The 264,138-nt window shown below is 50.6% G+C and overlaps 1 protein-coding gene and 1 long non-coding RNA gene across 5 annotated transcripts; both read right to left on the reverse strand.

Annotated features, from left to right (window-relative positions):
• Positions 1-11,377: 11,377 nt before the first annotated feature.
• Positions 11,378-204,658, reverse strand: ZBTB16 (zinc finger and BTB domain containing 16). Of its 4 annotated transcripts, XM_060604791.3 has the most exons (8): positions 203,557-203,813; positions 201,413-201,479; positions 199,238-200,595; positions 105,126-105,223; positions 74,773-74,859; positions 23,749-23,919; positions 18,867-19,034; positions 11,378-16,727 (listed from the first exon to the last, which is right to left on the reverse strand). In XM_060604791.3, the coding sequence occupies exons 3-8, from the start codon at positions 200,503-200,505 to the stop codon at positions 16,498-16,500; spliced, it is 2,022 nt and encodes a 673-aa protein (XP_060460774.1). In that variant the 5' UTR covers positions 200,506-200,595; positions 201,413-201,479; positions 203,557-203,813; the 3' UTR covers positions 11,378-16,497. The 4 variants fall into 4 exon arrangements, with proteins under 4 accessions (XP_060460774.1, XP_060460776.1, XP_060460771.1 ...); XM_060604793.3 differs by lacking the exons at positions 201,413-201,479; positions 203,557-203,813 and adding an exon at positions 204,186-204,658; XM_060604788.3 differs by lacking the exon at positions 201,413-201,479 and having other exon boundaries at positions 203,557-203,812.
• An 11,454-nt stretch (positions 204,659-216,112) lies between these two features.
• LOC132660885 (uncharacterized) lies at positions 216,113-228,695 on the reverse strand. Its single transcript, XR_009601943.3, has 3 exons — positions 228,560-228,695; positions 228,073-228,153; positions 216,113-216,575 (listed from the first exon to the last, which is right to left on the reverse strand). It is a non-coding gene; the product is annotated as an uncharacterized LOC132660885 (long non-coding RNA).
• Between the last annotated feature and the right edge of the window lie 35,443 nt (positions 228,696-264,138).

Genomic DNA, 264,138 nt, shown 5'->3' on the forward strand with positions numbered 1-264,138 from the left:
AAGAGGAAAAACAAACAGATGCAGTATGTAGGCCTAGCTCGGCTCCTAATACAAACAGATCAACTCTAAAAAGTTATTTTTGAGGCAATCAGGGAAATCTGAATACGGACCGAGTGATGATACTAAGGAATCACTGCTAATTTTTTTAAGTGTTTATTTATTTATTAAGTTTATTTATTTTTGAGACAGAGAGAGACAGAGCATGAACGGGGGAGGGTCAGAGAGAGAGGGAGACACAGAATTGGAAGCAGGCTCCAGGCTCTGAACCATCAGCCCAGAGCCCGACACGGGGCTTGAACTCACGGACTGCAAGATTGTGACCTGAGCTGAAGTCGGACGCTTAACCGATTGAGCCACCCAGGCGCCCCTCACTGCTAATTTTTGAAGGTATATGAATGCCATTAAACTAATACAAGAAAAATTCATTTAAAAAATGTAGACATTGGGGGCGCCTGGGAGGCTCAGTCAGTTAAGTGTCCGACGCTTAATTTCGGCTCAGGTCATGATCTCGTGCTTCGTGAGTTCAAGCCCCCCATGAGGCTCTGCCTGGCAGTGTGGCTTCCTGTCTCTCTGCCCCTCCCCTGCTCGAGCTCTATCTCAAAATAAACAAACTTCAAAAAGAATGCATACATTGAAGTAAGTAGCAAGGGGAATGGCATGATGACTGGGATTTTCTTTAAAATACTTGAGCAGAAACAAAGAAGAGAAAAAGAAGGGAAACCAAGAAGGACAGACGACGCGAGCGTGGTAATAGCCTGATAGTGTTGGATCTGGGAGACAGTTTTTATGAGAGGTTCAGTATTACCCTACTTTTGTGTATCTTTGAAACTTCTCAGTAAAACAAGTTTTCAACAAAGAACGAAAATTGTGTCTGGCACATGGTGTTATGGAAGCACTGGCATTTTTTCTCATAACAACAGTGTGGCAAGCGCCTTCCTGAACAGTAGAGATGTGGTGGCAGAGACGAACGGGACCCTGGACAGAGGTTCCATGGAGGAAAAACACGGACACGGACCAGGATGAGTAAACAAATAAAAGAAGAGAATGTCAGATGGTGATAAATGTGACGAAAATCAACCTTGAGATGGAATGGTCAGGGAAGACCCCATTAACAGGCAACATTTGAGCTGAGACCTGCATTACACGAGGAGGCAGCCAGGCAAAGACTGAAGGAACAGAGGGGTTCTCAGCAGAGGGAGTATCACCTGCAAAGGTCTGTCCTGTCTGAGGGAAGATGGAAGATGGTGAGGCTGGGTAGTGATAGAAGGAAAGCCAAAGCAGATCAGTCAAGCAGACATAGATTATTCGGGACCTTCACCAGCAGTAGGGAGAGCTTGGCGAGAGAAAGTGGAGGCCCTTTGCTAGGCAAGCAGAAGACATTTGGGGAAATTCTTGCCTGCAATAGCCTGGAAGGCAGACCAAGTGTATTCCAAGCATGGAGTGAGGAAGAAGCAGAGGTTAGTGTATGTTGGTTGCCGTCCAGCTTTGTAGCAGGATATTCTCATCAAGGGATGAGTGCCGGAAAAAATGGCAAGTTTCCAAGAAGAAATGAAGGATAGTAGGGGAAATCCAGATATCTGTATTTTCTTGGATAGAAGCAAGCTCACTGCTTCTGCACACTAAATTACAGGAAATAAGGCTGGACGAGGCTTTAGGCAATAAAGGCTCATTATTTAAAATTCTCTTATAAAGGGATTTGGTTCTGTGGCAAACACCAAATTAAGAGTGTTGCCTTGGGGCGCCTATGTGGCTCAGTCAGTTAAGCATCCGACTTCAGCTCAGGTCGTGATCTCATGGTTCGTGAGTTCGAGCCCCGCGTCGGGCTCTGTGCTGACAGCTGACAGCCTGGAACCTGCTTCGGATTCTGTGTCTCCCTCTCTCTCTGCTCTTCCCCCACTTTCACTCTGTCTCTCTCTCCCAAAAATAAATAAACATTAAAAACAATTTTCTTCTTTTTAAATAAAAGAGTATTGCCTTTTCAGGGGCGCCTGGGTGGCTCAGTCCGTTAACCTTCTGACTCGTGATCTCGGCTCAGGTCATGATCTCACAAGTTTATGGGTTCAAGCCCCACATCGGGCTCTCTGCTGGCAGCACAGAGCCTGCTTGGGATTTTCTCTCTCTCCCTCTCTCTCTGCCCCTCCCCTGCTCATGTGCTCTCTCCCTCCCTTTCTCTCTCTCAAATAAATAAATAAACACTTAAAGAAAAAGATGGCCCCAAGGTAGCCAACAGGAAGCTGACAAGGAGGCTCAGATTTGAGGGGGAAAATAATTAATAATAAGAATAGCAATAATAAAGGCATGTTTGACAGCTATGTCTAAGGAAGAACTTTAGGTGTGGTTACCAGCTTGAGGAACGGATTGGAAGTGAAGGTCTGAAGTCTGTTCTTAAAGAAACTGAGTTGCCAAATATCCATGAGTTCAGCCTAATAAAGCCGTGAACTGTGGGAGCTTAAAACCATACTCAGTCCCCCAAATTTATACAAGTGGGAATCAGGCTGGTGGTGAAACTGTAGTCCCAAGGGGGCCCCAAGTTCAAGGACCCACTTTGGATGTGGCCAGGGCAGATAACTGTCAAGAAATGCTCTCCCACAGGCTGGAGCCAGGAACTTCAGCCAGTGACAAGGGCACTTTTCCAAGACAGGAGATCCAAGGTCTAAGTAAAGAACTTTTTCCATTACTAGGGCAACAGATCTTTACAGGTGCCGGGGTACCAGGGCTCCAACAGCTCTGGACCAGGGTCTTGTGTGGGCTCCATTCTTCCCATTGCCAAAGGGCTTTTTGGTGTAAAGGGGGCAAGGGGATTGGACAGTGTCTCCAAAAAATTCATGTCCACTCTAACCTCAAAATGTGACCTTACTTAGGGGCGCCTGGGTGGCTCAGTTGGTCAAGCGTCCAGCTCAATTTCAGCTCAGGTCACGTCTCAAGGTTCATGGGACAGAGCCACGCACCCGGCTCTGTGCTGACAGTGCAGAGCCTGCTTGGGATTCTCTCTCTCCCGCTCTCTCTGCCCCTCCCCTGCTAACATACTCTCTCTCTCACAATAAATCAGTACACTTCAAAAAACAACAAAAAGGAACATGACCTTACATGGAAAGGAGGTCTTTGCACATGTGACGAAAGTGAGGACGAAGCTGAGGGTGGGCCCTAAATCCACTGAGACAGTAAACCACACAGAGACACCCCCAGGAAGGAAGGCCATGTGAAGACAGAGGCAGAGGTGCTGAACAAGCCAGAGAATACAGGAACCACCGGGAGCTGGAAGAGGCCAGAAAAAATTCTCCCCTAGAGTCTTCAGAGAGAATGAGTCCCTACCGACATCTTGGTTTCAGGCTTCTGGTTTCCACAACTGTGGGAGGATAAACTTCTGTTGGCTTAAGCCACCAAGTTGCAGTAATGTCTCATGCCAGCCTCAGGAATCTAATGCAAGGTGTCCTGCCCCTTAAGAGACTCTGTCCAGGGGCGCCTGGGTGGCTCAGTCAGCTTAGCGTCCGACTCTCGATTTCAGCTCAGGTCATGATCTCAACGTTTCATGGGTTTGAGCCCCGCATCAGACTCTGCACTGTACTGACCGTGGGGAGCCTGCTTGGGATCCTCTTTCTCTCTCTCCCTCTCTGGCCCCTCCCCCCACATGGTCTCTCTCAAAATAAACAAAGTTAAAAAAACAAAAGCCTCTGTATAACAACGGCACAGACGACTCCTGTTCACACAGGATTTCTGGACCTCAGTCACCTGGCCACCCCAAACGGCAAGGGAAATAGAGTCTTTATACCAGGGGAAGGAGAGAAAACCTATGGCCACAGAAAGCACAGTTCACTGAGTTGTTTGACATCACACAGGATGGACTATTGTCATTGATTTTAGCCATAAACCTATACAGATAGACACAAGACTCTGCAGCTCTGAGTTCACAGAGCTGACGGTAAGAACGGCAGAGACCCAGAATTTTGAAACAGATGCAAATGACAGGATGGGATTTTCCACTGTTTCTCTTTGGGGATGAGTATGTTCTCTGAGTGGGAAGAGGAGGGTAAACAGCTATTTGGTAACGGCTAGATTATGGCAGAAAGTGCTTCCTCTTCCCTGAAAATCAATCTGTCTGTCCTCTGGACAGAACCGGGCCACGTTTTCCAGTCTCCCTTGAGCTGGGTGTGGCCACATGATTGAGTGCAATCCAGTGGGGTGAGAGCAGGAAAGATCCATATACGTACACGTTTCTGGGAAAAGGCTTTTAAAAAGCCAGCAAGCCCTGTTCAAACTCTCTCTTCTCTCCTACTGGATAGATGAGTAAGATGACAAGGCCTCCAGGGAAAACAGAGCCACAAGACATAGAGAACTCAGTGGAAAACTCAAGACTGGAGATAAACACTGGGGAGTCATTAGCACATTCTAAAAGCGATGGAAGTAGATAGACCAGGTAAGGGGCTCGAGGAAGCCTTCAGAGATAGCCGAATAGGATATCCTGAGTTCCAGCAGGGCAAGAGGAAGGAGCTAGCCAATGAGACTGAGAAACAGCAGCTGGTGGGGCAGAGGAAAACCCAGGAGAGTGTTTCCAAAAGAAGCCAGTTACGTAGAAAGCTGAGAGAGAAAGTAGGATAAAGACAAACAAGGAGTCATTGTATCTCGTAAGACAGAGCCACTGATGAGCTTAAGAAGACAATGTCCATGGAGTAACAGAGAAAAACTCAGATCAAAAACTGTAAGAAAAATGAAGAAGAGGGTGTCTGTATACAGCTCTGTCTAGAATGTTGCTGTTTGAAGGACGGGGTTTGGATGGCGACCAAAGGGGAAGGGCTTGTTAAACTGGGAGATGCTTGTAAACTGATGGGAATAATCTGGTTGAGAGGGAGAAATGGGTGCAGCAGAGAGAAGGGGAAAGAGGGTGCAGACTTGGACAGACTGACAGGATGAGACCCAGAGCCCAAGGGGAGGAGTTGACCTTCGATAGGACTCTTCCCCTCTCTGGGTCTGTCTTTGCTGGGCTTCTCCGTGGCAGGGATTAAAGATGGTCCCAGTCTCCTGAAGGCAGGCAGGCAGAAACCTGGGCTAATGTTATGTTACTCTTGGTGCTTATTTTCTTTTGCCGTCTTTGAGACTTCCAAGAAATCTAATTTAAATATTCCAGCCTGGTCTCGGCTGTGCTGGTTGTGCTGGGGGGAATTAAGGGAAAGGTCAAGTACTGCTGCTTGGGATAGAGTGTTAAGGAGGAATGCTAATTGGCAAGAGATTTCTGAGAATAAGGTGAATATTAATCAGGCCAACCAGTGAAGTCCAACCCCCCGCCCCCACACACACACACACACTCTCTCTACCCACTCCCACCGTTCTGTGACTCCCTCCCTTCCCAAATAGGGATTTATTAGGGAAAATCCTTACCTTGATCAGACTAACCTTCATGCATGCATTTCTCTGTGGTCACCACCTAGTGTCACTAGAAGCTCACTTAAGCCAAAACCACAGCTAGGTGGAAGGAGAAACGCCTAGTGAAAATGCTGCTTTTCAAAGAAGTGCTAAGCTGTGATGTGGAGCCAGATGTGTCCTTTGCTCTGAGGGTTTTTACAGTTGTAAAGTCATAGAGTCAGAAATCTACTGCTGGGAAAGGTCTTACAAAACTTTTAGTTGCGTCCGTTTGATCGCCAGAGGTGCGAGAGACAGCTTCCTGCTGTCACCTCTCAGGCCCTCGGTGACCCAGATCTGGGCACTCAGCTCTGGTGCAATCCTTCCCTGGCCCGCCTGCTTCTCCCAGTAGCAAAGCCTTGGAGGAGCTGGTTTCCGATGGAGACTGACCTTCCCTCAGTGTAAGATGAGGTTCCATGGATGCCGGGGGTTTGGACGAGCTGATGGCAGCTTCCAATCCAGCCTCTTGGGGATGGGAGGAGTGGAATGGGCATGACCAATTGGTCAGTGGGGGGAAAGGTAGGAGAAAAAGGGTCAGGATTGAAAAATGGACTCAGGAAAGCTTCTGGAAAGTCCACTTGAACTTCCTCCCAAGTAGTTAAAACGTTCTTTCTCTGATGTGAGTCTGGGCCACATTCTCCCTTTATCCAGCCCAACTTGGTATAGCAGGGGGCCCGAAGACCCAAAGCCCCTTAGGACACCCCTTCCCAGCCCCTTTCCAAACCCTCTGAAGCGTCACAAGTGCCTGCAGCCAGTACCCACTAGGGGGCGACAGAGTCCCAGCAATGCCAGGAGAGGCTGCCTCCGCTCCAGGCGCTCTGGCTCCTGAGTCCTGGCTATGGGGGCTCCTGCCCTGGAAAAGACTATCTAGGCCAACAGCTCCCTCCCATGCCAGCCCTGAGTCGGCCCCCACCTCCAGTTATAACTTTCATTTTTATAGCACCATGGTTTTTAGAAAGCTCATTTACGTGGCTTCTTCCAGCTGACGACTGTCCTGAGGGTAGCAGGGGCACACATTACTGTACCCCACTTTACAGGTGACAAAATGGACCTTAGAGCCGTGATGAATTGCAGTCAAGGTCAAACAGTGAATGGCAGAGCTGGCCTCAGACCCAGGGCCTCTTGACGCCGAACCCCATGTTCTTTCTGCCAGACCCGCACTGCCCTCTTCCTTAGCGGGGGGTCCAGCACAGCAGCCACCTTGCTATTTCAAGACAAAGTTGAACCTGGGTGCTCAATTCCACGGGTCCATATGCTGCACCCTGATGGGGCCCATCTGGTCTTCAGAACACTGCCATGCCCCAAGGCCAGGGCTCGGATCTGCCTCATGGGACTGGAGGGCACACAGAGCCACGGGCTGTGCTAGCCAGCTCGGCCCCGGGCACGGCTGTCCCCAGAACAAGAGAACAGGCAGACGCTACCCCGTGGAAGCCCACCGCTGGCCTGTGCCCCTCCAGAATTGCCTCATGTGAGTCCTGGAGGGAGCTGGGGGGGGGGGGGGTGTGTGTGTGGCTTAGGTCTGCCCCTGGGAGAGGCTGCTAAGAATGAAAGAAAGGCTCTAGTGCCCATGTTTCCAACAAATTCCGGGCAAGCAGGTGAATGAGGCAGAAAAGGCTGGGAGACAGCAGTTTTGATTCAATGGGCCTTCCACGTGGCAAGCAGGGGAAGCCAGGAGAACATCACGTAAAAGGGAAATGTCAGACCCGAGGAGGGGGCTAGGAGTGGGGGGGGGGCATCTGGACAGGCAGCATGCTGGAGGGGTAAGAGCAAGGCTGCTGGAATGACAAATCTTGGCTTCAAGCCCCACCTTCACCACCCACAGCGGTAGTCACAGCCTCAGTTTACCCATTTGCTCAATGCAGCCAGGGCTCAGCACCTCGTGGGAGTTGTGAAAGCCCGAGGGAAGCTCCTGAGAGGCCCATAAATGGAAGATCCCTCTGCAGGGAGAGCTGGGCTGTCATGTGTCCTGGTCCCTATACAGGAGTCAGAACCAGAGAAGGAGCCCCCTCCCTTGGGCCTGGGAGTGCGTCTGGACAAAGACAGCTGTTCTCGCTGTCGTCTGGCCCCCGGGGACGCCGTGAGGGTGGCAGATTTGGGGGCTCCGTGCCAGGCTGCGTCTCTGCACCCCGCCTCCCCGAGGGGACGCAGGGCAACAGGGTGCAGCCAGCCGGCATACAGTCGGGAGCGGCCAAAAGCAGCGGCTTTACTATTAATGTAGTCAGTAAATAAATAAAGGAGGGCTTAAGCTTAGTGTAGAGCCATCAGTTTAGAACTACAGGGTAATTAGCACTGCAGGGGGCGGCAGGGCGGCAGAGTCAGGTTTAAATGAGTGAGTTCACTTTCACGGAGGCACCCCCGGAGAGCAGAGAACACAGCCCAGAGAGGAGCCCGCCCTCCCTCCAGCCCGCAGCAGGCAGGGGCTGAGAGTGCAGATAGCGGGGCTGGACCCAGCACCACGGCAAGAAAGACCCGGGGGATGCCCACCGCCCCCCCATCTTGGCCAAGGAACAGGTGTCTCCATGCACACACACCCAGCGATGCCCAGGCAGCTCTCTGCCTGTGAGGTGCCGCTGTCCTGTGCCGGGGACATGCACACGGCAAACAGTTCAGGCGTCTCCACGAACAGGCACGGGCGGCTGTGAGAGGAAGCAGGAGCATCTCTGCTGAAGCGTCTGTGCGGCCCATGGCAGGCGGGCACGTACGTGGAGGTGCCCGCGTGGGCACACGCTGTGCACGTACTTGTCCGGTTTCACCGGACCCTGGCAGCTGCAACCTCAGCCCCAGATGCTAATTGCCTCTCTCCTCCCTTCCTTCTTTCATCGGTTTCTCCAAACGGATGCCTACCGCGTGCCAGCCAGTGTCAGGCTCCAGGAATATGAAGACATACACACACAACACACAATTCCGACCTGCAAGGAACTTAACATTGGGTTCACGGTGACAGTAAATCAAGTGGGTGATTATAGGGGTACCTGGGTGGCTCAATTAAGCCTCGGACTCTCAATTTCAGCTTAGGTCACGATGTCACAGTACGTGAGTTCGAGCCCAGCACTCTGTGCTGACAACCACGGAGCCTGCTTGGGATTCTCTCTCTGGCCCTCTTTCTGTCCCTCCCCTGCTCGCTCACTCTCAAAATAACACTAAAAAAAAAAAAAAAAAAAAAGCAAGCAGGTGATTCAAGTGTGCTATGACAAATGGTCCCATAGAGTGGGACCAGGGAAGGTTTCCTGAATTGGTAGGGTTTGAGCGGAGACGTTGACAATGAGACAATGAGACAGCCAGACTGAAGGGAGGGGGACGTGTGGCAGTACAGTTCCAGAAGAGGAAACAGCATGTGCAAAGGCCCACAGGGGAACGCAGCTTAGTGTCTTCCAGGAACCACCTGTGGTCCAGGCGTCTGGAGCAGAGAGTAGAGGGCAGCCGCAGAATGTGGGGGTCATCCCGAGACAGGGCTGGGGTGGTGAGCACAGGGGCTCACTGAGGGTCTGTTAAGCCTTGTTAAGGAGTCTGAATTCCACCCTAAGAGTCCCCACCAGGGACTTTAATCACAGGAGTGACAGGATTCTCTCTGCATTTTTGGAAAATCCCTCCGGGCTGCCACACATCAGCACAGAGGAAGGAGCAGAGGGAGGCAGAGCACCTGGGGTCTGTCCTCCTCTGCCCTCTCCCCTTCCTGGTGGGCAGAGCCAGGGGCTCCCCAGGCAGCCGGGTGGGGAGAGCTGGACACAGACGGCTTCGCACTTGGCCTGCCATCTGCCTCTTCTCACCCGCCACAACGTGCCTGAGTCTTCAGCAAGCCTCCCCGGCTCTGGGCCTCTGCTCTCCCACCTTTGGCGGGGGGGGGGGGGGGGGGGGGAGAACAGCCCCTCAGAGCTGCAAAGACAGCTGTTAAAGGCGGCGATGATGTGACCCGAGTGCCCACCCGAACAGGAGCGGCCTCAGCCGGGCAGGGACGCTGCCTGTGCGTCGAGGGCTCCCACCTCGTGGACTTGGAAACACATTTGGGAGGGACGCAGCCCCTCCCTCGGCTGCCTGGCCCCTCTCCTGACCCCAGCAGAGCGCCCCCGTGGCCAGCGCCGTCCTGGAGGAGGCGGCCCGCTGCTGCAGGCCAGGGCAGAGGGCAGCAGGGCCAGGCTGGCAGGGGCGGGAGGGTGGGGACTGAGTCAGGCCCCAGAGCGTTCTCAGGCTGGCCGGGCCAGGGCCCCTTTCTCTCCATGAGATCATATCTGGGTCAAAGAGCATGTAAAGCAGGCAGACCCCAGCGGCCACACAAAGCCCATTCAGCCCAGCCCTATTCACTTACCTCCTCTCCCCCAGAGCCCACACCACAGCGACCCCAGCGCAGCGCCTAAGCCCCAGCTTTGATGTCCAAGAACAGAAAACGGCATTAAATGTTGTTTTAAAGAGGGAGTGCTCGCTGCCCTCCCATCTGTCAAGAGAAAGCTGAGGCCCGAGGGGAGGGACGTGGGGGAGGGGCGGGAGGCCTGGGGGACCTCAGAGAGGGGACCCAGAGAAGAAAGGGATGCACGCGGAGGAACGGGGCCGTGGGGGTGGGGGCGGCCCACAAACGCTCAAAATCAAACCAAATATATTTTTGGCCAAGGGCTGTTTTCCAAGATGAGCAATGTGGGGAGAGGAAAAAGAATTTGGGACAGAGAGACAAAAAGCCAGGAGAAACCTCAAAAAAAAATAAATAATGCGAGAAGACAAGGTTAGAGGAATATAGAGAGACGATGGGAGAATGACGGAAGGGCAGAGCAGAGAAACAAGGAGAGAAGCAGAGAGCCAAGTGGTAAAGGGGCGCAGCTTGCCCTGCGGGGTCCCTTCCTCCTCCGGGGTCATCGGGTTGTCCCAGGTAAGTGTGCTTCCAGGTGGTTCTCTGCTGGCAACCGGGTAACGCAGCCCTTGGGCCTCGCAGAGTTGAAAGGCGCCCCTCCCGGTCCAGGCCCAGAGCAGGCAGGTGGGGCAAAGAGCCAAGCCTTCCGGGCAGGGTGCAGTGTGTTGGCCCTAGTTTCATACCCCATGTGGGGACTCTGTGTCCCCCCAGTAGGAACAGATTATTTTGGATGGAGCCAGACAGGTAGGACTGCCTCCAGCAGAGGTGCTGAACCCGGGCACCTAGGATTTGGTGAGGCTGGTCTAACCACTCTGGACAACCGGGGCAATGCTGCCGTCCCCAGGCAGAGGAAGGAAGAAAAAGCCGGAGGAGAAACCTGGGCCCGAGGATAGGGAGAGGACCCAAGAGGCAGCTGTCCCCATCGGAGTTTTGTGCGAATGCCTTATTCTGTTAGTGGGGATGTTGGGTCCACACCCCAGCTCCCACCTGCCCCTCCTGTTCCCATCTCCTTTCTCCATGCCGCATGGCTGCCACACACCCAGGAAACTTAAACTGCGTGGAAGCTTCTTGAGAAATGACAGGGAGAAGTTGACAACGTCTCTAACGAAGACCAGACAGGAGGGGGCCCTGCCTGTGGAGTCCTGGGAAAAAGCAAACCTTGATTCGGCATCAGGAGATCCGGACGCGGGTTCCAGCTTGGCTCCTCAGCAGCTGCGTGATACCGAGCCGGTTAACACAAGCAAGAGGGTTCCGGCTCTGGGGCTCACTGGGATGTCTGCTCCTCGAGGACAGGGGTTCCGTCCTGTCCCCCACTGAATTCCCAGAGCTCACAGCAGTAACTGATCTGAGCTACTGCGTGAACGTCTATGGTGTTGACTCCATACATTGTTCCCAGGATCAAACGATAGTGTATTTAATGCTATCTTTAAAAGAAAAAGTATTAGAAACATACATTGCAAAGTGGGCATGTGCCTTGGAAAATATGGCATAAAAGGCCGCAGAACTACACCAGAACTTTCTCTTCCCCCATCCCCAGCCAGAAATCTCAGTTCCTCCAGTGTTACCCACCCCAGAAACGTCAAAAAAAACAAAGCAGCTTTTTTCTTTTTTTTTTTTTTTTTAAAAAAGGGGACACTTCAAGCCAGAGACAACTGAATTAACTTTATTCTCTTCTAACTGCAGATTCAAGGTATACAACTGAACAGTGCTATTTTTCTTATGAGACTTATAAATAAAAATACAAAAAATGTTCACTACAAAAAAATCTACTGTTAGTAGGATGTAAAAAATATTCTCTTTGCTATAGAAGGCACAAACTTCACTTAGTGACACATGGAGAGAGAAAAAAAACCTGCAGCAGTAAATTCATTTTTTTTTTTTTTTTTTTTTTTCCTTTTTAAATCTTGTCAGAAACACTGAAATTACAAAGAAACGCATCAATCTACACGGAACGAAGGCAGATGCGGAAAGCTGCGACCAGGACCGCACTGACATTGGGTGACATGGGGACTAGACCACAGAGGGACTAGCAAGCAGGGCTGGGGCTGGGCAGGGGCAAGGGGGGAGGGGGGAAGGGGGAGGGAGGGGGGGGAGAGAGAGATTTGTACAAAAAAAAAAAAAAAAAAAAAAGTAACCGGTAAAATTGAAGAAACAAAGTTGGGCAGCCTCCTAAAATTAGGCTAAGAGGAGGTGCTGAGGTAGACATGAACTAGAACGTCAATTAATTAAAAACACGAATTCTTGTGCTGTCACCACAGAAGACAAGCCACAGAAACAAACAAGTAACAAAACGAAACGTAATACCCAAACCAAAAGGCTTAGTTTTGCTTGGTCCAGCAGGGCAGCGGGGGCCCCCAGTGCTATAATTTACATACATATATATATATATTTATCTTTATATATATGGGTTGGATGTCATGGTGCACCACCACGGCTTTGTAACCTCACAAAGATCATGCATAACACTACGTGAACAAATTCTATGACACACACCAGGAGGCTGGTACCCTGTCTGCAAAGTGGGCCATCAAGGACCCAGGAAGGCAGGGCCGGCAGCCGACAGGCCTGCGAGGCCTACACCCCTCTCTCCCCACCCTCTTCCCCTGACCCAACCTCCCTGGTCTCTCTTGCACCCTCTCCCGGCTGGCTCTGCCTTCTCCTCCACCCATGAGCGCCACGGAGCAGGGTCAGTCTGGCTTTCTTCCCTCCTACTGAAACGTCCAAGGAAGTGCTGCCATGAAGATCCAGGAAGGAGGAAACCAGATGGAAGAGGAAAAAGATAGGACAGAGGCCCAGGAAAAATGAACAGAGTCTGATCTTTCTCTGCTCCTCTAACACGTGGTGCCCCAGCTTTCACTCTTACTGGACTTGCAGGGGACTCTCCACAAATCTCGTCCTGCCCGTCACCCTCACTGGACAGTCCAAAGGCTGCCCCACCACTGCTCACCCCTGCAGCCGGCCGTACCAACAGCATCCAGAAGGGTACCATACACTTGTGAAAAATTGCAGCAAATATTGTGTTTTTTTTCTACACATGGAGAAACGTTCAGGCACAAAGACTAAACAAGCCCGCATTGCATCCCTGGATTGTACTGAATCACTGGGGCCCCCAGCCTCCCTACCCACCCCTGCACCCCAGATCTACCTTCCCCATATCCATGGCCTCCTCCAAAGCAGCCCAAAGCAGCAATGATATTTACTATTTTATATCTCTCTCTTGCTATATATATATATATCTATATATTTGTCTATCCTATATACACATAGGATTTTAATGCTTTGAATGAGTGAAGGAGTGAATAGGGAAAGAGCACATGATGGGTAAATGTCACCAAAAGCATTAAGGGACACGCCTGTAGGAGCTGAACACTAGAAAGGGACCATTAAGCAGCTCGGACTTTCCCGGCTGGAGAAGTTTCGCTAATGCTGGGTAAGGCAGTAGCAGGGAGGGTCGTCAGCGGTAACACAGCTAAAGGCAGCAGGTGGCCAAGGGGCCAGATGGCAGAATGGAGAGGGAAGTAACACTCAGCTCTCACCTGGGGAGACAGCACCCTCTGCCCTCCTAGTCTCCCCAGCCCCCTTTATTCAGACACATCTGAAGACTCCAGATAATTTTTGACCTTTGCCTTGGCCCTTAGGCCTGGCAAAGAAGGCCTTGGCAAGGTCAGAATTACTTCATCTTTGTGAGTAGGAACCTAGCAAAGAGGCATGTTGGACTCTATCCAGGTGTCGAGGCTTCGTCGGGGAGGAGGGGAGAGCAAAGCCAACACAGGCGTCTCCCATTCAGTATCCTTCAGAAACCACCCATCCTGACCCTCTGTCCTCATTTCCCTGCTAGGGTCCCTCAGGGACGGTGGGGGGCAGACAGGTGCTCACTTAGTACCATCCGATGCTGCAACACCAGATTACAACAATACTGCGTGACTGAACACACAACCACACACAAAAAGCACACGCGCGCGCGCACACACACACAGAGGGGTATTTTGGTGGTGGCGGTGGTGGATTTTTTTTTTTTTTTTTGTCTTTTTTCTTTCCTATTCACATTACAAAAGGAAAAAAGGGCAAGGTCCTGTAGAACTGACGAAGGAACTAACAAACATTACAAAAATATTACAATTTGTAAATATTAGCTCAACCCTCTCAGCTTTTATGAACAGGGCAGGAGACCCAGGCTGCGTGGGAAGGGTGGGGGCGAGTGAGAGGTGTCAGCTACGTCTATGGAATAGTTTCTTTTTTTTTTTTTCCTTCCCCACCGAAGTTGCAAGAGATCTTGCTGGTAAAATATTGTTTTCGGGGGTTTACAGACCCCCTTCTTCCCAGGCTGGGGGAGGAAGCATAGTGCATAAACATTTCTTACAGACCGCCCCTCCCCCAGATGATTTGCCTCTTTTCACATTATCAACATGACAACTGCTCTAGTCACATAGTTCAACTTTTTTTGTCCTTTCCAAAGCACTAAGTCATTATTACAACTGCAAAAGAGCATCCTCCCTACCTGACCATCCCCGACCGACAGTCTAGTGACACGGTCCCCCCAAGTTCCGATCCCCCCACACACAATTTTTAAGGCCTTCAAATTTGGTGGGCAGGATTGCAGGGGAGGGCAGGAGGGACGGGGCCGAGGGACAGGGGGGTGGTCACAGCAGCACCCATCCCTCCGACTTCCCTAGAGCCCTCACAACCCTTCTCCCCAAAACCACTTCCCCAAAACCACTTTTAAAACCCTAAGATAAAAACGCAGCCACAACTTTCTCAGAGAGAGAAAGGAAAGAAAAAAAAGAAGACAAACAAACAAACACAACTCTTACAAATAAAGCATGAGATGAAACGGAGGGCCCATCCCAAAGCGAACCAAATATTGCAAACGTGCTTTCCAAAATTCAGGGTGGGGAGGTTGGGGGGAAGGAGGGAAACAGAGCAGCAGAAAGGGAGGCAGCAAGGGAACAAAAGAAGAACTGGAGGAACGTAAGAGGTAGCTTTTAGAAAAACAACACGCCCACCCTAACGCAACAAAACAGAGGCCGGCTCATCCCCACGCCAGCCCTGCAAATTAGACCCATTTTGGCAATGATAACGCACACAGAGGCGGGGCCACACGATTGCAGGGATCTGAATAATACAGGACCCCAGGCCCAAAGGACCCAGCAAATTCTAAGAAAGGTAGGATCTTCTCCAGAGTGTTTTAGGCTGAACCCTTGCTGGGTACAGAGGCCTCTGGGAGGCCCTGGGCAGAGCCAACGGTGACTCCAGAGTGCCCCTGACACACCCTCCCTTTCGCCCACCTTCTGCTGACCCCGGCTCTCACGTCCTGATCCTGAGTACTCCACTCCTTCCGTCCAGCTCTGTCCAGCTGGGATGGCAAGGGGCCGTGGCCAGCTGAAGTCTACTAAACCAACTATTAATTTATACAAGAAACAGAAAAGAACGTCCTCCCCATTTCCTCCAACCCCCAACCAAAAAAGAGATACAGGGGTTAAAAAAGCTCATGAGGTCACAAAAAACTGAGGTAATTCAAGTACAATGTGCTAACAGGGGAACAGGGGACACAGAAAAGAAGCAAAACATTTACATAAGGGCCAAAGCGCTTTCTACTCCTCTTCCTCCTCTCCTTCCTCCTCCCTGGGAACTTGTGGGGGGGGGGGGTTGCCCTGAGAGCCAGGAACTCTGTGCTGCTCTCTGGACCAGGGCTGGGGTCCCCACCCCCAACCAGCTAGCCCAATCCCCGGGCAGGGCGTCCCCTTCTCCAGGTGTAGGACACATCTGGGCACATCCTTCCCTCGGACAATGAGCCCTTTCACGGACGCCTTCTCCTAGGGCCTGAAATAGGGGTGGTAGGGATTGGTGTTGGTTTGCTTGGTGGGACGGTATAGGGTTAGTTATGTTTTCCCATTTTGGAAGCGAAAGCAGCTCAGCAGGAACCTCGCTCATGACAGGGCTTGACTAGGGTGGGGTACTCCGTTTATTTTGTGTTCTCAGAAAGCGGAGGGTGGGGTGAGGGGGCTGTGGAGTCCAATGCAGCTTCCCAGCTAGGGAGCTAAGCCAGGAGGGAAGGCGCTGCCTGATGCATGAGGGGCTGGGTACCCCTGCACTTGGGAGGGGCCTCTTGGAGGCAGGGAGCAAGGAGCTGGGGGAGGGGCAAGAGCCATGAGGCTTCCGAACACCTTGAGGGGACACCCCGAGCGGCAGAGCTGGGGGGTGGGGGGCTACAAATGAACTGAGTGGTGGGAGGGAAGGAGAGCCCCTCCCACTCCACTCTGCCCCCAGAGCTGCCATGTGACCTTCGACTAGTGACTGTGACCCAACCCAGCCCCACCACCTGCGGGCCCCCTCCCTCTGAGGGCGACAGGCAAAGATTGTTTGGCTCTGACCACAGCACCCCTCACCCCCTCCCTAGCCTCCACTTCTGGATGCAAAAGGAGGGTCTGGGTGGAGGGAAGAGAAAAATATACCACCAAGTGAGCTAAACAAACCATGCTCACCCCAACCCAAGAAAATGAAGCCAACCTCCAGCCAGGGAGGAGGGACAGAGGCCGCCGGGGAGGGGTGGTGGCGGGGCATCCAGGTCACTTGGAGCCCCAGAGAGAGTCCCAGGCCAGACAGCTATCAGGTTTCCTTTTTCTTCTCTCTCTCTTTTTTTTCTTTTTTTCTATTTCCTTTTTTTTGTCTTTTTCTTTCTTTTTTTTCCACAGTCCTTCCTCGACTTCATCCTGCCCTAACTCTTCTCTCCCGGCTGCCCGCTCCCCCGCCACTGCCGCCGTCTTGCCTCACACGTAGCACAGGTAGAGGTAAGTCTTCTCTATCCTCCAGTCGGGCGGGATCTCCTCGGGCTTGTGGCCCTTCATGTGCTTCTGCATAGAGGAGAGGCTGGGGCAGTATTCCGTGCAGATGGTGCACTGGTAGGGGGAGGCGCCGTTGTGCGTGCGCAGGTGCTTAATCATGGCCGAGTAGTCCCGGGAGCGCTGGTGGCACAGCTTACACTCAAAGGGCTTCTCACCTGTGGGGGGAGGGCAGGAGAGAGCCAGGACACAGGGAGAGAGCCGTGAGGGTCTCGCCAGGGCTGCTCTGGGCCCTCGCTCGCTGGAGACTTGGGCCCCTCTAGTTTAGCACCTCCCACTAGAACTTTATGCGACGACAGATGCACCATCCAATACGGTAGCCACTGGCCACAAAGAGCTACTGAGCACCTGAAGCACGGAGGCACCATCCAGTATGGTCGCCCCTGGCCACACGGAACTACTAAGCACCTGAAGTGTGGATACACCATCCAATATGGTAGCCATTGGCCACAGAGAGCTACTGAGCACCTGAAGCGTGGCTAGTGCCTCTGGAACTACATGCTCAGTGGCTCAGAGGGACTCCATGGTTCCTCATTTCAGCAGCCACACGTACCAAGGGGCTGCCCTGTTGCCAAGCACACCCTTAGCCCTGCCTCATTCTATTTAACCCTCCCAAAGGCCCAGAATCTTACCTTCCGAAGAAAGGATATGGGGGTCTAGAGAAGGGACAGTGAGGCCCTGAAAGTCCTTCGGGATATTCCTTCTAGGGGAACGCGGGGATACAGTCGTTTTGAGGCTACAGCTGGTAGGGAGGAGGGGGATGAAAATGAGGGAATCCTTTCCTTCAAATGTGTTCCATTTGGGATGCCTACTCCTCTAAGGCTGGACCCTGCCTTCCCAGGGGGGCTAGAGAGCAGTGAGGGACAGAGAGCCTGGGAGTGCCCTGCCACACCCTAGCTGCTGCCCAGCCTCCTCCCAGTTAGAGTCCCCTGGAGCTGAGCAGAGGGTGTGAGGGAACCTTGTTTCGATACAGTAATTAACTGGCCAGCCATCTTGCTATCAATACTCCTCTGTGCAGAGGCCCCAGCAAATAATGAAGTAATGAACAGCCAAAGTGATCTAACTATCGACCTGCTATTTACAATAGTCACCACCAATGCATTTAATGATCGGCTCACCAGGTCACATCCCCAGCAGGGGGCTAAGGAAGCCCCAGGGCTCTGGAAAATACCGGGAGGGACTCTAGCTGTCAGCAGCAAGCACCCCACCCGAGGCTTTCCTTATGGCCCAGGCTGGAGGCAAGAACACACAGCTATGACACCACACATCCTCTTCTTATTGCCTCCTTTATCCCCCCACCTCCTATGGAAGCATACTCTCCCCTCGGCCAGCACAACCTGTCCTCAGTCACCCCTCAGTCACCTCTCCCCACCGTCTTCTGGTCAGGATGGCTGCTTCCCCTGATCAGAGGAGGCTTCAAGTTTACCAGATTCCACTAGCTTCCACTACGCCTCGTATCCTCATGGGAGGTCCTTCTGAATACCCACCATCCCCCCAACCTGCAATGTGCTGCTGGGAAGCAGTTAACAACTGGCTCTCCAAAAAGGCCCGATTCTGTAGCAGTTGCCCATGGCCATGTTGGGACTACTCTGACCCCGGCTGCTTTTAAGCCACTGAGGTGATGTCACTGCACTTGGGAAGAGATGGGCAAGATGGGCTTTCACGGGCCACTGCAGGCCAGCTCCAGCCTTCCACTGCCCCCGAATCTGGCAATTCTGGACACCATGGCCATGTCTACTCGTTCTGTCCTCAGACCCCACCCTCTGATCACATTTCTCTTGCATAAAAAGGAATGTGAAAGCCCTGTGAAATGCTACAACGTTATACATGAAGAGGGGTTAGTAAATATACCTGCCCTTCTGATCTCTGAGAAGAACTCAACCCAACAGTGTCTCAGCTCTCCAGAGCTGAGTGCCTGGAGACCAGACTCAGTGCCCACCCCCCAGTTCTTACTCTAACCCCCAGTAACAAGAAACCATCCCAGCCTCTACTTTTCAGTAAGCAGGCCAACTTGACCCCAAATCAGGACGCACAAACTGCAAGCCGTTGGCATGGCTGCCTGGAAGGCCAGTCTGGGCCCCTGGAAAGCGTGCCATGATCAATTAGCAATGTCTGCCTCGGCCCTGACCCCGGGCGGTGGCACCTGGGCCATCGTGCTAACCTTCACCAGAGTCACGTTCCAGTCTTGGGGTAAGTCTTGGACCATCCTCGCCCGGGCTGCCCTGGAGAGCCACCTGCCCCTTACCCCTCACCCAGGTCCCTGCCCCAGCTCAGGTGCCCTCACCGGTCTTCAGTACCTGTATGCACCCTATAGTGCGTCTCCAGCTGGTGCTTGAGGCTGAACTTCTTCCCACAGCCATTGCACTCATAGGGTTTCTCACCCGTGTGGATGCGTTTGTGGCTCTTGAGCGTGCTCTCGTCCCGGAAGCAGCTGCCACAGAACTCACACTCATAGGGATGGTCGCCTGTGGGGACAAAGGGCTGGATCAAGGCCTTGCCTCTCCCCGCTCCCTCTTTAGGAAACCACAAGCCACATTCAGTACGCCAGGAAGAGGAGACTGCCTGCATTCACCACCATTCTCCAAAGACCATGGAAAGACCCGCCCCTCCCCCCCCCAGCTCCCAATGTGAATAGTGTGTTCACACAGGTCCGTACTTTACTGTGGCCCCTCGGTTGCCCATGGGTCAAGGGCCAGTCTCAGGAAGAGAGAGCGCATTTGGTTCAGGGATGAACAGCAATCCCCAGAAAGCAGGCCCCCACAAAGGGAAAGCAGACCTGTGGGCTTTGAAACCTTGTCCCCCAGCTCCTCAGGCTCCCTTCTCTTCCTTTTCTGTAGGTCAGGGGCAAAAGCCATGTTAGCCTGACTGACTCCCCCCTCCTCAAAAACCACCCTCCAATCTGAGAAACAACTAGATCACACTGCCCACCCCCACCCCGCCCAAATGCTTTCTGCTCTCTTCCTCCTCCTTAGTTTCAGCAGCTATGCTCTCTGCTTGATTTCTTCTTTTCTGCCCAGCAAACTCCTAGTCATCCTTCAAAGCCCGGCTCACACATCACCATGGTGTGGAAGACTCCCTGTAGCCACCCCCCGCCCTCCAGACAAATTGAGTCACTCTCTTTCTTCTGTCCCCAAAGAGAAGAAATGTCTAGCATTTTGTTATTTTAGCAAGAAACACAGGATTCTCACTGTACAGAGGAGAAGAACGAGAGGCTGAGAGATAGATGGTGTGTAAGGTCAAACAGCTTGTAAGCAGCTGAGTCGGGATTCAGGTCTGGTTCCAAGAGTGTGGACACGCGATACTCATCAGACCGCTAAGTGACACGCTGTACCGTGTGTCTCCTGTCATGCCCTCGGTGCCTCTAGAGTGGAAGCCCCTCCAGGGTAAGAAGGGGGTCTCATGCATCCCCGTTGCCTCGGTACGGAGCACTGGGACGCCCAGAGCAGGCGCTCGGGAACTGGGGGGTAGATGAAGTTGTTACCGGCTCCCTCCACCCAGCGGGGAGAGCTGTCGCCCATGGCCTGGAATCAGTGCCCAATCAGCCTCCCTTCCTGCGCTTCCCGCTCTTCAGTCCTCTGGAGGGTGAGAAGCCGGGGTGTGGGGATGCACCATCTCTTTCTTTGAACCACCCAACGCGGGGGCTTCGGGGGCTGAAAGGTGAGGACTTCAGCTACTTATTTATTACAGGAGTGAAGGCACAGACAATAAAGATAGATTGATCACCCCAGACTTTGTTCATGAATATTTAAATATCGCTGATTCGTCTTGTCACTGTAATTACAATTTCTCTGGGCTGCATCTCCAACAACCACAGTTTATGGTAAAGAATGGCCCACTGTATTTCACTTGTCCCTCTGCAGATGCGCGAGCCTGCCAACCGTGTAATGTCCTCTGCATTTCATACATTTTCTTCAGCTGCTGAAGGTTTAAGTCATCCACAATGACCTACGTTTTTTCATTATCCCCATGTCAAACCGCACTCGTGCCTGGGCATAAATTGTCCTCCTCGTTATAGACTCGCATGCCTGTGCCTTCACTTCCTCTTTAAAATGATATTTTACTCTCTTGTCTCTCTCCTCCTCAGGCCGCCAACCCAACCTCCCCCCTCTCCAACGCAGGCCCCTGTGCCCACATAAATTCTCATCTCTTCTGATGGTTCTGAAGGGTTTTTAGGGCTCTGTGGGGAGTGGATGCTGGGGTCTGCTCACTGCAGGCTCTCTCCCTACAAGAAGTCACGGAGGGGTAGGGTGGGAGCGCTCCCACGAGGCGTCGGACAGGAGAAGGCGCAAGAGCAGAGCCGTCCCTCGACACGAATTCCTCCCGACCTACGGGGCCCAGCCCTGGCTCAGAGGTACGTGCAGATCCGGGGCCGGACTGAATCCTGGGGTTCTCGGCACCTGCTTGCCCTCTGGCTGCCAGGCTTGTGCAGACCACCTGGTCCCTGACCGCCAGCCCAAAGGGAGCAGAGGTCCGTGCACACGCTGGTCCTAATTAGCTGCATGTCTGTCCAGCTGAGGGTCAGTCTGTGCGGGCCTGTGCCCGCGTGCCCCTCTCCCCGTGCAGACGCCTGCACACACAGCCACCCCCCGCCGTCTGACATCCGACTTCCCCTCCTTGCCGAATTGGCAACGATAACGACTTTAATCAAGGATTCAGTATCCTCATTAAGATATAAATAAATAAATAAAGCAAGGGCCACGTGAGACTTCAGCGAGAGCCCGGTAATTAAAACGTACATCGGCAGCCACCCGGCCGGGGGAGGCGGGGGGCGGAGAGCCACCGTCTGTGCCCTTCCCCTCCAGAGGGGGGCCCTGAGAGTTCAAAAAACAAAGGGTTAAGGCAGAGAGGTTTGTTTGATCAGATTTTTATGAATTTAATTATGAAGTGGATCACATGTTAAATGAGTTTGAATAGGAAATCTCCAGAGTCAGCCCCGGGAAAGGAGTAAAGTGGAACTCGGAGGGAAAAAAAAAAAAAAAAAGAAAGACACACACACACACACATGCACTTTGAAGCATGGCAAGCACCTGGCCTAAAACCCTCACCCTGAGACTTAATGGTGTCACTGTGGCCAAAATGTACACAAAACTGGCTGCAGAACTCAAAATCCAATTTGTGGCACGTTGATTAACTCTGTACCCTCTTTAATGAGCTTGACATTAAGTGCAGGACAAACGAGACTAATTAGAGCCCCTCTGGCCTGCCCAGTGCATCTGTGACCCCAGCGGCCTGTCCTCACCTGGTGGTTTCCCTGGCACCGGCCCGGCCCCAATCCAGCGCCTCCTCTGGCCCCTCCCTTTAGCACAGCTGAGAGTTTATTATATGATGAGCCGTGTGAATCAGGGATCCATCAATGCCAAGAGCGCGGCTGGACTAACCTACAAAACACAGCTGTCGATGCTAAACACCCGGCCCCAGCAGCAACGGGGCCAAGAACAACGGAATATTAATGAGGCATTGTGTGTGGGGGTGTGCTCAGCCTGTATACATACAGCTTGTGTGCACAGGGCCTCGCTGGGGTGAAAATCGATGGGTGTGTATATGTGTGCGTGGGTAGCACACGTGCTCTATTTCCTAGATCAAGCAAGTTGCTTCTCCCAAACTATGTCTGGAATAGCCCCTCCCCACAGATCTGTGCATGACTGACACAGGGGCAGGTGATATTCTGACGTCTGCACTCCCAGAAGGGAAGAGCAGGGCACATCCTGGGTGGACTTCACAGGGCTGGGACCATTCAAGTCCCATGAAGCCCACACTGGTTCGACCCGGCAGCATGCTTCTAAGTGGTTGAAAGGTAACTGGCCACTTTGTTCATTAAGGTTGAACTTGGGGACCCAGTGGGGGAGGTGTGGACAGGCTGGTGCCTATACCACAGGGGATGCTTATACAGTCACTAGAGAAAGTCCTCATTGATATTCCCTCCTCCTGAGCCCTTCTTGTTGGGAACCTACCTTATGGGACCTCTCCTTGTCCTATGCCAGCGAGCCTGAATAGTTCTAAGCAAATCAAGTGATGTGAAGGCAATATGCTCCCCTGAAGTGAATGGCATCAAAAAGCATGAGCGGGGTTGGGGGGGGGGGGGCTCCTTGATGAAGATGCACACCACTGGCAGGACAGGCCTGCTCGGTGCAGGATAAGTAAAGCCCCTTCCTCATTCCGCAAAGCCCGCCACCCACGAGAGGCCTGGCCTGTGTACTTAATCCCAGAGCTGTGATAAGACCCAAGAATGAGGAGAGAGAGGGTCCTACCACTTCCTGTCTTGAGGCACACAACTTTTTCTACCCCCTTCAACAGACATGAGCATACGCCCCATTATACACCCCGATACGGAGCGTGCCTCTCTGTCTCCCGGGCCCACCCTGTCCCCCACTCCCACTCCAAACCCAGGACAGAGCACACACAAGCAGAGACACATGCAGACTCAGAGAGGGACACTCCTTTCTCCATGTACAGTCAGTAAAGACCCAATTTTGTCACAGAGAAAGGAATGAATTTAAGTCACCCATTACCTTGCTAAGGGATCGATCTGCCCCTCGGCCCTCAGGGTCCATCTAGAGGGTGGGGCACAGGGCCCAGCCCCCTGACTCACAACCACCTTCCTCTCCCGTCCTCTGGCTCATTGTTCATAAACCCTCATCATCTCCCCTAAGCAAGGTTAAGGGCTAAGGATAGAAAATTTGCTTCTGTTATTTTAGAGCCAGCAGGACCACTCCTGCAACATTCCCTTAGGAGCCCAAGGGGGACTTCAGGAGCGAATGGTCGTGGGGTGGAGGCTGTGGCAGATGGTTGAGACCAAACAGGTAGTTTTTTTTCCCGAACTAGGTTTTGGGTCCACCTGCCTCAGAGTCTTTTGAGAATATATATCAAGGACGCGTAGTCTCGGATCCCACCCACATCCGCTAAGTCAAAGTTTCCAAAGGTGGGACCCAAGAGCCTGCATCTCTAACGACCACCTGCTGTGTGGAACACACAGAGACTGGGAACCCCAGACCCCCAAGGTGGGATGGGGAGAACAACGAACACGTACGTGCACCATGGAGGCGCCCGCATGCCCACCTCGAACCAAGAAGGGCGGAGGGCCGACTCGACCTCACATCTCCACTCCACATTTTTGGAGGTAAATCCAGACACGGGTTCCCAGAGACCCCGACCATCCACCTGCCACCTGCACGGGCCTACCTGTGTGCGAGCGCAGGTGACGTTTGAGGGCGGTGTGGCTGGGGAAGGTGCGGTTGCACTCGCTGCAGGTGTAGCTGCGGACGCCCGCGTGGACCTCCATGTGCTGCTGGAGCGCGCTCTGAGCCTGGAAACGCTTCCCGCACAGCAGACAGAAGACAGCCATGTCCGTGCCTGTGGGAAAGAGGAGCGGGGAGAGCCTCAGGGGGGCGGAGCTCAAGGCCATTCTTTACTCGTCCAGGTCCAGACGAGAGAGCAAGAGCCAGGAACAGGACCAGTGCCTCCAATCCCCCAAGCTCAGGGGCAGACCCAAAGGCACACCCAGCGTTGATGGAGCACCCAGTGTGCCACTGCAATGGTGGATAACATCAACTTACCGCTCACCCTCACGGAACCTAAAGAGAGAGGAGAAAGAGAGGATCGGATGCGTCGCAACAATAAATGTGCGTCAGCAGCCGCGTGTAGTGCTGTGTCAAAGGCAGGGTACTGGGAAGTCAGGGTGGCCTCTGTGAGGAATCACGTAACGAAGACGGTAATACGCACCCAAGCCATTGCTCAAACATAACTGCTTTAAAATCCCATCTCTACCACCTCACCTTTCAGATAAGGCAAATGAGGCACACAGACAGACTGAGCAACTTGTCCAAAGCTCCCCCAGAGTTCAGAAGCTGCAGACACGCCGTTCGAACGCCGGCTGCCTGGGTCTGAATCCTCTCCGGAGGCTAGCCACAGACTCTATTCTTTTCTTTTAATTTTTTTTTAATGTTTACTTATTTTTGAGAGAGAGATAGAAACAGAGTGTGAGCAGGGGAGGGTCAGAGAAATAGGTAGACACAGAATCTGAAGCAGGCTCCAGGCTCTGAGCTGTCAGCACAGAGCCCAATGCGGGGCTGGAACCCACGAACCGCGAGATCATGACCTGAGCTGAAGCTGAGCTTAACTGACTGAGCCACCCAGGCACCCCAACAGACCCTATTCTTTTAACCAGCTCTCTCTTCCTTTCACTTAAGAGTCCATTCATTCAAAAAAAAAAAAAAAAGAGTCCATTCATTCAACAAATATTATTCTAGTACCTTCTATAAGGGGCACTCTCTTTTGGGCACTGGGGATATAACCATGGAAAACTAGACAAAGTCTCTGCTGCCGTTGTAGATGTCACCCCGCACCCGGGAGAGAGCATCCCTGAACACTCTGGAAAGAAACGTAGTTGATTGGAGGATCAGAGAGAAGAACAACACAGCTGGAGAGACGGGGAGACAGTGGAGGGGAAGGCCAAACCAGCAGGCAGGGCCAGGTCATGTGGGGTCTTGAAAACCACATGAAGATGTTTAGGCTGTGTCCCAAGACCAATGGGCAATTGTCAAAGGGCTTTAAGCTAAGGAGCGCCATGAGATTTCCATTTCACTCTGTCTGGTCATTCCCTGCACTCATCAGAAGCACAGGTGAATTATGGTACCCTACACAAACAGGCTGCTATTTTCTATTATCAGCCCACTTTCTGATCAACCTGTTCTGGAGCCACAGCCATTCTGGGTACAGCAGCCCATGAGGAAGCATCTACACCCACCATCTGAGTCCTAACTGGTGGCTCACTGCCCGCCATTTTGGATCCTGTTTCCCTCAGCGTGTCAGCTCCCCTGGGAAGCTCATCTCTCCCCTCTTGGTGGCATCTGGGTGATATAACCTGTGCTCAGCCCTGCATCGCCCTGCCCTGTGTGAAGGATGCAAGTAAGTGGGAAGGGTAGACAGGCCTAGCATCTGTCAACCCAGCCCAGAGGGGGAGGAAGGGCGGAGCTCTGTCTATTCTGTGTGGAATCAAGGAGCTTCACATAGGTAGTGGGGTGAAGAGAAGGACAGCATGAGGACCTTGCTGCCTCCCGGGTCACCCAACGGGGACAGCAAAGCGGGGGTCCGCTCTCGCTGCCTCAGTCCCATTCGTGGCTGGGTTTAAGATGAACTAGTGGGAAGGCCAGACCCTCCCCCTCCCTTCACAGCCACCCCTGCAGATACTCAGAGGCCTGGGCAGCTGGAGCCATGCTCCATCCTGCCAGCAGTCGCTGCCTGCATCCAGGTCCAGGGAAGGCCGGGCGCAAAGCAGGAGCGCGGTTTCGCTCCCGGCCTCAGTGCGCACGAGGGAAAGGAAGAATACAGGTGTTGTGCCGCTGCTTACCTGTGCCGCCATCTCATTGAAAACTTGCAACCAACCCCACTAGGCAGGCATCCTCCTCCCTCTTTTTTACGAATGGAAAAACAGAGCGGTTAAATAACCTGCCTAAGGTCACACAGTCCGAAGAGGCAGAGCTGGGATTTGAAAATGCCCAAGGTCTGTCTGACTTTAGAAAGCACAGGGCCAGGCCCCTATGTTCTTCTGGGTGTGCAATCTGTCCAGGCCTCTCCTGGAAGGGGCACAGTGATGACGCCACCACACCGGCACTAACCCAGCTTGGTCCAGCGGCCCCCGGACCTGCAGGGCCCACTGTGGCAACAGTGAGACCACCGTGGCCATTGGGAGGGGACCGCAAGCGGAGTCACAAGGTACAGCCCTCTGAGGCCTCCCAACCTCTGAGGGCCAGCAAGAACCCCAGGAGGTGCCGGGGTGCTCGGCTCCACCTGCCTGAGAGGGTGGTCTGTGGGACAGGAGCCGACAGTGAGCGGCTGGTGTCTGTCTAGCAGGTGAACACACCCATGGGGGCAGTCCATCTGCAATGTGTGTGCAGTGAGACAGCTGCCCTGGCTGATTCATCCCGAGGGCCCCAAGCACCAGCCCCGATTAAGCCAGATGTCAAACAGCTGCCTTAAACTGGTCAGCTGGGGCAGGCCTCCTGGGCCAGCCAAGCCCTTCAGCGGCCCACAGTGCTCCTTCAGCATCCCCTGAAATCCCCGGCTGTGGAAGGTGCCTGGGTCAGAGGGATCGTGACAGTCCCAGTAGGATACCCCAAGCCTAAAAAGCCAAGCCCAGAGGAGTTCCAAGGGCTGGTACACCCAGCAGGACTGACTGGGGATACCGCAGCTCTCTGCCCTCTTGGTCTTCCGCAGGCTCCTCAAAGCTGCCCCCACGAGGCCATCCGTACTTCTCAGGATGGCCTGGACCCTCTTTGTGTCCGGCCGGCACACTCCATGAACGTCACTAAGTGTAGGCACTGTGCTAAGTGACCAGGGGGATGCTGAGTTCAAGCACACAAATAGGGACCCAGACTAGTTCCCAGGCAGATCGATGACCCACCAGGGACAAGACAGGGTGACCCCATGAAAACTTTGGCTTTGAGAAATCAAGAGCATTAACCAGCCAAGGAGCCGGAGGAGGGGTCCAGGGGCCGGGATAAGCAAGGAAACACCTCAAGAAAATCTCGGAGCAGGCAGACACAGGACAGACCCTGAGGACGGACCCAAGCAGGGGACGTTAGTGGAGGGTCAGACCACCGGGGCCACATCGCCAGGTGGGACAGATCACACTTCATGCTACAGGCTATGCGATGCCAGGAAAGGACAGGGGTGCTGGCGTGACCCAACCTGCATGCGAGGACAACGCCCCCAGGGTCACGTGGGGACCAAGAGCAGCAGCAAGTGATCAGAAGCAGGCAGAGAGCGGATGGCTTTTTTGACAGCACTGGAGGTGGGTGGGGACGAGACTCGGGTACGGGCGTGAGGACCAGAGCGGGGGGAGAGAACTGAGGCCCAGGCTGGAGATGGGAAGCATGGTACACCTACAGTCCCGGATGGTCAGCTCTGTGCCAGGTTTCAAGTTACATAATCACCACGTGGGAAGGAAAGGCTGCAATGTCCCTGCAAAGGTCCCTCTCCCCTTCCTAGGACATCTCACGAGGCTCAGGGGCTCTCCTTGGCCACTGACACACCGGCCTCGGTGCAGAGGTGAAGAGAAGGGGCCTCAGAGGCCCCATATCCACTCTCTCCTTCCTTCTGTTTGGAGACCAACAGCTGAGGAGATGGAAAAATGTTTAAAAAGCAAAAAGGAAAAGGTGGCGGGGGGAGAAGTGGGGGAGACACAAGAGAAGCCAGTGGTGCATGCAAGCTAAAAATCTAGAGACTAGATTTGAGTTATTAAACAATTTGCTGTAGTTTCTGCCTAGCTGATTGTTCGCATGTATGATGAGTCAAGGCAGATTCTATTACACTGGGAGATTAAGCAAATAAATGCTAGCTTTTGGAAACACATTAAAACGTGGGACTATGGAAATAAAATTATCTAGAAAATTGTATTAGCAAATTCATTAGCTGCAGTGAGGTGTGCAGCCGGCCAAGAGGGCCGGGCAGTGTTAAAACACTCGGCTCCTTTCAACGCCTGAGCTCCAGAGATACTCGGTGCTCTTTCTGACGCTACAGAGAGACTTTGTGCCTGAGACCACACTGGGGAGACGGGAGGAGGCTCCACTGTTGGCAGAAAATCTTCAGTAATCATACTGAAGGAAGACAAAAGTAGCACAGAGGTCTTGGTCTGCCACTCGCTTGCTCTGTGATCCTGAGCATGTCACTGAACTTCTCTGGACCGGGCTGTGCTCATCCTTTGCCACACCGCCTGTAGTTGCTGAGATGGTGACGAACGAGATACCCGTGAGCGTGGCAGAACGATGAAGTGGTAGCAAGAGCCACTACCGGCCCGGATGACGCCCCTGTCTGACTTAGAAAGTCATGCCCCTTCCTCTGGGCAGACACCGACGGTCACCTGGGTGCACAGCTCTCACGAGCAAAGAGGCTGGATTCCAGCCTCCACGTCCCCCCCTCAGCCTGGGCATCCTCCCACAGCAAGTGAGCTGCTTCGGGATCACCGCAGCCCCACACAACATACGAGCCTACATTGTTCCGTCGACTCAGGGCTGCTGCTTCCAGAAGTGCACTCTAGAGAAGGCATCCTGGATGAGTTACACCATTTAGGACTCAGGGCCAAGAACATCTTCTTCCTCTAAGCCTTCATGACTACAGCACATAAAAGCCTTTGATACATTTATTTTTGACACTCAGTTCTGCCTAAGAGATTGGAAACCCTCTAAAGCAGGAGCTGTTTGCTTCAGCTCTGTGTTCCCCGACACAGAGCGCAGGGCCCAGCACAGAGCAGGCACTCAGTAATTGCATGGTGCTTAAAAGAATAAGTAAGGAGCTGGGAGACAAATCGCAAAGGGCAGAGGGGGCAGGGGGTACGGGCAGTCCCGGTTCAGACAGCCAGACCCAAGAGCTGAAGAAAGCTCAGACCAAATGAAGCCATTCCTGAGCACTTCCAGGGAGACTCTCCTTGGCAATTAGTGATACTGAGTGACCCACAGCCATCTGATCTTGTTGGGGCCTCTCGTGTCTATCTGGTGGGCTGGACAGGACTCCCCAGTTCTCACTCTGTGTCTGAGCTCTGTTGCTCAGAAGCAAAGACTGAGACCACCAGTGCAGTGAAAGAGACCTCCGTTCTGGCCCAGAGGCACCGCCTTCCTGGCTTTGTGACCCTGGGCCAAGCAGCCGCTGCCCTTGGCCTCATTTCTTCCTCTAGGAAACGGCATTCCTAACTCACCTGCCTAACTCACCTGCCAACGTCAACGTCCCAGGGCTGTGATGAGGCAAACGACAAATCTTTCTGAGTATGTAAATTCTACAAAATGTATTGTTTCCTATCAATCTGTAAATTTCAATGTAAATCGGATACATAAATTAGCCTTGGTCCAAGGAAATAATTTATCAGGTCAAAGAACAGTACCTCCTCTGCTCTTCTGAAGACTGACTGGAGCTCAGTCTTGGGCTGTGTTCCAAGGATGTCTGCCTGAAACGGCTTATAACTGGAGATAAGAGGAGGGTATGGAACGAAATAACCTCCTGAATGAAAAGCATGGTTCCGGGTAATGTGGGCAGAGCCCGTGCAAACATCTGGGCTTCCTTTTGCCTCACTTCTGTCTCTGGAGATGGTGACCCACACCTCAGCCATCCTCCACCCCCAAGGGTAGCACAGCCCGTTTTGGCTGCAGGGCACGTACGACTCACAGACTCTCAATTTAAAACCAGTTTAATTATAGCCAAAAAATGGGAGAAAGCCAAGGCCAGGGTGGAACAGGAGGCAGGAGGGGTGACATAGACCCAGGATATTTATTTCACCCAGGTGATGACTGGGTCTGAAATTATGAGCCACAAAAACCCTCATGTTTACACCTGTGCCATTTACATACCAATTAGCTCTTTAATAGAAAGGAAGGAACAGGATCAGAGGGGTACACAGCTGGAGGAGATGTTCAGGTGCGACACCTTCTTGGAACAAGGCTCTTATTATCTCCAGCATAAGCAGTTTCTTAATCAAAAGAGCAAAGGGATCTAAATATACTCGGGCTTTTTTTGGTAAGCTAGCTATGACTGCCACGTGTGCATGTGCCGGACTGTGTGCACTCTGTGTGCGTATGTGCGTGCACACGCACCACGGATGGGCTTGTCATGTCCAACCCCACCTAAGCAAGCCAAGGAAGAGATGCTTCCCCTGCAACCGCCAACAGGTTTTTTTTTGTCCCCAGAGGAAGAAAATGTCAACTTTCAGGGGTTGTGAAAACCTTGGTTTAAACTGAAACCGTCTCCTACCCTCCCTCCCGCCCCTCCCCCCTGTCTGACCCCCAAATCCGTCAGACATGTCTTTCTATACTTCCTCTGACCTCCCGGATGCCATTGCCAGTCACGGGCAGCCCCAGTAGCCACACATCAAAGCTATTGATGAGACTGCCACCTCTCCCCGCTCCTCAGCTTTCTCCCTCCTCCCCCCACCCCCTTCGTTGGTAAAGAACACGGCAGAACTGCATCATCCACTGTGCACAAGAAAAAGACGGAGACGAGCCGTCCAAGGCTGACTCACACCGAAAGCGGGAAGACTCTGTCTGCATCTCAAGAGGATGGAGAAGGCTACAGGTGTGGAGGGGGCAGGGACACAGAGCACACGGAAAGGAAATAAATGTCCAGCCATGACATCGGCAGGAGTGCCTCCCTTTTGGCTCCCCCTGTACCATCATTTAGGGTTTGGCTTCTTTTCAAGGGATCTACTGGAGAAAGGGTCAAGAGCTCCCTTGCTATCTCTTCTCTCAGGCACGTGTTGCAGGATCATGTGCGTGGAGCTCCAGAATTCCCAGGCTTCTTCAGGAGGCTAGCTGTGAGCACAGCAAGGGCTCAGTCTGCCCAGCCCAAGACAGTGTCAGCCCAATGACTCCAAGAAAGACAGCTTCTGAGCATGGGAGACCAGCCCCACTATTTCCTTCACTGCTGTCGGTCTCCCCACCACAACAGGTAGAGGAGGCTAAGAAAACATCTTGGAAGGCCCACCTCAAACCAGATGAGCCGCAAGTCTGGGCACGGGTGCTTGTCTCCGACATATAGAGTCACCTGCCGCTGGGACACCTTTGATCATCTCTGTTCAGTTACATCTTCTCAAACCAAGCCAAGAGCTAAAAACCTTAGCATCTAGTCTTCTGGTCAATTCCAGTCTCCTTATCCAGCCCTCCCCACCCCTTTTCCCTTTCTCTCCTGAAGCCTGGAAAGCGGTCTCTATAACCTTCCACTTCCACAAGGGAAAGGGGGACGGTTATGGCTTCAGAGCATCAGTCCAAGGAACAGAGAGTTCTCAATGAATAACCAGAAAGGGGAGGAGCCAGAACAGCTGATTCAAATTTGTTTTCAAACTGAGCCGGGGACGGGTGAGCGATTACATTTCTCAAAGCACACACCCCTGCACACGTGCACGCGCACACCCTTGCGGTCTCTGGGGGAATGTGGCCGCGTCCTCAGGCAGCAGCTAGCAATGCTGGCTCCCAGAAAGCCGTGTATTTGTTTAGCAGTGGGCTGCAGACACAAGTGCATTTCATTACTCGGCACCTCCAGCTACAGTAAACAAATTTGTCAGCTCACTAGCTCATTAAGGTGCACCCCGGACACAGGGGATTTATTGAGACCTGCACAATAAAAGTAACATGAATGGATTTACTAATTTTGTCAATCACTCCAACAAACGAGCCGGAGAGGAGGAGAAACTGGAAGAGGGGGACGAGAAAAAGGGGTGGAAGAGGAAGGAAAGGAAGCAAAACGGAGGAGGAAAAGTGGGAGTTTGGTTTGCAACAGAGTCAACAGGCTAGAATGAGATCCGGTCTGTGCTGGGCTGGGCCGTGCTGCCCGGTTACATGACCGCCTCCCCACTGGCACGCCCTCATGGCGGGCTATGCTTCCCAGGGTGTATGGCCCCTAGCAGGAAAGGCGCCAAGGGCAAACTCAACTGCACTACGTCAAACTGATGGGAACCTCCTCCTTCATTCCCCCCACCCCAGCATCTGATGCAGAAGTAGGGAACAGAACCCAGTATTAAAAGCCACACCAGGGGAAGCAGCAGCGACCTCCACACCAGGCACCTCTCTCCTCTTCCCACCTATACCTGCAGCCACTTCCTAGTCATGTACTTGAACCCTTTCAGACATTCCAGAGTGAATCCAAATTTCCACCACAAGAGCAAGAAGAGGAGGAAGAAGGAAAGGAAGAGAGAGAGAGAGAGAGAGAGGGAGAGAGGGAGGGAGAGACAGAGAGAGAATAGGGGGTGGGCTTGGGGTGGGAAGTAAATCCGGAGAGGTATGCAGCCCTCCGGTCTGTAACTTTCAAAATGACAGCAGGACTGGGGCAAAGGTCGCAGGGTCCGTGGCCTTAAGCACCTCCGCCAGCTGTGGCGGTGCAGCCTGGAGCCCGCAGGACGCCTGCCCGTATAAATCAGCGGTAAGCAGCCCCTGCTGGGGGCGAGGACAATGGGCCCACACGGGGGCGGGAGGCAGGACAATGGGGCCCGGCCAGTGCGCAGGCCCGGAACAAATGTGCCCTGGCACCACGGGGGCCCCCATTTGTGAAACTAATTGGCCCACGATTGAAAAATTGGACCAACTTCAACAGCCCTGAGAGGGAAGGGGCAGCCTGCAGTCGCCCAGCCCCGGGGATCAGAAGCTTCTCCCAGGTCCTGCCCATCTGGGAGAGGAGAGCTGCCTCTGAGACGGGGCCAGTCTGAGAGGAGACGGACAGGGGAGACGGACCGAGCAGGTGAACAGAGTGCTGCCTTGAGGGACCCGGGTGCAGCCTCTCCTCCTGAGATACAGAGAGCTGCCTTCCTCGATTCCTCTACACTGCCCTTCTACAGGATAGACAGGCAGTGGTCTACCCTCGGGGTTCCCAAAGGCTCTGGACTTGGCACCCCTGGGGTAGGTGGGTAGCACACACAAAGCTCCAGTGGGTTCTTCCTGCAATCCAACTGGCATGCATTCCGCTCTGTGCCCTCAGCTCTCCGTAGACGGCATGAGCTGGACTGTAAGAAGCTAGGATCACCCAGTCTCTAACTCCTCTGGTCCTGGTGGCTTCTTGGAAAAGAGTCCCTGAAGGGTGTGATGTGGGAAAGGACAGGCCAGGGTAATTATCCTGCCATTGTCCTCCTGCCCTACCCTTTCCTAGGACTTTACACCAACTGAAGAGGGTGAAGAATGGAAAGCACTGAGGTCTTCAGCCAGAAGGCCTGTCCTCCAATCCTGGCTCAGTGACTAAGTCACTGTGCACTCCTGGGTAGGTTACTAGACATCTCTGGGTCTCCGTTTCCTGACTAGAAAAATGAAGGTGATAATAAATGACCCTTGAAACTTTTCCTCCTACTGCAACAATTATTCTAGGCCTATGGAAGAGCATGCTGGAAGACTGAAAGATCCTTCTTCCACTGAGATGTGGTGAAGGCATTTCTCCCTCAGAGTCTGATTGGAAAGCCTTCTTTTAGTTAAAGAGAATCTCAAGGCTTCACTAGAAACCACCGTCTTAGGCTCACAGAGGGACGGTCACCAGGTGAGGCAAAGAAAAGACCCACGTGTATCACTAGGGGCCAATCTAGGTCTATCACCCCTAAGTCCTTCTCAAGCCCTGTGAGATAGGGAATTTTAGGGGATTTTAGGAAGATGAGGAAAGCAAGACTTGAAAGAACGTACTGGGTCCTTTCTCTCAAGTGACCAGCAATTACCTGCTTAGTTCCTTCCAGAACTGGCCATACGATCAGAAGGGCAATTCTGGAGTCGCTGGGTCTGAAGATACCTCCAAGCCTCTGTACTAGGCGATGGTTTGGCCGATGAGATGAGAGAGAGGGGAGCAAAGCTTTCTCTCCCATGCCCCCCACAGTGCTGTGATAAAAAAGCCAAAGAGTGACCCTCGGAGAGGGTGAGCAAGAGAACCAGACTCTCTGAAGCCAGTGGTCTCATTTCCCTACGGCCCTGTGCCCCCACATGGTGGGTACCTCAATTTCTTTTTAAGTTTATTTATTTACTTTCAGAGAGAGACAGGTGAGAGGTGATTAGGGGCAGAGAGAGAGGGAAAGAGAGAGAATCCCAAGCACTGAGAGTGCAGAGCCCGATGCAGACCTCAAACTCATGGACCCTGAGATCACGACCTGAGCGGAAATCAAGAGTAGGACGCTTAACTGACTGAGCCACCCGGGGGCCCCAGGCACTGCAATTCGGAGCAGTGGTTCGGGTCCAGAGCTTCAGGAGGGGGTACGGCGGTTCTGCCTGAAGATGAGATCCGATGTCCTTATTTGTGTAATAAGTTCTTACCAGATCTTGTTTATCTCTTCTGTTCATCAAGTGGACAAGACATTTTCTATAGAGACTCAATCTCTCTGGTTCCGAGCATCCCCCAAGTCATCTTGAGGCCCCCAGGGGAGGAGCCAGGGCCCAGAAGAGGGGTCTCTGGGAAAAAGCAACTCAGCTTGGGTCTTATTTAAAGACCTGTAAACCCCGATGTATTTCACAGACAGTGAGGTGGATGTAGGAGGAGGTCCAGAGAGAAAGGCAGGGAGGGACAGACAAGGAGAGACAGTCAGAGGCCAGACAAAGACCCAGAGAGACAGGAGGGGTTGGGGAGGAGAGCAGGGGTTGGAGGGGGACAGATATTCAAAATAAAGTGAAATGTTGATTGTTTCAGGGCCATTTCAATATCTGACAAACATCAGGCAATGAAAAGAAAAAGCAACCGCATATAAATAAACAAAACCCAACCAAAAAAAAAAAAAAAAGAGAGAGAAGGACGTATTCATTTTACTGACATTTTAATGGTTCTTCTCCTTTCCCCCCCAGAAGATGATTACAAATTAAGCAGCATTTAAACGCTTTTTACTGTCAACAATTAAAAGGAGGGCTGGGAGCCTGAGACTGTGGTAGCCATTCATTCCCACGGTAACCAGGCTATCAGAGGCACCGCCAGGCTTCCCATACTGTACCGCACACAATGGCCAAAAAGGGAAGAGTGCGTACACCGTTAATTTTGCAGGACATTCAGAAGCAAATTAAAATATAAAAAGCTCCCGCACAAAGGTAGATACCAAGAGTGAGGGCAGGACAGGTCAAGCTCTTGGAATTAAAGTCTTAGCAACGGCAGAGTTTAAGCACAGCCTGATTACACCTTATTCAAGGCTGCCCTGCCTTCGTTTTATGGAGACACAGACACAGAGAGAATTTCTCAGGAAGGATGGAGGGTGGAGGTGGCTTTCCTAGACAGAAAGGAATAAACAATTAAAAGGACCCGGCAGCTCCAGGCCAGACCCCAGGTCCCAGGGAGTGAAGGACGGACCCACCAGCTCCCTCAACCTGCACTTCACCGATGGGCACTGGTCCACTGACATCTAGCCCTTTCGCACCTGTGCCATGGCTTTCTCTGTTGCATCACAGAGAGGAACCAGGTGATCTTCATTTCATTCTGCTCAGAGGAAAGGGTTTCATTCCGGAGTGAACCAAACGAACAGAGGCAACTGTTCAGAAACTGACCTGCCTTCCGTCCCCACCGATTCACTCCCACCCCTGCCCACCCGAGCATGATACTACCCAACACTCACGCCTTTCTGAAACGCTAAAAACCCTCTGGGTTGGGTCCCGGTAAATTTTCTCTCGCTAGAACCCTTGTTTAGGCTACTCAAAAATGGATTCTAAGAATCCACATCATCTCAGGTACCTTTTAGAATAATGGGATAATGAAAACTCGCCCCCTGGATAAAAGGGAGAAAAGAAAGGACTGAAAGAAGGAAACGGAGTCGGGTGGAGAAGCAGGGGATGTTGCTACCCGTTTCCTTTCCAGTTCTTCGGAGAGCAACGTGGAAAGTCACAGAAGCGAGCTGGCTCCAGAGGATGAGCCGGGTCCGTTTCTGTACCGTAAAGTTTAATATGCAGGAGGGGCGACAGAGAAATAAAAGAGACACGTCCCCTTTAAAAGGAAATATAATTTACAGTGTGCAGCCAGGCGGCCCATAGTTTCAATCTCGTTTACTATAGAGAAAACTCTGCTAGCTGTTCTCTATCCCACAAATCCGATTTAATCAGACAAGCCAGCCAGCGTGGCTTGGAGTAAAAACGGATAATTAGTAAACAGAGAGCTACTCCAGTGCTTCATTGGCATTCGAGTTGGGCTACTGTGTCGCATTTAAAATGCAGTCTGATGAAGTTTACAAAATCAAACCATTTGTTACTCCTATTGAAGAGGCTTCAGGCCACTTGCAATTAAATTGGAATTAGTGCTCAGAATGAGACACAGCAAATTCATACTAAAAAGGGATCTGACTTTGAGACATTTGACTTCACTTCAACAGTTTTCTGTGTGAGTGTGTGTGTGGGTGTTACCGAAAGACGCCTCACTCACCCCGACTCTGCAGAGCTCCCCAACTCGGTGAGCTTGTCCCCCACAACCTCCTACTCTTGGGGCTGGCTGCGGGGGGAGGGGGATGGGGCCACAGGGGAGGGACAGCTGACACTGGAGAGCCAGGCCCTGCATTCACACCAGGACGATACTGTACTAGGGAAAATGTGTCCACAAAGGACCATATGGCTCCCTTCTGCATTGAGCCTTTGGACAAGGGGGTGGAAGGGGGGGCGGGGAAGCTGCCAGAAGGCACACTTCCAGGGGGCACCGGCCCCGCCCACCTCAGACAGCAGGCTGGCGGCTCTGGGAGAACGGGGGCACCTTTTCCCCGTTGGCCGGGTTCCTGTGACGCTCCTGCCTTCCCTCCCTCCAAGGCGCATGCACAGGGAGGGTTTCTGTCACCATGTCCTAGCCCATCAGCATGCCCCCGGCCCGGTGCGCTGCCCTTATAGGCAGAGAAGACTAGACAAACTCTGTCTTGGCAGGGCTCCCTAACCTAGAGCCCACAAAGCCCCCAAGCCGTCCAGGGACAGAATTCAGGAGGCTGGTGAACTTGGAGAAGAAAAAAAATTGAATCTCTATTTTCACCAACCTCTACCTGAAATTCGGCAGCTCCTTCAACGGGGAATAAAAGCAAAACAACCCCAGCTGCATTAGCCGTACATGCAGCTTGGTCGTGGACAGGGCAGATATTTGCGTACCCACACCACGTGAGAAGTGTTGCATTTGCAGCCAAACATTCATGCAAACCGCTCCTGCAAAAATACAGTGGACGTTCAACCACTGCCTGAGCTTAACAGGATAACAAAGAACCACACATAGGTACTACAAATGATTTTTTAAAAATATTTTTCTGTGTTTGAAGTTTCCATTTATAATCTCAGGTATTTTACTTGATGCATGGATTTCACCAGACTTCCCTGGGGCCCCATAGCACAGAGCTTCAGTTTGGGAGGATGAAACAGCTCTGTGGATGGATGGCGGTGAAGGTTGCACAGCGCTGAGAACGTACTTAACGCCGTTGAAGTGTATGCTTAAGAACACTTAAAATGGCAAAGCCTATGTTATATACGTATTTTGCCAAAATAAAAAGAATCCTTGGTCTCGACCAGTCAAAAGTTACTTGTACAGGAGTACAGCCCTCTGATGCTCAGATGTATCCAGACAAAAACTCAGTTTCGCCCCTCCTTCACCTCCTCCACATCTCCATCTGCGGTGAAGAATAGGCCGGAATGGCTCCTGGGAAGCAGGGAGTGGCCACGTGTGGTTCCTTGGAAAGGACCCCGCCGGAGGCCCAGACTTCTCAGCTCTGACACCAACCAGCCTTGGGCGAGTGGCTTCAAGTTCAAGGGTTACTGTCTCCCTCTCCCCATCAGAATGAAAGCCACCTGAGAGCAGGGGCCTCCTTTCTCTCACACACCGCTGTTCCCTCTTGGGCCTGACAAGTGTTTCATGAGTATTTATTGGATAGAGGGAAGAACGAATGGGTGGATGTGGGATTAAACAAATGAATTTGGTCTCTCTGGACCTCAATCTCATCCCTGATATAAAGAGGATAGGCTCTGTGATCCTTTAAAGCTCCTACAGTTGGAGGGGGTTCCATCTGCTCTCCTCTAGCTACTGCTCACACACATCCTCCAGTGTGCAGCCCTCCGAGACAGACAGCGGGTGGCGCACGTGCACAGGTTGGGGATGGACCGTGGCAGTAGCATGTCTGACGTGACAGGGCACCGCCCTCAGGCCCCAAGACTTTCATGCGGTCCTCAGGGATGACCCCACACTGGCCCACTAGGCCTCGTGGCCTGCCACCCAAGGAGGAAACGAGCAAGGTGAATTTACAGGCTGGCTGAACACACAACGAGAAGGAGCCACGGAGGCCTGAGGAGGAGGCTCCTACGTGGCATCAGGCGGCCAGCCGCAGTGGCTCTGAAAGCCTGGGGGGAGGAGATGCTCCTTTTGGCCATTCAGGGAGGGAGGGGGAGGAATTTGATTATGGTCACAAGGAAAAACAAAACACCGTCCACCAGACTTTCCCACTTCCCCCAAATCTGGAACCAGCCTCCCTGTAAGTAGGCTGTGTTCCTGACTCACTACATCTATCCCAGGGAGAGGAGGCGGAGCGTCCAGCAGGCGCGTGCCTGGGCCTCAAGGCCCTGTTAGATGGTGTGTGTGTTCCTCGGACAACGGGTGGGCAACCTAGTCCTCCCCCACACCACACACGTGCCCGTATGCACACCGGTGGCGTCTGAAGAAAGGTCTGGAGAGACACTCCAGCTCGGATTCTAAAAAGGAAACGCAAAGTTCAATGTCAGTGGTTTGGGGTTCTTCTTTCCTCCATGTAAATTTTGTTTCCAAGGTACCTCCCCTTTCAGTTCCTCCTCTGGAGTTTCTGGGCCACTCCCTGGCATGACTGGGGCCTGAGGAGGGCCCCAGGACACACGGGAAACTTTATGGCTGACGCTCATGCCACGGCCAGGTGTCCAGCACCCCGGTCGTAAACAAAGTGGCCCGAAGAGACTCCTCTCTCAAACACTAGCACTGCTGGGTCACCAAATCCTCCCATCCTGTTCTCCTGCTTTCTGCAAGTCCTCACTTCTCTCTTCAGGTGGTGTTACTTTTACTCCCCTCGGGACACAGTATGGAAAGCCACTTTGGACACCCCTCAGGCATTTTCTCACTCGCGCCTGCACCTGGCCTTTTTTGAGTTCCCATTCTATGCAGGCGTCAAATCCTAAGGCTGTAATCCTGAGATACTGCTCGCCACCAAGATGCTTACAGTCTAAGAGGAGCTCTGCAAAAAGCCCGGACTTTGGAGTCAGGTGAAACCTGGGTTCAAATCCTGTCTCTGCCATTTATTTACCAGCCATATAGTCATATGCATGCCCTACTAGCTCTGGGTCTTGGTTCCTTCATCTGTTTTAGAGTGCTAATACCCAAGTTCAAGGATGCTAGGAGGACTGAGGATAATACACGACAGGTGCCCACCACAGTGCCAGGTGGAACCGAGACATGGGCGCTGCTTAGAACGTTGACCCAGGGGACGGGGTGAGGGTCATGGAGAGACAGGTACGTGAGAAAGTGGACGGTGGTGTTGTAGCCTAGGTACCATGAACCGAATCACAGCTGGAGGAGCTTACAAAGAACATTCCAGGCCTTCCATCACCAACCAGAGCTTTTCCTCGAAAGCGTTCACTTTAAACCTCCTTCCCACCCTCCAAGTTCTCCCATTCACTTGATCTCCGTACATCCCTGGCAGCCCTTCCTGTCCTCACTTCTGTCGCCATTCAGTCCAACCTTCCATGCCCATGGTTCAACTACCAGCTGCCTCTTTGCCAATTCCTGAATTCCCCTGCCTGTTATCCCTGCATCGTTCCCACCCTGTCAAACCCAACCTTGGCTCGGTTACCTCCTCCCTTCTCCACTCCTAGGGCTGCCTACATGGACTGCCTCTACTTCCCAAGGCTCACTAACCCCTCCACCCATCATGATGTCCGTGCTTCCACTGTCCCACCAAGACCAAAACCGTTTGCTTCTCATAACCAGTGACCCCCATGTGTCACTAAATTCAACAGACGTTTTCTCGTCTTCCCCTCAGGGGACTTCTCAGCAGTATTAAGATTGATGACCACTTTTTCCTCTCTGAAACCTCTTCCTTAACGCCGCACTCTCCTGGGCTCCTTCCTATTCCTTCCAGCGATCCCTTTTCAATCTCTATGTGGGTTTCAATTGTTCTGGAGAGGCAGAACGTGGGGATTCCTCCGGATTGTGTTTTAAGCTTTCTTCTCTTCCTGTACACTCTTGCTTTATAACCTCTCTTCAAAGATCCTTTTACAAGCTGACTCCCAAATATACATGTCCAGAGAGTCTCTCTCTTCTGAGTTCCCAACATAACTATATATCCAAATACCTCCCAGAAAGTTTCCCACTGGACACGTCACTGCTGCAATATTAAAACTGTTCGTTATCTGAATGACAGCGACAACAAAAATGTTCTGCTCTCCTCTTCCATTCCCCGTTTCAGTAAAGAGCTCAACCACCATCACCCAACCACCGGAGCAAGAAAAGGGGCCACCATCTTTGTTTTTTTTTTTTTTTTTCTCTCACCTCTCACAACAAACCGATTACTGTATTTCCTCCGCCTTCTAAATGTCTTGATTTTCCCACTTCTTATCCACCCCAATGCAACGACATGGGCTGAAGCTACCATACTTTCTTGGCTAGATTATGGCAATGGTGTCCTAACTAATCTCCCGCCTCCCACCTATTCACAACCGTGTAGTGTCAGTCGCTTTTCTGAAACATAATCTGAGGTTACTCCTCTAAGATCTTTTAATGGCTCCCTATTGCCCTCAGGAAAAAGGCAGAGCTACTTAAAGTGGTTTTCGGGGACCCTCCCGTTTCACGCCCACTCACCTCTACAGTTTCTGGTCTTTGCCCTTTTCCCCACTCTGTTTTCAGTTCTGTGAACTTGCCGGATTCTCTCCCAGCTCTGGACATTAACCCACGCTGACCCCAGCCTGGCATTCTTCCCTTTCTCCCCCATTTGCTTGATCTCCTTTACTTAATAACTTTGATGACACCTCCCTGGTTGGGGGCCTTCATGTGCGCCCTTATGACATCTTACACACCCACCATAACAGTATTTATCCCGTCTATGACTTGTGTACTTACTCATCTGTCCCCCTATAAAGCATGAGCTTCATTCATGAGCACAGGGATTCTGTTTTGCTCATCACTGTGTTCTCAGGACATAATATACTATTAGATACATAATGGGTGCTTGATAACTATTTACTGAATAGATAAATAAGCAAATAAATGAATACATTAAAATGTCACCTATGGGGGCGCCTGGGTGGCTCCGTTGGTTAGGCATCCGACTCTTGATTTCGACTCAGGTCATGATCTCATGGTTCGTGAGTTTGAGCCCCACATCGGGTTCTTCACCGACAGCATGGAGCTTGCTTGGGACTCTTTCTCCTTTCTCTCTCTCAGTCCCTTCCCTGCTCTCTTTCTCTTTCTCTCTCTAAGTAAATAAATAAACTTCAAAAAACAAACATCACCTATGAATACCTCTGTGGGCTCGGGCCACTGTCCTTGGTAGATTATGATTTCTTGAGCCCAAGCCATTAATATTTCAGACTTGGGTTCACTGTTACTCTCGGCTCCGGCCCGAAACCCCAGTCCTTGTGGCTCTAGGGAGGGATAACTTGTCAGTGGTGAGTGCAGATGTCCTTGTGAACAAATGGGACGGCACAGGTGGCCCCAGGACTCACTAGCTCCCGGGCAAAAGTGCCTTGGCCCTGCCCGGATCAGGTCCCTCCTTTTGTCCAGACATCGTGCTCACTCGTACTTCCTGATTCCCCACCTCTCAAGTTCAAAGAACCCCTAAAAATGAGAGAGATGAGCAGTGTTTACTCAACTGTCTATGCGTCTTTCCTCACTATTTCATTGATAGCACTTTCTGCTCATTCAGGTCAGTCACTGTGGGTTTCGAAGATTTTGGCCAAACTCACTGAAAGGAGTGAGCAATCTTTAAAACGTTCCCCTTTGACCTCAGATGGAAGCACTGTGGAATTCTCCAAGCCTCCGGAATCAATGGCGAAAGCAAGAAAGACAGACCCTATCCTGCCAAAGATGTCTATGTCAAGAACGTTTCCCCACCAGCCCTCACCCAGGCCTGGCTTTTTTCACGAGCGTTCTCTCCATGCAGGGAACATCTCATGGTCAAAGCCACTTTCCTCGGCCCTTACCAACCCCCTATCTGTCCTTAGCCCCTCCGTTCTCCGAACACTTCCCGGGCCACCCACCCCAACGCTGCCTTCCCCTCCCTTCCTCCTCCCTGTGGCACTCAGATGCAGGTGTTTTTTCTAAAACAGTGGCCTATTGGGAGATGACTGCAGTTTCCTAGTAACAGCACACAGTAGGAGAATACTAAAGGCCCCCTCTTCATCTGAGGGGCCGGGAGAATAAAGCACTTGGGAAATGGATGAGAGAAAACCACCACCATCTCCCCACACCAAACCGCAACATCTCCCAACGACGACCCTGGCAGCCTGTGGGCTGCGGCTCTTCTAAATGCAGTGAGGGTGGTGGACATCAGGATGGCCTTAGAGGAAGGCAGAGTGGTCCCTGCAAGGTTTCTACTTCCGTGCATCCAGGCATAAGGCACCTGCACCTACCTCTGCTGCCATTTAATCGGAGCTAAATTTCAGACAAAGCAACTTACCTAACTCTCAACCGGCAGGATCCCCCCAAAGAGGCTCACTCGCCAAAGGACGAAGACCCCAAAGTTACAATTCACTCGGGGCTGGGTGAGCAGTGGTGCGCGGTCGGCACAGAAAAGCTGACTCTGAATGCGCGGCCAGGGCGCTCGTATTAATTAACATCTTCATAGAAAGGAAACTCTCTCCAGGGAGTGTCTGTTTGATTATTGTTATTTACTCAGTGATGCTGCTGTGTGCTTATTGCCTCCCCTCACTCCTAAGGAGCCTAAATGGATTCTCTGGAGGAGGAGGAAACAGTGCAGCCTTGGGACGGAGACTCCAGAACAAGCAAGGTGAGGGAATCGGTCCTTCTGTTTCGTGTGGGCATCGGTGCTAAAAAAGCTGTCCCAAGGCACAGTGGTGCTCACATACACTCTGTGTCCTATGCACCCCTGCAAATCTTCAGCCACGCAAACTGGGAAGACGTCTACCTGGACAATGTGTATGACAAGGTCCTGCACCTTCTAGAACTTTCTCAGTGATTGCTGTGCGGGTGTCCCTATCCCACCTCAGTCCTCACACCCGTCCCTGGATGGGAGCCATGTGACAAAGAGCAGGATTATGGAGTGATTTAGTTATGTACTAATTAATTGTTAGCTTGATTCATTAACGGGTGGTTATGACGAGGCAACAGAGCAAGGTAAGAATGCTGCTAGAGCTTTCTTTCCTCCCACTTATAGGACTCGGCACCGGCCGAGTGAACCGGCCGCTGTGCTACACGGGGCCTGGGATGCGCTGACGCCTCCGACAGACGCAGTCCCTGGCCTCAAAGAGCGTCCCCTCTACTGAAGGAGACAAACTTAAGGCTCAGTTTATGAAACTCTCAAGGCTGGAATCTGAAGGTGAGAAGGGATCGGGCTTCGAGTTAAAAGTCTCCCTGCATCTGCCTCTCACAACAGAAAGCCATACGCTCTTCTGTCAGAGGCTCTGAAAGGACGAATTTACACATGCACACGGACACGAGTGTGTGCGCACGCACGCTCCCACTCAGGCACCCACGGCAGAGATGTGAATGGGTGCCATTCAGGGCCGGGACCTGGGTTATGTCATTTCAGAAGAGCAGGCAAGCCACTGCCCAAACTTGCTTGTACTGGAAGTCTGCTTCTGCCTGAGCTGATTTATTCCAAGGACCATCTGGGCGCAGAGAACAATGTGCTCTCCTATGTGAATGACCGGCCGTATTAGTCATACCCTCTTAACTCGACCCCTCCGTCCCTAATCTTCACTCTCCTTCACTCCCTTTGACGGAGGCCAAGGACTGGCTCTCTTTTCTCACCTCTCCTGAGGCTGGAGAAGTTCGTCTGGGACAAAGAGCTCTGCCTTCACGCCTGTGGGTCCAGCAGTCAGACCGGGACAGGCTGTACGAAAAGGGACCTGCACCCCCTCCAGCACTCCCCTGCCCCCCACTGCCCCGTTTGGACAGGGGGATAAACTCCCCCAACGATGCTTCCCCGGGCTGCCCAAGGCATCCAGGATCCAAGCCAGATGGACTCAAAAATTAGCTCAAGGCAACTCACGTCCTAAAAGCTGTCCGCGAACGGGCCCCATGGCACTCTAATAACCACGCGCTGCCCGGTGCTGCCGTCTGTGACGCACCACCGCCTCCTCCAGCTGTCCGCTAGCTGCTTCACCCGGGACTACTTTCTCAGTCCCCCCAGGAGCAGGGGAGGAGGATCGTGTACTTTTTCTCCCTCACAGCCTAGCACACAGCTAGCTCCAGCCAGCCCCGAATGACCCCAATACCGAAGCCCTGACTCTTCTGGCCCGAGTAACGGGTTTAAGATGCCGCTTCATCCCCGGCGCTCTGCCCAAAGACTGGGTCCGTCTGGGATGGGAAGGAGCCAGGACCAGCTCAGACACTACTCCATCATCTTACACCTGCGCCCGGGAAATTGCTTTTTATCATTTCACTTGGATGCTACAAGTTGCTGTGTATGTGTGTGACCTGTGGGTTTTGTGGCCGTTGGGTTGCTGTGTTTTGGTTTCTGGTGCTTAACTAGGAAGAATCAAGAGAAAAGAGAATACAGATCCACGGGGATGTGCTGCTCCCTCCCCGTCCCTTCCCCACCCTGGCTCTCACCGGATGACCCCGATGTTGTGGTCTTCTCCATGCAAATAAGGTGGGTCTCCAAGCATGTGCCATCCTGCCCGAACCCCACTCCACACTCACCAGCACACGCTCACACGTGCACAATGCGCGCACACACACGCACGTGCACATGGCTTTCACTTTCCGCCTCGCCTGGTGCCAAGACAGAATTGATGGTGATGAGCGAAGGAGACAGGGGTAAAAAAAAAAAAAAAAGTCAAGCGGACGATTAGCTGGGTTAGGTTTATGGCAACAGGCAGCAAACTCATTCATTTCATGTTCTGCAGAATATAAAAGCGCTGAAACATTTTAATTTTAAATTCTTATCATTGAATTTACTGCTTTTCTCTCGCAATGATTTGTGTTGCTTTTTAATTTTTACAGTCTCTACAGAAGCCAGATGCTACTGCCTAAGGACAAAATAATAAAAACCTACTGCAGTCATGAGTTACAGAACAAAAAAGAAACAAGCAGTTGACAGAAGTTAATATCTCAATTTAACAGTGCTGCTTTGCTAATGATCCTTTGATATGTGTTTATTTAGAAAGGTCTGGCCTTGACCTTGAAGGCAAACTCCACCACAAAGTCTTTATAAGAAAAGAAAAAGACTTTATTTATAGATTGGCTTTATGTCAATCACTCTGGCAGCTGGTCCCAAAGTGCCAAGCCAGGGGAGGAGGGCGTAGAGAAGAGTGGGACACACATCCCAAATGAACTGTCACCGGGGGTGTGTGTGGGAGAGGGCAAGTGGGAAAAGGGGCTTTAGGGGAAGTAAAACCCAAATGCTCTCTGCTTCCTTTGGAAGCAATCAGGGCACTGATGGAATCCCTCTAGAAAACGAGACCGAACCAAGCATAGTAAGCCTCAGAAAAGAGGTACACGAGCAAAGGGGTGGAGTGCGGGGCGATGGGCCAGCAGAAACGATGCCCCTGCACCGGGTTTCCAGGGAGGTCTGTGCAGCAGTGCAGGTCCTTCTCGAAGAACTTACCCAGAACCGCACAGAGGACTGATTGCCACCCCCTCAGAAGCAGGAGGGTGGACCCTAACCCCGTAATGCCCAACGGTTCTGAGACTGCCCACTCGGCCCGCCAGTCTCTTGCCTCCCACACCGGGCCAGGAGCTGGGCCAGCACAGTGACTCCTGGCCCGCAGAGCCGCGTCTGTCTGTGGGAATCCCGGCCCCAGGCCACATCTGCAGGTTCCTCCAGAGTTTGCCTTCCACACCCAAGGCCCTGTGCTCCTGTCTGTGGAGCCTAAGGAGGTGGCCAGGGCTGAGGCCCTTCTCCGCAGAACAGGGCCTTTCGCCCCCAGTGTTCTGCCCACGGTGCTTCCAGACCACCCCATCGGTCCCGGGTGAACTCTAGTCTCGTGGTATCAGTGACCACTCCGAGGCTAATTACCACACCTGTAGCCCGGACTTCCCTTCTGTTTTTTGTTGTTTTTTTTTTAACGTTTATTTATTTTTGAGACTGAGAGAGACAGAGCATGAATGGAGGAGGGTCACAGAGAGAGGGAGACACAGAATCTGAAACAGGCTCCAGGCTCTGAGCTGTCAGCACAGAGCCCGACGCGGGGCTTGAACCCACGGACCGTGAGATCACGACCTGAGCCGAAGTCGGGCGCTTAGCCAACCAAGCCACCCAGGCGCCCCCGGACTTCCCTTCTGAATGCAAACCCTGTAACCCACACATTCCTTGACGTTCCACAGACACCCTCAACGTGTCCAAACCTAAAACCCACCACTTCTGCTCCCAAACCAGCTCCCCTTCCTGGAGCTCTGTCTCAGGTGTCCCCACTAACATCCACTCTGTCACCCACGCTAGATGGTCGGCTGCGATCCCAAGGCCTCTTGTCTTCCTTCCCCACATGTCCCGATCCAGCTAACTTTTGTTACCTACGTACTTCCTATGCGTGTCCCTTCCTTCTCATCCCAGAAAGGCACCGCCTCACCCAAGCCACCAGTGTCCCTCACCGGGATCCTACGGGGGCTCCTAGATGTGGCTCATCTGCCTCAGACCTGCTCCCCACACAACCACCACACTGGCCCACCATAAACTGATCGGACCTGGTGACCCAAATTCCTTGTAAAGGCTTCCCAAGACTCCCTGTCATTGATGGATAAAACCCAGGCTCCATAAGATGGCCCAGCAAGACCTCTGTGGTCCGGGCTTGCTTGCCAACCTCCAACACCCTCTGCCCCATCTCGGACAGGATGCTTAAGCCATACCACCACTGTGTCCAAACATACATGGTTCAGCCTCTCTGGCAGATTCCTACTTCCTTAAAACCTTATGAGGTCTTCTTCTCTAGGAAGTCTTACCCGTCCCCTGGGAATCCACTGTGTCCTCCCCCTAGAAGCCCCCACAGTACCTTCCTCGTGTGCAGACATCTCCACCACTGCACCCAGCACTGTACATTATAATTAGCCGCTTATGCATCTCCCTTCCCACCCGTGTTCCCCAATCGAGACAGCAGGATTTATTTACCCTGGTGTCCCCGGTGTTTAAGCACACGGTAGTCATGCAATGAATGTTGAATGAATGAATGAATGAACGGCCAGGTATTTCCTCTGAAAATAACATGAGTGGGGGTCATTTAGTGATGGGCCAGCTCAGGGAGAATCCAGAGTTGGTGGGGGAGGGGGAGGGGGTGCTTCCTACTTCCCTATGTCACCAGCCCTTCCTAAGTCGAAGAACGCATGTGTACTACAGGCTGTCCTTCAGTGTAGATGTGTGCGGGCTGACAGAATCAAGTTTTGTCAGGCTTCTGTGGGGGCCCATACAGGTTTCTCCAGACCAGATGGGTGGGCATTTCCCTGCAAAAGGTCATCAGCAGGGCTTCTCCCTGTCCTTGTCACCCAGCTTCCTTCTGACCAAAGATCACAGCCACATCAGAGGCCCTAACAGCAATTCATCAGCTTGGTGAGTGTGGGACAAGGGAGAGGAAGGTCCACCGGCCAGTCTGGGCACAAGGCCAGCTGAGGCAAGACTCAAATCATGGGCAATAAATGTTCCAGCCCACCACCTCTGTTAGAAAGTACTTAGCACCCAGATCAGAGACATTTCTGCAGTGCTCCCCACCCATCCAAGATACCAAGGCTTCAGGCTTTACAGGTGCAATGCATACGAGGGAAAGGTAGGGGAGTGTTCTCTTCACAGCTTAGCAGCCCCCGGAAAGGTTTGCTCAGGGCCCCAGGGCCTGAGATAAAGCAGGAAAAGTAGTAACAAGTGGAAACCACAGCATCATCTTGGCCATCCTTCATCTATACTCCCACACCCCCATCCTGGCTGCTATGTTCAAGGGCTTCCCTATGCCAAAGGGTGTTCCACTTCTGGGTTGGCACCATGGGCAGTTATTGGCCACTGAGTCTAGGCCCCTGCCTCTGGCTTCCCAGATGGAAGTAACCGATCTTTCTTAAACCATATTCATGGATGATGGCTTCGACTGCATGGCCAACATCTATTATTAATAGGATCTGTAATCACCTTTTAAATAGAAAAATGACCAAAAAACTGTAAAAAGCTAAAGGCACACGTATGTGCACATACTCAACAGAAGCAGCTCTAGAGATGGAGGTTCCCCGGTCTTTCTTGAAAATGTCTTTTCAACTCAGGAAGTTCTTTCTAACATCTGACCTAGGCTTCTCTTCACCTTCCACCATTTTTTGACCTTTTTTTAAAGCCCACTGCCTCTTGTTGTAGGGTAAAGATAAAAGGAATTCTTTCTTACATCCCTTGTGCATCTTTCTGTCTCTGTTTCTATTCTCTTCCCTAGCACAGCGGGCAATGCCTGGGTGGAGTTGATATCCTACACCCGAGAGAGGTTAGAATAAGCAGTATTTTTCCATTCCTCTTCTTGGTAAGACTCGACTCCAAGAGGTGTGAGTTTCTGATCACCGTGAGCTGATGAGCCAGGTGACCCTTCTCCACAGTCCCCCAGAATGAGCCTGGTCCTCTACCAGAAGGGGCGAGTGGAGAAGGGAAAAACTGAATCCCAGGGCCACTCACCAAGAGCAAGATGGCAACTTTAAAACAAGTCCTTTTACTGCAGGCAGCCAGCTTCGGTCCATGCTGAGTTATGAGTCCTTTGTGTTGAACAACTACTAGTTATCAGGTAAGTCATAAAGGGTCATTCATAAAATTAGATTCACCACTTGTTTTTATAGCACTCATTAAGGGACATAAAAGACCATTCTTTTCAGCATTTTGGTGCTGAATTATAAATTCAATTAACTGGACACAGTTAAGTTCACAGATCCAGAAATCCTTATATCAAAGAGATAACTCCCAACCACAAGCAAAATAAAAAGTGGATTTGCTCCTCCCCGTTGGTATTCCAGGTCCCTGGGCCAACTGGGCATCTACAGTCCTAACTTCTGCCTTCTCCCCTTCGCTTGTGACTTTGCCTCTGTGTTAGGGAAGGAAATGGAGGGACGCCTGGGTGGCTCTTTTGGTTGAGCTTCTGACTTTGGCTCAGGTCATGATCTTACGGTTTGTGTGGTCAAGCCCCACGTCAGGCTCTGTGCTGACAGTTCGGAGCCTACAGCCTGCTTTGGCTTCTGTATCTCCCTCCTGTTCTCTGCTCCTCCCCAGCTCATGCTTTCGCTTTCTTTCTCTCTCTCCCTCCCCCTCTCCCTCCTTCTGCCTCTCAAACATGAACTCCAAAATGTTTTTGTTGTTTTGTTTTTTTAAGAAGGAGAGGAAATGGATTTTGAAATCAGGAAGAAAAAAAAAGGCTTCAAGTCCTTGGGCAAGACACGGAGAGTCTCTTGGGCGTCGGTTTACTCTACAGATAATAACGGCCATAGTACTGTTGTAAAGGGTTAAGTGCAGCATAAATAATAACCCTAGCACAGTACTTTGGCACCTGGTCGGCACACAATAAAAGCAAGGTCTCAACATCGCTGTCCTAAAAGGTAAATTCGGTTTAGTCCCACCTCCCCCATTAAATCTTTCCTAGAAGTTGAACCAGCTTTTATGGAATGCTAATGTGTCTCAGGCTCTGGCTTATGTACTAAGGATGGAGAGAATAAAGCACTGTGCCTTTACTATGGGATTCCAGAGATGGGACTCAGTAGTGTCCTCATTAGCATGTCTGTCCTCTGAATTCCTCTCCATGCACCACCGAGGCTGTCATCTGATCACACAGCGACCTTCTGCTGGTCTCTGGCTGATTTATATATGTCCAGATCTAATGTCTCCCAGCAAATTCACATTAGGATAGTGGGAAAAGACCACATGAGCACTGGCATCAGAAAGCTCTGAGTTCCAGGGGCACCTGGGTGGCTCAGCAGGTTAAGCATCTGGCTCTTCATCTCGGCACGGGTGGTGATCTTGTGGGTTGTGGGTTCAACTCCCACATGGGGCTCCGTGCTAAAAGTGCAGAGACTGCTTGGGATTCTGTCTCTCTCTCTCTCTCTCTCTCTCTCTCTGTCCCTCCCCTGCTTGCTCTATCTCTCTGTCTCTCAAAATAAATAACTAAACTGAATGAAAGAAAGAAAAAAAGAAAGAAAGAAAGAAAGAAAGAAAGAAAGAAAGAAAGCAAGCTCTGAGTTCCAACCTAGCTCTGAAACCTACAGAGGCAGAGTGATAAAGCAGGTTAACCGTGAACTTCAGCCACTTACTACGGTTGTGTGACCTCAGGCAAGTTACCTAACTCCTCCGTGCCTATTATGTCCTTTGTGAAACCAGAGTAGTAACAATATGTACCTCACAGAGATTTTATGTGGACTCGAGATTAATACTACGTAGCACAAAGCAAATGTTCAGTAAATATCAGCTATAATGGCTATCAGATATATATCCCCAGGAAAAGCTGTTCTCATCTTCGTCATCCTGGAAAAAAAGAATGTTCACCTTAAAAAGTTGTACACATGGCACATGGCACTCAGTGAATTCTTCAGAACCCCGCTAATGCTGGATTCTCTTCTCGTGAGCAAGAATCAGATCTTATACCATTTTAGTACCTTCCTCACAGTGGTGCCCCATCAGTCCAAATTAGCATTCACTAATTTAACTTGAATGGGAATGGAGGGAATAGAAAGGAATTAGGATTTCTAAAGCTATTCTTTGGAAAGACGATTCTTTGTATTGCATTTTTTAAGGGGGGGGGGGCGAGCAAGACAAAACGAGGAATATGCGGAATGGGAGTTTCCCATGACTCCCACAAATAACTAACTCTAGGCAAATAATCTCTCTGCCTGGGTTTCCACCATTGTTCGATGAGCCGACAGCCATGGGCAGTGTCCCACCAAGGTCTCACTGGAGTATCCTGGGCGGTGACCAGGCGAGGGGCCTGGGTGAGATTTCAGAGGGTGAAGGATTCCCTGAAGCAGCGAGGTCGCAGCGTGGAACAGAGTGAGGTGCCCTCCTGTCCCAGCTCTGCAAGGTCCCCTGTGGGCGTATGGGGGGACAGAGGGACAGCTCCCACTCAGGCCACTTCTGAGCTATGGCAGGACGAAATTGAGTCACCTGTTCTGAAGGACATCCAGATGGCCACAGTGACAAGGGTTTGGAGGAAGAGTGCCTTGATTTTCTATCAAGCAGAGGACACGGAGCCTCTTTCCCTGCAGGTTTTTAGGAATGGGACACAGAGCAATTCCCATAGGACGCGAGAGCACAGACTGCCTGTTTCCAGGCAGGGAGGTCCTTCACGAGTGACTCTTAAGTCTCAGATATGCATGACTTAAAAACAACAACAGCAATATCATGCTTGTGCTCGCTTGGTGTCCTCAACTTTGGGGAATGACGGGCTGTGCTAAAAAAGAACAGCTGTGGGGGGCGGGAGGGGGCAGTCAGAAGAACGGATCCCTGTACCGGACTCTGGAACCGACTAGCTGCGTGACTCTGGGCAAGGCTTTCTATCTGCAGGGACTCAGTTTCTTCGCCCAGAACAGGACAAAGCTGGACCAGAGGGAGTGCGGACCCTTTCTCGATTTCTTGGCCATGTTAACATCTTCCTGCTTCCCAAGCGGGGGCCACACTCGGTGAGTGCAGGGGAACGCTCCAGGGGACTTTGAAGATGCTGGGGAGGGGGACAGACTCAACAAAAACCCTCCCTTACTTTCTTTTTTTTGAAAGTCACTCCCAGCTTCTCGGGACACAAAAGTATCTGTTAAGGTAAGTTAAACCTTCTCAAGATGAATTTTCCTGCTACTTTTAATTAAAAGTTCTTTAGAATTAAAAGGACACTATTCAGAAAAGGCTGGAAAAAAAAATTTCATTGACACTCCCCCCCACACCCCCTCCCCCTTTTCCCAAGGTAAAGAAAAAGCCGTTTTGTGCACAGCTCGCCCGGTCCACACTGTATAAAAGGAGGTGGATGGGCTGCAAGACACATGAGATGACCCTTTGACCCCGAACCGCTGACAAGTCCTCAATGGCATAAATACCAGATAATCAATCACATGCCAGGAGGGCGAGTCCCCCTGCCCTCGCCCCAGCGTTGGGGTTTATGAGAGATACACTGTAAATAGACACTGGCTTCTTAAAAGAGGCCCCCTCGGCATTCCATGGGGCCGGCCATAATCCTGAGCCAGGCCCGGCCAGATCTTTGACCATCTCGCTCCACAGCTTTCATTGCGAGCTTATAAAGAGCTTTTCCCCGCTACGCCCCCGCTGCAAGCTGGACTTCTGGTATGACACGAGGCCAATCCTCCCCCGCCCCCACCCTGACCCAAGAGGGGACTCTAACGTGACTGCAGAGGAAAGCTAGAGAGCTGAAGGGGAGGAAGTGGGGCAGGGCGCCTGTAAAGCCCCCATGTGCCAGGGACTAGCAACGGGGGTGTGGTGGCAGGAGCCGGCCAGGACCCAGGGAGGTGGTGAAGGATCAATAAGGATGATGCCAATGACAATGGTTAACAGCAGCCGGTAGTCGCCGAACGCTTCCTGAGGGCCACAAACCATTCTGAGCACTTCACGAGTATCCTACTTATCCTCAAAAATAACTCTAGGAGGTCGGCACTATTATTGCTATGCCCATTTTACAGATGAGGGGGCTCAGCGTTCAAATAATTTGCCCGAGGCAACGATGACTAAATGGTACAGAGCACAGGACGTAAAGCTCGGTGAAATGACTCTGGTCCAGATATACCCCCACCGTGTTCCCCGAGTCTATGGATTTCTGTCTTGAAGAGGAAGATGCTGGAAATTAATCCTTCAGATCAACTAGTATCTTTAGGTCATATAGCGGCCGCATAGAAGAGGCATTCAAGAAAGTTCTGATGGATGCGGGTCTACATATCAACGGATCACCAGAACGGAGTCAAATTTCCCAGGTGGCCAAGAACCAGGCTGGTTTCAGAGGAGAAAGAAGTTTAAACAGCTCACAAATTCTGACCCCCACCGGAGTGCAAGACTCCCATCTCTGGCCTTCATGCCACCTTGGACCCCGAGCGCTCTAGCAGAGAGCGCCAGGCCCGGCGTCTCTACGGCAACAACATTTTCAACGGTTGCTCTCGCTTGGAAGGAATTTACACCAAGCTCCTAAACCAGCCCCTGCAAACAGGGACATGGGGGCAGGGAGGAGGACGACGGAGCCTCTCGGTAACTAATTTTGATAATGCTTTTGTGTCAGGGTCAAAGGTTAAATATGGCCACACTAATCCGTTTCTTCCAGAATTCAAGCACAAGGGAGATTTTTCTGCAGCTTAGCAAGAGGGCTTTTTCTCCTTGCTGGAGAAATGGTACCGTCCAAGCCCAGTGAATGGGGATGGCTGGCTGCTAGAGACACGTCCTTGCTCTCCCCTGGCCAGAGCATCTCAGCTCCTGGCTGCACGCGTGGAGTTACTGTTGGTGGAAACTGAGGTAAAAAGGCTGCAAAGTGGCACTTAAAAATGGCCCCACTCCACCGAAATGCTCTAGAAAGGAAAAAGGAGGAGAAAATGCTTGGGAACCTCACACTCAGAAACTGGAAGAATCACACCAACACAACGCCAGCCTTGGCTTTAACGGAAACCGTAATTACCAAACCGTACAACATCTGCTTCACGGAATCCAAAGTGCGTGCAAACGTGTGCTTTTATGTGAGCTACACAGAAGCCCTAGCAGGTTACGTGGGGGGTTTTGGAACCCATTCTACCAATGAGGAAAATTAACTTCGAAAAGGGCAAGTGACTTGCCCAAAGCCTCACTCCTGGTTAAGTGGCAGCCCAGGACTAGGAATATTCTTTGTTCCTGAGACCGCGGGAGACGGACAAACAGGCACCCTTCATGAAGACACAGAGTCTCCTCGACAAACAGGAGACCCCCAATAAAAGGGCAGAAGGCCAGAAACACATCTCCTGGATTGATTTTCCTGAAGCTCAACCCTGGGGAGGGGGTGGGCACCTCTGAGCTGGCAGGTGAGAGAGGAGAGAAGTGTGGAGCTGACCGGGAAGCGGCGGGGGGAAGCAGTGGGGGGGGGGGGGGGCTCAAATTCAGGAGCCCCCTCCTTGCCTCCCAGTCTGACGGAGAGCTAATTTCCCTCCTCCTTCACCGCCCCCCTCCCTGGTTGGGGGAACAGTCACCTCCCCAAGGCAGAGAGGGGAGCTCCCAAGGGAGGCAGTCGCCTTGCAAGAAATGATTGTCCAAGTGTCAACAACCTGCTGCTTCCCAGAGCCTCGGGGTCAGAGGCCAGGACAGAGCACAATGGCTTTCTCGAGCTGAAGGGTCCAGGGAGAGGGGCCTCTGGGGGGTCTCCGGAATGCAGAGGCTCTGAATCCAGGCACTGGGGTCTCCTGTCTTGCCCTTTTATATCCTTCCTCCCTCTGCAAATCCCAGACACCACTAGCCTTAGAAACAGGAGACCAAGAAAGGAAGGGGATTAGGAACGGCCTCCATACCCATGCATACACACAAAGGTTTATTCTACTAGGCATGGTGAGCAAATCACTCGTCATCCCCCACAAAACAAGTTTACCCTAAAGCAGGAGAGACAAGGGTGAGAAGAATATTCAGTGTGAGTATCTCTTCCTGCCTCCAAGCCTTCCCCGCCCACTGCCCCCGTCAGGGTATGGCCGGCACCTGCTGTTCTTGCACGCTGTGAGGGCACGCCTCTGTCGCCTCTGTCGCAGTCCTGCTCTTGTCTGCAAGCTCCCAGCAGGCAGGCGAGGCACGCTACCTTTGGATGCTGGCACCGATGTCCCTGGTTGGTGTTCAAACCACAGCTAATGAATGAGGAAGGGACGACAGAGTCCAGGGAGCCTCCTCCTTCTCAGACTCTCCCCACATTAGAGGTTATGGATCAGGGATGGCGTGTATGTGGGATCTTTCTCACTGACCCAGTTGGATCATGTTCCATCAAAAAACCTACAAGACCGCGCCTCCTGGTTTCCACCCACCATGTGACACTGAATCCTTAATTACTGAATGGACCAAAGCTGCCTCCCTCATTATTTTCTCCATAAATCAAAATGTACCAGTGAAACCTTGGTCTGTGAGCATAATTCATTCCGGAAACATGCTTGTAATCCAAAGCACTCGTATATCAAAGGGAATTTCAAGAACCGGTGGCTCAGTTGTGATCATGTGACGTTCGGCCTCACGTACTAGTTGTACTGCAAGGCATCCCTCGTTTATCAAATTAAAATTTATTAGAAATGTTTGCTCGTCCTGTGGAACATACTCACAGAACAAGTCACCCGCAATCCAAGGCTGGCTGTATTAGAATAGTAGGGGGCTTGATTCCACACAGCACTCCCTGTTCGTGCAGGGGAGGGCATGGCAGGTGCAACAGAAGAAGCCAAGGGAAGGAAAGTGTGTGGATGAGCTGGGATGGGCGGTGGTGTGGAAGGCACAAACTGGGGCACCTGAGGGGCACCCCAAAGCCAGAGACCCCGAGGGCATCGAGAGATGTCACAATTATAACAATGCCTGAAATATAAATTGTGCTTCTCACCAGTATCTTCCAAAAAGATCATTCTGGTCTTCACATCCACCTCTGAGGTACACAGGGCAAATATATAGGGCTCTCATTTTTCAGAAAAGGAACCTGAGCCTTACAAAAGTTGACTTCTCTAAGGACATAGAGCAGGGAAATGAAGAGTCAAAAAAATTTGAATTCAGACAAGGATAGATTCCCCTCTCCTACTTCTCACCAGGAAGCTCCCTTACCAAGCTGACCACACAAGAAATAAAAGCGTGAGGGCCTGTGCTGACACAGCACACGGGCGGGGACCCAGGATGCCTCAGACGTCACCTCTAACACGCAGAGCAGCAAAATGACCAAGTCCACGTACAGGTGACCAAAAGGAGGAAACTCTTTCCCCTGCTTAGATGGGGCAAGGGTGTGGCAGAGAAGGACACAGTCTTAGTCTGCTCCGGCAGCTATAACAAAACACCATGACAGGGGGGCTTAAACGACAGAAATTTATCCTCACAGTCCTGGAGGCTGAAAGTCTGAGATCACGGTAGCATTGTGGCTGGGTGCTTGGTGAGGCCCTCCTCTTCCTGGCTTACAGACGGCCACCTTCTCCGGCTGTGTCCTCTCAAGGTGGAAAGACAGGGAGCCCCAGTCTCTTCCAAAGGCCCCACCTCCAAATACCATCGCACTGGAGATCAGGGCTTCAAACCATGACTTGGAAATATCCAGTCCATACCAGACACGACTGGGCTGACAAGAAATATGCCAGGAGGACAAGGTACATGAGCATGTGGGAGTGAGGGTGAGGTATCTGGAAGAGAAAGACAGCAGGAGAGTGTATGGCTCACCGCAGGGGATGGCGGAACGGGAGGCCCAGCGCTCTCATCGGGAGGCACTTTCTACGCCACAAAATGCAGTCTGACCTTACCCCATCCAGAAGTTCTCAGCCCTGGCTATACACGTTAATCTCCTGAAGGCTGGAAGACACATCCGTGTTGGGGCCCCATGCTGAAGCTTCTGATTCAACAGATTTGGGGTATGAGTCCTCGCTTGGTATTTATTTTTTAAAAACGCTTCTCCAAACGATTGTCATGTGTAGCTGGGGGAAGACGTCAAGGATCTTTTGAGGAAAAGGCTGAGAGGCAACATTGGGTATGCATTTTATTTTGTTGTTGTTTTTTTAACAGTGCTTCTTTTTAATGCTTTTATTTATTTATTTGGTGGAAGTGGGGGGGAGACTGTGCATGAGGGAGGGAGGGGCAGAGAGAGAATCCCAAGCAGGCTCCACACTGTCGGTGCGGAGACCAACATGGGGCTCAATCTTACAAACCCTGAGATCATGACGTGAGCCAAAATCAAGGGTTGGATGCTTTAACCCAGGCACCCTGGGTATGCGTTTTAGATGCCAGAGCATCCTCACTTAGGATGCAGCGTATGAGGCCGAGTACCCAACCCGGCCTGGATCCTCCAACGTGGCACCCACCCCTCCACTGTCACCTGGGCCTGAGACAACGGGGTACGGCATGCCAGCAACCTGGGGTCTCAAATGACAAACCTGTCACCGGGGGTCCTTTCCCAGAGTCAGCTGCCTGCAGACCAACAAGCTGTGGCCCATGCAACTTTGAGGCTGAGCCGTAACTAGAAGAAACGCTGTGTTTGGGGCCACAGCGATCAAAGGAATCCAAGATGCTACAATCACCACCTAACACCACACAGCGCGTGTCATGTTCAATCACCTCCTATTGTTAGTGCCTCTTTCGACAGTTGTAGGTCCCTCCCTGGCGGTTAGCTTTCTGAAGGCAGGACTCGGGCCTGATTTTTTAATGTGCCAAAATTTACAGAGTGCTTGGAACAGCACAGCTGGTAGGCAGAAGGAGATCTGAGGGACTGCAGAGCATCGGATTGCCAAGCAGGGCCGTATGGGACAGAATCTCCTATTTTGGAGATTTCCAGAGAAGGGCGGAGAGTATTATTTTTCAGAGATGGCAGAGTTGTGAGTATCCTGGGGGACAGGAGGATTGGACCAAGACCAGGATTCCGGGGTTCTGCCCCCCAATGTCTCTCACTTGCTGTGTGATACTAGACAAATCACTGAAGCTCTCTGAGGCTCAGGACCGACCTCCGCAAGGCCCCTCGCTCTAGTGCTGAGGTCTAGGCGTCTACAGATGTTTGAATCCTAGACCTCAAAATGGCCTCTCCCAAAATGAACACATCCCAACACAGGGCCTAGTGTACATGGAAATGCTCTGCTCCTGCAAGGTGGGGGATGGGGCACCAGGATGCACTGCTGGACGGGGCCAAGTCCTCTCTCTGAGTAGAAGCCAGACTTGCCTCTTCCTGGCATCCAGGAACCTAAGATGGGGAGCCCAGAAGCATTCTAGAAGGAGAATCCAAGCTAGGCAGGTTGACGAGGGCAGGGGCCAACACCCCGCCTTCTGGACCACCTCTCTGGAGATAGGGATCCCAAGTCAATTCAGAATAGAAAAACACCTGGTGCTCATTCATTTGTCAAAAACCTCAAGTGTGTTTCCCAGAGGAGAGAAGTCAGAGCGACTCCAGGGCCCAAGGGGGCAGCTTTCAGATGCAAAGTCTCCCCCTTTTCAATTCCTGTAACTAAAATGAATATGGAAAAGATAATTACCTTTAAAACATACTTAATACTTGAACACATTATCTCTACCTGCAGAAAAAGAATGTTATCTGATGGGATCTTCCCCATAAGCTTAATCAAATTGCTATCTTAAAACTCTCTGGAGTCCTGTGAAACAGTAATAGAAAATCCAAGGCAGAGGCTGGAAGCACTTTATATTTGTTTGGTTGAGGGGAATGTGTATCCCCTCTGACAATGAGCACTTAGAGACAAAGTCATTTCCAATCTGTAATGGATCTTCTCCTAGTGGGGGCAGGGAACATTTTGTCTGACCCAAACCTGCAATCCCGCTGCTAAGTAACTTTTCCTAATGTTCACAGGAGGAAATTCCAACAGAATAGCCTTTTTCCTAATACCTGTCCGGGGCCCTGCTCCTGTAGGACATCTTCCCTAGTTGGCCCTGGGACACTTAACATATGGAGATGCTTAACTTGCTACTTGACTCTGGGTTTTAACTTGGCAAATAAATCGATGCCTCTATTTTCCTTGGTCTGCCCAGGCCGTGGGCGGTGCCATTCATTAAGTGAGCAGAGGAGGTAAATCACCTGCCCAGATCCTGCCCAGGGCGAGTGGCCATTTGCAAGGCTGGAGAAAACCAAAGGGAAACACAGCTTTTAAGAAGAACAAATGTGAGGACTGGCTATGTTCCCAGCATCTCAAGCTGTGGCCTGGAATGGTCAGGCACACAGCTGCTGCAAACGTGCCTGGCCAGCCCAGTTTATCTTGCTGACAGAAGGAGCGATAGGTAAGAGGTGACAATTCTCTGCTTCTCTGTTAGTCACTACTGCCTGTGGTCCCTGGAAGGTCCTTCAGATGTGGGGCCTGGCCCCCAACCAAACCATGGAAGGCAAAAGGGGTGTCCTGGTGCACAAGCAAGGCCCATCGCGACTTAGGGGAAAAATGAATGGGCGTAGGGGAGAGTACTAGGAGACCGCTAAAATGATCACCACAACACAGGTCTGTTGGCAGGCAAGTAATAGATTAAAAAGCACCCTGCCGTGCATCCTATCGCCCTGTTTTTGTTTAAAACAAAAAGATGGGGGTGTTTTTGTTTACATGTATTTTCTAATTTCCCCACACTGAGCACATATTACTTATATGATTCTTTTCTTAAAACAGGCTCCCTGGGTCCACATCAATCATGACCTGCCCTGGGCAAGAGTACCTCCTCCCTGGTAAGGTAAAGACTAGCTGTTCTAGAAATCTACCCAGAAGGCAGCTCCCTGGTGTCCCAGACGGCCGATGTCAGATTCACATCCTTCTTCCAGGGAGGGTCTGGACCAGATTCTCTCCTCCTACCTGCCCAATTCTGAAGATGGAAGAATGGGGAAGGGAGGAGGTTCCTCTGAGGCCAGGAGGGCTGAGGCCCCTTGGCACCTTCTGTTAACACAGGGACTGTCTGAATGGTCACTGCGATGCACACTGCTACCAATCTAGAAAGCCCTGTGATGCAGCAGGTAGAGGGGACCGGGCTGAGTCTGTGCAAACCCACAACATACCTGAAGAGTCCCTTTTTGTTTTAGTTGACACATAACTCACAAACCCTAAAGTACTACCTTTTAAAATAAAAACTTCAATGGTTCTGAATGTATTTGCAAAGCTGTACAGCCATCTCCAACACTATCAATTCCAGAACATCTTCATCACCCAAAAAGAAACTCCATAGCCATGAGATGGCATTCCCAACCATGGCAACCGTGGGCAGCTACTAATCTGCTCTGTCTCTACAGATTGGTACTGATTTGCATCTTTTGAACCCTTTGCATAAATGGAGTCATACAACATACAGCCTCTGTGCCTGGCTTATTTCACGTTGGTTTCCACACTCATGCACGTTACATAGAGCATGTTACTAGCACTCCATTCCTTTTCATGGCTGAATGATACTCCACGGCAAGGCTACACCACACTGTGTGTGGCTATCGGTTGAGGGACCTCTGGGTCGTCTCTGTTTTTTGGTCACTGTGAATAATGCTGCTGTGAACGTTCATGTACACGTTTTTGCATGCATGTATGTTTTCAATTGTCTTGGGCTGGAAGCTGTTTCTTAAAAATAAATTTGTTATGAGGTCTCTCCCTCACATTAAAGAGACAAGGAAGAAAAGACAGAGCATACAGGATATTTAAAGGATGGTTTATTTATTTATTAGAGAGAGAGAGAGAGAGAGAGAGAGAGAGAGAGAGAGAGAGAGAGAAAGTGTGTGCACAAGCGGGGAAGGGGCAGAGAGCGAGAGGGACAGAGGATCTGAACTGGGCCCTGCACTGTCAGCACAGAGCCCGACACAGAGCTCAAACTCCTGATCCATGAGATCATGACCTGAGCCAAAGTCGGATGTTTAACCGACTGAGCCACCAGGTACCCCTTTAAAGCATGGTTTTTTAAAAAATCTGAGATTTCCAGCAACTCGGGTTGCCATTATCTGATAGCAGCCTGTCCTTGTCGCTGCCCAGTCTCACTCATACTGCAAGTCCTCTGTGTGTCCACCCCCAGCCACCAGAGTCCCTTCCTCACCCACGGGCTTCCCCAGCCCAGTCCATCCCCTCAGGAGAAATCTGTGCTATAGAGCATATAAAATATTTAAGCTGTTTTCTAAATATATATATTATTTACCCTACAGTCTATAAAATATTTACATTGTTTGTCCTTCCCACCCCCAAATAGCTGCATTATTTACAGTACAATCAGGAAAACACTAGCCCTTGTTTTCTGATCCGCACATTTCCCCCATTCCACTGTGTCACCAGATGTGTGCAGTCACGAGAGGCAAGAGTGAGTCTTCCTGCCCAAGTCATGGAGCAGGCCCTGGGGGTGTGGGACATAACGGGTCCAAAACCAGACAGTTAGAACCATAGTCCCGCCTGTCACCCGTGCAGGATCAGGAGGCATGCACCTCAGAATTTCTAGGGGGGTGGTTTTAGATGCCAAGCTCGTGCCCCACTGCTGTTGGCATCACGCTGCTCCCAGAATCTCCCATTTATCCCCGGCCTCAGTCACCCCTCTGGATGTGACGACAGTTGTCACTTAGGTGTAATGAAAATCTCTCTTGCTACCTACTTCCTCTGTCAAGGCCCTTGGTGAAGAAGACAGCAGTTGTGAACTGAGATGGGAAACCGAGGCACCTGCCAGTGTGGCTGAGACGCTCATGTCCTACTTCTCTCTTAAATTCCATTTACTCAGACACACAGCCTTTTAAGAAGTCCTCCTTTTTAAAGGTGCTTTTTTCTTACTTACAACGTGACCTGAGTTGGGTTTTTTGTTTGTTTGTTTTCAAATTTATTTATTTCTTTGAGAGAGAGAGCGCACGAGGAGGGGAAGGGGAGAGACAGAGAGAGGGAGACAGAAACCCAAGCAGGTTCTGCGCTGTCAGCGCAGAGCCCTACGCAGGGCTCAATCTCACGAACCATCATGAGATCATGACCTGAACCGAGATCAAGAGTCGGACACTTAACCGGCTGAGCCACCCAGGCGCCCCTGGATCTTAGTTTTTAGATGTTTATAAATGATACATGCCTATAAATAATAATTATTATTCAGAAACAGATGAAGCAGGAAGTAAAACCTTCTTTGCTCTGTAACCCAATTCTCTAAAGACACTGCTAAATAGACAGAGCCTTACACAGTCTTCCAGGATGGCCGCTACGCTCGGTAGTAAATGGCATCACACTACACAACCTGTTTTCTCTATGCAGCTTCTATCACACAAAACATCACAGGCATCCTTCCACGTCAGGTCCCATAATTAAGAGACTCCTTACCTTTGGACATTTAGGTTATTCTCAATGCTCTGTAATTACATATGATGTTGTAATCAGCATCCCTAAGGGAAGCTCAAAAATTGATCTTTAGTACGTTGGAGGCCAAAGCTGGGGATGAAACAAATACTGTGGGTCTCTGAGCATGTGCTGCACGGTCCCAGGGCTTGGCTGGCCCGGGCGAGAGGCAACCTGGCTCAGCAGGACACCCCTCCTTCACTCACACACCCCCGGTGAAATGTCAAGGGTGTAAAATCAACTCTCGTCTCCTGATCGTTTAACTCAGGAGAGCTTTCCCCTTCCTCTCCTCCTCCTCCTCCTCCTCCTCCTCCCCCACCTCCACTACCTCTACTTACCCTGCTTCTGTTTTGAATCTCTAAAATAATGTGACAAGTTAATGATGGTACAATTATCTAAATGTTTAACAGACATGTTATCTAAGTGAGTCGGATTGAGATTCCATCCCGCTGACAATAAACATCAATGGTGGAGCAGAAAGCGATAGGCAAATTATAGCAAACCCTGCAATTTCAATGCTATTAAATTTGGAGGAATAACAGCCTTGAGGCCTGTAAACTCTGAATAAAATAGGCCCTTGTGTTTGTCCAACTATTAAATCAAAATGCTACCAACATCCTAGAAAAAACAAGGCGATTTATGGCTTTTCAAGTTTCAGTTACACATTGGTTTTTATTAACTCCTTTCGGTCATCGGGCAGCGGTGGTGTCAGGAGGGAGACGGGAGAGCAGTCACAGAGGAAAGGGTGGGGCCCGGGAGAGGAGTCCCAAGGGATCAAGGAGAAACATGAGGGACCAAGAATGGGAACGCAGACAGCGGAGGGGGACCGGAGTCGGAGCGGGGGGCTGAGGCTGAACGTGGGGACTCAACACGGAGTGGGACGGAGCTGCTCTGAACGGTGGGACTACAGGAGTGCCAGAAGCCCATCAGACTCCCCTCCAGGGCCCCTTGACTTGAATCCTACCCCTTCTGCTGCACGGGACATACTATTTCAACCTCCTGAGCCTGGGCTCCTCATCTGTGATGCAGGCAGTGAGCCTGCCTGCTGGTCCTGCTGTGATGATGATACACTAGGTTAGACCGTCCACAACAACAAGCAGAGGTGCTGGGCGCAGTCCAAGCTCTAAGCAGCGGTCCTCAAATACCAAATTCTCTCATCCCCCTTTAAATTTCTGGAATCATTTTTAAAAGGCAAAAGAGCTTTGGGGGACCTAGGTGGCTCAGTCGGGTGAGCATCCGACTCCTGGTTTCGGCTCAGGTCACGATCTCACAGTCTGTGGGTTCAAGACCCAAGCTCAGCCTGCTTGGGATTCCCTCTCTCCCCCGCTCTCTGCCCCTCTCCCACTCATGCTCTCTCGCTTGCTCTCTTAAGTAAAAATAAAATTTAAAAATGAATAAAAACCAGTAAAAGGCAAAAGAGCCTCATCTTTAATCCCTTTTTCAGACACAGCATACACTTAAATTTTTATTGAGTAAGATTCTAAAAAAATGAAAGAAATCCATGTCTTCTGGTGAGGGACAGAACCTGTAGACATCTAAAACTCATCATAGTGAGAAGCCACCACTGAAGGCGTGTGCAACTTTCCAGGCACCAGGCTCAACCCGTTACATGTAGTATTTTACTCAGTCCTTAAAACAGCCATGTATTACTTACTCATAGCTTACAAACGTAAAAACTAAGGTTGAGAAAAATGGCTATCAAGGGCAATGTCTTAGGCTGTGCTTGGAACCACAGGATCCCCCAAACAGCAATTTTTCTTGCCCAATTCACACACCCAATATTTGAGAGAGGAAGAAAAACAAACCAATGTGTCCCGTGTCACAAAGCAAGTCTGTGACTGAGTCAGGACAGGAACTCAGTTCCCATCTTGTAACTCATCGTCACTTCCATATAGTACGCTACTACCCTCAACACGACAATGACAGTCACCATCATTCTGTGACAGTGGGAGGTAGGTGAAGGCAGGGACCCTATGAGTCCCACTGGCTGCTGTATCCCTGTGCCAGGGGCCAGCATAAATATCTGGCACAAAGCACACACTCAAGATGTGTATCTACTGAATGCATGAGCTTCAACCTTTTCCAACCCAGATGTGCCCTTGGGTGAACTTTCCTTCCCAACCCTAAGACAACCAAATACCACCAACCCCCTTCAAGTACTGTTCACGGATGGGCAGAGTGTGGAGGATTCCGAGGCCGGTGAAATTATTCCGTACGATGCAATCCTGGTAGGTTCACGTTGCCATACATTTGTCCAAACCCATGGGTCACGCAACAGCTAGAATGAACTCTGATGTAAACTGTAGGCCTTGGGTGCTCACCCAAGCATGTCAGTGTAAGGGTCACGGGTTCTAACAAAGATCCCACTCTGGCAGGGAACGCTGATAGTGAGAGAGGCTGTACATATGTGGGGGCAGAAGGCATATGGGAACTCTCGGTACTTTCCACTGAGTTTTGCTGGAAACCTAAAATTGCTCTAAAATATAAAGTTTATTAGGGCGTCTGGGTGGCTCAGTTTGTGTCCGACTCTTGGCTTCAGCCGAGGTCATGACCTCACAGTTCGTGGGTTCAAGACCCATGTCGGTCTCTGTGCTGACAGCGTGGAGCCAGCTTGGGATTCTCTATCTCCTTTTTTCTCTGTCCCTCCCCTGCTTGCTCTTTCTGTCTCTCTCAAAATAAATAAACCTTAACATATATATTCATCTTTAATATATTATTAAAAATATACTTCTAAAATTAATAAATTAAAAATATAACTTATATTTATTAATTTTCTTATAAAGCATCGGGGCCCCGCCAGAAAGTGGCCAGAGGGGCCCAAGAACCACTAGGGTAAAGTATGGCTTATCTGGACCAGCAGGCGACAGCTGAGTTCTCCTTCCCTATACTCCACAGCAAGAAACTCCAACAAAGCCGAGAGCCCTGTGCTTGGAAAATAAAACTATATTAGGCATCAAACATGCCTTTATAGTAACAGCATGAAATGAGGTCAAGAGTAAGTCTATGCTGGTGCACCGACTGTACAAACAGCAGCATATGACTCTCCCTCTCAAAGTGCCTGTGACGTTCCGTGGCCATTCCCGAGCCTGGGCTTTCTCATGTTCAATTCCTTGGCACACCACGTGAAATGCTATACAGATCACCCCTGATATTTATAAAAGTCAAATGCTATTATGCTTTCAATGGGGAGGTCGGGCCAACTTGCATGGAATCCATGTGTTCCTCCGATGACCTCCTGCCCCGTCCTTCCCCGTTGCCCTCCAGCTCAGGCAGAGGGGTTTGAGGCTCACTCTGCCTTTTTGTGCACGTAAAGTTTTAGGTAGATGAAGTCGTTTGCCCTCATGGGGCCCTTCTCCCGCCGCCCCCTCCCCCACCAAGGCCGGGACCTGGCGTGCCGGCTGCCCTTAGGAGGTGGAGCCAGATCGGTTGCTGGTTTTCCGACTGCTGTGGGACAGGAGCCAGCACCCCTGACGCGGCTCCTCAGTGCCCAGCGCTGCCCCCGTGCCAGATCTGGGGCAGGAGAGGGGCAAGGCGGGCAGCCATCCTGAGGGACGGAATGTGGCTGCTCGCCCTTTTAAATCCTCTGCCCCGCCTGCTACCCCGGCCGTCCCCTGCATGCTCACTCACTGCAGAATGTCCTCCAGATAAGGACTTCATTTTCTGCTCTGAAGTTCAGAGCCAGACACTGTCCCTGTACCTTTTTCCAAGCACCATTAACATATGAGGAATCAGAAAGGGGCCAGTGTAAGCAGGTAGCTTACAACACGGAGGTGGGGGTGCAGCTCAAAGGGGAGCGGACGGTCCTTCGAAGGGGAGCGGACGGTCACCCAGCTGGAGTGTGCGTGCGTGTGTCCTCACTGCCTCCTCCCTCCAGAGCTACCGCAAGATGCCTCCTAACTCCTTCACAATGACAAGGACAGGACTCTGGGGCAGGGCTCTCTCTCCAGCACCTGCTCTCTCTACTTTCAGGAGACAGCAGATCCCTTGGCATGGCTGCTCTCGGCTAACAGGTAGGTTAGCGGTTTCTAGACCGCAGGACCCTCTTGCAGCCAATGCCAAGACAATGAGAACCAGCATGTCAACATTTGCATCTGCCCCAGTGGCTTCCTCAGTGACCCAGGAATGTGGAAACGGAGGAACTTTTTCTAGGCCAGCAAAAGAAAGCCCTTATTTTGTAGTCAGAGTAAAGAGAAGTTTGGAGTGGAAGAACTCGTGGGTTCTAATTCTAGTTGGGCTTCTTTGTTCATAACTGACCCTCTTTTACAAATATGGGCTTCTGAACCCTGATTTCATAGGCTGCTGAACAGGCAGAGTTGACTGCTGGTCTGTACATGAGGTTCGATGTCCAGCCCCGTTAGGAGAGGGAAAGACAGCCCTGAAACATGGGCTTCAAGGTGCAGAAGCCCAGGCACACATTCTAGCTGCGCCCTGGACTGGTCTTCCTTAATCTTTCTGGGTCTCAGTTTTCTCTAGCGAAGAATAGGTAAGAAAAAAGCGTAGGTATCGGGACTGCTGTGAACACTTAATAAAAGTAGAACTCCAAAATATCCAATAGAATAGAGCTATTTTATTATCTGCACACAAAGCAAATGGATTTTATTGGTTCATGTACTTCACAACACTGTAATCTTCAGGGAAAACAGGGACCAAGTTTTGTTCACCATCAGGCATTGGGTCCATAAAGCTGCCTGCACATAGTAGGCACTTTACCGCTTAAGGAATAAGTCAATGAAGGAATGATGAGACCAACCAGCTTCATAGTCTCCTCTGGTTTGCAGCAAACTCAAGTCACTAACCAAGCAGACCTGGTGGGGCACATTGGGGGCTGATGAGAGAGCTGAATGTGTTTGGGGCAAGTGTAGAGGTCTAGTTCAACCCAATGTCCTGGGCCTCCAAGGCATCCCTTAAACTTCCTAGCCCGAGCATTCCCAATCTTGGCAATGACTTTAGCCATCTTGTGTCTGTCTCGTTTCCTCACCAAGGAACTGGGAGGGCCTAAGGTGGGATGACACAGAAAGTCCTACTTGAAGAAGGCAAGGATCCAGAATTCCCAGGCTCCTGATGGTAACAGACATAGGCCAGAAGACTAGCAAGAGATTCAAGGTTCTTGAGCCTTCAAGGGTACCAACCAAGGAGGCCTCCTCCAAAACGTGGTAGGGCATGCTCCTGGTGCTCCTGGAGGGTCAAGTATCTGCTTGGTGCTATCCCCAGCTCGGCACTTGTCTGGCCTAGACTTCGGTGTCATCTGTTTAGAAACTGGTAAGCAGCGGTTCCCCTGGGAAGCTCTGAGCATTCACCCGGTACCACGGCCGTAACTAAGGCCTACCGAATCTGCTCTGTGGGACTGTTCAACATAGAGAACTCCATTCTGCCCTCGCCTCTCCCAACTGCACTTAGCTCCAGTGGCTGTTGGCTCTCTGGGTACACTGGAAGTGTCCTCCTGGCCAGAAGACAAGCCTGCACGAGCCCGGAAGATCCCACCTCCACCCCGGGAAGGCAGTTATATGCTGCTGCTATTCCTCCACCGCCACTGCCACCAACACGGCCCCTCCCTTCTCACCCACCCAGTGTGGGGAACAGGTGCCCTCTGAGGCCTCTGATGAAGATCCTGATGATGCGGTGACCATAACCAGTACCACCATTTCCTGAGACCTTCTCTATGCAAGGCCTGTGCTGAGTGCTTTGCATGGATTATCAAATCCCCACCATACCCTGTATACGACAGACACCATCATTGCCCTTGTGTTATGAAGGAAGAAACTGAAGTTTACAGAAGTTAAGCAACTTGTCCAAGATCATAAAACTAGGTCGTGATGGACGGCGCGAGGATTGGAATCTAAACAGTCTGATACCAGATCCCAAGTTCTGGGGGTCACTATGCATAGAATACTCTGAACTTCAGACTCTTGGCTTCAAGCCCTAAAGGGGCACCTTCTTCCCTGAAGTCTGTAAGACAAACCCAAGTCACGCTATCAGCGCCCAAACTTGCCTCATGAGTAAAAGTCCTCGAAGAGGTCATCCTTTCCACTTCCCCAAGCAGCCATGGACATCCAGTCCACCTTTCCTGTTCCTTGGATTCTCACAGTCTCTCTGGCCTGACCTCCACAGATAGGCCCTGGCCCAGTCTTGCTCAGGGCATAGCCAGGCGGCTGCCCTGAGTTCCCCACATACGAATGAAAAGGCTGAAAGTTCCTATAGGTCACCCCCAAGGCCTCTCACTGAGACCACTTCCTTCCCACGCAGGGCATGCTCCGACCATCTCAACCCCGTCGCCTTCAGCTCAGCAGCCAAGGTACCTCCCCTGCCCTCTAATTAATGCTACCCGATCCCATCTGTTGCCCCCAGGCCTGTTCAGGTCCCAAATGGGGATGTACAGTGGCTTGAACAACATTATGATTTGTAAAACCCACTCCTAATTAGTTTGACTTTGAATAAAGAGGGTAATTATTTTTAAATTTATTAACTGCTGCCTGGCCGGAGAAGTTTCCAGATCAAATGACACGGAGAAGCTATTTCTGTTCAGTGATGCAGCAATTTATATTACTGATCGGTCATTAAAACCTCTGGCACAAAACCACTTGTGTTTCCTGAGCCAAGATAGTGTCCGTGTGTCAAATTTCAAACCCAGAGTATAAATTAAGCCATTAATGGTATTTATCAGTTTATCTGGACTTAAAGAACTCCTTACTAATTTAAGACATTCCCGATATAGAAGCTATGCGGTGCGCTGGGTGCACACGGACGTGTCTACATGCATGTGTGTGTGCGTGTTTCCTCACTTTTTATTTTACCGAACAGTTAAAAAAAAAAAATCTGACGTGTAAATGAAGAACAGGCATCTCGGGGAGGCGCGTAGCTGTTAATTCCTCGCCGTTCTGCAACCCAAACATTTTGGAAGCAGCAGTGTTTTGCAATATGTATTTGTCATAATATAAAAGGTGTAAAGTGATCTCTGTTTATCTCCTCAAAGTCTTCGCTGTACCAAAACAGAAAACCAAAGTCTGACAACAAAGCCCGAGCCCAGCCCAACCGTAAGCAGGCCTCCCAGAGCACCAGCTTGAGCCCACCAAGATGTCAGGGCAAGGGATGTAGGAGAAGTCACACACACCCAGGAGAGAAGCCAGGGTAAGTGGGGTCAAAAGGGTGGAATGGGAAAATGCCATTCATTTGGCTACAATGGAATGAAAACTACTTTCTACAAAATTCATTTTTCAGTTTCAAGCCCCCACCCCACCCCACAAAGACACCATGATCACCCATCTGATGCATTACTACAGGTTAGCTGTCAGTCCCCAACATGGCGGCCCTGGGCATGGCACTTCTAGAAGCGATTCTTTTCAGGGAAGTTCTATCCCATCCCAGGAGGGAGAGAGGGGGAATCAGGGTGTTGAGGATTCTTAGTTAAATGGGTCACAGGGATCAAAAAGAGCTCTGCCCAGACAGGGCCCTGAGCAAAATGATCTCTGAACAGGCACTCCCTAACTGTGCGGCCACCCACTCGTGGACAACAGTTAAGTCACTGTGGAGGCAGCTGGGGGGCAGTAGAAAGAGCAGTGGAGTTGGAGTTGGGTCAAGTGCCAGCTCTCTACTTCCTAGCAGGTGGCTTCTAGGCCTCCACTTTCTCATCTATCAACTGGGTATGAGACAGAAACGGATTTTATCAACTAAGGTATCAGAAACACAAAGCAGCGATGCCATGGTTTTCCTTCTCCCCAGGGTCTCCGCGGCTCCTCTCCCTCTTCAGAACTCTCTCTGCTCTCCTGGTGGCTCTCCAATGGCACCTGGCACCGCAGTCAGCTGCTCTCAATCCAGCAACTTCAGTGTTACTGTCAGTGTTCCTTATACTTAGGCCTCTCTCTACTTCGTGGGCCCCCTTTCTTACAACAGAAATGGAAGACAGATTTCAAGCTGTGTTCCTTCAGGGATTCTGAGGGGAGGCCAGGGAGCTACCTGGGTTCCGCAGGCAACACAACTATAAATGAGCTCCGCCAGGTGTCAGAAGAGTCACCTCCTTGCCAAAGGATAAGGCAGCCCAGCCCGCCAGCCTGCACCAGCAAGTGTCCCAGTGCTCCCAGCCAACCGGGGGAGCTGGCCCACAGCTCACGCCCAGGCGCGGAGGGAGCCTTTCAGGAAGCACCCACCTTCATCTGTCATCCCTCATTTGGATTCATTTTCCCATTTCTCACCCCTTTCAAGAGCTCCACTGACTCAACCTGGAGAAAAAGTGGAAGTGAGGCTGGATGGGCCGGGCCCGCCTCTGCCATAGGAAGGATCACACTATTTTCCTTTTGCGGGGGAGGTGACCTCTAGGGAAGAAAGGATGAGGAACAAGTCAAGGTCAACCACCTCCCAGAGAGCGGAGTCAGAGCCCCGTCCCAGGCTTCAGACTCAAACTCCAGGCTCTTTCCAACCACTGAAACAAATATCCTTTTCTGGAAGGTGTTGGCCACTTTCAAACCCTCGCTCACTTAATTTAATAAATCCTAGAAAAGCATTGGACCTAAGATGGCTCCCAACTTTCAAAGCCACATCAACCCAGATTCTAAAAAACTAGGTTGAAATGGCATTCACGCCACTGAATTGTATGCTTAAATATGATTATTAAATGGCAAATTCTATGTGATAGATATTTTGTCACGATTCTAAAAATGGTGTAATATACCAAAAATCATTAAACTGTATACTTTTAACAGGTGACCTGTATGGTATGTGAATTATATCTCCATAAAATGGGTTGAAAAAAAATAGAAATCATGTCTGTAATGATCACTGCTGTATCCGCAGTGGGTGCCAGGCACACACAAGGTGCTCAGTAAGTGCATGAGGCCTGTTTGCAAATAACCTCCCCCATCTGCTCACCCCTCAGGGACTCAGCCACCTCCTCTGATCCCAGCTGAGAGGTGGCTTGCTCCCTGCTGCTGATTTAATCTGTGTGGACAGATTAAGCTATTTGGGAAAGCTGGCTCACCACTCAGTCTCCACAGGCCCCAGATCAGAATTCTCAGAGCGAGATTCTCCACTTCATGTGGTCCAGCATTAAGAAGCTGGCTGGGACCTGGGGACACCTGGGTCTTCCCCTGGCTTTCAAGATAACCAGGTCTGGAACCCTGGTCAAAGTCACCTGGCCAAGTCACCTTCTCCATAACCAAGCCAGGGAGATGCTCACCTAGAAAGCACTCTTCTAGTCGTCACGGGCCAGGGCTGAACAGACCGAGACTGTGTTTTCCACTCAGGAAAGGCAGATTTTGTGAGATCACAGGACGAGGAAATATTGCTGAAAGTAATGGTACCAGCAGCAGACCAGGAAAGACTTCTTTCTTCCATGCTAGTCCCCTGCGGTAGCTTGGCAGTCAGTCTCCCAAGATGACTGCCATACAACACTCAGTATGTGTTTGGCACTACCCCTAGAGAAGGGGAGTCGAGTCTCCCACCCCTTCAGTCTGGGGCCGCTTTGACCAATAAAACATGGCAGAAGCGATGCTAGACGTCTCTAGCCCGGCTTTTAACAGAGCTGACAGCTTATGTTTCCAGACTCCTGAGGCCCTGAGCTGTCATGTGAGAAGTCCAGGCCACTCTGCTATAGAGGAAGGCCACATGGCAGAGCACTGAGAGTCACAGACGTGAGCGAGGAAGCCATCCCAGATGTCCAGCCCCATCGAGCCCTCAGATGACCCCAGACCCAGACAGCGCCTGACTGCAATCTCGTGAGAGACCCCAAGTGAAAACCACCCAACTGAGCCCAGTCAACTCACAGAGCCGTCAGAGATCATAACACTTTGTTGCTTTAATCTAGTGTTGGAGTAGTTCACTACAGCAACCACCATGGTCAATTCCCAACACAGGAGCCAGAGTGCATTTTTAAACACATAAATCAAGTCATGCCACTCTCCCACTCAAAACCCTCCAAGGGACCATTATTTCCTTTTTTCTATAAATGTCTATGCACATACATTTGTGTGTGGTGCATGTAGGGTGCCATGATTTACTGAGGTATCATTTATATATTTCATATAACACATAATTCACGCATTTCAACTATATGGTTTGGGGAGCCCTCTGGCTCAGTCGGTAGAGCAACTCTTGAGCTCGGGGTTGTAAGTTCAAGCTCCACGTTGGGTACAGAAATTACTTAAAAATAAAAATCTTCAAATAAATATAAAAATAAACTGCATTTTGATACTTTTTAATACATTCCAAATTGTGCCACCACCATCACCATCAATTTTAGAACAATGACATCACTCCAAAAGGAAACACCATACCCATTAGCAGTCATTCCCCAGGTCTCCTCAACTCACCCAAGCCTCTGGCACCTGCTAATTTATTTTCTGCCTATAGATTTGCCCATTCTAGCTGTTTCCTATCAATGAAACCACACAACACGCAGCCTTCTGTGACTGGCTCCTGTCACTGAGCATCACGTTTGTGAGGTTCATCTACGTTGCAGAGTGTGATCAGTACCCCATCCCTTTTTAGAGCCAAATAATACTCCATTCTGCACATAAACGACATTTTGTCTATCCATCCATCCGTGGACACTGGGTTATCTCTACCTTTTGGCTATTACGAATAATGCATCTATAAAGTCACGTGCAAGTTTTTGTGAGGACATAGGTTTTCAGGTGTCTTGATAGACACCTCGGAGTAGAACTGCTACGTAAATGGTAACTCTGTATTTAACTTTTGGAGGAAGCGCCAGACGGCTGTCCAGTGCGGCTGCATCATTTCACCTGCTGACCAGTACTGTATAAGGGTTCTGATTTCTCCATGTCCTCGCCAACGCTGCCTACTGCCTACATTTTGTACCGCAGCCACATCCTGCTAAGTATAAAAAACTACTTCGTTGTCACTTCGATTTGTATTTCCCTTACAATGGCCTAATGGCACCAAGCATCTTTTCATGCGCTCATGGACTGTTTGTCTGTTTTTGGAGAAATGTCCATGCTGATCTTCTGCCCGTTATTTGTATTTTTATTATTGAGTTGTAAGTGGACTTTATATTTTCTAACTGTAAGTCCCTCATGAGGTATGTGATTTGCAAATGTTTTATCTCCCTCCAGTGGACTTTTAGCATGTGCAGAATAAAATCTAAATTCCTTACTAGGGTTGAGAGACCCACCTGATTTATGACCTCCTGTGCCAACCCTCTCTGCACCTCACCCCCTGCCACCTCCCCCCTGCCCCCTGCTCCTCATGCTGGTCCTCGAGCTGGTCAGGTTTGGCCCAGCCTCAGGGCTTCGGCAAGCACCTGTTCCCTCTGAGTGGCTCACTCCCTCACATCAGGACTCTGCTCAGATGTCACCTTCTCAGAGAAGACAAGCTATTTAATATAAAATACCACTTTTCTCCTATCACACTCTTTCCCTTATCCTGCTTTATTTTCTTACTAACACTTATTATCATCTGACATTATATCATACACTTATTTGCCTAAACTGTCTCCCTATTAGAATCTCAGTGCCACGAGGGGACAGGAATGCTATCTGTCTTAGATGTTACTATACCTTATATTCAACAAGCATGCCAGGCACCTGGTGGGAAATCAATAAATATTTACTACATTTTAAATACATTTATTTACCCCTATTTAACAAATGCTTACTATGAGCCAAACACTCTGCAAAGCACTTCAAATAAAGTATTTTACTTCATCCCCACGACAATACTCTGCTGTGGAGGTAGGTACTATCATGACTCCACTTTTTTAACAGATGAGATGACCACAGTAAGAGAGTTTAAATAATAGACTCATCAGAGCACCTGGGTGGCTCAGTTGGTTGAGCGTCTGACTTCAGGCTCAGGTCATGATCTCACAGTTTGTGAGTTCGAGCCTCATAGTGGGGTCTGTGCTGACAGCATGGAGCCTGGAGCCTGCTTCAAGTTCTGTGTCTCCCTCTCTCTCTGCCCCTGCCCTGCTCATGCACAGTCTGCCTCTCCCTCTCTCTCTGTGAAAAATAAACATGCATGAAAAAAAAACTCAAATAACGAACCCATGATCTCACAGACAGGAAGGTCAGAGCCAAGGAGAAACCCAGGCTGTCCAAGCTGCAACACTCCTGGCCCCACTATTAACTTGGGCAAGTCACTGACCCTCTTTGAGCCGCAGGGTCCTCATCCATGACACGGGAGTAGCCTCCTGCTTTACAGAGTTACGGAAAGACGGGCCAGGTGAGGTCAAGTACAGCACTGAGCTACAGCAAAGAAGACGGAGTACGGCGGTGGTGAGGGGCACTGATGCCAAGCAATCAGTGCTCTGACAACAAATACAGTGACATCGCCGGCTAAATGGTTCGAACGCGTCATATGTACACGCTGCTTTCTTTTAGACAATGACTCGACTCACAGATGGCAGACCGGCCCCCTGTGGCCACTGAGGGTTTCAGAGGTATACAGATGGAGTGCGAGAGGTTTCCAGAACGTTCACCAAGGGAAGGGGATGCTAGGTAACATCACGGACCTTCTAAGACTTCAACAAGAATGTGCTACAGGGCTCTGTGAAGACGGGACGTCAGTGGCCTGTTAGACGCAGAGACGGTGGGCCTCATCCAGGGCTGCTGTTCTTACAGGGCAAGGTCACACTTGGACATTCCTGCCATCCAGCCCCACACACGGGAGTAGCTGACTGTGGCACAAGCCATCCCCCCCCAATAGCTCCCCAGGACAGGAACGGAGGTCACATGTGCTGAAAGAGGGTGTCGCCAAGTCCCTTGGTATCCGTGTGCTGGCACATTGGAGGAGCTGCAGGATGGGAAGCTGTCAACTCACCAGTATGGGTCTGCCTGTGGGTCTCCAGGGCATCCTCCTTCGAAAACTGGGCTCCGCACTGGTCACAGACAAAGGCTTTGGCACCCGCTGGAAGAAAGGGGAGACGTTACCATGAGAGTGATATTCCACTTGTGGGGAAGGGGTCCTGGGCCAGAATCGTGCAGAAAGACACTAGGAAAGGTGGCTGGACACCTGTGGAGATCAAGGCAGGGACAGTGCTTGGCCCTGGCAGCCAGCCCAGCCCCTCCTCCAGGTTGTGACCAAACCCCCAACTGAGCTCCAGATGTCGCCATCCAGGGGTCTCCCAGAGAGAAGAGGGAACAAAATCAGAATAACCAACACAAGCAGAGATGGGGTCCAGATGACATGCCCCAAGAAGCAGGCAGATTCTGGTGGGGGCTGACTCCAAGTGAGGAACAGAGAGGGCTAAAGAATACAAGGGCGGGGGGGCGTCTGGGTGGCTTAGTCAGTTAAGCGTCTGACTCTTGATTTCGGCTCAGGTCATGATCTCATAGTTTGTGAGTTCGAGCCCCGCGTTGGGCGCTGAGCTAAACAGGATAGACCCTGCTTGACATTCTCTCTCTCTCTGCCCCTTCCCCCCTCTCAGAAATAAATAAACATTAAAAAAAAAAAAAAAGAATACAAGGGGAAATGGGCCCCCTTGCTTAGGTTACACCTTATGGGAAGGTAGGAAATGCTGACGTACCTCTACTTGGATAGCCCCTAACTCAGTATGTCCCAAACTAGACTGTCTGTCCCAACCACCCCCTGCACCTGACCACTCAAAAATCCCTGAACGACTCCCCTGTGTCTTCAGGATAAAATCTAACCTCCTCACCAAGACACACAAAGCACTTCCTGATGCGCTCATCTTCCCTGCTTCATCTCTCTCCCCCTCCCTCACTCTCGCTCCCTGGTCTCCGGTCCACTCGGCCAGTCTGGCTCCTGGAGGAGCCAGGCTCTCCCTCACTGACAGGCCTCACCCATCCTCCCGCTCCTCCTGTGTCTGACCTTCTGGTCGCTCACTCCCACCCCAGTTTAGCACCAAGTATATGCACCAGCGTCCATAACCTCTGCCCCCGCGTCCTGATGACGTAGCCCCTCCTTACGCTCCGGCAGCACCCTGTATGTTCCAGATCGACGGCTCACCATGCGCTCTTCTAAATGCCTGTGGACCCGTCCCTGTCTCCTGCCACACTCTAAGCTTCCCAAGGGAGGGACTGTGTCACTCCACACACAGAGCCGTATCTTCCTGACACCCAGGGGGGGACCCTATTACTGGACATATTTGTGGAATAAACAAAATCAATTCAGTGCGATTCAAACTGATCGACTTTTGTAGAACTATTATTTTTACGAGGCTCAGAGAGACAAGGCCACAGGATCAAGACAAACAGGATTTTTTCCCAGTCGCTAACGGTCTTCAAGGCTCTCATATGTTATTCAGCCACAGGGCACCTGCCACAAGCCTAGGCAGCTTTCATTCGAAGTATCTTCGAGGGGCGCCTGGGTGGCTCGGTCAGTTAAGCGTCTGACTTCGGCTCAGGCCGTGACCTCGCGGTTCATGAGTGTGAGCTCCGTGTCGAGCTCTGTGCTGACAGCTCGGAGCCTAGAGCCTGCTTGGGATTCTGTATCTCCCTCTCTCTCTGCCCCTCCCCTGCTCCTGCTCTCCCTCTGTCTCTCAAAAATAAATAAATATTAAAAAGGGGGGACATGTATCTATCCCCCCTTAAAAAATACCTTCCAGGTGCATCTCTTCCGACACGTACTGTCACTGCCCCTACCCAGGCCCTTGCCAGTTGGTGCCCAGAACACTGGTAGACTCAATGGCTGCCCCACCACCAGATGTCCTCTGATTCACCCCACAGATACCGTGCCTTAAAAGGCTACTTGTTTCCTTCATACTCGTTGCCCGAGAAGTTCTACGGGGCTCAAAATTTACACTGATTCTGAATTCCTCCACGTCACTTCGAGGCCCGAGCGGTTAGCCACCCAGCTCCACGGACATCGTCTTCACCGGCCCTGACGGGAGCCGCTCGTCCCTCCCTGAGTTGGAGCACAGCTGGGTCCCAGTTCTGTCTGTTGCTGCCCCGTTCCATTCTCAAGACGGGTTGTGCACGCACAGAGCACACGGGCTCTGCCCTGCCCTCTCCAAGAGGCCCCACGCCGTGCTCCTTTCTACGCATCTGAGCACTGCCTTGAGTGTGCCTGTGTGTTACTTTTGTATTAGAATCTTGTAAGAGGCAGAACTTCTTACACATATTCGTAGTAGAAAACTAGTGCTGCTTTCCAACCATCTCAGATTTCCTGAGGCTTTACCATGCAGCAGGCATGATGCATGCTGTATCATCTCCTCTGATCCTGCCGGCTTTTAAAAGTCCAAACTGCTGGAGCACCTGGGTGACTCAGTGGGTCACGCTTCCGACGTTGGCTCAGGTCATGATCTCACGGTTCGTGAGTTCAAGCCCCGCATCGGGCTCTGCATGGACAGTGCAGAGCCTGCTTGGGATTCTCTCTTTCTCCCTCTCTCTCAGCCCTTCCCCTACTCGTGCTCTCCCTATCTCAAAATAGATTAAAAAAAAAAAAAAAGATCATACTGTTATTACTCCATTCAGCAGATGAGAAAAGCGAACCTCCAAGAGGTTACGTAGCTTGACCAGTGTTGCTCAGTGGGCACCAGAAGTGGATTCAAACCCAGGCAGCTTGACTTCAGACCCTCTGCTCTTAATCTCTGTACTCTAGGGCTCCCTCTGAAAAGATGCTTCATGGATAAGAAGGGGAGGTATGGGCTTCTTCCCCCCAACTGAAAACAATAAAATTCCAATACATCCCGTTTATACATCAAAGTTTTGCATAAAATTCTAGCTGGAAAAATGGTTCCACTACTTTTTAACAAGTTTTAAAAACCTCCGCCTTAGAGTAATAGCACGTACTATAAGGAACAGTACTAAGAATACAATTTGCACCAGTATAGGCTTAAATTAAACAGCAATAAACAGTTCTTGCCAGTGAAGGGTAGAAGGAAAGGTAGAAGGCAAACCCTGTGAGGACACTGACCTTGTCTACTGATGAGCAAAATTTACCCTCTACTAGGTGCTCAATAAATATGAGTTGACTAAATAAATGAATGATAAAATGCCCTTAGGGAAGATATGGAGTCACTTTTCCTTAACAGCCTTCAATACAGGGGCACCTGGGTGGCTCAGTCAGTTAAGCGTCTGGCTTCAGCACAGGTCATGATCTTGCAGTGAGTTCGAGCCCCGCATCAGGCTCTGTGCTGACAGGTCCTAGCCTGGAGCCTGCTTCAGATTCTGTGTCTCCCTCTCTCTCTGCCTCTCCCCTGCTCATGCTCTCTCTTTGTCTCAAAAATAAATAAAAACATTTTAAAAATGTTGTTGTTTTTTTTATAAAAAGAGCTTTCAATACAAATACTGCCATTTGTATTAGGTGTCTCGAGTTGAGTTTTTCCTGGAGACCGGGAGGTCTTGATCACTTCCAGGTATCTCTTCAAGCTGCTGGGTATCCTTGGGCCAAGGACCTGCACGTGGCTTCTAAAGCTTTAAGAAAGAGCTTTCGAAGAAACTCAGTGGAAAGACAGTCACAATGTGTGATCACTCAGGTGGCAGCCAGGACCACTTTTCATCCATTTATTCTGGAAATGCAGCCAGGACCTCAAAGAGCACAGTGGACCAGAGGGGGGTAGAGGAAGCCACAGCCTTCTAGAAATGAGGAACTCTCTCCAGTCCTGAATCATTAGCCAGCAATGATTTTCTGTGATTTGTAAGGGATCGGACTGTAACTGCATTTCTTTCTTTGGTTCTAAACAGTTCTCACGACTCCCTAAAGAAGAAAGATGATGGGGAGGCCCAAGGAGGAAAGCAGGGGCTGGAAAGCCCTGGGAGCTCAGCCTCATGCAGGAGCCCTGCAACCAGGTGAGGAACCTCTATGCCGCCACCTTGAAGGGATGTGGTACGGAGGGTTCTTAGAAAACAGCCATCAATAAGGTCATCGCAGCATCTGTTTCAATGACTGAGAAGCAGAGAGAAAGGAAGGAGGCCAGGTAGGAAATAAAGGGCCGGATGTGTACCATCAGACAAGTTCAAGATGAAGATAAAAACAGATTAGCACATGTGATCTAGTCAAGGTTGCTGGCTTGGCCCAAGCCTGACCACATCTGGTTGCCCTCAGAGCTTCCCGTCTCCACCCCTGCCTTGCTGAAGTCACAAAGTCGAGCCGAGTAGGTGAAAGTCCCCTGGCCTCGTCAGTGCAGAGTCTGACCCACCCAGACTGGTCAGAACCCTCAGCACACACAGACACCACAAAGGTTGGCTCCCACTTCAGGCCCCATTCATGTAAGCCCTAGTACTCCCCCTCCCCCACTGAGACTCTCCCCAACTCCCCAGGGCGAGCCCCGCACCAAAGATAGGCAGTTCCAGGGCACAGGAGCCCAGCAGAGAGAGGCAGAACCCCCCTCTTCCCAAGGAGGCATGTGCCTTTAAATTGTCTCTGTAATGGCTGGCTCAGAGGCAGAAATATTTGGCAGCCCTGAAATTAAAAGTGATAAATTTCCTCGCCAAGCTTTGATCAATAATAGAGGCCTCATCTGTTAATCAATAAGACAGTCTCTGCCTGTTTACTGTGCATATGTTGTTCGTTGCTGCCTTCAGTATGATGTCAGGTTTGCATTCAAAGCAATTCAAGTGTGTATAAACCACATGGGTCTTCCCAAAACGCATTACGGTGACATCATTCAGCCCCTAATACATTTATAAAGCATCAATGCGAGGGAGGGATGGGGGGAAGGAAGGAGGTCATGCCAGTTGAACACAATGGGTACATGTGGGTAGATCAGCATTTATCCCCCACAAAATTTCCTGGGGCTCCTCCTGGAGTGGGAAGAACAGCACATCACAGCTCAGGGATGACCACACCTTGTCGTATCTTTCCTATGCACAGGGATGCTTTTTGCATGTCCAGTAAGAATATGCCCCAAGGTGGATTACAGCAAATGAACAAAAGAGACAAAAACCCCTGTCCTCAGAGAGCTTACATTCTAGAAGGAAAGGCACATTTTAAAAAACCCAGTAAATACAAACTAGGTAGTGATAAAAAGAGACACAAATGAAGTGAATTGGGACCCAGAGGGCCGGGGGCCACCATTTTATATGGGGTAGGCAGGGAAGAGCTCTCTGATGAGCTGGCCTCTGAGCGCAAAGCTGAAAGGGGAAAGAAGAAACAGCCCTGTCTATGGAAGCCCATTCCAGACAGAGGAGGAGTGAGGAGGCCAGCGGGTTGGAATGGAGTCAGTGCAGGTAGAGGGAGAGCTGGGGAGCAAGGGGGTGGACCGCAGGGACGGGAATTTACAGCAGAGAGGGAACAGCCAGAAGATACAGCGGGCTGGACCATCGCCATCCTCCCTAGCGATTACAGAGCTGAGTGAACAGCGCCACTTGGAGTGGGGAGAACTGGGTCCCAGGCCAGCCCGGCCACCAGAGTGGCCCTCCTTCCGAGCTGTGAAACAAAGATGGCCGTACCTGCTGCTGCGAGGGTCAAAGGGGAAGATGGACATTAGTGAACACACACTCCTTTGTCAATCACCAAGCACTCTGCGGGACACAGGAGCTCACTGATGTTATTTATACCTCAGCGGGCAGGAGAGCGTGCTTAAGAGCTCAGGATTCTGGTCAGATGGATCAGAGTTCAAATCCCAGCCAGGCTAGTCATGAGCTGCAACCCTGACCCCAGAAAGTTGCCAGGTCTCAGTGGGTCTGTCACCTCCTCTGTAAAATGGGAAGAATAAGGCCCTCAGAGGAATTGGCAAGGTGGGAGAAGGGCTTGGACCTCTATCCAGGGGATCCACACAGCCAGCAAGGAGTAGCCATCATCACCACCAGTCAGCCCAGGGTTACGATTCCTTTAAAGAACTCCTCTGTGCAAAATATGATTGATTTTACTGAAGTTCAATGTACAGTTATTTGGAGGCCATTTATCTTGTGTAAAGTGAGTCTCCCATTTATAAAGACATATTTCACTCTGACCTCTTGCTCGCTCGCTTTCTCTCTCTCTCTCTCTCTCTCTCTCTCTCACACACACACACACACACACACACACACACACACACACACACCTCATCCCTCTAACTTAAAGGTGAGTGGTTGTCTTGTTGAGGGGAGCAGGAAAATCTGTCAAAGGACCAACATGTCAGTACGGGCAGCTATTCACCAACCTGGCTCTTAAATCCTCCCCGCGTGAGCCCCAGGAGCCCAATTCAAGTGTCCTGTGCTGCCCAGCTCTTCTCATTTCTCCCCGGCAGACCGTAAGCTCCGTGTGAGCAGGGCTGCAGTATGTCTCTTCCCTGCGCGATCCCAGTCCCCTGCTCTTTACCTGCCCTGCAGCTGCGGTCCTAAAGGCTTGATAAACACAGAAACTCTCCCGAGGCTTCCAGGCACAGAACTGGCCCGGGAAGAGGGCAGTGGCCATTCAGGGCACTGCCAGGCTGTCCCCTAGGGGGTGGCAGAGTCCTTATTCCACACACTCTAGGTTCTCCACTGCCCCTTTTTAAAACTCAAGGACATGGTCTTGGCTGGTACTCAGGCAGTTGGGAGCGGAGAAAGGAAAGGTTGGGAGTGGGCTCTCTGCTTGCCCTGGATCACGATCTCCTCCCCTTCAGCCCTTTGTTACCCACCGGCTGCCCAGGACTCAGACCCCCGCAAGAAGAGAAGCAACCCCTCCCCCAGGACACTCAGAGTCTCCTGTCTGAGGAGGCCTCTGATGGCCAGAGTGGACCCTCAACCAGCTGGCAGAAATTTGTGTGGCCCCCACCCACAGCCCAGGCAGAGTGCTTATCTGAGATTCAGTGGTAAAGAGAGACAGACAGACAGACAGACAGATAGACATCCTTGCCCTGCCAGTCTCCCAGGGATCCTGCAGGTGAGGGCTCAAGGGTGCCTTATGTGTTATACTGGGGGAGCAAGAGTACCTGACCACTCAGAATATCCCAGACTCCTGCCCTGTCCCATCTCTCCCTGACTTCTCGACACCTCCAGGAGGTCAGACCGGGGCTATTGGAAGGAGGAGGGTTCAAAGCAGGTTCAGGCTGGGTGAAAAGAAAGGAGGCAGTCACCACGGCCCTCAAGGAGGCTGGAGATGGTCTAAGGCGTCCCTGTGTCGGGGCCACTTTCACTCAGTGCTACGGATCATCCCGACTCGAAGGAATCGAAAGAGACACGGCCAGGAAAGCACTTTCAAAACCACAAAGCTTTCTATAAACGCCTAGCATTCCAATGACAACAGCGCAGAAATCCCGCAGAAGCTCGCTCGACAGGCTCCCCACAGCTGTCCTCCCCCCACCACCACCTTGGACGCCACCCCCCCTTCCCAACCAGAAACAGGGTTGGGGGTCCCAAGCATCCAGGAAGGAGGGTAGACAAACAATGCTGAGCACAGTCAGATGTGGGCTGGTGTCTCTCTGAAGTCAATACGGCAGAAGCCAATGAAAGAAGAAAAAAAAATTCAAAATCCCTCCCTCTCCCCCCCCACCCCTCCATGCTAATAAGAAGGCGGGGAGGGGGTGGGGGAAACCGCTGAAAAAACACTTAACATTTGCCAGCATCTAACGCTGAGTAGTGTGTCCTTTTTCTTTTAATTCCTTGAGATTTTAAAATAAACATCTTGAATGTTCTGATGAGATATGCATGCCTGCTTACATAAGGAAGTACAGAGTGTACCAAAACAGCAGACCCAAAAAAAGCATAAGCTGTCAGAACAATGAGTACAGACACGGGGCATTTTACAGCGGGCCATGGTGGACAGTTTTATTTACAGTACCTCTTATCAGACAGAGAACAGTACTCTGGCTGCCAATTCCAAAGGCCAGCACTGCGTGTTCTTTTGCTCAGGGAGATGCGTTCTCTCCCCGAGAGGAGCTGGAAGGCGAGCTTGCCCGCTCTCTTTCTCGCTCACCATTTCTCCTTTATCAACAAAACAAGAACTGATCCAGAACCAGAATCTCTGTAAGGGGCACTCATTCGGGCGAGAGGGGAAAGGGGAAGCACTGGGGGGCAGATGTGGACTGATCAGAAGACGTCCAGCCCCTACCGACTGGCTCGGGATATGGTCCAAGGGCTGGTCTACCCGACAAGGAGGTGGGAGAAGGGCATCTGCTACAGGACAGCGGGGTGAATGGACTACGAGTGCGGGCCCCAATCAAAGTCAGGACTGAGGAAGCCACCAGGCAGTGTGCAAGCTGTGCAACAGAGATAGAGAATAATCGGGGCCCACAACGGGCAGGTGTTCAGATCCCTAGAAGTCAATTTCCCATCAATAACATGCTCCGTGGCTGGACCCCCCAAATGTGACTAAATGTCCACTCAGAGGAGACCGTGGAATGGGTCAAAAGGAAATGATGAGGCCTCTCTAGTCTGAGAGAGCATTTCTTACCCTACCCCGTAAACCTCATGCTATCAGGAGGTCCCCATGGTGCGCTGGTGCCCTTGGCTGTCACCAGGATCCTATGGTCGGTCCTGAGCTCATGTCCCACACAGAGAATAGGTCCACCTTGTCCCTTATCCCTGCAACTCAGTTCTCAGAGGGCCTTGCTCCTCTGTCACCACTTTCAGCACCAGCAGGAACCCAACAGGCTTAGTAACACAGCCCCTAGCCAGTACAAGCACGTATGCTCAGTATACAGCTGTGCCCCAGACAAGTTAAGAACCCTTGCTTGGGGATCAAGCAAACCAGGAGCAAGTCCTGGTTCTATCACTTCTAGCCACCACCCTGGGCAAGCTAATTCTCCTCTCTGTGCCTATTTCTTCACCTATAAAACAGGCACAGACCAGCCGCCTCACAGGGTTGAGTGACAATTAATTTAAACAGTATATGTAAAGTCTGCAACACCGTGCCTGACCCACAGGAGCTGCTCAATCAATGTGAGCTGTCATTAACATCCTCACTACTGCCATTACTTTCTCCCCCACTGTCAATGTGTGGGCTCCACGCACACATCCGATGTATGCACTAAACATATCATAACATTCAAAGTATTCTTAGGCCCCTGAGCCAAAATACAAAGAACAAAAAAAGGGAGGGGGCACATGGGTGGCTCAGTAGGTTAAGTGTCCGACTCTTGACTTCAGCTCAGGTCACGATTTCATGGTTGTGAGACTGAGCCTCCGGTGGGCTCCATGCTGGGTGTCCTTCTCTCTCCCTCTCCCCCTGCTCCTCTCTTGCTCATGCACTTGCTTTCTCTCTCAAAAAACATGTTTTTGACATTTAAAAAATTACCTTAACAAAGGGAGAAAAAGCTCCTACTCTGGACAAGTCTTCATCAGACTTTCTCTGGGAAGAGCAAGATAAAAGAAGGCAGTAGGCACTGTCGATTGTGCATGTCCAACAATCCCCTCTACAAACCAACAATGTGGAAATAAAGGCAGGGCCCAACCACACCTCCTTGGGAGAAGGTCAAAGAAATGGCGCCTTTCCAGTCGGCCCTCAATACTCACGGCCAAGTTTTGACTATCATCCTCCTACTGGAATGAGTGCAAACCTATTTAAGGTGAATTATTTTAAATAAAATACAAGTGGGAGGATAAACCTGTCACTGTGAAAACAACATGCAACTCTCCTGAAGTCTAAGTAGGAGTATTGATTTGGGGGTTCCCCTTAGCACTGCCTTTAACCCATTTCTTCCCCAGGCAACTTCCATGACTGGCTAATCAAGGTATGGTGGTGATCAATTCAATGACACAAAAGCCTCTCTCGTTATGAGAATGTCAGCCCCCACTCTGACAGAACGGACTTCTTCCAGACATGTTATGCCAACCAGACAGCTCCCTGAGGTGAAGCCCCCGGCAGCTAGTGGCCAGACCTGCTGTGGAGTTCTCCTCGCTGGCGATAGGGTCCTGGGACCAACTCTGTACCCTCGCTTCCCTCTTTAAGATGGGATTATTGGGGCATCTGGGTGGCTCAGTTGGTTAAGCGTCTGACTTCAGCTCAAGTCATAATCCCATGGTTTGTGGGTTCAAGTCCCACATTAGGCTCTGTGCTGACACCTCAGAGCCTGGAGCCTGCTTTGGATTCTGTCTCTCCCTCTCTCTCCGTCCCTCCGCTGCTCATGCTCTGTCTCTCTGTCTCTCTGTCCCTCTCTCTCAAAAATCAACATTAAAAAATAAATAAATAAAATAAAATGGGGCTATTAGCCCTATGAAATACGTGGTATGCAGCAGGTGCCTGAATAGTTATGGATAAAGTTCCACTTTATCAAGCTGTGGAGCTCTAGAAGGCCAGCCTCTGGCCTGAGCCTTCTAGAACTTCAGCCCATAATATTCCAGCCCCACAGTTCCTGGGGGAAGGTCTGCCTATAATGAATGCCCTAGGAGAGAGGACACCTTGCATTCCCTGGGGATCTCCCACACATGGTACTCTCATGTTTGGGACGACAGAGGGGCATCCTTGGATGAGGCAGGTGGATAACGGGCTCAAGGGGGGCCCTGCTGGCCAAGAGCACCCCAGCTCTCTTGAAGCACCACAGTGAGAAATGGATTCAGAGCCCCAACTGCCCCCTGCCTGAGATGTACAGCCCTGGGGGAGCCACTTAATCTCTCCATCTGTAAATGACAAGTTTTAAACTGGGACACCTCTAAGGGTGAAGAAAAGACGAACGGCTGTTGTGGGAGAAGAATCTGGAAGCACATGGCAAAGAGAGCCCGCGGTAGCTGTAAAAGCGAGCTCCTATGCTTACAACCCTTCGCAATGGGGAGGTGCTGGCTAAACTGAGCTGGGGCTGCGTTCTCCGGTTCAGTCAGGGGATTCCTTGTCAAGGAAATACCTTGCTCTATCAGGGAGGCAGAGTGGAACAGACAGTCCAGACACCGGGAGAATCATTAGCCAGACAGAGCCGGGCCGAGCCAATGAGGCCAAGGGGAAGGCTGACCCCTGGGTCCCAGGGAACACCAAGGCTTTCAGGTGCTCGGCTTTTTGTTTAAGAAAGATAACACCACAGTCTTGGCATTTGTGAGAGACTAGGTAAAAAGGTCAGTGGGGACTTCTGCCATGATTTTATGGGATATTCCCTCAACCTTTGGATACCAACAACTGCCTTCCCCCCGCCAGACCTAACTTGGGTGTTCTCAGGTGGGAGGTTCAGAATTTTGTAAAGACGGGTTTCTACTGGCATCCAGCAGCTTCAAAGCTCTGTCAGTTGCCTGACCCTCTGGCCTCCTCCTCTCAACCTCAATTACCCTGCTCCTTTCTGCTGAAGCACTTTCAGAGTCCCTTGTCACACGCCTTCACCCAAAATCCGGCATGGGGCCCCTCCCCCGCTACGCCTCCTGGGGAAAGAGTCAGGAGGACTGTCTGGACAATGGAGAAAAGCAAAACCAGGCCACTCCAAGGGCAATGGCCAAGATCAAAGCCCGGTCTGCCCACAAAATTTCAAGTGGAGGTCTGCCACCACCCCGGCTCCCAACATTCCCTGACACTCCCTCTGATTGAACACTCACTTGAGTTACCTTCAGAGGGAAGCCAAGGCAGCCTCCCCTGGCCCCAACTGCATTCTGGTCCTCCCACTAACCTGTGGGAGCCGCGGTGTCCTCACCTGCCAGGGAGGCACTGATGCACCCCTCCCACCCTGTAAGCAGGACCTCGAGGCCACACAACTCCAGAGGGCACCACTCACTCGGCAATGGGACCACAGGGAGTCGGGAGGTTTAAGTGAGGCGAGATGCACATGAAGGCGCCTAGCAACAGAACTGGCTCCAACCCTTCCCCTCCCGGGGCCCTAGGGGTCCCACAAGGGCCGCCCTGCAGTGAGGAGTAATAATGCTGTCGCACTGACGGGAACAAGAAGAATACAAGGAACTGACATCTATCGAACATTGTGGAATAAGCACCATACTAACTGCTTAACGTGCCACATACTATTCAAGTCTCCCATCAGTTCTAAGATTATCCCTGTTCTATAGACGTGAAAACTGAAGTATAAAAAACTTAGTTCAGAGGGCGCCTACAAGGCTCAGTCAGTTGAGCATCCACTCTTGGTTTTGGCTCAGGTCATGATCTTGCAGGTTCGTGGGTTCAACCCCTGGGTCAGGCTCTGCTCTGGCAGTGCAAAGCCTGCTTGGAATTCTCTCTCTCTCCCTCTCTCTCTGCTCCCCGCCATGTTCTCTTTCTCAAAATAAAGAAATAAACTTTAAAAAAAAAAAAGAAAAGAAAAGCTTAGTTTGCTTAGCCAAGGTCTCACAGCCAGTGAGCATCAAAGAAAAAGAAACAAAATCGGGGTGGCAGCACGGACAGCCCACCTAACTAGAGGGCTTTGACAATATCAAGGGTTAAAGAATAAAGTGTTCATATTAAGGGCAGGAGAAAAAGATCCCAAAGGAAGGAGCTCCAGTCCTCTGTCATCCTCCACACCCTGGAGCTGGCGGGGTCTTTCCCACAAGCTCTGAGGCCATCCTCCTGCAGTCAGATGCTCTCCACTGAGCATTTGCCCTGCTAACAACTCCTTCTTGGTGCAGAGATGTGGCATTACAGTCCATCGGACAGGGAGCCAGAAGCACCAGGGTCTAGATCTGGCTCTGGTGAGCACGTGGGTATATTTTAGAAGCCTGATTACCTGGCCACCGTTTCTCCATCTGTAAAACATCCCCACCCTGCCACCTGATGCTGGTACGGAGACGGACGAGGTCAAGGCCATGAAAACTTGTAGGGCTCTACAGGAGAAAAGGTACAACTGACCCTCAGGAATGACTTACAATAAAACCCCAATTAGAAATACCCTTCCAGACTGATGTTCGTTGGCACTCTCCATTTGATTTCTAAGCAAACAAGATAGTCCATCATAAAAAAAAACAGCAGGGGCACCTGGGGGGCTCAGTCAGTTAAGTGTCCAACTCTTGATCTCAGCTCAGTTCCTGATCTCACAGTCTGTGAGATCAAGCCCCATGACAGGCTTGGGATTCTCTCTCTCCCTCTCTCTGCCCCTCCCCTGCTTGCGCACTCTTTCTCTCTCAAAATAAATGAACTTTAAAAAACAAAACAAAAAAATCAATTGTCTTCCAAGTAGAAAAATGGACTCTCACACTGATGAATGACAGCAAACTACAGAGACTGAAATAGACCAAGTTTTTCTTGGTTGACCTTCACTTAACCAAAAAGTCTCTCCATCCCCCACCCCCCCCTTCCTGGGCAGCCTAGCCAGCTAGGCAAGGCTTTACAGAACAGATGCTCACTCTTGGCTCCAAGGGTCTCCCCCTTTCCCCACCTTCTTTGCAAGTGCCCCTTATAACCTGCCCTTTATTCACTGCCCAAATGGGACCCCTTCCCCCAAGAACAGCAAACAAATCCAATTCATTTGGGGGGCTAAATATGTAAATTTTAGGCTGAGGTGTCCATTCTAGACTCCAGAGTTATCAGTTGCTATAAATTCATTCACAGTCTCTCTCTCTCTCTCTCTCTCACACACACACACACACACACACACACACACACACCAGCAAAGACCAAGGCAGAACCAACCAATGCACAGCTCTCACTGTTACTCTCTTCCTGATGACAGCTGGGAAGGAGGCCCGTCACCTGGCTCGACCGTCACAACACCCACCGCCCCATCTCAGGCCGAGCCCAGGGGACTGCCACCCTCCCTCCCCCTTCTGCAGGCCCCTCGGTGGCACATCGTGGCTGCCAGGCTCTCCAGGGCCTGCTGTGGCTTTCAGAAAACAGAGCATTTCTATTTTTAGCCCTTCTCAGCCTAATAATACCCCCCAACACCCATTCGGCTTAATCACTTTATTGAGGACAAGAAGCTGGCTCTCCAGCCCGGGTGCTTCTGATGTTAGGAAGTAGTAAAATGTTCAAACTGGTTAAAAATGACACTCATTGGCTTGCCTTTGGTGTTTCTGAACCCGTAATTGAGGCCCAGGCTGTGGATCTAAAGAAGCTTGCAGGTTTCCGAGTCTTTCTTTCTTACCCCCTGCACCATAATTGAGGTGTTACATTACAATTCCGGCACTGACGTCTGCAGGCTCAAAATTCAGAAGCCTTCAGACTCCACACTTTTCCAAACAGAAATATGGCCTGTCACACTTTCGTGCCCATTCTTAGCATGAACCACCACCCCACCCCACCCCCCCCGCCTGACCCCAAACAACAAAACGCAGCTCGCCTCTTCTGGCTGACCTCACACAAAAGATGCAGGTGGGCTGGCTCCTTCCCGTGTCGAGCGTTATTAAGGCGAATCGGACCACTAAGTTGACTTCGGACTGCTGCTGGAAAACAGGCAGGTCTGTTTGGTGTAATTAGAGGACCTGAGAATTCGGTGCGCGCAGAAAATAGACTGTTGGCAACCTTCCGCACACACCTTTGAGACCGTGATTTCCAAAGCTTTGGGGTGACGCTCGCCAGCGCACAATCTGTCCCTTGTGAAGTAGGGGCTGGGGGGGAGGTGGACTGCCTGGAAAAGGAACGCCAACACCTTGGCCTCAGAGGTTAAGATGTGTGGCTATGGGGGCAGGCCAACCTGTGTTTACAGCCCAACTCGGCCTCTTAATCAAGGGGTGCTCTTGAGCAAGTCAACTCCGTGTCCTCCTTATCAAATGGAATCCTAACGGTACCAACCTCGGAGGGGGCTGGTAGGGAGGGAGTGAGATCATGAGGTGAAATGCTTGGCCCCTGTCGGCCCTGAGTAAATGTTAGATGCCACTGTCACGGTCTCTGATCGTCTCCGTTCTGCTGTGGGCACCTCCTGAGTCAAAGGGTTCAGTCCTGGTCTCTGCAGCCTTGCACAGGACAAAAAGGGAATTTGACGCCAGAAAGGATAGTCACAGCCGGTTGCGTGCAACCTTGGGAGGTCCGTGGACAAGGCGTGCTAAGGAACTCCGTGGACTCAAACTGGCTGACGGAAGCTGTCTCAAAGGAGAAGCTCTGAGGGGCCACACGACCTCTCGGGACTCTCCAGCTGGGTCCTAGGCCTGCAAACTCACCTGAGGAGGCTCTTCTGCCTTCCCAGCCAGCCCCTCCTTCCTCCCTTCCTCCCTCTCTCCCCTTCATAGGCAAGGTGCTCAGAGCCCCTTTATAAACTTCTTGCTCTTCAGAAGGCAGAGGCGGGATGCCTCATTAACTTCCCTAGCTAATTTTACAATTTAACCAAATACCACATTCCTGCCTTGCTGCAGCCAGCCTCTGCCTGTGACCAGCTTTTATAGCTGTGAGATAGAGGAAGAAGGTGATCCGGGCCAGAGACAGGGCAGGCAAAGCCTTTGAAAACTAATGGAGGAGATGGAGAATAGAAGAAAACAGAATATCTATAGACTTTTTTAAATTAAGTATATATTTATATACACATATTTTTCAAAAACCAGTCCTGAGGATGTTCCAGAGTAGATTTCTAGGCTGTTTGGGGCTCAGGAGTGAGGGAAGAAAGCCATACGGGGCCCGTGTGTCAGAAAGATGGAGTACTCTGGTGACAGCAACTCTTCCTATCCCCCCGTCCCAGGAAGCATGGTTACATGCTGTCCTCTGAGGGGCATGATTCCGTGCTGATGGAAGCAGCAGGCCAGAGGCTCAGCAGGGCCACCCAGAGGACACATTCAGCTTGGCCAGGCCCCAGCAGCCCTGTCAAAGGGCACTGAGAGGTCCCACTCCCGACCCACTTAGCCCAGGACTTCTGGATGGCAGCTTCGGGCTCCTACCTCCTGATGAAGGTTCTGGGTGCTGGGAAGGCAGCATATGTAGGAGCATTCCATCATAAAGAATCCTCTGGAATAAGAAAGACCCCCAGGAGTTGCTGTATTGGCCCCATTTATGCAGGCCCACACCTCACCCACCCATGACACAGAGAGAGTGAGAGTGAGAGAGAGAGAGAGAGAGAGAGGGAGGGAGGGAGAGAAAGAGAGAGAGGGAGAGAAAGAGAGAGAGAGAGAGAGAGAGAGATTCAGGGATTCTTACTTGCAGTCAGGCCTTGTTCTCAGAACACAGGTCCCTGATAAAGACACTGGCCTGTGACTCTCTTGCATCTGGTCAGCTGTTCCCAGACTTCCAAAGCCTGCCATCTGTCCCTTACTATATTTCAGAGCGTCTGACTCTAGACCCCCAATATCTCAATCGATGCAAAACTGGCCCAGCAGGGCTGTCCCCCATGTACTGGCTTGTTCCCATCAGGCCATGACAAAGGGACCATGAGATCCAGGCCATGCAGGCAGAAATCCCGAATGGATAGCAGCCTCCTCAAAGATCTGGTCTTTGGGCCTTTGTCTGTCCTTGGCTTATGTTAGTGAAGGCAAATGAGGAAGACTCCAGCAAATCTAAAGTTTCAGGGAGTTCTCTCCTTACCTGGAGTTACCTTGTTACAGAGAACGACTGTGGCCTTGCATAATTACCCCAACAAAATGCTCATTGCAGCCGCCAATGAGCTCCTGGTGCTCAATTAGCTTCTAATAGTCAGTGAGAGAACTGCCGGGGTTTAATCCAACTACCCCAGAAGACATCTTATCCCAACTACCTAATGGAAAGTTTAGAACTTACTTCCCCCCCCCCCCCCCCCCCGCCTCCTTTTCCTAGCAAGTGAAAGACTTTCAATCATAATGGCATGGTTTGGGGTGGGGGGAGGGGAAGGAGGAGGGAACATGTTAACTACAGGGGAAAGGCCTAGAAGAAACCTCTCTGCCAGGTTGAATCCTGGAGAGGTTCCAAAGAAAGGAGAACCTAAATACAGAGTACCCACCTCTCTCTCTCTCCTACTGGTTTCCCATCTATGGGGAGAACCCCCTCCACCTTCACACAAGGTACAGAGGGCTGGGGCGCTGGCCCTCCATGTTCCTCCACTTCCCTCCAGGGCAGGCAAGCTTCTGATGAAAGCACAGCCCTTCTGGGCTGCTATGTGTTCTCAACCTGGGCTTGGTGGAGACCCAGACACTCACAGCCTAGTTTGGTGTTCCACTAGACTTGGTGAGAAATACAGAATACTGTGGATCTGTGTCCGATCTGAACCTCATTTGCACATTTGTGTTTGTTTTGTGGATACCTCAACATGGCAGGAACACCTATGTGCCAGCTTATCATTTTCAATGCAAGATTTCTCAACCTGCAGGCCAAGGACAGTCGTAACATCCTTAGAACTCTGAGGATTCTCAAGTACTAGAAACTCTAAACCTCCTCAAGACCATGTGGACAGAGGAGGAAGAAGGGGAGGAAGAAGAGGAGGAGGAGGACGAGGAGGAGGGAGAGGCACCCCTGCCTGGCTGGTGGAAGAGGCAACCCTGCCTGGCTGACTGTGACTCACAGAAGTTCTTGCTTTGTCTTGCCCAGAAACACAGGCCCCTCACCCACCATGAAGCGCCATCTGGACAATTCCAGCAAGTACTCGAAATCCCACAGCCCTCCCTCCTGAAGCCATTCCTCATCACCCTGGTCTTTGGGAGTTTCTCCCTCTTGTCTGTCCCCTTGTGGGGACGATGACCACACCCAGGCCTGCCAAGGGCTCACCTCGTCGCCTCAGCCAGACTGACAGCCCCTGCAGGAACCCTGGCTTCAGCCCCTCTGCCTCTCCCGATATGGTCCACGTGCCACGGGCCTTCAGCGGCTAACTGCTATGTAATGAACCCATTCATGAATGACTTCTACCCAAAAGAACCCAGAATTGTCGCAGGGGCTTCTCTGCTGCCCAGCCTTCATCAGCACCTGGCTCCCATTTGGTTGACCCTGTGGTCCCCGGAGAAGGCTCTGGCATCCACAGTCGTGCTAGGGAAGATGAGGGTGTTGGAGAAAAGATACAAGGAGCTTCATGCCAAGTGGTCCAGTTACACTAGACAGAATCCGAAAGGTGAGGGAGACAGGGCCCAATGCAAGACACTGGAAGTCTGTGGGGGCTAGGGGCAGCCCAAGTAATCACAGCTCTGACATTTCTGGGATGCGGCACTGGTCAGCTGACCCTTTCACTCCTGACTCATCATCCCAGAGGGCCTCTCCCAGGAGCACAGCTCCCAGTAGAGGAGCCACGGGCAGCTCTTTGGTCCTGTCCCTCTTCTCTGCGTGGGGCAGTGTTGGGAAAATGACAGGACCAAGCTCTCGCCTGGGTGGGAGGGCCGAACACTGACCCACGGGGCCTGTAGCAGTGCTCACGGAACGACCCTGCCCCCAGCCCTATGAGGCAGTTGGGGCAGGGGGAGGAATCCCTAGGGACAGGGCCTTCCAGGTTCTCCCCAGCTCAGCTCCACAGTCTCTGAGATATGGCTGTCCCCACAAACAGGACAGAAAGCTGGAACAGGTACAGCAGAATGATATACAAGAAAAGCAGGAGTGTCGGGGGCAGACGGCCCTGGCTCCCAACCCAGTTCTGCCACCTCCCGGCCGTCGGACCTGCCGCAAGTGACTTCGGCTCTTTGTAAGCCTTCACGTCCTCACCTGCAAAATGGAATCACATATCTACCCTCCAAAGTCAACGTGGGATACCTGGGTTCAGACATACAGAGTGCCAAGCACCATGCCTGGAACACAGTAGACATTCGATACATATGAAGTGCCTGTTCTCCCCTGCCCTCGTCCCTACCGCCCTGAGCCATTCATTTATCGAACAGATATTTACTGAGAGCCCATTACGATGTTTGACCGTGGGGATGCAACGGAGCAGGCTACCAATAAGGTCTTCCATTCCTGGTCTTGTCATCCAGACTGCTGAGTCCCAGGCCTGGAGGGAAGAAGGAGGGGCTTTCCGGGCCATTCCCTACCAGACGCCTATCCACCCACTCACCCACTCACCCGTTAGTTTATTCAAAAAACGGCTGAGCTATAACCACAATGCAGGTTACTCTGCTAGGTAGTACGGGGGACATGGAAATAAATCACATGTTGTGAGAAGCTCAGAGTCTAGCAGGCAAAAAAGGACAAGCAAATAAATAGCCCTGACACAAAGAAGGTGACAGGTGCCATAAGAGGGGGTAGATAAATGGCTATGAGCAATCAGATGGGGGGGGTGCCTCTTGTCCTGCCCAGACAGACACATCCTATGGCTGAGCCGGCTGACTTTGAAAATAGAAGAGAAATGGAGCATTCGCCGGCTGGCACCATTCCTAGCACGGGAAACCAGCAGGATCTATTTAAAAGGACTAGAGGCAGGTTAGAGCCTTTTCTGGCAATTCCCAAAACTCGTGCTTCCTCGAGCTGACTGGGTAGCTGGACAGAACTAACCGTGTCAAAATCCTACAGATCTTTTTAAAAAAAAATCATTTAGCTGTTGCCAGGATGATAAAAGCAGCTTGCCACTCAAAGGGAGGGTCCACACCGGGCCGATGGGAGGTGGGGCTGGATGGGGGGGGGAGAGAAGGAGGGGATGGGGGAAAAGAGGGGGATGCCCCCCCCAAATATGGATCAGGGAGACCAGCAAAGAAATTTATGCATTGTAGTTGCTTTACTACCTAATTAATTCAGTAATTTCAAAAACAATTTTATTTATGTTCCATTTACCACATCAAAAGTAAAAAAAAAAAAAATCCTACTGATGCTAAAATAATACCTCAAGGCATCTATTTTTAATCAGTTTAAAAAAAAAAGTGGGGGGTGAAAAAAAAAACAGCCCTGGTTTCTATACAATCTCTCCTGGGCAGACCACCAGCCCAGAGAGAGGGAGAGAGAGGGAGAGAGAGAGAGAGAGACAGAGACAGGGAGAGAGAGAGAGAGAGAGAGAGAGAGAGAGAGAGAGAGAGAGAGAGAGAACACAGCCAAGCCCTCTCTGAGAGCCTTCCTGGCTGCTCAAAACCGAGCTTGTCAAAAAAAACAAATCCATAATGGCCCGAGGCTCCTCTCCAATCTATTTTCTGCTCAGCTGGTTTTAAATGAAGTTATTATGAGTCATTAAAACACCCGCAAGCCAGTGGAAGTCAGCCAATTACAATTTTAAATTTAGCCCGTTCTCTGCCCCATTCTCTTGTTTTCTTCCTCTGCCCACAGAATGCTGCTGCTGGTACTTCTTCCCTCCTTTCCTTTACCCAAAGTGGAAGAGACAGTTAAGAAAATGCAGAGTATCGCACGGCACGCAGAATCATTCACATGAAACTCAAATTATTAGATTAAAAAATGCAAAACGTCAGCCCCCTCCAAAGTCAACCCACGTCCCGCCTCAGCACACTGGATTCCTCAGAAACTCCAGATTCAGCCCTAGAGGTCACGAGGCTTTTTTTTTTTTTTTTTAATGAAAAGGTTCTTCAGTGGGGTCCTGTTGAGAAACATTCCCGCATCCACAACACAAAATCAAATCATGCTCCTGGTTGAATCCAAGAGGGGGAAACACACCGCCCACATTCAGGAATTCATAACAAACAATGAAGTTGAAATTCAAAGGTAACGCAGGCTTTGCAATCAAGCATGAATGTCGGTGGAAGTCACTAGATATGATGAGCTCATTTAGTTTTTAAATCTGCAAGGTAATGGTCTGTGCGGGGCCATTACAGCAAAGGAACAATTTTGAGTATTTCATGTAAACGTTTCTTCTCCATCTCTTTTTTTCTCATACATGCACATGGACGCACACACACACACACACACACACACACACACAGCTGCCCCTCGTTTCTGGGAACCTAACTGTAGCTTTTGCATAGCCTCCATGGAGTAAATAGTGTTCTTCCCAAAGAACCGACCAACTATGCTTTCTCCAGGGCCATAATTAACTGGGGTGTCTGGAAGTTCCAACGAATGGACTCCCAGACCTTTATGTACACTTGCCATCACCTCCAGGGCCCATCACCTTCATGACCCCTTCCAAGACAAACAACACACACACACACACACACACACACACACCCATAAGAGAACCAGTGCTCTGCCCAGCAGAACCAAAGGCAGACACCGAAGCAGACCAGGCACCGAGGAAAAGGGCTGTTGTCATGTCATTTCACGGACAGTCACTGAAGGTTGGCTTGGAGGCCAGGATACTACCATGCGTACTGATCTCCCTGGTGGCACTAGGTGAGTGGGACACAGTGTCTGTCCCCACCAACCAGCCTCAGGGAGAAGAGAGCGTGAAATACAAAGAAGCTTCTAGGTCCACTGTGACCAGAGGCAGTTTACCAAAGGCAGGAGGAGCTGTCTCATCCTTGTGAAACGCAAACCTGAGGCCTGTGACCACAGCTGCCACATTTCGGGGGACCCCAGAACTGAGCAGATCCTGTCCTTAGCTTTGAATCTCGCTACTCACTCACTCCCACGGTGGGACCCTCCACCAGCAGCTCCTCACAGCAGATCAAAGAAGCCAGTTCTCCCTGAAGTGAATAAAGCTGGGTGCTCACTTTACAGCAGCACATACATTCAAATAAAGCTGAAAAGTCACAGGCCCCTCCCTAAGGGCCCCAGCCCATTCCGGACGCAAGTGTTCTAACACTTAAAATTCATAATCTTCTCCCGAGAGATGGCTCCCCAAATTGTGTAAGCCTCAGGCCCCAGCAAACCTAGGTCTGCCCCAGGAACACGATCGCTGTAGTAACTGGGGATTCACTTACTCCACGATTCCTTATCAAAATGCTTCTATATGCCAGGCACTATGCCAGGTCATGGGCATGTGAGGATGCACAAACCACATGGCGCCCAGCGGGCACTGCACTCAGGTGGTTGGTACAGACCTCGGTGAGCACAGCGGCAGCAAGATGGGCTTTTTCCGCAGCAAAGTCCAATACGGACCTTGCAAAACCTAACCCCGTGCATCCATGCGTCCGTGCTTGGCTCAGGTTGAAGACACATCCAGGGACCCAGGAAAAGCAGAAGCAAAGCCAGAGAAGATCCATGCTGGTCCCCGAGAGGCAAGGGCAGGAGCACACAAGGGTCCAGGCTCTGGGAGCACTCTCTGGGCACTCACTCAGGAGTCCTCCCCAGGCCTTCTGGGCCAGAGGGCCATTCTGTTCCCCCACCCCAACCTCGTCCAACTTCCAAGCTAAAAAGCTTTGAGGAGTAGGAGAGAGAGACAGAAGATCAACCAAGACGGACGGAGACAAAGACAGATGAAGATCTAAGAAAGGAGAAAGAACATACAGAAGAGCATCAGGACAGGGCTGAGGTCGACGCAGATGCCAGGACAGAGACAAAGAGATGGTGTGAGAGGAGACGGGGAAATAATGGAAGGAGAGAAGAGCCACCCTGAAAAATAGCCTCCTGCCACCACAGAGAGCCCAGAAGAGGGCGCTAAGAAGGACATCCCCCAACCCCGCAAACTGGGCCCAGGCATAGCAGCTGGGGGGGGCGGGATGTGAGGGCCACGGAGGAGAGCCCTGAATGACCGACCGCCCCAGAATCCTGGCAGGGGGTGCGTCTGGGAAGCAAAAGGCAGGTGAAAGGGCCCTGGAACCAGGAAAATGGCATTGCCTTGGGATGGAGCCTACACCATCACCCTACCCTACCTACAACCCCATGATCTACTCATCCTCATACCAAAGCAAGGGCCAGCCAAACAGCCCAGAACTTAGCGAGGACAGAAGGAGCCAGGGAGAGAAAAGGAGAGAATGTAAGAATAAACAGCAGACAGACAGATGTCCTGGCATCCATGTCTCTGGGGGCATTCATTTCCCCATAAGAATATCATCACCCAGCTCTACAAAGTCTTACGGTGTTGGGAGGGGGTGCGTGGGGGGAGAAACCACCCTACTTTGGGGTTGAAAAAATCAGAAATAAACACACACGCAGAGAGAGAGAGAGAGAGAGAGAGAGAGAGAGGGAGGGAGGGACGCAGAGAAAGAGAGAGAAGGTTATTACATAATTTCTACTTTCTTTCCTCCACCCTTAAAGTAATGTTCTATCTGACAAGCTCCTCTCTGAGGGGGGAAAAATGACAAATCCAATCCAAAATTCAACAGCCTGTGTTCTGTTCGGAGAGCACACAGTGTACTGTACAGCCCATAAAACTCCAAACAGCCTCCAGACACTGCCGCAATCGTCCCCCATCAAAACACTTTGTCTTGCATACAAAAATAAGATACTGCGCTGAACGGAATACAAAATCAGCCCATTACAGTACAGGGAGACTGCTACTTAGCAACGAGGGGGCTCTAAAGCCTCAGTGCTCGACAGGAAGCAAAATCTGTCGAGCCTGTTGGGCAAATGATAAACATTAGCAGTATTAAAAAAACACAAAAGCCATGTAAATGGATAGACATAATGTGGAAGCGAATTTATAGAATAAATTGGGACGGGGGACCAGAGCGTAGGGGGAGAGAGGCTGGGATCCAGAGGGGTAGAGGCAACGAGCTTCCCAAACCCCTGCTAAGGCACCATATGGAGAGAGAGACGTGTGTATTTGGGGGGAGGAACATGTGAACCCTTCTTCACCCAGGGGCTGTAGGTGCACGGGGGCAAGAGAAGTGGAGGAACGCTGTTTAATACAATGACCTGCATTGAACTTGGCGAACTTCCTCTGCTCGGCTGGCCTGACGTACAATCTTCAGAGCACACATACCCCGCAGCACCAGGGTGGACAGACCTGGGGCTTTACCTGCCCCGGGGGCCAGCATCATACCCAGTGCTGTTACAGGACCTGTCATTTGCTGTAAACAAAATCCCTAGCCAGGAAAAAAAAAAAAAAAAAAAAAAAAAAAAGTTAAAAAAAAAAGCAGAGGCAACAAATCCAAAAGCACCCCATCTGGGCTGGAAAAATCAGTATATTTCATCAGGTAAAGGGGAAAAATACTCTGGCTGTGAATCAGCAGCTGGGTTTCGGATCCTAGCCAAAACAGGAGCTAAAAAGCAAAACCATATTCTTCTGGTCTCAGTTTAAGGCTCTTGAGGCAAAGAGGGAGAAGGGGCGGGGGTGGGGGGGGGCGGTGAGGAAGGGGGCAGAGGGGGGGAAGAAATGTATTTTTCATCAGCCAGTGTATAATTTATAAACAGCATTAAACAGTTTTTGTTTTCTTTTTCCTCTCTCCCGTGTATGGGCTTGGACAGCAGTCAAGCCTGCATTAATTTCTGCTTTGGGTACAGTGTGTTCTTGGAGGCACATCTGCAAGCGATCATAAACTCTCTGGAATGCTGGCAGAACATCCAGACCTGCCGGCAGGCCAGTGACGACACCACTCTGGGAAAAAGTTCGGGAAGCAGGCCAAATTCGGGGGGGGGGGGGGGGGGGGAGGGAGTGCAGTGTGTTCAAGACAGAGCCAGGGAGAGTGGCTGCTTTCTTCCCTCTTCCCCTCATTCTGCACGCCGTCACCACCACCCACCGAAGGGAAGACAGTGGGCTTCTGAGCCTCTTCTGTCTGACCCTCTCTGTGCTCTTAACCCCAACCTCCATGGTGCCTGCTTCTGAAGGCATGCCGAGGACGATACAGGACCTGAGGAAGTTTCTGGTTTACCCCGATGGCAGAAAGCTACTCTGACGAACAGACCGTGACATTCACTTGAGAGCAGGCAGAGAGGGGATGAGCTGACCACAGCTCAGACCTGCCTGGATAACACCCAATCTCTTGCTCTTAGCAGATACCTATCTGGCAAGAGAGAGGTGACAGAGACAAGCAAGTCCTGAGAGGCCACCTTTAAACCCAACCCTAAGACGCCTCTCCAATCCTCAGCCTGGGGACCATACGTTGCCACCACAGGGAACCATCCAGCTGCCAGGCTCCCCCCTCCCCACTTGCCCTGTCTCTGGGAAGACCCTGAACCCCAAAGCTCAGTGTTCCGAAAAGAAAAAAAAAAGGAACAAGTACAATCCACAGGTCTTTGACATCTGTAATTTTTTTCCCCCTTCCATTGGACCAGGACATGGGAAAGCATGAGAGAACCAATCTGGTTTCTGGTCCCAACCCTTCCAGCCCTTTTTCTGTCAGACGGATGACCCAGGCCCCTGATGATATGCCCTGGCCACCCCCATGCTGCTGCTGGAATCAGAAAATCCATCAGCCAAAGACCATATTCCTTCCCAGTGGCTCCGACGATGGGGACGAGACTGGTATCAGGGGAGATTTCTCAACAGCCATGGCTCATGGTGCCCAGAAAAGGGCAGGAGGATGGAGAACAGGGGACCTACTGATCCCTGGCAGGACTGGACTCCCAAAGAAAGGCCACCCTCAATCAGGACTAGAGGCACGGGCCTATCTACCTTCCAACCACACCCCAAGATTGTCAGGCATGCCATTTCTCCAAGGGGTCTTATAAATCCTATACTCCAGGCTAGTCTACATCAAAAAGCCCACAGTCCTTTCTTTCCAGGAAAAAAAAAGTGTCACTCCCTTATTCAACCTTCCAGTGGCTCTCCAGTGCTGCAGGTAAAGTGCACATTGCTTTGCTACTCAAGGCCCCCACAATCTCACCTCATCCCTCCCTTCCATAGCCTACCCTCTCCCCCCCCCCCACCCCGCCCCCGACCCCAACACAGCCTGTACATCCCGGCTACACTGCATGTCATCGTGGTGGCTTGGGTCTCCCCTACCAGTTCCTTTCAAAATTCCATTATTCCCACCAGTCATTTTAAGTTCTACCACCCTCTGGAAAGGACACTCTCCTCCTGCAAGTTCCTCCTAGAATTCTCCCTGACTCTTTGTGTCCAACACCTTCTTTGGTCATTTCAGTCAAACATCTCTCCTACTGGGCGTAAGCTCCTTGAGGGCAGGGATGCTGTAAAGCTCTCTCCAGTGGTGCTTAGCCAATGTCTGCTGGCTGCAAAAACGAATGACGCTCCCAGGACAGGGGCAGGCCACAGAAACCTGCAAACCCCTCAACAGCCTGCAGTCAAGTCAAAAACAGGAGCAAGGAGTTCTGGGTGTGCTCACTTACAATCCACCAGTACTGCAGCCAAGCCGTGGGAAATCCTACCTAATGGGAAACCTTACACCAGCAAATCCCAGAACCAACCCGAGCCACCGCCTGGGTCTGCGGTCTCTGCATGCACATCTCACAGCCAGGAATCACCTCTTCAGTGACAGCAAGGAGTGGCAAGGAGACAACAGGTCGCCGATCCCCGCAGCAAAGGGTGGGAAGGGAGCTGTCAGAGCGAGCCCAGGAGGAGCAGCTTTGCAAAGCATCCAAGGTGGTCACTCCTCCCACCAGGCCTTGTTTTTTTCCCCAAACCGTCCCCATCCCAAACGCACCTCTGGGAACGCAGGGTGTGGCCAGATCTATCCTCATTAGTTAATGAGTTAGGTTATTTGTTAATTTAAACTTATCGTTATCATCAGGTATATCTCATAAACACTTGATTAGTTAACGCACTCAAATAGAAATAAAAACTTCAATTAAACTGAACATTCACTACTACCATTTAGGGTCTTAAAAAAGGAAGGAAAAAAAAGACAGAGAGAGAAAGAGAGAGAGGGGGGAAGAGAAAGAAAGAAGTGTCTCCAAGAAGGGCCTCCTACAGGGCAAACTTCTAATTAAACAAATTGTCGATTTCAACACAATGAAAACTGATTTAGGAGTGTAAATTTAGTATTCTAGTCACTGAAAATAAAACCTCATGTTGTCGGTCTCCTACAGGCTGATTTCCTCAGATAGGGAAACGCAGAGGAGAGGAAGACAACGTGAGAAGGGGCAAGAGACAAGAAGGAAGAGCAAGCCAGAGCGTTTCATTCTTTCATAAATAACATCTCCGCAGAAATCCGCGCGGCCTGTTCTCAAGCATCAGAGCAGCTCCTGTCTTGCGTCCTCCTTCACCCCACCCCTACCAGATTAGAAAAAAAAAAAAAATTAATCGCATATGATGACAAACTTGGCTCAGCACTCACTGTACCCACTGTACCCACAAGGCTGGCTCACAGCCAGGCCTGGCCGGGTGCCAGAACTACAATAACAAACACAGGCCACGCTAGCCAAGAGGGGGTGGGGGCAGCCAGCGCGCCCAGCAAGGAAGTGAGCCAGGAGGAGCACCGTTCAAGCTCGGCCGAGCACAAGAAAACAGCAGGAATGTGCCTGGTCCGAGGGCAGCAACCACATTCAGGGGAAGGCGGGGGCACCGGGACCCGCACCCAGATCCCAGACTCGCTTCTCCACGGCCTGCCCCTTGGTATGGTCCCCGAGGTCCTGGAGCATCTATTGTTCTGCTAGGCTCTGCAGTGCGGCCCCAACCCTCGGGGACGGTCTGTAAAGTGGGTCTGCACAGCACATGCTCAGGGGCCCGAGCCTGCTGACGGCTCCCAGCAGGGAGCCTGCAAAGCCGGGCAGCAAGAAACATCTCGAGTCCTCTAAACCGTCAACAGAGTTCTGTGATCGTGCAATGGAGAGAGGAGTCAGAACGTGTAAAACCCCACTTCCCTTGGCCCCTAGAATCCGACAGGAGACCCGGCACTGCTGCCTGGCCCTCCACACCCCTCCTCTGGGGCCTTCACTGTTTCACAGGGGGCGTGAATGATTCAGGAAGTGGTCCAGCCTCCCTCTCAGCTCGTGTTGCTATTTTATTTTCAAGACATCCCAACGCAGGGGCGACAGGTACGCGGGAGAACGACACGGAAAGGAGCAGCAGAGAACAGAAATATCTAGCTCCTTTGCAGGCAAGGAGCTGTCTGCAAAGGTGAATGAAAGCACTATGACCCTCTCCCCCTCCCCCGGCCAAATCCTCTCTTCCAAGGACACTGGCAAGTGGGTTTCAGAGAGACAAGTCATTTTGCACAATCAGACTCTGTGTCGAGTAAGATATGAATGGAGAAGAAAGCCTAGGGAGACAGGACCCAGCTCCCAAAGCTGCCAGGACATCCGGAGGAGACCATGGGAGCCCAAAGTGGCATCTCAGGCAGAGCACATCCCTAGGCGGTGGCTGGCTCCGGAGGGGGTGGTGCAAAGTCACTCATCTTGTCTGAACTGGGGGCTCTGGGCCCACCAGCAAGTGCATAAGCAGTGCCTCTCCTCTCTGCCACTCCCACTGAAGCCACCAACGCTGCAGAGACTAGCTCGCTCACATTCAGCCGATACGGGTCGGCGGGCTCCCGGCTGCCCCCCAGTGAACCTCTGGGTCACAGTCTAAACCGTTCGTCTTGTAGGAGGGAGCCGGCAGGAGACTGGAGCTCCCCTGACACAGTCTTAGCCCTCCCAGGCCACACTCACTCATCTGACCACCATCTACTGACTCCAATAACGTGCCTAGCAATGTGCTGTACATAACGGGGACACCCCATCCCCAGTAGCTTACAGCCCAGCAGAAGAACGAAGGGAGAGGGAAACTACTTTTACAGAGAGCCTATCACGGGTCAGGCCTAGTGCTCAGGGTCTGAGGTGAGCGTCACAATTTCTCCAAGGTAGAGTCAAGCGCTCTCATCTTACAGATGAGGATACAGAGGCTCCAAAAGCTTACGTTTTTTGCCCACGATAACGTGGGCAGGAGGTAGGTTTCCAAATTTCTACCCCGGACTCCCAAGGAGGGGAGATAAGGCAGGTCCCTAAACAACCACAGCACAAAGAAGAAAGACTGTGCCCGGAGAGCTTCAGATAAAGAAATGCGGACACCCAGAAGCAGGCAGGACTGCTCCTGGCTGAAGGTGGGGAAGTGTGGAGGATGGCATTGCTACGGGACCTCAGAAGATCCGGCAAGGCCGGGGAAGGGTTATTCAAGCAGAGGGAAGGGGGTGAACAAAGCCACGGAGCCCAGAAAGCAAGCTGTGTCAGTATGCACGGGGAGCAAACCAACAGACGGGTCTGGCTAGCGTGCTGGACTCAAGGAAGGGGCAAGGAGGAAGGATGCTCGCTGGGCCAAGTTCCGGAGTGGGCGAGGAAGCTTTAACCACAGGCTGAAAAGTGTGTTACCCGCGTGGAAGTGTCCAGCACCTCACTGTTGGAGACCACACAGGGGCCCGCACTAGGAAGCACATAAAACAGAAGACCCACACTCTTGGCACTTGGGGGGTGGCCAAGCCAGTTGGCAGACAGCTTTGAAACCCCACACTGAACCCTAAACAACCTACCAAACTGAAGGGAAGCGAAAAGATACAGGGTGCAATTTATAAAAACAGGACAAAAGGAGTCCATGAGTCCCGAGCAGCTGCTGGACACAAGGGTATATGGACTCAGGACTCCAGGCCAATGTGGGATGGGTGGGCAGGACGAGGACGGTTCAGTGGAACAAGGGGTGAGGGTGGGCGACCCCACCGAGAGAAGAACGGAACACACGAAGATGTGCGGACAGAGAGCGCGTGCTGAGACAGACACCACCTGGCGTGGCACAGTGCCTGGATCTGGAAGGGGTTGGGGCACTTGAGGAGACGCCGTGAGGGCCAGGGAGAGAGCATCCCATGCAGCACCGAGCCACACGGGCTCTGCAGCCAGACTGTGGTGACTGAAGCATAAAAAGCACCAAACAGCATTGACATGACCGTGCGAGCCACGGGAAGACAGACTGCAAACAGCCAGCCAGACCAGAAGCTTCTGGGGTAAGGTGATGGGAACATGCTCCAGGGGCAATGTGGGGGAAAAGGAAGGTGAAATGGAAAATCGCCATTTACGACACACCACATATATGCCAGGGCATGTACAACAGATGCTTTTAACCTACATTCTGTCCCACAGTTTCTTTAAAAAAAGGACACAAGTTAGGCAACACCTGCCCTTTACAGATGCACAAAACGGGGTTCAGAGGACAGATCCACCCCAGGTCACAAAGCACGTATTACAGACGAGGTTTGAACGTGTGCCTAACCCCAAAGCCCGTGCTCACTTCACTAGTGCTGGGCGCAGTGTGGGACAAAGACATCCACACGTGCCAGTAAGAAGATGGCCTCAACTCTCCCCCAAAATGTGACCCTAAGGTTGAAAGGCATGGGAATCAGAAGAAGAGAGCACTGGCCCTGACAGGGAAGTCTGAAGGCCTCTGCAACTGAACCCGGACACCCCGCTGGCCTCAGAGCAGCACCATCAGACCCGGTGTATCCTTCCCTCCGCCAAGGAGAGCTGGGCACGCTGCATGCCAGGTATCACTCCGTTTCCCGTGCTTCGGGGAACAGAGCAGCTTTGCCCCAAACATGGGCAAAACCCCCCGCAGCCACACAGCCAACCCCCCTAGAACTGGGTAAAACTACCTTGCAAAAGACAGCACGAGGTAACTAGCTCTGTGTTCCTAACCTGTTCAATTAAAGGCTCCCGTATTAACATGACCCCAACAGTCAGATTCATGAGACACTGAGAACCGAATGCCACAACTGTTGTGCTAATGCAATTGTCATGTGCTTTGGAAGGGAGATCACACACAGGGCACTGGGGGCTAACAAAGCCCTAGGAATCCCAAGAGAGCACGAGGACGGGTTTGTGTGGACGGTCACACCATTAGGACGAACTCCCTGCTCCATGAACCTGGAGAGAGCATCCACGAAACACGGTGGACCACAAGCCCCGGCTGGCAGTGGGGACATCCGGGCTCTGAGCGAGGGCAGGGGCAGTTGCCTGGGCTCAAATGGGCCAGTCAGGGCAGCATCGCCTACCTGAATGAGCCAGTAAGTGCATTCTTAGTCGCAAACTATCCAGGAACCGCTTTCCGCAGAGTTCACACCCGTACGTCTTCATCCCACTGTGCAGCTTCCTGTAGGGAGAGGAAAAAATAGGTTGCGGCTGCTCTGGCTGGACAGGAGGCAGGCCCACCCTCACCTGAGGGCTCTGCGGACATCCCTCCAGTAGGTGGGCAGGAGGGAGGGGAGGTGGAAGGCATGGGGGCTACAGATGGGCACTGACGGAGACATCCCCACATGCTCAGACAGCCGAACGTGCCCCTCTTCCCAGGGACCACTGCCAAGGAAGAATCTATTCCTGGTCTTGTCCAAGAGCTAGAGAACAGGGCACTTCCTACTGCTTTACCGTAACACTGGCACACAGACCAAGGGGGGAAAGAAATCAGATCCGATTTCAGGGTGAGAAGGAAGAAGCACGGGACAGTCAGTCAGACATAACGCTCACTGTCGAACCAGCACTGGGCGTCCTCGGAGGCCACCGGGCCTCTGCTCCCCTCGGTCAGGTCATGCCCCCCACTGCGCTGCAATTGTGCACGTGCCGAGCTCCCCCACGACACCGTCAGACTCTGAAGCGGTAGCACATGTACCCTTTCTCTCTCCCATCCCCAGCTCCCACGACAGTGACTGACACATAGTAGGCTCCGAATAAGCTTATTAATGAATCGGTGCCTTTATGGGCACAATAAAGCCGCTTCTCTCTTGGGGCATCCAGATGTTCTCAGAGCCGCACATATGTGTCTCTAACACGCATGCCCTTCCCCTAAGGCCCAGCTTAGAAGATGTCTTCCTTCTGTTTTGACCAGAGGTTGAGCCCTGACAGGAAGATTTCAAGAAACTGGGTAACATCACCCTACAAATGCAGAATGGTGCGGAGGGTAACGGTCATTTGGTTTTCCAGGTGCTTTCACACCCTTCATCTCATTTTACCAACACTGCAATTCTGAGTCGGGCCTGACACACAGAACCACCCCAAGACGACAGAGGTCCTGGTAACAACTGGCCAGAGGCCCAGCCTGCAACAGAGCTCCGATCCCGAGCTGGACCTTTCGCCCCAGGCCCCTCTGCTCTGTCAGAGGCCGGCAGCCGAGTCGGGTAAGACGCAGGGGAGCAGGCAGGTGGCAAAGAGCTGAGCGGTGGGAAGAAGGTCTATGTGCTGTAGGCCGGCAAGGATCTGAGCTGCTGGCTGGCGTGTGGGCCATCTGGCCTGAACACTGACTTTCTTCCCACCCACACTCCTGTTCTCAGGCCCTTACTTGCCACTGCCAGATCCGGGATCCACCTCCGCCCCCGTCTCTGTGCCTTCTTGCCCTACGGAACAGAGCAGGGAACGGCAGCCAGAGGCACGAGCTGATGGCAGTAGGGCAGAGAGTAGAGCATACAAAGTCCCCTTGGAGTTGACAACCCATTGCAATCAGACGGTGACGGGCTAGGATCACGGTAAAAGGCTGGAGAGCTGCAGGTACTGATACACACAAGACCGCGGGTGTGGAGGGGAAGTGTTACACGCCCAAGTCAGCAGCACCCGGATCTGAGCCTCGGAGCCCAGATCACGACCACTACACCGAGCCACCCGCCGCCACCACCTTCCAAATCCCCTAACGAGAACTCAGTGGTAAGTCAAAACCACGCAGGCCCCCAGGTGAGCCTCCTGAGTGCCACAGTCTATGGGCCACAGTGGCTTGAGGATGGCACGCCATGTCCACGCCCAGCCCCCTTCACAGAACTCTTTCTCAATCAGGCTGTTTTGTTTGCTCGCTTTCCCTTTACTTCCTTGCCAAAAGCAACAAATAATTTCTCAATCACACACACACACACACACACACACACACACACCCTCATCCCTGATACTGTAGTGCGCCCCACCCCCATATTATCTTACTCGTGGCCATGGCTGATCCAACCCAATTGGGAAATAGTAACCGTACAGAACATTTTAACTGAACATTCTTAACTCCAAATAGATTTCACAATGCTGGACACTGGGACATGTCCTAATAGCGTTCTGGGCAAACCATGTTTTTAAACACATGCCCAGGCAACTAAGTGTGTATGTGTGCGTGTAAACACATGATAGACAGTATTCCTGCCACTCACCCAGGCATGGCAAATGTTTGCTTTCCTAAGACATGTTCTGTGGAGCAGCAAAAACTCAATTCACAAATGGTTCGGCCGGTGAACCTCTTGCACGCATTCACGGTCACGTGTGGTGGAGGGCAGGGCATGGGTTTCCATCCCATCGATTTCCATCTTTTTCTTCACTCGTGATTTCTTACCTTCCAGGAGTGCCCACCTCTCAGGGAGCAGCTAAGCGGAGGACCAGCACCTATTTAGACAGGTTTCCCAAAAGGACCCTGGAGTGACCAGTCTTCCAGTATCAGCAGCCATCAACCAGGGTAAGCATCCCAACCCACCTCTTCTCCCTGCAGGCTCCAGACCAAATCTCTGACCCCGACGAATACTTTCTGGGTAACCCCACTGCCTTTCTTCTGGATGTGAATGGATTTGCCTGGCAATCAGTGAAAGTGACTTTCTTGAGCCACTGGACTAGCCTGGTGTGAAAGGTGGTAGCCTCTTGCCCTTTGCTGGAGGGATAGCAAGGTACAGGGAAGGCTGCGGGGCCAGCAGCCAGAAGACCTGGCTCCTCAGCCTTACTCGGCCATTAACTTGCTTTATAACCTTGGACAAATCATGCTGTAACAACCTCTCTGCATCTTTTTCACCTGTGAAGTGATATGGGGGACTTCTAAGGCTTTGATCCCTTATGGAACCTAAATTTTAACAGTCAAAACTCTTACTCATGGGGTGCCTGGGTGGCTCAGTCGGTTAAGAGTCTGACTCTTGATTTTGGCTCAGGTCACGATCTCATGGTTCATGAGATCAAGCCCCACGTCAGGCTCTGCGCTGACAGCAGGGAGCCTGCTTGGGACGTTCTCTCTCTCTCTCTCTCTCTCTCTCTGCCCCTCTCTCGCTTGCAGGCAAGAGAGTGCTCACATGCGCACGCACTCTCTCTCAAAATAAACAAACATTATTAAAAAGATCTTCTTCCTATCATTTTGCCTAGTTTCCAAGGAATTTCCCTAAAGGGCATTATTATTATTATTCTCTCTGAACCACATTCCACTGTGCGATGTCCCATGACACCTAGGCAGCCAGGCTAGGATAGCCTAAACAAAAATCGACACCCAACCCTAAAATCGATACTCATTTTAAAACCTTCTAATCCAGACAACCTGAGTTTCTTCCTTTACTCACTTGTGGTCTATTTTTCAGTGAAAGAAACTTCTGGAACCCATCAGCAGCCTTTCTTTGGAACCATTCCGCTGCCACGCATTTCTCAGCCTTCAGAGACACAGATGTCCTATCTTGTCTGATCCTTGGGGTAAGGACACTGCCCTGTACCTGACCCACTAACTCAGCGTCCCACACAGGTTGCCAGAGGTGAGTGTGGCATCCATGTGATCCACACCAAGTACAAGGACAAAAGTCCTGCCCCACTGCCAGAGAGACAAGGGCAAAGCACACTAAGTTCAGAAGAGAACAAGGAAGCACTTTACAGCCCTAGGAGTTGAGTGAAGCCCAGCACTGGTTTGCTCCTATCTTTCGTTACTGTTCAGAGCCCCAAGGGAAGGATGTGGAATGGAAAGGTGAACCCTTCCAACCCATAGAAAAAGGAAATGGCAGAGAAGAATCTGAGTGCCTTCAAGAGACTTGGCTACCAGCAGACTCTCTGTATAGCCTGCAGAATGACCAAGGAGGAAACAGAATTCCAGCTGGCTTCTGAGCAAAAGTGCAATTTGTATGAACCCATGGTCTCTCACTCTGCAGACCACAACCCATGCCCTGCCCCCCGCCACTACCACTATACTATGCAAGTCATTTTGATGAAAATGGAAATTCTGTCCACCTCCCTCTTCCTCACCACACACACATGTTTTCCCAGTCTGGTCTTGTCTTTTCGCAAGGTCTAACTGCTCATGGCCATCTGAGGTCACCAGCCTCCACTACAGCACAGGAAGGAAGGACAGGTGGGGACATCTTTGTGCCTGTCTGCATAAGTCCCTCGGTTTCACGCTCCCTTCTTTGAGAAGCAGTCCTGTTGCTGAACGCCATTTTCAGAGTAACCCAGTTTCAGCATGGCCCCAACACTTCTGTTCCATGATTGCTGGAGGATCCATCCCCACTCATGCGTCAAGTCCCCGCCACGCCCTCCCCACCTCCTCCCGCCAAGCGGTGGTGCTGTCCCAGCACGGCCCACAATTGGCCCACTGGGCAAACCCATCTCGAATGGAACAGACTTTCAATTATGTCCAAAAAGACAAAGAAAAAATTAACCTTTGGCAGGTTTCTAGCTATTTTCTCAAGAGAGCTGAATCATTATGAGAAATTAGAGCTAAGCAAATCTGAACCTTTTAACAAGTAACCAGAGAGAAAGACTCATTCCTTCTCACTGATTCTCAACCACACAACCCTCGCCAGTCAAATCAAGCTAGCAAGATACATCGAGCCATCTCTGTGCTACTGGGAGTCTGACAAGTCATAGATTTTGTCTGCTCTGGACTATAAACTATGTAACGGCAGACGCCATGTTGATTTTCCCTCTTCTTCAAGGGGTCTAGTTTTAATTTTTTAAATTTTCTTGATGTTTTTTATTTCATATTTGAGAGAGAGACAGAGACAGCAGGAGGGGAGGTATAGAGAGATGGAGACAGAATCTGAAGCATGCTCCAGGCTCTGAGCTTTAGCACAGAATCCGACGTGGGGCTTGGACTTACGAGCAGTGAGATCATGACCTAAAGTCATCATCTCAGTGAGATCATGAGCTAAAGTTATACACTCAACCGGCTGAGCCACCCAGGCGCCCCACGTAGGGTCTAGTTTTCGAAGGGATTTGCTCATTTCTGCTAAAGAAGCTCCTCCATCTAAGGTAGGCTCGAGGCATCCCTCCTCTCATCTTTAACAGTATTCCAAGCACAAGAACTTCGTGGACACCTCCAACCCAGTGCTGAACTCTTGTCCTATGGCTCCTGAAGTCTGCAAAAGGAAGGCCAATGCTATTTCACAGCCACACAAAGCCTGAGCTTCAGACCAACCCCTCATTCTCAAGATGAGCCTTCATCTCCCCAGTGTACCTAGAACGTAAGAGCAGAATGAGTGGCAGCAAAGAGAGACCCATGCCGTTCTCCATCCTCCCCTCCAGACCCAGCTGACCGTAACAGTGCTCCCTAAGAGCACCTTCTGTGTCTACTCTCTGAAGGAAGAGTTCAGCCCGTGTCTATCCCACAGAGCCAAGGGCCACAGGAAAAATGCTAGGAGAAGGGCCTGAATGGGGGCTCCAGGCCCAGCAATGCCCACATTCCATTTCTTCCCAAGTTCTTTGGCCAGAGACAGAAGCAGTCAAAGCAGGCCAACAGGAAGGTTTAGAGAGGGAATTCAGTTCCAATAACCCAAGAGCTATACTCCCTCTCTCCCTCCCTCTCCTCCTGGGGATCTGAAAGTGCCTGAACTGTGAGTTTTGCAAGGTAGACCAGCAGTGAGAACTTGAGTCTGTCCACAGGGAAAGTGAGTGGGAGGGAACTGCCCATCTTTGAAAAATAAAGTGGGGAATCCATCTTATAAGGACTTTTTTAAGGTCACGTTTTTCTTGTTCTCAGCTTAAGTGATCCCATACCCTGAACAGCACGTGGCTCCGGCCAGTGCGGCCTTCACGGTCCTTCCAACAATTCACCCCCTTCTTGGTCTGAGCTGTTCCACATGCAGAAGCCACCCTAAAGCCTGGGGCTTTTGCTTTCTGATCCCATGACCATCAGCTTGACCTATGCAGTGCTTCTAAGGGGTACTCAAAACAGGCAAGGACAAGACAGGAGATTCTGAGAGTCAGATCCCAAATGATGCTCTTCTCTCAAAGCCTGCTGCCCACATGGAAACCAATATTCTCCAAGGTTCTCTTCTTACCATGGGAACCTAGCTACCACCACACCGCCTGCTTCTTCCTCTCCCTGAGCAGGACCTGACCAGCTGGCAATGGCATGCTGCCTTGTGCCCCATGTGGCCATGAGACGAGGCAGGTCCCTTCACAGAGCTCTGCCAAGACTCTCAGTCTCAAAAGCAACAAATGATTCCCAAGCACCATGGTCAGAGAACTCCACCCTGGCCTTGCTCACCTCTCCAACCAGAAACAGAACCAAGAGAGGACAGAGGAAAGAGCTTATATACTTCGGCAATGGGCTTATTCCTTTCTCTAAGACTCGTAAGTTCGAAACACACCTCCAATGTCCACTGACCTTTAATTCAAATGGCAAGAGGAAGACCAAAGAGCCAAAGCATTCTGGGCTCCAATTTTTAGAAGGCATGAATGAAAACTTATCAGACTATCAGGAATGTACTCCCCAGAGCAACTTCCAGGGAGATTTCACGGTGTTTCCATATTCAGTTCAATCTCCTGAACTTTCTACACATGCCTTTCTGTGGGGAAGGGGTACTCTGAAAAGAGCTTGCTCTACTGAAGGCCTCTGCCCTAAACCAGGACAACTGGAATACTCAAGGAATGTTCCCTACCTTCTAAGGGTGACATCATCTTGTCCCAAGGGAAGGTCTCTTACGGCTACCATCAGTGACACATTCTAGTCCGAATGGGTCATTACTCACATCCAGTATCATTCTCCTTAGGAGCAAGCCATGTAGAAGTTCTTCGAAGCTAGAAGCTCTTTGAGGACAGGGAATAGGTGTCTATTTCTGCGCCTAAACCCTCAGCACAGGTGCAGACAACCAGAGCTATGAGAGAAGCTACTGCTAGGTAAGCAGGCGCCAACCAGCCTGAGACAAAAGGATACCTGGCCACTGAAACCCCGCCCTGGGACTGCCTGGGATCACAGAAGGGGCCTGGATTGCCCAGGGTGGGGGTGGGGGAGAAAGATTAGTTCTAATCTTGGTGGGGGAGTGGGTCACTTTCATTTTCTCAAGGCATAAAGGAAATTATCCTTTTACCCACTTTTTTTTTTAATGTTGAGATTAGACAGTCATTTGACAAGCTGTGAATGGGGAGCTGGTATTACCACAAATTATCCTTGTAGCGATAGAGTTCCTTGCTCCCTGACTAGTCAATATTAATAAACATTACCGAATGCTTTTACAACACAATTTATTTTTTAATATAGCTCTTTATGTATGCCATAAAGTAAATATACCAATAAAAGGCAAGGATTTCAAACAACAGATTAAAAAAAACAACCAAGAACTAACAGAGGGCTAGTTAACGCCTTCCGCGCCACAAGATAAGGGCTGACAGGACCCACAGAGTGCGCCCCTCTCCTGGGAACCCGGACCAGGGGAGCTCTGGAAAATGGTGGCCATTTGGTTGCTTTGGGGCCTTTTAAAGGGAGAGGGAGAGAATAGCAAAGAAGGCACGTCTTCTCAAGGATCTAGAATAAAAGTGTAACACATTGGCTAAAACACTCTTCTGGGGGAGGGGGTGGGCAGGAGACCCAGTGTTCACTCCAGCTCTGCTGGTAACCATCAAATGACCTTGGTAGAACCACTTACCCTCTGGAGGTTCCACTTTACGCCCTCTGCAATAATACAAGGGTTGAGTTAGATGATTTCTTAGGTCCTTTCCAATCGGGCTGACAACACTGAAAGGCTGTGGGGCCGACAGGAGCCTATGCTCACCAAATTATAACCACCTTCATGAAGGCTCCATCCCTGATTCAACCCCTCAGCCTCCATCATTGAGTCCAGAACAGAGGAAGGACTCGGTGCATTTTTGCTAAATGAATGAACAAACCAACATGAAGGGGAATGCAAAAAGAAAAACATAGAGGTAAAAAAAAAGAGAAAGACACAGAACACTTCCAACATACACACATATCCGTACAAGAACAGCTGTCTCTATTGTCCGAAAGAGAAGGCCTCCATGGGGTTCTTAGAAGAAGACCATGCATCACGCATGGAGCTGACTAAAAAGTGGAAGGAGCTGTCCTGAGCCTTGAAAACAGGGGAAAGGACAATGGCATTCCCCGCGGCCATAACCACACCAAGTACAGGGCTTTCCGATAAGGCTGCCCGTGTGGGTGTTAAAATACCATGTCAGAAATGACAAAGGGGCACGCTAATCTCCCTGCAGCAAATGCTCCTTGAAGGGTCTTCGTGGCCACTGAGCACCAGGAGGCCTGGGCTTCAGGCTGTTACGCAACGGGGCCTTTGTTTTAGAAGACCGAGTCCTTGTAAGTCATTTATTTGAAATATCTCCATCAACAAATTTCACCAAGAACAAAAGTTTTTCATTTGGGCGCCGGGCTACAGGATGATCTTATCACACACAATCTCATACAGTCTCTTTCAACAAGGTCTTAGCGCGCTTATCTGTGAAGTTCCTAGTAGCCAAATATGATTGAAATGTTCTATTTATGCTCACTGGATTAAGGAGATGTTGCAAAACTGCACAAAAACCTGGCACGTGTAAGCAAGGTATTACAGCGTGGGCAGTTAAGATCTGAGGGAAAGGAATCAATACACACTTTTGTAGTTTTCTTTCTTTCTCCTTCTTTTTTTTTTTTTTTAAAGAAACCAGGAAAGTTGTGCTTTTTGAAAAGGGAAGAGGAAAAATAGTAAAATGCCTTAAGATTTATAGCTTTTAGAGCTTTTTCCAAACCCAAAACAGAGCACCAGGATGCATGCGTGGTGACGTCAGCCCAAAGAAAACAAAAATAAATCCCAAATATTCTCTCCAGACCCTAAAAGGCCCTATAAGGGAACTGAACTATGGTTCCAGATGAGCAGGCGTTTTGGTTTTTTGCCCCTCACACCCATAAGAGGCCTCCATCTTAACCAGCACGAAGAGACAATTTCTCGGAAAACGGTATTTGAAAAGCTACAAATTCCTCCTTTATCTTCCTGTAGGGAGGCAGCATTGTTTCCTGGTAATCGAGGTTCATTTTTACACACTCTCACTTCGGCCACGAAGCCAAGATGCTACCTTCAAATCCCACACACCAGCCACAGATCCTCAGAGACTGTGGAAATTAACTGAGGTTTATTAAGGGCCTAAGAAAGTTCCCTTCGAATTAAAGCCCTCTGAAAACCTCCTTAATGTATATTGCCTCATTCTTTCTGCTTTAGTACACTGAAAATTAAATTACTTCTCTATGAGGATTCTAAGCCGTTAGAGCCATCTTTCTCAACATCAGTTATGAACACAAGATAAGAGATTGGGCAGATGAACCTGTAGGGACACCAAAGCACACTGTGGAAATTACTGTCATTTTAATGAAAGAAAAGGTAAAAAAAAAAAAAAATAGATATCCACCTCTTTTGCCGATTATTTTTTTCTTCCAGAAAAATGTAAAAAAGAAATCTAGTTAACTGAGGTTTTCTAAGAATAATGCTAATGCATTTATAGATCGCATCTGACTTTGAAAGGGATGCTCAGGGTCATCTCAACCATCCTGTGACTGGGGAAGAAAGTGCCACCCCCATTTTGTGGATGAGGAAACGGAGGCCAAGTGACTTAACTCTCCTCTCCCATGGGAGCAGGTGGAAGTCTCTAGACTTCTCACCTCAGGATCTACATTCACATTTGCCCACCTGCAGAGGGTCTATCCATCCCACCCAGAATGTTCTCCCAGAGCCCCCCGGTAAAAGGCACAGGAAAACCACCAGCAGGAAAGGAGGCACTAAGAGCACACCCAGGATTCACAGGACCCTAACCAGAGGAAAGCAAGAAGAAAGGAGCCGCTAGGAAAACAGAAGCCAAATGATGACACCCAGGGTCCACAGACAGGCTGAGTCTCGGGGCAACTTTATAACCTCCTACAGAGAAGACCTCAGGGAAGGTACACCGCCCTCATCCCTTGATGCTTCCTATTTTACACTCCGTCTGTTAATAGCCTACTGTGCGTGCCCAGCTCTGGAAAAGTAAGACTGCACTTGAACGGTGCTCCGTCAAGGTGGGTTATACATCAACACTACTCTGCATTACTGCACTTGACTGGTTCCCTTTCCAGCACTTGGCACAACTTACAGTTAACATAGTGGGTTTCCTACGAGAGTTCCTCGCCTCTCCTGGACCGCACGCCACCTGGACAGAGACCACTGTCCGCTGCGTCCTCACAGTCTGGCACAGTGCCAGGCTGCTTTGGTACAGAGCAGGCATTCAATGCATTTGTTTTAAAGAAACGGCTTTACTGAGATACCATCCACATGCCATAAGATCCACTCTTTTAAAATATACCATTTGGGGGGTTTCAGTCCATTCACTGAGCCGTGCGACCATCTCACCACCGTCTACTTCCAGAAGATCTCATCACCCCCAAAAGAAACCCTGTACCTATTACCAGTCACTCCCCATTTCCCCTCACTAACCCCCCAGTCTCTGGCAACCCCTAATCTACTATCCTACTCCATGGATTTGCTTATTATGAACATTTCATACAAATGGAAGCATACAGTGTGCGGCTGGCCTTTTACGTCTGCAAGAATTCACTTAGCGTGATGTTTTCAAGATTCATCCATGTAGTATCATTTATCAGTGCTTCCTTCCTCTTTATGGCAAGATAATACTCCATTGTATAGACATACCACATGTAATTGACCCATTCGCCAGTCAGCAGACACTGGGTTGTTTCTGCCTTTTGGCTGCTATGAATAACGTGGCCAAGAATACTGGCTTACAAGTTTTATCTTTGGACATGGGCTTTCACTTTCACTTCTCGTGGGTATATGCCTAGGAGCGGAACTGTTGGGTCATCCGGTACCGCTATGTTTTTAACCTTTTAACTGCCAGACCGTTTTCTAAGGCGGCTGCATGATTTTACATTCCCCTCGGCAATGTACCAGGGTTCCGATTTCTCAGTGCATTTTTGGACTAAATGAATAAATGAATGAGGATTCCTTCTGCTGTAGAAGCCAGCCGGGAAGCGGATAAACTTCCAAGGCTCCTCTGGTAAACTAGCATCTTCGTCTGCAGACGTGACATGCCACACTTGTGTTTAACAGAAATCCCAAAGAAGGCTATTTATATTTAGCTCATTCCAGAGAGAGAATCGAATGAAAAATTAAGACAAGGAAAGGAAAACACCAGACAGCCCAAAGCGGGTACTACCTTCTGCCTTCGCATGCGACTCCAACCCCGACCCTCCACACCCCATGTCCAGGCTCAAAAATTTAATAACACACACTCCTTAAACACATTTACATGAAAAAACAGGAGCAGGATCCCAGCTCAACGGCAGCTGACTTTGATTTGGTCGGCAGTGAGGGGAGCTTTATTTGACAGCCCTGTTGTCTGTGACAGGAAGCTTGGAAATGTATTTAATAATACTTAAAACCAAAACACACACATAAACAAAAATATCGCAGGCAAATCCAGGAGGGAGACCTACAGTGCTGGAAACGACTAAGAACATGGGCAAGCCAACAGCAAGGGCTGGCTTCTCTTCCTGAGCTTGCTGGAGGGGGGCAGGGTGTCCTGGAGCAGGCTTCAGGGACAAGTTCTGCTGAGGGCTCCCCAAACTTCTCTTTCCCCCTTGCCTTTCTTTGTCAAGAGAAGGCAGCCGTATTCCTTTCTGCACAGACTCCTTGCAAAGAACAAACAAACAAAGCCTGGGACAGAGCAAGGCCCCTGGCAAGCTGCAGGTAATTAAAACGGCCTGTAAATGCCCCAGCAGAAAGCACTTCAAAGAGACAGTAATTCCAGCAATGGCCAGTCAAGACTGTGTGGTGTAAAAATTATGAGTTTTCCCAACAGGGAGCTTTGTGTGAAAAGGACAGGGTTTGGTGGCAAAGGGAGGGCGAGCCACACAGAGGAGGCTTACAATTGGTGTCCGGACCCAGTGTGTGAGGGAGGCACTGTGTGTGTGTGTGTGTGTGTGTGTGTGTGTGTGTGTGTGTGTGTGTGTGGCATGCACGCAGGCAAGAGAAAGGGGGACGGTGTGCATGTGTATGTGTGAGAGCACACATTTATCAATGCCGAGACGCTCCAAGCGTGTGGGCACGGAGATAAAAGGCAAAATAAAATAAAAGCAACAGATACGCATCCTCTCCCCTGCTGGGCCTTGTTGTCACGGGGTGTAGCGGGAGGCTCCTCGGGCTCCTGCCTTGGGAGCCTGCAGAGCTGAGCCCAGGGTGCTGGAAATGCTGAACACCAAGCACCCCGGGACCGACGATGGCCAAGGTGCGGTCGGCTCTCTGGATGCGACTGTGTCCTTTCCATCTCACTGAGACACACGCTTACCAGCAGCACTCCGCATGCTACATTGTCTTACAACAGGATGCAGAAGAGAGGTTCCCGAATCTGACCCTGATCACACTTGCTGCATCTTCCATACTGCCCGCCTGGTGTCCCGGGCTCCGAGGATGCTACGGCCAGCCCACGGCGTGGGACTGATGCACACTCATCATATGGGTGGCAAGCTCCATGCACAGGGACTCTGGTCTCGCTCTTCTCACACAGAAAATCCAGCCTGACGTGCTTGTCGGTAATCACCTGACCACGACACTGTACATCTTTTTTTAAAGGCTTGTCGCTAGTGCATTTTTTTTTTTTTGCCTGTATTTTCCCTGCAGAGCCCTGATCACCACAAAGAGACATTTCACCAGGCAGGGGAGCCAGTGTCATCCTGAGGGAGCCCCCGTGGTCCCTCCGCCCCCAAAGCTGGTCCGCGTTACCCCTAACCTTTGACGCGTGTCTACTGCCACACCAACGGCACTCGGGCTGCACCTGCTTGCGTGTCTGTCTCTTGGACTAGATGCAAAAGCACCCGAAGACAGAGCTTCGCCTCATCCCTCTACATCGTCAAGCCCAGCAAAGGCACAGCATCGGTGGGTGCTCACAACATGTTTTGGGTGAGTGGGTGGGGACGTGCGTCCTGGCCACAGTGCGGGTCATGAATCAGTCAGGACCTGTGCAGACAGCATCCTGCGTGCAGCCCAGCACCCCACTGTTCCTCACCTTCCTCGGCCAGCCAGGAGTGCACGTGGCCACAGGAGCCCGCGGAGGGAAGGTGGAGGCGAGCCCAGGCTCACGGAGGCAGCACAGAACCAACACCAGCCAGGGGCTTTATTTCCCCATAAACCAAGTTCTGCTCTGCCTCCCTCACAGCGCCACTCACTAACTCCTCCCCGACATCACTGGCTTTAAGCCCACACATAAAAATGTCCTTTACTATTTTTATTTAATGAGCTTTCATTTTCCTCCCCCTCTTCGTAAATGAGAAAGGAAAGCCCACCTCCTAATGGGGATGGGGGAGAGGAAGCAAAGTGGAATCTTTTTAAAATGGGCCGTAACTTCATGAAAAGCTTTCTCCTCGCCAACACCCCCCCGCCTGCCATCCACGCCACCCCACCCCCTCCCCCCACCCCACGCCCTCATGCCCTTCCATCCCTCCCGCATCCTCCATTCTCGCCATTCAAAACAAGATGCATGGATTCTGGACATTTGATTACTTTTAAGTATATATTTTTCCCTCAAATAGACTGAATACAATGGTTAGGAAATGTGACAGAAAACTATTCTGAGTCATTTATTGCCTTAATACCCACCTTTGTCCAACAGGCAGTTTTGACAACAGCGATAAATTCCAAATTTATGTCAACAGAGCATATGTTGAACACCTCATTTCTGAGCTAAAGCGGCATGCTGCCCTATAAATCACCGTTCTGTTTGAAATGAAAGTAGATTACAGGCCTGTGTTATTGAGCAGTTAGAGCTATAGTCATATAAATCAGAACTTTTAACTCTAGGCAATCCGTTGTGCAATTAACTAAAGGGTACTTTGTCATTTCAAGGCTTGTGCACAGGCTTGGCAGGGCTCAGAGCTACCGGGGAAGGGGCAGGAAGGAAAAAAGTTTTTAGGCCACAGGAAGGTTCTCGACTACTGATACACCACACCCCACATCGCCTCATCCCCCAGCCGCCACCGTGAGAACCTGCCAACACGGAACCCTGGCCAAGGCAACCTCACAATGAGAGCTGCCACAAAGACAACATCACACCGAGGGTTGCCACCAAGTCGGCTCTGGATGCCCGAGCGCCTTCTCGTTCATTAACTGAGCATTTCCTGGACACAAGCCACGTGCGTAACATTGTCTCAGGTGCTAACATGATGCCAGAGACACCAGAAGTGATAACAGTAATGCCAATGACAATATTAAAATGACACTGATCAATGCAAAAGAATTAGAAGAACCCTAGACCTAGCTGAAGCACTATTCTGTGCATTTTTATGCATCGTTTCATCCAATCCTCAGAACAACCCTAGGGAGCCTTTGTTTTTATTTTGTTTTGTTGAGCTAGAAACTGAGGCATCGGCACCCTGGGTGGCTCAGTTGGCTAAGCATGCAACTCTTGATTTCAGCTCAGGTTATGATCCCAGAGTCGTGGGATCAAGCCCCATGTTGGGCTCTGTGCTGAGTGTGGAGTCTGCTTGAGATCTCTCTTTCTCTCTGCCCCTCTCCCTGGCCCACACACACTCTCTCTCTAAAAAAGAAAGAAGGGAAGGAAGGAAGGAAGGAAGGAAGGAAGGAAGGAAGAAATATATTCCTCTAAGCTAATTGGGCCATTCAGAATAAAAATATTTTTTTTTAAAAAAAGAAGGAACTGGGGCACCTGGGTGGCTCAGTCAGTTAAGCATCCAACTTTGGCTCAGGTCATGATCTCACGGTTCATGAGTTCAAGCCCCGCGTCGGGCTCTGTGCTGACAGCTCAGAGCCTGGAGCCTATTTCAGATTCTGTGTCTCCTTCTCTCTCTGCCCCCCTCTGCTCACACTCTGTCTCTGTCTCTCTCTCTCTCTCAAAAATAAAATAAATGTTAAAAAAAATTAGAAAAAGAAGAAACTGAGGCACAAAGAAATAAATAGGCTGCCAGGGGTCACAGAACTTGTAAGAGGCAGAGCCTAACATAAACCAAGTTCACAGAGCAGATAAGTTTAACAACTCGGATTCTGATGCCGATCCTGACTACAAATTCGAGGTCTACCAACAGAGTAGCTTTAAGACACTGGGGCCCTCTATAAGCCTCAGTTTTCTCATCTGTCAAGGGGGGGTAATAAATTGTTGCCTCAGAGGGCAGAAAAATGACACTGTGCACACAAAAGACTGAGCACAGCCTTAAGAACATAGTGTTTTAAACAAATGTTAGCTAGTATGAGGCTGAAGAAGAAAGATAAACCCTGTCGCTGCCTGGCCAGTTCACAACCAGGCTGGTGAGAAAGAGACAAAGAAAGAATCTTGAAAGCAGAATGCAGGCATGTGCCAAAACGTCACCAAGCGGGCAAGTGTGAGTGCACAGAAGAGAGCAAATCAGCAGCGGGTGGTGTGGCTGGAGGCAACCTGAGGACACGGTGAGACTGGGCAGGTCCCTTGAGTGGGGGGGGGTAGGGGGAGGTGGGCTTTGCGGGCTCTGAAGGGCTCTGTCTACCCATGTCAGGGAATAGTGAAAATGGAAAGGCCTTGGATGAGGGAGATCTCCATGTGATGGGTGCACCACAGGAGCCAAGCCCTGCCAATATGAACCAGTCATGCTGGACCAGCCCGTGGGAGCCCGGCCTGGTCATCCACAGCGGTCAGGTGGAGAAGTGCGCAGGGATGAGCCCGCAGGGATCACACAGCGGTCTGGTTATGCAGAGTCCTGAGACACAGGCAGACTTCACTGCAGTCCTTAAGCAGCTGCCAAACATGCTCCTTGGAACAGAGGGGCCGGCTGGGAAAGGAAGGCTCCGATGGGCAAGGACTGTGGAAAAAGGAGGGACCGAGGAAAGTGTACAAATTCCACATCGAGGATGAGGAGACATCCAGAGATAGTAGCCAGGTCAGCCTTCGAAAGCAAAATGCCAACATCCCTGCCATGCACCTGTAAGATACCTCTGTGCCCCGCCACCCCCACGCCCCCCCCCCCCCAGAAGGTCCAGGAAGAGAAATCCGAACAAACTGCCTGTATCACCTGACCGGCACCCGTGCCTGGCTCCGTGGAGTACAAGTTACCACGGAAGGAACTCAAACGAGCTGCTGCCTCTGTCTGAAACCCGGCCGCAACGTCCACCCGATTCAAGACGCCAACATCTACTCATCAGGATGCAGATGGAAAAAAGGATGCGTGGGGAGGGGAGCCGCGGTGTTACTTCTTTCCCTCTGTCGCCCTGAGCTGGTCACCCACGCAACACGGCTGGAGGGGGCAAGAACATGCAGGTCCCCTTTCTCTCTCATGAGCCTGGACAGGCTGAGAATCAGTTCGGTGTTTGCTTGGCATGGTGTGTGATACCACAGCAGCACGAGACCGTAATCTGCCCCCGAAAACTTACCGCCTAAAGAGAGAAGATGATACACGACAGAACACAAACCAGTTCTGAGCCCACGCGCCAAGTGGTAGGTCCTGACTACAGTCGCCACATGCAGAGTCCATGGGAATCGAAATCCCAGAGGCCTCCCTGAGCAGGTGGGCTCTGGGCTGGGCTCAGAAGACACCAACGATCAGGGCATCTGGGTGGCTCAGTCAGTTACGCGTCCGACTCGTGATTTCGGCTCAGGTCACGCACGATCTCACGGCTCGTGGGTTCGAGGCCCGTGTCGGGCTCTGCGCTCACGGCGTGGAGTCTGCTTGGGATTCTCTCTCTCTCCTTCTCTCTCCGCCCCTTCCCCACTCTCTCCCTTTCTAAAAAAATAAATAAAGCATTTTAATAAAAACTAAAAAAGAAAAGGAGACACCAAGGATCATGCAGGCAGAGAAGAGAAGACACTTCAGATGAGGGTGAAACAGGCACTAGAAAAGCATCGTTCCTGCACAAGGTGGGGGAGGAGGGGGCAAGCCAGGGACAGGTGAGCGGGAGGCGAGCTGGATGTTGAGGAGTCCGTGAAAGGAGTTTAGCCCAGTTAGGAGTCAGCGCTAGGATGGGAGCAGGTCGGGTGCAGAGCAGGCACAGAGGGAGCCATCCCAGGTCCCTGACAGAGGGGGGAGGGGGGCCGTAAGGACAGCGGTGGTTCCAGAGCAGAGGTCAGGCGTGCTCCAGAAGCCCGCGAGGCCCACCCTTCCGGTCATGACATATGGCACTGAAGAACATCTGGCCTGGGACGCCGGCCAGACACTCCCTGACTTCCCCCACAGCCTCCCATTCACAGACAAGTGGATTCCACGCAGGGATAGCAGGGTGACGGAGCCTTCCTGCCACCCACTCTGTGTCTGGTCACTTGCCAGGGTGCTCTGTCTTGCTCCGTAGCTGAATGCCAACAAAGCAAGAGAGCGCCGGCCAGAAAGCGGCACCCTCTCTGAGAATCCCCTACTTCATACACGCGGACGAGCAGGCCATGTGGCCACCACACGCCCCTTCTCTCACCATCTGGCTGAGCGAACGGCTGGTCTCTGAGGAAAAGGACGCAGGGGGGAGGAAACACGGGGGAAATCTCTTAGAGAGATTTGTTTAATATCTGAAAAGTCGGGGAGCGGACGAAATGTGCAAGTTTCACTGAGAAAATCTTTCAGGAACCGTTATAGTAAAACGAGGCTTCCGATTTCCAAACAAAGCTGAAGCATTCAGACCGACCAAGGAGGCAGAGCCGGCTCATGGAGGGCCCTCGGACAGGGCCAGGAAGGGCGATAAAAAAAACTGTGGGGTGCCGGGGGGTCACAGGGAGGCCCCTTCACCCTTCCTCTCAGAGGACCAGCTTGACCAGTGAGCACTGGAAGGTCCACAGATCAAAGGAACAGCCTGGAAGAAGGGTCCTGCAGCCGCGCACATGCGGCCTGCATGTTCTAGGGACCCTTCATTCTGACGTGTCCGCTTGTACCCCATGCTTTTCATCTTATAAGTCCTCACAGAAACGCCTCTGGAGGAGGAAGAGGTTGGCTCCACCTCTATTTGAGACAGAAAACTGGGCAGAAGAGACAGGTAAGGAAGAAGACGGTGGGGATATGAGCAAGGAGCTACCCTAAGAGGAAGGAAACAGGGGGCCGCAGTTCCATTCATTCGAGCTGACAAATATTTATTGCCTACTAAATGCAAGGCATGGTGTTAGCCACCGCGGAAAGGTGCAGAGAAATGTAATACGTAGGCTGTACCCTCAAGGACCTTAAAACTTAGTAGGAAACCCAACACGTATGCATGTAAGAGATGAAAAACCAGTGCCAGCCAATAACAGACGAGGGGAACGGGGGAGACGCAGAGCTAAACGTCAGATGAAGATGCTAGAAGTTTCTAATGTGGGCTCCTAGCAACAAAGCAGAAAATAGCCCCTTCTCCGTCCAAGGCTTGTTGCTGTCTGGGACAGCAAACTCCCATGTATCCCTCCTGCAGCTCTTAAGACCTCTCCTGCTCCATCACAAAACCCTAAGCCCATCAAGCTAGAAACACTAAGCCTACACACTCTTCAGTCACATGGCTGGCTTTCCTCTAAAATGGAACCTCCCCCCTACCCCCCCGGTTAAACTCCAATGGCCCTAAGAGTTGTCCCCTGCTCTCCCATGCCACCTGCTTTTCATTTCATCTGGGAAAGAGAGGACCAAAGGTGGGCCTACCAATACCTCCCAGTCCTGACAGGCCACTCCCCAAGCCACCCAGAGGCCACTTCCTCGCTCGCTGCCTTTTCTTTTCTTTTTTTTTTTTAAGTTTATTTAAGAGAGAGAGAGAGAGAGAGCGAGAGAAAGAGAGAGAGAGAGAGAGAGCGAGCGAGCATGAGCAGGGAAGGGCCAGAGAGAGAGGGAAAGAGAGAATCCCAAGCAGGCTCTGCGCTCTCAGTGCAGAGCCCAACGTGGGGCTCAATCTCACAAGCTGTGAGATCATGACCTGAGCCCAAACCAAGCGTCGGATGTTTAACCTACTGAGCCACCAGCTGCCCAGGAGAGCAGTGCTCACTCAAGCCATCTCCTGCCTACCTCTCACCAATGCAGAGCGTGGGACTGGCCACACTCATCACCAGAACAGCGGAATGTGCTGAGAGCAGCCAGGCAGGACCTTCCCCCAACTCTGCACCATTCAGTGGAGGAGGAGGGACCCGCCATCATGGTCTCAGAAAGCCCCCTACTTCCAATGGACTAGTTCTCCATCAGCACTGATACACTGTTTCCTCCACAGACCCCATCCTTCTCCTCTCTGCCCAAAGACAAGAACCTGGTCGACCTTAATGAGATGAACTGTAACAGAGTGGACAGAGTACTCTGTAGCCCTTCCAGAAGACACAATCTAACTCACGTGTTAACTGTCTTGCCAGAAGCCTCCAAGTCTCTTTCTACCGGGCTAGAAGGATCCAGATGTGTCATGGCCTGGAAATCCTCAGATCTAGTCATGTAAATACTCATTTGCCATATAAACATCCATATCGTGTAACTTGGGTATACCCGTGTGTCCAAATTCTGTCTCCAGTGAGGCTGAGACATGGAAAGTTCTATGGGCAGCCTGCTCCCTTTTCTCACTTACTCCCACTCCCTTTCCTTCCCAAGACACCTGCATCTAGAAGAGGACAGGACAACGGGGGAGGAAGGGAGCAGGGGGTGGGACTCAAGGGCTTCTTTAACAGGCTGGTGGCTGTGACCTTCATCATGACAATGAGGTTTCATTTCTCTTTCGGTAGCGAGATGAGAGCAGCAGACTTCAAATGGTAGATAATGGTTGGTCTCCTGAACAATGTACCCCAAAGGTCACCCCTGCACATAAGAAATAAGAAAAGATACAGATGCAGTGTCTGTCTCCATAATAGTTTAACCTTCTAAGAAGCAGAAGGTCTGGGAGGTCCCTGGGCCTTCTATGCATCCAGGAATAGACGTATTCAAGCATTACAGACAGACCACCTGGAATATTTGTAAAGACTTCCAGAGAAGAAATGCCACACGGGACATGGGGCAATTGTGGAGATCTGGGGAGGAGAAAGAGGACAGTTAAGAGCTGTCCGAAAGCCCAGAGACACACTGGCCCGACCTCCGAGAGACTGATGCCCTTCAGTTAAATCTACACTGGAATGTTAAAAATAAAACTAAGACACCCAAGACAAAGTCAACCTCAGGAGACGCTTTTCCCAGGTTCCGTGAAGGGGAGTAAAACCCCCCAAACCAAACCTTTCAATGGGCAATGTTCTACCTGATGATTCGTTTCATTCATCTCTAACAGTGGGAAGCTGAGCTCTGTTAACTACCACACAATTCACCCACAGCCCCCAAGCTGACAATACGAGAAAGACAAGAATCTTAGAACATCCCAAAGCCAGTAGGGAGAAAAGCTCTCAGACAGTCATGAACTCGTGAGATCTTCCACAGGCCACATGAGTTCCCGAAGTCTGTTTCCCCATCTGTCAAATGAGGATGGTCTTTCTGACTCTGATGACCAAAGATCTGCGATCTATGAGCTCATGAGCCCTTCCCCTTTATGGGGACAAGAGACCCCATTTCTACAGCTGTTCTTGGGTGGCCCTACATGGAGCACCCTTACCCTCCAAACAATGGTAAATAACTTCCACAAAACACCAAGACAGAAGGATAATGCTATTTTTAGCCCTTCCTGGGAGAATCTACTTATTTTTAAAACTTCCACCAGGTTGTTCATACAAGGAAGACCAGTTCATTGAAAGAAGGACCTGAGCAAAGGAAGGCAGGGAACGACATCAGAACCCCAGACATCACTCCCGTCAGGCTCCAATCCTATGGCTGTCCCCCAAGGCAAAAGATTTCAACTGCATTCCATGCAACCTACCTCCCTTATTTAGCCAGAGCCCCACCATGACGTTCCAAACCCACAAAGCGGATTCACAGCTCTGCAGAGGGGAGCCATCCCAGAAGAAGGACCTGAGGTACTGGGTAGGGAGGGGTGCTTTCCTCTGAGCTGCACAAGAAGCTGGACAGGATAAGAGTCAGTCCCGCTTGGCTTCCCTGGGAGAGGGGAGAAAGGTCGCTTCCTGCTGCTGGAGCTGCTGAGAACAGTAGAGAGAAGCGCGCTGGCGCCCATTGGCCCCGAGGACCAGCCGTTCAGTCTTCTCCCACCTTGCTGTATTAGTTTCTCGTGGCCTCTGTAACAAATTACCATAAATTTTGCAGCTTACGACAACACAAACATATAAGCTCACAGTTCCGGTAGGCAAGAAGTTTAAAATCGGTCTCCCCGGGCTAAAGTCAAGGTGCCGGCACACCCACGTGCCCGAGGGAGGGTCTAGGAGAGCTTCCAGAAGTTGCTCTCATTCTTTGGCCTTCATTCATCCATCCTCAAAGCCACGGACCTCAGGCTGAGTTTCTCCCAGGCTGCCGTCTCTGGTTCTCAGCTTCTGTCCTCCCAGCTTCTTGGATTCTGACGCTGACTCTCCGGCTCCCCTCTTCTGCATTTAAAAGCCTTTGTGGGTACAGTGACTACTCTGGACTCACCTGGAATAATCAAGGATGATTTCTCTACTTTCAAGCCAGCTCACTGGCAACCTTACTTCCTTTTTGCCAATAAACTAACACATTCACGGGTTCCAGGGATTAGCATATGGACATCTTGGCGGGGGGAGGGCACTATCCTGTCTACCGTACTCACTAACCATACATCTTTAGGAGCAGGTTTTTATTCTAATCTTCTGCCTGATGCCCTGAGGCTGTCCACACTTTCCATCATGGCAGCTCACAAGGCTTCACTAAGGAGGCAGGGTCTCCCATCACCGTCTTGATATCCCAGTGACAGTGCTCTGTGAATTTCTGGAGCACTAGAATACACAGCACACATGACCCACTGGCTGTATCCACCTCTGTGTATACACACGTGTGTGCACAGGCACATGTGTGGAAGGTACGTGCTCTCAATCCCTAAGAGAAGAAATTATAGCACCTATGTCCTTGGATCTTACATGGGATCTGGCACAGCTCTAGACACTGAAGGAGACAATACTGGTGGCTTATCTACTCCTGGGACCAATAATCCTATCTATGGATTATCCAGGTCCCAAAACAACTGAATTGCTGAATCTTGGCTTTGGAATTCAATTGAAAGGCGTTTATTTAAAGCACATGCCAGTGTCTATTAGATCACAGACACTTAATAAAAATCTTCCCTCTTGGAGCACCCAAGTGGCTCAGTCAGTTAAGCATCTGACTCTTGGTTTTGGCTCAGGTCACAATCTCATGGTTTGTGGGTTCGAGCCCCACATCAAGCTCTGTGTTGATGGTGCAGAGCCTGCTTGGAATTCTCTCTCTGACCATGCACATACTTGTGCTCTGTCTGTTTCTCTCTCAAAATAAATAAATAAACTTAAAAAAAATTTTTTTTGTAAATTTTTTTATTTAGGGGCGCCTAGGTGGCTCAGTCGGTTAAGCATCTGACTTCGCCTCAGGTCATGATCTCACGGTGAGTTCAAGCCCGCATCAGGCTCTGTACTGACAGCTCAGAGCCTGGAGCCTGCTTCAGATTCCGTGTCTCCCTCTCTCTGACCCTCCCCGTTCATGCTCTGTCTCTCTCTGTCTCAAAAATAAATAAACATTAAAAAGAATTTTTTTTATTTTTTTTATTTAAAAATAAATGAATAAATAAAAATCTTCCCTCTTTCTTCTCTCTCTGGTTACATTTCTTTTATCAATGTTCATTGTTGACTTCACAGATGAGGAAGGTGAGTTAACATACGAGTGGAGCTTTTACAACACATTGAGGATTTTCAATCCTTTAAGCCTTGCCTATACCCCACCCATCAACTTGGTGGTCACAGGAACCCTAAATGTCAACTGTTCAATACCCTAACTGTAGAGTCAGTTCTGGGTATCATAGGCTGTACTTGATTTCTCCAGAGGGCCAGTGGCTGATCCCATTCCCATTTATTAAAAATAATACATAGGGGCACCTGGGCGGCTCAGCTGGTTAAGCATCTGGCTCTCAATCTTGCCTTGGGTCATGATCTTGTAGTTTGTGGGTTTGAGCCCCACGGTGGGCTCTATGCTGACGACATGGAGGCTGCTTGGGGTTCTGTCTCTCCTGCTCTCTGCCCCTCCCCAGCTTGCGTGTGTGCGCTCGCTCTCTCACTCAAAATAAATAAAGAAACTTAAAAAAAAATAAAAATAATAAACACTCTTTCCTCACCTTCACCACTGTAGACACCACTGAGCCCACAGGCCTACAAGACCCAAAGTCTTCTACTCCCCACTCCGCCTCGTGCCACCACAGATCTGAAGACCAAAAAGTAGGAAAAGAAGAAGGAAAGAGACTGAGCCAAGACTCAATACAAAGCTGTAGTGAGGAAACACAGGTCTCTTTGGCGGTAACACAACCAGAGTTAGGAGATCAAACCAAAGCCACCCACGGCTTGCAAATCACTTTGTCCCTGTACCATTCTGGCACTGAGAGCAACAGCAAGGGCAGAAAACAGCAGAGGGCAAATAGAGTGAAACTGGTGAGCTCCCAGAGTCCCACGAAGTAAGTGCAGAGCCCATATTCAGATGACACGAAGCATTTTCCGTCCTTGCTAAGAAAAAACTGGCCTGAGCCAGCACCAAGGCACAACCAGCTTGTTCCCGTGTGTCTCAGAGAAGCCACATTTCTCGCCTACCAGCCTGTCCCCAACAGTCCCAGGCCACTGAGCCCACATCCACAGGAGTCTGAAGTATGTGGGCAGCCTGTGAGGGCCTCCGAAGAGCCACGTGGGCTAGGTACGTGAAGTCCAGTGTTCTTTGATAGCATCATCTTGCCATAAACCCAGTATGTCCTACTGCCATAGTCCTCACAGGTTTCTGAGGACTGTCAGGCCAACCTAGCTGAACACCATGCTAGGAGGGCCTCATGCTGCCCGAGGAGCCATTTCCACAGACGACGACCCGGCAGGAGACCCATTTTCTCTACTTAAGATCCTGTACCTAGCAGCAAGCCAAGGCCAAGACCATTGAGGCCCCACCTTCGGCCTTACTTGTGGGGTCACTGAAGGGACCACAGTAAGAGGGCCTGACAGGGAGATCTCATCAATATGGCCACTCAGGGTTAGGCCTTCAGAGGGAAAAGTGCCTTGGGCTCCATGGGACCTCAAATTCACCTATCCCTTTTTAATTCCAAGGATAGTGGGCACCCAGCAAAGTAAGCATGGCAGAAAACGCAGGTGGCGACCCTCAAGTGGAGAACCTAGAGGGCATCCTGCCAGCATGCCTGTCAGACCGGGGCTGACCAGCACCATGAGGTGCCAGGAGGGGTGGGAACCTGGTAGGCGGCCAGCTCCCCTGTTTTAAGGCCTTAATTAGTACTGGAAAGCTTAACCTACACGTTTCATAAACGGCTCCATTCACCAAGAGAACACGGACACCTCAGCAAGACAGAGGACCAATGGATTTGTGAAGAAGGGAGCAGAGAGATGGACAGGCAATGGTTTTGATTTGGGAGAGATCTGGAAGGTTACCAGCCCTGTGAGTAGCTGCACTATAAAAAGAGTCAGACACGAAGTATTTCCTTTCCCATAAAATATTCATTGCTGCACGGCAGAGCCAAGAAGCCAAAACCTCAAGCATTTCTAACTTTGTACTGCAGTAATAACAGAGTTTTAGAGGAACCTTCTGATTGTATTTATACCAGGCTATAAATACACTTCCATCTAAGTCAAAGGAGGGGAGATACATCTAGCCCCCACCTCAGAGTCTGCACTGTAAGGAGAAAGACCCCAGGTACACCCACGACTCCACTTAGCATTTCAGCTACAAAACAGCAGATGGAGTGATCGTGACACCAGTTCTCAAAAAAGTGCATGAGGAGAAGCTCGGGTTCCTCTCACAAACAACACTCGGGATGCGCTCGAAACCTGGTTTACAAACGGTATTGCCCTTAACGATGGAACCACGTCCAGTGCGCCGGATCCGTACTCCACTCTATGCAATTTACAGAACATTTTCCCATCGTTGGTCCCGAAAAAGGGCCTGCACAGGGGGTCGGGGGGGGGGGGGGGGAAGGGGAGGGGGCGGGGCTGTGGTCACTACAAGGGTCAGGGACGTTAAGCAACTTGTTCAAGGTCACACAGCTAGAAGGCAGCACAACCAGAGAACCTAGGCTGTCTGAGTCCACCTCCAGGGCTCTCCCTGCGGCCGCCCCTACGGACACACTGCAAGGAAGGCAAGTCGAGAGGTGAGCCATGCTTTGGCTGCCTGGCTCCACCCTCTGTGACTGATGTGGAACATCAGTCAGCCTTGCAGGGACAGCTTTTTCCTTTTCGGTTGATATGAAATAATGAACCCCTGCCAGAGGTGACCATGGATTGGTAAATTGCACATTAAACCAAGCGTTGAATGTTCTCTAACTACTCACACGCACTCACCAGACACATAGACACATAGGCCTCCCAGAATGTTTGAACGCTGAAGTTTCAGTTGAGGTTAAGTTCACAGTAAAGGCTTTTTCTTCACTCTAACAAAAGGGGCTCTTCCGTCTTCCCAACTCTCCAAAACCAGTTAGATTCTCCTTAAAAGACTGCCATAGTATGTGAATTCATTCACTTCCAACAATGTCCCCAAAGAAAGTGAGTCAAAGATGTAGCAATGTGTGCAAAATCCACCCCTCTCTGCCCTCGGGTATACCCATCACACCAAAACCAGATGGATTCCGCCAAAGGTTCACTTGGGGCCATTCAAAAACCAATGAACATGTCTACATATTTTAAGTATGTCAGTGCCAGATTGTCTCTGACCCGCACCGCAGTCAGTGGAATAAACCTTGTATCACCAGAAAGTTCTGCTGGAAGTCTCTGAGAATTCAGTCTGGGTTACAAAGACAAAGAGAAAAGGGTAAATTATGGCCCCTCCGGGATTCTTTATTCTGCTTAGTTCCATTTAAAGCTAGTGTGGCCCTAATGGTTTTTAATGGTCCTAAATGATTCAATGAATCTGGGCATTCACTGGCGAGACATCTGGGGACAGGCCTGCCTATCTGCAAACTGGCAGGTTTCCCTATTTGTTCTGTGGAACAATAAATGTCAATGAATTAGAAGCTTCAATTATTCAGAACATTTCCAGCACCTGACTCTTATGAAAAACCAGATCAGCGAAAACAAAATATTTTGTGTGCAAGAATTTAGTAACAATTTTCTTTTCCGAAAATCTTTCAAGATATGTCCTAAATTAGGGTTTCTCAATCTTGGCACTTGTGTCATTTTAGACCAAGTAATTATTTGTCGTGGGGGCAGGGTGGAGGGGGCCTGCCCTGATCATTCTAGGAAGTTGTAGAAGCATCCGTGGCCTCTACTCACTACAAGCCTGCCCAGGGGGTCAGGGTGGGGGCTGTTGTCACTACAAGGCTCATCACGGAGGATCAAGCAAATTGTCCGAGGTCTCCCTCAGTTGTGACAACCAAAAATGTCTCCATAGATTGCCAAGCGTGCTCTGGGGGACAAAACTGGCCCCGGCTAACAACCCCCCTTTTTAGGGTACACATTAATTCATGCTAGTTCTACACCTTCCACGTGACCCGCACAATCATAAGGGATAACCAAAATACCAGCTGTCGTGCGCCGGAAGATCACAAAATGTCAAAGGATTCAGTGACTTCACCGTGTGGTACTCACAAAAGCAGGAAAATGTACTGTTCTGTTTTTCAAGGCATTGTCGCAGAGCTCATAACCAAAAGGATTTTCCAGTTAAGCCTTAGTTAGCCAGAAGATGTAATGAATTACCACCGCTCCATCCCCAGTATTCCAGTTAACCGTGTTTTATTACGTGAGCATACACATATACCCACGGTATCACCTTAAGCCATGCTTATTTAGCCTCATAAAAAGATTCAACTATCAGCTCGCTTCTTGGATCGAATAGATGCTGAAAGCATCTATTTTATTTAGGAGCAGTTGGGAGAGGGGAATTGGGAAAGCAATTGCAGAGGAGAGAAAATGAAGTTTTGATCACCTCACTGGATACTGTCCTTTCGCTCGCCCGGAGCTCGCTAATAAAAGCCACGGCCAGCCTGGAGATTACTGTCCACCCGCATCCACACTCAACCCACGCCCACGGCCCATACGGATCCTCATACGCCTGTGCTTGCAAGCACACGTGCACACAGACACACGCCCGTCCGCTGATATGGACGCCTACGAATTACACCTGGTCAAGCACATCCCTGTGGCTCCCCTGGGTCACAGCACAAGTCCTGGATTCACAAGCACCACATCTCAGCTGACCTGACAAACAAAGGTGGAAAATGGCCAGGTGGATGGTATGAAGGTCACGTGCAGATACATCTCCCCATCCAGGACCCCACCCCCACCCCCACCGCCCCCATGCTGCTGGGCCTCCAATAGGGCTTGAGATTTCCTCTGCTCTCTCCAAGGACAAAGTAGCTGGGGGTGTCCAGATGCAGGCTCCCCCCAAAGACCCACGCAGTCACTGGGACAGCACAGCCCTGTCTGGGGTCAGGTTACACCCCGGGGTGACATTTGCTCTTTCCTCCCCGAAGGCGGGTGAACCGACAAAGCCAAGAGGCCTCTCTCTCAAGCTAACAAGCAGAAACTTTTCCTAAGTGAAAGAAAAACAAAGCCCACTCTTCCCCAGGCATCCTGCCTCTCTAGGACTATCATTAAGAGGCTCTGGATTTCCACACACACCCTGCTCGTCCAAGGAAATCAATATGAAAATCAATTCATCCACTGATATATTTTATCAAGATACATGTGGCAATGCCACATTTCATTTACAGTGCGGTACTCGAGGAAGCCAAGGTCACTAGATAGAAAGCAGTCTGCAGGAGGGCGGGAGGGGGAGAAGCCGGGGTTCTGTGCTGGCTGCAAATAGAAAAGTGAATGAAACAGGAGCAGAGATAGAGAAGGGAGCCTGGGGATGTGACAATTACTGTGGGGGGGGAGGCACAGCATCCGTCCAGCTTGCCAGCTTGTTTAAATGTGAAATAGTTGGTAGATTCAGAATTCGAAGTATTTTTCTTCTGACCGTGGCAAATGAAAAACGGTTTCACTGGCATGCCGGTCAGGAGAATATAAAATATTTGAGCAAGAAAATGAAGAGGGGTGTGGGGGGAGGGGGGGAGGAGATAAAGGTGGGTGGGGCCGAGGGTGAGAGAAACCGGAGAGAATCTGGCTACCAGGAGGACCAGGACAAAAGAAGGAAAGGGACACGGGCAGGGGGACCAGAGGGCACGTGCTGGGAGCCAGCCTACGCCAGGAAGCAAACGGGAACTGCAACAAGCCTCAGGGAGGAAAATTATGATATCTGCATGGCTGCAAAGGGGCATATTTTTAGTAAATTCGAAAGTGATTTGCCACACACGACACCATCCCACTCTGAGGGCCCTCCACCGGCTCGGGTAGCTATGCCTTGGATCAAATGTACTCCGTAATTGCAGAGTCATTGCTACCCTCTTACCTCTAAACAGAGCAGATTAAAATAGCATGAACAGCTATAATAACAGGTTTGGGATTCAGCTTTTTACAGCCAGAAAAAAATGCTTATGGAAATAAGGATTTTGCTGACTCTTTTCAAAGCAAAGAAGAGAGAAGTAGCCCCTGGAGCTAAAGAGCAAACTGTATGGAGCCCGTCCAGACGGGCCCCCGCGCCACACCGCGCCCCCTCCCATCCAGATCCGAGGCCAAAACCAAGCTTCAAGGCACCTGGATGCAGGCTGGGACCTGGCTTTCCACCTCGCCCACCCGGTCCCCACTCCGGGGCCTGCCAGCCTGTCCCTTCCCTTCCTGCTCCAGGGCTCCAGGTGCCTGAAGACTATTTCACCCCGGTGTTGGGCGTCAGCCTCCCTTGGGCTGCTCCAGCGCCTGAAAGAAGGGAACTTGGGTAGGACACATGGCAATGAGGTGGCAGATGCCAGGCACATGTGCCCACTTCCAGGGAAGGTGAACTGACTGCACCAACTTGGGCCCCTTACAAATCAGCCAAGCGGTGCACCGGCCAGAACCCCAAACCAGATGCTGCTTTACCGTTGCGGGCCTGAGCTCCACTCTGCACAAGCAAGAGCCTTTCCTAACACACGCAGGATGACCACCACTTCCAGACCTCATGTAGTGCTCACTGTGGGCCAGGTGCTAGGAAAGGTTTAATAAAAGGCACCAAATCCTCAAAACACATCCTGGGGGCTACTCTTATTGCCCGTTTTGCAGGTGAGAAAATTAAGGGCCAGATGTTTAAGCTATTTGCCCAAGACTCTACAGCTGAAAAGTGCTGGAGTCAGGATTCAAACCTGGAACCGACTGATTCCTGAGGCTGAGATCTTCACCCTCCCACCCCGTGCCCATGTGGAGGGCATCCCTCTTCTCTGGAACCGTGGCTCAGCCTCTGCAGAAACGCCTGGGGAGCTGCCCCGGATAAAGTAAGAACGGCCCATGTTGCTGACTGCCCCTCCACAGGTGGGGAGGGGTCCCCCCACCCAGAGGTGCTTCTGGGTGTCAGTGCCAGCGTGGGGCAGGCATGCAGGTGAGAGGACACTGGGTCACTCAGGTGCATTCCGTCCCGGAATCACTAACACCTTGGGATCCCCCCAGGCCTTCCTAAGGAGGTCACGCGGCTCTAATGGCTTCTCGCTCCTCCTTGCGGTTGTAGACGCTGCACTAAAGCCAGTGGCCAGGAAGACTGAGCTCCCAGAGTGGGAGAGAGATTTCCTAAAGTCCTATCAAAACTAACCTAGAAGGCCTAGACCAGGGCAGGCCTGACTCCGAGGCCTGTTCCCTCCCACAAGATCCTGATTAACTGGCCTCATGTCCCAGGGATGCAGTCTCGAGGCCTACCCTGCACACAACGCCAGCCTCCAAGCCTCTGAGAGGAGACGTATGGAGATTCTGCAGCCCTGTCTGAAGGCACGTGCTGAGCTGAGCCCTCCAGGGCACACGATTAATCACATAACCCCTCCGGAAGCCAAGGGAGCCGAAGTGCCATCTGATGAGAGAGTCGGAGCTGTGCACGGCCACGGGCTAGCCACGCGGGCGGCAGCTTTAGGCTTTGCCAGGGATGGAGCAGGCCCCACCCCGAGCCCCTCTGCCTCCCCAGCAGTCCCACGGGAACCCCATTCTGAGATGCCCCTGCTATCCTTCCCCACACTGACCTCCCACACCAGTCCTAATACGGAGCCCGTGCACCCCCATACTCAGGATCTGCCTGCCACACCTGTGAGGCAGAGCCTTCTCACAGCAGAAGCAGCCTTTTCACAAGGGGTGTGTGTGTGTGTGTGTGTGTGTGCGCGCGCGTTCGTGGGAGCAGGACCAAGGGGGTTCACAGCATTACAGTGGTTCTCTAATTTCAGTGCACATCAGAATGACCTGGGAGCTTATTTAATACAAATTTCTGTTCCCGCTCCAAGGTTCTGATTGCAGCCACACTTGCGGGCCGAGGGATTTTCACCTGTACCCTGTGGGAGTCCGGTACAGGTGGATCACAGGTCACTTTGAGAACCCCTTGATCTGCGGGCTGCTGTGTAAGAGAACCATCAAGGGCAGGGACTTTCAGGAGAGGATACAACAAGAAGGCATTTTACACAAGAAGGGGCTTTTAAAATATGCACATATTTCCCCTCCCACCTTCATCCTGAGATAGAAACTGTCCCTCAGGACACTTCTATCACCAGGCTCTGTGAGCCAAGGGTGTGGCCTGAAGTCCTTGGGCAGGGGAGGGACAGGGAGGGGAGCAAGTAAGAAAAGGTAGTGCAGCCCTGAGCCAGGAGCCAGAGAGCACGCCCAAAGCGGGATCCAGGAGCCAGCATTCCCTGCCTCTGTTCAACGGAAAAGAAAGGACAGGCCTTGGCCTTCAGGATGCTTCTGATCTGCAGGGGGAAATGAGGCTATGACACAGGAGCAATGAGGGAATGCCACAGCTAGTCCCCAAGTACGTGTGACTCTGTAGAGCAGATACTCAGGTCAGCCCCTCCCAAGACCGAGCTCTCTGGCTCCGGTCAGGAACACACACAGGGTCTCACTCTGGTTTATGCCAGTCTGGGTTATCAGCTTTCAGAACCTTCCTCAAGAGGTAGTATGTCTGAGCACTGCCCCAGCTCTCACATCACTGCTGTCCCTGCAGCCTAGGTCTCTAAGGGGATGGGACCAAGCCCAGGCTCGTGTCACACCAAGGGCCCAACCACCCCAGTAAGTGGTCATGTTCCCAGAGGGAGAAACGAGGCCAGAAGGTGCAGCCAGGAAAACTCCGCACAGATAATGAAACAGGGAGAAGGGGATCACGGGGCTCCTGTTTTGTGGTTCCCGTCTAGATATTTCGGTACAAGCAGCAGATTCACCTCGTTTTAAGAGCAGATGGGGCAGAGCTGGCATTAGATGAAAGCATTGTCCGTGCCTGGGCAGAAGGGATGGATTCCAGTGACAGAGCACAGAAGGGAAAGGTTCAGAGCCAGAAAGATCCTTCCAATGGCAGAACCTCTGAGCATGGCTTGCTCCAGCCCTTCCATCCAGGAGCACACATTCAGCAGGGGCAGAGGCCGTGAGTATAACCAAGGGCAGGACCCCCACACACTCCAGGCCTCTCCTTTTGCAAGGTGGACACAGCAGCTCCAAGAGCAGGAATGTACAAACCCAAATCTGGCCAAAAGGCCATGGTAACTTCCTCTCTCCATGAGAGGGGCCCCTGGGGTGGGTGGGTGTTCTCTGTGGCTTCTTCGTGGAAAAACAGGTGCATCTGAGGACCGAACTTCCTTGATGGGGGTTGTGTCCGACCCCACGAGACCTCATTGTGCTATCCAAAGCAAAATGGGTCTAAAGGAAGTGCCACTCCTACGACAAGCCACACCCTGGCCCCCCGCCTGCCAGCCCGCCTGTCCCCAAGGAAAAAGCAAGGTGGGGGAGGGGAGAGGTCACTGGTCTGGAAGGACAAGGAGAGGAGGATTTCCATCTTCCACTTTCCTCCTTGTCCCCATCTCCTCCTTGTGAAGGAAAAGGATGAGCCTTCTGCAGTCTTGACTGAAAAGGAAGTCCTGGGAGGAAAACAAAAATGAAAATAAGAGTGAAGTCATAGGGGAATCGTGTGGGAACCCTGGCAGTGCCTTTTGAGAGTTATGCGACCTTGGGCACATTGCTCAACAACTTTGGGCCAGGGATCCTCATATCTAAAATGGAAATGGACAGCGGTGCCTGGGTGGCTCAGATGGTTAAGCCTCCGACTTCGGCTCAGGCCATGATCTCACAGTTCCAGAGTTCAAGCCCCATGTAGGGCTCTGTGCTGACAGCTCAGAGCCTGGAGCCTGCCTTAGATTCTGTGTGTCTCTCTTTCTCTCTCTGCCCCTTCCCTGCTCATTCTCTCCCTCCCTCTCTCTCTCAAAAAATAAACATTAAAAAAATGAAATAAATAAAATAAAATCGAAGTGGACAGGGGCGCCTGGGTGGCTCAGTCAGTTGAGCATCCAGCTCTTGATTTCGGCTCAGGTCATGATCTCATGGTTCATGGGTTTGAGCCCCACCTCAGGCTCCACACTGTGAGTTTGGGATTCTATCCCCCTCTCTCTGTCCCCAGTCTCTTTCTCTCTCTCTCCCTCTCTCTCTGTCTCTCTCTCAAAATAAACAATAAATAAACTTTAAAAACAGAAATGGATAATACTACCTATCTCCTACAACAAAACGCTGCTGTGTGGTTATATTAAATCAGGAAAGACACCCAGTGGGCAAAATGTTAAAAATTGGTAAACCCTAAATTGGTAAAGGTTACGTAAGATTTCTCCAGAATATTCTTGAAGCTTTTCTAGAAGATGAAATTAATTCATAAAAACAAAACCCATATTAATTTCCTTAGAGGGGGTTGAAATGGGGGGGGGTGAGTAATATTAACTCTTTATATATCTTTGTATTGCTTCATTTTTAAAAAATGTTTATTTATTTTTGAGAAAGAGAGCGAGCACAAGAAGGGGACGGGCACAGAGAGAGGGAGACACAGAATCTGAAGCAGGCTCCAGGCTCCGAGCTGTCAGCACAGAGCCAGACGTGGAGCTCGAACCCAGGAAATATAAGATCATGACCTGAGCTGAAGTCAGACGCTTAAGTGACCCAGGTGTCCCTTTATTGCTTCACTTCTTAAAATGAGCATATGTGTTGCTGTTGTGTGTGTGTGTGCACGCGTGTGCATTTTTAACTGCAACGAGGTTTTAAAGGAAAACGAGAAGATGGAGATCTGTGCCTGACACAGAGAAATGAGTCAGGGGTAGTGGCCTCCTGCCCTAGCCCGCATGGCTGCTCCCTGAGGGCTGGGCGAGCATGTGGATGGCCACGTCCTGGTCACATGCAAGCTCCCTGAGGGCAACTGGCCGACTCCGTCTTGCCCTTGAACCCTCTCCCTCCACAGCCCCAAACCACAATCCGCACTCAGTAGTCATTCAACACCTGTGTCCAAGACCCACAATGAGTGAGTGAGAGGTTGGAACAGGTGTGCAGGCGGAGTCATTAAGGACGGAGATTTTCATCAGCCTGGCTTGGCTTAACTGTCTCCTTCTGGTGCACGAAGCTCAGGTTTCAGGGATGTGGCCAGGAGACGCCAATCTGCCAATGGCCGGAATGCTGAGGCCTCTCAGGGCTATGGGACCAAAGGGTTAATGTTTGGGTATTTTTTCCTGTCCCACAGTCCCCTTTCCAAATGACCGGCCCTAATCCCACAGCTTAGCAAACGTGGCATTCCAGAACACCTCAGTTCCGGACCTTGTTTAGTAGAAGGCTGGGGGCCGAGATGGAGGGGGAGACACAGAGGGGCAGGGGAGGGTAGGAGAGGCATTTGGAACAGACCTGAGGAGTCTGCGGCCGGCGCTGCCTTTTCTGTCACCGCCGTCATGAAGACGTGGCCACCAGAGCCCATCTTCCTCTCACAGCCTCTGCTGTAAAGCACGGGTGACACTGATGTATTAAAAAATAAAGAAGGCTGTTTGCTTCCACGAGCTACCCTGACCCCGCGGCGATGTGCCTCGCATAACACCCACAGTGGCTGGTAAATTGAGCAAACATGACATGGATGTCCTACAAGTCACAGAATCAAACTGGACTTTGCTCCCCATCACCCCCAACCATCTCCCCAAAGCAAAGTGACCTTAAAAGCAGAATACATCTGCTGAAACCCTGTTGAGATTATTCATATGTTTTGATTCTTAATTCAGAAATAATAAGTGGTTCATCGGTCCCAAGTTTAAAAATATATTCATCATCCGGTCTCTGTAGTAGCATATATCCCACCGGCTCGCGGACACACGCCACGAAAGACTCTCTACACCAGCCTGGTGCCCGATAGTCATGTAGCCACAGATCATGGGAGCGCCTGGCCTCATGCCGCCTCTTTTTATATTATTAAAAACCCTATTTTAAGGCCACCGTCAACAAGAGCCTTATTTCCTCTGGACGGAAGAGCTAAGAGATGGGCCAACTGTACATCTAGCTCACTCTTGACGATTCCTCGGGACAGAGAACCCATGAGCATAAGAAATGGAATTCATGCTTCATTTCAAATCCACACGTGCACCAGTGTGGAGAGCAGCTCACACCAATGTGTGTTTAACAGCCAACAGGACCCAAGGCCACCCTCACACATTCCTTCATTCCTTCTCCAAAAAAGTCCTCTCTAGTTTTATACATACACACACACACACACACACACACACACACACACACACACACACATTTATAGATGTATGAAGCCACTCACCCCCAATGTAGTACACTGACAATGAGGTTCAGAGTCTCATCTGGCATCAGCATCGTCTTGGCATTGTGTTTGGCCTTCCCATCTACAGCAGTCTCCCTCTGGGGGACCCAATAAGCCTCCTTCCAATCCACAGGCCCCACGGAAGATCCCAGCAGCCGTGTGGTACTACATAACTGCTCTTGTGTGTGACTGTACCGTGTATCCCCAAAATTTGCAGGTCAAAGCCCTGACTGCCCATGTGACTTTATTCAGAGATAGGACCTATCAAGAGATAATTAAGGTTAAATGAGGTCATAAGGATAGGACCCTGACTGGAAAAGATTAGTGTCTTTATGAGAAGACACACCATAAAGGTTGCCTACTCTCATTTTCTATGTCTCTCTCTCACTCCCTCTCTCTCCCCACTCTCTGCCACATGAGGACACAGTGAGAAGGCAGCCATTTGCAAGAAAGGAAGAGAGCCCTCACCACATTCTGACCATGTTGGACCCTGCTCTTGGCCTTTCCAACCCCCCGAGCTGTGAGAAAAAGAAATCCGATTGCTGAAGCCACCAGCCTGTGGTGTTTGCTATGGCACCCCAAGCAAACAGCCCTCCCCACAGAGCCTTCAGTGAGTGACTAGCCAAAGGCAGACACCCACCCAAACTACATCAGACAGATTCCCTCTCTTCTACAATCTGGGATACAGACAAGGAAAATTCAATTAGGCCTTGTCACCCGTAACCCTGGGAGTGTCCTGGGACTGTCATTTTTAGACCTGCTCTGGTCTGCAGAGAGATAAAAATGAAACTAGATGTACCGACTAAAGCAAGGATGACTAAAAGAAAGAGAACACTGCCCGAGTTTCTGACAACTCGCTTTTAGTTCTGTTCACCTGCCTTCAAACGTGGGGCCATATCTGTGCCCTTGGGCTCCACCAAACACTCCCTGATCACGACAACAAATCCTCTTGTTTGGCTTAAGCCAGCACAAATTGGGGGGTTTTTGCGGGTTTTGTTTTGTTTTGTTTTACCTACAATCAAAAGAGCCCGAAGTAATATATGTGAATGGGGACTTTGAGACCCTTAGAAGTCAACACAGTGTCCTTCTCCGTGTTTATTTAGCTGCCCTACCCCAATGGTTAAGTGTTCACATTGTACAGAAACCAAAAGGACAACCATCCACCACACTGAACCAACCAGTACATGCCGAATTATGCTCCTCCAAGAACCAGAAACAGAATACAGCCCAAATCGAGCTCCAGACAAAAATCACTCTTAAGTAACAGTTACCTCTATGCCAGGCCATAGATTTTGCACAGATTCTAAGGACACCATGTTTTTTCTCTCTTATGTGCCTCGCATAGCAGGGATGCGTTCAGCAAGTGAAGAATAAAAGGCCGTTTCCATTTCTGATCCCACCCTCTGCCAACCATACCAGGCACACATCTGCTAGAATAAATGGTTGCTATAGAAATCACCATTTTTGGAACAGGCAAACCCAGTGTCTAGGAAGAATGCAGCCATCTCAGTTCTCTGCGAAATCTGTGGGCCTGGGGCTCAGGGAGTGTCTTAGAGGACAGCCAGGACCTTGCAACTAAACTGACCTAAGACGAGGTCATGACACCTCGCATCTCAGAGAATCTATCTTGACAATCCAAAGTGAAGAGTTGCCAACCGGAGCGCAAGTTATGCTAGAGGTCCCTCCCTTGGGAGCAGAGTCGCAATGTGGAGACATCTGTGAAATGCTATAAAACTGGCAGAGTAATAGAGGGGGTGAAGCTTTGGTATCTGGGATCAGATGGCCGTGGTTTCAAATTGTGGCTATTACCCATTCTGCGTCTCCTTCCTCATCTATAAAATGGAGACAGCAATAGTCCTTATTTCATGGGACTACTGCAATTATTAAATGGGATAATATACAAAAGTATTCAACTAATGGCAGCAACGTCCATGGTATTTTTATGAAATGCCCATGGCGCCAGCCAGAATCAAGAACCAGACTCGGGGACAGCAAAGACAAAGAACAGAGCCATGGGTTTCGTGTTTCGATTTGGTGAGGAAATAACCTTCTCATCTCACAGGAAGCCCAACCACGGGTCAGACTTCTGTTCTGGAGCCTGATGAGGGGTTCCGGGACTTCAGTGCTCCCACTCAGGAGCTAGGGTGCTCCCCGGCCAGCTCGCAACCAAACTCTGCCTTCAGTGACTTCACATTGGCAGCCTCAAGTCAGCCGTGGTGGGAGCATTTACATCATGCAAATCAGTAAACGCTACAAATCAGGTGCCTTTTATCTGGGAGAACTGCTTGAACAATTCCCAGCACTCAGCCCTCAGTGTGAGAGCTTCTTACCAGGGAAGGGGGATCAGAAATACATTCTGTACCTAAGAGTCGGGACGATCCTAAGGTTTCTCTGAACATGGGTCAGCAGGACTTGACAAGACCCAGGAATGCAACTGAGCACCCCTGACTGGCCCTGCGCTTTCTTTTCTAGCCATTAAACTACGGAGACTGGCTCGCCAACAAGGCCGTGTCATAGCAGGTGCCACCTTGGAGAAAAGAGGGAAAGAAGAGTCCTGAAGATCTGGAGAGCAGAAGATTGGGAGGTAAGGGAGGAGACAGAAAGCAGAAGGTCCACCTGGCCCTTCCCATTCTCATTCTTCTTGGTCACCTCCTACCACTTCACCTCTACTCCAGGCCAACCACCATCACCATAAGCACAGACCCTGGCAAAGGCCCTCAGGTCCCAGGGAAGGCCCTGGCTTGGCCCCTCACACACCAAAGCCACCAAACAAGCAAGGCATCCAAAGTGCTGCAGAGAAGGGGCATGGGGGAACTCAAACTCAGGGTTCCCAGGAGGGGGTTGGGGGAGTATGGAGCTGGCAGCAAGAGGGAGAGGAGCTGAGATAAATGGGCCAATCCAAAGAGAAACTCTCTCCCGTATCAGAGCAATTACAGATAGAAAGAGAATTCAGTTTTAAAGGGTGGGATGCTGAGCAGACCAAGGAAGAGAAAATGGCAGAGGGAAGGAAGATGGGAGGAGGCTGGAGGGAGCCCAGCTGAAGTCCGGGGGAAGGCAGAGCCTGTGCCCTGCATCTTGTCCCGGCCACATCCCCATCCCCGTCTAGAGGTGCTGGCTCCGATGTCCCGAGAGAACCTGGGAAACAGGCCGGAGGGGCCTGGGGCGGCTGGGGAAAGTGGAGAAAGACTCTGGCTGGCCTCAGACCAGACGGCGGGTGGGGGGAGGGGGCCACCTCTGCTCCCGCAGGAGCGCCCAGGGGCCACCAGCTCATTCCTCTGCCCCCAGACGAGACCCACAGCCGTGCCCACAGGACTCCGCCCCTCTTGTGACCATCAGAGAAGACTCTGCCATCTTCCTCCCCAGAGATCCCTCCTCTGAAGAGGTGCCTCTGGCTCCAGGGTGAACAGCCCGCCGTGAGAAGAGCCGTCCTCGCCAGCAGCACCCCACGGCCCTGGAAGCAGCTGCCGTGTCCCAGGCCAGGTCCCAGCTTCACCACCTCCTAGCTGTGTGACACTGGGTGAGGTGCTATACCACTCTGGGCTTTGGTTTATTATCTGTCCTCTGATTTTACCATACTCACCGCATGCCTGTCGTGAGGATGCAGTAAGACTTGGCTTTTAAAGCACCGAACACAGGACTGACCTAACACAAACGTTCACGAGAAGAATGTATACTGGTTGTTGCTAAAACCCACACTCCCCATCAGTGCACAGACCCATGGGGCCCGGGTGCCATTCAGGAGAGCAGTGGGTACAGAGGCGCCTGGGTGGCTCAGTCGGTTAAGCTTTGACTCTTGATTTCAGCTCAGGTCATGATCTCGTGGTCCGTGGGTTCGAGCCCCGCATCAGGCTCTACACTGACAGCAAGGAGCCTGCTTGGGATTCTCTGTCTCTACCCCTCCCCTGGCTGTCTCTCAAAATAAATAAATAAACTTTAAAAAATACAAAAAGAAATGGAAATAGAACTCATTACAAAAAAGCAGTGGATGCAGAATTAGCGGGGTCCTTAGTGGGGATCTTTCAAAGGAAATCCTACAGGTGAGTCCAGGGTTCCCAAAGGGGAAGATGGAGTCGTGGAGAATGATCATTCTCTCTGTCTCTCTCTCTCACGTATATACACCATCCCCTGAATTCTTCATCACAAAGGTCAACCTGGGGGGTGCCTGGGTGGCTCAGTAGGTTAAGCTTCAACTCTTGATTTCAGCTCAGGTCACGAGCTCACGGTTTATGGGTTCGAGCCCCAAGTGTGGCTCTAACACACACAATGAGTGTGGCTCATTGACAGCACAAAGCCTGCTTGGGACTCTCTCTCCACCTCTCCCCCTCCCTCTCTCTTTCTCAAAATAAATAAATAAACATTTAAAAAATTATCTATTAAAAAAAAAAGGTCAACCCGGAATGTCACCTGAACTCCAAGTAGCTGTCTGAGCGATGGGTATATACCCTATCCTTTTGCTGCTCTGCTCCAGGGTCCATCACCTCGAGAGAAGTAAAACATGAAAGCTAGGACACTGTCTCATCACAGACACATGCCCCACCTCCTCATACTAGAAATATTATTCTCTCCCTAACCCCTCACTCGAGACTGATTCTGTTCTCCTTGTTCTGCAAGGGCCATGAAGCAGGAAGCCAAGGTTCTGTTCACCTCACCTCTTAGAGCCTAGGTTTCCTCAGGGACAATAACCACGTGCTCTCCAAATTCTAAGGCACCATGAGACACATTTGAGAATGAGTCAAGACTACAAAAATAAACATAAAAATTCTCCCCACCAAACCCTAGCCTCTTTCCCCCAGATCCTGGAGATTTTATAAAGCAATCAAGTATGCATTTGATTCAACACACTAATTCCAGACACACACCTGGGGTCCTGTGATAAAGTCAGTTGTGTCTATGCAACCAAGGATGAAAATTTCATAGAGCGTGATTTCATCAGTCACCAACTACAAAGGATTAATTAGGAGCGAGCAAAAAGCTCATGGCTTGGGAACCCAGACCTAAGGAAAATCTCTATCTCTACTCTCCAGATGTCAGCACACACACGAATAAAGGTCTTTGATGAAAACACTTCTCGTTATTCAGGGGACTCCAAAAATACTGTTTTCTGTCACGGAATTAAGATACTTCTGACACTTATACACTCTATCATCAAAAGTCAAAGAACACAACTGAATTAGTACACAGACTTCTGCTTATCAAAGTTTCTTTCCTTTAAGACCCATTGCAAACATAGACTACCTGTGACAGAATTTTTATGAGACCTCCTCAAACAGCACGTCCAAAATACAAACAACCATTCTTCCACCCAGAAGTTCTTTTATATTCCCACTATCGACCATTTCCTCAAGCAAAAACCCAGGACTCTCTCAACTCTCCCTCTTTGTGACCCTCCCTTCCAATCAATGAGACCCATCCACCCACCCTACCCTACCCTTCCTGCTCCACCTCCTTTTCTGCTGCCATGATTCAGCCTGAATTCTCTCCCCCCTCAACCACGGGACAGGTTCCAGAAGCGGGGCCCTCATTCCAGGCTAACTCGACCTCTTTGACCTCAGTGCCACACTCAGGGACTTTTTTTTTTTTTTTTTTAGTTTTATTTAAGTAATCTCTACACCCAATGTGGGGCTCGAACTCATGACCCTGAGAGCAAGAGTCCCACGCTCCTCCAACTGAACCAGCCAGGTGCCCCTCAGAATGCTCTCTCTAAAACACACTTCCTGTTATTTCACTCCCCTGATAAAATCTTTCAACATCTCACAAAATGAAATGTAGGCCCTTCTGCTGAGCAAGCAAGACCTTCATAACAGGCTCAACATCACCTCCAACCAACACCTCTGCCTACTTTCTTACACATCTCAAGCTCCGGTGAAACCAAATGGCCGCCCTCTGCTCCTTCCTCCCTGGGCCTTCGTACATGCCGTTTCTTCTACCTGGAATGCCTTTCGCTGGTCTCATCGGGGATCTTCCACTCTCATCTTTCCAAATCCTGCTGAGACGTCACCTTCTCGCGGTCCTGTCTGCATCCTTCCTTCTACGCCTTGTGCCAAAACAATAATGTGTTGCATATCCGTCCCCCACTAGCAGATAAGATAAGATGCCTGGGGACAAGGACCACGTCTTCGGATTTCTGTACCCCCATTGCCTGGTATATAGTGGGACTCAATAAATGCTTGTTGAATGAGTGAATCAGATGTGTTCATGCCTTTCCTGGAGCCTCTGATGCATTTTCTAATTAACAGTTGTAGGGAACGGGTTTTACTCTACCTTTTATTACAGCCTTTTGAGTACTAGTTCGAACCCCAAATTAAGGGCTAGGAAAAGGAGTGTGCTTCGCCATTACTTCTCCAACAGAGCCAAACACATCTAGTAGGTATTCAGTAAATATTTGATGAATTGAATAAAGTGAGTTCAAAGCTACTCCACAGTGGAGACCTACCATTAAAACACACACACACACACACACACACACACACACACACACACACACACACACACTGCTCAATCACCTACTTAGGAGGCCTGAGAGGCTTCCAAATGCCCAAATATCTATCTTCTGAACAGAGGGTTACAGAAGGTCAGATTCCAACCTGAGAATGAGGAGAAGTTCCACCAAGCTGAAAAGAAGACTAGACCATCTCAGGTCAGCGGCTCCCAGATGTTCATCACCCCCCACTTCACCTACAGCGTCCGTTAAGCACACTTAAGCGCAATACTTCTTTCTTCCAACACTTTCTGCCACCAATTTTAGCAAACCTGGGGGCTGGGAGCCGGAAGTGGACGTTTTCTTGGCCAAAAAAAAAAAAAAAAAGGACCATGGAAACCCATCTCCAGCGTCTGCTTCCGGTGGTTCTGACCCCCTGAGGAGCCGGCAGGGAGGGTGGCAGACGCGGCCTGCAGCCCATGGCTCTGAACAAAAATGTGGGAGCAGCACGTGAACACACGTGTGCCCGCGAGGGGCCGGCGTGGCGGTCCCTTCCACGGACACCCCACCTCTCGGTCCTTCCCCCCTCCCGCTCCCCAGGAAAGATAAATTAGCGGGCTGTCAGCAGAGGACAGCCAAAGCAGTCGTGTTTCTGTAAAGGGGCAGTGGAAGTGTCTTTGATTAATGAAAGCTTAATACTCGCCTGTTAGACAGCCTCTCTTCAGCCCTCTGAAGGAAGACAGATCCCCTCAGACAGGCTTTAAAAGGAAGGGGAGAAAGTCCTGCCACACACCCGCTGCCCCGTCGCAAGAGGCGCTGGGGCCTGGCAGGCCCGGGCCAGGTGCCCTCCTGCTCCTACCTCCCAGGAGGAGCCCCCGCTCCCAGGAAGGAATGCGTGGGACCCCCGGCTCTCCCCTAGAAGAATGCAGACTCTCGCCTTCTCACTAAAACCAACACCTGCCGATGTGCTAAGAGTCCTCTTGAAGTCCCAACAATGGACATCAAAGCTTGATGTTTGGAAGTTGAGATAACAAGGGAGTTTTAAAAAAAGAAGAAAAAGAGGAGGAAGAAAACAACACCAACAAAGGTCTGTCTCACCTTTGACCCCTGGAGAGGAGACAGACACCCACCCCCTCCCCCCCCCATCACGTTAAACTGTGCTAAAGGACACACACTCTCCCTGCTCAGGTCACATTCACATACAAAAGCTATGGCTCCTTTCTCTACAAGGTATTTCCCGGAGACAGTAATACAAAGAAGGCTTCGGCTCCTCAGGTGAGGGTAGACCAATTAAAGGGATCTGCGGGTTTGAGGCAATATTCTATCCTCACACAACCTGCTCCTACCTCCCCCACAACAAAAGAAGGAAAAGTAGTGAGGAAGGGAGAGAGCAGGGAGGAGGGGGAAGGGAAGGCAGAAATCTCTGCCCCTGAGATCTTCATTACTGGGCCCATGTAGTCCCGACAACATGGGCTGCTCCATAGGACTCCTGTGAAAATCAGCTCAGGACCAGAACATTCAGAGAACACCTTAACTTCCCCCCGGGGTTTCCATCCCATGTGCTGAAAAATAATGTATGTTCTGTTCCTGGAAAAGAACTCTAGTAAGAAGAGAAGCAAACTTTTTTTTTTTTAACAGGCACTACAGCTTAACTATGGTCCCTCTAACAGCACTAAGGCTGGAGCTCAGCAGCAAGAACACAGACCAAACAGTTCCAAGAGCAGTGAGAAATGTTTTATGTCTTTTTAAATTATTTATTTATTTTGAGAGCGAGAGGGAGGGAGTGAGGGAGGGGCAAAGCAAAGGAGAGACAGAATCCTAAGCAGGCTCCGTGCCATCAGCCCAGAGCCCGATGCAGGGCTTAAACTCGCAAACTGTGAGATCACGACCTGAGCCGAAATCAGCAGTCAGGACACTTAACCGACTGAGCCACCCAGGTGCCCCTGTGAGAAATTTTTTAATATTTCGGACATGCAAAGGTCTAGAGCTTGGCATAAAAACCAACCATATACACTAAAGCCCCCTGTGTGTCCCTCCCTGGTCAGATTTCCCTCCCATCCCTCGTCCCAAAGTAACTTATCTCTTTGATTTCCTACTTCAAGTCTTCATCTGTTATTCTGCTTTCCAACAAACATTTACTGGTCCCCTACTTTCTGGCAGACATTGAACCAAGTATGAGGGACAGATATATTCTCCAGACATCATCTCCAATTAGACTACCAGGTTCTTCTAGACACTTAAGAGAAGAACCGTAGTATCTCCACTTATTTCCTGAAAATATGTCATGGAGACAGAAATAGCACTATTTCTACTGAATCACCCTACCACCTGGAGGTTAGAAGAGCCCATGGGATGAGACTTCCAGTAACAATTTTATCCCCATCCTCCATTACATCTACTAATAGATCAGTTTTCTAACAGAAAAAGAGCGGGAGCTTAGTTGCTTCATGTACTTAAAAGTTGACTAATCTAGTCAATATTGATTTAACAACTTTTTGTTGAATGAATAAATGAACGTGCAAATACAAGAATGAGAGCCAGGTTTCAGTGAAAGACCCATTGGATGACTAGACAGCTAATTTATGGCTGTCCTAATCAACAGATTTGATTTTGAAAAAGACAAACCCAGGTGCCTGGGTGGCTCAGTTGGTTGAGTGTCTGACTCTTGATTTCAGCTCAGGTCATGATTTCACAGTGTGTGGGACTGAGCCCTGAGTCAGGCTTTGGGCTGACAGCATGGAGCCTGCTTGGGATTCTCTCTCTCCCTCTCTCTCTGCCCCTCCCCTGCTTGTGTATGCACGAGTGCACATGCCCTCTCTCTCTCTCTCTCTCTCTCACACACACAAAATAAACAAACATTAAAAAAAAAAGATAACCCCAGCCAGCTACATTTAAGTAAAGGAAACAGAGAACAGTTGATCAAAATAGAAGGAGGGATAACACGGAAGGGTCATTTACAGAAGGTCTGTATTGTTTTAACCTGCTTTCCTGAGCAAATCCCAAACTAAGAACTACGTCACAAGGGCAAAGATCATGACTATTTGTCCTACACCATCTCACTCAAAGCAAAACACTTACTTGTCAGATACTCGATAAATATCTGTTGGATAAGCTACCACAAACTCACCTCTGCCTGGGAAAAGCACATGACTGGATGCATTTTCAATTGGGAATATCCAGGGATCAATGCTAGGAGCTCTGGAATTCCTTCTTCCTTAGTTCTCTCCCCTCTCTTCTTCCCAAAACCCTAGTCACCATCTGAGTCGATACCTCAAACACATTTATGTAAAAAACACGCAATGTTGGACCTTGAGGCCCCCCAACACCTCTTCTGAAGGATGGACCAGTCTAAGAGGGTGTACAGGAAAAAGGAATGGATGAGAGTTGATCTGTTTGGTAAATCACTGATTCATAAATCATTATTACTCACAAACTGCTAAGACAGTGCAGAATTCAAGTAAGTGAAACAGAATGACAGGGTCTCTACTCTCCAGTGAAACTCTAAGAAGGAAGAGGAGATAGACAGAAGTATTTCTGTCACGTCAGGAAGCAGTAGGGGCTCTGAGAGGTAAAGACGGAGTATATGGAAACAGATGGTTTTACAGAGTTTTCATTTCAAGTAAGCCTTAAAGACTGGGTAAGACTAGTAGGAAGGATGGGGTAAGGCTGCCTTCTTTGGAGAGTCAGCTCTTAGGAAGAGTGTCTTCAGAATAGGGAAACTTTGCGCTGCAAGTTTGTGCTAAAAGTACCACAACAGTGTTCGCCATAAGACAGAAGGGGGTCCTGAGTAGACTTCTCGACAGAGAAAAATCAACCTTTTAACACAGTTCATTCTCTCTTCTCTTCCTCTCCCCTCCCCATTTCCCTCCATCAGACCGCCTCTCTTTCTCAGTATCTGCATATTCTCCTCAAATGCAAATTCTGAAATGTGACCATCAAAGGCTTTATACTATCCATTCTACAGACGTCATTGTGACATCTTTAAGTGAAATAAACTATTAAGATGTTGTACGCTAAAAGGAACCGCAGTCAGAACTACAGCACAAATTATCCACCAGGAAAAGTATCTGCTGTGTGTTCAATAGATAACGGATTTTTTTTTTGCATTTTTTTCTTGAAACTTTTTAACTTATTTTTTAATTCAAGTATAATGTTAATTATATTTGTATAATTATAATTGTAATTATTACTTATAATTGTTAATTATAATTGTATAATTGTTAATTATACAATTGTACACTATAATGATCCAACAATACTATGTAAGAATTTTACTAATGTTTATTTTTGATAGAGACAGAAAGCATGCAAGTGGGGGAGGGGCAGAGAGAGAGGGAGACACAGAATCTGAAGCAGGTTCCAGGCTTCCAGCTGTCAGCACAGGGCCCAACGCGGGGCTCGAACCCACGAACTGTGAGATCATGTCCTGAGCCAAAGGCAGGCGCTTAACTGACTGAGCCACCCAGGCGCCCCTCAACAATTCTGTACACTACTCAGTGCTCACCACAGTGAATGTACTTTTCATCCCATTCACCTATTTCAACCACACATCCCCCCCCCCCACCTCCCCTCTGGCAGCCACCAGTTTGTTCTCTATACTTAAGAATCCGGTTTTGGGGGGGGAACACCTGAATGGCTCAAGCGGTTAAGCGTCCGACTTTGGCTCAGGTCATGATCTCACAGTTTGTGAGTTCGAGCCCCACATTGGGCTCTGTGCTGACAGCTTGGAGCCTGGAGCCGGCTTTGGATTCTGTCTCTCCCTCTCTCTCTGCCCCTCCCCAGCTTCCGCTCTTTCTGTCTCTCTCTCTCTCTCTCTTAAGAATGAACATACATTAAAAAAAAATTTTTTTTTTTAAAGAATCTTGTTTTTGAGGAGTCTGGGTGGCTCAGTCAGTTAAGATTCTTAATTTTGGCTCGGGTCATGATCTCACAGTTTGTGGGATAGAGCTCTGCGTGGGGCTCTGTACGGATAGTGCAGAGCCCGCTTGAGATTTTCTCTCTCTCTCTCTCTCTCTCTCTCTCTCTCTCTCTCTGCCCCTCCCCCACTCCTGCTTGCTCCCTGTCTCACAATAAACAAACATTTAAAAAAATAATAATCTGGTTTGTCTTTTTCTTTGCTCATTTATTTTACTTCTTAAATTCCACATATGAGTGAAATCATATGGTATCTTTCTCTGACTTCTTTCACCTAGCATTATACTCCCTAGACCCATCATGTTGTGGTAAATGGCAAGAGTTCATTCTCTTTTATGGCTGAGTAATATTCCAGTGTGGTGTGTGTGTGTGTGTGTGTGTGTGTGTGTGTGTGTGTGTGTATACACACCACATCTTCTTTACCCATTCATCCGTGGATGGACCCACGGACTACTTCCCTCTCTTGGCTATTGTCAATATTGCTGCAATAAACACAGGGCTCCCTAAGTCTTTCCCAATCAGTGTTTCCATTTTCTTTGGGTAAATACCCAGTAGTGGAGTTACTGGCTGGTAGGGTAATTCTATTTGGAAATGTGAGGCACCTCCACACTGTTTTCCAGAGCGGCTGCACCAGTTTGCATTCCCACCAACAGTGCAAAAGGGTTCCCTTTTCTCCACATCCTTGACAACATCTGTTATTTCTTCAACAGAGCAAAGATTAAGATTTCTGACTAGGATAAAAAGAGAATTAATACATGTATAATGAAAAGACTACGACACAGTAGAAAAACATGCAAAATGTTCCAAATATTTGAAGTAGCCAAGTTTTTTTCCATCTTTTCTTGTATATACTTTGGGTTTTGTATATAACTTTTCAAAATCATGTATTATTCAAAATGTGTATTTCCACATACATGCACCCAAGAAAACACATCTGACAAATGCTCGCAAGAAAGAAGTTCTTTCTTTCCTGAAGTGGGTCTAAGAGTCTCAAAAAAGAACAGAGTTAGGGTAAAAAGGGAAGAGGCAAAATGTGTCTCAACAGTAGCCAACGAAACACCAGAGATAGATAAATTCAGCGTTCTGGCATCCGTGGACCCTGAAAAACTAGACTACAGATTAAATGAATGAGGAGAACCTCCCATCACAAACCAACAGCACCAGACGAGGGAGACAGAAGAAGGAGAATGCAAAGATGAAGCTCTGTCAAAACAAAAGTGTCAGAAAAGCTCGTGTAAAATAACTCCCAAAGGAATTTTCAGCCCTTCATGGGACGCGGTGGTCTCTGTATCTCATTCATAATGTTTGCCTTGGCTGAGGTCCTAAACCACAAAAACATCTGTAGAGAAGGAAGCAACTGATTTCAGTGAAATCATTCTGGAAATTTCTCACACATTCAGAGTAATCTCATGAAAGGACAATGCAGTTAATGTTACGCACGGGAAGGACAATCTCGCGGTCAGCAGCGCTGGCCGGTCGCGCCCTCTCCCTGTCCATGTGCAAGTGCAAGAGGGAGAGAAAGGGAGGGGGTGTTCAGAGACGGAGGGCAAGAGACAGAAACAATTTCAGGAGCACAGCCAATTATACAGGTTGGTTTTAATTTTGAAACTAATGCTTAAATACCAATGGTATTGCCTTCAGCTCTCTGGAAACTACAGTGTAATTAGGTTCACTCAACTTAACTTAAAACATGTCCAGTCATTAAAATTTTTCTTGATCCAGCCAAGTTATTACACATACAGGCACACACACACACACACACACACACACACACACACGCTCAGATCTCTAAGCCAAAAGTACATCAAGTCCCTAAGAAATAGCAAAAACATGTCACTGCTCTTCAGAAACCACGTTCGTGTTTCATGACCTTCCTTAAAGATAATGTTCTCACGATTAATTAATTTATTGAATAGCCCCCCCCCCAAATGCACAACAGGTTCCATGCAAATTCTTGAGCTTTTAAATTATACTGTTAATGAAAGCAAATAAAGGCAGTTAAAAGGCAATTTGCTCAATTGGTGTTAATATTTAAGCACAGCATGTGTAAAAACAAGATCACAGAATTCAGTTTTTACCAAGAAAACTTTAACCCAACTTCATTTCCAAAAGATCAGACCCGTTACCAAGAATCTTTTCTTCCCCTTCCCCTTTAGCATCAGGTAATGAGGCTTTTTATTAAGTAAATATTTCACATTAACCTCATCAGTTTCTATCACTTAGAAATTCCAATCTATAAAATCAAATCAGCTTAATCATGTTTAGATTAGATCCTGCATCCTGAAGGCAAACTAAATTGTTTACATCCTCCCTCTCCTTGGCACACTCGAGCACCGAGACTCCAAAGGTGTGAGAGTAAGAGGAAGGTTTCTGCCGCGTCCCTGTTCCCGGGCTCTCCCCCGATGCAGGACCCTCACTCCTAGACCCTGGACCAGCAAAACCAGCTTTCCAGCCTTGGCATCTCTACCAGCTCTTTCAAAAGAGCTCACACAAAGGGCCTCAAGGTTTACGAGCCGGGCAAGGGCAGCTGCTGTGGTCTTACCTAGAGTGTGCCCAGATCCCCCTACGCGGAGGTCAGGTCGGCAACACCGACCTCTCCGGGTAAAGTACCCCAAATCTCCCAGAAAGCCTGAGCCCCTCAAAGAAGAGGAAAATGGGGAGGGGGTACACACCGAAGGTGCCCCCCAAGAGCCCTACGCACCCTGCAGCTCACATGTGCACACATTGCTCTCCCGCACTCTTCGTTCCCCTTTCTCTGGGAGTCTGGTGCCCTCAAAACATAGCATTTCAGAGTAGTGTGATTTTTCAGATGATCTTGGAGGTCTTTAAAGTACCTAATGGCTAGTCTCCCTCCAGAAGTCCTCACGTGGCCCCCTCCCGCTCCCTCCTCCCAGTCCTGGCTCTTCTAGCACACCTCCTTTTCCCTCACTGCTCTGCCCAGCTGTTCCACTGAACCACAAAGCCTACGCTTTCCTTCCACATATCACGCTGCCTTCCAGAACCAAGCCCCCGGAGAGAGCCAGCCCTGTCTGTACTTCACCAACTCCGCACAGCCAGCTCCTGCCCCGCATCTGCCAGGGAACCCACTGGAAGAACACCCCCAGGACAGTCTTCTCTCCAAATTCAAAGGCTTGATCTCACCCCTCCCCCGTTTTCCTCCCTTCCCTCCCCCCACCCCCCAGTCTGCTTATCCCCAAACCATTTCTATTCGATTAAGGGGACTGGCTGCTGCTAGGATGTTTACATTAGGCTCACTTCCAGGCCATAACCCATCCTGAGGGAACACATTCCTGATCAGGGCAATGGAAAAAACTATGCAAAACATCTGGACCTCTCTGTGCTCCCAACTCTGGCCTTGGGGAACTCCAGCAACCTCCAGGTCTCTGCAAGAGTGTGCAGCACCAGGGTTTGAGGGACAGAGAGTGGTTTCAAGGGTCGAGGATGCCAGGGAAAGCTGCAAATATTTTCAGGCTAAGCCAAAGATGTCATACCTCAAAGCACAAAGAACCGATCTTACTCAGCACAGACCAGTTAGTACTTCTGGGGAACCAGGACTTTCCAAAAGGCCAGTTCAGCACCGAGACAACGTTCCTTAGACACTGCCACATTTAAATGGAGAGCTACTGAAAGGCCAAAGTGAGTTCCACTGGAAGAAGAAACAGACATCCCAATAATGGGGACATGCCCCACACTCTCCCCTTCCTCCTCTGACTCCCTCCCATGGCCTCCCCTCCATGAAGCCTTGGGTCAGGACAACAAATGTGTCCAAGCCCCAGCCCCAAAACGAGACTGGCCCACTGAAGAAGCTAATTATAGTTTGGTGAAGCCACTCTGGTCAGGTGCCCTTGTCTACCCACCAACATTAAAACCAGTCTATCCCAATACCAACAGAGAAAATCCACGAAGGCAAGAACACAGGCTAAACTTGGGTTTGATTTCCCAGTTACCCAACTTAAAAGCATGGGCTAACTACACAACCTCTTTGAATTTCTCTGGTGTACAAATGAGGTTTCTCATCTGTAACACCAGGATGCCAAAGGCCCATTGTGGGGACTGAACGAGGTAATATGTAACAATGCTGAGCCTGCCCCACCACAGGTGGTCAACCCACAGGAGCTCCCTGACACCTAAGGACATCAGTCACCACCACCATCTACCCTACTCAACCCCTATGGGCAATTTCCAATAGCTTGGGTGTCTTATAGAGAGTTGAGTGGGGAAGGGAGAGAGGGAAGGAGAGGGAAGGAGAGGGAAGGAGAGGGAAGGAGAGGGAAGGAGAGGGAAGGAGAGGGAAAGAGAGGCAGAAAGAAGGAGGGAGATCAGCTCAAAGTTTCACTGTGATGTTAAAGAGAACTCCTTCCAGAATGAGGAAGCAGACAGCTGTGACTGAGGAGACCCACAAAGAAGCACATGGAAACCAATCCCACTCTAAAACTAAGATACCATGACTGCTCCTGCAAACACAGAAGTTGGCTCGCTCATTCACACTGGGCTTCTTCTAAAAAGGAAAAGGACCAGAAAAAAGGTTCCTAAGATGCTGGAGATGGTCAGTGTTCTAGCTCGTGAGCCACTTTCTAATGGCTGCAAATATTTTGTACACTCAGCTATTCTCTGTGCCCTCTTTTGTCAGGGCCTGGGGTCTCTGCGCTAACTCTGGCACCAAAAGGCCATCTGGACTGCTGTCTTACACACAGAAGTTTAAGTAGCGCGATGAATGAACCTAGGAATTAATGAATGATAAAGCCGTATGGTCCCCAGCAGCAAACCCTCCCAGAGTCTTCTACAATGAATGCTTCCTAAGTACAAGCCAACAGTAATAATAATGAAAGTGGGAGGGGGAGAAAGGGATCCCACTACAAGGCAGACTTACACAACAGAACAAAACCTAGTCCCAAATCTTCCACTATGTTCTCTAGTCACACCAGGTTAATTTGAAAATCTCCCCAAACAGGACAGAAAACAAAAACAAAAACTCTGTTGTACTGCACATGGTCTCCAGCTCTCTCCACCCAGCTCTGCTCCTCCTGCACAAACATCTATCCCCAAGGTCATTTTTACCAACATATCATGGAATCAAGAGTATAGAATTGCCCCACAATGCACGTGCATACGTCCACATCACGGGGTTGAGAAAAAGGGTTCCACACCCAGGCACAGGGAGAGAAACGATTTTTTGGTCACTTCTAATAAAGAACACAATTGTTGGGGCATCTGGCTGGCTCAGTCGGTTAAGTGTCCAATTTCAGCTCAAGTCATGATCTCGCAGTTTGTGGGTTCAAGCCCCACATCTGGGATCTGTGCGGACAGCTCGGAGCCTGAAGCCTGCTTCGGATTCTGTGTCTCCCTCTCTTTCTCTCTCTGTGCCCCTCCCCTGCTCGCTCACTTTCTCTCTCTCTCAAAAAATAAATAAACATCAAAAAATTTTTTAAAAAAGAACACAATTGTTTTTCAGGGGCAGAAAATTTTTACCATCACTGTGAGAGGCTGGAAACTCATGTTCTTTGGAGAACAAACGCCTGGGGAGTGAGGAGTCCTTTGAAAAGTGACCTGCATGACCACACAGAGAAGCCCTTGGCACAGCTACTGGGTCTGTTCACTCCAAACAACCAAGCGTTTCGTCGCCAAGGAGGCCAGAGCAGGAGGAAACAGGGTTCATCTGAGAGTGAAATTAGATCTAAACGCAAAGTGTTTTACAGCGCGTGTTACAAGGTCCATAAAGCTCTTCTCTGGACGTCACCAGAGCCAGACAACGAAGACGACACAAGCAGACTTTGAGGCAAGTGAGTGAGTCACGTGACTCTTGAGGTCCCTTCCAGGGCCCAGGTCATCATCCAACAGAGAAAATCCAAGAAGGCACGAGGAGAACAGGTAAGTGGGTCTCATTCAAGCAGAGAAACTATTGGCAATTCACTGTCCCCTCCAGGGCTCCATCCCCTAGCTACAAAATCAAAGAGACCCTCAGGACTCCTTCCACCTGTTGGCTGGCATCACTACACCAGGTAACAGCTGTCTTACCGAGTAGCTTGTGGATGGATGTGCATGGACCTCTGTGTGGACTCCTGCCCCTCCCCCACAAGCCCAACTGGTGAAGATAAGACTAGTCAACAGGACTGCACTTTCAAAAACCCATCTGGTAGGTACTGGGCTATGAAGCCTGGTGTTAAGTGCCAACTTCTGGGATCAGAGGAACCTCCAGCAGAAAAGCAGACACACCTAAGGTGGGGAGTTTGCAACATCGTGGGTAGCGATAAGGTAGGCTGCATTCCTTTTCAGTCAAAAAGGGGAAGGTGGTGAAATCATCAACCCTGGGGCCAATTCAAGGAGGCTTCTCCTAGCGAATGTCCAAACAAAACCAGAGTTAAGCACCAGGGTTTTATTTTCTTTCCCATTTTCCCATCCAACCCACCATAATTGGGTTTTTTTTTAAGCTTGTTTATTTATTTTTGAGAGAGAGAGAGAGAGAGAGAGGAGAGAGAGAGAGAGAGAGAGGAGAGAGAGAGGAGAGAGAGAGAGAGAGAGAGAGAGAGAGGGAGAGAGACGTAGAGACATAGACAGGTAGAGAGAGAGAGAGAAGCGCAAGCAGGCTCCTCGCTATCAGCACGGAGCCTGACTCGGGACTCGATCCCATGAACCGCGAGATCATGACCTCAGCCAAAATCAAGAGTCGGATGTTCAATCGACTGAGTCACCCAGGCGCCCCTCCACCATAATTATTTTTAAGGGAACAACAAGACCAGAGGCCCCGTGACCCCTAAAGAGGGTAAATAAAGCCACCTCCTCTTCACGGAAGTGACATTTCAGAAAGGAGTGGCCACCCTATCACTGTGGAGAGTGGAAAGAGAAGGCAAGGCAGACTCACCATCAAGACCAGCATTTTCCTCCAAACAACGCTTGGTTGCTAAAGGTTAATACAGACTGGAGGGGTGGTGGGCGGGGGCGGAGAGGAGTGGGGGATAGGAAAACATTATGCAATATTAGAATGCTACTTTTATTTTAAAAGCCATCATGTGTAAAGCATTAGTGTTTTTGAAATTGCATTCTTGAGTTAATTAAATGGACAATCTTTTATACATAAAAGTGAAAGAAAGCAATTAAAAGCTAAATGAAGAAAAACCGCCTTCCCCTGGTGATCAGGGCTACCCCAATCCCTTCGTATTAACACGGAGCAAAGACAAGGATCTTCCCGGCACCACTGTCCAAATGTCTCTTTTATGGCACCCACGGTGACAGTTTGAGAAGTATCTGTCTTCCTTCTAAGTTTACCTAGGAGACTGTCAGGCTGGGAGAAGGAAAGAACCTCATTCAAGCACACTTTATAAACAAACAAGAGAACTCAGAGAGGCCAGCTCTCTGGCTAGCCTGAAACCAAAACATATACCACACCTCTTTTTTTTGTCACCTCCACCTAAAAACAGCCACACCCACGGTTCCACCCAAGAGAATTAATTCTGAGTTTTGGGCTGTCCAGCCAGCCCCAGCTCACAGGCTTGTTGCCAAGAATCAGAGGGGTATATTCAGATTACAACAAGAGAAAGATCAGATGTCAGAAGGAACTTCCTAAACGTACTGCTGTATCCACCTAGCAGGTGCCAAAACACCAAAACACCAATGGTCTAAGTTTTTACAAACAGGTCTTCCCCAGGTGGGAGGATGGCTGTGGGTCAAGTCGGTAGCTCCCCTGGCAAAACGGGTCAGAAAAAAAGCAAGGATGATTGGCAGTATGATAACCAACCGTGATCTCAGAGAAAACACTAATGACAAAGTCCCCTTCTGATGCCCAAATGGACTCAGTCCCGTTACTCGAAGTGGTTGAGATTACTCTGTGCCCTACAAGAATGTCCCAATGATAAGAGGCACGACCTTTCTCCTTGGTGTCAGCTGGAAGGAGAGCAAAAATTAGTCAATGTCTGTTCAGCAGGGTGGTTCTCCAGCAGACACGTGATGCAGACTCTAGAAAGACGTTCTCTCTTCCAGAAGCAGGTGGGACCAATGCCACGGTGAGTTGCTCCCAGGGCCCGGGCCTGGTGGTTTCCAGGCCACAAGACCTCCTACCTCTTGGCTTCCAGAAGGCCCATCCCTTCACTGAATTTGACAGTCATAGCCAGAGAAATCTGGAGAATTCTCAGCAAACCACAACAACACAGCACCAATCCACTGTTCTGTCCCCGCTCACCCTCTGCCCTGGTAACACGGAGCCTCCTGGGGACACAGCTGACCGTGGCTGTTCTGGGGTATTTTCCTTTCCCTTCCTGCTGCAGAAAAGGGGGTAGAAGGGAAGAAAAGGCTCAGGAGAGATGGGCGGCCCTCCGAAAGAGAAATGCCCAAATCTGGGGTGCTGGATGTCCTTGCCCAGGTAGCAGGCGCCACATACAGGCTGGCACATGTTTGCTAGTTACGCACAAAGCTGTGTTAAGCCACTCCCTATTCCGTTTCCATCCTTTCTGCCTTGAAAGTAGGAACTCCAGTAGGGCCGAATGAAGAGTAGAACCTGGTCAGTTCCCAGCTGTCCATGCCCGTTCAACCGGGGATAAACCCAATCGTTTAAACCTCTACATAATCCAAATGCATCACTACGGAAAAGGGCTGCTGCAGAGACGCCTGAGCTGGCCTCAGCTCCCTTCCAGAACCCACACTCGGCAAGTGTTCAAACCCGGCACCTCGACCAAAATGTTGGGGAAGGAAGGAGGAGAGAACTGGTGTGGATATCCCACAAATTCGATTACTGAGCCCACATACAAGAAAGAATCGTTTGTTCAATTTCTCTTTGATTCCTCGGGCTCTAAACCCACACACTGGTGTCAGGGAGGGGTGTTAAATAAGCCACCGAAATGAAGCTCCTTTGTGCACCCTACCGCAGGCCTCCACGCCTCCCTTTGATATAGGAAGCCCAGCATCAGGGGCTCTAGCCAAGCCCTCCCTCTGTTCTGCAGCTGAGCTCACCTTGGGCCCCAGCTCATGAAAGGAATTCAGGATGGGTTAAACGTTACCTCTATCTCCACCCTGCATCTCCGAAACCATCTGATAAGGGCTACAGAAAACATCCTGTGTACAGAGAGTTAGATGCTGACACAGGGTGGGGGTGCACCAACGACATGGGGGCCACAAGGAGTTAATCCCCCGAGAGATAGGGGCCCACTCTCTGGAAAGTTCAGAGAAAGCAAAGGGAAGAAAGATTCCACCGCTGTTACATGTGGTTACCAAAACACAAATGCAAGTAGAGACTTTTATGTTCCAAAGTTAAAAAAAAAAAAAAAAGAAAGAAAAGCCAAACCTCTTCGGTTCCTACCAGACGGTACACACGTTAAAAAACAGACGGGGGGGGGGGGGGGGGGAGGGCATGGGGTGGAAGTGTGTTTAAGCAGAATACTCAGCCAACCCGCAGCCCCTAGGCAGTCCCCACCCTCTGTGCCCATCACCGAGTTAATGGTGCTTTGGTCTGTCTCAGGCTGGGGGTGAGGGTCTGCCTCCTGCATTCCAACCATTATTTAATTTCCCTCCCCACACAATCCAGTTCACTCCCTCCTTCCTTCCACACAGGGCCTGGCCTAAAGGCAGGACAATGCTCCTGATGACCTCAAGGCTCTCTCGCCCCTACATTTTAACCTCAATAATCATAGTGTTGTGGCTGAAGCAGGAATAATTATCAATGCAACCAAGCGCCGTTTTACATCAGTAAAGCAGTGCCTCCTGTTTCAGCATCATTGACACTGTAATGCTTGCCTTCAAATAAGGCCCTTTAATGTTCCCAGCAGCTGAGAGGAGCAAGACAGAATGGTCTGAAAGGCAGCCACATTTGAGCGGATCGGTTAACACGGCACATGCCAAGGAAGGACGTCAGCTAACACTTCTGTCCCCACCTGACACTCGGATGGCACTGGGGGCTATGATCCATGGCAGGAAGCAAAGCCTTCAAGCCCAAGAAGGAAGCAGCTAGAAAAGCTCCAGGATTGGCCTTTTTTTTTTTTCTGGAATTGCCCTAGGCTCTCCTGCCCATAGAATTCTCCAGGCACCCCATAAATAATTAAATGCCTGTTCACCTCTGGCTAAACCACACCTCAGGGGTACAGGACCAACCCCAGGGCTATCAACAAAAAGCATCCCTCTTCCTACATATGCCAAGATCATCCCAGAGGCACCAGTCCAAACGTTTCCCAACGGTTTCATTTCCAGAAAGATGGGGGCTGGGTGGGGGGGAGACTTACTTACCTAGAAGAAAGAAAAATTTGAACAACTGATTCCACCTTTTCCTTCTAACCACTCTTACTGCAACTGTGATGGATGAGGAGAGTGATGACGAATGACAAACCTTTCTCCTAAAAACCCCAGAGTGAAAAATTCACCAAGGATCCCAAGGACGGTCCATGCATAAAAAGGCAAGAGCACGTTAGGAATAGCAGTTCAGCAGCCTCAAACCCCAGGGAGATTCAAACCCAAACTTGGCTGCCCACGGCTCACCATGGCCTTACGGCCACAATGAGAAAGCTTTCCCAAAGCACTTTTTAAGGAATTTTTTTTTTTCCTGGAAAGGGAAATTGCAACAGAGAGAGTGTCTGCAGGGAGAAGCAGCTGAGGCTTGCGCCTCCGAGGTCTGTGAAGGAGGACATCCCAGCCACCATTGATGGTATGGAATGCCAACCCCAACATGCCAGGCAAGACCCACAACAGAGCTGGACACAGACCACCCAACCAAAAAAGAAAAAAAGGAGGTCCCTGATGCTGAAGCCAAAAGGCAAGGGAAAATGCGACTCTATCGAGGACTTCTATCCCCTATAGCAGCCCCTGATTGCACAAGGAAGAGAAACCAGGGCGCCTGGGTGGCTCAGTCGGTTAATCACTGACTTCGGCTCAGGTCATGATCTTGCGGTTCATGAGTTTGAGCCCCACGACCGGCTCTGTGCTGACAGCTCAGAGCCTGGAGCCTGCTTCAGATTCTGTCTCCCTCCCTCTCTGCCCCTCCCCTGCTCGCACTCTGTCTCTCTCTCTCTCTCTCTCTCTCGAAAATAAATAGACATGAAAAAAAAATTTTTTTAAATAAATAAGGAGGAGAAACCAAAAACCATTGTTAAAAATCTCACCCAGTTGGGATGCCACCAGTTCCTTTATCACCACCCTGATGTACATAAAAATGTGCCACAGGGGCACCCGCGTGGCTCAGTGCGTTAAGCAACTGACTCTCGATTTCGGCTCAGGTAATGATCTCGAGGTTCATGAGTTCCAGCCCCATGTCAGGATCCAAAGTGACAGTGTGGAGACTGCTTGGGATTCTCTCCCTCTCTCTCTGCCCCTCCCCCACTTCCCCACACACATTCTGTCTCTCAAAAATAAATAAACTTTCTAAAAACTGAGCCACAGATATTTGAATGCATCTCCACTGTGTGCAGGGACATGAAAAATATGAAGAAATGAAAGCAGGTCCTCTGGCCTAAGAGAAAGGAGCACACAGGAACTAACATTCACTGGGCACAACAATAGTAGGAAAGACATCTACGTAGGTTTTTCTCCTCTGATCTGCACAATAAGTGATGGGTCTAAGGACACATAATTTAAAAAGTGCCCAAGGGACACCTGGGTGGCTCAGTCAGTTGAGCAACCAACCCCTGATTTCGGCTCAAGTCCTCAGGATACCATGGTTTGTGAGTTTGAGCCCCGTATCCAGCTATGTACTGTTGGCACAGAGCCTACTTGGGATTCTTTCTCTCCCCCTCTCTCTCTGCTCCTTCCCCCCTCCTCTCTGTCTCTCCCAATAAATAAACATTAAAAAAAATAAAAATAAAAAGTGCCCAAGCTCTCAATCTAAGTCTATCTTGACTCCAGAACTTGGGTTCTTTCCACCATACCATATCATGCTGCCCTCAAGTTTCCAACGAATCCCTCAAGTAAAACCAGTGAAACAAATGAAGCAGGGGAGGAAAACGTGCCGGTATGGCCCCAAAGACCGCCAATGCTGAACTGGAGAATATAGAAAGGGGTGGGTCATAAATGAATGAATATTCCAAATCCCTTTACAGGAGGAGGTAACTGTCCAAAACAAACAAAAAGCAAACCAGATTGCAATGTTCTGGCCCTAAGGGCGCCTCTAGACCCAAGATGCCGGCTCACAAGACCACCTCCTCATTAACAACTCCTCTAGGGGCTCCCGCCAACCCAGGGGGCCTTCTGGATTCCCAAGCCAGCCTTCAGTTTTGTGAAAGCAATAAATACCTGAACTTTCAAAGCCAGGAATCTGACAGCCGCTGTCTGGCCTAAGTTTATAATTATCCCAGTCTTATAAAAGGTTAATCATTTCGTAAAGGTAGATTCGCCCTATCTCACAAAAGTCTGTCAGAAAGGTCAGAGTCACTGCAGTTCTCAGCACTGTGTGAGGATTAAAAATCTCCCAGAAAACTAAAATAACTGGAAAGGTCCGAATTCCATTTCACCCTTTTCCATCTGTGGCTGAGTAAACTCAAGAGGAGAGAGGCCAGCTCACCAACACCCTGGAATTCGTACCCTGTTGTATGACCATACTCTCCCAACGAGAAGGATGAAATACTTGAACCAGTCTCAACTTAAGACCTTTTTTTAATTTTTTTTTTTTTTTTTTTTTTGAAAGAGAGAGAAACAGAGGGACAGGAAGCAGGGGAGAGGCAGAGAGAGAGGGAGACACAGAATCTGAAGCAGGCTCCAGGCTCTGAGCTGTCAGCACAGAGCCCGACACGGGGCTCAAACTCACAACTGCAAGATCATGACCTGAGCCGAAGTCAGACGCTCAACATACTAAGCCACCGAGGCACCCCTCAGACATTTTTGTCATCCAGCCAGACCAGGACCACAAAAACTGAATATACATCAAATACATACAGACTAGCCTCCTCAAAATAGGTCACCTGTCATGTCTACTGTGTGCTGACCCTTGAACAACACAGATTTTTATTTTTTTTTACAGTATGGCCCAGGTTATTTTCTCTTCCCTAAGATTTCCTTACTATTTTCTCTTCTCTAGCTGACTTGATTATAAGAACACAGTATGTAATACATGTAACATACAGAACATGTGTTCATCAGCTGTTTATGTGGGCTTCTGGTCAACAATACGCTATGAGTTAAGTTGTTGGGAAGTCAAAAGTCCATATGGATTTTTGACCACGGGGGTGGGGGGGGGCGGTTGGCACCCCTCACTTCTGCACTGTTCAGAGGGTCAACTGCATTACTGAAGAATAGGGTGTGGGGGATGGCAGGAAACAGATTTTTGCCCTGAATGCCTGTTATCACTACTCTCTCCATCAGCCATGCAGATACAGCTTCAGCTGCCCTGGACTGGGATTGGTACAACTCAGCTCACCAAGCCCTCCTTCCAGCCACTTCCAGCCAGTTTTACATCTGCCTGGGCTGAACATGCGCAGGGAGAGATGACTGCATAAGCCACTTACTATCACATGGAAAACAGAAAGCAAAGTAACATTTTGCCACTAGCAATTAAGGAGAACCTGACAATCTGGGTTTAGAAACACACAAACGAAAATCAGATCTCCGAATATATTAGCATCATTAAGAGATCGTCTCCCCAGTACAGGGCAACATGGCAGGAGCCCAGACACGGCGGCCTCTGGAGTGCTCGACGAGGGGGCTCGTGTTTCTTCCTAAACCCTTAACTCACTTTTTGGCAAGAAGAACTGTTTCTGTGTGCGTCCACTGCAAATCACGAACACTGACGGGGTGGAGGCAGCGGAATAATTCTTAGAAAAACACTAGGAGGGCATGTGCTCCTGGTACCCCAAGGACACCAACACAATACCAAATTCATTTGAAAATTTATTCATTCTACTGCATCCCGAAGGCAAGGAAAGAAGTTGCATCGCGGATGCTCTTTTCCAAAATGGGAGGCCAAATGAAGCAGGTGGTCTCCCTGCTGTCTCCAAAGATGACTCCCCCATACGCCCCCTCACCCTCCAACACACACACACACACACACACACACACACACACACACACACACTCTTTCACTGGCCTGAGTTGACACCGCACAGCCCCTAAGGCCCATTGACTCACCAGCAGGCAGGATCATAAGACAACAGTTATCACCCATTAGTTAAAATAAAACCACCCTGGAGACTTAGGTTAAAATGTTTATTTACCAACAGCTATAGCTATGTTTCTCGTTGCCTTTGCTGCTCTTGGAAAAGCACCTATCGGGGAGGACCTGGAGTTGGGAGAGAACGAAACTGGCATGAGCCAGGTAGACAAAGAACAGATAAATCTGAACACCACCTACACTTCCTTATTATAAGCCGCACTCCTCCTTTTAACTGACCACATTGGAGGCGTTATAAAATAGATTTATGATACATATGTTCAGAGTATCTACCTCCTCCTCCTCCCTCTTTCCAACAGTGGCGGGAGGGGGGATCACAGGCTGTGAGACCACTGTTTAGAGTGCAATTCCATACTTAGAGAAGTCCAATCAATATCTGCTGTAGCACTACTCTCTCCCCAGTAAGATCGCGGTTGTTTTAGGAGGATACAAGCTTCTGAAATGCAGCCTTAACAAACAGAACATTGCTCAACTGTTCCAGAAGCAGGTGTCATAAACAAGCAGCCACATGGCAAACATATTGATTTCCTAGCCCTTATCTCACGGCAACCGGTGCTCAGTTACCAGGCTACTTTAATATGTAATTTACTGCAGGGAAAGGGGAGCAGGGCCCAGGATGTCTGAAATATTTACTGTAGAACTCGACAGTGGCGTGGAGGCCTCCCACCAGGGGTGGCGACGTGCAAGCAAAACAGGAGGCATTCTGGGCTGGAAACCACAAGCGGGCACTGGCATTGCCTAACTGCTGAACCCCAGAGCCCGACCCCAGCCCTCTCGGCCTGAGCCCAGAGCCCGTTACTCTGCTGGTACTACTGATCTGCAGCAACTATTGTTTACGCGATGGAAACCCAGCTCGCCACCCTCGTCATTTTAAATACAGACGTTTCCCTTCTGCCAAAACACTGCAAGAAAATTACCTCCGTCCAGGACGTGGGTCAAACTGGACTTTTTTTCACTTGGTCCTCGGCCCACCCAACCCAAGATGAAAATAAAGAGGACGGGGAGGTTAGGATTCCAAAAGCTCCCGTGCTGGTTTCTGCGGCACCCGTGACAATGTCTCAAGTTTTCTTTTTTTCTTTTTTTTTTTTTTTTTATATTTAAATCAGACTTTTTATATATCCCAAGCTGCAAAACACCAAAAAAGATCCAACACTAATTAAAAGCAATCAATGTATGGCTACATTAAGTGGGAAGGCAGCTCTGTGTCTGGCGTTAAAGGTTGTAGGTTTAAAATAAACCTAGAAATGCCAAAGTTAAGCTTTTTCAGATCAGCGCCAACATGCCCACACGCCCGGCACTATATATATGGCCCGTACCTTCAGATGCTGGCCATCAAACCCTCAGAAGCACAGAGCGAGGCTGCTGGCAGCAATGACACCACCGGGTAGAGGAAACTTCCATTTCCAGAATTTCTGTGCTTTTCTTGAAATTCCGACGGACTTGGGCACCAAGTTCCCCTTTCAATTTCCTTAGGAGTTTTTAAATTTTCATTTAAATTAAAACCAAACTGGGGCGCCTGGGTGGCTCAGTCAGTTAAGCATCCGACTTCAGCCCAGGCCACGCACGACCTCATGGTCCGTGAGAGTTCGAGCCCCACGTCGGGCTCTGTGCTGACAGCTCAGAGCCTGGAGCCTGCTTCGGATTCTGTGCGTCCCTTTCTCTCTGCCCTTCCCCTACTTGCGCTTTGTCTATCTGTCTCTCTCTCTCTTTCTCAAAAAGAAATAAAATAACAAAATAATTTTTAATTAATTACAAACAAACTAAGAGGAAGGGAAGAAGGGCCAGAAAAGTTGCTCTTCAGAAGCTCACAGAATCTGTGGCTGCATGCACGCCTGTCACAGGGCCCCAGAGGACAAACACATGGGCACCAAGTCGGAAAACACAAAACTCCTCTTCCGGGAGTTTCAGGAATTCTGAAAACTGGGAATGAATTTCCTTCCTCTCTGAAACCTCCCTGTGTTGCAAAGCCACAGACATTTTTAAAAAATTATTTAGTTAGGAAAAAAAATCAAGAGTGGAAGATTTTCCTCAGGATCACCCATGGAAAGTGGTCAGCTAGAGAAAAAAGTTCCAGAGCCAGAAAGGAGGAGACTTAGAATCACAGGAGTAATAAAAACACAGGACCCCAATCAGTAATCCTATCACCTTACAGGAGGCATCCGATAGAAATAACCTCACCTAGCAAATAAGCATGATGATGGTTGAACGGGAAGGCTAGGTTGACCGCTGATACTCAAGACTGCATACAGGTTAACACGTGGTTGTTTTTACTCAGCAAAGGATTTTTGTTTTTAATTTCTTATTTTATTTTGAGAGCGACAAGGTGCGAGCAGGGGAAGGGCACAGAGAGAGAGAGGGACAGAGAATCCCAAGCAGGCTCCACACTCAACACAGAGCCCAACACGGAGCTCGAACCTACGAAACCATGAGACCGTGATCTGAGCCAAAGTCAAGAGTTGGACGCTCAACCAGCTGAGCCCCTGCAAAGGATTTTTAATAGTATAATGGTCTAAGTATTTTCCAAGAAATATTGTCTCCAATGCCAGGTATGGCAATTAACATCAACTACATTTTCTTACTGTGGTAAAACAGAACATAAAATGCACGATTTTAGCCCTTATTTAAGTGTGTAGTTCAGCAGCAATAAGTACATTCACAGCATCGTGCATCCATCCATCCACCCACAGGACCATTTCCTTCTCCCAAACGCCCTTAAAACATGGACTCCGTTTCCCTCCCCTCAGCTCCTTGGTTACCTCTGTTCTACCGTGTCTCTATGAACCGGCTTCTCAGAAGCAGGACAATACCTATCCGCTAATGTCTAACTCATTTCACTTAGCATGATGTCCTCAAGGTTCATCCACGTTGTAGCATGAGTCTGTCAGAACTTCGTTCCTTTTTGAGGCTGAGTAATACTCCATTCTGTGCATCCACCACATTTTTATCGATCCATTCACCTACCTATGGGCATCTGGGTTGTTTTCCACCTTTCTGTTGTGAGGAATGCTGCTAGGAACGTGGATGTGCAAGTTACCTGGTTAAATCCCTGCTTTCAATTCTCTTGGATACATAGTCAGAAGGAGAATGGCTTGGGGCGCCCCAGTGGCTCAGTCGGTTAAGCATCCGACTTCGGCTCAGGTCATGATCTCACCGCTTGTGGGCTTGAGTCCCTCGTTGGGATCTGTGCTGACAGCTCAGAGCCTGGAGACCACTTCAAATTCTGTGTTCCCCCCCCCGCCCCTCCCCCACTCACGAGCCTCACTCTCGCTCTCTCTCAAAAAATAAACAAACGCTAATAATTTAAAAAGAAAGGGAAAGTCTCACAAAATACTTTTTTTTTTAAGTTTTGTTTTGTTTTGTTTTTAGTAACCTCTACACCCAACACAGGGCTCAAACTCATGACCCTGAGATCAAGAGTCACACGTTCTTGCAACTGAGCCATCCAGGCACTCCACAAAATACATTTTTGTTTTTGAAATAAATCCATCACTTGTGCTTTGGCATCCAACACCTTCATCAGAACCACAAGAGAAAAAAAGAGAGAATGAGAACTGGAAAACTAGTCAATAACGTTGCCGAAGCAGAAAGGCGCATGGAGAGTGTATGTATATGTGGTCACCAAAGTGCCCGTGAAGTGCCACGCATCCCCTACCCCGCCTCTAGCCGGGGCTGCAGCCAAAACCCCCCACTTCCTCACCTGATGCAGATAAGAGTCTGGACCAGAAGTGTGCCTTAGAAAAGAAGGACTCAGGAGGCGCCTGAGTGACACAGTCGGTTGAGTGTCCAACTCTTGATTTCAGCTCAGGTCATGATCTCACAGTTCATGGGATCAAGGCACCGTCTCAGGCTCTGCACTGACAGCATGGAGCCTGCTTGGGATTCTCTGCCTGGCTTGCATTCACTCACTCTCTCTCTCTCTCAAAATAAATAAAATAAACTTAAAAAAAAAAGAAAAGAAAACGAAGGAGTTGTCAGGTACAGGCAATGCGGGTGAACAGCTTAATGAACAATCTTAACATGTCATTACCTCCTGGCACCTTTACGAGCCAACAGTGTTAAAAACACAAGCATATTTTTTGAGCAGACCTTATTTAAACCTGCTGGGCATTTACTGGACCAGACAGCCCGTGGAAACTAGCACGCTGATATTTTGAGACATGCAAGCATGCAGGAGTCACAGAGATCTGTTCTCCCATCTCCTCAAAAGCTTAATAACTTAAAATGCCAAGATAAAAAATTGCATGTGTATCTTTCAGATAGGCATATTTAGAGGTTTATGTCCTACCACAAAATCAGAAATCATAGATAATCCGAAAACCTCCAAATTTTAATGGAAACTCTGGACCACATCAACCCTCCACCATCCAAAGCCTGGCAACGTATTTCAGAAGCTCCTCTGGAAATAAAAACTGAGACAAGGAAAAGGCAATTTTAGGTTCCTTCAAGAGAAGCCTGCAGCTTTAATATTAAAATGGCCCTGGGATGCTCAGACCATGAGAAATTTACTTTTTCATAGAATAAACTTTTCTTTCCAACTCCCTTTTTTTTTTTTTAAATACAGTGTCTTCAGTCGATCTTTTGGAATTTACAAGATAAATACTGGTAATTTGATTCTTATCTTCTCTACATCCAATTCTAAGCCAATTTGGTGTAAAGGACACTAATTATAGCCTACAGGGAGAGAAAAGGTAACCTATCAGAGAGAATACACTCGAAACATTTAAAAGGCTATGGGACCCTGAAAAGTTAAATAGATTTCAAATCTGTTGCGGTAAGAATAATAATTAGTTAAATGGAAATTATTCTCAGGCCCTGGTCTACTTACCGTGGGCACTTTAGAGTCTTGTCAACACTGTGCCCAAGTGTTCTGGGGCTAAAGTGACCTCAGGCATATTGTCTCCCGCAGGCCTATGCCTAGTGGTTGCTTTTAAACAGCCGAGCCATGGGGAACTGAGCTCCAAGGAAAGGGGCAAAAGAATCCGATCTTCTTGCAGAGGGCTAAATGCTGCCTTGTTAACTGGTCTCTCTCCCTGCTCCCCATCTACGTGGAAGAAACTGGCTGGTGAGAGGTTGTGTTTTCCCAAGCTGAACCCCACAATGCAGTGACACGGAGCGTGGAGCGTGTACAGGTGCGCCCACCTTCTCTGCCACTCCTACCCTTTCATGCTGTTTCCCTTGGCCCCGATCCCAAGAGACACTCCTGCTAGAAGGATCCCATAAACCCCACCTCACACTTCTGGCAGCTTTAGGGATGCCGGGACATGCAGACAGGCGCCCTCACCCACTTCTATGGAATTGAGCCTGGTGCTGTGGGTGCAGTGCCCGGGAAGCTCTTGGCTAAGGGGGCACACAGGCTGGTCAAGGGACCAGTGAAACAGATCCCTGGAGGCCTTGGCCTTTGGCAACTCTTGCTCTCCCCCACAGATGCTCAGTGAGGTGATGGCCCAAAGCAGTTCATCCAAACAGCCTGTGCTCTAGGACCCCTCCAACCACTGAAGCCCCTTTGCGCCAGGGACCTTGTGCACTGACTGAGGGGAAGCAGGTTTGAAATCCAACGCCATCCACTTCACCAAGTGAAGCTCCTGGTAGGAGCTGCACCCTCCTGCAAGAATGGGGCGCCTTTTCTAATCCACACGAAAGCACCACACAGACTCCTAGCAGTCAGGCTGGGGCCCACACAGAAACTTCCTGAGCAGCAATGGCTCTCTCTCGAGGCGACCACACCTCCTTCCTATTGTCCACATGCCCAAGTTTCCCACTGACCCCCAGAAGCTGGGTGACCAGCAGCCACAGCACTGCAATCCACGGGGTAGGCCACACTCTCACTAAGGGGGAGAGGAAACCTTTCCACAAAGCTTCTTTCAATATCCTAATGCATAAATGAACCAACGTCTCAGACTGTTAGTGGACCAACAGGTTTGGTTTTCTTCTAGTGACAAGTCCAAAAATAAAATACCATTAAGGTACTACATTGAAGAGTTGAACCAGAGAGGGGCTAACAATCTGAACCAATGATGTCATCACTACTCCAAACAAACAAATGCAGAAAGGAAATGTGCCTCTTGACGACACAACAACCATCCAGAACCAGTCAATCCTAGCATATGATGTATCGTTCCAACGTGCTAGTGTGATGCCTTTTCAATAAACCATCTAGAAAATGGACATGAGTTAAGTGGTAGAAATAAGATCCCTCCTGCTGGTGGGACAGGACACAGAAATGGCCTGAGTACATGGTAAAGAGGTTTTTCTGAGGTTCTAATTCTACATTTCAAGCCCATGGTCTCCCATCAACACTCCACCAATGCTCTGCCATCAATGCCCCACCACCAACACTCCACCGCTAACACTCTACCATTAGGCCTTTCATTCACCTCCTTCCAGGTGTCCTTTCCCTTCCTCTTGTCCTGCTGCTTATCAACCACCTCTCTGGAACACGAACAAGGAAGACAGAGGGGATCCCCCTTGGGAGCAGCAGTGATTAAGTGTGAGGGAGGAAGCGGGGGGGGGGGGGGGGGAGCCAGAGAACAAAAGTCAGACCGGAAGACGGCCCCTCGGTAGCTGAAGGTGGCAACCCCACCAGTGAGCTGTTCACTTCTCCACAGCGCAAACCACCCAAGGCGTCTAGTGGCCCAAGGCTCTCTAGGATGGGCTTGAACAAAACCATTTTGTGCTAGTGCTAATCTGTGGCCGATTTTTGTTTCTGAAAATAAAATCTCAAAACTAAAATTAAAAGGCAGAGGCAAAAACACTTGGGACACCTATCTGCACTCAGAGTGGGTCCACAAAGAATGTACTGCCGGGGCTGATCAGAATTTACCAAGGCGGGTCAGAAACTGGTGGTTTCTGATCTGCTTTTTTTTTTTTATATATTTATTTTTATTTTTGAGAGAGAAAGAGAGATAGAGTGCAAGCAGGGGAGGGGCAGAGAGAGAGGGAGACATAGAATCTGAAGCAGGCTCTAGGCTCTGAGCTGTCAGCACACAGCCCGATGTGGGGCTTGAACTCATGAACCATGAGATCATGACCTGAGCTGAAGTCGGATGCTTAACCAGCTGAGCCACCCAGGCGCCCCTCTGATCTGCTTTTAAAGGGCAATTTTTGAGTGTGGTATGTAGTATGTATGTGTTTTCATGTATTCTACAGCTTGAAACCTTAATCCTTTGAATGTTCTTCTGGAAAACTTCCTTTCCCTTTATCATGTACTGCAGATGAGAAGGTGCCAGGTATGAAGATTCCCAAGAGCCAGAGGAGGGTAAAATGAAGACTGGAGGAACTACAAAGTGGGGTCCCCAGTTTGGCTCCTCAGACTCATAAAGGGACCACAACCTGGTCAGTTTACAAGGGAAGAACTCTGTGCAAGACAATCCCATGTGTTATCTGACCTGATCCTTACAACAACCCTATACATTGGGCAGGTGCTATCACTCCCCCCATTTTAGAGATGGCCGAACTAAGTCTCAGAGAGATTATACAGGGAGAGGAGGAATCAGGAAAAGGCCGCTATAAAGATCAAAGGAAGCCAGTCTCTGCCTATGGAATTGCTCTTGGGAGAGAGGAGAGTGAGGGAGCAGATGGGGTCCCCTCTATTCTACCTCCACCCATAGCTCACATGAGGACCACTGGACCATCGGGAGACACATTCGGGAGAAAGGAATCCTTTGCTCCAACAAAAGAAGACGGTCAAGACCAACTGCCCCCCCCCCCCCCCCCCCCCCGTCGACCCCAGACACAAACTCAGTTTTAAGGAGCAGCTGAGAGCCGCAGAAACCCGCACACGTTCGCGGTCCCGGCAGCGGCCCCCACTCTCTGGCCCCTCTTCCACCCCAAGCCAAACTGTCAATGACAAAAAGCCCCTTCAGTGCTCCGGGCGCCCCCACCTTTTGTAGCAAGCCTTGGAAGGCCTGAATGCACAAACACAGTCCCCTTTCACGACAGCCTCTCGGGGCTCCTGTTTCACTGGGGCCGTGAAAGAGAGTACTGTAAATAAAAGAGGCCTGTCTGACCTGCCCCTCCGGCCCCCAGACCTCCTCCTACTCTACTGTAGCGAGCTGCTGGTCCACAGAGCCCCAGAGGCTCTGCTCAGCCCCGCTGCCCGCACCCAACGGCCACCCCGGGGCAGGAAGACAAAAGGAGGCGGCCCCAGCTGGTTTGAGGGTGCCGGTGAGGAGGAGGTGGAGGGGCCTGGCCGGTCCCAGTGACTTTGGATCACTCAAGCACTTGGGCGAAATGGCCGGAGGAAACTCATCTCGGACGCCACTGCCTGACTGGTTTGGGGGGGGAGGAGGGAGGCCGTTCGGGGCCCTTCTCTTTGTCCAGCCAACTGGACAAAAGCAAGGAGAAGGGGCGGGCGGGGAAGGCCCAGAGGCTGGCGTCCACCCTTGACCACAGGCCCCGGATACTGTCCCGGGGGGGGGTGAGAAGCACCCAAGAACTGTACCACCCTAGGTGTGGTCACACAAAATAAAGAAGGGACGACGCGGAGGAAGAAAAAAAGGCACGAGGAAGGGTAGAAGCAGCACATAAGCTCACAGACTCAGAGGATACGGGCCAAGCCCCCAGGTCGGCTCAGCCACCCACCGCAGCCACCGGCATCAGCATTCACAGAAGCCAGCACGCGCAGCCCTGACTTGCACATATATTCACGATCCGAATACACTGAGGGGGTGGCAGGGGATGCCGTGACAATACGGTGAAAGATTCTTTATCAAAAATTCATTGCCGGGGTGCCTGGGTGGCTCAGTCGGTTAAGCGTCCGACCGGCTCAGGTCACGATCTCACGGTTGGTGAGTTTGAGCCCCACGTCGGGCTCTGTGCTGACAGCTCAGAGCCCCCTTTAGATCCTCTCTCCCCTTGTCTCTCTGCCCCTCCCCCACTCACACTCTCTCAAAAATAAACAAACATTTTTAAAAAACTAAAAACAAAACAAAAAAAAAGTTCAATGCCTCAGCCTCTGCAGCCAGGTAGGAGCTGTAACCATCACACCCGCTGTGACTTCGCTACCACCACCCTGGGCAGGGCAGGGGTTGGGAGGACAAACTCTGGAACTTGGGAGAAGAAAACGGGAAGCAGAAACAAACAAGGCCACATACAGTTTTCTTGAACTTCCCACAGAGACAAAAGGGCTGCAGGGAAGGGCAGAAAGGACCTGAGAACGTGCTGGAGATGTTACTATCGTGGGAGCAAGGGCGGGCAGCCACAGGGCACACACGCCCGGCCCCGCCGGGAAAGCACAAACTCTCTCCGTGGCTGCCTAGGACCAGCCCACACAGCCTCCGAGAAAACCAAGTCCTTCTTTACATTTTAAAATCAGTTTCTCAGGATTGAGGGACAAAAAGCCCGGGCCTGGAAGCCACAGATTGGGAAGTTCTGACCCACATCTCGGACGAGCCCCAGACAAGCCCTCAACCACACAGGCACTATCTTGTCACCACCAAGAAGTCCAGGCATTTCTGTGATGTGGGGTTGGCACAGAGGAGACCAGCTCTCTGGCTAGGCGAGGCATCCCTACTTTGCTTCCCCAAGTGCCAAAAGCCTACCAGGCCAAGGCCTCAACTCAGAGAAACCCAGAAGTCCAAGAGGCCACCCTGACTTCCCAGCGGCCCCCTGCATTAAGGCGTCTAGGAATAACGGACAGTCTTCCTGCCCCTCTCAGGCCTCAGGCACCTCAGTGATGAGAACGGCCTCACCCCACAGAAGACGGGATCTCTCCCGCAGCCGTCCACAACACGAGCTGCCGAGGAACAGAGGACAAGAGCATGAGGAGCCACACGGAATGACTTGCAAGAGCCACTTGTCACCCTGAGCCTCAGTTACCTGTCCAAGAGATGGGCTTGAGAGAAATCATGCCACCTTTCCTGCCTGAAAGGGCAAGATAAACGAGATCACCTCCCAATACCCCTTCCAGATCTAAGATCTTGATCACAGGAACAATCTCAGCAGCAAACCAGAGCAGCCAAGTGACCCAGAATCAGCCACTTCCTGCCCCGAGCCTGGCCGGCTGCCCCAGGGAGGCCCCGAGTGGGATCTACAGACCCACACCTGCCCTCCGGCTGCCTGTGAAACTCCTGCACCTTTACATTGCAAATACCTTGTGATTTGCACCTTGCAAAGTGCGGAGGAAGGAAAAGAGGAGGAGCTGCCCTGCCCCACTCATCTCCAGACGCAGCTCCTACCTGTGCCAGGTTCACAAACCCTGCACAGAACACAGGACTTCAGGACTGTTAGCCAGATCATCATCCCCTCTGCCTCCCACCAAGCTAACCCAGCAGCCTCCTGCCTCCCACCCAAGCCCAAGTAGGAGAGGGGACTATTTTTAGGAGCCTGCAGAGGGCAGATCCCCTCCCTGGGTCTTAGGAATCCACCAAGCCCTCTACAGTTCCACACTGAATACATCACAGATCACGGCCTGAGCTACCTGCCAGGTTGGGCACTGCGATGAAGAAAACAAAAAGACACAGCCTCTGCCCTCAAAGGGTTCTCGATCCTACTGAAGGGACGGCGTGGAAGTAAATACAGTGGTGGGATCACTGCACTAACCAGCGAGCAGGGGCCAATGAGGAGTCCCCGGTTGGGCCCCTGCCCTCAGGACTCGCTCCTCGCAGCTTCCGTGAGGCCACCAGAGAGCCCCTCTATGGAATCAGAAGTGTTCACCCCTTGAGGCGTGCCTTCCGCCCAGCACAGCACTCCCCAGCTTTTCCTCAAAGACTGCTTCTCGCTGGGATGTGGCCCAGTCGGATGGGGTCCTAGACGGCAGCGCCGGAGGGCGAGGGAAGGGGAAAGAGGATCCAGCTGCCGGGGCTCACGGTCCTCGGCCCTGGCTAGCCTGCTCGTTGTCACCTGGTGGGTAAACACAGGCGTGGGACATTAATGCCCGTGCCTGCACAATCAGGCATTGTGTGTGCAGCCCCCGGCCACCTCCCTTCACACAGTGTTCACACTCTCCCAGCCCTTCACGCCTGCCTGGCCTATTCCTGCCGTAATAAAGATGCCAATTAGGACAAATTTTCCACTGATCAAAAAAAAAGAAAGAAAGAAAAAAGGACTGAAAAAGAAAAGCTCCAAAAGAAAGATAGTTCTGCTTTGATAATACCTGAGCCTGGGCCTGCCGTCCTGCTCCCCCCTTGCTACCAGCTTCGCTCAGGTGGTTAACCCTTGAGCGCCACGCCGCAGAGTCAGAAAGTTCAGCCCACCCCTGCATCCCGGAAGCACCGCTGTTCACCACACGACCTCCAGTTCACGAAGCCAACGGGATGTACGGAACAGCTACCACGTGCTGGGCACCACGAAGGACCCTGGGGAGGAAGGAGTACAAAGCAGATGGTCGTGTTACCGGACAGGACTCAGATCCCGCCCACAAACACTCAAGAGTGTCTTGGGGGAGAAGTCAAAAGAGGGAGTGCTGATGAAAGATCAGGTTTTATCTACACCTCTTCAGGCACGGGAGTTCCGAGGACGGATGACACGGTCTTTCCAACCGGCGGAATGTATCAAGAAAGGAGAGAGCATCCACACTGCAGCTTAAAAGCTCTGGGCTTGCTGCGACGCGTGGAGAGGGAAAGGGCAAGAGAAGAAAAGGAAGAAGCAAAATGTACGGAGCGGCCATGCACAGATAATGGACTAAAAGGTGGTAACACAGACATAAAAGATGGTCCCTGCCCTTGACGGGGGGGGTCCATCCTCAGAAGGGCGGAGGGGCGGAGATGTGGCTGGAACCCAGGATCTGTGACGGCTCTGAACACCAAGCTAGGAACGCTCTAGCCTATTCTCTAGAAGAGGTACTAGAGAGCCACTGCAGGTCTTTGAGCACGGCAGCAACATCATCAGAGTCCTGCTTCAGAGGCCAGAGGCGGGGACTCTGCAGGAAGGCTGCTTAGGAGACAGACAGCCATCTGGTTAAGTGAGAGTGAGGAGATGGGGCTGGAGAGGCACAGGAAAGGTGGGAGCCACAGAGGACACCAAGGTCTAATTTCTGTCAGAACTGATGTCCACAGAGGCAGCTAGAAAGGAAGGCGTGTGACGCAAAAAAGACCAAAAAACAAGCAAAAAAAACAGAGGTGGAAGACTGGAAGTCACCCCAAGAGAGGTGATCCCAGAAACGAGACTGCCGAGGAAGAGACTGGAGAGAGGAGGCATGGCAAGGACATCTTCTTAGCAAACACCTACATTATGGGATGAGAGGATCGCGTTCAGCATCAACTAACACCCTGACAATCTGTCAGCGAGGAAGAGAAACTACCAGCATTTTGCAGGTGAGGAAACAGACCACGAGGACGGAAGCGTTCGCCGCTCAGCAAGAGGAGACATCAGCATTCAAACGTGGATCCCGCAGGGCTCCAGGAACGATGCTGCCTCTAGGGAAAGAGTTTCAGGAAATACAGGGAGGGGAGGGCAAGGGGATCAGTGCGTGAGTCCAGGAGGGTACAATGCTTTTGAGAACCAGGAGACCACAAGAGACCGTTGAAAGAAGCGCGTCAATGCGGTTACCCTGCAGGATTGCAATGGAAGGGGTAAGGAGCTCCTTGGGGCAAACGAACCTAAAGTCCAAAGCTGGGGAGAGGAGATTTTGCAAGCACCCGAGTACTCCTTTTACTAGTACCCACCTCCTCCAGGGTGCATCCCGAGGATGCAATGTGTCGATGCGAGCCAAGTGCTCAGCACGCGGCCAATGCTCACTTAGCTGCGCTTTCCTGAGCACCTATTACGTGCTCGGCACGGCACCAGGAAGTACAGGGAGAGAGGGTGGATGTACCACCATCGCCGTCCTCACAGAACCTGTGCTGCTGGTTTAGGTGGGGAGACAAAACATAAGGTCAAACAGGTCAGTCACGAGGCAGCAGAGCCATGATCAAACGGTGCACAGGAGACAAGACAGGCGACACCGGGGTGCCCAGATCAAGACCACACTTCCCAGAGGAGCCTCGCTTGAGGAGGTCTTGAAGGCTGGCAGGGACAGGAAGACCAGGAGAAAGGGAGGGACAGCCCAGGTTGGGGGTGGGGTGGGGTGGGGGTTGTGGCAAAAACCAACAACGGAAAACACCTGCATTGCAAATCGGGCTCCCCTGGAAACCACCTGGCTCCTCAGAGTTTGCACTGCCCCTTAATGTTTGCAAAGGGAGAGCACGAATGTGAAACAGGACAGGTGTGCACCAAGTCTCACGTGTTCCCATCCGATGCCGCGGACAGTGGGTTCTGCAGGACGTTCTCTCCCCCCAAAGTGGGGGTGTGGACTGCGAGCAGGATTCCATGGGAAAGAACTTCAGGAAAAGAGCAAGCACCCGATCCAAGATGCCTGCAAAGCTCTTGACTACCCCACTCCCCCATCCCCCAATTTTCAGAGGCCGGATGACAACAGAGAAGCCTGGCATTCTGGGTAATTGCACAGCCTCACCGCCCCCTACCTCTCCACACTCTCCCCCGTTTGTCTTCTGCTAAAATCTCAGTTCTCCAACCTCCAACCAACTAAAAGCTTTACAAATGCCCAGAATTGCTAGCGTGGCATTTGAAGCACTCCATGACCTGGTTTTGATGCCATGGTCTTTTCCTGCCTGGTCTCCCAGCCCTTCCCACGCCCATCCCCCACTTAGGCACACCACCCTGTGTGTGGGCTCCCTGCCCCCGCTCAGACAGGGCCACAGTTGACTCACCTCCTAGCTAAAAAAGAGAGTTCCTGTCTCCACTTGGCCAAAGCCTAGCCATCCTCCAGGGACTGGCCAAATGCTACCTCCTCCATGAAGCCCTCCTGAAGCTTCCATCAGAATCATTCAATTCCCCTCCTGTGCTCCCCCAGCACACCACTCACATAATAATTGAGAACAAGGACCAACACGCACACACACACACACACACACAGCCAAAATGCATGTAAGCTTGTCATTTCTGTTTCAATATCAGCTCTTAAAGGGATTTATTAATATCTCTGCACCACCCCACAACAGCACTTAGCAAACCACCTAGCACACAGTAGGTGCTCACTAAATGTTCTTTCAATTGAATACCCATGGCTAAATCCTCACTGTATCAGGGTGTTCTGCAAACTAGGGATGGCAAACCAGTAGTGGGTCTTAACATTTTTTTTTATTTTGTTTTAATGTTTATTTATTTTTGAGGAGAAAGAGAGAGAGACAAAGCAGGAATTGGGGAGGGTCAGAGACAGGGAGGCACAGAATCTGAAGCAGGCTCCAGGCTCTGAGCTGTGAGCACAGAGCCCAACACGGGGCTCAAACCCGTGAACCACGAGATCATGACCTGAGCCGAAGTCAGGCGCTCAACCGACTGAGCCACCCAGGCACTCCTTGATTCACATTTTTAAGTGAAATAGACATAGAACAGGAAAAAAAAAAATATCAGAGTCCATAACATAAAGCTAAAATCAAAGTTCACTGATCCTTCAGTTTGAGGTATGTGCCCTGAGCCAGCATAAAAAAGGTACTGTTCCCTGTGGGCCACAGCCTCCATTCTAGGATCAACCAGCAAATAAAAAAGCAAGTTATCAGAAGTTTTGTCCTAAACGGAAATTCTGAAGAATTCCTGGGGTGGGGGGGTTGGGGGGGTCATTACACGCTGTTCACCTTCCAACACCTGCACAGTTTCAGAACAGAATCATCATGGTAGGGGTTTGGCATTCAGACAAGCATCCTCACTCATGGATCATTCCAGCAGGCCCTCCAGACTCTGCTTACCAAGGCAGGAAGGCAGAGCAGGCTGTCCCTGGGCAGATCTGTAACTAGCTTTAGGAGGAAAGGGAATGGAGAGTTTAACCCTTTGTTAACTGGACACTGTTCCCGAGCAGCAGTCAGTCTAAACACTTTAACCCAGTGTCAACCCAGTGTCTAACCCAGTGTCTAAACATTTTAAACCCAGAAAGAAACGTTCCCGGAAGATCCAGAACGATGAAGCCTGTTCCTAGGATTGCTAACTTGGGCTCCTCTGGGACAACGGCATCTGACCTGGTGTGGCTGCACAGGGCTCTGGGGTGATGCTTCCCGGCCACCTTCCTGACCCCGGCATCACTCACCTACCAGCAACCCTCCCCCCCAACACCAACACCCACCACCCCGGGAAGCATGAAGTCTGGCCACAGACCTCTGTTCCAAAGCTTCCCTCCTCTAAATAATGAATTTGCCAGTCCTAATTGATGCAAAGAAAGAAATACTATACATTTCTCTGTTGCTTTAAGTTAGTTAGGTACTTGGATGGAAGGGCAGCCTATGCCTAACAGGTCAGATAAGTTAAATCGATATAAGCCACCACCTCTGAATCTCTTAAATCACCACCTTCCCTCCCCTGACCTCCCCTGACCACCCCTGAGCCAGACCCCTGCAGTGGACATGGAGCAACCTGCAGGCCTGCAAAGGACCATTCATTCAAGCTAACATTCAAAGAGATATCATCTCCCGTCCAATTCCAGATTCCTGACACCCCCCCATTCCCTCCCTGACCAAAAAAAAAAAAAAAAAAAAAAAATCCCTGCAATCTCTGGGAGCAGCCAGCCAAGAACAAGGGAAATGACTTCAAGAGTACACCAGGGAAACACAGAAGGGAGACAGAGGACATATGAATAGAGGCATAACATCTTGAACAATGGAGGTGAAAGTCTGGTTCTTCTCCAGAGTGGTCAGACCCATCTGGTTTTTTCACGGCATATAATCACCCTGATGTGATCAGATCCAACAGTGATGTAAAACTTACAAATCTGGAAGTATCTGAAAGAGGGCTGTGAGAATGGTAGGAGGGACTGACATCAAGGTATAGGGAAAACCAGGGTGTAAAAATAGGGAACACCTGTAGCTACCTCACAACTATCTCGAGGGCTATGGCTCGGAGTCTTGGTGACTCTAGGGAGCAGGATTAGCGGGGGATGCTAAGCATACTCTGAAAATGGAATTACCCGTTCAGCAAACAGTGGTATCCCTCTCCTGGGGGGTCTGAGGAGAAGGCGAGGTGGCTCGAAGCACCTGCCGGCCTGAGAACGGGGGCTGGCCTCAAAAATCCCTTCTGGCCCATCCCCCATCAGGACAGGGCAACACCAGGACTCAGGGCACTGCTTTCTGCCACCCCTAAAGGGCAGGGTCTATGCACTGTGGCTTACCTATTCGTCCTGAAAGGGGAGTGAGCATCTGGGGGCGGTGGAAGGAAGAAGGTAAATAGAGTCTCTTTCCACCACTGTTTCCTACACCCAACCACCGGCTGAGATATTAGCAAAACTGTTGCGGTGTTAAGGTTCCAGGACAGGAATTTCCAGGCAAGACCGAAGAGTCCCCAAGACCCAATTTCTTAAAGCTGGCCTCAAGGGGGACTGGGGGGGGGGGGGGGGGCGGGTGGCTGTCGAGCAAGGAAGGAGGACATCTCTACCGCCTGTTGAATTTTAACTTCGGTTTAGGAACTGTTTGTTTTATGTTGTTTTGGGTTACGGGGCAGGCGCCAAGCTAGACTGCCCCCCCCCTTTCAGCTCCTCTTTTTTTTAAGAAAGACAAAGAGAAAAACAAAACAACCAAACACCCGTAGCCCAAGCCCGTGTCTGCACTGTGGGCGGCCTACATGAGCTTCCTTTATCCAACCACAAAAAGGCATCACTGGAACCAGCGAGGGGCCCTGGAACGGCCCTTCCAAGCAAGGGCCTGCCGCTCCGTTGAGGTTAGCAGTTAACCAGGGGCCAGGAGCCGCTCGGGCAAACAGACCGTGCCCCTCATTACACAACGCCAGCCCTTATCTCCCCGTGCCACCGTCGGTTTGCAGACCTTGCGTAGTGCTACGACCACAGCCGAGACTGGCCCGTGAGAGATAGCTGTCTCCCCGCTTGCTATCAGGGAGGCAAGAGGGGTCCGGGACGGTTAGCCTGACTTCACACATTCGGGTTGCTATTAAAAGAGAGCCAGAGAGACGGATAACAGTCCGGCCGGCCAGCTTCACGGTGTCACTTCCTCTGACCGTGACAGCTGAAGGCCCCCCTCCGTCCACCTCCCTCTCCCAGGCCCTCCAGCCAGCGAGAAGTAGTGGGAAAGGTCCATTTCATGTCATTTCATCAAATCCTGGGGGAGTGCCAGGTGTGAGACGCCACAGGACAAGTGGATCACTCCCTGAACTGCTTTCCTGGCCCATAGCGGAGGGCAGGAAGGGAGCAGGGGCAGCAGAATACAGTTTTGGTGGAAGGTACCACGAAGAGACCTCTCACCGTGTCACACTCCTCCTCAAACGCCTTCAAAGGCTCCCAACTGCCCCAGCATGAAGTCCAAAACCAAACGGCAGTCACATTCACTAAGCAACTACCTTGTTCCAGGCACCACGCAGGATGTGTTAAGTGCATTATCTGCAATCCTCAGGCCGCCCCACTCGATATCCCGCACATCAGCCCCACTCGAGGGGTGAGAACACCCCCGGGTCACAGAGCTCGGGCATGTGGCCACGATCACACGGTTTGCGATTGGCAGCCTGAGGGTCCGCACCCAGGTCGGCCCGTGTTCTTTGAGCTTCTCCGTGCTGTGCTGCCTTCGCCCCTCCCTGGCCTGGCGGCGAGGGCACCCCCCACCCCCGCCCCTGACCCCAACCTCCCCTTCCAGTACCACCGCCCTCGTTCCAGCCAAAGGAAGTTACTTTACGGGGAATCGGAGCGCTTCTCACAATTGTAACTTCATAGCTTCTCACAGGACTGAGGATCTCTCCCTCATCAGGAAGGCCCCCAAGGGCAGAGGTCCTGTCTTGCTCATCACTGAACTCCCAGGGCCCTGCCCAGTGCTCAGCACACAGTAAGTGTTCAACCGACTTTCTCAATTACAAGCGAATCCCGGGGCACTTAGGTGGCTCAGTTGGTGGAGCTTCCAGCTCTTGATTTTGGCTCAGGTCATGACCTCACGGTTCATGGGCTTGAGGCTTGCATGTGGCTCTGCGCTGACAGCACAGAGCATGCTTGGGATTCTCTCTCTCCCTCTCTCTCTGCCCCTCCATCTCTCTCTCTCTCTCTCTCTCAAGATAAACTTAAAAAAAATTTTTTTAAAGGGAATCCCTCCAGGTAGAAGGTATTTCATCTCTAAATTTCCTCTGCTTTTTTCTATAGATCTATATAATCTTCCCACTTCCTACTTTCTATCATAGTTATCAACACACACATACATGTTTAAAGTATTTTAATCCCTCAGGGGCGCCTGGGTGGCTCAGTCAGTTAAGCATCCGACTCTTGGTTTCTGCTCAGGTTATGGTCTCACAGTTTGTGAGTTCGAGCCCTGCATCAGGCTCTGCACAGGTGGTGAAGCATACTTGGGATTCTCTCTTTCTCTTTCTGCCCATCTCTGGCTCTTGTGTTGTGTGTGTGTGTGTGTCTCTCTCTCTCTCTCTCTCAAAATAAATAAACTTTAAAAAATTAAACAAGGGGCGCCTGGGTGGCTCAGTCGGTTGAGCATCCGACTTCAGCCCAGGTCATGATCTCACGGTCCGTGAGTTCGAGCCTCGCGTCGGGCTCTGTGCTGACTGCTCAGAGCCTGGAGCCTGTTTCGGATTCTGTGTCTCCCTCTCTCTCTGACCCTCCCCCGTTCATGCTCTGTCTCTCTCTGTCTCAAAAATAAATAAACGTTAAAAAAAATTAAACAAATGAAGTATTTTAATGCCTCTACTCCAATTTTATAATTGCCTTGCTTCTCAAGGGCAAGTCCCATGTCTTATTAATCTTTGTATCTTAAAACCCCTCACACAGGAAGATATTTGCAAACGACCTGTCAGATAAAGGGTTAGTATCCAAAACCTATAAAGAAGTTATCAAACTCCACACCCAAAAACCAAATAATCCAGTGAAGAAACGGGCAAAAGACATGAATAGACGCTTCTCCAAAGAAGACATCCAGATGGCCAACCGACACATGAAAAAATGCTAACATCACTCATCATCAGGGAAATACAAATAAAAACCACGAGATACCACCTCACACCTGTCAGAATGGCTAACATGAACAACTCAGGCAACAACAGATGTTGGCGAGGATGCGGAGAAAGAGGATCTCTTTTGCATTGTTGGTGGGAATGCAAACTGGTGCAGCCTCTCTGGAAAACAGTATGGAGGTTCCTCAAAAAATTAAAAACAGAACTACCCTACAACTCAGCAATTGCACTACTAGGTATTTATCCAAGAGATGCAGGTATGCTGTTTTAAAGGGACACATGCACCCCCATGTTTATAGCAGCACTATCAACAATAGCCAAAGTATGGAAAGAGCCCAAATGTCCATCGATGGATGAATGAATACAGAAAATGTGGTATATATACACAATGGAGTATTACTCGGCAATCAAAAGAATGAAATCTTGCCATTTGCAACTACGTGGATGGAACTGGAGGGTATTATGCTAAGTGAAATTAGTCAGAGGAAGACAAAAGTCATATGACCTCACTCCTATGAGGATTTTGAGACAAAACAGATGGAACATAAGGGAAGGGAAGCAAAAATAATATAAAAACAGGGAGGGGGACAAAACAGAAGAGACTCATAAATATGGAGAACAAACTGAGGGTTGCTGGAGGGGTTGTGGGAGGGGGGATGGGCTAAATGGGTAACGGGCATTAAGGAATCTACTCCTGAAATCATTGTTGCACTGTATGCTAACTAATTTGGATGTAAATTTAAAAAAATTTTTTTTGTAATAAATTAATTAGTTAATTAAAAAACCCTCACACAGTGCATCCCCTGTCAATCTAAAGGACTCATGTACAGTAATCCACTCAGGCTGAGCAGCAAAGAGGTTATGAGTAAAAGACAAGTCACCGTGCCGAAATCCACCCAGCACCCTGCCCATCCAAAGATTTGAAACTGCTCTCAAGTCAGATTCTCTCCTCACCTCATCCCTGGTGGAAGCAGGGAGCAGATGTGGAGAGTGGTAGGCAAATTTGTGAAGGCAAAATGAAAGCAGGCAGGGAACGAAAGGCATGGCTTCCAGACCTGGTTTGGCCACTAGCTTGCTGTGTGGCCTTGGGCAAATCACAGAGCCTCTCTGGACCTCCATTTATTCTGCCCTAAATGAGCATGTTGATAATACATGATTTTATGAGCCCTTCCAGCTCTAACGTTCTGTGACCACCCACACCTGTTCGGCCGGTAGAGTGTTAAGAGTACCTTCCTCAACAGGTGGCAAGAAGGATGAACGGGGACCCTCAAGATTCCCCCTCGCACTATTATTCCTCAACCCTCAAAAAGAAAAAAAGAAACCTCAGCTAGTGAATCAGCCAGTCGGTCTCCCTCATCAGGATGGATGACAGACGTGATTTGCATATGGACCTGAAGTAAACAAACGGGGAAAGCAGCTACGGAAATGGATTGTCAATAAATAACTTCCAGTGAAACCTGAATTTTTTCCCACATATGTATCTTTTCGCAGATCCAGTTGGGGAGTGTTCAAATTAGCACAACCTGGCCTTAAATACCGTGCAAAACACATAGTAAGCATTTTGCTTTCATTTATGTCGTCAATGGTTTCAATGGGGATGACTCATCCTTCCTCTTTAACACTCTGTTCTAATATGGTTTACTATAAATAATGCAGAGAGAGAGAGGCTGAGGGATTGAACACCAGGCCTCTGCACAGCCAGATCACTGAAGACTCAGGTCCCACAGACAATCCCAGGGGTGGCCCTCAGGCAGAGGAAAGGAAAACGCCTCTCTCCACTCTCCAGGTATTCAGGGCACATAAGACTGTTAGAGAAGGGGACTCATGCGTGCTGAGGATGGCCCAGGTGCCAAGCTGGGATTTAATACACAAGCCCCTTTAACCTTCTAGAGCCTTCCCAAGAAACAGAGATTGGGTGCAAATGCAGGCCACCAGCCTCCAAGGCCTACTCCCTTAGAGTGTCAAAACCCAATGCATTCTTTCTAACCCCAAGCTACATATCCTGATGGTGGTACATTTTCTAATGACAGAAGTGCCTCTTGGGACCCCAAACTCACAGGAGGTCAAACCACAAAAGCAGAAACACCACAGCAATAAGAGGAATCCGCCCCAGGCCCAGGCAAACGGTGACGGCCGTTGGAAATCGCCAGCCCCTTGGCCTTGTTCACCTCCCACTTAAGAAGCGAGGCCGACGTTCACCCTGGGGCGGAGCGGACAAGCACTCTCTGCACACTCTTTCCAGAACCTACCTTCAGAGTCAGACACAGTCATCCAATGTCATCACTCACAATACTCACCAGATCTGTCATCGAATTATTTTGACCATTTCCAAAAGTCACATCTACTCTCCCAAAGGGCAAGGCAAAAAGAACGTGGCACAGACCTTGGGAAGGATTCCAAAGGAAGATTTCCAAAGTGTTTAGGGCTGTGGCGACATCCCAGGATTATGTGATCAATTACTGGATCTGCAGGCTTCTTTAGAACAGCAGCAGAACCTCACTTAGGTCATTAGCTTATTATCTGGTCTGCGGGCTGCCGGCACAGGGTTAGAACTCTCAGCAATTCGGCAGTGCCCAAAACAAAAGATTTCATGGATTCCCTCCATAGTTTCTCCTCTGGGCCAAAACAGCAGGCTTCTCAAGGGCCTAGTTCATAGCACAATAGCACCCATTTACAAAGAAGCTCCATTGTGCTACACACTTCACACGGTCTATCCAGACAACCACCTAAAAGGTGTTGATCTCACCTTGTACAGAACAAGGAAATGGGAGCTCAGAAAGGCTAAGTCACCCGTTCAAGGCACAGGGTAAATTCTGGAGCCTGGGTCCTCACCCAGGACACCTCATCCTAAGGCCTCTGCTCCTCCCATCATCACACGGTCCCTAGCAAACACCACCCCTAGCCACATCCTGGACAGCCTCTTCCTTGAGTAAGGAAACCTCACCCGGTGCCCTGCAATTCCTGGGCTCTATCTATCTTCAGCATCGCATGGACTTTGTGCCAGCTGTTTTCAACTTCCAGGTATGTCTGTCCCAGCAGATACCCCCTGCTCCAAGCAGCCCCCTCCGTGATGTGCAAACATTACAAGGACATCAAAACAAAGCTATCAGCTGGGTTCCTGGCTTTAGAAGCCAGTCCAAACTCTTTTGTCTGACTCTCAGACAGCTTATTGACTAGGTGATGGGGTCAGAAGTTTGCTTTCCACCTAGGCTCTTCGAGAACAGAGTCCTTGGCTGGAAGAAGGAACTGCAGGGCAGGTGGGAAAAATCCACCCAGTAAAGATTTCAGATTTACCCTGTCAGCAAGGAAAAACGTGCTTACCAGCTGACAGCTTGCCGAAACAAGAAAGGGTTAAGGGAGGAAAGGGTAGGAACCGAAGAAGCAAAAACCACCTACCCCTTTCCCCTCTTGTACTAACACGGGCATGGGCAACCCACTCACTGGAATGTTCTCAGAGACTCTGCATATGTCCACATGAAGGAGAAGGAAAGTAGGGGAGGGCAGGAAGCTGATAAGCTGCATGACACATGCAGCTGCATTTTAGAAGATACCTGTTTTCCCGTCTCAGGTGTTTTCACACATCTCCATCCCGATCTGAAAGAGGGTCCTGGCTCCCCACCCGGTCCCTCCTTCCTAACACACACACACCCCTCACCCTGACCCCGACAGTTTATCTTTGCCTATTGGGAAAACTGGCATTTATCGAGTAATCTACTCCTCATATATTGTTAAACAGACCACAGGGGTTATCAGTGGAGTTGATACAGGAAGATAAACAGCAACCTCTTATGCAAATAGCACTGGGAATGGGGGACTAGCCACAGGACAAAAATCGGAATTTAGGAGAACATGACTTCTCCCCGGGTGCAACGCTAGAAACCGCAGGGTCCTGGAGAAGGTTTTCTGGATGGATTCTCCTCTCCCTTTCTGGCAGGGAGGGGCAGGTGTGCCTGTGTGTAGGTCGAACCTGCTCTGCAAAGACGAGCAGCGACTTCGTGTCTAACAGCTCTCCTGTCTGTGACCACAGGCTTCTCCTTCCTGCCCCAGACACTTCATTTCTCCGGGACTTCAGACCCCCTGGAACGAGCTTTGTTCAGAAAGGGAGAGAATCGTATTCTCCAAGGTGGGAGTGGAGTCAGAGGGTGGAGGGGAAAAAAAATGCATGGAAAACCGGGAGTTCTGGGCTCTGAGACATAATCCACACAATCAGGAGACACTCCCTCCCCGTGGCTCTGCAGATCTGTCTCTCCCTGGCAACGAGCAGGTCCAGGGGGCATCTTCTGAAACCCTTCCCATTATTTTAAGGGCAAACTCACATCAAGAACCCAGAGGTGAGTGGCTCCGAGTGACAAAAGAATCGCATTGAGAGGGACAGGGCAATCTGCTTCTCACACCAGGCTGCAGGCTGGGGAGGGGGAACCGGGAGAATGACAGAATCCAGGGCTGGCCAGAATGAAAGACTGAATGGAATAGCCTAATTTACACAGGAAGTGAGCACTTACCAGACCCTTCATCTCAACACACAAAACCCTCGGCCATATCTGGAAGCAATTACATCCAGTTAACATGATCTGCTTGCCACTAAAATTAACTGCAAACAGAAATATTTTTCACTTTTCCAACAGGGGATGCCAAGGTTTGGCCCACACCAGCTACCCCCAAGCCGTCGAACGTGGCTGTTGGGGAGTGTTCAGCAGCTACCCAGCTCACAAAAACAAAACCCACTCTTGTACCTGTCAAGACACAACAAAGTAAAAGAGTGGATAATTATGAAGGGAGGAAGGGGAGGGAGGGGGAGTGAAAACCATCGTGCTGGAGATTGAGGAAAGAGGCCAGGCACGCGGGCCCTAAATGGGTCTGCAGCACTCACGAGTCCAGCCCTGGCTTTCCACACTCAACTTCAAGGGAAGGAAAATGTTTTTAGAGACGCTCAATTTAGCAGCGCTTCACATTGTTTTTAGGTCCCATCTTTTTCCCTTCTGCCAAGGGGACCGGGGGTGGGGGTATGCAGGGAGGTAGACTCGAAAATGTTAGCAAATCCTTAATTTAGCAGAGCATTTAGGGGACAACTGTCACGATTTCACTTCTGCATTGAGCACTTCCCATCCCTACTCCGTGAAAACACCTTCCAAGCAGCCTTCACCTGCTCCGGGAGGGGCAGGAGCCTCTATTTATTTGAGACGTGAGACGTGCACGGTTTTCCATGCAGAGGATGGAGGAGAGAACTTGCCTCCCGTGGGCACATACACCCCGAAATGGGCCAGCGCCCCATCTCCAAACTCTTCCCCCCCCCCCCCCCCCCGCCCTCCCGCCCAGCATCAGCTGCCTGGATTCGCTGACCACTCCCGTCCTTTCTCTCTGCACCCAGCCCGCCAACTGGAGAATTTATTTTCCCTGGAGCGACTGTCCATGATGCCAGAGACAGATGGGACAGATTTGCTTTAAACTTCCAAAAGCAGGCATCATCTCCAACCGCTTCCCTGCCACAGGCCCATCATCCCTGGGCCGGTTCACTCCTCTGTCACCAGGGTCCTCTAAAGCAGCAGCAGAGGCCAAGGCAGAAGTAACACATCCATTTGCCAGACGGCTCACAAACATCTCCTCTCAAAGAGGCAGGCCAAAACTTCCCTAGGGAAGCAGGTCAAACCCTGCTCTTCTCCACAGACCTTTTACAAACCTTACTCGCACACAGAAGAAGGAACAACTAGGTAATTTTTCTTTGATTCCAAGGCTGTGATGAGGAAGGAAGTCTCCGTAGGTGAGACAGGCCCTCCTTTCCAACTTTTTTAAAAACAATATTACAGGGGCACGTGGGTGGCTCAGTCGGTTGAGTGTCCGACTTCAGCTCAGGTCATGATCTCACAGTTCATGGGTTCAAGCCCAGCACTGGGCTCTGTGCAGACAGCTCAGAGTCTGAAGCCTACTTCGGACTCTGTGTCTCCCTCTCTCTCCCTCTCTGCCCCTCCCCTGCTCGTGCTCTGTCTCCCTCACTCTCAAAAATAAACATTAAAAAAAAATTTTAAATAATAGGACAATGAGGAAGAAAGAAAGAGGCACATCCTTTCAACGCCGGCCACAGACCGTGCCGCCCCCGGGCTGTATATATCCCGAATGTACCATCCATGGGTAAGATCAGGACAGCACGATGAGGTCCACATTAGAACTTCCTCTCAGATATGAGGAAGCGGGTGGTTAGGTATCTCGCCGGAGCCACAGAGCTTCTAAGAGGCAGAGGATAAATTCAAACCCAGGTTCAACCGCAGACCCAACGCCTCCTTCCCAGCTGCCCAGTCTGCAGCCAACAGTTCCAGAAACTTCTGACACTACAGCAGTGCAAAAGCCAGCCAATCATCGTCCCCTGAAATCCCCCCTCCCGGGCACAGCCGTGCATGGGGGTCTCTCCTCCACCCACCCCCAGGCTCCACACACCCACAGAGGCACACGCTCAGCTCTGACACTGCACAGCCATCCAGGCATGGAAACGGTTAAGTCGTCCTCACTGAATAAATCAAAAGTTCAAGGCTGCAACATACCACAATGATTCCCTCTTTACATATGACAAGAACCAGAGAGGGGCTGAAATCCCAAGCATCCTGAGCAGGGTCTCCCCGGCCCGCACAGGTTACGCAGCCAGGGTCAGGGCCGCGGACCTTTAGCGGCAACATTCATTTCCTGAACAGGACAAGTTCTCCTGACCATAAAGCTAATAGGAACTTCCTCGCACGGCGAGCTCCGGCTGACAGGGCTACTTGTCACTGGCCACGCAGGAGGAGAGTGCTGGTTCCCATTAGTGGGTTATGATGCCAGGTGCTACTAATAAGGTACATCGGCAAGAAACAAGAGCCTGCTAAGTTGTCTCTCCAACTCTGGAAGTAATCAGGCCCGGCCTTCGGGGTTGGGGAGGGGCCTTATTTCAAGAAAGGGTTGGGGAGAGGGGACGGTGGAGCCACAGTAGACCCCGACAGCATCTAACCTGCTCAACGGCCAAAATAAATACGTTTCAAACAATCCCTCCGCGTTTCCCCCAACTACCATAAAAGACTCCCCCAAATTAACACTAATAATGTTCCCCACGCCCCGCACTCCAGGCCTGATGGATCATCGAGGGCCGTTACGGTCAGCCACATCTGCTTCTCACTATGGCAAAGAGAGTCGTGCCAACACGTTTAATGGCATTAAGATCACAACTCTCAGCTAATCCACTTAGAAGCAGACACTGGGCCAGGGTGGCAGGGGGCTCAGCGAGAGAGCGGCCCCCTTGTCAGGCTGGGGTCACAAAAGAAGTGGGAAGCAGGGAGGCGGCCCCACATGGGAGTCCCTGCTGTGTGCTTTATGTTACCTGGTACCTCGTTTAACACGTTTAAAACCGCACTGGGAGGTAAAGGACTAAGCTCACTTCAGAGGAGAAGAGCCTGATGATTTGGACAGGTGAATTCATCTGTCCAAATTCACAAGGCAGCACCAACCTTCACACCCACGTCTACCTGACGTCACACCTTGTCCCCTACAAACACGACGGTCTGGCAGTGCGTCTGTCTTGCTCTTGACACGCGTGGTGGTGGTGACCTGTGTACGTGTAACACCCAGTCCTTACTTATGATTTCTGCGGAATCGAAACGGCCCAAAAGGGGCACCTGGCTGGCTCAGTCAGAAAAGCGAGTGTGCAACTCTTGATCTTGGGGTCATGAGTTTGAGTCCCATGTTGGGTACAGAGATTACTTAAATAAATAAATAGACTTAGAATAAAGGAATAATAACTTAAAAATAAAAAATGGCCAGAGGCACCTGGGTGGCTCAGTCGGTTAAGCATCCAACTCTGGATTTCAGCTCAGGCCACGATCTCAGGGTTCATGAGACCGAGCCTCGCGTCAGGATCTGCACAGACAGCACAAAGCCTGCTTGGGATTCTCTCTCCCTCTCTCTCTGCTCCCTCGCCCCCTCTCAAAAATAGATAAATAAACATTTAAAACATTTTCTTTTAATTACTAAAAATAGTAAATGGCCCAAAAGTGGGGAGAAGTCTAAGAAACAATTCTAACTGGCCCACAATTTCTCCTCTTCATCAAAATTTCTGTGACCAGGGATGCCCCCACTCTTTCGGGAAGTCCTTCCTCCTAGCTAACTTGGGTTCCTCCTACTGCAAAGCTGGACACAATCCATTCCTGCCGAAGGAAATGGGAGTCTTGAGGTCAGAGTCGACAGCCAGCTAGAAATTTAGAATCGAGCAGGTTCTGGCGAGTTTCCAGCCGAAGTTTCCATACTGACAATAAAGTACCGAGTCCCCTGCTTGCAGCTGCAGAGATAACCCTCACGTAGGCAAAACCCAACCATAGTTTTTCCAGACTGAGCCAGCATAATAAGGACACTGGGGCTTTTAAGGGGAAACAGTAGAAAGGGGAATTTCTGATTATGCTGGCATGAAATTAACAGCATGGAATTTTTATTTTTGTAAGTGGGTTTCTTTTTCTCTCCCATTTTCTGTTTTTTGAGTCAGCATAAAGGGCCCCCATCACCAGAAGCTGGTCTCTCCGGGTCGGTAAGAGATGATACAGGATGAAGTTCTCCTGGCACTTGTGTGGCCCTGACCCCGAAGACCTGAACCCTCTGAAGCAAACAGCCCCTCGCTACTTTCCTCCTCGCGAGCCACCAGAGGGGACCGAGCGATGAGCCCCCTGGTCACCGACTGCAGGAAACACGGACCCGGTCCTTCCTGATCCCTCCTTCCCTTCTGATTCCATCAGGGGCTGCCGGTCCAAGCAGGACATTATAGGAAAAACAGTGAAGCTCAAAGCCCTGAGCACAAGCCCTGGCCCCACCACGGACACATCCATTGACCTCTCATGCTTCCCTTTGCCCATCAGGGAATTCACAACTAATGTCCCCCTTACAAGGCAGCCAGAGCATGTGAGAGTCTGCCTCTGAATGCTCTGAGCACAGAACCTGGTAAGTACCAAGCCCCGAAAATGCCGTTTGTCAAACCCACCATCAGAAGCATCCTGCACTGGCAGTGGGGTCAGGGAGGAGCTCTGGAAGGCCCGGCCACCGCAAGCCCAGACTTCCCTCAGTAAACTGGAGCCTGTGCTCCTCGTCTGTGCCTCGACCACAGCGATGTGCTCGGCGGGCCACACGCACGGGCTCTCGGGTACTGGGTGAGCCTGCCTGGCAATTGGAACTGAGGCCGGTGGAGTGCTGCCCAGCTAAATTTAAATGAGAACTGGAATGACTCATCAGGCCTCAGGTCAATGGGACAAAGAGTACCCTGGCCACCAGGGTACAAGGAGATCAGCTTCTGGGGGTGGGGGGGAATGCACGTGCTCACGGTCGTCAGCCCCACATGGTGTCTGAGCCGCAGTTTTTATCAAACGCCTCGGGGGGAAAACAGGACATGGCCCAACACAAACACAGTTCCTACCCTGCACTGCCTGTGTGCCCCGTTTCACAACAACAGCAATAAAAACACAACAGCAAACATGTAGGGAACACTTACTTCGTGCTACCGTTCCTTGCATTTGACGTGTATTTGCTGATTAATCCTTGTAACAACCCAGTGGACAGGTTCTGTCATTATTCCCCTCTTACCAGGGAGCAAATAGGCACAGAGAGGTTAGGTAACATCACCACGGTCACACAGCTGGTGAGCGGTAAAATCAGGATTCTGGCCCAGATAAGTCTGATTTGCTCAAAATGCACATTCACCGTGAGTAAAAAATCAGAGGGTAAGGCAGTGCGGTTGCTATGGTCAATTTTTCTTTCTACCAAAATAACTGCCATTGAGTCACGGCTTCCACCTAATGCCGCTGAAACAGAACCTGAGAACACCTTCTGTTATTGAGGAATGTTCTGGAACCCTCCAACAGGCACACTGTGGCACACCTGCATCCATTTATCAAGATTCTTAGCTCTCACCCTTGGGCTTTCAGATAGACTGGTTTTAAAGTCATTTATTTAAAAAAAAAAAAATTAAAACTGATTGGAAACGTTTGCCTCCTAAATTAGCAAGAAAGGAAAGAGTTGTGAATGGAGTTTGATTTTAACAGTTTAGGATAATCACTATTTTAAAGATTCATAAATAGAGTTCCTAGAACAAGCAGAAGGAAAACGTGTGGCTGAGCTGAACACTCTTCCTCTCCCTCCAGCAATTAGCAGCTCCCTCCAACAGTGACAGCAAACGTAAATGGGACTTTTCGCACGGAGACGAAAGACGCAGTCACTTCCCTCCACTGGAAATAAAACAGAAGAAATCGTCTTCAAAATTTCCCAGAGTGCCATCTAGATCCCAGACAACTCCGCAACCCTACGCGAGTAAAAGTTTTAAAAAACAAAGGGCGGACAGAATCAAATCAAAGAGACCCCCGCCTATTTCAGCTGGCTGACTGCCAACCCAGATTCCAAAACAGAGCAAAATTCAATCAGCCAAAAGGACTTCACGAGAATGTGAGTGAGTACGCACGGAAGGGGCAGAACTCAACAATCCAGAAAGAGCTCATCCAAGCACCTAGTTCTACAAACCAAGGGATGAGCCTCCAGATGAGAGAGAGACCAACAGTGGTCTCACGGCCAAAACCCGTGGAACAGAGGCTAGAGGCCCGGTCCACGCCCCAGCCCCACACAACGCCACGAAGCCTCCTGCCATCCTCCGAACTTCACAGCTAACGACTTCTCCAAAGGAAGACCTCCAAGAGTACAGGAGGTTATAATCGCTAAGTCATTCATCATCCCCCAAAAGGCCACTTCCTGGAAATAGAAATGGATTCGGAAAGGATTGGGGCAAATCTGTGAATGACAGAACCACCATAAATAGCTACTCAGAGAAGTCGGGCTCTGCCTGACCTTTAGGATCGACGTCAAGGAAGATGGCCACAGCCTCCGACGGTGGTATCTTCGGGATGGTGTTGGCACCCAGAGACTAGGTCAGATGGATCTGACCCAGAACGGCAATGCCCATGTGCTTATATGGCCTGGCGCAAAGTACCCAGGACTGGGAATCAGAAGGCCAGTTGGGCTCCTGACTCTATCCATTTATAGCTTCGTGACCGTGGCCAAGTCACTTACTGGCTCCAAAGCTCAGTTTCCTCGTCTGCAAGTTGGGGCTGAAAATGGTCCACAGTCCCACTAGATTACCCAAAACCCTTGGGTGCTTCAGAAATCCAAACTGTTCAGATTTCAGAAAAGGACTACGGGTCCTATGGTATTCGTCAGTCCCAGAGGAGTCTAGGGAAGCATTCTGTAATCAAACACATTAATATTTTTGCAGCAAAACATATGAATATTCAAAGTAGGTGGGATAAATATAGCCTCACATCAGTTCAGATCAGGTTTTGCCACTAAATGAGTTGCACAAAACCTTTCAGCTTTCAGGGCTTCTCTGACTTTACATTCACAGATATGGAATGACGGACCTGTACCCGCTTAGGGGAGGCTGTGGGGCTGAGAAAGTCATTAAAAGTGCTTTGCAAAGAAGAAAGTGCTACAGCTGATAAAAGACACGGTTAGTATTACGGCTGCGTCACCAGCAGAGTTTGGTGTGACCTCAGAGGTGCCTGAAGCACCGGCAGAAGGATGAAAGGCGACCAAGAGTTAAAGGCAACCGCTAAACTCCCCAAAGTGGCCGAAACCAAGGTCAACAGCTGCTGGCCCTCCACATGGTCAACCACTGAAAACAGAACAACTGGTCACCTGAGACAGACCGAGGCAAAGAGCCAGGCCAAATCTGTCATCTCAGCTATGTGGCTCATGCACCCTAGAGCTGGCCCCAAGAAGCCTCCGGGAAGGGCTGCACACACAAGTCCAGGGAGCTGGCTGGGATCACTTCTTGTGTTTCCTGAGCATCTCTTCGAGACCCAGGCTGGAGTTCCTTCTGTGCACGTGCAAGAGAGCCCCTCTAGCTGGTCTAAGGGTCTGCTGTAGAAGGTCCAGAGGCCCCTGGCAAACCAGACCCCACAGTCTGATTCTGCAGCACTCGATTCAGAAACATATTCAGACAAGGCTGTGGGAGCCTGGGGAGGCTGAGGGCTACGAATGAAGACTGGGTTCACACCTAAGGCAACCACACTGCCCCCTGTAATCTTATCAACACGGGTAGAGAACTCTGAGAAAGAGTAGGTGCACCTGGCCCAGGTGAGCTGATGCCTACATCAGATCCAGATAAGCCTTCCCGCAGAACAGCTCCAGCCTTTCAGAGACAGAGAGAGAAAGGAGAGAGATGAACATAGAGGGCAGGCCAAACCCAATCTTCCAGAAGCGTGCTGTGACCCTGCCTCCCTCAGATACCGTCCCCTGTGATGTGAGCACGGTGGAGAAGGTTGTAGTATCCAGACCTTTCTCCTGAATCTGCCCGGAGAATGCTGCTGGTCTTTGGGCGTGCTGCCCTTCTGGATCCTCCAGGTAAGTAAGCCCCATTTAATTTACGGAAAGGAGTGTCTTTGTCCAGTCTCTCCATCAGCCTGTGACTACAGAGGATACTGCCTGCGCAGGGACCCATTGCAGGGACTACGACTTCGCTGTTCTGTCTGCGCGAGTCGCGCCAACAGGCTCTCTCTCATCAGCCTGGGACGGAGGGAACCTAGTGGCAGGAGTCACACCAGGCTCTCTCCCTCCTGCACCACTTCCCGGCCCACCCCACCTCCTGCCTCTCCATGCCCTTCACGACCACCGCAGCACACAGGCAACAGGTAACTGCTGGGTACTCAACCTTCAGCAACACTTTAGTCTATGGCTTAAAAGTAAAATAAAATCAAACCTGTCGCTTGCTACTTTGTCACGTTCATCACTGCTATGTTTCCAGTCAATTGCACAGCCTCCCAACCAAACCTCCCCCTCCGATTGTTTTGTCTCGTCCTTTTGTTTGTACTAGTGGTTGTGAGAAACAGGAAAGTATCACCCGCACCCAGGAGCTTGGAGGGAGAGAGGAAATGCCTCCCCCAAAGTACATCTCATCAGGAGCCAACGGGCGGCTAGGGGGACCAAGGGCCTAGAAGCCGCAGGAACATTTTCTCCCCTTCCCGCTTTCTTCAGTCCTCACAGCTTTCCCCCCGGGGCACTGTCCTCAGCTCTCGTTTCTCAGGCTGCACCAACTTACTTTCCACCCTCAGTCAAAAGCCCATTTGCCGTGTCAGCAGCCCACAGCTGAGGATCCCTGGACCAGTGCCTCGCCATCATAAGTTCCCAGGGACAGGGACATTTTCTGCATCGCCTTGCGGCCAGCACAGCCCCAGCGGAAGGCAGCGCTGTGGATACTACACTCTAGAATTCTAGAAGCCAAGGGAGGCTATGTGGAGGCCTGAGCAAGATGGGGGACCAGCAGGTCGGTCCATCACCAGCACACAGTGTCACTCACTGCTCTGGGGGATTTCTAGATGTTCCTTCGTCAATTCAGCCCCACGCTGTGCAGACCATCTCCATTTTTAAGAATAAAACAAAACTCGGAAAGGTTACATAACTATCCCACGCTCTCCCGGCGAGATGTGGCTAGGTCCACAGCCCGCCCTCTGCCGAGTGTAACACAGCCAGGCCTCCGCCTCTCCCCAAGAGGACAGAGGGTGCCACAGAATGGGAGCCTGGACGGACCTCCTGGGAGAGTGGGATCTTCTGTGGCCCTCCCAGAAAAAGACGCCATCAGGGCCAGAGGAGAGCCAGACCCAAAAGTACTTTCCACCAGACCCCATTTCTCATCGCATCTATCTGAAATAATCGACATCCGGAGAAGATGAGAAATCTATCTGGTCAAGTTTGGGGAGGGGGGTTTCCTCTCTAGGAAAGTTTGAGCAGACACTAACACATCCTCAGTCTATTTCTGGGTGGTGCAAGCTTCGAGAAGATACACTCAGCGGTGGTTATTTTTCGCACCCACCGGAAAAACTCGGCTACAGTTAGTTCAGCGGCACTTTCCGCAAGGTAGGTCTCAGAGCCACGGATCAAGCAGAGGCGTGGGAGCAGGTTCCGGCTGGTGTCGGGTAATCGCTGACCCCCAGGTGCCTGCCCGGCCCCCACACCCTCTCACTCACATGCCCTCCCGTACCTGAACGGGCAACAGAGCAACAAGGAATGGGTGGAGGAAGAGGGTTGCTCAAGAATCCACCCCAGATCAGCCAAACAGCAGGCAAGACGGTGTGTAGGAAATGTTACCATGGATGACCCCCAAACTGGATTTCCTGACACCATTCACCTGACCCAGGGACCAGAGGATAAAATGATGGATGTATCATCACAGCAGGTGCAAGTGAAAACCAAACCCACTACTGATCCTGCCCACGTTTACTCTACTCATGAGCAATTCTCAAAACCCTGTGTTCTGTAGACATTACCCTCTTCAGCACGGAGCGACTCCAAGAGGCAGCAAAGTACAAGGAGGCTAAGACCTGAATTTGAATCCAACCCTGTCTCTTACTCTGTGTGACTCTGGGAAAAGGTCTTAGCCTCCTCCTACATGAAAGAAGGGCATCCCCACCTCAGAGGACTGCTGTAACAAAAATGTGACTCCACGTAAAGCATTTAGTATTGAACCAGGCAGGTCCTAAAAGCTCAACGTATGGTCATTTCATAGAGAAAGTGACAGGAGCCAGAGGGGAGCCAATGCTAGCCTGAAGTCGCATTCCATTCAATGTGAGCAGAGATGGGATAAGAGTAAGACGGCTGGCTGCAAAACCAAGACTCTCATACCCATCCTTCCCTCTTGAATTTAAATCAACTCCCTCTAAATGTGCTGGCAAAGGGCAGAGAATGAGCAGGGAAAGGAAACAACATCCCTGGTGAGAAACGTTCACCAGGCATGGCTCACATGGTTTACGTAGCATCCAGCCCCCCGCCCCCGTGCCCTCCCCACACTCCAGAGCTGTGGGGACCACAGTCTGGGGACCTGGGGACCTATGTGCCTGAAACCCAGCAACATGGCCAGATCCAGGCCATGGGAGACCTTCTCCCCCAATCCCACTTCTCCTCTTCCTCCAGTTTATCAGTCACTCCAGGCAAAGGGAACCAGACCCAACAGGAGAAAAATCAAAAAAGGAGCCCGGAAGCAAAAGGAGAGGAAAGAGCCTAGTAAGAGTCTGGGCCCATCAGTTCCCCAACACTTAGGAAACACCCAAGGCCCCTCTCACCACGTTTGAGACTGTGCCCTCCCCTCCCCTCCCCCCATCCCCCCAGCCCCCGGGGGCCTTAGAAACTAAGTGTCTTTTCACAAAGAGCACGGAGGACAAGGGGCCAGGCCCCAGGGCTAGGGAGTAGCTGGGCGCGAAGGCACAAAGGCAGGGTGTCGGGAGCCAGAAGCCTGGGGCTGGGCTGCGGGATGCGGGGCTACAGAGGGCCCTACCTGTGCTGTTCCACGGCCTCGTTGTCAGGAAGCTCCACCCCACACACACTGCACTGCTCCCCGATGGTCCGGCTCTCCGACTTCATGCCCACAGCCAGCTCCCCCAGCTTGCTGAACAGCTCCCTCTGGATGAAGCCCTGGGGCAGCAGCCCCCCGTAGGTGCTGAAGTCCATGGACACGGCCAGGGCAGGCTGCACGTGGAGGCCAGAAGTCACTGAAGACGGCATGCTCAGCACGGCGTCGGCCTTGTGGTTGGGCAACACAGAATAGATGCCCAGATGTTTCTCGGCCGGGGGCGCAGGGTGCTCCGGTCGGCCGGGGGGGCCCTGGGCAGCCTCGACCGGGGGCGGCAGCTGCTCGGCGCTCTCCTCGCGCCCATAATGCAGCTCCCGAGCGCTGGTGATGACGCTGCTGCGAGTTGGGGTCCCGGGCCCTTCTTTGCTCCTCTCCTCAACCTTGTCCCCGACCGCGCCCACCATGCTGGACTCGGTGGCCCCAGGGCTGTCCTGGCCGGGCACCTCATCCACCTGCATCATCTCCGTCTTCACCTCGGCCACCCCACCGTGCCTGCCACCCCCGGCCAGAGCTGGCTCCTCAGGCCCTGCGGGAGGCTGAAGAGTTCCCTGCAGGAGAGACTGTCCTATGGTCATCAAACTGTCCACCGCAGCCTTGGTGGGACTCATGGCCGAGAGACCGAATGAGCTGGAGACGGAAGGGCTCTGGTCCACCATGGGTCCAGGGAGGCTCTGAGCAGCCACACTGGCGTACCCACTCCCCTCGCTGGAATGCTTCGAGATGAAGATGTTCTTGAGGTACCGAGCTTTGCGGTCCTCCTCCTCCTCGGCCGCGCCGTCCGCCATGGTGGCCTCCGTGTCATTGTCGTCTGAGGCCTGGATGGTCTCCAGGATCTTCAGGCACTGCTCCTCCAGGTACTCGATCTCTAGGATCTCGGCTGCATACAGTAGGTCATCCAGGTCCTCCGCCTTGGCTTGCAGTGTGGCCGTGTACGCATACTCCAGAATCTGCTGGAAGGTCTTTGGCGAGAGGAAGTCCAGAGTATAGTGCTGGCTGTTGCGGTGGAAGAGGATCTCAAACATCTTGCTGGTGCAGGCCAGCACGGTCCGGTGGGCATGGAACTCCTGGCTGTCCACCATGATGACCACATCACACAGCGTCCCGGCCAGACGCATCTGGTTGGCCTTGCACAGGAGCCCCGTGGGGTGGCTGGGGTTCTGCAGCTGGATCATGCCCATCTTTGTCAGATCCATGGTGCTCCCCTCGGCTCAGGCATGAGGCTCTCTTTCCTTCCTGGCTCTGCGTGACGGGGCTGGGTGGGTTTCCTGGGCCAACCGAGAGGGCTGGAGGGGACGGGGCGGGTGGAGGGATGAGAAAAGAAACCAGAGAACGAAACACAGATTAGTTAGCGTCCTTCAAAGTAACAACTCAACACAGAATACCCATAAGCCGCCCCCCCCCCGCCCCCGCCGGCCATGAGACAGCCTTGGTGAATTTAACGGAAAGAAGGGGAGAAAGCTTCCTAGAACTCTGCACATCTGCCTTTACAAGCCCAGGTACGAAGAGGGTAAAGACCAGGTTCTGCCACAGCATCTGCTTCATTCGCTGCTCTGTGACATCTGTTAGATGAGCTGAGACGAAGTCCTAGGAGTCCTGGGCTTGCTTTGCATGGGAGAGCGAGGGGCTCCTGCACATGGGCAATGTGCATTAGGAGGAAGTGCCCAGTGCAGAGGTTGACCCCTTCCTTCGGCCAACTAAAGTGATCAATCTTACTCTGAACCCCCTGTGCAGTAAACCTCATCTTCTAAACAAAGTTTTTCTAAATCCTGCCTCACTGTGGCAGCGGGAGGAACACGGACAGGCCCACCTGGAGCCGGCAGCCTATAGTCCCGGCCCCCACAAATCCGCAAGCAAGGGCTCTCTGCTGGCCCATCTCACGGCCAGCCAATGCCTCGTAGGCCTCTGCCCTTCCTCTCTTCTCAGGGCTGCAAGGGATAGACACACCTCCAACCCGACCCCCTCCTTAGGCAACAACAGGAACACACACACCCCACACTAGCCTGGCTTACTTCCACCCGTAGGTGCCTCAGAGCTACTGTAGATGCGATCCGAAACCTGCACTGTGCCTGTGCACATACTCATAAGAGATGCCGCACCTACCTCCTGCCCACAGGTGCCGAGGGGACGAGAGGATCTACAAAACGTAGGAAGATGGGTCACGAAAGACCTAGAGAGAGAGAGATCATAGGAAATGTGCACCCCTATAGCCCGGAGTGCACGTGCAAAGTACGTGAACTCCAAGTGTGTCCAGAGACTCCCAGGTCCTGTGCCCAGAACAGCAATTGATGCTGGACGCTGCATGAAGGCACCAGAAGTGATTCTGGCACCAGCATCTACTATGTGAGTTACTACCAGTATGAAAAGAGCGCAGGCTGGGAGACAAAGGCCTCTCCCAAAGCCTCCTTTTGGGTCAGTAACAGGGCTCTGGGACTCCCTAACCGGCTAAAAGTGTTAGAAAGACCTCACCCAGATCCAGGTGTCCCTCAGTCTATGCCTTGCCGAGGCCAACACTGCAGTGAAACCAACTGGAAGCACAGCACAGGCTCTCCATGGCTCTTCAAACACTGTTTGCCTCCGCCCCCAAAAGGAGCCCTATTGGCTCCGGAGCCAGAAATCTCACGCAGAAAGGGTTAACAAGACGGCTAGTAAAGACGCTTTTGCTGCCCTCCATGGGGTGGGGAGTAAGGCCGTCAAGAGTGGAACTGCCGCTCACCGGCGCCTTGCCACCGTGCGCCTTCCTGCAGACCTAAGGGCTTCGGAGAACTAGGACGGGCAATGGAAAGAATGGAAGCTGAGCCACCCGAATTCCTTCCCCAAAGCAAGCGCCCTAAGTCCTGCGAGCAATCGGGGTGCTCTCGGTCAGCCGACCCCCACCCATGGCTCGGCGCCCGCGGTTGTGCGGGCGCTGGCTGCAGCGCCCAGCGCGGCGGCGCGAGGGAACGCCGGCGCTAACCCGCAGGAGCTCTGGGGATCGATCCCGCTCTCACACGCCCCCAGTCCCAGCCACCCCCACGGAGACTTGGAAGCGACTTCTGCAAAGTTGGGGAAACAACTTTTCCCGGGGAGCCGGACGGCAGGGGAGGAAAAAAAAAAAAAAAAAAAAAAAAAAAAGGAGCCGGGTTAAGGAGGAGGAAAAGCAAAAGAGACCCGGACGAAAGGCGAGAGTCCGGGCGGGCTGGACGCCTGGGCGAGAGCGCGAGGAGGCGGACCCGCCCCGCCGCGAAGGGGAAGCACAAAAGCCCGACAGCGAGTTGTGGTGGAAGGAAAGGCGAGAAGGGATCTGCCCGCCCTCCCTCTCCGCCCCAGGGCCGTGACCCCCGGCAGCGACAGGCAGGGCGCCCAGCCCCGGCACGCTGCGAGCGTCCCGGGGAGCGGGCCAGTGAGTCGCCGCACCGCGCGTCCGTGTGTTCCAGTGGGTCTGCGGGCGGGCGAGACGGTGCGCGTTTCGAGCGCATGCGGGAGCGTTCGAGAGGCTGTGCGAGCGAGCCGCCGGCGCGCCAGGTTGGGGAACGCATCCCGAATGCATCAGGTGCAGAGCCGAGGCACCCACCGAGCGCGGCTGGGCGCACAGCGAGCTCCGGTGCCACGGCCGGTCCTGCCGAGAGCCGAGGAGGGCCCGGAGCCCAGGAGACCCTCTGGGACTCCGCCACGACCGCCCCTCCCCCCCCCCAAAACGGGTGGGGAGTCAAGTCCAATCCAGAAAAAAGCCCACCACGTTTTTCAAAGAGAAAGAAAACCCAAGTGAATCCGAGTCCTGCTTCCCTCCTCCTCCAGATCCACTCCTCGGATCCTAGCTTCCCAGCCGGCGGGCGAATAAACACAAATAAACCACAACCCTATCGCGCCCGCGCACCGGTCCGCATACATATGAGCACCCACCGGCTCCCCGTTCCTCCGCCGGCCGCTGGTCGTACAAAGCCTCCGGTTCCCCAACCCTCCGCTCGCGCCCTCAGCCTCCGCAGAACGCTCTGCCCCCCACCTCTCGCCCCGATCCTGCCCTAGGGCGGAAGGGTCGGGGAGGCAGCTGCGCCCAAGCTGACAGCCGGGGCTCCACTTCTAGCCGACCCCCAACCGGCGGTGGCGACGGCTGCCGCCGCAGGAAAGGAACAAGCCAAATAAAATAAGGCACGAGCCCAGCGGCCGAGTGGCCGAAGGGAGCGCGCCCCTCGGACCTCTCCAGCCCCGGGGCGCCCCGGCGCGCGCCTACGGCTGGGCGGTGCGCCCCTCCCGGGCCCCTCACTCACCGCTGCCGAGCCGGGCGCTGGGGGTGGGTGTGCGTGCCTCTTGGGGGGGGGGGGTGTGCCTGTGTCGGGGAAGGGTGTTGCTGGGAACTGTTGCTCTCGGTATCACGGCGGCAGCGGCGGCATCGCCCGGCAGTTCGCAGTACCCGCTCTCATCGCCCTCAACTCCTCTCTGCTGCGAGGTTAGCAAATCACCACCGGCTGCGGCGCCTCCGCCGCGTCCCACGTCAACGCCGAGCCCCCTCCCCTGCGAGGCCCCGGCGCCTCTCCATCTTTAGTGCTGGCGGCCGAACCCGGCTCGCTGCCCACAGCTGCCCCCCTTCCCTCCCCCCTCCCGCGCCGTCCCCGGGCTCAGCCCGCCCACCCCGCCCCCCCCCCCCCCCCCGCACTGGCCGAGCCCGCGCGCGCTCCCCGCCCCACCCCTCCCCTCCGTTCCGCCGCCTCCCCTCCCCTCCCTTCTCCGCGCGCCGCGCTCCGGGCTTCGCCTGACATCTAGCTGCTGCTGGGGCGCCGGCGGCTGCCGCTCACCGGCCCAGCGGAGAGGGAAGAAGGAGCTCGCGGAGAGAGCAGTGTCGGGGACTCGGAATCCTTGGCGGGGGCAATGGAGGTGAGGGGCGAGGAGCAGCCCCCACCTTCGATCCCAGGTTTTTAATTTCCTTTGGACGCGGGTTTTGTTCTTCCCTGCTGCCCCGGGCGCGGAGTGTCGTCCCCGGCTCCGGTGTTCGCCCGGATTCAGTGTGTGTCATCTCGCCTTTCACTTTTCTCCGGGCTCGGGGCTGCATCCCCTGTACCCCGACATCAGTTGCAGAAGGGCCCTTTCTCAGCCCGAGCCCAGGCCTTCTGTGTCTCCAGGCATTGAGCAGCCCGCTTGCGAGAAGTCTCCAGGCGCAGTTCCCGGGCCCTGGTGAGCCTGGTGCCAGGGCGATCCGCAGAGATCAGTCGTCGAAGGGAGACCCCTCCCGCATTTTAGCTGTCGCGATCCCTGGAGGCCGAGGTCGTGAGGCCCCCTCCCAGTCTTGAGCATCCCTTGGGCTTTGCCCTCCTGGGAATAGGTTGGAAGCGGTTCCCAACAACTGCTCCCTGCTCAGCGCAAAGTCTTCAGGGGGCGAGTGAAAGCTTGAAGAAGCTTAGAGCCCCCCTCCCTCCCCCCCCCCCCCCGCAAGTGCCTCCTCCTCTCAGCTGGCCGCTCCACTTAGAGGGTGGCGTTGAGATCACTAAGCCAGGAGTAGAGCAACCAGAAGAAATCTGTCTTTCCTCCGGCGCTGCAGAGTCCCCTCTCCCCTCCCCCACCCCCCCTCACCCCCCGCAGTTTCTCTGGACTTGGCAAAAGTAGGGGGCACGAGGTGGGAAGCTCTCTTCTGGACACCGGCCTTTGAGGCCCAGTAAAGTCCGGGATCTTGGGAGTGAAGGTGGTGGTGGAGAGCGCCCTCCTTGGGTCTCCGGACAGTCAGCCTTGGAGGTCAAACGGTCTTAGCAACGCGGGGCTTCAGTTCCAGAGACGGGTCCCCACGCTCCCTCCCCGACGCGCCGGCGGGTCAAAGGTTTGCGCTGGACTCACACATAATCGCATTCCTATGCTTGCCTCTGGTACTGTCCCAGACCTAAAGTCAGGCCCGAAGGACTGTAGGGTCATGGAAGGTGGCAGACACCAACTAGAAGCAAAAACCTGCTTCTGGGCAGCTGAAGGCCAGAATTGGAAGTGCTCAGTGTTAACTAGAGTGCTGAGCCAATTCCATCCCCGCGAGTATGCTCCTGTCTCTTCCTAGCAGGGAAAGTGCTCAGCCCTGCAGGAGTCAGGAGAGGAGAAGAAGGCAGAGAAGCACCCTTGGGAGTGAAGGGAGGCAGCCAGTTACCCTCTGATAGCAGTGAATAGAGCAACGTCCAACCCAACCCTGGAAAAGCCTGGTCCCTGGGTGTTCATTTTGATTAACAATAAACAGCAATAATTCCTGTTTACAAACTGTTTTCTCTAGCTAAGGTCTGCACTGTCTGCAAGGGGAAAGAGACTTAAAGAACTGGTCTGCAGGGAGAGCACGAGGAGAGGGACCTAAGAGAAGAAAAACCTCACCAGGAAAAGAGAAGAAACTCATTGAACTTCTTGAGCCTCTGCCCAGACGGTGCCTGCTGAGGGTTGCTGCCTTGCTGTCCACACCCACGTACCAGCCCCTCCTAAGTGCAGTAGCAGCAGAAGCCCGCAATTAACCCTTGATCCTAATCTCCTATTAATCCTCAAATCAGAGTAAGGGAGAAGCCCCGGAAACAATGGGAGAGCGAGAACAATCCCTCCGTGGCCCTGGACTCCCCCCCCCCCCCCCACTCCATGCCACATTCACTCTATGTGAAAATCTCCCTTGCTTCATAAACTCTGCCCATTAAAAAGCCCAGCCCTTGTTAGTAAGTGTTAAAGAGAGATTAATGCCTGAATTTAAGAGGTGGAGGAGGTAACAAAAAGGCGAGGCTGTGGGCTGAGAGCCAGCATTGGGCTCCAAGCATTTCCACTTAGTGCTGCAGGCAGGCTGCGCAGCGGTTTGATAAGGTTTATTGGGCCCAGATAAAGTAGCAGCTCCCCCACCAAAACTGGCACCATTTGTAGCCAGAGCTGTGTCCTTGGGTCCCCTGAAGGCTGATGAGAATCCCCAGTTCAGAGAGCTCATATGGCGGGGCACCTAAAAACAAGCAGGGTGGAAAATTACAGAAGAAAACTCTCTCTCTCTCTCTCTCTCTCTCTCTCTCTCTCTCTCTCTCTCTCTCTCCCCCTCTCATTCTGTCTCTTTGTCTCTCTCTCTGTCTGACTTTCATGTATTGGTTGTGATTTTCTTTCTTTATTTTCTTTTCTTTTTTTCTTTTTTTCTTTTTTTTTTTTTTTCTTTTCTTGAAGGGTATGGTAAGGGAAGCTGGGACATCAGCTCGGACAGGTCTAAAAATAGGAGAGACCTCAGTCTTGTGGGGAGGTCATGCTGGAGACAGGGGAATAGATGGATTGACCTTTGAATAGAATTCCATGTTAAATCTTGTCATTCCCTCATCTCCTTCTTTATTCCCATACCTCCCACAGGTAGCAGCCTTTCAGAGCTCAGTTTGTGGAAGAAGGGGATGTATTAGGTCTAAGGGATCTTATAGGGAGGAGACCGTGGGAATAACTCGTGAGCACCGACTATGAATCTTAACACATTACCTATATTGTATGATGTAATCCTAGTAACAACCCTATTCAGGCAGGTGCCATTATTTGCCCCATTTTTCAGATGGGAAAACTGAGGCTTGAAGCAGTTAAGCATTTCACCCAAGACTGTAGGGCTAGTGAACATCAGAGCTGAGGCTTCAAATCAGACCATTCTGACTGCAAAGCTCTTGATCTTAACTTCTAGATTGTATAAGCCTCTAGCAAGATAGAAAAAGGAAAACAGCTTTTGATTTTCCTTCTCTTAACTCCACTGAGGCCAAGAGCTACACAGCCACCAGGCAAGCTGACGGCCAAACCATTTCCCATTGAATCAGACCACCTGGTAAACAGACTTAGCTCACTTTCCCTCCTTCCCCAAAATCGCAGGCAAAAGTTGAGGAGGGAGTTTTGAATTACAATAAAGCTTCAACTGAACAGATTGCCCCTGAAGAAGGCTGTGTTATTCTGTATTCTGATTGTGTGTTAATGAAATGTTGCAATTCATTTCCTTCCAACACCTCAGCTGGAAAATAGTTGTAAAATTTAAAGGTAGACTTTCCTATCATGATAAATAAATCAAGGACTCCTACCTCTGGGCGAGCAGCAGCCACTTTGCATACTAAAACCTTGAGATGAGTGCGAAATAAAGCCTTTTTGAGGAGGGATACCAGCGCTGGAGCCCCTGAAAGGAAAAAGTCTCCAGAGCAATTGAGAACTCCAGGTTGCCAATGGAAGATGCACCAGCTGTCACATGCACTCTTAGATCTTTGACCCACTGGGGACTCTTGGGGGAAGATACAATAGACTTATTGTGTCCTTTCTTGGAGGCAAAGGACCTTATAATGCTTCAAGGTCATAATTGCAAATATCTACCAGGTAGATGCAGATGACATCAAAAACTATACAAAACCAAATTTATCTTCCGTGCGTATGTTGATGGTTCTTTTGGTTCGTCTTTTTTTTCCCCCGAAGTTTATTTATTTTGAGAGCGCATGAGCAGGGTAAGGGCAAGAGAGGCGGGGGGAGAGAATCCCAAGCAGGCTCCACACTGTCATCACAGAGACAGATGCAGGGCTTGAACTCACTGACCATGAGATCACGACCCCAAACGAAGTCTGGACGCTTAACCGATTGAGCCACCCAGGTGCCCCTCATCTTTTTTTTTTTTTTAATCCTTCCATGACACTTTTTTAGATGCCCCCTCCAAAAAACAGAGAGGGAAATAAAAAGGTGACCTGTAGATTCTGGTTAGTTGAAGGCAGAAAACCAAATAAGACAGCTCCTCTGATTAGTAATTGCCATCTCTTTTCCTGGTGGAGTCCTGGCTAGTGGTGTTTACAAAATTGGGCTTCTCCTCCAGGTGCTAAGTATGGCCTTCCTCTAGTCTGCTGGGCAGAGAGTGATTCTCAAAGGGAGAAGAAGGGTTATTTCTCTTAGCTCCTAAGGTCTTGGGTCACTTGACCCCAAGATCTTTCTGCTTGCGAAAGAGAAAGCTTTTTCTTCTCTCTCTCTCTCTTTCTCTCTCTCTCTCTGTCTCTCTCTTTCTCTCTCTCTCTCTGTCTCACTGTCTCTCTCACCAGCATACCGCAAATGGTGTTGAGACCTAATGTTGTCAACTCAGATAGCAAATCTGAGTTGTTATTAGTGCAAAGATGCCCTGAGGGGGTAGGCAGTGTGGATGAAATCTGCAACGGATGTTATGGGGAAGTGTGTTTATAATTATAATGGGATTTAATGTACACTGGGACCAGATGATGGCGGCCATTTAAAAAAGAGATGTTTAATAAGAGAGGTCCCTTAATGACAGGCAGCAGGGTTCAGGTCATTATGGAAGCAGCACGGTGTTTCACTGGGTGTCACAAACCATGTGCTAGTTTTATGGGGTTCCTGACAAAGCTTTGGGATGAGACATAGCGACCATTGCTGTCACCTATTGGGCTATTGGGCATAATGTTTTAACGTTGTCTTTGAAAGGGGCTCCTGCATTTAGGAGAGAGGCATTTTCTCTCTTTCTCAAACACACATAAGCACAAACACACGGGCCTGGGGGCCAGCACTGAGTAATTTGGGTGCTTCTGGAAATCTGCTTTGCTCTGAGAAAAAGGGCCTCAATTTCAAAACTAAAATTTTGTAGCCGTCCAAGGGTGAAGGGTGAGGTGCACATGCAGTGTGTGAAAAATGAAGCAGTATGACTCCCATTCCTTGTAACGGGAGTCCCACAGCTAAATCCCCAGGCACCATGCTGAAAATTAACCCCCAAGTCCTCATCACAAGCAGGGCCTTCTTTTAACACTTCGGTATTTCATCGCAGGGAGGCCTGGGAGAGGGGGAAGTATGGACCATTTTCCTTTGCTGTTTAACTTTAAATAGCCAACTGTTTAATTTTTGAGGTGTTTAATGGTACAGCTTTCAATCTAAGACAACTGTCATGCACCATGAGTACTATCATTCCATTCAAAAGCTACAAGGGCATGCAGAGAGAAAGGGTCACGCATGCTCCTAGGAGAGGCCACGGGATGCACCATGGGCTGGAAACACAACTCATGTCCAAGGCGAATTATTCTATTTGTCCCCTGATGTGAGAGAAGTGCGTGAAAAGTACGGTGTTCCTCTTATGCAGGCCTCACCTAGGATCACTGTGTTAACTGCTCACAACGCACACGACCAGTCTCAGAGTTTTAGAAGCAGAATATTTCGTCCATCCCGCCAAGGAGAAAAGCTCTGAAGTTCGTGATACCTGAACTTCCAGTGTCAGAGGCTGAATTTCTGGAAAAGTACTCTGCAAATTAGAAGTGGTATGTCAGGGGCGCACAAGCCACCAGATGAAATGATTTTCCTCAATGACAGGTAATTTAAGTCAATTATATTAAAATTATTATAGCAAAACAAACGTTGGTATCCTGTGGAGTGGAATTCAAGATTTGTACGAATCTTTAAGATAAAATGAAAGACCGCCATGGAGTTCTTCTTTGAGAAAAGCTCACTGACTTTTCTCTTAGGGCTGAGTAGGTGGGAGACCTGGGTGGGGGGGGGGGTGTCCTGTGGGCTCAGAGCCAGATGCTTTGACTCAGCCTCCCCTTGCCAGGGCAGATCCATGGGTCTCTTTGGGAAGTCACTGTTGGCCCTTGGTGCAATCTTTTTCACCCCACCCCTGAGTCAGAATTAATTTCTCCCTCCTCCCAAAGTCTCTTAGCACTGTTTGAACATTTATCATAGCATTTACCACCATCTGTCTGGTATCTGAGTTCTGTGTATTCGGACTACCCCCCTCCACTGTGAGTTCCTAGAAGGCAAGGTCTCAGTCTTGTTCAACTTGGTGCTGCCACTTCCCTCCCACAGAGCCCAGCACACTGTCAAACAGAACAGATCTTTGCTTGTTGAATTTTGGTGAATGAACTAATTGAATGAATGCATAAACACGTTTGTGCATGGATGGATGGATGGATGGATGGATGGATGGATGGATGGATGGATACAGACACCAAGTGTTTTAGGACTTTGGGAGGCAGGGAGCATTCTGTATCCCAGCACTTAGGGCCAAATTCTTTGCAGCTATAGGTCTTTCACCAACCTTTGAAAAAAGTCAATGGGATACAGATAAGAGTTGAGGATAGCTGAATTTAATTGTATGCAGCTCCTTGAGGGCATACTGGGTTCTATTTCAATTTATGTCTCCTTCAGGGGCCTAGAACCAAGCGTTTCTCAATATCCTAGGAGCATTAATAAATATTTATTAAATGGCATTGGATTAAAATGAATTGATTGAATCACCCTGCTCGTTACTCCCACAATGGCCTCATAGTCCCAGTCTGGGAGAGCTGTTACTTAACCAAGTCCAGGGCTGAGAGGAGAGCATCTGATCTCCTTCTAGGGACACCAGTGGGTGGAGGGCTGCTTACTGAAGCCAGCAGGAGAATGTGACACACGCGTGCAGCACAAGTACCAGCAAAGACTAGCCAGCTGTTCTCCAAATATCTTTCGGAGCACACACTGGCTTACATTTTTCATCTCACCTTGCTGTTCGGTACAAGCCATGGAATTGAGTTCTGGCCAACCGATGGATTGTGAGAAGGGCCGCTTCCAGAATTGGCCCATCGAATCTCGCACATGGCATCCCCCACGCCCTGTCCCTTTCTGCAGCCTGACCCCATGAATATAGATACCTTGGACGGTGAGTAAGGAAAATGGCAGAGCCAAGCTGGAAGGAGACTGGATCCCTGAATCACAACTTGCAGGGGAGCTGTCTCCTAAGAACCCCCCCTGGGAACTTATATAAGCAAGAAATAAACCTTTGATGTCTTCAGTAGGGTTGCCAAATAAAATACACCCAATTAAATTTGAATTTCAGACAAACTATGAGTAATTTTTAGTATACGTATATCCCAAATATCGTACGGAACATAGTTACACTAAGAAAAGTATCTGAAATTCAAAAATTAGGATCTTTTTCTTCTTAACTGGCAACCGTAGCCTTTCCCTATTTGGGAGTTTATTGCAGTAGCTAGCATTACCTTAATTAATATACCTTGTTTTGTTTATCAGAAGCAGAAGGGCCACAGCGCCTGAGCTGGGACTCTGGCCTGGGAGGAGGGGCTGTCTCCAAGTCCTCTTGACAATTCTTGACCCTACGACAGGTCCTTCTGGAGACTGGAGCATCTTGTGTGGACAGGGCCAAGGGGAAAACTGGGAAAGATGGTGACAGTTTATAGTTAGTTCATCCTTTTTTCCTATGAGCCTATTTTTCTTTAACTGCCTCTTCTGCTATGCCAGCTCTATGGGAACGAGGATGGTCGTGGGTTTTCCTTCTGTATCTGCCTTACTAGGTACCTGGTGAAAGCTGGGTTCCTGCTTGTGGTGGGAAAGTGGCATAGCCGCTGGGGAAGAGTATATAGGAAGGCATCCTAGGATGGACCTGCCTAGGACCTTAAGGAATACAACCGGAAGTGTGCAGAACACGGTCAGGTCAGTGACGGCCTCCACAACTCCCTCCTCTGTCCCGCAAATACCCAGGGCAGCATAAAGCCTGGGAGCGTGGGCTCTGATTTACTCTCACGAGCCTGTGTTCAAATACCACCTCCCACCTCTTGGGTCCTGGGTGATCTCGGGTCAATTATTTAACCTCCCTGACTTGCAGTTGTCCTTAGCTGTAAACTGGGACAACAATGATCCTCGCCTCGCCAGAGCCTCTTAGGAAGGAGACCCAAGGGGTGCTTGACCCACAGTGAAAGGAAGATCTGAAAATGTGCACGCTTCCTGACGATGACGTCAGGTCACCGCTCTTTCCACCCTCCCCCTACAAAATGCCTTCGTATAACTATCTGGGGTAAAGTGTGTGATAGATAAACTTTAAATCACATTAAAGAGGGAGCGGTGACCTGGGAGCATTGATGTCACCATAGCCACGCACGTCTGTCTGCATCCCCATTCTCCCAGTCTTGTCCCGTTGATTAGGTTGGGTGAGGCACAACAGGCAAATGGAGAGCAAGGTGGGGAGTGGAGGGGGGTGGCACGTCGATTTCCACCCCCTAGCATGACGTGTTTATTAGTGTGTACATACGTTAAACGCAGCAGCTGGTTTTCCCTGAGTTAAATAGCAGTCATGCCCAACTGGCTCTCCATGTACCATTACTCCAAGTGATTGAGCCAATTTCTCCCTCTGCCATGAGTTTAAGTTGTAAACCTCTCAGCCAGACAAGGAGGCAATGATGGGCTGCCTGTTGTGATTATTATTAACCTCTAGGATTATGCTCACAAGACCAGGGGGTCTGAGGAGAAGCCCAGGGTGAGGCCGAAGACCTCAGACTCCCACCCAGCAGCCTCTGCCCAGTCCACAGGCACGTACGTGTTCACTTTGGCCTTGCAGGGAGGCTCCAGCCCACCCGCCTGGGGTGAGTGACCCCTTGCGCTGGGGAAGGGCACAGTGTTGGACGTCCTCTGTTCTGTTTGGCTGGGGACAGGAAGGGGGGTTTTGGGAAAACTGGGAAAGTTGCAGTAAGCTGGGTGCTTTGATACTCAAAAGTCATTTGCCAGCTGTGATTTATTTCTTTTTGCCATATATTTATTAGCCAGAGGCAAAGTTATCCATCTGAAACTTGCAGGGACAGTGGCCACCTCCTAGTTGCTAGCTGGTTCACACGGATCATAATTGTGCTGGGGACCAAGAGTCAGAGGGTCGCAGGGCTGCTATAGAGTGTTCAGCAAGCTCTCTCCATCCCAAATCCATAGCCCTCCTGGCTTTCTGTCTTCCATTCCCTATTTCTTTCCCCAAAGAAGTGCTTCCTTGTTGTCTAATCAGAAATCAGAGGTGGCATTCCCTGAATGCAGGCAGCTTGTTTTGCTTTTCTCAACATTTTGGTATCTGCAAAAATCTCTGGGAAGGAACGACCCACCCCCCAGCCCCTCCCTCCCCATTGCTTAGGGGTGTTGTTGTTGCTTCTTTGTTAAATAGCCAAGTATACCTGTTGTGGCACACTGAGCACAGGATGCAGACAAAGCAAACATAATTTGGCCCTTGGAAGGTTACTGTCTCATAAGCAAGGCTGGAATCTCCAAGTGCAGATGGTGAGCATGTGGGGGCTGTACTGTTGCTTCCTTGTTGTCCAAAATAAAAGTTGGGGGGAGAAGGGGTGAGAAGGTGCTTGGGTTCATAGGTACCCAGCCTCCCCCCCACCCCCCCCCACAGGAACCTGTTTGGGATTAAAAATAACAAAGTAATCAAAGAAGCCCAAATCTGACCTCTCCATTTCCTCTGATTTTGTTAAGCTCCTTCCCAGTCTCTTGGAGAGGCCCCTGCCCACAGATTGATAAACTCTGTAGTTTATGTAGAACGAATATTGATTTGATAGGCTTAAAAAATTTAAGTCATGCCTCCAACTTATTTCTGCCATGCCCCGTACTAAATACTGCTTACTGCTTACTAACACACAGTGAGGAATTACTCAAGGGCTCTGGCCATTTACTCCTCCAGACAACTCCATGAAGTGGTCACTGCCCTTATTCCTACTACAGCTCAAGAAACTGAGGCAGAGAGATGAAGCAACCTTAGCCACATAGCTAAGAAGAGGGGCAGCCAACACCCACACTCTCAAATCCAACCCCTTGGGTTTGGGCTCTGTTGCGGGGGGTGGGGGTCTGTTTTCCTGGGGATTGAACACTGAGGACTGCCCCCTCTCCCCAAAGCAATTGCTAGGGGGCCAAGAGTGTAAGTCTGGAACAGGATTCCCCTGTGGCCTGAGTTTCTTCACAATTCCCTACAAATGATGAGGGAAAAGTTAAGTTTTCAGCTTAACCCACTAGGGGAAGCAGTAGAGGAAATGGTGAGGAAAAGCTTTACCGAGGGACATCCTTTGTAGTGACGGAATTTAGGGAAAGATATTCACAGTGCTAGTGTAACATGTCAGGAATCGTGAGAAGAGAGCCCAGTCCAGGAAAGAGGTAAAGGCCCTGAATATGTTGGTTGCAGGAAGATGGGGCATTGCAATGTCTGTCTTTCACACCCTAGGGCCTCTAGGTTGAAGGAAAAAATCGAAGCAGGAGATTAATATGAAAAATGGATAGGCTGGTAGAGCTCTTGCATTAATCGCCAAACGAGGACCCCCAGGCCCTTGTGCCCCCTTATATACATTAGGCATGACTGGAAAGCAAGGCAGTTAACTTTCCAATGAGCACACTAGAGCTTAGACAACCAAGAAGGGTTGCCCTCTTCAAAACGCTTCATAGATTCCAAACCGAAAGGAACTTAAAACATCATCTAGCCCAATCTCCCCATTTGGTCAGAGAGGAAGCAGAACAGAGAGGCAGTACGGTGTTCCCCAAGCCATAGGCCACTTCGAGCCAGGACTTGGGACCAGAGCCCTTTGGAGCCATCCTGAGGCTGTCCCTGAAGTCAGCCCGTCATTCTTGGAAATCTTGTGAAACTACCTGCGAAGTATATACATACATAGCATGAATCTTTGCCAAGTCTCCAGCTGTGGCATATCTTGCCCATAGAGGAAAGATTTGATTTTCAAAACAAGCACAAGGGGGTGATGAAGCTGGATAATAAAATTTGAGGTCAAAACTGGTGGGACAGGAGAACAGGAGGCTGAGATTCTCCTGTGGCTCATAACCTAGCAATAATAGCAATAGAGTTGTAAAAAGTGTATCAGCTTTCCCCTTGTGGCCAGTGTGAAGCATGTCATATACATTTGGAGATATATTATCTGTCTGTATCTCTTTATATATATGTGCATGGGTATACATATAAATACTTACACACACACACACACACACACACATTCTGACATGCTAGTTTAAAATTGATCCTGGTGCTTCGTAGTCATGATTCCCACAGGCAAAATCCATGAGCGTGTTCTTTTGGGGGTTAGCAATGGTGATAATCCTACAAAGAAGCAGTGTGCCTTACCATCTGGGCTTTGGAATCAGACTAACGTGGTTGTCAAACCCAGACCTGTCATTTAATAGCGATATAAAATTTGGCAGATTTCTTAACTTGAGCCCTGAGGTCTGTTACCTCAAAGAAGCTAATGAACTTGGCCACAATCCCACAGTTTGTGAGGGGCAGAGCTGGGACATAAACGTGGGTCTATCACATTCCCCAAGCCACCCCTCTTTCGGGCACTCCCTGCCTGTCCCCCATGCTTACAGAAGCAGAGGACTCTTCCCTCTGAGGAAGGTGGTCGTCCAGATTGGAGGGGAGGCCCATAACTTGCCCAACCTTTTCTTTTTAAAGCCATCTCTTCTGTGTGTGCAAGGAGCAAATAGGTTAAATCAGATATGATTCTAGTGGTATGTATGTCAGACTGAAGCTTTAAAACAAAGTTCTCTCCCACTCCCTCACCCAGGTCTAAAATTAAAATGCCAAAAATATTGCCAGGAAGAGAAATTTGGTGAAGATCAGGAAAGACTATAAATTGACTACAGACTCTACTGCAAGACTAGGATTTCTCTGGTTTATTAAAGCCCCAATATATAGGAGCTCCCAGTCATCTGAGGGGATTTTCTTTCAGGGGAAAGACCGCAAATAAACTGCACCGATATCTGTGTGGAAGCTCTTTTCAAAGACTTAATAATATCCCATTTTCTCAGAAAGAGACTTTTCCTTCTATTGAGTTTACTGCCTATCGAGTGCCTTCAGTAACAAGGAAAAAAAAAAAAAGGAATCATGGAGGATGATAATTTTTTTTTTCTCCCTCCACATCTCTTCGGCATGTTCTGGAATGTTTACTTATTGATTTTTGTTTGTTTGTTTGTTAGGCAGATTGGAGAGAACATGGTGAAATTATAAGAACACTGGAATTCCAATCAGAAGGCTTGGATTCAAGGCCAGCTATGCCAAACACTTCTGTGCAACCCTGGGCAAGTCACTTAACCTCTCTGTGCTTCAATGGGCTCTCCTGCAAAAAATGGGGATCTTATATGGAAAATGCCTTGACCGTTTTAAAGCATTTGTCCTGTTCTTTGAGAAGAGCCGTGAGACCTCTTCCTAATTTACTGTCTCTTGGTGAGCAAGTTACTTTCCCTCCTTGGGGCCCCAGGTTCCTTGTGGATTGCATGAAAATATTAGACCGGTTTTCTTGCCAAGCCCACTCTCATTATGAAATTCTAGGATACTCTGTAAACTATGTCAGATACACTGAAATTAGGTGCCAGCACCTTCTGACTGAAAGAAGGTATAAAGGGCGTGTGTCTAAAGGAAGAGGTCCCTCCTTACAGTTTTGATTCTCATGACGAGGGAAGCAAGGTGTTGGGAGTCGCCTACCTCCACAAAGGAATGGGCAAAGGAGGAGACCGCAAGCCAGGCTTTGCCCAGGGCAGGAAATGGTAAGGTGCCTCTGTCAGTGATGGCTCTTGGTGGTTTCTAGAAAGGAAAGGAAATATCAGTGGTGAAGCCATGGCCAGGTCATAGAGGAAGGAGCGGGGGATGGGGGCCGGGCAGCTGTCGTTACAGGAGTGTTTAGCTGCGACCTAAATAAGGTGTCCTTGGTACAGAGAGGGGGATGGAAAATTAGATATAGATACAGATACAGATATGCTACTTTGAATCAGGGCCAGAAACACATTTGTTCCTCTCCAGTTTAGAAACCATGCCCAAACTCTATACACCCAACTCAAAACAGATGGCATAACTAAAGGTTGCTACTTCCCACCACAGGGCCTTTGCACTTGATGTCTACCCCCTCTTCCCCCCATCCTCCTATGCAAATCTCTCCATCACACTCAAAAAGCACTTCCCTAGAGAAATCCTCCCTACTAGGGCATTATCTGCAGCAGCCTCCTGCACCCTCAGGCCCTCTGCCCTGCTTTATTGTTTTCACAGCACTTGTTACTACTGGAAATTGTTTCCTTTGTATACTGGACTGCTTGTTTATTTCCTGGCTCCCCTCCCTGGAGCCTCCCTAGAGCTCCCCTTGCTAATGTAAGCTTCCTGAGGGCAGAGAGGGCTGGGCTCTTTCATTCAGGTGGTTGTATCCAATGCACCAGAACAATGCTTGGTTGTGTAGGCTCCTAAAAAATGTTTGTTCAAAGACTTGAAAACAAAACAAGAACTCTACAGCCTTTTTTTTCCCCCTCTCTCCCCAGGAAGACTTTTGAAACAAACAGGCCAGCGTGTTCCTGAGAAGGAGGGTTTCAGGTCCAAATAATTAGCAGCGGAGGAAGTGAGAGGAGCGCGTCTGTGTCCTTCCACAAGCTCCAAGGTAGCCATGCTGATCGTTCTGCAGCTATTTTTACTTATCCTGCTTCTGAAAGAAATGTCCTCCTGCAGCGTGATAACCCTGCTCTCTAAGGGTGTGCCAGCCAAGGAGAAGGCAGGTGAGTGACAATGCCTGGAACTTGTATAGCCCTGAACCCAGTACCTTCACATCATTTCTCCATTTTATAAACGAAAATGACTTTGATGACTGAGCTCAACAAGATCGGGACTTGGGTCCACGTCCGCCCACAGCTGGCGCACCTGCCTTTGCATGTAAACATTCTACAGATGAAGCCTGGTGTGCTGGCTCCCCTGTGATAGGTCACATTTGACTGCCAGCTGGGCTGGCTGGCGGGGACTTGAGGCAGGGAGGCACTTAGGGCACCGGGCTCGAGGAAGCCTCACCCTCAGGGCATTTGCATGATTCTGAGTGAAGCCTCCAACCTTCCGCATCCCAGGTACCCTGCTTGTCCCCGCTAGTCCTGGCCCGGCTTGTTGGAGCTTTCTGCACGTTTTCTGTTCTTTTCTATCATGTCACAGGATACGTCTTTGTCTAGAAATGCCTTCAAAATAATTAGAGGGTAGTTGTATCTTGGGGAGGATTTGTCTCACTTAGCTTTCAACCTCCCTCCCTTCCTTCCTTCCACTTCTTGGCAACCTCTCCTCCAAAAGGCAACTGGAATTATTTTTTCAAAAGGACAGATTTGTCACTCTTCTAAGTGGAAACTCTTCAGAGACTCTTCTCATGGTCTGTATTTTTAAAAATAATAGGGGCGCCTGGGTGGCTCAGTCGGTTAAGCGTCCAGCTTCAGCTCGGGTCATGATCTGGTGGTTCGTGGGTTTGAGCCCCACTTCGGGCTCTGTGGTGACAGCCCAGAGCCTGGAGCCTGCCTCAGATTCTGTGTTTCCCTCTTTCTCTGTCCCTCCCCTGCTCACGCTCTGTCCTCTCTCTCTCAAAAATAAATAAACGTTAAAAAATAATCATAATAAGGGGGCGCCTGGGTGGCTCAGTAGGTTAAGTGCTGGCTTCGGCTCAGGTCATTATTTCACGGTTTGTGGGTTTGAGCCCCATGTCTGGCTCTGTACTGACAGCTCGGGGCCTGGAGACTGCTTCGGATTCTGTGTCTCCCTTTTTTCTGCCTCTCCCCTGCTTGTGTACTCCCTTTCTTTCTCTCTCCCAGAAACAAACATTAACTTTTTTTTAATAATAGTAATAAAAGGCCTAAGCTCCTTGGCATGGCCTTTAAGACCTTTACAAGTTGGCACTGTGCTGCCTCATGAAACTTGTCATGTTTCCATGGCTTTGGACAGGCTGTGCCTTCTGTCCGAGGTAGCCTTCTCTGTCCTTCTGGACCAGAATCACGTACCCTTCAAAGCCTAATTCCAAGGTCACCCATGGTCAGGATGGCTCAAGAGTTAGAGCAAAGCCGCTATGAACCAGCTCACCACCGGCGGCCAGAGGGGTAGCCAGATCTAGGAGGTTAGTGCTAGGTAGAGGGCTCCCAGGGCTCCCTCCCTTCTCTCACTAATGCGGTACGTGCAGGGAGAGTCTGGGGGGTGCTAACTTTATAGCCGGGCTGAGTGACTCCAGCCTTTGAACGGACTTGTTTAGTGTGGATCCAAGTTGTTGGTAATGAAATGGAATCAGGTTCCCCAGTATCCTGGGGCCTCTCTGCCCACCCAGGGCCTATGTGCAGACTTTGCACTTTGGCATCAGACTTCCAGAACCGCCGAGGTCAGGCATGTGTGGCTTTCCAATGCAGGCCCTGCACAGCCTAGCCTTTTGCCTGGATCTCCTCTTCACCGCTTGTGGTCTCAGCTCTCACCCATCTGTTTTTCTTCCTCCTCTGTGTCTCACTTTTCTGTCTTTGCACGATCTTGAGAAGCCAGCCAAAGTCAGGCTGACATTTTGGCCGGGTCTCCCCAAGGAGCTCAGATCTGAAGTCTTTATTCCTGGAAAGAAAGCTAATGCATGTGTGTATGCGCTGGTTTGGGAGAGGCTTAGAGAAGCATGCTGTGAGAAGAACTAAAGCGATAGATAGATAGACAGATAAGTAAGTAAGTGCTAGGCACTCTGGAGTAGCTGTGCTGAGTGATTTTTCATACTTTTTCTCATTTAACCTTCTAGTCATGACTGCTACATGTCCCCTTTGAAGACGGTTCTGTTACCCATTTCCAAATGAGAAAATTGAGGCTCAGGGAGTTACAAAAGAGGCCCAAGGGCAAAGCACGAATGAAGAGGGCTCGTGTCCAGATTGGTCTTCCAGACTTCAGCTCGTAACTATTTGGGAGACCCCGAATAAGTCCCTTTCCATCTCTGTGTCTCAGTTAAATTGCATCTGTGCCAGGGAAGTGAGGAGATCTACTCCTGCCTGCTTTACAAGATGTTTAGCATGGCTGAATGGGACATAGAAGGTGATGCGTTATGTAAGTTAGTAATCATGCTTATGGAAGGTGAAACCCCATGAGATCTGGGAGAGAACAGAATTAACACAAGACACTGGGAATGATTTATATGTTCCTCATGTAAAAAAAAAAAATTTTTTTTTAATTTTTTTTTTTTTTAACATTTATTTATTTTTGAGACAGAGAGAGACAGAACATGGACGGGGGAGGGGCAGAGAGAGAGGGAGACACAGAATTGGAAGCAGGCTCCAGGCTCTGGGCCATCAGCCCAGAGCCTGACGCGGGGCTCAAACTCACGGACCGCAAGATCGTGACCTGAGCCGAAGTCGGATGCTCAACCAACTGAGCCACCCAGGCGCCCCTAAAAAAATTTCTTTTAAATGTTTGTTTATTTTTGAGCGAGAGAGAGACAGAGTGTGAGCGGGAGAAGGGCAGAGAGAGAAGGAGACACAGAATCTGAAGCAGGTTCCAGGCTCTGAGCTGTCAGCACAGAGCCGGACATGGGGCTGGAACTCATGAACCACAAGATCATGACCTGATTCACAACTGGATGCTTAACTGACTGAGCCACCCAGGCACTCCTGTTCCCCGTTTTGACTGGAGCCTGTCTGTATCTTTTATTCTGAGAGATTCTCATCCTTCACAATCCAGGCTCTTTGGAGAGACTGTGGGACTTCATGCTTTTCAAAAGATGGTTTTATTTGGGCCTTCAAGATTCTGTCATAGGCGCCTGGGGCAGGGCACAGTGGCGACGGATGGGTAGTGGGGATAAGGTTTTAGTGGCAGTGGGGAGTAGGGATGGTAGTCCACAAGCCCTCCTCCTTCAGGAGCTACCCCGTTTTATCAGATTGTGCAAATTACATATCATTTGCATAAAAATCTAGCAAACATATGAGCTGTGGCTAACTACTCATCATAAAGTTTGTTGTCATGTAAATGTGTTTAAGCATTTCTATTTTGTCACTTCCTTTCTGTATTTTAGAGTCTGTGTGTTTTCAGGTGCCTTGGTTTTCACAGACCTTGCCGGTCCTATGCGCTTTGCCTTGAATGCCTGCATATACAACAGCCCTGGGTGGGATGTGCGAGGCTTTACTCTTTCTTCAGTTTTTGAGGTTGAGTTTTAGAGCCTTGGCCAGACAGATCAAAGTTCAAATCCTGCCTCTGCCACTTACTAGCTGTGTCTGGGGCAAATTGTTTAAGCCTCGTCTCATCTGTGAAATGGAGAGGGTAATGTTTATGCGTGGCTACATTTCAAAATCGGTGTGAGTTTTAATATAACGTATAAGGTGCCTGGTTCATGTCTGCATTGTAGTAAGTGCTCAATAATTGTAGCTGTTTTTTATCATAGTTCCCCCCCCCCCACCCCCGCCAACCTAGGTGGACTCACAGAGATGGCTCCCTGCAGGGTGGCCTTGTTGACAGTGTCTTTGTGAGAAGGAAGAATGGGCTGTAGAACTCATCATAATCCTGTCTCTTGAGTGGCTATGAAGAGGGTTTTGATGGAAGTCCAAGCAGTGGACAGGAGAGGACTGGGCTGCTGGTTAAACTCCAGGCCCTCAGCTCCCTCTCTCCTCCGGCTACCTTAAATCCCGGTATTCCACTGAGGGCCAGGCTGAGACCCAGAAGCACATGCACGAGGGCCCCCAAGTTCAGCCCCCAAGTGTAATTTCAGGACCCCTCGCAATACTCTCCTCCTGGGATGGGGGCCTGCTATGTTCCTCCTGCCCCAGATGCTGGGATTGGTAGGAGGAACCAAGGAAAGGGGCAGCATCACAGGAGGAGGAAAGAAAGAAGCTGCATGGTGGGGAGTGAACCAGACTAGGCAGAACCTAGAAAATAATCCTGAATCCTCCCTGCTGTAGGCCAACAGAGCAATTCACAGCACTCTTATGGGCCAGCAAAGTCTGCAGGCCCTGGGGGATCATCAGAAACCACCCTGGCCTATCTCCCTGGATCAGGCTGAAGCCCAGGCTGGTTAAAGAGCCCATCCAGGAATTGTGGGGTGGGGGTGAGGGGAGGTCTCATCCTAGATTCCTATTCTAGAATCACCTGAGCCATTGGTGGAAAATGCATGTTCCTGATCTCCAACCTAAAACCTACCCAATCACTGTTTTTAGGAGTATGAGGCTCAGGAACCTGTATTTCTTTAATTATTTTTGAGAGACACAGAGAGAGAACACGAACAGGGGAAGTGCAGAGAGGGAGGGAGACGCAGGATCCCAAGCAGATTCCACGCTGCCTGCGTGGAGCCTGACACAGGGCTGGATCCCACAAACCTTGAGATCGTGACCTGAGCCGAAATCAAGAGTCAAAAAGGCTTAACCCACTAAGCCACCGAGGTGCCCCAGGAACCTGTATTTTAAGCAGATAACCTGGAAATGTTTGAAGGTTAAGAATGGAAGGGTCTTAGAAAAGGATCTAGAAAAAAAACTCGGTTGATTTTAAACGTATGCAAATTAGATTCAAGACAAGATGGGCAACAAAACATTTTGGTTTGACAAATGTGTATTGTATACCTAGCGTGTGCTAGGAACTCGTTCAGCCAGCAAACTGCCTCCCAGTTTAGAGGGAAAGCTACTTTGTAAAGAGCTAGCAGCATGCATGTGCAATGTGCCAAAGAGGTGTCCAAGGGCTGGAACCTGGAACCAGGAAAGAGGAACCAGGAAGGAGGAGCCTGAAGTGGAACAGGGAAGCCTAGGCATTTTTCCATTTTTAAGGTCCAGTATTGTCCATAGAAGACAGACTATGCCCTAGCTTTCATTTCTCTTAAACCACAATGCAGGGAAGCCTCCCCTGCCTCTTGGACGTTATCCTTCTTGGAGATGATGAAAGGAGACGGACAACTGGTTCACTTCTATTTGCTCATCTGAAACTTGGGCTCCGTGTGGCTCTGCGTGCCTCATCTTGGCCAAAGTAAAGGAACTTTCTGCTTTACTCTTCTCCAGCAAAAACAGCAGTGAGTCAAAATAAACAACCTTTGGAATCCAAACGCTGGCTCCTCCTCCGGAAAGGCAAAATATTTCTCCTCTGTGTTGATGGAGGCCCGCAGGATGCGGGACACGGCTGTGTGCGCACGTTCAGCGCGCGCCCGCCCACCTGCGCACAGGACCGGGCAGTGACCGGGTGGGACCATCGTGGTGCACGGAGGTGCTGGCTGCAGCGGCGGGGGAGGGGGGCATCACTTTGGGATGTTTTAACAGGGGATAGTTTTTAAAAGTCTGGTTAAGTGAAGTTGACTTTGTGCGGCTCACAGGCCTTCGTCCCGCTAGCGGGCCGCCTCCGCCCCCTCGCGGTGTCCGCTCTCCCTCCGGGCTCCTCAGCGCTTGACCTCCAGCCGCCCCAGGCCTCGGCGCACCCCTGGGCCACGCGCGGCCCCTTCCTCCAAGCCCTGCTGACCTCTAGTGGTCACCAGGTGGAACTGAACAGGACGCCGGGCCAGAGTGGGAAGCAAGGTCTGTCTCACCTGCGCGGTCCTCGCCTGCCCTGTTTGCACATTAGAATCACCTGGAGCTTTGAAAACACGCCCTCCCCCACCCCCCGCCCCCTGTCCAGGCCCCACCGCAGGGCAGTCAAGTCAAAGGCTCCCACGGTGGGACGTTGGCATCGGTATTTTGTTAAGCCCCCCAGGTAATTGTGCCATGCAGCTGCCACGACTGACAGCTCTTGCTGTCCAAAGCAGGCATTTGCCCACGTCTGATGCGCTCGTGGGAGAGTCGGCGGAGGTGATGTGAGTGTGTGAATACGGCTGAGTATGTCTGTCCTCATGTGGGCCCCAGTCCAGTGTCTGGGCACCACTGTCTTGGCTTTTGGACCCACCAATAGCATGTGTTTGACCCTGTGTCTGCCTCAGGTGTGGCTGTAAGGGGGTCCTGAGCTTCAGCAGGTGGCTGAATGGGGGAAGGAAGGGAGCTGCGATGGAACTCACGCCCTAGGCACATATTCAAGAAGCAAAGGGTCCTGTCAATATCTTGTGTCCTTAAGGCTCCAAGCAGCTGGTTTTACAGCCCCTTTCCCCTGTTCCCACTGGTCACATTCTTTGTTCCTGGGAAGTTCTTCCTGTTGTCTCTCACTCGAGCCCCTCTCAAGAAGAGTCTAGATTTTTTTAAAGCTTTTATTTACTCATTTAAGTAATCTGTACACCCATCATAGGGCTCAAACCCAGGACCTCAAGATCAAGAGTGGGACGCTCTTCCCACTCAGCCACCCAGGTGCCCCGAGAAGAGTCTAGGCTGAACGAGTGCCGGCTCACCCCTCAGCTCTGGTCGCAGGTAGGATTGGTCACCCTGCCTGCGGCTGCAATCCCCAAGGCTGCCTGGAGGGGCTGGGCTGTCTCCTTCAGGTGCAGGACCCCATCAGGCATCGATGGAATGGGTTGGAAGGGAGAAGAGCCAGAGACAGCACAATTAAATTAATTTCCAGCAGCTGCGTGGGATTAAAATTACCCACTTCTCCCCGGTCTCTGTCTAATGTTCCTGAAAACAATCTCCTGATCCTCTCCTTCTACATGTTTCTCTTCCCTCATGGTCACAGCTTTTGGTAAATTTATTCCCGATTGCTCTGCCTTTCGTTACCCTCAGCTCGTTGGCTGGGGGAGAGCACAGCCCTGGAGAGACGGACCCCACGTCTGAGCAGCCTGACCCTCTCCCTGCCAGACTTGCCGAGGGGGCTGGGCAGGGCCAACCTCAGGGAGCAGCACGGCCCTCAGCAGTGGGACGGGCTGTCAGGGTGCCTCAGCCCTCACGGGGTCCCCAGGTGACCTGGAGCCTTGCGCTCCCCATGCGGGCCCTCCCAGGGGGCAGAGGAAAGGCAATACTGTAGGTTACAGTGGGAGCCAGACTTGGGGGCGAGGATGCAGGCTCAAAGCCTGTGCTTCCCGTAGCCAGCATGTCTGTTCCCCGAGCCTTCGTCTTGCCTTCTGTGAAATGGGGAAGAGGTGGTCTATCATACAGGTTGTCATGAAGACTAGGTGAGATGATGTACAGAAAAAATATCTCCACAACATACAGATGATGGGTAGACCCTCCCATGGTAGGTGATCATCTGTAACGTTACCGAGGACAGTAAGAGCACTGACTGAGTGCACGTTACCGGATGACGGACAGGATGACGTTTTAAGCATCCTTCACCTGTTATGTAATTATCACGCCAATGCTCTGAGGTGAATCTTTTTATCGTCCCCACTTACAAATGGGAACATGAGGTAGACAGATATCAGGGGACGTGTCCAAGGACATCTGGAAAGTAAAAAATGAGCTCTGGGGGCACCTGGGTGACCCAGTCAATTGAGCATCCAACTTTGGCTCAGGTCATGGTCTTGTGGTTCATGTGTTCGAGCCCTGCATCAGCCTCTGTGCTGACAGTGCAGGGCCTGCTTGGGACTCTCTCTCTCTCTCTCTCTCTCTCTCTCTCTCTCTCTCTCTCCCCCCCACCTCTCTCTCTCTGCTCCTCCTCCACTTGCGAACGCATGCATGTGCTCTGTCTCTAAATAAATAAACAAACAAACAAACTTAAAAAAACAAGTGATCTCTGGAAATCTGGTGCCGTGTCCTCAGAGAATGTACCGCAGGGCTGAGCACATACTAACTTAGGCATGGTGTTCGCTTAACATCTGTGATGTGGGAACATATGCACATCTTTGCACGTTGTCACCGTGTAGTCCCAGGCCCCGCGTGTCCCCTCCTGGAAGAGTTTTCCCAAAGGGGCCACCTCTTAGAGAAGCAAAAGAGAAACAAACTAATCTCTGGAACTAGTAGCGAAAACCAGCAGGAAGGCAAGCCGGGTGCCTTTGGACAGAGAGATTCCCAGGGAAGCAGCCGGGCCCACAGGGTGGGGCAGTCGGTCACCCACACCTCGAGTTTTGAAGAGGCTCATGGGAATGGGAACAGGCTTGCTATGACACTGCCCTCTCCTGGATGAGCCCGTTTCTTTCTGGGGCCTTTGGGGCCCCTCCCTGGGAGCGTGAGGGGCCACTCTCCACGCCGGAGTCCGCTCATCCCAAAACCTCACCTGCCCACGATGGCAGTGATGCTTTGTACATAGGTGACACTGAATGGAATTTAATTTTGAGTTCTCCTCCTCCCTGATCTGCTGAGGGGACCTGGGGGTGGGGACCGAGACTTGCGTCTGCCCTTTCCTGGCTGTATGACTGTGGCCACGGTACCACCCCTGCAGTCATCTCTAAGGTCTCATCCGGTTTCAGTCTGGTTGGTCTCTGTCGGCTGTGGCCCACCATGGTCACTGCACTGGGACCGTGTGTCGTCACGGCAGAGGAAATGGGTGAATGAGGGCAAATGTCGTCCTGGCTGTGCCACTGCGCACGTGGCTTTATTTCAGGGTCAGAATCAGGATTCAGGGGCAGTGCGGTTGTGACGTGGGGAGTGGTCCATGCTCCCAAATGCCTCAAAGGGATAAGGAAGAAGAGGCACGGCCAGAGAACCAGCCCAGTCCCAGCTGTCCCCTGGCATAGCACGTGCTTTGCACCAGCTCCTGGCTGAGGCTCGTAGAGAGGCTAACTCATTTAGGCCTTGAAACAACCCTCCCAGGGTGGCTACTATTATCCCCATTTTACAGATGAAGACACTGAGCCATGAACACGTCACACAGCTGGCAGCTGGCAAGAGTAGCATTTGAAACTGGAGGTCTAGCTCCAGTGTTCACTATTCTCACCTTTATATTCTATTGTTTTCCAAGGAGTGTCCCCATCCAGGTCTAGAGACTCATTTGGGAAAGGGTGGATCCCGCACTGAAACACTGCCCAGGCAGCCCCTCCATTTCAGAGGAAGGCCCTGGTGGGGCAGACAGGGGCGGCCTCACAGCTGGCGGGAAGACCTGCTTGTTGGATGCTGGGGACCTGGCAGAGAACTTCTCCCCTAGTTTGGACCTGCTGGCAGCCCTCCCTCCCCCACCCAGTCCCCAGGCATTAGGGTTGCACCTCCGCATCCAGGTGATAAGGAGCAGGGAGGTGCTTTGTCCTTGGAGGAGATGGCTTTCTCCAACGGGGCCCTTGAAATGCAGTCTCTCCCATCCTCCTGAGGTGTCACCTCTGGCTCCTGCCGACCAACCCCCCACCACCCCATGCCCACGCTCCACGGCGCGAGGCCTGGTGAAGCCTGGGCAGCACGACGCCTGCTCATCACAGGGTGACGCCGGGCACGGGGCACAGGCGGCACTTGCCAATTTCTGCTAAGAACACTGGCTGGAGGGGGCGCCTGGGTGGCTCGGTCAGTTAAGCATCCGACTTCGGCTCAGGTCATGATCTCATGGTCCATGAGTTTGAGCCCCACGTCGGGCTCTGTGCTGACTGCTCAGAGCCTGGAGCCTGTTTCAGATTCTGTGTGTCTCTCTCTCTCTGCCCCTCCCCTGTTCACGCTCTGTCTCTTTCTGTCTCAAAAATAAATAAACATTAAAAAAATTAAAAAAAAAAAAAAAAGAACACTGGCTGGAGATAGAAGTGGGACCTGAACGCCCAGGGCGGGATTGGAGCAGGGGAGCAGGTGGCCAGGTGCACGGAGGCGGGAGAGCCCAAGCGTGACCCCCACCCCAGCGGCAGCCGGCCCCAGGCCTTGCGTGGTGCCTCTCATCACAGAGGTAGAAAGTAAGAGGGGGAAGGATGAACGTGAAAACAACCCAAAAGAGAGCGGAGAGGAAGATGAGTGGAAACTCCTAGCTGATGCAAATATTGACATAACCATTACGAGAGTAAATAAAACTCCCATTTCTGTTATGCAAGTGCTATATTCTTTGAATACTTCTGTCTTGAGGAATTTTTTATTTCGCCATAGAAGAAAAATGTTTTCATATTCTCTCCCGCCGCTCAGACCCAGAACCCAGCAAGGCCCTGTGCCCCCGAGAGCCATAATATTATTTGTTAACATTTTTATGATGCCAAATGGTCTGTAGGAGAACGGGCGCCATTCTTTAGCTGGGAAACCATATGGCAGGACGAGTAATAAATAAGGTATTGTGATAGTTAATGAACCTAATTGCCAGCAAAGGCTTTAATACGGAGACTGTGCTGCTGAGAATTTAGCACCACATTAGGGATGCTGCGGAGCTCCCCTGACTTCTGAGGCTTAATTTAAGTTCTATATTGCAAACTCCAGAAAATAATTCCAAACCCTCCTGCTGGAAAAGCAACCTGCTGGTAGACTGTGATTATACCGAATTACTAAAATCGCAATCAATTTTATACACACAGTTAACCCTTGCCAGGGAGGACTCCGGGAGAGAAGAGGGAGGAACACTGAAGCCATCCTACCTGTGGCCGTGGACCGCAGAGGACAACCCGAGGAGGTAAAGGGGTGGTGCCCAGAAGGGATCCGGAGCCAGGGGTCCTGCTCTGCAAGGGGAAGAAGTCGGGGTCATAGTGAGAGAAGGCTCTGAGCACAGGCTTAGCCCGTTGGCCTTCCCTCGTCCTGCAGGGTCCCCTGAGCTATGGGATAAGAAGACAGAGGATGTTGGAGAGAGGGATTTGTGCTCACCCAAGCAGCAGGCATCCCTGGCAGGAAAAGAAACCGAGCAACTTACTCCATAAGTCAAGGTTATTAACTAGAGAAGATCAGATCGTGGCAGTCAAATAACCTTGCACTGTGTAAAATGTAAATGCTGAACAGCTGCCTCTGAACTATCAGTGGTGTCTGGAAGTTTCCCTGGGCAAGAGAAGCACACCACAACAGGGGGGAGAGGTGCCAGGGGGAAGGTGTTTCTGCCCACCTCTTCTCGGATCTTGCAGTGGCTTCTCTTACCCTTCAGCCCTGGCCAAGACGGATGAGAACGGCTGGCCGTGGAAAGAGCCTCCTGGGAGGAGGCAGTGCTCCTGGGCTGGGGAACTCTCCGAAGAGGCACAGACCCCCGCCCAGAGCGCCTCTCGTCCCATGGTGAAGTCCAGGCTGTGGCTTGGAGAGCTCAGAAATGTCCTTTCCAGAAGAGCACTCTGAAGGAGATGGAAAACCTCACGAGGCCTGGGCTCAGCCCTCCTGCATTCAGAGGCGAGTAGGGCAGGTTGAGAGTGGGGAGTGGGTATTGGAAACAAGGAATCTTTCCATAAGTCAGGAAGACACTGGAAGCAGCTCAGGCCTGAGAATCCAGCAAAGTCAAAAATGTGCAGAGAACAGAGAGCAGGCAGGAAGCAGAGGAAGGTATAGAGGGAGGCCCTGACCCAAGATGGGAGACCCTGCAAGGGGTGACCATGTACGGCCATATGGCTCCTTTCCAGAGATTTCAGGACAAATTCCAGAGATTTCAGCCCTTTCGCTGCTGTGCACTGGGGCCAGCCCAGCCTCATTTGGGATTTGGGGTAGACTCTGAGGTCCCAGCCATAGGGTTTACAGGACAGAGGCATCATGAGGCCTGGCATGGGAAGTTCTGTGCATATTGCAGAGTCTGAAGCCAGGGGTAGGATGGACGATGAGGCACCCCTATAGGTGTGAAGCTTCTTACAGGCAGGAAACCTATCTGATCTTATCTCGCTGATCTGATCTAGCCTGTTTGCGCTCAGGAACTTGAATGAGATGGGTATCAGAAGAGTCAACTCCACAGATGACCAGGAGAGGAAGCACGTCAGCCCCTGGGTCGACCCAAGCCAGCAGGCAGTCAGTGTGGGTGACGGTTCCCCCAGGCAGAGGGTGGGATCGCCATGGTCTGCTGGGGGCGTAGGGGCCAGTCTCCCGCCCGGCCCCATTCCTGCTGCAGGACCGTCCCTGCCGCCCTGTACTCGTCTCCAGGCTCTGATGCTCACATGTGGCTGTGGTCCTGAAGTGGATGCTGTCATACACCTTGTCTGTCAGTCCTGCCTCCACAGCTCAGTGACAGGAGAAGCTGAGACCCCAAAGGTTTTTCCAGCCCCTGGGAGAGGAGGAAGGGCCACAGGACCCCCACAGGCCCTCTTGGACTCTGATGAATCTGAGAATCAACAGCAAACCACAGATGCAGAAGCCCACACCCCAGAAACTCTGATCCAACAGATCCAAGGCATCCCCGTGGTCCATGCAGTTTACTTATTGATTCATTTCTAATTTTTTTAATGTTTATTTAGTTGTGAGAGACAGAGAGGGACAGAGCACAAGCAGGGGAGGGGCAGAAAGAGAGAGAGGGAGCCACAGAATCCAAAGCAGACTCCAGGCTCTGAGCTGTCAGCACAGAGCCTGACGCGGGGCTCAAACCTATGAACCGTGAGATCATGGCCTGAGTCGGAGTTGGACACTTAACTGACTGAGCCACCCAGGTGCCCCGTCATGCAGTTTGTTTAAAGTTGTAAAGGTGGTCCTGATGGGGAATCAGATAGAGAACTAGTTCCCTGGGGAGTTGCATACCCCATCCTGGCCCCAACTCTAACCTCCCCACTCTGCTCCAGACTGTGGAAGGAGACATACCTATAGTCTCCCTGGTAAGCAGGTGAGAGAACACTGAGATTCTTGGTTACTCTACAAGCAAGATGAAGAGGCAAAAGGGAGGCATTTTCAGCTCTAGCTGGTTAACCCCTGGGTCAAGGGCATAGGCAAAATTTGAATTTCCGCCTATGACAGCCTTTCCAGATTAGACAGATTCACATCTGGAGGGAGAGGGATGAATCAAATGGCCTTTAGATCTTTGGCTTTTGTGGGGTGCCTGGGTGGCTCAGTTGGCTAAGCGTCTGACTCTTGGTTTCAGCTCAGGTCATGATCTCACAGCTTCATGGGTTCAAGCCCTGCGTCAGGCTCTGTGCTGGCAGCATGGGACCTGCTTGGAATTCTCTCTCTCTGCCCATCCCCCCACCCACACTGTGTCTGTCTCTCTCAAAATAAGTAAACTTAAAAAAAAAAAGATCTTTGGCTTCTGTAACCTTGTAAGTATTTTCCATATTTTATAGATGAGGAAAGTGGAGTCCAGAAAATTCTATGAGCCTTAGATGGGCAGCATATTAGGACTTACCAGAATCCAGGTGTCTTAGTTCTAAGTATGTGCTCTTTCTAGAACAGTCAGCTTTTTCTTCCTTCCAGTTGTGTGATCTAGCCACTGGAAAGAAGAAACAAGAACAAAAGAAAATCCAGGATTCATATTTGTGCATCAGATAGGAGAGAGACGGAGGGACCCCTGAGGAAGTTTTTGGTTCTGAGCATATAAGATGCTGCTGGAGGGGGTCATCTATTTAGAGAGATTCTTAGAAAAGTATAAAGCCACATATTAAATATGCAAGTTAGGGGTGCCTGGGTGGCTCAGTTGGTTGAGCATCCAACTCTTGATTTCAGCTCAGGTCATGATCCCAGGGTCTTGGGACTGAGCCCCATGTTGGGCCCTGTGCTGACAGCATGGAGCCTGCTTGGGATTCTCTCCCTCTCTTTCTGCCCCTACCCCGCTTGCACTCATAAACAAACAAACAAACAAATAAATAAGCAAACAAGTTAATCTGAGCACAAGGGTCATGGAATGAAGGACCTAACCAGGGGATGCTTCCTGGAAGGGGCATCAAAGGGGCATCAAAGTGATAGGTGCTCACTATTCCCTGTGAATTGATCACCCAGCTCTGTGCTAAAGGCTTTGGGAACATCCAGGAAGGTCAAAGACATTGTGTCTGTCTGAATGGAGCTTCTGGTCGAGGTGGGGAGGCAGCCACATGCACAGAAAAGGCCTGGGGATGCCACAGCCAGCAGGCCCCCATCCCAGCTGTGGGACCCGGACACGCAGGGCTGTGGGTTCCCAGTAATCCCTCACGTTTTCTAGATTCTGAGAAGTGGGGAAAGTTTGACCAAGTCAGATCAAGACTCCTTGTGGCAAAGGGGGCTCCCTGGGGATCCTGAGCAGAGAGGTCAAGGTGGGGGTTGTTGAGGTGCAGCTGGGCGTGGGCTCTTGAGCTGGCTTCCCCAGGCCACTGGGGCCTGTGGGCTGAGACAGTGGCCTCCCAGAGGCCGCCTCCCCTTCCCCAGGGAAGGTGGTGGGAACCCAGTGCTGCTCCGCGGCCATGTCAGGTCCAGCAAGTGCCGAGATGAAAGGCTACCGGGTGTGAATTTAACGCCGCACATAAATACGCTCTGCAATCACGGAGGAGGGTTTCTGCTCAAAGGAGACCCACCGAATATTTTACAGCGATGCAGATCAAATGAAAAAAAGGAGGATAAATACAAGGGAAGATAATTATTTGATGGAGTTCTCTTAGAATCCGCCACAGCAGGGAACACTTACAGAGAATATATAAGACTGTAGAGACCCCGCTCTCGGAGCATCGGGCCAGCCTGTAAATCGTCAGACGCGCGGACGCGAGGAGAGGCACGAGGGAGACGCGGGCGGCCGCCTCGCCGTCGCCCCGGGTCCCGCACCCCACCTTGCCGGCAGCGGCCCCGGGCGCCAGCCACAGCGCCATCCTGCAGAAGGGAGATGCCGCCTCGTAAATGTCTCCGGAGAATTACGACCGTACCGCTACAGTAGAAAGACGGCGCCGTTTATCTCCGCGCCATCTGCACAGGCTCATTTGTGGCTCCCGAGGAGGCAGGCGTGCACGCACCCGGCAAGTTTGCGACTCTCCCGCGCGCCGAGAATTTTCTTCGCCAGGATGCTGCGGGGCTGGGGGTGTCCGCAACTCTCGTGGCTCCGGGTGGTCAGCAGGAGAGGCCGGGCCGGCTGGGTGCGGGAGCCAGGCCCGGAGCTGGGGTGGGGTGGGGTGGGGTGGGGGGCAGGGGGTGCAGGGACCAGGGCCCTCCTGTGCGCGCTCGCAGGGCCCGGCTCATGGTTCGGCCACTCAGTCACGACTCCACACGGGGCGGCTGCACCTGCCGGGCGCTGGCGTGGCCATCAGGGAGACACGCATAGTTTGCTTGCACTCCCTGCAGGTTTTAATTCCGGTGTCGTGTTCTCAGTGAGGCCCTCCCGGTGGCCCCCATCTAAAACCGCTGCAACCCCCTTTCGGTAGCAGATGCTGTCCTGCTCCGTCAGTATCCTCTCAGATCCCTCAGGGTGTCGGTGTGCGCGGCTGCCCCGGGGTGTGGCCATCCCCAGCAGCTAACAACCGTGACTGGTTTTAGGAGGCCTGCCTTCGAGCTGCCTGCAGGAGCCTCCTTTATGGGGCGTGGGGTGGGGATGTGCCGAAGGTATCGCCCCACTCTCGTCCCCAGTGTGTGTGGAGGGGGGGGGGGCGGGGCGGGTGGGACGTAGCCACTGACTGATGGATACAAACCTATAAACACTCCAGCTCCCTTGCCCCCAGTGGCTACGACTGCGCTGTGATATTTTGGTGTTGCTGAAACATAAAATATTGAGGAAGGGGGTAGGTGGTTCTAAAACTGGGAATATATCCTGCTGCATTGCCCAGGGTCTGATTGAGTTCATTCGTTCGTTTGTTCTTTTCTTTTTTTTTTTATTTTTTTTAAAGTTTAGCATTAATTTTTTTTAAGTTTGTTTGTTTGTTTGTTTGTTTATTTATTTATTTATTTTGAGAGAGAGAGAGAGCACAAGTGGACCAGGGGCAGAGAGACCTAGAGAGAATCCCAAGCAGGCTTCACGCCCTCAGGGTAGAGCCCGGTGTGGGGCTCAAACTCACATGACCTCACTGTGAGGTCATGACCTGCGCTGAAGTGGGCCGCTTAACCAACTGAGCCACCCGGGTGCCCCTTAATTTTTTTTAATGTTTATTTATTCTTGAGAGAGAAAGAGAAAGACAGAGCATGAGCAGGGGAGAGACAGAGAAAGAGGGAGACACAGAATCCGAAGCAGGATCCAGGCTCTGAGCTGTCAGCACAGAGCCTGACACGGGGCTCGAACTCACGGACCGCGAGATCATGACCTGAGCCGAAGTTGGACGCTTAACCGACTGAACCCCCCAGGTGCCCCTGATGGAGCTCAGTCCAATGACAGGCTGGGGTGGCGCAGCTAAAAGTTGGAGGCTGGATGGGCGGGGGGACAGGTGTGGCAGGATGGGGCCACAGTTTCTGCTTGGACCCGTCCGTTGTCACATCCACCTGGCTACCCTGGCAGTTCTTGTCATGTTTTGGCACAGCAGTGCCCAAGCCCACGGACACCGCGTTAGAAGGCTTGAGTCTCCTCCCTTTTCTTTTCTTCTCTCTAGGTTTCCCTGCCAATACTGAAATGAAAACCTGTCTCTCCTCCCTCTGTGCCTCGCCTCCTCTCTCCTCCACACCCAGCCGGGGAACCTCAACTTTGCCTATAAAACCCCCACCTTCACTGCCTTTCAGAAGAAAGAAGCACTGTTCTGTTACACACTTTGCTTGGGGACTCCGTGGAGACAGCCGCACCACTGGTGACGAGTGCAAGCTGAAGCTGGGGAAATAGGGAACAGAGCGTGAGGAAGCTTGGCCAGGCTTTCCTCAGTGGATAGCACAGATATGGGGATGGTGTGAACCGGGGGCCGGACCTGGGCAGAGCTGCAGCCTCGGAGCCCAGCGAGGGGGTCCCTGGAGTCCTGGGCTGATTGGACAGCCTGGGTGATGAGCCAGGAGCTCTGAAAGTGGCACTGGAGAGGAGGGAGTTGCTGATGGATATTCAGGAAGTTCAATCAACAGAATGTGGTGGCTGATGGCGGGGGGGGGGGGGTGGGAGGGACGGGGAGGAAACATCCCTGAGGAGAGCAGGTGCCTATGGGAAGGAGAAATGAAGGACGGAGACTGAGAAAGGGGGATAGGCAGGGAATGGAGAGGGCAAGGAGCTGTTTAAAGAGTTTTTTAATTTTTTATTTACTTTTGAGAGAGAGCACAAGCAGGGGAGGGGTAGAGAGAGACGGGGGGGGGGGGCGATAGAGGATCTGAAGTAGGCTCTGTGCTCATAGCAGACAGCTCGATGTGGGGCTTGAACTCACAAACTGTGAGATCGTGACCTGAGCCGAGGTTGGATGCTCACTTAACCGACTGAGCCGCCCAGGTGCCCCTGTTAAAAGGATTATAGAAAGACACAGAATGATAGGGACGAAGAGATGGAAAAGCAGCCAGAGAGTCAATGAAACTCCTAGTGAGACTTCCTTTCTTGTAACTTCTTATTTTGAGCTAATTTTAGACTTACAGAAAAGCTGGGAAAAAAATAGGACAGAGAATGCCCACGTACCGCTCACCCTACGGTTACCAGTTTACATAACCATGACAGTCATCAACACCGGGACGTTCATCCTGGAACGGTGCTATTAACCGAACAACATTTTATTCTAATCTCGCCAGTTCCCCTAGGTATCCGGAGAGGGATCGGCATAAACGTGCAGACCCAGAGGGAGAATGGGGTTAGACAGAGGTGCCCAAGTCCCTCTTCCTGGAGAAAGTTTACATGTGTCTGTCAGAGCCTGAGGCAAGGACTATTTTAGGGACATGAATTAGGTGCCTCCTAAGAGGCTATTATTTAATAAATGAATGGATTCCGGTGCCCAGGGCACAGACCAAAGTCCTTGCAACCAGTGTCCGCATACAACCAACCACAGTCTTTGATCTTTTCTCAGCTTCCAAGGTGTCTAGAATCTGCCACTTACACCAACAGACATTTTAAAGGGGCCTAATACCAAGGGCTTCTTCCAATGTGAGGTTCTGACCTTCGTCCTCCAGAGAGAGGGACCTCTATTAATGCCTCTGGTAATGCTGTTTTTCCTTCAATGCTTCCCTTTCCGGCATAGTCACGGCAGCCAGTATCTCGACCCAGCTCCCTTTGAATTTACAATCTAGAAGTTTAGGGGAGGTTTGTTATTGATCTGCAAGAAGGAAAGAAGGCTTTTTACCCATAACTGGGGTCCTGAGCAAATTTGTCCCTTTAACTTGGGAGGCAGGCAGCTTAGGGTTGGTGGACTGCCGGTCACCAGACAGGTCATTAACTTCTCCCCTCCTGGGCTCATCTAGCATGAAGGGAAGCCAGCCCCGGCAGCAAGCACTGGGGCTCATAGTACCCGCTTCTCAGGCCAACTCCAATAGCCTGTAGAACAGCCCCATGGCAAGCCAGCCTGCTTCCATAACAATGACCCATTTGGAGTCTTCTTTAACAAGGCCTGTTTTTATAGTTTTGTTTTACCGAGGGGGACAGATCTGCCATTTTTTTCCTTATTGACTTCCTTATTTTTACCCCAAGTGATCTGGAAAACCTTAGAGGATCTTAAAGGCCAATGGCAGCCCTTAGGGGGCGGTGCCAGAGGAAGAGGATTGTAAAACTTGGATTAATGGCAGCTAACAGGATGAAACTGTCACATGTCCCCAGCACCAAAGGACTAGGACTTCCAGGCCAATATTGATGGCCCTTGTTGGAACCCCAGGCCATCTCAGAACATTCTTTCTTTATTCCTTTCTCTCTCTTCTTTTCCTTTTCTTTCTTTCTTTCTTTCTTTCTGGTGCAGAAGAGAGGGAGGGAAGGGATAGGCAACACCCACTAGTTGAGGAATATTTAGACAAACTTAGGTAAAATTTCATCTCACATGGGTCTCCTGGGGGGCTCAGTCGGTTGAGCATCTGACTTCAGCTCAGGTCATGATCTCACAGTTTGTGAGTTCAAGCCCCGCATCAGGCTCTGTGCTGACAACTCAGAGCCTGGAGCCTGCTCCAGATTCTGTGTCCCTCTCTCTGCCCTTACCCCATTCATGCTCTGTCTCTCCCTCTCCCTCAAAAATAAAAAAAAAAAAAACATTAAAATTTTTTTTCATCTCACACATCTTCCAACACGAGGAGTGCGCCCTATATGATACCCTCTCACCCCAGCCCTTGAAGGCCTTCCCTTGGATCCCAGACATCTCTGATCTTTCTCCCAACCTGGTGGAGAGAGATGCAAGGGATTAACAAACCAGAGAGAATTAAAGAACGGAAGCAACTTTTTTCAGAAATTTTATGTTCCTGTGTTGGACTCAACCCCCCCAAATAATCAAACACTGATCAACTTGCCTCTTTTCCCCTAATAATAAGGATGAGAAAGAGCTGACTTATATGGAAACAGAAGGAACTCCATTTAGCTATTGTGCCCAGCACAGTGCTTGGCACTTAGTAGGTGCTCAAAAATATATGTTAGCTGAAGGAGTGAGTAGTAGATACAGGAGAAAACTTCATTTTTTTTTCTCATTTGAGAGAGAGAGAGAGAGGGAGAGAGAGAGAGTGTGTGTGTGTGTGTGTGTGTGTGTGTGTGTGCATGAGTGGGGGAGAGGAACAGAGAGAGGGAGAGAGAAAATCCTAAGCAGGCTCCACACTCAGCACTGAGCCCAGCATTTCATGACCTGAGCCAAAATCAAGAGTCAGATGCTCAATCTACTGAGCTACCCAGGTGCCCCCAGAGGAAACTTTAATAGCTGGGTAATATTGTGGAAGGACCACCGGAGTTAGGACTGGGTTCACACTCTTGATCTGCTCCTTCCGTGAGCCCGTGACAGAGTCAACAGACCTCATTCAGCCTTGGGTTTTCTCACTAATAGAAACAAAGATGAACAGCTGTACTCCAGTGCTGTGGTGGAAAGCAATGAGTGCTCGACACTGGCTAGCACAGTGCCTGGCGTGAAGTAGACGATAAATAGTGGTCACTTTTACGATTGCTTTTAGTAATTTGAACTGCTCAGACTCAGAAGGTTGTGGAGAACATTAGCAAAGGAGATGGACAGTTTAACTTGGAGGATTATTTGAGGACAGTCCTACCCAGAGGCAGGAGGAGGGAAAGGTGAAGACTTAAGGCACAAGCCAGCCTGGGGATCGAGGATTCTGGACCCCCTCTGTCTGTGAGGTGTGGTTGTTTCCTGATGCCTGCGGACGCCGGGTGCTCAAGTGTCAGATGAGCAGACTTGGCAGAGAATTCTAGATGTGGGGTCTGCACCTGCTTCTCTCTTCCTCTCTCTCATTGTCTCTCTCACGAGCATGTGAAGAGAACCACACAGGACCACACCCGTTATCAACAGATACTCAGCAGCCAGCGTGGTTTCTAGTAAGAGATATGGGCTGACCCAGGTGCCCAAACACACTTTTCTTCCCAAGTACCCAGAGAGTAATAACTTAGCAGCCAAAGCATGTGTCCCCTCCCTTTAAAAAAGGTATATGGGGAGAGAAAGACAGATACCATATGTTTTCACTCTTATGTGGATCCTGAGAAACTTAACAGAAACCCATGGGGGAGGGGAAGGAAAAAAAAATGAGGTTAGAGTGGGAGAGAGCCAAAGCATAAGAGACTCTTAAAAACTGAGAACAAACTGAGGGTTGATGGGGGGGTGGGAGGGAGGGAAGGGTAGGTGATGGGCATTGAAGAGGGCACCTTTTGGGATGAGCACTGGGTGTTGTATGGAAACCAATTTGACAATAAATTTCATATATTAAAAAATTAATTAATTAATTAGTTAATTAATAAGGTATATGGGGGTGCCTGTGTGGCTCAGTTGGATGAGCGCTCAACATCAGCTCAGGTCACGACCTTATAGTTTGTGAGTTCGAGTCCCGCATCGGGCTCCCTGCTGACAGCACAGAGCCCGCTTCAGATCTTCTGTTGCCCTCTCTCTTTGTCCCTCTCCTGCTCCCGCTCTCTCTCTCGAAAATAAATAAAACAGTTAAAACAATTAAAAAGTATACACACACATATATAGCTGGCACCCTGAACCCTTGCTGCTGCTGAGGAAGGTGAAGACAAGGGTGTTTCCCCCAAGGGCAGGCAAGATGGGAATCTGCAGCTGGTTGCATTGGGGACTGTGTGTCTGGAACCAGCCACACGGACCACGGACAAGAGGCCTCTCTCCCGGGACAACCCCACGACCACAAATGTTTTCCCGAGCAGGAGACCATCGGCGTCAGAGCCAACCAAGTGATGGTGGCATTTCACACTCACCACGACCGTGTCTGTTGCTCTCCCGCTGCCTGTGTTTCCTCTTCTGCCTTTTGTTCTCCAGCCTGTAGCGTAGTCAGAGGGCTGGCGGCCCCTGCCCGCTCAGCCTCTCTGACTGTCAGATGAGATCTGGCTTCAGAGTCCCTCAGGGGCAGGGCCCAGAGTGTCGGGCCCCCTCAGCTCTCCGGTGCAACGATGCGGGGGGCAGGGGGCAGCTTTTGTGGGACAGCAGTGGGGCCGGGCACTTTCCTGTATGGAGTCTCTTCATGCAGCCACCCCATGAAACAAGTTCTTCCTCTCCGTTTTCCTGATGAGGAAAGTGAGTCTCAGACACAAGGGAAGTGATGTAAGACAGGTGTTTGGAGCCTTAGCAGGTATCAGAATCACCTGGAGGGCTTGTTAGGATGCAGGTTTCTGGGCTCCAGCTTGCTTCCTGATTCGGTAGGTGGGGGGGTGAGGCATCCCAGCGAGCTCCTGAATGAGGTGGATGCCGTTGCTGAGGGGGGAGGGTGGTCAGACTCAGAGGACCCTAGGGGTCCTTCCGGGGTCACGGCTAGCACTGGCACCCACGGCTTCCCCCCTAAATCCTAGTGTCTGTCCTTTCCCGAGCAGAGTGCCTGGGTGGGATCTCCACGAATGCCCTAAAATCCCTCCACCTGGAAGTTGTAAGATGGGCTATGGTCACCCGTGAATATACAAGGCCTCTGGGAAAGCGGGTGAAGCAAAAGACACCGTGTACCCTGGTCAGTGCAAGAAGAAAAGGTCTGAGGATGGGAGGCCCCAGGCACAAAGCTCGCTCACTGGCCCCTAGAGCTCCTTTTACAGGGTGTTTTATGGGCAAGTTTTCAGTGCCAGTGCCCGGGCGGGGTGAGGGGCTCAGCTTTGCCAAAATAAACAGCAGTCTGGGCAGGCAGGGAGAGATTCAGCTGGTGGGGACTAGACCGCAGGCCAGTTTTAAATGGCTACTGTATTTAATCGTGAAGCAAGCTACTCCATTGGTGGAGGGAACAAGAGAAGGGAAAGGAGGCGAGCTCCAGAATGAGCCGTGAGAAGGTGTATTTCTCTGCGTTTTTGGGCTCACTGGGGATTGTGTACTGAGCAGCCCCTCGGGGCTCAGTGCTGGAGTTTATGTCAGCTCCTGTGCTTGATGGGTTCGAGGTTCACGCCTCCGGGTTAGTGGGACCCGGGAGGCTTGGGGAACCCAGCTGCTCCTGGCACGTACCTCACCATTCCTGCAGGCAGGGACTGACTTTGACCTTTGTGGGTCCCAAAATAGAAGTCAGAGCTAGCATGAAGCACCATAAAGCTTCTTGTCAGCCGCATGCTGCCACCCAGCTCTTCAGGGCCTCGTACTAGCAGAGGATATAGAGAAGGGCCAGAGACGAACATCCGCAGAGATCTCTCCAGGACACTGCTAGCCCGAAATCCCAAGGATGCTGTATCTTCTTGAACTTCCCGGTCCAAAGGTGGAGGCAATCATCATTGACCTTCAGATTGTTTAGAGGCCCATCCACCCACAGTTGCCTGTTCTTTCCCTCCTATGAGCGCCGCCCCCTGCCACCCCCCTCCCTGCCCCCCCACCCAGGAATCCAAGACTACTCCTGCTTCAAAGAATTTTAACTCACAGGAACAGTGAGAATGCGGGGATGAACGAATCCCATCCCTAGAATCTGATAGTATCACTATTACTATAGTAATTACCACTGGCACTCGTTCAGGGCGTACTAAACGCTGGCCACTGTGCACATACTGATCCGTTTAATCGTCTCTATAAACCACGACTTGGGTACTGTTATCAATTCCATTTTACAGATGGGAAAATGGAGGCACTGGGGGGTTAAATAACTTAGAAGACGAGTGAGCTAGGGTTTGAACCTGGGTGCTTTGGTTTCAAAACATGCACGCTTCACCTCTCCTTTATACTGCAGTCCACCCCCAGCCCCTGCCTACCACTGCAGCTGCCTGGACTGTTCTAGAAACTCCCAACCCCATACCTTCCAATTACGTGATTGTGATCACCAGCGTTCACATGGCAGGCAGAGATGTTATTTTGCAGGGAATGAAACGGCAGGAAGATGACAGCAAGGTCAGAGAGCTACTGGGGGGGGGGGGGGAGCAGGGAGCAGGGCAGCGCCCTGGACACTGTGGGATGTAGCGAAAGCCCCAGGATTTGGAGTCGGAAGGCCTGGCTCTCCAACCGGCTACCTGAGTGAAGTGGGCAAGTGCTTTAGACCGACTTGTGTCCCTCCACCACCGTTCCCCCGATTCCTATGTTGAAACCTAATTCCCCATGTGATGGTACCTAGAGGTGGGGCCTCTAGGAGCTGATTAAGTCATGAGGGTAGAGCCCCCGTGAATGGGATTAGTGCCCCTATAGACACAGACATGAGAGACACGGTCTCTCTCGGCACCATGGGGGATCCGACCAAGGAAGCAGCTGTCTACAAGCCAGGAAGCGGGTTCTCACCAGACACCAGCTCTGCTGGCACCTTGACCTTGGGCTTTGCAGTCTCCAGAACTGTGAAAAATAAATGTTTGTTGTTTAAGACCTCCAATCTGGGGTAGTCTTGTTAGAGCAGCCCCAACAGACGAAGACAGCAAGCTGCTTAACCCCTTTGGGTATCAGTTTCCTTATATATAAAACGACTGCACACATACGTGCATATATACACACATATACATATATGTATATGTATACATATATACATACATAAAGCTATGAGCTGAATTGCATCCCCCCAAATTCATATGTTGAAGCTCTAACCCCAGTACTTCTGAATGTGACCGTGTTTGGAGACAGGGCCTTCAAAGAGGTAATTACAGCAAAATGAGGTCATTTGAATGGGGCCTAGTCCAACATGGCTGGTGTCCTTATGAGACGAGGAGGTGAGGACACAGACAAACACAGAGGGAAGACAAGTGAGGACACGGACGAGACAGCCATCCACAAACCAAGGACACAGGCCTCAGAAGAAATGCCCTCCCACCCCCTGACACCTTTGTCTTGGGTTTCTAGCCTCTGGGACTATGAAGAAGTAAATCTGGGTTGTCTGGGCCCCCAAGCCTGTGATGCTTTGCTATGGAGGCCCTAGGATGCTGCCCCCTACAGAAATTCTGGGGGACTAAGTGATAGACTGTAGGTGAAGGCTCTTCCCACAGTGGGTGGTACACAAAGATCAGGAATTAGAAGGCATTGTAGGTCAGGGAAGGACATTTTAATTCTTTTTTTTTTTTTAATGTTTATTTACTTATTTTTGAGAGAGAGTGCAAGCAGGGGAGGAGCAGAGAGAGAGAGACAAAGAATCTGGAGCAGGCTCCAGGCTCTGAGCTGTCAGTATAGGGCCCGAGGCAGGGCTCGAACCCACAAACCACAAGATCATGACCTGAGCCGAAGTCAGACGCCTAACCCACTGAGCCACCCAGGCGCCCCAAGAAAGAAAATTTTGAAAGGAACTACTTTTGTCTGAAGGTATCAGAAGTGGGAGATACAGGATCCTGTGAAAGGGACAGCCTAGGAGTCGGGGGAGAAAGGGTGTTGCTTCAGATGGAACTCAGGAGTCCACTGGAACCAACCAGAAAGGTTGTGTTTTTCCAGGAGCAGAGGGGACTCATTTGATGGACCAGCTTCATTCATTCAGGAAAGTCTGCTCTATGTGGGCGCCCGGCTTGGGCTGGGGCAGGAAGGAAGGAAGGCTTCCCGGAGACCAGTCCCTGAACTGAATTCTCAAGGATAAGAAGGCATCAGCCCAGTGAAATAAGCAGGTGACAGTGGTGTGACCGTGTCAGGTCCGGACTGAGGGAAACACCGTGTGCATCAGACTGTGTTTCCTTACCTGCTGACTGGGAGGCACGTCAGGACACGTGGGACCCCCAGCCTCCCCCAGGACTTCTGAGTAAATGAGGGTCACATTAGATTTTTTGGAAGCCTGTTTCCTTCTAGGCAAGAACATTTTCCGAGGTGTTGTCAGCGCGAAGCTTAAACAAATTGAAAAGACACTCCCTAAGAAAAATAATAAAATTAGGAACATACAGGTACAAAGTGAATAAAGTGAAAAAAGAAATGGGAGTGAATCACATTTCAAAAAACTAATAAATGCAGCAAACATTCATCTTTCTAGCACCTTGTCCAGATAAGGGGTCCTGAAGCCTAGTTTCTGGCAAGTCTGCTTCGGTTTATACACACAAACACATAGTCACATCCAGACACGAGGCTAGGGCATCCTGCACGTAATTTTACAGTCTTCTGGCCAGAGACCCCCTCGCCTGGGCCAAGTGCATGGCCATCTCAGAGCACAGTGGCTACAGTGTGTCCATAGCACATTAAGGCAGAATCAAAACCTGGTTCAGACTCCGCAGCACAGCCTGGTCATGCGCATTCCTGAACTCGGTGTGTAGAAACGGAATGAGAGTCAGACAGCCGGCAAGTCTGAATCAGGCTGTCAAGCCCTCAGACCAGCTGCGGGGCCTGTCCGGCATGGGCATACCACGTGTGTGGCTGCAGGAGGGACAGCTGGTGCAAAGACCCGGGGAAGAGGCGAGATGGTGAGGCCCTCTTGAAGGACAGCTGGTGCCTCGGGGAGGCTAGAGGAGATGCATGTGGGCAGAGATAAGGGTACGGAGAGGTAGGGAAGGGGCCACTCGTGAAGAATTTTGTACAAGCGCTAGAGAGTTTTAATTTTATCCTGAAAGCAATGGGAGGTCATTGGAGAAAGCTAAATAGGTAAAAGGAATATGCAGATTATGTTTTGGGGAGACCGCCCTGAAATCAGTGTGGAAGGTCAAGGTGGCTTAGTAACACAGTGAGAACATTCAGGAGGTTACTGCGGTAATCACGTGCATTAATCAGGATTCTCCAGAGAACACTCTCACTATGTAAACTCTCTCTATAAAGAGATTTACTATAAAGAACTGGCTTGTGGGATTCTGGAGGCTGAGAATTCCCAAGATCTGCAGTTGCCCAGCTAGAGACCCCAGAAAATCAAGGTGTAGTTCTAGCTGGAAAGCCAGCAGGCTCAAGACCCAGCAAGAGCTGATGTTTCCATTTGAATCCAAAGGCCAGAAAAAAACTATGTCCCAGCTGAAATAATCAGGCAGGAGGAGAACCCCCTTACTAGCAAAAAAGTCAGCATTTTGGTCTCTTCAAGCCTTCAACTGATTGAATGAGGCCCACCCACATGCAGGAGGCAATCTGCTTTACTCAGTCTACAATTCAAATATTTTTTTAAGTTTATTTATATATTTTTGAGAGAGAGAGAGAGAGAGAGAGAGAGAGAGAGAGAGAGGAAATGGCAGAGAGAGCGAGGGAGAGAGAGAATCCCAAACAGGCTCCATGCTGTCAGCGCAGAGACCCAAGTGGGGCTCAAACCCACAAACCGTGGGATCATGACCTGAACCGAAATCAAGACATGGATGCTTAACGGACTGAACCACCCAGGCGTCCCTACAATTCAAATGTTAATCTCATCCTGAAACATCCTTACAGACAGCTCAGGATAATGCTTGACCAACTATCTGGGCATCACTGTGGCTCAGTCAAGTTGACACATAAGATCAACCATCACACAAGGGAGAAATGACAGTGGCTTGAACAAGAAGAGTGGCCGGAGTGATGCAGAGGAAGTTCCAGACGAGCAAACTATCAAAAGCTTGAACAGGGTTTGGTGACCTATTAGTTTGGAAAGATGAGGGAGAGAGAGTCTATGATAACCCCTAGGTTTGGGTTGCGGGAGATGAAGTGGGAGACGGTTCTTTTTCACTGCGGGAGTGTCATCTGGCTGTCCCTTAGTTTCATCAGTTCATGGGGACAAATGTTATCACATTGCAGTTAAATATCAATTTCCCTAGCTCAAAGCTCCACCTACAGATCCTTGCCAAGTTTTCTTAAAGAGCTCCCAGCATCTTGGGGTACCTGGGTGGGTCAGTCGGTTGAGCGTCCGACTTCGGCTCAGGTCATGGTCTCGCGGTTCATGAGTTCGAGCTCTGTGGGGGTTCACGTCGGGCTCTGTGCTGACATCATAGAGCCTGGAGCCTGCTTCAAATTCTGTGCCTCATTCTGTCTCTGCTCCTCCCCCACTCATGCTCTGTCTCTCTCTCTCCTTCAAAAATAAATTTTAAAACATTAAAAAAAAAAAAAAAAAAAGAGCTCCCAGCATCTTAAAAGTCTTACCAATAGAGGCGCCTGGGTGGCTGAATCAGTTAAGCGTCCGACTTCAACTCAGATCATGATCAGGATCTCACAGTTGGTGAGTTCAAGCCCTGCGTCGGGCTCTGTGCTGACAGCTCAGAGCCTGGAGCCTGCTTCCGATTCTGTGTTTCCCTCTCTCTTTGTTCCTCTCCCGCTCATGCTCTGTCTCTCTCTCTCAAAAAGAAATAAACTTAAAAAAAATTTTTTAAAGTCTTACCAGCATTCATGAATCAACCTGAGTCATTATTCGTGGATGCTATCTTTGCAGAACTGAGGTTCTGCCAAGCCAGAGGTGCACTGTGCCCGACCCTCTCACTGCCATCAACAGCCGAGCAGAGCTCTGCCCAGGTGAGCAGAAGCGGCAGGTAACAGCCCATGCGCATGAGCTCACCTGTGGGGAGGTCAGAGGTGCGCAGTCCCTCCCCCCAGCTACGAGGCCATCATAAACCCTACAGCCGTTTACAGTGAGATCCCTTAGCAACCCCAGCTCAGAGCACTGTTTCCAGGGTGCATACCTGCCATCCACTAAATCCTGAGGGCTTCTCCAGACCAGCTGTGCTGCAGGACCTCCAGGGACACCTAGATCACTGCACCACCCCCACTCCGCCTTGAGTACCACTCACTCTCGGCAGAGGAACCTTATCAAACCAGTTGTCTCTCTGTGGTGAATTCTCTGCCAAGGGCCCGGAAGTTCTGATAATCTGACCTCTGCCAGCTACCCCCCAGTCTCCCAGTCCGCCCCTCCTGGTGCACCTGATGTGCCTTTATGTGCCTGGAACCCAAATGTGGATACTTAGAGTGCCAAACACAAATGACCCTCGGGCCAAGTGCGTGAGTGCGTGTAAACAGACCATGAAGATGTGAGTATTGTTCGCATCTTGGAGTAGTTATGAAATGTTTTTGGTCTGGATTTTGTGTTTTGGTTTGCTAACTATTGTTGTGGTTGTTTGTTGTTTTATTTTCAGATCTCAGGTGTAGTGTTGAGTGAACCATAGTCCTCGTTTTGTGTTACCTCTGCAAGATCTGTGCAAGGTCTTGTTCTTATTATTTAGTCCTCTTATTTCCATACCTAGAGTGACCAAATGTTTTATCATACAAGCAAGAACCCTTGTAAGAAGAGAGAGAAGCATGTTAATAATTACTGTGCTGGGACCACAGATGTAAACCAGGGCACGTGGTCACCCTGCCTGGACTTTATGTCCATTCCTGTGACCCTCTAAGCGACTATTCTATATTGTTTAGTTTGTGTGTGTTTTTATTTTAAAGATTTTATTTCTTTAAAAAAATTTTTTTAAGTTTTATTTTTCATATTTGTGAGAGAGACAGAGACAGAGCACAAGCAGGGGAGGGGCAGAGAGAGAGGGAGACACAGAATCTGAAGCAGGCTCCAGGCTCCAAGCTGTTAGCCCAGAGCCCGATGCGGGGCTCAAACCCACAAGCTGTGAGATCATGACCTGAGCTGAAGTCAGATGCTTAACTGACTGAGCCACCCAGGTGCCCAACAATTCTGTTGCTTCTAATGGATGCATAATGCTCCATGCTGGGCAACCACCACATACGTCGATGCCCCCACCCGCTGAGGATGCTGGGCTGCCCAGCCTTACCTCATCACGGGAAATGCCACAGTGGTTCTCGTTCAAGGAACCTCAGGGCCGCTGTGAGAATTGCTTTGGGATGTCAGGAGGAGAATTGCCAGGTTGTCATTCATGTAAGTAGGGCTGCATTGTTGTCCAAAATTTGCCTCTGTGAGGAATGTATAAATTTCAGGTCCAGCCCAGCTGGGACACCAGGGGCCGAGACACCTGAGAATAGAAATAGGAGAAGCACCAGAATGTAGGGAGATGGGAAACCAAGTGGTTATGAAGGCAGGAGGGAAAACAAGAAAGGCGATAGCAGGGTGGAACAGGGGTGTGTTGGTGCAGAACCCTGGCTCTCAAGTCAAACGCACCTGAGTTGAACCTCGGCTCAGCCATCAGTGAGTTCCGTGACTTTGAGTTTCTTATTTGCACTCAGGCTCGGTGTTCTCACCAGCAAACTGGGCTGAAACGAGTCCCTACCTTGACCGGCTGTAACTTAGTTCTGTATCTAGAACATGATAAGTGTGGGGGTGCCTGGGTGGCTCCTTTGGTTAAGCCTCTGACTCTCGATCTCAGCTCAGGTCTTGATCTCAAGGTTGTGAGTTTGAGCCCCACACTGGGCTCCACATTGGCCATGGAGCCTACTGGAAAAAAAAAAAAAGAGAACTTGATAAGCATGCAGTAAATGTTAGATATTTATTCTCTAACAGCTTTTCATTCAAGAACTTGCCAGAGTTTGTCATTATATTTTTATTTGTATGATCATTTGATTAATATCTGTATCTTCCACTGAATAGATTCTTCCTTGGACCAGGGACCTTGTCTATTTGATTATGATTTTATCCCTAGCATCTAACACAGTGCCTGGTACAGAGGAGACACAATAAATTTTTATCACATTAATTAGCCAGCGGAAATAAAATACGGAGGGTAATTATAGATTATGGGAAGTGGAACAAAGCAAAAGACTGCATGATGTGTTAGAGAGTGATTGAGATGAGGGAAGAACGTAGATAGGTCTGCAGGGAAGGCTTCTCTGAGGAGGTGATAAGAGCTGAGAGAGAAAGGTAGAAAATGGACCATCTCCATTGAAAGTTGAAGGAAAGCTCTTCAGGCAGAGGGACAGCACATTCAAACGCCCTGAGGCAGGTGAGGGCTTAGCGTATCATGGGACATCAATGAAGCGTCTTTATTGGAAAAGGAACATTGCAAGTAGAAACAGAGAACCGTTAGGAGGCTGTTGCAGATGGAAGACGGTGGTGGCTTGTGCTTAGTGGCAAAAACATGAAAAAGAGTGGGTGGGTTTGGGATGCATTTTGCAAGGAAAATACAGGACATGATGAGTGATCAGGTATAGGGTAGGAGGAAAATCCATAAATCAAGGTTGGCTTGGGCAATCGTGTGAGCCATTAACTGGGCCAGGAAAACCAGGGGAGAAATAGGTTTGGTGGGGGGCTGCAGTGACTGAGGAGAGAAAGCTCACATATCAACATATCAAGTCTGACCTAACTTCAAGATCACTAAAGAGAGACATTGAATAAGCAGTTAGACGGGGAAATCTGAGACTAAGGGAGAGAGAGAGGTCCCAATTTATGTGGAGTCACCGGCATAGAAGATGGTATTTAAAGTCTTGGGATAGGACTGGATAAACCCTCAGGGTAATAAAGTATCAACAGAGATGGCAAGAGGGTTGCCTTGGGCGCCCCCGCCTTTGGAGCCTGGGTGGGAGAGGGGGAGTCAGCAAAGCACCAACAGCAGTCACTCCTCTTTCTCCTTTCTCCCTAGCCAATCCCAGCTCCAGACAGCCACTAAGGTACTTCTTTTCTCTATAGATCTGCCGATTCTGGACATTTCCTGTAAACAGAACCATGCAGTCTGTAGCCTTTTGTATGTGGCCCCTAGGGCTGAGTATAATGTCTCTAAGTTCCAACTATGTCGCAGCATGTATCAGGACTTCATTCCTTTTTTACGACTGAATAATAGGCCATTGTCTGGATAGGCTACCTTTACAATTTTTTAAAAAGTTTACTTATTAGTTTTGAGAGAGACAGAGAGAGGAAGAGGGAGAATGCCAAGTGTGCTCCAGGCTGTCAGCACAGAGCCCAGTGTGAGACTCAGTCTCACGACTGTGATATCATGACCGACCATGAGATCATGACCTGAGCTGAAATCAAGAGTCTGACGCTTAACCACCTGAGCCACCCAGGCACCCCTCGATATGCTACCTTTTCATTCTCATGCGTCAGTTTGAATCTCATGGGTTGTGTCTATTTTCTGAAAGCTCTTATGAACAATGTTGCTATGACCATCTGGATGTTAAGTTTTTCTTTGGACATACATTTTCATTCCTCCTGGGTCCACACCTAGAGTGGAATTGCTTGGTCATATGATCACTGTGTTTCACATTTTGAGACAATGCCAAACTGTTTTCCAAAGTGGCTGCACCACTTTATATCCTCAGCACCACGTTGAGGGTTCTGATTTCATCACAGCCTCACCTTCACTTGTTCTTGTCTGTCTTTTTTATTTCAGCCATCCTAGAGAGTATGACATAGTATCTCATTGTGGTTTCAATTTGCATTTCCCGGATGACTACTGCACGTGCATATTGGCCATTTGTATACGGCTATTGGTAAATTCGACAAGATTCACGGGAGTGATGGCTGTTGAGGCCAGCTGAGTTAAAGAGAGAATTGAAAGTAAGGAAGTAAGAAAAGGAGATATGAAAACTATTTGAGAGGTTTCTTTTTGGAGCAGTTTCAAGGAAAGTTTCTTTTTGTGTCTTCTTTTCTTTTTAATGTTTTTTAATGTTTATTTATTTCTGAGACAGAGAGAGACAGAGCATGAGCAGGGGAGGGGCAGAGAGAGAGAGGGGGACACAGAACCTGAAGCAGGCTCCAGGCTCTGAGCTGTCAGCACAGAGCCTGACACGGGGCTTGAACTCACAGATCATGAGATCATGACCTGAGCTGAAGTCGACCGCTTAACCGACTGAGCCACCCAGGCGCCCCTGTTTTTGTGTCTTCTTAATGATAGGAGGCACTGGATACGTTTGTTCCTGAGAATGTTCCAGTAGACATGGTTGCTTTGGCTATGCCAAGAAGTAACTTCAGAAGCAAAGCCCTTGAGAAAGGGATGAGGGCGGAACTCAGTACGAGATGGGGTGGCCTTTAAAAGCATTCCGCTCTCCCTGCCCTTTAACCTGTGAGAACCGGGGTACAGGTCCAGTTAATCTATGGCCTTGGTGCTGGTGAGATGAAGGGGTCCCTTTCTGATGGCTCCCATCTTCTCAATGAATGAAAGAATGAGGTCTGAACAAGAAGCAGCGTGGAAGATGTGTGGGAGGTTTGAAAAAAAGAGAGGGGGAAAAATAGAAAAAAAAACAGGAAGTAATAAAATAATTATTTGGAGAGCAAGAAATCAAAGTTAAAAGAGAAATATAGGTTTGCCAGAGGGGCATCGAGTGCCCATCGTGTCTTGAGGCCATAGATTTATAGTAAATCCCATCAGTGTGATTTTCTCCAAGAATGTTCAGCGACTCAGCCACAGGAGCAGGGAATGTGGGTAGTTGGGCCCACATTGGGTGGAGGCTTTGCTGGCTTTGTAGCAGCGAGGGAGCCGGCAGAGAGCTGAGGATGTGCGCGGAACAGCGATTTAATAAGGACAATGGCGGTGGTTTTCCAGGTGTGATTCCCTAGCCAGCAGTGTCAGCATCAGTGGGAACTTGTCATACATGCAGTTTGGGGGCCTCACCCCAGAACTACGTAAGAGGACTGTAAGGGGGGACTGTGTCCTCAGAGGACAGATGTGGAGATAGAAGGGAGTGAGCGGCTTATAGATTGGAAGCCCCGGAGGAGAGACGAAAGGGTTTGGGGGCTCTGGGAAATGGGTCAGCTTAGTGGAGACTGACCAGAGATTTGGGGGGTGGTGCACCAATGATGAATCACCCAGGAGGCATGGTCTTTAGAGCTTCCTAAGTAAGTAGGGATGTGAGGTCGGCTGGAATGCTACCATTACCATGAGGAATCCCAGACAAACGTGGTAAGAGTTCCTTCTGGAGGGGTGCCTGGGTGGCTCAGTCTGTTAAGCACCCAACTCTTGATTTTGGCTCAGGTCATGATCTCACGGTCCATGAGATCGAGTCCCATATCGAGCCGGCTTGAGATGATCTCTCCCTCTCTCTGCCCCCCTCTCCCCCTCTTACACACACACTCTCTCAAAAGAAATAAATGAACATTAAAAAAAAAAACAAAAAACAAAAAAAAAGAGTTCCCTCTGGAGTCCTGAATCCTTAGCTGAATTCTGGATGACAGCACTTCCTGTAGCTGGAACCTGGCATCACATCATTTCTGTCACATTCTGTTGATCAAGTAAACTCTCAAGCCCAGCCCCGTTCCGGGGGAAGAGACCACACAGAGGTATGAATACAGTCAGGTGCGTTCGTTGGGGTCCACCAGAGTAACAGACTTCCACAACAGTTAATGCTTTCCGCGTCCAGCTTACAAAATCACTGACTACAAGATCGTAAAGACACTCTATGTTTTCCTTTAAAAGTTTTACTGATTACCTTTCATTTTGAGGTCTACAATCTATCTCGAATGGATGATTGTGATAGATGTGAAGTACAGACACCCATCATGTCAAAAGGGCCATCCTTTTACCATTGTGGTGGAGTGTAACCTTGCCATAAACGAAGTATCTATATAAGCTTGACTTTATTTCTGGACTTTCTATTTGGTTCCCTCGGTATATTTGTGCTTGCCCCTATTTCAACCTGTCTTGATTACTGTAATTACGTACAAAGTCTTGATAACCAGTACATGTAAATCTTCCAATTCTGTTATTCTTCTTACAAGATGTTCTTGGCTTTTTGCATTTTTTATATAAGTGCATTAAAATAAAATAAATTTTGAAAACATTATTATAAATTGAATTGTGCCTCCCCCCAAGATATGTTGAAATCCTAACTCCCAGGCCCCCAGAACGTAAACTGATGTCCCCATAGAGTCTTTGCGGATGAAATCAAGTTATGATAAGGTCATATCGGAGTAAGGTGGGCCCTAATCCAGTATGACTGGTGTCCTTATAAGGAAAGGGCTTGTTCAAATGCAGATGGGCTGGGCCCCAACCCAGGGGCTTCCAGTTCAGTGGGTCTGGAGTCAAGTCTGACAATTTGAATTTTGGATGAATTTTTGATGCGTTCCCAGGCGAGGCCGATGCTGCTAGTCCTGGGATCATCCTTTGAGAAGCAGTGGATTAGATTAATCAAGACTCATCTGTGACGGTTGGGCTCAACTCCTAGAAAACACAGTGCCGCTCAAGAGGAAGGAGGATACCAGACAAACTGAGGGTTCCATCAGTGTCTAGGAGAAAACTAGAACACTAGGGGAGACCGCTGTTGGGTAGTCAACTGGTAGTGTCTGCTGTGGAGCAGCCAAAGAACAACCTGGAAGAAATTGAGAAGGACTGTGTCCAGACAGCAGAACAGAGTGTATCCAGGGAGGCATGGAGAAGAGATTCAGGGAGAAAGTGGTCACGGCAAGTGGTGAAATAGGATCATTGGCTTTGACAAGTAGGAGGTCTTTACTAAAACAGAAGAGCAGCTCTGTTCTGAAAACGAGCCACGGGGACAGTTAAACAAAATACAAAATTCTATACGTCTCACTATCTGCTGCCCATGCCAAGTGCTAGGACTAATTTCTAGAGTAGGGATGGGCTTTCCTGGCAACCAGGAGTGGGGTTTGACTTACTGCTGAGCAGTGAGGTTAAGTTTACGGAGGAAGAACTCTGTTCTGAGCTCCAGTTTAAACCCAGCCTGAGTCCTGAGTTACAGACAAGAGGTCTTGGTTGTGGGGGAAAGGTTTGCACATCTCCATCCGTTTGCCAGAGCACACATCTGTCTCCACATATGTTCAGTGATGTCTACTTACCCATCCAGTCCCGCCTCCTCCTCTATGCACGCCTATCATCTCGCTTCACAGACATGCGGAGTTATCGACAGACAAGTCCAGATCCCACCAGTGGCTGCTGGAATAGCTCTCCTGGCCTCCAGTTTCACATCTGTGAAAATAGAGATAATAATTACCTCTCTTGGGACACCTGGGTGGCTCAGTCAGTTGAGCGTCTGACTTCGGCTCAGGTCTTGATCTCGAGGTCTGTGAGTTTGAGCCCTGTGTCAGGCTCTGTGCAGACAGCTCAGAGCCTGGAGCCTGCTTCAGATTCTGTGTCTCCTTCGCTCTCTGTCTCTCCCCCACTCATGCTCTGTCTCTCTCTCTGTGTCAAAGATAAATAAACATTAAAATTTTTTTTTAAATAATTACCTCTCTTGTAGAATTGAGAATTAACTGAGATCATGCGTGTCAATAAAAATGTGGGGCACCTGGGTGGCTCAGTCAGTTAAGCACCCAACTTTGGCTCAAGTCACGATCTCACCATTCTGGAGTTCGAGCCCCGTGTTGGGCTCTGTGCTGACAGCTCAGAGCCTGGAGCCTGCTTCAGACTCTGTGTCCCCCTCTCTCTTTCTCTCTGCCCCTCCCCTGCTCGTGCTCTGTCTGTCTGTCTCTCTAGAAAATAAAATAAACATTAAAAAAAACTTGTAAAAAATAAAGTAATTAAAATGTGTATGTATGCAAGATAATATTGTTATGGCTACACATCCATCACCCTCTCCACACATTAACATCACCAGCTAACTAGCAGTTGGCTCCTAAGTGTAGCATGAGTACAATTTAAAAAGTGTATTTATACTATATGACTCCATGTGACGTCCTGGAAAAGACAAAACTATGGAGACATTAGAAAGATCAGTGATTTCTAGGAGTTGGGGGTGCGGGAGGGATGGGTGGAGCACAGGGGATTTTTAGGGCAGTGAAACTATTCTGGAGAACCCTGTAATGACAAGTGCACATCATCGTACATCTGTCCAAACCCACAGAATGCACAACTCCACGAGTGAACCCTAATGAAATCTAGGAGCTCTGGCTTATTATGATGTGTCAGTATAGGTTCGTCGATTGTGACAATGGTGGGGGGTGTTGCTAATGAAGGAGGCTATGTGTGGGGGTGGGGTAGGGGGTATATGGGAAGTCTCTGTACCTTACACTTAATTTTGCTGTGAATCTAAAATTGCCCTAATATAAGAAAATCTTTTTAAAATTTGTTTAATGTTTATTTATTTTTGAGAGGAGAGAAAGAAACAGAGTGCCAGCGGGGGAGAGGCAGAGAGAGAGAGGGAGACACAGAATCGGAAGCAGGCTCCAGGCTCTGAGCTGTCAGCATAGAGCCCAACATGGGGCTCAAACTCACGAACCATGAGATCATGACCTGAGCCCAAGTTGGCCGCTTAACTACCTGAGACACCAGGTGCCCCAAGAAAGTCTTTTTTATTTTTATTAAAAAATTTTTTTTAACGTTTACTTATTTTTGAGACAGAGAGAGACAGAACATGAACAGGGGAGGGTCAGAGAGAGAGGGAGACACAGAATCCTAAACAGGCTCCAGGCTCTGAGCTGTCAGCACAGAGCCCGACGCGGGGCTCGAACTCACGGACTGTGAGATCATGACCTGAGCCAAAGTCGGCCACTTAACTGACTGAGCCACCAGGCGCCCCAAGAAAGTTTTTTTTCAAGGCACATTTATATCTATCCACTTATACCCACCTACACATCTCTACCTAGAAATACATATGCATTTGTTTCTAGCATTGCATATAAGTATGTTCTGTCTTCCCAGCAGCTGTCTACATAAACAACTCTCTGCCAGCAACACCCATGTGGACAGCTGTCTCTCCTTTTGCGGCCGAGAGGCGTGCAAATCCAGGTCCTCTGAGAATCAGATGCCAATATGGGATTAAATGCACAGGATTTTATTAGGGGAAATGTCTGCGGGGGAAAATGGTGAGTGAGCAGGGCAGGCTGAGGCCGGGGTTGCTGTCAGACAGCGCTCTGCGAGAGTGCGTGAAAAGAGAGGAATCTTCCCAGACTGCCATGCAGCGTAAGAAAGATTTGACGGGGCTGTTGAGGAGTCCTCCAGCCAGCTGGCCCTGAGGGAAGCCCTGGTCTCTCAGTCCCCTGCCCCACTCAGTCCCTGGCCATGGCCAGGAGCAGCCCCCCAGCGGCGTGGCCTGGACACAAGGGCAGCCCTGGACGTCAGTGTGGCAGCTGGAGCCCTTGACTGATTACTCACTGCACTTGGGGGTCCGGGAGTGGGGCTCTCCAGGCCACCATATGAGGTGCCATCCATGTGTGCGTGTGATAGAAACACTCCACGCCGAAAACCAGAAAATCAGTGCAAACGTGGGGAATTCACCTGGGGATAGAGTTGCCTGTGTGGTCCTCCTGGCCGCCACGGCTGTTCCAGATGGAGCCCCTGCCCAGAGAGGCCCTCAGGCTGATGCCTCGGGAAGTCCAGGGCAGTGGCTGCCCGTGAACTTGGTTTATGCTCTGCTGCAGGCATGCCATCGGTGAGCTCCGGCAAAGCTCACTGCTGCTTCTCCCTGGGTATTCTCACTGGGTATACCCTGGGTATATACTCCCTGGGTATTCCCTTGCCCTACCCAAGGACTAGAGAAGCCAGAACACTCTTGGATGGTGTCTGTGGAGACACAAACCTCAGAACAGGCGCAGCATTGGGGGGGGGGGGGCACACCCCTCTGGGATTCCCCATCATGTCTCCCTCTCCCTGGGGTTCACGACCTCCTTCATGGCAGGGCTGCTGCTCCAGCCCCGATCAGAGGACAAGGGACCAGTGGCAGGCCAGTGGCTCCGTGTGAATCACCTTGTGTCCAAGGTGAGCCCCACTGATGAAAGCATGGAGACCCGTGGTGGCCCAAGCCCAGTACTGTACGGATGAAAGTCTTATTTATGTGAAAGATATATCTGCAGAGGGAGCAATAAACTGTAAGGCAAAGTATGAAGGTTTGCAGCAAACGCTGTTAAGTTTTATATTCCTGAAAACTAGGGATAAAAGATACAACCATTTAAAGCAAAGTGGATAAAAGGGGTTCCACACGATTGTAAAACAGGCTTATAATAGTTAATTGCTAGTTTCTTATTACAGCAGAGAGAGTCAAACTAGCCTTTAAAATTCCCACCATTGGAGAGCGGGGGTGGGGGGGGAGGGGAAGAGGACAGGTGAGGGTGACCTACCAGAAAGAGGGTCTGGGCCCAGTTCCCAGGTGTTTTCAGAACAGAGAGCATTGTTTCGTTCCTAGAAGCCTGCCCCATCTCCAGTACTGAGGGAGAGCTCTCTGCCCCGGCCCGTCCATCACGTTCTCGTTCACGCCCCTGAGTGACTGTGGACAAGTCACTTTGCAGCATCTTCCTGGCCATGAAAGAGTGCGCAGTGATCTCCCCAGTCCCGCCAGCTCCAGGGCTCAGGCCACATTACTCACCCGGTGCCTCGACAGCCCAGGCACTGTGTTAGGAAGGCAGCAGGGAGGAAGAGTGGAGAAGACAGACACTGAGGCAGATCGCTGCAATTCCGTGCAGTAAATGTAGAACAGAGGCATGTGTGGGGGTGGTGGGTACGCAGGAAGGAGGCACTAAGAACTCTGAGGGGAGCTGAGATCTAAGCCAGATCTTGCCAGGATGACATTCTACGCAGAGGGACAAGCATGTGTAAAGGCTCCTGACAGAGCTTCCTGAGTGGCACAACTCCAGGGGCTCTGTTCACATTGGGGTCCGTGTAAATGGTGCCCCTAGGGTTGTACAGTGCACAACCTGTGCAGCTTGACAGAGCAGCCCTGTAAAACTGGTGCCCAGAGGCATGTTGGGGATGGTGAGGCCGACCCCAAATCCCAGAAGACACCACAGTAGACCTTCAGGGTTGAACCTCTTACCCACCCCCATTTCCCACCATCTCCCTGATATCTTGCCCTTTACTGCACAGATATGGTCTGGCCTCAGGGGGAGTTCTGTTCCACTCCCAAACTCTGGGCAACCCCCAAGGAGCTGTCAGAAAGCTAGGGGGAGATCCAAATCCATTTCCCCCTTTAGCAACACAATTGTACTTTCTTTCTCTCTACTCTGAAGTGGGGTGGGGGGGGGCGGATGGGTTTCCTCCTCCATAAAAACAGATTATTAATGAAAAGCAGACCTTTAAGGCAATGGTTTATCTGAGGATTCCTTGTCAAGCCAGCTGCGTTTAGCCGATGCTCAACCCCACGGGGCACGTCCCCTCTGTCAGCAGTCCCCCTCCTCACTGCATCCCACCACCCCACACGCGAGCACAAGGCAGCCTCTCCTGCTCTGGGGGTGAAGGGGGTCAAGGGGGTTCGCAGAACCAAGCCCTCTGGATGGTGGGGGTGGGGCCCTCAGAGCCCCTTTCTGCCTGCCTGGGCCTGCCTCGCACGGCTTCCTGCTCCAGCATCAGCCCATCCTTCTTCTTAGAGGTGGGAGGGCAGAGGCCAGCCCAGGACCCCCCACCCCCGCCCCATAGCTCTGCTGAGGAATGTGACCCCACAGGAAATCCTTCTGACCTCTGAGGCAAACCTCAGGAGGAAAACCATGATCCCAGAGTGGACAAAGGGCAGTGCTGAGGCCTCTCTCCCCCTCCCCCAGCCCAAGACCTCTTGTCCCTAGAATTCGTGGGAGTGGAAGCACTCCCAGCTGGCCAGCTCCGGCAGGGTCTCCGCCATGGTCTCCGCCATGGAAGGGGCCGGGAAGACCCTGAAGACGCAGGGTGCCCATACATCCCGTTTGCCCCGGACAACCCCACTCTAGAGTAGGCTGTCCGTGTGCTGTTATTAATTCTGCCTCCGTTTCCGGAGCAAAGATACTCTGGTCTGGATGAAAAATCCTATGGTCATCCTAGTAGACACAGACTCAAATGGAATCCACGCTACCACCTTCCTTCATTCCACAAAGCCTGAGCCTCCACCCTGGGCCAGGCATGCATCTGGCCCTGGAGGTGTGGACCTGAGTAAGAAGCAGCCAGTCCCTGCTGGGGGAGGGCATTCACCGTTTCAGCAGACACAGCCCCAGACCAGCTACAGTGGCTCAGTGTGAGGTCCTGGCAGAAAGGGATTCGTTCTCTTAAGGGTCTCGGAGAAGATTCGCCGAGCAAGTGGCAAAGGAGCTTCAATGGCCACCCAGCCTCCGCAAGGCGACTGCCCTCACGTTCCCCAGGACGCTTGCAGCTGCCCAGGTCTTTCTCTAGCACGGGACTCCCTGCCCCCGCCCCCCACCCCAAACCGGTAGCCACAGTGAGGGCTGAAGGGCAGCATAGAATTGAAATTTTAGGTAAGGTCTCCCTCTGCAAGCAGGTGTCTCTTTCCCCAACTGCGATGCATTCACTGATTCGCTTACCAAATGCAAAGCACGGGGTGCGTTCAGGCACTATGTGAGCGGTGACTAGCACCAGAAACACCTGCCTTCGGGGACTTACAGGCTGGGAGCCGGGATAAATGCTAAAGCAAATCACTCAGCGAGAAATGAGTGCACCACAATTATTGTAAAGAAATTGGCGGGGGTGTGGGAAGAGCGTGTGCTGGCTGAGGCTAACATAGTGGGAGAAACAGCCCTCACCTTCACAAGACTCTGGAGGCGTGAGCCCTTGGTGGGAATTTGAAGCCCGAGGACAAACCCATATGGCAGACACATTTGAGTTTCATTAGTGAGAACCAGAAAAGTGAGTCCTTGGGTGAAAGGGGCCATGGAGTTGGATATGTCAGCCAGAAGAAGAGGACACAGTGAAGAACTGAAGCCTAAGCCATGATTAAGTGTCACCTAGATGGAAAGGCAGAATTTCCTGGACCTTCAGCTGGGAAGGTCCTCCAGAGGCCATGCTGTCCATTCCCCTGCCTCTGTGTACTTTCTCAGGCAGAGAAGGTGGGTCAGGAGAAGGGAAGGGATTCCAGACCCCATCCGGTGCTGAACACCTCTTACCTGGAGAAGCCCTTACCATTGTCAAGTGCCTCTGCCCACTGGGAAGATGAACAGATTTGGGGGAGGGGGAGGAGAGGAGAGAGAGAACCTGCCTCAACCCGATCCTGTATCGCCTGCCAGTCTGGGGTCTGGGACTCATTGCTGCCTGGGTTCTGCTTACATATTCTCTTCTGCTAAGTGATACTAATGCAGGATGCATCACCATAAACTATTGCACAAATGAATGTTGCCTAATAGAAAGTGTATTTCGGGGCGCCTGGGTGGCGCAGTCGGTTAAGCGTCCGACTTCAGCCAGGTCACGATCTCGCGGTCCGTGAGTTCGAGCCCCGCATCAGGCTCTGGGCTGATGGCTCGGAGCCTGGAGCCTGTTTCCGATTCTGTGTCTCTCTCTCTCTCTGCCCCTCCCCCGTTCATGCTCTGTCTCTCTCTGTCCCAAAAATAAATAAAAAACGTTGAAAAAAAATTAAAAAAAAAAAAAAAAGAAAAAAAAAAAAAAGAAAGTGTATTTCATATATAGTATTAATTAAATGGGTCTGAGATGGACCACACCTCATTTTGCTGATCAGGTGTCCGGGCAGGAAGCTTCTAGAATTGGGAGTAAGAGCAATAATAAAACTGTAGTTAAAATTTACCAAGCGTTTACTTTGTTCTCAACCCTTTACTTGTGTTGGTTCCTTTTTTTTTTTTTTTAAAGTTTATTTACTTATTTTGAGAGAGAGAGAGAGCATGCAGAAGAGCAGGGGAGAGTCAGAGAGAGAAGGATAGAGAGAATCCCAAGCAGGCTCCCTGCTGTCAGTGCAAAGCCCAAATCGGGGCTTGATCTCATGAACCATGAAACCATGACCTGAGCTGAAATCAAGAGTCAGGCCCTTAACCCACTGAGCCACCCAGGCACCCCAGTTTTGGTTCTTTTATTCCCTGTAACAATCCTGTATGGCAGGTCCTGCTAGAGAATGGATTTTACAGATGAAGAAACTGAGACACAGAGAAGTTAAGCACTTTGCACAGGATTTCACAGAGTTGTAGAACGGTGCCCTTCCCCCAAAGATGTCCTCTTCCTAATCCCCAGAACCTGTGATCAGGCCATACTACGGGGTAGAAGGAACTTTGCCTATGCGGTACAGTTCAGGATCTTGAGATGGGGACATTATTCTGGATTATCCAGGCAGACCCACCGTAACCACCAAAGTGTTTGTACGAGAAGGAAGCAGAAGCATCAGAGGAGATGCAACAAAGCAGAGAGATCTGACGCTGTTCCGGTCCTGGCTTTGAAGACGGGGAAGGGGCCACAGGCCAAGGACTAGAGGTGGCCTCTAGAATCAGAAAAAGACAAAGATGCAGATCCTCCGCTAGACATCCTGGAAAGAACACATCCCTGCTGGTCCATTTTGGACTTCTGACCTTCAGAACTACAAGATAATAAACTTGTGTTTTTAGATTCGTAATTTGTTACAGCAGCAGCAGGCGACAACTGTCCCCAGCTAGCATGTGACAGCAGCAAAGATACAGGCTCTGTGCTGGGAAAACAGTCCTTTCGCTCACCGTGTTTGGGACCAACTGCACCTCTTCAACACTGATCCCAGAGCTCTTGGACAGCTATCTCTATGTCCCACCGCCCCTGTCTGACTACTGACCCCTACCAGCTCCTGCTCTGCCCAGTACCTTTCTCCCACCTTATTTTCCTGGGATCACTGAGAACCATCTCAGCCAGCCCAGGACGGCCTGGGGTTGGTGCCCTGGAGACATGGGCAGCAGAAAAAGGCTGAGAGTCCTCCGTGGGCCTGTATGTGTACAGGTTTGGGTACAGCAGCTTCGGCACCATCAGGCATCGGTACCTGCATCGCAGAAGCAGAAACCAAAAGAGCAGCTAGGTGTGTGGCTTTGTGTGGAGTCCAGCTCTGAGCACAGAAGAGGGCCAGTTGCCCAGGGATCAGCATGGGCACAGCTGTGTGACAGGGGAAGGGGTCAGAGGGACAGCCTCTGCCCAGAGTATCAAAACAGGGCATGAAACACTCTGGCCCTGAAGGAAGAGGGCTTCAGAGGCTCCTGGGGAAGAAGCCACGGGGATGATCAAAGGTTTCCGGCCTCTCTGTAGAACGTTTGGACTTTGCTGCCACCTTGTGGACAGACTTCAGAAAGACAGGGTTGTGGCTCTTCTGGGACAAAGATTGACATCTTATTTCATGCCTTAGGCTAGATCTTTCTAAGTCTTGGGGTTGAGGGTGGGAAAGATGGTGTGTGTGTCGGGGGTCCTCCCAGATACATGGAAGGGACTCCCTAGGCTTCCAGAGTCCCAAGTGTCATCCTCATGGTGTGGCCCTCTGCCAAAAGTTTCATTCTCTTTGCAGACAGGGACACTGGAAGTGGAACGGAATAGGAGAAACCCAGCCAGGATCGGGGTAGGCCACCCATGTTGTGCCAGTATGCACACACCTTCCCAGCGCAGGGGCTCCAAGCTGTTTTAGGCAGGAATTCTGTGCAAAGGAGCTGAGAATGTGCAGGGTGAGACAAGGGGGAGTACTGGGAGAAAGGGGGACACAAAGGGATGGGGCACAGAGGTCTGAATCCAACCCGGTGGGAACGGGAAGTTGAGCCCCCGTTGGCCTTATGATGAGTGACCAGCTTGCTTAGCCTTCCTGTCTCTGAAATGGGGATGAGAAGGATAAAGGCCTCTACTCTCCCGGAGGACGTTCTCACCCATTCCGAATGTGATGTGAGCACACTGAGGAAGGGCTGATACGCCCCGAGACACCTCTCGACTCCAGCCTCATGCTTCCCTGGGCTTTTACCCCATATTGGGAGACACGTGCCCAATGAGCCAGGTACTGATATGACCCCCCACTTTGCAGATGAGAATATTGAGGCACAGAGGAGTTAAGTACTTGTCCAAGGTTTCACAGCTGGCATGTGATGGGGCCAAGATGCAAATCTGGGGTAGCCACCCGCACCCAAGGTGCCCCCAATAACTGTGTTGTATAAGGAAATGGGGGTGGCCACTGCAGATGCCCCAGTTCTAGGTTCCATCCAACTTGGGCTCTGGCGGTGGAGACTGAGGCAGATCTTCCTCCCTGGTCTGTCCCTTCCCAACGTAGATACAGAGCTCTCTTTCTTCCAAGTCTTCTCAAAAATAAGATTCCATTCCTTCCCTTTCAGACTCTCAATCTAATTCATGTCAATATGACTGTCCAGAAGTTCCTGCTATAGTCTAACCTCCACACCTCTTCCTGCAGGCCAAGCACCTTTGCAAGGTCCCAGAGAGAAGAGACAGAAGATGTGGCTGTGTTTCAGAGAGGGGTATTCTTGGTCTCTAAAAGCAGGGTTTAATTCTCTAACCATGACAGTCAGGGCTGGCCAATCACAAGCATTAATGGGGGAGCTTAAATTATAGAGGACCAAGTTAGAGAAAAGAAAAGAAAAAAAAAAAAAAAAAAACCCACCCAACTCCCAGCCACGGGGACTTGCAGCTGATAGGTAATTATCTGCTGTTTGTGCGCACTGTTAGGGCTCCCCGACCCTGAGCGGTCAGCGTGGACGTGAACGGCGTGTGCACTGGGGGAGAGGGCCAATGAGTTCGTATCAGGTCAAGACAATTGTGAGGGGCCCATCCGGCCGGTTCTCGACTTCTTCCCCCCTCTTCCGCCCCTCCACTCCCCTCCAATCAGGGAGGAGCTGCCCTCTTTGCCCACCACCCCTCCCCAAACACTCGGAGAAGAGGAGGAGTGATTAGCATGGGGCATTGTCCCCGGATAATGGGCCCCAGCTGCCGCATGAAAGAAGAGACAAAGCGCCTGGCCGCTCCACGAGCATTATCCCCTCGTTAAATCTCTGTTATTAGATTAGATTCAAAATGTATTGATTCAGAGGCTGGGGGGAGGTGGGGGAGGGAGGAGAATCTGGCTAGTGATTGCTGAACCCCACCTCTCCACACGCTCTCCCTCCCCCGCTGCACCTCCCCCCACCCCACCCTGGGCAACTTTTTCTCTCTCCTGTTCTCTTGGGGAAATCTCCCATATCCTGGCTCTGAGTTTAGCTCCTCTCCCTGGACTATCCTGGAGGCCAGGGAAGGTCCACTCCTGTCGGGAACCCTGAGGTCACGGAGCCCAGGCTGCGGCTGACCAGATAGAAAGGCAGCCTCCTAGATGGGATGGTGGCAGTGGGCCCCACAACTTGAGCAGTATGGGCCATGAATCCACAGGGGGTTGGAAGGGTTCATGCCGGGCACTCAAGACCTGCAGTGGGATCTTTTGCATAGACATGATAGGTTTGGAAAGCAGCGTGGGTGGGAAGGGAAGGTGAGGACTGAAGTGTTGTAGGTGACGAGGGGAGGCTGCAGGAGAGGAGCAGGGAGAAGACAGAGAACCGGCAGGCTTCTCACAAACACTTACAAGGACACAGGTGGTTTCTGGTTCTCTCTCTCTGGATGTCTGATGAGGAAATGAGCTGAAGTGGCAGGAGGAAGGAAGGGAGCAGGTTCTGGGAGACATAACAGGTGGGAAGGAAATTCTGAGCATTCTCATATCCCGCACAGGGCAAAGGTCTCCTTGGGAGAAGATCAAGATCAGTACTGATCGATGAGAGGCAGTACACTGGGTGTTCTCTGGCCCTGAGCCTCAGTTTCCTGTCCCTGGGTGGCACAGTTTGGATGCCGGATCGATGAGCTGATTGGCTGTGGCTAGTGGAGCAGAAGATGTTACACGTGGCGGCTCTTTCTCAAGGTGGTTAATTGGCTGCCTCAATGCTGGGCTCTGTTGCCCCATTGATTGTGGGTGAAGGGTAGGGGGGGGGGAGATGAGGAATCAATAGGTTGATTAGTGTCTTGCTAGCTTTCTGGTTGGACACTTTGTCAATAGCCACCCACTTACTGACCAGTGGTGCACTGACAGTGCCAGACTGTCCCCCTTTCTCTCTCTCTGGCCGGAGGCATGAGACTCCGCCAGTAGCCTGACCAACCCCAGCAAATCCTGGTGGGGTGGGGCAGCTTTTGGTCCCAAGACCAGGCTCCAAAGTATGAGCTTCCAGAACCGTCCTGAAAGAGTTGGGGTGGACAACGACCACCTGTAGCCCAATCTCTGCTCAGCATGAGGCAACAACTGTGAATGGGGCCAATCCCCAGCCCCACAGCCTCTTGATTTTTGCTGGGGGACCCTGATATCCACCCATCAACAAAACAAAGGTAAATATAAAATCCCTATTTAATAGCAAAAGCCCATATGTCTGGAATGGAAGAAGCAGGTGAAATCTCATTCTAGTTCACCTTAGGAGCCAGCAGCTGGTTAGACAATATTTAATGAGTTCACTTCGCATGCTGGGGAGCACAGGGTATGAAGAAGCTGAAGGAAGCTAAAAGAGATGAGTCCCCTTCCTCAGTCTCTAGGATATCTCATTCTTGAAGCTCCCAAGGGCTCAAGGGCTACCCTCCATACAGCTTCGCAGGGTGGTCTACAAATTAGAACTGCAGTGTGGGGTCGTGAAAAGGTGTAACTTCACATGTTCCCTACTGAAGCCCTTGTGATTGGCCAGCCCAATCATAGATCAAAGATTCCTTTGGGGTCCTTTCCCTTTAGACTGGCAGCATTTAGTGCATTTCCAGCATGCCTTCCTCTGAGTGACAGGAAGCCCAAGACGGGGAGAAGGATAAGGCTGGAATGAGAAAGGGAGAACCAGAGAAAGCCTCAGGCAAAACATTGTGACACTAAGGTCACTCTGGGTGGGTTCTGGCATTCCTTTCCTCTGAACGCTTGTTAGATGGATGGAGTGATGGAGTGATAGAGTGCTCCTGAGCATGTCTTAAACCCTGGTGTTTGGGACAGGGGACCAGGATATGAAAAGTAACATTGAAGAGCAGGCTCCTGACTCTGCCTCTTTCATGGTCCTGCTCTCTTGGGTGAATGTGCCAGGGGATGGCTGCTAAGAGTTCCCAAAGGAGATAGTTAAACTCAAGCCTTGGCTTT

This window comes from Panthera onca, chromosome D1 (assembly GCF_046562875.1).
Source record: "Panthera onca isolate mPanOnc1 chromosome D1, mPanOnc1 haplotype 2, whole genome shotgun sequence".
Classification (NCBI taxonomy): Eukaryota; Metazoa; Chordata; class Mammalia; order Carnivora; family Felidae; genus Panthera; species Panthera onca.

Excerpts from the sequence above, each read along its gene's own strand:
- ZBTB16 (XM_060604793.3), bottom strand. The coding sequence starts at position 200,505 with ATGGATCTGACAAAGATGGGCATGATCCAGCTGCAGAACCCCAGCCAC. Across the intron at positions 74,860-105,125 it reads GCACTTACTGGCTCATTCAG|CGGGTGCCAAAGCCTTTGTC; the intron begins GTAGGCGATGCT and ends CCTTTCTTCCAG. Across the intron at positions 19,035-23,748 it reads TCACCTGCGCTCGCACACAG|GCGACCATCCCTATGAGTGT; the intron begins GTAGGCCCGTGC and ends TTGTCCCCACAG.